Source organism: Cetorhinus maximus, chromosome 24 (assembly GCF_964194155.1).
Source record: "Cetorhinus maximus chromosome 24, sCetMax3.hap1.1, whole genome shotgun sequence".
NCBI lineage: Eukaryota > Metazoa > Chordata > Chondrichthyes > Lamniformes > Cetorhinidae > Cetorhinus > Cetorhinus maximus.
In genome coordinates, this window is record NC_135902.1 from 4,546,477 (window position 1) to 4,834,834 (window position 288,358).

Genomic DNA, 288,358 nt, shown 5'->3' on the forward strand with positions numbered 1-288,358 from the left:
TAGGAAGGGATATAAATGCATTACAAGCAGTTCAGAGAAGATTCACTCAACTGATATCTGGGACAGGAGGGTAAATCTTATGAGGAATATTTGGACAGGTTGGGCCTGTATCCATTGGAGTTTAGGGGCAAAATTTTTACGTTGGTGAGCAGGGGGCGGGGCCTGCAGGATGATGTCGGGCGGAACCCCTGATGTCACCCCGCCCCATTTAAATTTTCAGGAAGGCGGGGGCTCAGAAAAATCAGCTGCGGGCCCACCAACCTGTCAATGGCCAATTGAGGCCAGTGACAGGATCAATTAAGCAATTAAAGGACCTGCCCGTCCAACTTTAAGGTTGGCGGGTCGGCCAGGAGCCCTGGCGGCAAATAGAGAAAACATGAAACCTCATCCAGCGGCGGGATGAAGTTTCACGTCGGGTTTTAAAAAGTTTAATAAAGTTATTATGTAAATTATGAACATGTCCCCCTCATGTGACATTGTCACATGAGGGGGACATGATAGGGAAGTTTTTTTTCTATTTTTCATATTTTTAAAAGTGTCAGCGATCTCCCTGAGGCAGCACTTAGTCCCAGGGAGATGTGCGCTCTTTCATGTGCATGCGCGAAAGAGCGCACTCTCGCTTTTGGGGAATCCCCTCCCACCCGCACAGGGAGCGCATAGCGTTTCCCGCCGGACGTCACACTGGACTGGCCTTAATTGGCCCACCCACGTAAAATGGCGGCGGGGCCCACTTCTCCGGTGGGGATCGGCTCCCCGCCCACCGGAGATTGGGTCTGACCCGCCCACCCGACAGGCAGAAAATTCTGCCCTAGAAGTTTGAGAGGTGATCTTATTTAAACATTTAAGATCCTGAGGGGACTTGATAGGGCGAATACAGGAAAGGATCTTTCTCCCTGTGGGAGAGATTAGAACTAAGGGACACAGTTTAAAAATAAACAGTCTCCCATTTAAGACGGAGATGAGGAGAATTTTTTTCTCTCAGAGGACCTTGAATCTTTGGAACTCTCTTCTCCAGAGAGCGATGGAGGCAGGGTCATTGAATATTTTTAAGACAGAGGTAGATAGATTCTTGAATAAGAAGAGAGTCAAAGGTTATCGGGGATAGGCAGGAAAGCAGAGTGGAAATCACAATCAGATCAACCATGGTCTAACTGAATGGTGGAGCAGGATTGAGGGGGCAAGTGGTCTAATCCTGCTCCTAATTTTATGTTTGAATGTATGCTCATTTGTACGTATGCACTGGGACCTTATAAACCAGAAAATTCTCTAGCACCTCGTCCACTTCACCAGTAAAAATAATCAAAGTTCCCATTTTGGATCACAAGCCGGTGAGTTTCACTGGAAGATGAATGTCATGTTGGAAAGAGATTATGACTGGCTGTGAAATCTCTTACAATAAAACAAACCACCAGCCTCCCTTTTTGATTGTTGAGAAACGGATCAAACTGTTGTTCAAAATTACAATGGATCAAAAGGTCATCTTAGAATGGATGGAATATTCCATGGTTGGCTAATATCAAGTTTATTCCATTCTTGATGAGTGAATATACTGTGCTCAAGCATTTCACTCCCATGGTCCATGTCACATATACCTTGGTTGGATTATTAATGGATATGATGTTTATATTTCAATATTAAAATGAACTGAGTTGTATCAAGCTATCAATGTTAATTTTAGTGCACAAAACCTCTCTTTAATGGTTCAAACCATTTTGAATCAGGAAAAAACATCATATTTTTTTCCAATTGTCTATTTATTTTTTGTGTATCATTTTTCCTTCTCAACATGTAAGGTTCCAAAGATTTTGACAAATGCCCCAGAAGTTTTTGCAACAAATACTGGCATTTTTATTTTAACAAATAAACAATATGCACATATTTCTTGTAAAGCTAATTGAGTATTTTGTCATAGAGCACTCATGGGAAAATACAGTGACACATTTATATGATCAACATCTTCATGCACATATTGGAAACAACATGGGTTTCCAGAATTTTTGAAGATTATTATGTCAGGTGTATGGAGGTAAATCTGGGAGCAGGATAAGATAAGACACCCACTTTAAAAGCAGCTAGTTGACCGATATTCTAGCTCAATTCTACAAGGGTTTGTACCAGGAGTGTGGAGAGTCACAGACACACCTGTGACTTTGTTACACTAAGAAGTTAGACAGGATTTCAATATCTACAACAGAGAGGATTTCACAGATATTGACATTCATCAGAAATGGAGTTACTTTACCAACAAATTTTCCAGATTGGTATAGAATGACCCCATCTATGGCAAAGCTTTCCTACTGGGACTAATTGGAAAGCAACACAATGCTAACACTTGATAGGTTTGCTTCTGCATCAATACCTTAACATCTGTGGTGTAAACAATTAAAAAATGCATTTTATAAAGTATTTGCATGTACATGTATCTAGTGTCTGGAAATTGCAAGTTAGACTGTGACGTATGTACCACAAAAGAAAATTACCCTGATGGAGGTGTGGCACTGAAAGGAAAGCAACCGTTTAATTAAACATTATGGATTCAATGGCTGAGCCAAGATTAAGGTGCTGGGCCTCAGCATAAACAAAGTATTAGTTGATTGATTTGAGCTGACCATTCAGAACATTCAAAGGTTGTCTCGAGGAACCATGCATCTGTAGTAAATTAAAGGTGTTTACATATGCCACAGACTTTTCAGCAATATTTTTACTCTGCCTTTATCAAGTGCAGTAAAATGCTTGCAGGGAACATTCAGCATGGAGTGTTTACATATGGATAGACCATTATAGCAAAATAGCTTCAAATTGAAACGTCCTTTACTCAACCAGTACGATGAATTGTCTGAGGGGGAAATAAGATAATGGTGGAGTTACTCCATCTAAGATTACAGTAATTTTACTTCATCTAATTCTCTATGGAATAGACTGCCTGCAGAGGCTCAGAATAGGGAATTGGCAGCATTTTCTTACAGGTGGGGGGTAACAACGGGACGTCAGAGTGCAAATCAATCGGGCAATGCTCAGGTACATCCCCAACAGCAACTCAATAATAAAAAAAAACATTAGAAGAGGCTGTGGCATGAGGTAACCTGTTCAGTTTCACAATGAGGCATGAAGAAAAACAGCATTGAATATTACATTGCATTACATAGCATGTACAACACAGAAACAGGCCACTCGACTCAACATGTCCATCCAGTCTTTATGTTCCACATGAACCTCCTCCAACCCTACTTCGACTGACCCTCTCAACACACCCTTTATTCTTTTCTCCCTCATCTGTTTATCCAACCTCCACATACAAATGTTCCTTCTTTAGCAAAAGCGCAAGTCTTATTTGAGACAGCATTACCAAGAGATATGATGCCACCTCCAGGTTCAGCGAGATTTCACTTGTTAACATGACAAATCAACTAGCATGATAACTAGCCTTCACAGCTTGGCAGACCTCAGTTTTAGTAGTTTTGTATTATGAATGGCATAGCCGTCAATACGACAACAAAGGTGCCGATACAGCATCGATCAGGTCACTGCCACAGTTCTTCCTTTCAGTTCCAGGACCTAAGGTCAATTAAGAGACAAAGGCCAACCAATGCTCGTTGAAGGTCCTACACGAAATGAATTGGACTATCCTAGGCAGAGCTTATCAAGGTTAAGAGTCTAGCATCAAATTTGACATTACTGGGTATTAAGGGGAATTGAATTTCAATGAGCTGCCAGTCTTACTTTTTAGTAAATACAGGATTTTAAGAATCATCAGAAAGTAAAATTAAGCTCACAATAAAATTTAATAAGAGTTCCATTGAACAATGTGAATCCATTATTTATTTTCTTTTAATTTATGAGGGAAACCCTTATATTAAATAATTATTTCATAGATCAAAAGGATACAACATTGGACTGTAACTTCCAAGCTCTGGGGCAGTGTAACTAGTGGGTACCCAACAATGCACAGGGGAATCGCCCCCCCCTCAGAAGTTCACAGGTGAGGTTTGCATGGCAATTGCCCAGAAGTTCAAACTTCCCCTGGGCAGTTGCCTCTGAAAATGGTTCCAATTGGGTTACACCAATAGTTACCCAGAAAAAGTTAGAAGAATTAAAGCATTTTCTAACTTCTGGGTAACTATTGTCCAGACCCACACCAACCCCGCAAGGCACACCCCTTGCACACCCCTACACCCCTGACTACACAGCCCATTGGACTCCTTCTACCCCCACGGGACTACATCCCCCCCAACAGGAACTCCCCAACCCATGTGGTTACTCCGACCCCCAGGGTGACTCTACCTGCCCACGCCCCATCAGGCCCAACTCTCACCCCCAAACCCCCAAGGCCAGACCCAACACAACCCCCCACCCCAACCCCAGGCCTGACCCAATCAGATCTGACACCCCCATCCCGCTGTGCCTGAACCCTCCCAAGGCCCACCTGACATCCCCGCCCGAGGACTGACCCAACTGCACCTGCCCCCTCCCCCCCACAAGGCCTGATCTAACCCCCGCACTGAGGTCCGGCCGAACCCCTGCCCCAAGGCCCAACCTGACCCCTGATCCACCCCCAAAGGCCAATCCAGACCGTTTCCCCCCACTAACCTGACCCGACCTTTCCCAAGTCCTGACCTGACCCGACACTCCCTCCTCCAAGGCTGACCCAAACCCCCCCACCCCCCACCCCGAGGCCTGACCCGAGCACCCCTTCCCCAAAGCCTGACCTGACCTCCCGAGGCCTGACCCAACCTGAGGTCAACCCCCCCACCCAACCCACCACACACCGTCCCAAAATCTGTCCCCTACCCCCAAATCCTATCCACTTCTCCGTTCTGCATCCCGGGGGTGTAGTCCTGGGGGGGCGGGCGGTGCTGTCAAGGACCTTTAAACTCGGCTAGATCTTTAATTTACCTGGTTTACGGCAGCTGGTGCTGTAAAAAAGGGTGTGTGGCCTCCTTGCATCAGACTGAGCTGCACTTGACACTAAGCTTCGGGGAACGTGCTGCGCTGCCTGGGTAGCGACGGACCTGAGTCAGAACGTCAGTTGAGATAGGCTCAAGAGGACTTGGAGATAAAAACTAGAAGTGGAGTGGCAATCCCACTCTGATTAGTACTCCTGTGGTCAGGCCCAATATTAGGTTTGGCAAGGCTCTTTCGACTTGGTAACATCACACAAGAAGTCAGTCTTGTTAATTTAGTAACTTAGTTCTGAAGGGTTACAACCAGAAAAATGAATAAAATGGCTCCTCCTGTGTGTGAGAATCAGTGACCAGGTCCAGGGAGTGTCGACACTATAGATGCATTAAGCCATACTAAACATAGGCCTCTTTTGTGGCAGTTCAGTTTTTAAAGTCTATAACACGTTTTCCACAATTATTTACACACACTCATGGACAGGAATTGTTTTCAAGAGTATGTAACTTATAACACAGGGACCATTCTATCATGTAATGCATCGTGTTTCTGATAAGGTGAACGTATATAATGTAGCATGTCACGATGACAGGAAACTGTGACTGAGTGAGATCTACCTACAACTTCACTAGCCAACCACAGACATATTGACCTATTTAAAAAAAAAGACACTGATAAAAAGTTGGTTGCCACGAGTAACCTGATGCCTGATACTGTAAGTTGACCACTTCTCTGGAAAGTTTCTATGGCCTGAATTTTCCCGTCAGCAATTTGGGGGCGGGGCCCACTCACTGACGGGAAATTGATGCGGGATGACGTCGGGAGGAGCCCCCGATGTCATCCCGGCCCCTTTAAACTTTTAGGAAGGTGGGCGGACAGTGAAATCAGCTGTCTGCCCACTGACCTGTGTCAAAGGCCAATTAAGGCCATTGACAGGATAATTAAGATAATTAAAGGCCCTGCCCGTCCGACCTTAAGGCTGGCGGGCAGGCCAGGAGCCCCAGCGGGCTTCTGATAATACAGGAAACCTCATCCACCGGCGGGATGAGGTTTCGTGTACGTTTTTAAAAAGTCTAATAAAGTTTGTCATTTTTATTAACATGTCCCATCTCCTGTGACATTGTCACATGAGGGGGACATGTTAATAATTTTTTAGTTTTTCTATTTTTTGACTTTTCTTACCTGTCACTAATCTCCCTGAGACAGGACTTTGCCTCAGGGAGCAGTGCGCTCTTTCGTGTGCATGCGTGAAAGAGCGCACTTTGACAGATGGGGATTCCCTCCCCCCCCCCCGCATAGCGCTTCCTGTCGGACAGGCCGCTGGGCGGGCCTTATTTGGCCCGCCCACTCAAAATGGCGGCAGGCCCTGTTTCGGTGGCAGGGATCAGCTGTCCGCCCGCCGCCAAGCCAGTGCGGCCCACACGCCATCCGAGGGCAAAATTCTGCCCAGTATGAATTGCATTGCAGAGCTCTTGCATGGAATATCACACCTGGGGGTTGTCAAGGTCATTACTGGAAAAGAGCGGTCAGAGATCTGTCTCTCCGAAGCTAAAAGAGTGGCTCCTACAAAGTGCAGACCTGAATCAAGTCAATTCCAGGGTTCTACAGGAAACCAACTAACTTCAAACAGCTGCAACATTCAACAATCTAACCTCAAAGGCAAGCAAAGGAGTTAATTGTATATTCTTTTAACTTCGTTTGGACTCAAGCTTTCTACTTCAGATACCTGAGCACGTGTATCACCGTGTCTTTATTTTTTTTCAGGTTAAGTAACAAATAATCTTTCTTTGACTCAAGAAAACCTTGTTTGATTGGCTACTTGTTAAAATAAATACATTTGGATTGGAAATGGCACTTACAGGGAAAAGGAATTTTAAAACCTTTGTTTTGACCAACTGAAGGGGCTGAATGGAAACGGATCCCGCTCACTCCTCTCACCCGGTCATAACAAGTGTGACCACTTAAGGCCCCGGGATTTGCTCCTGAAATCAATTAGAGGTTCTTAGGCAGGTCTCAAGATTGGAAGAAGCCAGCAGAAATTGATTGGCTTGCTTTCTCTTTTATTGAAAAAATGTGACAGCAAAATTTTCACACATGACCAAGTGTAATATGTTAAGGCAGATATATGTCATGACACAAATTTAGCATTCAATGTCCAATCAGAGAATCCACTGTGTCACACTTTAAAACACATCCAAAGAGGCAAATATAGTGACTGATTGAAATGAAGGCTGATCTGTTACATTGAAAAATCAGTTGAAAGGGGTAAGCAGATGAAACCTGAGCAATGAAATTGGCCATTGCTTTCTTCAAGCCACCATTCATCAAAGAACAGGCACCACACAGTTACCAACATCAGTACCTGTGTAAGACTGATGGAACCAGAGGGATGTGCTGATGGGGCCCTTGAATTCTGACCTGGGATCCTCTCGTCAGAGTCAATTCATCGGTCGGGCCTCAGTCATGAAGAATTATCATCTGATCAGATGCTGGTTAGCTTGAGTGCGAGAAAATCTTCCCTTCTGGTTCCTACACAAGTGACACTTTCAGCAAGAAACTATAAAGTACTGAGGCTAGTAGAGGAAGAAGTTGTTCTTTAAGAATCACGTAAAGAACTCAGAAGAACCTTTGAGGAAAGAGGAAGAAAAAACATTGAACTGACTTTCATCTTAAGCAAAAATGACAAATATATTAGGCATTTTGAATTTAAAAATGTTTTGTGATATAGATAAGCGGAAATATGAGGGTGTGGGGAGCGATGGGAAACAAATTAGCTTTCGTTTTAAGCAAGTTTTATAGAGCGGAAGGCTAAGAGTTTGTAGAGATATATCTGTGAATCTGTATTTTCAGGATATAGGGGACTCACAGATATATCTCTGTGAGTGATAGAGTGTCATGCGTGTAGGTAAAATTTTTATCTCCAGTCAGGTGTGCGATATATACCATCAGTAAATTTCCTGTGTTTTGACATGAATGAATCACTGTTATCAGCTTGTTGTATATTTTATATATCTCAGAGCAATGAAGAGATGGCACTAGTTTCTAAGGGCAGAATTTTCTGGGTGACGAGCGGGTGGCGGGCCCCACGTGTCAGCGCTTAAAATGGCGCGCGCTGACGTCGGGCGAGCGTTATTTAGCTGGGCGGGCGATGAAGTGCGACACATGCCCACCGTTAATTAAAGGGCTTGTTAAGGCCCTTAACTCGGCAATCGATGCCGATTTTGAGGCGCCCGTGCGATCTTTGGCTCGGCGCACAGGTGCAACGGGCAGGCGGACAAGAGACTTTTTAACAAAACTCATCCACGGGCAGTATATATGAGCTCAGTGAAGTTGTCAATGTTTTATGTGAAGTATTTATTGCAGAAAGTGTTTTAAACTTGCCTGTTTGATCAGTACCAGTTCAGATCGATTTCCAGCAGCTTTCTCTGTACTTGGAAGCTTCAGCTCAGCAGTGTGCGGTCAGGAATCTTTATCGGGCCTGCAGCTTTCCGGAGGCCTCCATTTAGCCTGGGTGTGGGTTCTGACATCTCCACTGGAGGCAGCTCCTCTGAGGATGAAGGGTGGGATAGAATAAGGAGGAGGCCAGGATTGGACAATCAGCCTCCAGGGGAGCCACCTTTGGGAGGACAGGCACAGGCACAAGGGGTGCAGGGCCAAGGGGTAGTCCAAGGTGGAAGGGGCCGCAGAAGACGCCACTATCCTGCTGCCAGGGTATACAGTATGCTCTTCCCCCAGCTGCAGGCCCAGCAGTTAACACCCCTCCCAATGGCATTGCTGAGGCTGCTGAGCTGCTGACCATCTGACTGGCTGGCAGCTCTCGGGAGTGGGCAGCCATCCTTAATAGGGATTAACTGCCTGCTGCTGACAGAATGTGGCTCTGGGTGCTCCTCCCCCACCAAGATTTTGCCCCAACACCACCACTAAATTCCACCTAATCTTTCAGGTTGATTACCTTTTGTCAGTGGGGAACAAAAATTAGAGATGTTTCAAGCAAGTACATAGGAAGGAAAAGGGTTGAGTGAGAAGAACAAGACAGAAGGTCTTCCTTTTTACAGCCTTGGTCCAAATCTGGACAAAAGAACTGAATTCCAGAAGTGAAGTGAGAGTGACTGTTCTTGACATCAAGGTAGCATTTGATCAAGTGTTGCATCAATAGCCCTAGTAAAATTGAATGGGAATCAGGTGGAAAAGCAATGGAGTCATAAGAACAAAGGAAGATAATTATGGTAGTTGGAGGTCAAACATCTCAGCCTCAGGACATCACTGCAGGGATTCCTCAGGGTCCTGGGCCCAACCATCTTCAGCTGCTTCACCGATGTCCTTTTCTCAATCAAAAGGTCAGGAGTGGGGACATTCGGCATTGATCGCAGGTTCAGTGCCATTCACAGCTCTTCAGACACTGAAACAGTCCATGCCCATATTCAGCAAAACCTAGACAACATTCAGGTTTGGGCTGTTAAGCGGCAAGTAATATTTGCACCACACAAGTACCAGGCAATGGCCATCTCCAACAATAGAGAATCTAAGCATCTTGCCTTGGCCTTCAAGGGAATTATCATCACTGAATCCCCTTTTATCAACATCCGGGGGTTACCATTGACCAGGAACTGAACTGGACCAGCTATAGAAATACTGTGGCCACAAGAGCAGGTCAGAAGCTGGGAAGTCTTGCCACTTAATAGCCCAAACCTGAATTCTTCAGCGAGTAGCTCACTTCCTGACTCTCCAAAGCCTGTCCACCAGCTACAAGTCCAAGTCAGGGAATGTGAAGGCACACTTTCCTGAATGAGTGCATCTCCCTGAACACTGAAAAAGCTGAACTCCATCCAGGACAAAGCAGCCGCTGGACTGGTTAAGGTGGTGGATGGAGTGCCGTTCACTTCTTCCACCGCAGGTACACAGTGGCAACAATGTGTGCCGTCTCCAAGGTGCAGTGCTGCAACTCACCACATTCACATCCTATTCCTTCACCTGTAAGATTGGCTGATCTAGCACTATTTGCACTGAAACTGACATTTTTAGATATTGAAATTAAATTCCCGTAAATAAAGATGCTTCTTGAAACATATTTCTCCCGGTACAGCCTAGGAAAAATAAGACATTTAGAACATAAGTCAGAATGGTTCACAGCCAAACAACAGGGATGATGATAAAAATGTTAGAGAGATGGCAATTAAACTGATGAAATAACCACACACTTATGAAAGAAAGTTTCCACCAAAGCATCTCCCCTTTCAGTAATTTTAAGAATGGAGATATATTATTCAGCAAAAATACCCTGAATTTTTGGACCAACGGATAATAATCAGACATCAGAGTTAAATGGTGTTTGTAAACAGTTTTGCACACCCAGATATTAAGATTGTATTCCTTATCTACCAGGTGACAATATATCAAACTCAATAATCTGTTCAATCGACAGTTTGATAACCTCAACATGCATTCTGCCCTATTAACCCTTACACACACTCTGACCTGATAACCTTTGTCCAGGAAGCTTGACCTTTACAAGCCTAGTTAACTATCCTTGTACACAAACCAAATTTAAACAAGGTCAACTTCAGAACTCTATTTAATTTAGCTCCAATATATGTCTTCCTTTTAGGGAAAATCTTGGGTGGAATTTTAACCATGGTGTGCTGTTACTGATGGCAGAACAGGAAGTGGGTGCCATTTGCACTCTCTTGCTTTTTGCTGGTTCCCACATGATTACAATTAAAATTTAAATTGCCATGTGCATGGGAGACATGTCTGATCACATGGCGGGGGAAGCTTTTCAGTGGTGAAATCTGCCATCAGCTGACAATGCAGCAAGTACACACGAGATATAAAAGAACCTCCTGGACAAAGAGGAATGCTCTGCATCACTGCCACAACTTTCCTGCCAACTCCATTGCCATTAGCATAAGACTAACGATGATGTGTTTTTGCATTCGCTGTTTATTGAATGCTCATGTTAATGCCCAGTACTCGCCAGTCTGTGGGACATGGCTGAGTTTGAAGGGTCAGCTGGTCCTCCCTCCTCTGCATTGTGAAGGACATTGTCGAGGTCACTCTCAACAGGGATAATTGAAATGTTGTAGGTGAACTCAAAACCCTGTAAGGACCCTGCCAGCCAGCAACCTGAGATGGACCCACAGGTGGGCAGTAATGACATTGCCCTTTAGACCTTCATTTTCTTACCTTGACTGACTGCTCCTACAAACCCATGCACCCAGGATGCCAAGTCCTTCCCTCTTCCACTCCTCCATGACCCTGACCCACTTCACACGCCTCCTTGCCACCGACTCACCTTTGTCGGTCCTGAACCTCCGTGTAAGGTGCCATATTCTCCTACCCCACTCCCTTGTATTACAGAGTTCATCAAGGAAAACCGCAGGCCACAGACACATCTGCACAAAGTTGACTGTTGCACGCCACCTTTAAACCAATGTAAGCCGGGTGCCACTGACTTTATCTCCAAGGTAGGATGGAATTTTTTCAAGTTTTATGTTTATGAGTATTCATGGCTTGCAAATGTATTCCAAATGGGAACCTACCAGAGGATGGAGTGAGGCCTGACACGTGACAAACATGCTACTGACTTAACCTCTGTATCTCAATCTGCCATCAGAAAATCAAAATTTTGGCTCCTGCCTAATTCAATCACCCCACATGCCACATTTCCCACTATTCCAGGCCCCATAAAGTACTGCCCATTATGTTAATGTATTTGTAAGTTGAAAGTGTCATCTAGACAATTATTTTAGGCCACTTTGAGAAATAGGTAAATCCTCTTATTTTCATATCACTTAGAGCATATCCAATATATATAAAATATGTTGGAAGTTTACAAACCAAGAATCTATCAGTGCTAAAAGATCTGCAATATATAACATTTTAGATCGTGCATATTATGTTATTTTGTTTTATGTTATACAGCACAGAATAGAAAAAACTGTAGTGTATCAGTGAATTAGTGGCAAGTGATGCGGTAGGTTAGAGCATTGTGGCTCACCACTGAGACAATAACTGATAACAATAGCTTAAAAATCCCTTCTCTCTGACAAGTCTAAGGACACTATTCACAGGGGCTGTAAGGACAATTTATATGGAAAATTTAAACTGTAGCAGAGGGATTAAACAATCTTTGAAGTAAATGGGTTAATGCCTGTACTAAAATAGCAAACAGAGGAATGCCATATGAGCATGTTAGGCACGAACTTGCTAAAACTACCAATATTAATTTCTTGGCTAATGTCAAGAACATGGGGGAAGAATGATGTTCTTCCGCTAATACTTGGTAAACTCATGATGAGAACTTTACTTATTGATTTCCAGTGCAAAATATTGAAAAGTGTTTTATTCTCCAGAACCTTCAGAAGTACCAAGTTTACTTGTCCTCACTGAAAGTAAAAAGATTCCATTTATTTCATTGTTGCTGAAACCAGTTCTTGTGATTGGTGTTTCACAGAGTCATTACTCTCATCCCAGTGTTCATGTACCCTTTTACTCTGTACTAATCAAAAATCTGTCACATTCTTTTCTAAATGATTCACTAACTATGATTTGTTGGAACCACAGAAATGGGAGAAATATCTTACTGCATAATCTCAGAGGTGGTTTGGAGTTCATTTGTCTGGCAGTATTGACAGTGGTAGCTGGGTTAAGGTGATGCCAAAACTAGCAAGCAAGGTACAGCTGTAAGATCATGAAGACTGAGGTTGTCTTACACTTAATTGTTTGAATTCTCTTTTCTAAAAGAATATAATGACAGATCAATATGTCTTAAAATAAATTGCATTAACATGATAAAATAAAGGATCTTTGTACATGATAATGGTTACTTTTGCTAGATTGTCTAATTCAATCAAAGAACTTGATGACATCATAAAACCACAGGAACGCAGCCTGAGCAGTTTATGCACATCAGCAGATCACGAGGATTAAATTAAACCCTTTAACTCCCTCTGTAGCATCTGCTAGTGTCTGTTGCATAATAACTACATGTGTTATTCCTAAAAATGAGAATACAAGTAATTAATATCATTATAACTGTATTGCTGCTGAGTGTTCAATTAGGTAAATATTAATTGCAGTTGGAAGGATACCTCTGATTAAAATTATAAAAGAGAACATAATTTTTTGCAACTGCAGTAAATCCTCCTAATGTGTTAGAAATTGCTCACTGCCTTTTGTTAACAAGGCAGTAAATGTTCTTCAAAAAATATTATCCTGCATCAAGTACATGATGCATAAGTGACCTTCATTGACTCAAAGATAAAATTAAAAAGCCCAGAGGCAATTGGAACAGTTTATTATATACAAACTGATATCCTAGGGAGCAAGTTCAAGGCTATAATCTAATCTCTGAATTCAGATCCCTATTATTAGTTTAAGAATTCTCTACCAGTGATTAAATTAGTCCTCTAATGTTCTAACTCCATTATGTCACTTAGATCCAGCTGATTGCGGCAGCTACCAAGCGGAGGAAGAGAAGCAAGACGATCAGCAGAAAGAAATAACAGAACGTTGTTGTGTCTTGCTGTGCAACCCGTGCATGTTATAACAGCTCTGGAAGCACTTCAGCCTACAGAGTCAGGCTTCCAACAGATTAAATGATTCCAAGCATAGCCATGAAACATGAACCCAATTTGTAATTCTAAATGCCGTGTGAAGAACTGAAACCAGCTTTAAGGAATGGCCCAGGAATGGCCACAATTTAGTATTTTTTAGTTGCTGTTTGTGATGTGATACAATATGCATTAAAAGCAATGAACTAGTAAGAAAATGATAAAAGCCGGAGATCTGAGATAAAACCAAGTGGTGGAAAATATGTGACTGGTCCATGAGCATTTGCTAAAAGAGCAGTCATGATAATCTTTCAGGTGTAGAGCTTTCATCAGAATTGTGAATGACAAATCTTTGGTTTTCAGTTCTGATGAAAATTTAACCCAAAATATCTATTGTCTTACAGATTTTGATAGGCCTCGAGCATTTTCCATATTCATGCAACAAAAGTGTTACTAAGAAAAGTGAGTGATTTATTAGGAATTGAATTGCATTTAACACAAGTATGCATCATGTACTCGATGCAAGATATATATATATATATATTATATATATATAAAAAGCAAAAAGTCAAACTCATCCGAGGTTCTTGGGCCACCAAACCTCAACTAAACTTGGTGGGATGATGCCTTGTGCCAAGGAGCATGGTGCAGGGGAATTGACATCTAACCAATTCCACCAGGATGGACTTTGGCCTCTGAGCAGAGGATCCCAAGGCTCTGCCTACACTGTGTCCTCGCTAACACTGTAACTCAGATATGCTTTAACCAACCTTGACCATATATTCCAAAAAAAGAATGCAACAAATTTACATCATAAATCTCTGACTTTCTTTTATATTTCATTGATTTTTTGACTCATGTTTATTTGTTTCATGTAGGTTATGTTCTGAGACTCTACACATTATTACTCGGTAAGGGAAAATGACACACCATAAGACCATGGCAGTATGCAGAGTCAGGGAAGATGAAGAGTCTAGAGCAAGTAGGCAAGAAGTTGACAGGGAGCGATAGAATACAAGAAGAATGAATGCTGCAGTTAAGAGACCAATACTCTTTAATCTTTCATCTATGATCCTCATTATAATTATGAATCAGACCCGGAATGTGATACTGGCAGTAGATCAAAGGTATGTGAATATTGTAGTGCAACAAAGTGGAAAAACGATCCACCTTCCATGTGTTGTGCGAAAGGCAAAGTATGCTTGCCACCCTGAAATGAGTCATCTGACCCACTGAATGTTCTTTTTATGGCAACAGCAACAAAATCAAAACACTTCTTGAAAATTGTCAGAAAATATAACAGCTGAGTAGAATAATCAAAAAATCTCTTTATTTTGGCTCAAGAAGGAAGAATTTATAATGCGGTCCATCATGAAATATTTAACATTTCAACAAACACTGAAGATGCAGACAGTGAAACTGAAAATGCAGAGAGTGGTATTACAGATGTTTCCTTTGACACTGATGATGAAAAATTCAGAATATTAACAAACATTGAGGAATAGGTGTAGATGTGGATTTTGATCCTAAGTTTGTTGAGACTGACACTGAGGATGTAGAGAATTATTATTAAAAATCATTATAGTAAAAATTGCACACCTAATTAAACTAAAATCAACCCAAGTAAAGTGAAACAAATGAAAGTAAATTCATTGTGAAAATAAATATCCTCAAATAATGATTTTCAGTATAATAACTTCTTGCGAATTTGTGTTTTATATTTCAGGAATTAACATTATTAATCAAAAAAATGTTTGAAAGAAGATAGTTAAGTGAATTGTTGAATGGATATAAGGGATGCTTCAAATAAATTACTTCATAGAAACATTTTTATGGTCTGATTTTCAGCTTTGACACCTATCTCATACAATCCATTTGCCCTCAGGGTCAATAGCTTAGTTTATTACTTCCTAATCTGTTTTAGGCATGTTGAGGGCTCAACATTGATCAGGATGCTAGGTAAACTCTCCTGGTTATGAATACCTTCCCAATGTTAGGCGAAGTACTGATGACAAAGGCATATTTCTGCAAAGGCATATCTCTGCAAGTAAAGACAGTTCTCCAAAAGCAGGTGTCACTAATGAATGTTTCTTAACCTTATATTTAACTTTCATCCCTTTATTTCCCAGACATTGGATGGGTAACCCAGCCTGTCTATAATAATCTTAAATATGCCATTTACTTTTAGGAGCTTTCTTAGCAGGCCAATCTGTGCCATCAGAAGCAACAAAACCCTTCTTTGAATGCCTTCAAATGCACTGTACCATCAGCAAATCTAGAAACACTATTGGGTAACATCCACTAGTGACACATGCGTCTGGACCACTATCTTGGCTCTTGAACAACAAGTTCTCTCAAACAACCTGTGCAGTGCAGAAATATGCCTTTGTCATCAGTACTTCCTCTAAAATTGGGAAGGTATCCACAACCAGAAGAGTTTAGCTGGCATCCTTATCAATGTTACACCCTCAACATCCAGCTAAAGCAGAAGACCTGGTCATTTATTTTATTGCTTTGTTTATGGGAGCTTTCTGTGCACAAATTAGCTGCTGCATTTCCTATATTGCAACAGTGAGTGTACTTCATTGGCTGTAAAGTGCTTTGGGATGTCCTGAGGTTGTGTAAGGTGCTATATAAATTCATGTATTTTTTTAAAAAATTCTATATTTATTCATGTGTAACTGTTACATTGTCAGTGAGTCTACCCTCCAACCCCCTCCCCCGCCCCCACAACAGACACACAAATACACACACAAAAACACATAACAATTCAAGTACAGAATTGCTTCCATTAAAATGTAAAGGCTTTATAAAAAAATGTTCTGAATTGGGCACCATTCTTAAAGGCACCTGGGTACTAACAAAGTATTCTATGATGAAATGATCTGAGACTGTTGGGCATTTTATTTTTCGTTTGTTTCCAGGATAAAATGCACTTGCACAGATTACAATTGAAGCGACCGGAATCATGTGCACAGGGTGAATTTTGACCCACAGTTCCCGGCTTCCCCCAAACGATAAAAAGTGCGTCAAACATTTTTTTCTCATGAAAACACTATCACTTTAAAAATTGAAGTTTGCTTTACTCACATTTGCTCAGTTATGCACTTCCTTAGTTCAACATAATTTTGGCAGCTCGGATGATAAAGCAAGAACAAACATCGTAACAAAAAGAAGTTGAAATCTACCTAAATAATCCCAGTGCCTCACTCCACCCCAGTCAAGAGCCAAATGCTCTCTGACCCCAGGCTGCTGAAAACCACCTGCAGATCCAGACACTCAGGGACAAGAGGGATGTCCCCGGCCAGCACACATTGGCCCAGAAATCACTGGAGCTGTGAATATCCTGGCAAGCGCAGTGAATTGGAACCTTTTCCTTATCTTTCAGGTTGTATAATTTTGACACCGTAATTTGCTGGAAACGAGATTTGTTAATATCACGAAAAGGCAAATATGCATCTAAGACCTCCCTTCCTGTACAACGAGTCAGACCGATCCCCCATAGGTCAGCAATATTCACTAAGTGGCACTAAAGGCCATTTGCAGCCCGCTTGTCTTTCCTGCGGCCTGAGAGAGAGGAGGAAATAGTTTAATCCCAGGCGGCGGGTGTCTCGCCCGCCGCCTGCAGAGCCAGTGAGAATCCCGCTGCCTCCTTTGAGGAAGTCCTGCTGCATTGAGTGCCAGTCAGACACTCCAGTGGACCGTGGTTGGCCTTCCCCGGGATCAAGGACGCCTGGGGGGTGACAATCCCATCCTGCGGGAGCTGCCAGCTAATTCAGAGGCAGCCCCTCATTGTTGTCAGGGCTGCGGGGAAGCGGTGGGAACTCTGCCGACAGTGCGCTCGCCAGAGGCCCAGGATCGGCGAGGGTTGGAGGCTGGTGGTGGTTCTCAGTGCCCCCATCCCCTCCCCTTACCAATGCCTGGTGTCTCAATCAAGTACTGAGTGCTTGACAATGAAGAGCGACCCCCAGCCCCCGGAGCCCACGAGCCAACAGGACAGGACCTGCTTTCCGGACTCCCTGCATAACGACCGCCACACCCGCCTCTGGTTCAATACCAGCAGTGGTGGGATGAGGTTAAGTGGGCATTAATAGGTTCTGCCCATCAACATCAAAATAAGTGTAAGATTTGGCATGTATATGTTTTTATTTTAACTAACGTGTTATCTTTTCTAATCATTTTTTGTATTTTACTTAGCAAGATACTTTTTTTTGGAAGAAATAAATCACATTGAATCCAAAAGTATTTTTAAAATTCTACTCCGATCAAATTTTTCCTATACCCCAATAGGCCTTCACTATTTTTTCCAGTGAATACCACTACCATAGGCAATGAAATTTAAAGGTAAAGAGAAGAGGAAGAAAGGAGAAGGAAATAGAGTGAATTAGAGTCAGATTAGGCACAGAAAGAGAAATAGAGGGAAAGAAAGATTGGAGAGAGAGAGAGAAAAGGTAGAAAGGAAATGTAAAAGAAAATGTAAAAACGTTATAACGGCAAATAATCTTCCAGGAACAATATACCACCTGCAGGTGGGAGATCCCAGTTCATTTTCGCTTTAGCTGAATCCTAACCCAATAGTTTTTGATGCTTTGAATTTCCACGCTTGGCCAATCGTAATCTGTGACAATTTTTTAAAACTGTCAGATTGTATATTTAACAGGGACCAAATACCAAAGAGGTGGAGGGAAGGTAGCAAAAGATTTTAAAAGGTTTGTGACTAACCTCAAATTACTAAAACAAGCTCTTTCGGTTTTTTGTTTTGTTTACTTGTGTATTTTTTCTCTCCCTGGCAAACGTAAAGTCATTTGGAGATGTTAATTTTCGCGCACATCCTGCACGCCTAGGCTGCTGCAAGTGGTGGCCAAGACAGTAAAGATTTAATTAGTGCAGCAGGCGTAAAGCAACTCTGCAACTGGGGCTGGGTGCCCAGAAGAGTCATGCATCACCCCACCTCCAGTGACGTTAACGAATGATCTTCATTATTTATTTTCCAAGTGGCCAGGCGAGAGTCGTGATGCAGATATTTATAATTCCAGCAATTTTGTTTGAATCATTTAGCTTCGGGTGGAAGATGGAAAGCAGCGAGGAGCAGGGGCGCGAGGCGTGCCGAGATTCTCCCCTCTTGCATAAAACATTTGCCACTGATAAATTAGGCAGTTACAACGCCAAATTTCCACATCACACACCGCCAGTGCTCTTTTTTAAATAATTAAGGTGTTGCCAGCCGAGAAAGTCAGATTGGGGTGAATAAATCAAATCCTCTTTCGATCTCTCTGAATATATAAATTAAAGATTATTCCTGGGGACATTACATTACGCTCCATGGACGGGGAACCAGAGAGACATTTCAATAAATACAGCTTATATGGAATTAGCTCAATGGATATTGTTATAATAAAGCCTTAACTTGAAACACTTTCTACAGGGAAAGAAACAGCGTGTAGCTAAGACCCTGCCTCTTGAATGTGAGTTAGTTCGTGTCAAATGCTCCGCCTTTGTAAATTTGCCTTTCAAACATTAACACTGTTGAATAAGACGGTGATTTAAAGACATTAGAATCAACTCGATTAGCAGCAGTGTAATTTCTGTTTTATTAGCTTCCAGCCTCCGCTATTCTAATATCTTCCACGCATTCGGATTCACTTCAGCTTCGTAACTTTTAATACTGTTTATTCTGTGATCAATGATTTATTCCGCGCCGCATCGGATGAATTTCTTGTTTAAAAGTCACTTATCACTACATCCAGACACACTTTTAAAGTGTTACAATACACAGCAAATATGCCCTTTTTATGCGATGCCCTCCTTTCCACGATTCATTCTCGGAAAAGGTAGCGGGACATTAATGGTTTACACTACAATAATTGTTTTTAAAAAGTGTATTTTACAATTGATTACACACAACAATGGAGGTGCCTATTCTGTACCAATCTCCCCATGTGTAAGGTGTCGCGCTTTTAAAATGAGCCTTGTTGGAAATGGCAGTAAAAGCTGGTGAACTGTCACAACACTATGGCTAGAGAGTGGGACTGTCCTACTGGGTTTTACTTCACTTAATATTCCTCCAACGTCCAGAGAAACGAAGCACTCGTTTCAATCGGGTTACACCATTGTTGGAAAAAAAAAATAACAGGTCTCCGCTTATTTTACTGCCGATTGATTTATCACAAGAACAGGATATTTCTCTCTCTGAGCGTTACTGGTTCGCACGGGCGCTCAGATGTGAAGAAACTCGTCTTCTGAGCCAGGCAGTGCCTTTCGCACTGGTACTTACTGCCCCTCAGAGTCCGGAATGTGTCTCAGAGTTGGCTGCAAATTCCAAAGCTCCGTCATGTGTGGGGGCGGGGAAGAAGCTTTTCTGACTCCAAGTGAGAGACATCTTAATAAGAACATGCAACCATCTAAACATACATCTCAGTGGGAATTTACAGAGGGAACTTTCTGCTCAATCACCAGGGAACGAGAAATAGAAACTCTTGTTTTCGAACGCGGATTTTCTCTTTTTTAATAAGTGGCAATTCATGTTTAACAACTGGAATAACTTTCGTGATAACATCTATCATAGAGAAAATTGCAATCAGTAACTACAAAGTTAAAAACTAGCACGGGTAATTAAATTAGGTTTAGAGTGAATCAAACCACTATCTAATATACAAATACCACGCGAGATATTCAAGTTTAACGATTTGCCGAGAATATTCTCCGTGTTGGTAAAGTTGATGTTGATTGAGAGTACACACTCCGTTACCAGGAAACGGCTGAAAAAAAAACCTCACGTTTGCACGGAACATGGAGGATTCCGATATTTATCTTTTCCACAACACACACACACACACAGACACGCAATTTATGGTGGCGAAAATTGAAGCGTTTAAAATATATTTCAAAAGACACAATTCCCTCACTCTTGGGGCGATGCCATAAGAGCCTTATATAACTTGGCTAAATAACTTGGAAAGTTTAGACAAACAAATAAGCTAGAGTGCAACTAGAGAAATAAAAGGAAAATACTGCGGATGCTGTGCGGATTCGAAACGTTAACTCTGTTTTTCCTCCACAGAGGCTGCCAGACCTGCTGAGTTTTTTTTTCCCCCCAGCATTTCCTGTTTTTATTTACAACTGCAGAAATCTTATTTGTTCAGCAATGCGTAACCATTTCGGGGGTTCCCAAACTTTCCATTTAAAATAATACATTTAAAAATCCGGACTCTCAATTAAAACGAACAAAGTTTAATCCGCCCTTACATTTCCGTTGCAAAAACTTGGGCGAAAATTCAAATGTCTTCAGAAAAAATAAAACACCACTTGCCCAGTTAGTTTCCGAAGTTAAAAGTTTTTATGAGGAGAGAGTGGAACGATTATGTCCAGGAATTCAAACCTCAATTCAACACACAATTCCTGAAATATTTGGAAAGAACCATTTAGTTACCTTTTTTTTTTCCACAGAAAAGGCAATAATATTCATTGATACACTAAATATTGATGGAGTCGCTAAGATTTAGTCATGAATGCATAAATCTGCCGCTGTATAAAATTAAAAAAAACAAAGTTTAACTGTGTCAGTACTTAGTAAATTTAGTAATAAGCCTTTTTTTTATGAAGACAGTTTTAAAACACTGCGAGGCCATCAGTTCCCACAATTCACTCTCTCCGTCATTAAAAATATAAATCCCACAGAGGTGATCTGTTAACCACTGGCTCGTCCTTTTATTTGAGAGTCCAGGAACATATGGTAGATCCGAGGTCGCTGATTTTTGGGTCGTTCTCCTTTTCTCAGGCACTGATGTGCGGACAAATTGAGGCACTGACTCAAGTTATTTTCATGCAAATTCTAACCTCCAGAAAGCAGCGGAAGAAACAACAACAACACGCACAAAAAAAAATAAGGCAGCAGATGTGAAACATTTGGTTGTGGCTCTTGTTTCACTTGTGAAGAAATAATCAAACTCCGGACCGGGGGGTTGGTGGTGGTGGCGGTGGGGGTGAACAAGGCAAGTTCGAATAAAAGTGATCGCCCTTGGTGGGCTGCCTGATGAAGTTTGTACAAAATCTGGGCTAAATTAATGCAGTTTACTGGGAGATCGAGATGTTAACACGCAACAAGTGACAGAATTAAACAAAACTGGTCAGAAGCTAGCTGAACCGGAAACGATCGGGCTGAAGGAATTCTATTTGGTCCCAACTTCTTAGCTCGCGTTGATACAATCGAAGCTGGGAATTAATAATAATGAAAAGGTAATCTACAATGCCCGTATTTAACTGCTTCAGACTGACTCTCGGCTGGATTATATTCATTTCCACGCGACATAACTTCACTCCAGCCTTCAGCATTGTCCCACAAACTACTGTTGCCCCAACTTCAGTCGCTAGTACAATAATAACAAGGAAGGTTTCGGATTTTGGGGAAGTATACATACAACTGAAGCGATACTCCCTTAATAGCGTCTGCTTCAATTGCCTAGACAGCTGGCAAGATGAAAACACTTTAAATGTACCTCAGAATCGTCGCCTTTACTGGGTGAGGTAATATTTCAAATTATATCTTATATATTTTGTTTCTAAAAATATGGCCTAGTTTGCTCTTAATGCAAAGACACACACACACAACGATATATAATAGATTACCACTCACCACGCAATGTTCAGAGAGCGGGTGGCTCATTTTATTAGGCCTGCTTTGCTGATACATTTTGAGAAATTAATTGGATTATTTTATATAAGAAAGATAATATATGCCCATTCATTTCAGTCAAATAAAGACAGAAAGGTCTCCACATTACAGCGCGCCCGGGCCGCTACCATTGTGCGTTTGATTGAATATCATGTTCCCGGGAATTCCGGTTTAATGAGTGCAGCCCACTGTGTCCAAAATGTGACCCTTCAGGGGCTTTCAGAGAGAGACGAAAAATGGGGGAATTGTAATAACCAGACGGTGAGAGAAATTCACAGAAAAGCCGCAGATCTTGTGTGGACTTTCTAATCTAGAGTAACCCCCGACCCACAGTGTCGGACACCCCCGAGCTGGGCCACATTTGGTCACTTCAACACATCCCAACCAGGAATAGCACCACACACCACACACTGCAAAAACGAATCATTGTTTCACTACAGTCCTCCTATCTGCATTGGGTCTATAATGTGTAATTATAAAGAGGTAACCTATCATTATGCTTTTTTAAACCTTGTGTAATCGTCTTTGGAAATCCAATTCAACATTGGAATAAAATGTTTTTTTCAATATTTGACTTTTCCTCTTTCTCCATGGATACCTCCCTTCAAATGGTAAAGCGAATAATTGGTGGGGGCTGCTCCCCCGCCCCAATAAAACTTGGTTTGCATTTCTGCGTCTGAAACACTGAGAAACCTCCTTCCCTCCTGTGCTTTGCCTACTGTACTCTGTACAATGCGGCGTCCAACGCGCAACTGTTTCAATGATGCAGGTCCTGCGGAGGAAAACAATCGGCCTCGTCCGTTTTAAATCGTATTAAGGAATCTGCTTCTTAAAAAAAAGAATAATTATCTCCCGATCCGACAAGAAGTCGTCCAGTTGCCGGACTACCTGACAGGGTCCCCGCGGGGGGAGGGCAGCCCATCCACGGCAGGAATTGAGAAATTTGTTCTGAGCCTTCAGAACCTCCACCCACACCCCCTAACTAATTCTCAGCTTTCATGTTGGCGGTGCCGACTCTCACATCAGCCCCTTCAGCACTGGGGAGCTGGAACCAGGTGAGATTGAGAGACCGGGCCGGCGGGAAACAACTCCTCTACCACCCTGTGACTCCCAGTGATTGGGACCCTACCTGGTTGAACGCTCCTAACCAGCCACCTAACCACTCCACACACACACACACACACATCGGGCTTCAGCACTAAAGGGCTAACACAAACCGAGTTAACGCGATTTCAGCGGAACTGACCGGTGTGGGTTATATATATATAAATGAAGCCAGGCGTTCCGCTTATCAGAGCTATCGGGGCTCCCACACATCCAGTAAAACGCACAGCGCCTTCTAGTTAAATTCCCAACCGATTTCATCGGCTAGTTTTCCCCTTCCCCTCCCTCCCCAGTGTTAGAGCCGGAGCACTGTCTCACTTTGTACAACCTGTTTCCGCTTGGGAAACCTGCCCGTGGGCACTGCAAAGAGGCAAGTGGCTGACCGGGTGCATGGGACTTGGAGCTTGTCCCAGCAGCGAGAGGGAGAGGGAGAGGGAGAGAGGGAGAGGGAGAGAGAGAGAGGGAGAGAGGGAGAGGGAGAGAGAGAGAGGGAGAGGGAGATAGAAAGAGAGAGGGAGAGAGGGAGAGAGGGAGAGGGGGAGAGAGAGAGAGAGAGAGGGACCACCTCCATCCACTCAACTCGGGGCAATTTCAAGGCGAGGTCCCGCCCCCCCACCTCCTGCCTCTGCGCTGTGATAGGGCGGGAGGTTTAACTTGCCTTCCCATTGGAGGAGAGCCGGAGGTTGTGATTGGTCAGGGTGGTTTGTCACTCAGACGCACACACACACACACACACACACACACAGAGAGAGGGGGAACTTTGCCACATTTGTCTGGATGTAACTGGCTGGATGTGGGGGATGAATCAAAGCGGCGAGTAATGCGCCCTGACAGCCCAGGAGCAACTGAGCGAAAGAAAATGCATCAGAAAGTAAATGAGTGGCGGGCAGCTGAAGACTGGAGCCGTAAAACTAGGAGGATATAAGAGGACCAAACAAAACAAAACAAAAAAAAAAGAGCTGGGGGAGCGAGTGGCATCCAATTTAATTCCCAAATCAGAGTTTAACCAAACACATGAAAGGATTACACACAACACCAATAAAATATTTCTTTTAAGCTGATACATGGCTGCTGCCTAGTATGGCCTCCTCTTGTGCCGGGGACTGTTACACGTTATGGCACATAGCACAGTCTTTTCCGAAGCTCTGCCCACCAAGGTCTACCGGAAAATTGTGGTCATGCTGTGCGCGCTGCTGGTGTCTCTGTACCTGTTGTACTATCTGTCGGATCTCTGCCACCCCATACCCAGCCCCCTCCGCAATTCGGCGGAAGGCAGCCACCTGGCCGCAGACCTGGAGGGTTGGCAGGCGCTCCGCAGGAAGAGGCTCCTGCACAAGCTTCAGGTGCGGGGCTACTGGACGGGCGAGCTCTCCGACAAGTACTTCCGAGACCTGAGGCTGCAGTTCCAGACCTTCAAGCTCCAGCCGCGAGGGGCGACCGGCGGATCCTCGGCGGGGAATCCGCCCAGCCCCCTGAGCTTCAGCGGCGACGGGGTGAGGAAGCTCCCGCAAGCCATCATCATCGGGGTGAAGAAAGGGGGCACCCGGGCCCTGCTCGAATTTGTCCGGGTCCATCCCGACGTCCGGGCCGTGGGGGCAGAGCCGCATTTCTTCGACAGACACTACGACGAGGGGCTGCGTTGGTACAGGTAAAGGATCTTGAGCCTCTGACACCAGAGCAGACACAACTCGTAACACACTGACTAGTTTATCATAAACACTCACTTGTTGATTCGAAGTTCCTGCTAAACATTCGTGAACAATTATCTCCCAGAGTAAAGAATGTGTTTAGAAACTTAAACTACACCATACACACAGACACTGCTGCAATGTACATGGAGAGTCGGCATTTCCTATGCAATAATGTTTGTCGCTGCACAATATTTAATTACACTTGGGCGACACAATTTAGTTGTAATTGTTGCTCGTTACATTTTTTTCACCTTTTCACTGCCTTTGCACCAAAACCTTCGTGCATGAAAATAATTTCCGAATGTACAGGGTTATTCCTCTTCAGTAATGTCACCTCAGCGGCGTATTTAGTGCCAACTTTTAGTGAGTATGTGCTCATTTGTGATTCTTGGACCATTAAGACCTGGGTGTGGGCAAAGAGTCAGATTGCTATGACAGAATTTATTGAAAATATTCCCACTGATCCGTAAAAGCTAAAACTGCCAGTTAAATCACTGGGTAGACACGGGTTTGGGAAGGGAGGGAGGGGCGATAAATAAATACTCCCCCACCCTCACAGCACCCGCCATTCCAAATACTTGTACTGAATCCTCCACTATATTATTTCAGTAGCATTTAACAGACACGCTTCCTTTACCTCAGACTCAGTGGCTGGTTTGCAGAGTTTTAATAGTTAGAAGGGTATGTGTCATCATCCTGCTGAAACTCTTATGATGTTTTCACTGTAAGACTCGGGTTTAACACTGCACTTCAGTTCTACAAGGCCACCGGAGGCTGTATAAGCCTCTCCCTCTCTGGTTATCTTTCACATGATTTTTTAAAAAAAAATAAAAGTTTGCGAATGGCTTGAATGTGTTCATATGTATAACGTGAACGCAGCTAATTTAGAACGTGTGAATCTTCCTCTCATTTTATTTCCGACACGGTAGTTTTCTGTTAATTTACACAGGCTAGTGGGAGGAAGAAGAGGCGAATAGGTTAGTGTTCTGGAATTCCCCTTCCGAGTAACAGCAGTGATTGTTAATAGTGTTTTATACAGCTTCTGTCTCCAGTAGACAACTTCGAGCACCTTTAACTTTCAAAACATCACAAAAGAGAAGCTTAACAGTAAACTCCAGCCATTTGTTTCACTTGTTTTTTAAGTAGAACGACGGGATTTTACAGATTCAACCGTTAGGAGTGGTTAATATTCGATCAGGCGGTGGGGGGGAACTGTTTCTTATCAAAAGAACTGGACACGAGGGAGTTGCTGCTCAATCTGAATCCTTACATCACTTCTGAAGGTTTCCCAGTCGATGATTGCATTTTAAAGTCAATTCAGGTCCTGCCAATATTCAGCTCCCCAACTCCTCCAACACACAGGATTGATGATGTCATCAGCACTAATTATTTGAGCAAAAACCTTGACAAATAGTTAATTGAAAAAAATGAAATGCCTTTATGGAAACTCACCACCTAAATGCCTTCGGTCATAATATGGAAAGTGTATCCATATGACCGTGGTGAAAAATTACTTCATTTTAATAAATCAAGGTGAAGAGTTCAAGATTACTCGTGATTTGCATACATATACCAGCAAACAAATTTAAGTGGTGTCCTGCATGGATATAATTTGCCACATCTGGTTCTTAATCCCTATGAATATCTTTGTGAAATTAACATTTTATTAACCTATTAGTGCCCAAATATATTCTTTATGGATGTGGATAATTTATTATGCATGGTACCTTTTTAGATACTTATTAAAAGTCATTGCTAATTTTGATATTTAAAAGAAATAATATATCTTGATATTTTCCTTATTAACCTGTGTTGAAAATGCCCATTTTTCCCCAGAAAAATATGGATCAAATATTACTGACAGGTTGTGATGTTTGACATAACTGCTTTTTGAGAGGTTTTCCATGATGTGGAGCCATATATCCAGATTAAACCAAGGAGCCACCAATAGAAATATATGTACATGGACACAAATTCTGAGTAAATTTAAGCCTGAACATCTCTGAAAAATTGACTTTGTTCATGCATTTTATAAAGTGAGGCACCATGCTTGAAGCTACTCAAAGTTAAGTCAGGGCTGGTCTTATTCTAAGATTTGAGCCAGCATTTTCAATCGCTTGTGGGGTTGAGAATGGGAGCTGGTGTGCTTGGAAACACAGCATTCTCAGACCAGATGTCAATGCCACATCACCTCTGGGACACTCTGGAATTTTCAAAGTGAGGGTGGGGGGACAGAACATGTCAAGATTGTTGCGGGGGGGGGGGGGGGGGTGATGTCATGAACCTGCTCGCTCCAATGAATGGTGTGTTAAGGGGCTTGAGGAGCTTGTTAACGGGCTGGGAAGGGCCAGAGGGCGATTTTCAACTTGTAAATCACTGAACCCGAACAGTCTGCTGCACATTAGGGCACAGCCGTCGGGGCTCAATGCAGGAGGGATGCAAATCATTTTATCAATAATGAAAAATTTTAACCACTAGTAGTTTTTGTTCTGGATTGGGCCAAAATGGCCTTTCAGTTGTCCATTTGGTCATTTCTCTGTGCAGTGAAGCTGCTGGTCTGCCGATGTCCTGACCTCTTTCTGCAGGACAGTGGCAGGCTCCCTTATGGCTGCCATCTGCCTTTGTTGATTGTATCCTGCCCCCTGGTAGTGCTTGGCGCCTCTTATTGGGTACTGACCTCGTCCCCTACCCATTGAGGGCTTTTGTATTTGAAGATAGCATCATGTGAGTGATGCAGATGCAACACTGAGATTACCTGGGAGTCGGGTTCCCAAACATGAATTAAAAAACAAACCCCTGTACTTTGTAAAGTCTGCATTCAGCTTAATGAAGTGGTTGGACTAAGAGACAGAGCACTAGATAAAAGTCCGAAAGGCTTGAAATACAAATGGTCTTTTTATCTCTTTCATGCACTTTCCTTCCTTTTCTTTCCAGAGCTGAAACTTGGACTTCAGTATAGATTTTGGTAGGAGCTTGCTGAAGAATCTCATAAATTCCCTCTGCCACAAACGTAAAATATATTATCATTCTACCAGTAAGGATTATGTGTCAGGAGAGTGAAAGAAATAGCCCTTCTCCATTTCATTTTCAAACTAATAGGAGTTAATAAAATTGCTAGGTGGGATTTACAGTTGCAAGTGTGGGAACTCTGATTCAAGCCCAAGAGCTTACATTATTCTTGTCAAAAGAATTTTACAGAACAACCAGGAAATTAGCTTACAGAACCTTTCTCTCTCCATGCTTCAAATCAAACCATAGTTACCATTATTTTTCAGTTTTAATTCAATTAACTCATTAGTTTTGAATTACTAATGTTCTTTGGAAGAGTTCTCCAATGTTGAAATTAAATGAATTTGCTGCTGATAGAATAAAATCAGAAGTTAAAAAAAATTACATCATCATTAAATACATTCTCACATCCAGAGCTGTATGTTTTTTTTTTAATGCTGCAGCCCTTTTAGGAGCCAGGTAATACGTTTTACACAGACCTGAGTCAGTCACTGTGAGCTTTGATGTTTGCAACTTGTACATACAAAATGAACACCTCAACCAAAAGGTTTCTGTTCAAGGAGTAGGTTAGTATAGCTCTTAGTGAATTTGATTTAAACAAGAGATTGATGAAAGAAGAAGAAGAAAGAGTGACCCACTTGGGTATGTAACTAGTGAATATGGAATATAAATTAGGTCCCATGCTTGCTACATCATTGCCATTGCTTTCACTTATTTAATAAAATTCTGTGTATCTTTAGCCTTCTAAGACAGTTTTATTTGATGCAATACTCGAATTATGAGCATGAATCTAAGTTGGAGTTGGGTTGTCAAGAATAGACAACTTATTGTAAGAGACACTCACAGGAGGGTTGAGAACCAAAGGACCGATATTTAAAGTGAATGGCAAAATAACTAGAAGGGAAATGAGAAGATTTTAATGTAGCAAATGACTATGTTTTTCATTGCCTGAAAGAACGGTGGAAGCAGATTCAATAATAACTTACACAAGGTAATTGAATATATTCTTGAAAAGGATTAGAACTGTAGTGAAAGTGCAGGGGAGTGGGAATAATTGGACAACTTTTTCAAAGGCTTAATTGAATGGCCTCCTTTTGTGCTGTAAGTTTCTATAATTATCTGAAGAGGCAGTAATTCAATGTTTTTGAAAATATCTTTTCTGTAATATATTAAAGTATTATATCTCCACACACTTCCTGTCTATAAAATGACACTTTCTGGAGTCATACCCTGCGTCAACATTTTCCATTATAAATTCCTAGGAACATTTGCACTGATAACTGATGATATAAATTTGTCATAGAAGTGGTACTATACCCCCTCAGCTTTATGCCCCTTTGTTCCTTGGCCTGTACTGTATGTTCCAACAAATCTACTTTGCTACTTTGTAAATTGTTATAAGCTTTGTGATGTAACTATAATTAATAATAATTAATTATATAATTAAGAACAAATGTGTGACTTTATAATAGGGATTGAAAACCAGCTGCATATTCTGATTCAATTATCCGTTGCCTGTTAGCCCTGACTCACTGAAGACTACGCTTGGTGTTGACTTCCCATGTACAACACGATTGGAAAATCCATTGTTGTCTCCGTTAAAAAAATCGCACAGAGTGCAAACATCCTGACCACAGATTTTCCAGTTATCATGCTTTTCCATCAACATTTACTCCTTGCAAATTGTGGTGATTTAATCTATCACAATCTAGCCACAGCTCAGACATCTAGGTAGCTCTGTGAAATGAGTCTTTAAAGTCTTTCTCCTAACTGTCTTATAGCCAAAACAACCCAGCCAGTAGTATTAAGGGCTAATGTCTTCCTTAATTCTATCTGTAAAGTGATCTCCTGCCATTTTCGATGCAAATATAACACAATGGACAATATAAATTACACTTCAGTTTTATTTTTCCATTTTAAAGTGATAGGTAATTTGCTTCTGCTTGTTGGGTTTTCCCCGCACTTCAACCTGTTCCCCAAACAAGGAGAATGCCTACGAAACCCATGGTCAAATGCTTGCCAATGGTATTCTTAAGTCCGTCACTAAGAGTTGTACAAGAGCATCTTGGATTGATTGATCCACTTATCTTCCCTCCCTTGAACGGGAGCTTCCAGTATCTCCACCCTGTTGGCAAACTGACATAGGGCATTTACAGAGCTAAGTGATACCACAAACAACGGATCAGATCTAAGCTCTGCCGTCCTACCACATCCAGTCGTGAATGGCGGTGGACAATTAAACAAGTAACTGGAGGAGGAGGCTTCACAAATATTCCCTTTCTCAATGGTGCGGGAATCCAGAACATCAGTGCAAAAGAGAAGGCTGAAGCATTTGCACCATCTTCAGTCAGAAGTGCCAAGTGGATGATCCATCTTGGCTTCCTCCAAAGGTTTCCAGCATCATAGATGTCAGTCTTCAGTCAATTCAATTCAGTCCACACGATATCAAGAAATGGCTGAAGGTTCTGGATACTGCAAAGGCTATGGGTCCTGACAACATTCCAGCAATAGTACTGAAGGCTTGTTCTCCAGAACTAGCTGCACCCTTAGCCAAGCTATTCCAGTACAACTACAACACTGGCATCTACCCGGCAATGTGGAAAACTGCCCAAGTATGTCCTGTCCACAAAATGCAGGACAAATCCAACCCAGCCATTACCGCCCCATCAGCCTACTCTTAATCTTCAGCAAAGTGATGGAAGGGGTTGTCAACAGTGCTTTCAAGTGGCAGCAATAACCAGCTCACTGATGCTCAGCTCTTGACACCATTGCAGCCTTAGTCCAAACATGGATAAAAGAGCTGGACTCAAGAAGTGAGATCAAGGCAGTATTTGACTGAATGTGGTATCAAGGACCCCTCGCAAAACTGGAGTCAATGGGAATCAGGGGGAATACTCTCCACTAGATATGGAGTCACACCTAGCACAAAGGAAGATGGTTGTGGAGGTCAGTCATTTCAATTCCAGGCCATCACTTCAGGAGTTCCTCAGGATAGTGTCCATCTTCAGCTGCTTCATTAATTACCTTCCTTCTATCATAAAGACAGGAGTGGGGATGTTCGCTGATGATTGTGCAATGTTCACCACCATTTGCGACTCCTCAGATACTGAAGCAATCCATGCCCATATGCAGCAAGATTTGGACAAGATTCAGGCTTAGGCTTATAAGTGACAAGTAACATTTGTGCACACAAGTGCCGGGCAATGACCACCTCCAACAAGAGAGAATCCAACTATCTCCCCTTGACATTCAATGGCATTACCATGGCTGAATCGCTCACTATTAACATCCTGGATATTGCCATTGACCAGAAACTGAACTGGACCAGCCATATAAATACTGTGGCTACAAGAGCATGTCAGAGGGTGGTAATTCTGCAGAAAGTAACTGACCTCCTGGCTCCCCAAAGCCTGTCCACCATCTACAAGGCACAAGTCAGGAGTGTGATGGAATACTCTCCACTTGCTTGGATGAGTGCAGCTCCAACAACACTCAAGAAGCTCGACACCATCCAGGACAAAGCAGCCTGCTTGATTGGCACCCCATCCACCACCTTCAACATCCGCTGCCTCCACCACCATCTACAAGATGCACTGCAGCAATCCACAAAAGCTCCTTCTCATAGACAGGTCATAAACATGTTGAATAACTCTGAGCTACTTTGCTCAGAAGGCCACATTTTGGTTCATAGGGGTGAAGTCTTCTCTGTGGACCACTTTGTGGAGCTCAGGAGAGAAAGTAATGGAGAGGCTTCTGTGTTGTAAAACTCATAATGCTTCCTGCTTCATGGCACAATGTACTGGAATACTAATGCTGAGTGCCAACAATTTGTACTTTTAACATTTTAATAAATTCAGTGTTCTATTTTTAACGCTGCTTGCATTCTCAAAAGATTTCAGTAACAGGAAAACTCAGGTTTATTTATACTGGCAGTTTCTGTGTAATTTACAATAGTAATTTTAAATTGACAATATGGACAGTATGGGGGCAAAATTGTTCTTGAGCAATAGCGTAAAATGGACAAATGCAAATGGAAAAGAAAATTGGACAGGGTGTAAAATGGGCTATTGATTCACTATCACCCACTTGCTGATACATTCCAAGACCAATTTTATCCCTATGGAGAAAAAGATGTTTTTTTTGACCCATTTTCAGGCAGGTAACTAGCAATTATCAAGAGCTTGAATCTGGAAACAGAGCTCTAGTTGGTGCCTGTCATCCTCTGCAGGCAGCTCACCCATTTTAACTAAATGAACACTGGGCTGTTGGCTTTGCAAACAAGCACAACAAGGTCCAATTTCTAGCCCGGCACCACAGTAGCAAAGGCCACATGTTTTGTGCAAACATGGTGAGAATACCTCTGCAATACAGCATGATCATTTCATAGGGATGGACAACAAATGCTGGCCTTGCCAGTGACACCTGCTTCCCATGAAAAAAATACCCGGATTCTCAGCATTGGGAAGACTAAAGCCATGTCCCCACTACAAACTTTGTTCCCTAACTGCCAACTCTATCCCTTTCCCTGACAGGAGTTCAAAACTAAGTCAGTCTTGGTGTCACATTCAACCCCGAGATGATGTCCTGATCTCATATATATGCCATTACTAAGACCACCTATTTCCATCTCTGTAACATCACCCAACTTCGCCCCTGTCTCAGCTACTAAAATGTTCTACTAAAACCCTCATTCATGCTTTCATTACCTCCAGGCTTGACCATTCCAATTCACTTCTGGCTGGTCTTTCGACTCTCTGTAAACTTGACGTCATCCAAAACTCTTCTGCTTATGTTTTAACTCACCTCATGTTCTGTTCCCCTATCACCCTTGTGGTCTCTGACCTTATTGGCTCCCAGTCAAACAACATCTTGATTTAAAAATTCTCATCCTTGTTTTCAGATCCCTCCATGACCTTGGCCCTCCCCATCTCTTTAATCTCCTTCGGCACCATAACTTTCTGAGGTATCACTGCTCCTCTAACTCTGGCCTCTTGTGCATTCCTGATTTTAATCCCACCATCATTGCTGGTCGTGCCTTCAGTTGCCTAAGCCAAAAACTCTGAAATTCCCTCCCTAAACTTCTCCACCTCTTTACCTCGCTTTCCTCCTTTTAGACATTGATTAAAACCTACCTCTTTGACCAAGATTTTGGTTATCTGACCTAATATTTCCTTATGTGTCTCAGTGTTATATTCTGTTTTATCTTGCTTGTCATTTGAGGCGAAGTTGACCATGTTCATCATTTGGTAGGGGCCGGGATTTTCCAGCCCCATTGCGGGTGGGACCCTCCGCGGGTGAGGCAGTGCCCCAGCCAGAAGTCCATTGACTTGCAGCGGGGCCGGAAGATCACAGCAGCTCTGTTCTGTCCCCAATTATCCCACTGTTTTGCCAGCACAAAATATTATAATAAACCTTGAGAGTATAGTGAAGCTCCTACCAGCTGCACTATGCATACACATACTTAGAGACAGAAAGGCATATAAAGAGCAGTGTGGTTTGTGGTAACCTTGTTTCACTTTGTATGATTCATTTCAGAGAAACAATTATTTCTGCTCTGATTCAGCCAAACCAGATGTGCCTATTTGTAACTTAAATTGAAATCCAAATAAAGAGAAGAAGCTTGTTTGAACAGCCCCTCCAAACTGAGAGCAAGCCTTTTTCAAATTCACTGTGAATTAGGCTCTATGAAAAGAAAGCTATTCACTGTCTAGCCTTGTCCTTTCCATTTCATCAGTATTGTTTCTGCGACATGCATACATTTATATAATATATACATATCAATGAGCATTGAAATAAACAGAAATGCATCGCTACAGGGGTATAATTAATATATCGGCACACACAGGATAATTTTACTTGACAGTTTACAATAAATTAATGGACTGGAATTTGATGTACTAATAAAGGCAGGCTGTCTGCACTCATCCTTATTACAGGGTAAAACTGACGCGAATTTCAGAGCCTGCACCTGCACAGTTAAATGAGGAAATCTGAAAGTTGCTGTCACTAATATCCTGCTTCATCACATTCTGTGCTGCTGCAGTCTTCACCAGTGAAAACTGTGCAGAAATCAATGTGATGATGTGAAATTGGGCTGATCGTCCGCTGTTCGAACTCCAAAGGCAAATAGAAAAGTCATTGTTTGTAGAATCAGGATTAAATGAGTTTTTTTTACAATGTAGTAATTCATATATACTCTCTGATCCTGGAAATGAAATTTTACAAATGTGGAATATCATTCCAGCAGAATGAAATGAATATTTCAGGTTTTTACAAAATCAAAAATTGAGCTACCTTTTTTTAAGCTATTCTGTTTTTCAATCCAATATTTCTCTCTTAATCCTGTGTACGTCCCCAGTCTTTGTTTTGCTGCCTGTATGATTATTTAAATATAATTTATTTTTCCTGCTTTTCACTTTCCACTTTTCTGTCCACGTGCCTCAGTGAGGATTTGCTAATCTGATTTGTTGATCGGCTTTCCTGATCACAGGTGCAACAGATCCCCTTTAGAGGGCGCTGATTTCAAACAGACGCTGGTAGAATGGAAACCTCGACTGACAAGCTCGCTAATAGTCTCTGCACAACTGGAGGCGAGGTGAATGGCAAAAGTCGTTCCTTTGCTGCTCGCAGCAAAATCTGGGCCAATATTTTTTAAAGGAATATTCCATTTTGAATCTGTCCAAAAATTTTTATATTACTTTTTTACATTTAGTGTGCACCTGTTAACGTGATGGCCTGTGAAAGGAACTGTGTTTTGCTTTCAAATATTTTTCAAAAATACTATTAAATGCATCACACCTCTAATTCATTCATGTTCGCAAGGTTAAGTTCCAACCTCTCCCAAAGCAGTTGCACAACAGCTCTATGTAAGCTAGTTTTATTAGATTTTTAACCCAGAAATTAACTTCCATAAAATCAAATGCTCATTTCTCCTCCATATTACTGGAACCTGGAGAATGAATTCCCTTTCAGGAGTCAACATTTGATGTGGCTGACGCTGACTAAAATATACTGGGTTACAGTGTTAAACGTCAACCAGTTTTTAAAATGTTTGAAATGAAAGTTGCCATAGCCCTAGAGGACCATAGGCTGCCCTCTCACTAGAGAGAGATGATGAACTGATGCTGAGCTTAACCTGAGGATCACCACACCTCAGACAAGGGTTGAGGTTGAGAAGGGATGAGCTCAGCTGGTACAGGAATCGAGGCCACAATGTTGGCATCACTCTGCTCCACAAACCAGATGTCCAGCTAACTGATCCCCATTTAGCCCTCTGGTTGCCACTATAGGTGGAAATACCTGCTCTGCTTTTTACTTAATGAAAGCTGTTTTTTTTCACATTTGAATTCTGCAACTCAAGAACCAATATGTGTCTCTGTTTCTATTAGCTGCAGTTATACATATACTTAAAAAGCCTAGTTGACCTTCTTCCCACTCGTTTTTTGGAGCCTTACAAAGTCCCATGGGTTTTGCCAACTTCAGTACCATTCATTGATTGAGGGAGGATGATATGGGACAGACATATATATAAAAAAAAGGTGGGAAGAATATTGCTGAAAGGCCAGTCTGGCATGTCTTTCTTCAAACAAGTATTGCCATATAGAAATCTGTTACATGTGATTTTTTTTTTAAGCTGTGTGCCTTTGGAAGTACAATCCTGAGAACAGGGTCAGGCCACTTTTAACTTCAATATTCAGCCCGGAGGGCTGTAAAGTGCCTAGTCGGAAGATGAGGTGCTGTTCCTCCAGTTTGCGTTGGGCTTCACTGGAACAATGCAGCAAGCCAAGGACAGACATGTGGGCAAGAGAACAGGGTGGAGTGTTAAAATGGCAAGCGACAGGGAGGTTTGGGTCTTTCTTGCGGACAGACCGCAGGTGTTCCGCAAAACGGTCGCCCAGTTTGCGTTTGGTCTCTCCAATGTAGAGGAGACCGCATTGGGAGCAACGAATGCAGTAGACTAAGTTAGGGGAAATGCAAGTGAAATGCTGCTTCACTTGAAAGGAGTGTTTGGGCCCTTGGACGGTGAGGAGAGAGGAAGTGAAGGGGCAGGTGTTGCATCTTCTGCGTGGGCATGGGGAGGTGCCATAAGTGGGGGTTGAGGAGTAGGGGGTGATGGAGGAGTGGACCAGGGTGTCCCGGAGGGAACGATCCCTACGGAATGCTGTCAGGGGGGGTGAAGGGAAGATGTGTTTGGTGGTGGCATCATGCTGGAGTTGGCGGAAATGGCGGAGGATGATCCTTTGAATGCGGAGGCTGGTGGGGTGATAAGTGAGGACAAGGGGGACCCTATCATGTTTCTGGGAAGGAGGAGAAGGCGTGAGGGAGGATGTGCGGGATATGGGCCGGACACGGTTGAGGGCCCTGTCAACGACCGTGGATGGAAAACCTCGGTTAAGGAAGAAGGAGGACATGTCAGAGGAGCTGTTTTTGAAGGTAGCGTCATCAGAACAGATGCGACGGAGGCGAAGGAACTGAGAGAATGGGATGGAGTCTTTACAGGAAGCGGGGTGTGAGGAGCTGTAGTCGAGGTAGCTGTGGGAGTCGGTAGGCTTGTAATGGATATTGGTGGACAGTCTATCATCAGAAATTGAGACACTGGAGGAACAGCACCTCATCTTCCGACTAGGCACTTTACAGCCCTCCGGGCTGAATATTGAATTCAACAACTTCAGATCTTAAACTCCCCCTCCCCCCATCCCCACCCCGTTTCTTTCCCCACCCCCCTGCTTTTTTTTTCAATAATTTATATAGATTCTTCTTTCCCCACCTATTTCCACTATTTTTAAATCTAAAACTAAAACCTTTAGTCTTTCCACCCCACCCCCACTAGAGCTGTACTTTGAATATCCTGTCTTCCATTCTTAATTAGCACTTTTCTCAGACAAATACCACCACCTTCAACACCTCTTTGACCCTTTTGTCTGTGACATCTTTTGATTATCTGCTCATCTCCACAATCACCACACCACACCCTCAATGTCTCTCTCTCCACCCCCCCCCCCCACCCACCTTAAACCAATTTATATTTCTCCCTTCTTCTAACTATGCTCCAGTTCTGCCGAAGGGCCATGAAGGCTCGAAACATTAACTGATTTCTTCTCCGCCGATGCTGCCAGACCTGCTGAGTTTTTCCAGGTAATTCTGTTTTTGTTTTCCACTTTTAACTTGTTGCTTGTTCAGTTTGGATTTTGAAGGAAACCAATGTCTGTGAGTTGGCTGCCTCAGTTTACACTGCTAAATCTGGCTCTTTTATCCTGGCACCAGAACTGTAGAGCCATGAATAACTGGTTTTGCGGCCAGATTTAGTAATATAAACACGGGGAGCTGTCTCATAGACCTCGTTCTCCTGCAATCTGACCTAAATGAGCGCCAGAACAGAAACAACTTTAGATATTAAGGGCCGGATTCTTTGCTACCGAGGTGGTTAGCTTGAGTTGGAAAACTTCCCAACTTGGGAGACCCACCTCGATATGAAGGGCTCCTGTCACACGCAGTTTCTGCTCAATGAGGGAGAGCAGGAACGGGGAGTGGGGGCATGATCGATTTGGGTCTGCTGCCTCTGGAGAGAGTTCAGAGGTGGCCACGTGGGTGGGTGAGTGCCAAGGCAGGCTGGTCAGGAGGCCCACCTCAGTTCTCTGAAACTTTGGTTCAGTTTTATAAAAAGCTGTTAGGCCCTTTAGCCCTCACCCCTCACTCCATACCCACCCCCATGCCACCTTATACCCCCATACCTCCTGCATAGCCACTCACTCAGTATCTGCTATGGGCAGACCACAGGAGTCATGTGGGGATGAAAAAAAAATTCTAATAATCTAATAGAGCTCTCACTTATACACACTTGATACTGAAAAATAGACTCTTATTCAAAGGTTTAAATGCCCACAAGTGGACAGCCTGTTATAAAAACAAAGAAACTTCTGTTCAGTAGCCACATCAAAGACAACTAATCCTTTACTAGCCTCATAACACTGTCAATCTAAATCTGAACTCAGTCTCCTTGCTGAGATAAATGCTTTTGGATCTTTTGAAACTCAACCAAGCATTCAGAATGGGCTCAGCTGTAATAACAGCCCTTGGGAAATGTCAACAATGAAGTGTATTGAAATTGTAGGAAGAGATGGTAATGTTTTTTTCTAAGCTGCAGAAGATGTCCTGTCAATCAATACACTTGAGAGACAATCAAGTGGGCTGCTTTGTGTTGGATGGTGTCAAGCTTCTTGAGTGTTGTTGGAGCTGCACTCATTCAGGCAAGCGGGAAGTATTCCATCATGCTCCTGATCTGTGTTTTGTAGATGGTGGCCAGGCTTTGGGGAGTCAGGAGGTGAGTTACTTACCACAGGATTCCTAGCCTCTGACCTGCTCTTGTAGCCACAGTATTAAATGGCAAGTCCAGTTCAGTTTCTGGTCAATGGTATTCCCCCAGGATATTGATAGTGGGGGATTCAGCAACGGTAATGCCATTGAATGTCAAGGGATGATGGTTGGACTCTCTCTTGTTGGAGATGGTAATTGCCTGACACTTGTGTGTTCTGAATGTTACTTGCAACTTGTCAGCCCAAGCCTGGATATTATCCAGGTCTTGCTGCATTTGGAAATGGACTGCTTCAGTATCTGAGGAGTCATGAATGGTGCTGAATATTGTGCAATCATCAGCCAACATCTCCACTTCTGACCTTATGATGGAAGGAAGGTCATTGATGAAGCAGCTGAAGATGGTTGGGCCTAGGACAGTATCCTGAGGAACTCCTGTGGTGATGTCTGGTACTGAGATGATTGACCTCCAACAACCACAACCATCTTCCTTTATGCTAGGTTTGTGCTCCAAACCAGCAGAGAGTTACCCCCTGATTCCCATTGACTCCAGTTTTGCGAGGGCTACTTGATGCCACACTCTGTCAAATGCGGCCTTAATGTCAAGGGCAATCACTCTCACCTCACCAGGAGCGAGTCACCCTGCCGGCACCCAAACTGAGTGTCAGTGAGCAGATTATTGCTTAAGCAAAGTGCTGCTTGATAGCACTGTTGATGATTCCTTGCATCATTTTATTGATGATCAAGAGTAGACTGATGGGGCGGCAATTGGCCAGGTTAGATTTGTCCTGCTTTTATTTGTGTACAAGACATACCTGGGCAATTTTCCTCATTGCTGGGTAGATCCAGTGTTGTAGCTGTACAGCACTGTTAGCTAAGGACGTGGCAAGTTCTGGAGCATAAGGCTTCAGTACTATTGCCGGAATATTGTCAGGGCAGTATCCATTGCCTCCAGCCGTTTCTTGACATTACATGGAGTGAATCGAATTGGCGAAGACTGGCATCTGTGAAGCTGGGGACCTCCAGAGGAGGTCGAGGTGGATCATCCATTCAGCACTTCTGGTTGAAGATTGTTGCAAATGCTTCAGTCTTATCTTTTGCACTGATGTTTTGGGATTCCCCCGTCATTGTGGATGGGGATATTTGTGGAGCCTCCTCCTCCAGTGAGCTGTTTAATTGTCCATTACCATTCACGACTGGATGTGGCAGGACTGCAGAGCTTAGGTCAAATCTATTTGTTGTGGATGCGCTTAGCTCTGTCTATCGCTTGCTGCTTATGCTGTTTGGCATGCAAGTAGTCCTGTGTTGTAGCTTCATCAGGTTGACATCTCATTTTTATGTGTGCCTGGTGCTGCTCCTGGCATGCCCTCCTGCACTCTTCATTGGTCCAGGGTTGATCCCCTGGCTTGGTGGTAATGGCAGAGTGGGGGTTATGCCGGGTCATGAGGTTACAGATTGTGGTCCGAGTACAATTCTGCTGCTGCTGATGGCCCACAGCGTTTCATGGATGCCCAGTCTTGAGTTGCTAGCTCTGTTCTAAATCTATGCCATTTAGCACAGTGGTAGTGCCACACAGCACGATGGAGGGTATCCTCAATGTGAAGATGGTACTTCGTCTCCACAATGACTGTGCGGTGGTCACTCCTACCGATACTGTCATGGACAGATGCATCTGCGGCAGGCAGTTTGGTGAGGATGAGGTCAGGAATGTTTTTCCCTCTTGTTGGTTTCTTCATCATCTGCCGCAGACCCAATCGAGCAGCTATGTCCTTTAGGACTTGGCCAGCTCAGTCATTGAAGTCCCCCGCTCAGAATACATTCTGCACCCATGCCACCCTCAGTGCTTCCTCCGAGTGGTGTTCGACACGGAGGAGTACTGATTCATCAGATGAGGGGGGATGGTACGTGGTAATCAGCAGGAAGTTTCCTTACCCATGTATGACCTGCTTCCATGAGACTTCATGGGGTCAGCAGTCGAGTTGAGGACTCCCAAGGCAACTCCCTCCCAACTGTGTACCACTGTGCCACCACTTCTGCTGGGTCTGTCCTGCCAGTGTGACAGGACATACCCAGGGATGGTCTTGGTGGTGTCTGGGACATTATATATAAGATATGAATCCGTGAGTATGACTATGTCAGACTTTTGCTTGCCTAACCTGTGAGACAGCTCTCCCAATTTTGGCACAAGCCCCCAGATGTTAGTAGAGAGGTCTTTGCAGGGTCGACAGGGCTGAGTTTGCTGTTGTTGTTTCCAGTCCCTAAGTCGAGTAGTTCATTCAGTTTCATTCTTTAAAGACTTTATAGCAGTTGGATATAAGTGAGTGGTTTACTTGGCCATTGCAGAGGGCAGTAAAATGTCAACTACATTGATGTGTATCTGGAGTCACATGTAGGCCAGACCAGGTAAAGATGGCAGATTTCCTTCTCTGAAGGACAGTAGGGAACCTGAAGGGTTTTTACAACAATTGACCATGTCATCATCAGACTTTTAATTCCAGATGTTTATTTAATCCAAATTCCACCATTCTGCTGTGGTGGGATTTGAACCCAGGTCCCCAAGCATTATCCTGGGTCTCTGAAATACTAGCCTAGTGACACTACCACTCCCTTCACCCCCCTCCTCCCCACCCCCAACTGTATGCTACTTATAAATACACTGCAGTTGATACTAAAATTTATTATAAATTTTGATAGAGGGGTTCATGTGGCACATTGGTTAGTGTTCCTAACTCTGAGTCAAAAGCTGCAGGTTCAAGCCCCACTCCAAGAGTTGGCGGCCAAGGAAGATGTATTCATAACCATGGCCAAGCACGTTGAGTATCAGTCTGAAAATCCTTCTAATGGCAGGTGGTAAGAGCAGGAGAGATTCCTGGTCAGCCATGTGATGGAAAGAATGTTGGAGCCTCCACCATCACTATCCATAGCTCCAGACTACAACATGCATGTAAAAGTGCCTGTTGCCACAGCAACTCAGGCACCGTGAGTGATGCAGCACAATATTTGATCCCTTTTTGTCACTGCAGTGTGGCAAACTTATTATAGCTACTTTTACAAAGAATTCCATTCCTGTTCAAGATTGGATTTCAAATACTTGACTGTTCGTCTGAAACAAAAAATGCATTGGTGTGAATTTTTATCCATTCAAGGTGACATTGCTGGAGAAGGGAACAATTTCTTTGTAACCAGTGACTCAGTTATACTCTGTATTATATCATAGGACTAACAACAGTAGGGCTGGTTTCTGTGGTAGTGCTGTAAAGCTAACAAGATAATCTAAGACATGTTTGTGGATGCCTCTAAAGGCCTAATGTCACTCCCTACGGTAATATGAACATTGCCATAGAATCTAGAGACAACCACCAACTTTTGGCCAGCAGCTGAGCAACTCAGCTAACCAAACAGATCAGAAACATGCAAGCTTTTCTCTAGTGTAGAAATTCCACTTCAGTATAACCCACAGCAAAATCATCCTAGCTGTCCAACAACATTAAAATACATATGATTCAACATAGTCTTTCTGTAGACTTGTTCAACAATGCAACTTTAGGGAAACGGAAAAGCTTTGGCTCACTTTCACCACTATGATATTTTCAACTGCTACACTAACATTCCTTATGGCTCGGACTCTAGTTCCAACATAGGTTGGACGTGTTATGAAATGCTGCTATCGTCATGGCTACATTCACCTAACTGAAATCAGAAAATGGAAAACATATAATGAGTGTTGTTACCTATGCTAGATGGGAAACAGTGCAGTTACTATCACATTGAAGGAAAAAAAATGGGTTTGTCTAGGGAGAAACAGTGAGAGGCTGCCCCTGTGGAGTTTATCTGTTGTTAAAATTAAAAATGTTGGTTCCTCTGCTACTCGTCTGAGTCCACTGCACTGATAGTTTCTTAACTATTTGCAACAAGTTCATTTCATCCATTCTGCAATACAGACTAGATACCTACCATAGTTCGATCAGCAGGAAGAATCAAGAACAACCTCCAATGGCTTTATGGATTGTCCTAAATGAAATATATGAGAAATGTCCTGGTTTCAAAAGGTTTCAATCTCAGCCTGAGCAACAATTGCTAGTTCACTAATGATTTATTGATTTTACTCTCTTGTTGCTTTTGCACTATTTTGTACTATTGTCATGTCAGAATAGGAAATTCTCCCTTTCTCCCACCATTCCTGTAAATGGTGCATGTCAAAAAAGCCTTGTGAATTCACTGAATTATAAAAGAAATCATATGTTAGGTGGTTCTGCAACCCAATTACGCCAAAGTTTGTTTATTTTGCCGCATCAAGAAAAAATACTTTATGTCCGAAATGTATCCTTTTGTCCAATTTTTCTGAACATGATTCAGAAAATATATTGTGCATTTTAATCTTATTTCTGAAGAATGAGCTTTCAATGATGACCATGAATGCAGTTTTGTAAAGAAACAAACTATTCGCTTTGTAGAAATTCTCCAAATGGATTTCTTTGTTTTCTTGGTAAATCAATATATTGTGTTTTCATCCATATCAATATGGAGCTGACGGTCTTTAGGGAAATGCAAGTCTTTCTTTCCGGCTGTTTCCTGTGTAATGGAGCATCAGTGACACCCTGACACTGTTATTATGCAGGATTAAAGGAAATAATGAAAGGTTACCTGACAATCCAGTAGAAGCATTTAATCTTCGAGTAACCTGTTTCAGTCGTGGCATAATGAGTGGGAGGAGCTGCACCTTGGATCATTGCCCATTGATCAAGGATTGACAATACATTCTTGTAGTTACTAGTACTCACACAAGGATTTCCAGTAAATGTGTCAGCATCAATAATAGCCGAAGGGGTGGGTTGGGGGGGCTGGTGGTGGTTAGCTAACATTCTACAATTGCGGGTTATTTGCAACTGTAAACAATACTCGAGAAGTTGTTTTTCAAATCAGGCAATGCCATCCAGACAAACTGGAATCCACATCAAGGAAGTTGCTTGTCTTTAACTGTGTCATTGGAAGAGATGCCGAGGCAATTGGGGAGGGGGAGGGGGAGTGGAGAAATCATATGATGGGATACTCCTCTGCAGTGATGTGTTTTGGCTTGCAATTGAGTCGGGAGTGCTGACCAACTGCTTGGCACCTTGATTGGGTAATGGTACATGAATTGGAAAGAGCTAAAAGATCCTTTTATATTCTAGCATGGACCTTGGAGCGCAGCTAATGAGTGACGCTATCCCCATTTTTCAATAAATACCATGCCTGTGAACCAGCATCAAGGGGTAAGCGAATGTGAAGGCTGGTTATGACAATTTGGCACTGGGGCCAAATCCTAGCACTCCCTAGCCAACTGCATTGTTGGAGCACCTTCACCACATGGTCTTCAGCGGTTCAAGGAGGCCCATCACTGCTTTTTTAAGGGCAACAAGGGGTGGGCAATAAACACCCATCTTACCAGTGACACCAAATCCGAAGAGTGAACAGTGAAAAAATGCAATATTGGTGCAATAATCTTATGATATAACATCAATCTCAAGACTGGCAATTGGTTTTTTGTGTGCTGTTTGACACTGCCTCAACATCACCACTGAGTCACATTGCTATGGTTCTACTGAGATAATTAGCAGTCAGGAAGACAGGGTGATAAATCGGTCTTTCTTCTTGCCGGTTAAAATGAAATCAAGAGGGTTTTACACCAGCGTGACCACAGGCTGTGGAAAGCCCATCCTACAGCAGCAGATGACTTAAGGGCAATTGAGAAGGGCAGAAGGAACTTAAACTGGAAAGGGTGTTTCATATATAATGCAGAACTCTTTCTGAAATAGATCTGTTTCAAATTAAATGCTCCAATTTTGGTGTTTTTACTGTACATGAAATCACCCTTCCCATTATAAGTTGCATGTGATCAGTGCTGGGAAATAGCACTTATCACATGGGTGAGTAATTTAACATCCTTAATGAGATGAGAAACAAAACTCGCTCACTTGCAAGTAACACCTTTATGTTTACTCCTCCAGCTCCAATCCTCCACTGATTCCTCCATTGATTCCTCGTAATTTATGAGCTCCTTAACTTCACCTTTTTAGGATTCATGAGTCTAATGATGTTAGTGAATGTGAAGTTCAGTTAGACAAGTTAGAAAATGGTGAATAATTACTTTTGTTTTCTGGTACTCAGCAATGGTAGTAGCATTTGTGTTGGCAAGACCAAATGTAGACTTCCAGTGAATACTCAGGCCAAAAGGATGCAGAATCTTTGATCTGGTACTCTATGACTGCTCCCAGTCTGCTCCGTAACTAAGATCAGTTTCTTCCACATCAGTGAAATTGTCTGCTTCCAGCCCTGCTTTTCCCCATGTACCATTCAAGTTCTTGCCTTCATCATCTCAAGATTTGCCATCTCTAAGGCTGTCTCAGCCCGTCTCCCTGCCACAATTTTCCACAAGCTTCTAATCATCCAAAATGCTGCAACTCATGTTTTCATCTGTCCAAAGTCCCAATCGTTGTCAGCACTCCCATGTTCCCCAAGTTTCACTGGCTCTCTGAGCTCTAAACAAACTGAATTCTAAATTCCCATGGCCTTGGCCCAATCTACTTTAGTGATCTCCTCCATCCTATATCCTTACATGTAACATCTGCTCCTCTGACATTGGACTTCCTGTTTGCCAGTAGCTGCAGAAAAGGCAGTTGTTTAACCACTTTACTCCGGCCCTTTGCTTTCAACTACCTTCTCAAGACCCTTGTTCTTTGATCATACCTTTTAAAAAGGCTTTTATTTCATTTGTTCAACATTAGACACATTGGGATTGTGATAAAATCATTTCTTTACCAGGCTTAACCTACAGAAACTAAAATAATCCTTTAAGACATTAACAACATTCGTATTATTCCATTATACCATGCAGTCATTCTGTTACCATTTGTTAGATTCAGAAATTAAAGTTCAATCTATTTTCTAGAAATATATGAATCCAATGAACTTCAAAAACTGGTCAAACTGCCTTCCTTAAATTCCTTTCCAAATAATTAAGCCGGAAAGCTTGATAATGATCATTTGGTCTATTTCTGAAATATCCTTTCAGGTTTTTTTTCTACTCTTATAAAACGGTGCATTCCTTTGTTGAATAATCATGAATCTGGCCACACTGCACATTAAGTTAAGTCTTCTACCCTAACGTGCTTCATTCTTGTCTTTTCTCCCCCAAGTCTGACATCCAGTTTTGTGTCCACTTGTTTGTGATTCTTAATGGAAAGCACTTTGAGGCACCTTACTGCTTGTTAAGATTGAAAGTTGTTACAGCACCAATATTGGATAGTAGACAGTGCAGCTTGTGACATGTTCCATATTTTTTGTGGCATTAAGTGTGATATCTTGTATTATGGCATTCCTTTGTGCCATAAATGTAGTTGAAATTTATCACCCGTTATTTAAAATTGTTGACAGAAACAGTTTGGTGATGTTAATTCTGTTTCCAAGACACCACTCTTCAGGCCTTCTGCACAAACTGGGTAGCTCAGAGCTGTGTGTTGTGATACTTATGAATGGGGATTGAAAGTGAGGGATTTGCTGCCAGTCTACAGAGAACTAATCTGTTGTTGATTACAGAGAGACTGTGTCCTGCACACTATATCAGGAGTAGCTCAAGGGGAATTCAATATAATCATTCTTTCGGGTTGGCTGCAGCCATCAATTGAATATTATAACGTCCTATAACCTTTTGCACCCAAATCAGACAATTTTCCTCTTGAACTGAACTGGTTTGATTCCCACTAACGAACGAAAGTCAGAATGAAATATCTGCAGTAAGAATCAGCCAGAGAAATTTAAGGTGAAAAATAACTGCGTGCTAATTACTGGCAGAAAAACATTTCAGTGACTGTTTCCTGCAGACTTTTTCTTTTGACCGAGGCTCCGAGAATTGATTGCGAAAGGACTTTCCAAAACCATATTCCAATTGCTTTTCACTGCGCCTTTAACCACCTAATTAAAATTGCTTATGAAAATCATTAGGGACCAACTGTAGCGTTCCATTACTGTTTATTAACGTTGATCAAACCGCAAAACTGTAGGAGTGAACGTGTGATATTAGGGTAAAAATGCCAGGCTAGATTTTATAGGGTAATGCGGCAAAACATTAATCGTTGGCAGCAACTGGAATGAGTAATTGTGGTTAAAATTAATGGATTTCAGAGGAATTTCTGAATCTATAGACCCCCATTTACTTAGAGGCTAGTTCTATTGCACAGTCCACTGAACTTCTGTACTGAAGCAAACTACTCAATGGAACAAAAAATAAAAATAACAGTTGATAGTTGAGATGGCAGTTGCTCCTGTCTTCTAGTGCCCACTTCACATAGAATCGTCTTTGATTCTAACGTTCTTTTTATTCTAATGCCTCATTGAGAGACACCTTTCTCTTTCACGACAATGTGCCTCAGTTGCACCTCTGAAGTAGAAGGTTGTGGGTTCAGGTCCCCATCCCATCAACTTCAACACCTAATCCAGGTCGAAACCCCAGTGCATTACACAGCTGCGCTTTTGGATGGGGACACCAAACCAAAGAATTGTCTCGCCTCCCGTGGCAAGGTTTCAAAGAAAAGCAGAGACATTCTTCTTGGTGTCCTGGCCAATACTTCCTCCACAACCAAGACCCGTAAAACCAGATTTTACGGCCATCACCACCTTGCTGCTTATGGAGCCTTGCTGTCTGCAAATTGGCAGCCAGATTTTCTACCTTACAACTGTGATTATGGGCAAGATTTTCCAGCCCTACCCGCTGCTGGTCCCGCCGAAAGTCAATGGCTGGGCCGCTGCATCCCCCGCGACAGACCCCACCATGGTGGGGCTGGAAAACCCCAGCCTACATTTCAGAAGTACAATATTCGTTAGCTGCAAAGAGCTCTGAGATGCCCCGAGATGCCACAAAGGTGCTATATAAATTCAAGTCTTCCTTTCTTTCCATTTTCCTTCATATTTCTTTAACCACGCTATATTTCCCTGTACCACTCTGCAGTAAGTAGTTTTGGCTGGCGATCTATTGACTTCTGCCACATGTGGATTTTAAACCAGCCTTTATGAGGTGGACAAATATGCCTTAGAATTAGGGTTGCCAACTGTGATTAAGTGTATTCCTGAATGTTATCACAGGACTTGCCCTCACATTCCAGCCATTATTTGGTCAACACATCATCCTTGTGATGTACCACCTTCCTACGCCAATTGGAAAACAAGAACTCCCACATTACCCAATTGGACGATGCTTGCTGTCAGCCAAACAGCCTTTTTTGTCCCATTTTCAATATTTTTATACCTGGTAAAGAGAAATATTCAAAGAAAATAACAAAAATAAACCCTTTTTTAATGTCCCGATGATTTTTCTCCAGGGTTGCACACAGCAGTGTCCTGGAGATTGATCTTCAATTCCGGGAGACTCCAGGACAATCCTGGAGGGTTGGCAACCCTACCGAGGACAACTTGCAAGGCGGTCTTAGATTCTCGGTAAGGGCTGAAGGGAGTGTTGTTTAGACGGAGACCCGTAATCTCTTGCGTTGCCCTTCTCATTAATTTCATGTGTCTTTGATGGTCCAGGTCTGTAGGAGATGAGGGATCCTTGATTCCGATTGCTGTAAGAGAGTGAGCCAGCGGTGCTGTTTTACAGTTGAGTGGAGGCGGGATGGCAGCCCGTGAGACCCATGAAAATATGGCTCTGCAATGCTGTCAGGTCTCGGGATGTCAAATTGTTTACATTACTGTCATTGGCCTGAACTGCCACAGTTCATTGTGCAGTCAATAGCACTCCTTCAACGTGAAAGTGATTTCAATATTCTTTTCTGCTGGCAGGGAGCAGGGTAATTCAGCTCTTGCATTTGGTAGCACAGCTGGAATTGTGATCTTGCTGTTTAATGAGAAAATTGCAAGTGTGCAAAATTGTACTGTCACCCCACCCACCCAACCTCCCTTGGCAATACAGGTGGGAGCTCCAAAAAGCCTGAACATATTTCTAATGTTGACACCCAATAACAGGATTGAATAATAAGACCAATCAGAAAGCATTGTGAATCCAGAATTGTTCTGGATTTCAAATTACTCTCTGGCCGGTTAATTTGTTTAGAAAAATGGTTTAATGCTCCAGAAAGTGAGGCATATTTGGACTGAATTCAGGATTTAAACATTTTGAACGACTGACTTGAACTATGTTACTGTTCGGTGAACTAAACAAATGTTTGCAATGAATATGTTCCAAAAAATGAGCTGTGTGGCTCACCTCCCGAAAGCAAAGAAAAATAAAATGAACTTGAATGGGGAGATTTGTGATTGAATACTGGGGGCAGATTGTGTTTTCACAGGAAGGTTTGGCTGGAGGCTCTACACTTCCACCTTATTCACAGATGATTTTGTAATACACACAGCTTTGGTGTCTTTTTAAACTGTTGAGGGTGGATTTTTTTTAAATTCGAGGATGGTCAGACGTAATGACTTGTGTTAATGCAGCCGTACCTAAACATGCTGTCCTGTTCAGAGCTAGGTGAATTTTCCCTCCTACTTGGGACCGATGTTGTTAACCAACAGGATTGGAGTAGGTAGCTACAATGGGCGCACAATTACTGTACGTTGCAGGCTACATAGTTTACTTCCAGAGAATATAAAAATCGAACCAAAATGTTTCTGGCTTGCATATAATGAGGTTATTCTAGTGCAGCAATGTTACGTTAGCAGTAGTGGGGTGGAGGTCTTTGAGCATGAATAGACACATTAAAATCATTCAGGTAAGGGAGTGGGAGGTGAGAATTCCACAAGGCTGCAAGATAGGTGTTCTTCAGTTTTGGAGTCAGAAGTGTTCAGACAGGTGGGTTTTGCAGGCAATGTTAAGTCACGGGGTGCAAGCAAGATCAAAGCAGAAACTACTGTGATAATGTTAGCACTAAGGTTTGATTTCAGCCATGGACTGCAACTCCCTCTGTAATCACACTCTACTGGAATGTGCTGTGACTAACCAAATGCACTTGCTTTGCTATGTGGATTTCCAGGTGTTTTTCCAATCAGTGACTAGCTTTCCTTTTAAGATGGTTTGTCCCTGAACAATGTTGTCGGATTGTTATAAACGGTATTTTTTTTTGAATACAAGGAACAGGTGATCAGGGTTGGGTGCAAGTGTACCAGAGTGCGGAATGACAGGCCGCAAGGCAGTCAGGGCATTCACAGTCATGAATTCAGGGGACAAGACAAAATATTTTACTTTGTTTTCTTTGCTTCCCCCAGGAGATTGCATTGCTGCAGGGCAGGGGGAGGGAAGAAGTGTTTATTCATGGTGGACTGTCCATCATTGTGTGAGGCAGGCTTGAGTGATCAGCAGCTCTTCATTCACCTGTCAACTTTGGATGTTTGTCTGATGGGTTTGGTTCCTCATGTACAGAAAATTCAGGACGGTGGGTCAGAATGGAAAGAGTTTGGGGAGGATGAAAGAATTAGCAAAGATATATGAAGGGAAAGATTTGGCGCAATGTTTGAAAGGCCAGCTGCAGATAATTGAGGAAGAATTTATTTCTTAAAAATGTGGACAACATGCTGGCTTGGGCTGACAAGTGGCAAGTAACATTCGCGCCACACAAGTGCCAGGCAATGACGATCTCCAACAAGAGAGAATCTAACCATCGTCCCTTGACATTCAATGGCATTACTATCGCTGAATCCCCCACTATCAACATCTTGGGGTTACCATTGACCAGAAACTGAACTGGACTAGCTATATAAATACTGAGGCTACAAGAGCAGGTCAGAGGCTGGGAATCCCGTGGCGAGTAACTCACCTCCTGACTCCCCAAAGCCTGTCCACCATCTACAAGGCACAAGTCAGGAGTGCGATGGAATACTCTCCGCTAGCCTGGATGAGTGCAGCTCCCACAACACTCAAGAAGCTTGACACCATTCAGGACAAAGCAGCCCACTTCATTGGCACCCCTTCCACAAATATTCACTCCCTCCACCACCGACGAACAGTGGCAGCAGTGTGTACCATCTACAAGATGCACTGCAGAACCTCATTAAGGCTCCTCAGGCAGAACCTTCCAAACCCACGACCACTACCATCGAGAAGAACAAGGGCAGCAAATACATGGGAACACCACCACCTGGGAGTTCCCCTCCAAGCCACTCACCACCCTGACTTGGAAATATATCGCCGTTCCTTCACTGTCGCTGAGTCAAAATCCTGGAACACCCTTCCTAACAGCACTGTGGGTTTACCTATATTGCATGGACTGCAGCGGTTCAAGAAGGCAGCTCACCACCACCTCCTCAAAGGCAATTGGGAATGGGCAATAAAATGCTGACCTAGCCAGCGACGCCCACATCCCATAAATGAAGTTAAACAATGAATGAATAAATAAATAACTTAGTTAAAAATTGGATTAAAAAGGGGTAAAGGTAGAGGAGAGAGCTCATGGTCTGAAGTTGTTGAGCTCGATGGTAAGTCCAGAAGGCTGTAAAGTGCCTACTCAGAAGATGAGGTGATGTTCTTCCAGTTTGTGTTGGGCTTCACTGGAACATTGCAGCAGGCCAAGGAAGGACATGTGGGCATGAGAGCAGGGTGGTGTGTTGAAATGGCAAGCGACAGGGAGGTCTGGGTCATGCAGCTAACCGTACTGTCATCATTACAACTGTAGAAACCAGTGCTATGTGATGTTGCAAATATTGTGCAAGATTGAAACAGAAAAAAGTCATCGTTATTCTGGTTCCACTTTTTATACATCAGATGAAACATTACAATTAGTTTTAAAATGGTCATTATATTACTTCAGAAACACCCTACCTGTTTTAAAGAAATTCACAAATGGAACTTGACAATACCCATCAAAAATATCAAAAGTAAGTTCAGTGCATTCTCAAAGCTCTCCCTTATGTGAATAAAGATGAGAAGTGAGCCAGGGTTTTATGGGCACAGAGAAACTGGTTTGGCTTCAGAATGGCTAGTCAATATTAATTTCTCAATTTGATATGCATTTTTTTGGGGTGGCAGAGATGTATTTCTCTTCATGATTTGCTGACTGACATTTTAGCAGGTCTATAGTTTCATAGGCCTACCAGAGGCCAGCTGAGTTATACAACAGAGTATACCTGAAGGAGGAAGAGCATTGGGCCAGAGTGTGCTACAGCATGGTATCTATCAGCATCTGTCATTAGTTAAACTTGCTCCTGAATCCTTCAATTCAAATATGTTTTGCCCATTAAGGCAGAATTGAATGCCTTTCCCCCAATGCAGGTTTGAAGGTGGGGAAGCATTAAATCAGATGGGAGAGCGGTGATGGGTGGGGACACCACTGCTTTCCTACCTCTGACCTGATTAAGTCTGTGATAGGAAGGAATATTTGACATTTAAAAAAAATCCCCTTGATAAGTTCAATACCTGAAGAAATGCAAATTAATATCCATAATAGTAACTTTTCAGTGCCAGAGAGGTTGATTGACAGTCATTAATACTAATTATGTTGATAAAAGGGTACTTATGCTTGTAATGACAAGATTATTTGGTGTGTTCCATGTGAAAAACAGCAAGTTCCTTCAAATAAAAGGGAGGCTAAGGGTGAAATGACCTTTTCATGCTGGCTGAGTGGTGCAAGTCAGAGAGTGACTTTTGGATATTCACATTTAACCACACATTGGCTCTTTGCCTGAAGTTGCTGTACCATTTATCTTTAAGTAACCAAGGTTGCTATTAGCCTCACCATTATTTTGACTGCAAATTCTGGTCCATAAATCATATGACTGCTGTTAGCCACACTTCAGCAGTTCGAAAGCACCTTGGATTCCTTAAAATGGGAGCTGTGATCCACTTTCCATCATTAACAACACTCTCTTTGAGTATAAAATTCATGAACAAAATTAAGTATTTATGCACAAAGCTCAATTACTGACAGCACTAAACTATGGAAAGTTCTCCTGAACCTCGCTCACACAATTACTAAACCATCAGCATTCTGGGTTATCCATTAGCTTTATTGCAGGATGTTTGTAAAACAATTACTAATCCGAAGCTTTCGTTTCCCTGGTATATTGATAAAGGTGTCTGTTTGATTGATTTAAGTGTAATTTTAGGAAGTGGCAAACACATTATTTTTGAAAGAAACAACATTTGATAGGATGGCTGTTGAAGTTTTGAGTATTCCATTTGTTTGAATGCCAGATGAGTAATTATTCTGCTGTGTATAGAAGCTAAAAATCCCAAATCATTTTCTGTCTTCACCACTGTTGAAATTCCTGTTTCCTGCAGGAAATTCACATTAACCTCCAGTGCTTTCCCCAGATACTATGCGGACAACTCAGATTACACCAAGGCCCTTTCATATAATGTTTGCATAGTTTCTCTGAGTTTCGCTGTACATACGAACATACAGAGCAGAATATTACACTGGGCATGCAGGCGTGCATCCGACACATCCGAGCATAACATGCCGATAATTCCAAGGCCTTTTAAGGCCATTAACAAACTAATTAAATTCAAATTTATGCTACCCGTCCAACCTAACGGCCGGCGGGCAGGCGAGAAGGCCAAGCGGCCTTTACATTTTTTAGGAAACCTCATCCACAAGCGGGATGAGGTTTCCTAAAGTAAATAAACATTAAATAAAAATGTTATTTTTGAATTAAAAACATATCCCAGCTCATGTGACAGAGTCACATGAGGGGACATGTTTTATTAATTTTTTATTCTCGTCATTTTGTTTTTACACAGCGTTTTAATCTCTGTGCCTCAGGGAGATTGAAGCGCTCTTGCTCGCTCAGCGCTGCTGCCTGTTATCCACGCAGGGCAGGCCTTAATGAGCCCGCCCATGTGAAATCACGATGCGGAGCCGATCACGGGTGGCAAGCAACCCTGCCAAGGGCAAAATCCTGCCCACAAAATTGGAGCAGAAGTAAACCATTCGCCCCCTTGAGCCTGCTTCGCCATTCAATAAGATCATAGCAACCTGTTTGTGTTTCGAGTTCCACGCTCCCATCTACATCCAATAACCTTTCATTCCCTTGCCTAACAAGAATCTATCTGCTCTGTAGAAGGGTCATACGGACTCAAAACATTAACTTTGATTTTCGCTCCACAGACGCTGTCAGACTTGCTGAGCTTTTCCAGCATTTTCATTTTTCTTTCAGATTTCCAGCATCCGCAGTGTTTTGCTTTTAAGAACCTATCTACCTCTGCCTTAAAAATATTCAATGACCCTGCTTCCACTGACATCTGAGGCAAAGAGTTCTAAAGTCACACAACCCTCAGAGAGAAAAAATTCTCTTCATCTCTGTCCTAAAAGGGCGCCCCCTAATTTTAAAATAGTTACCCCTAGTTCTGGACTCAGCCACAAGAGGAAACATCCTTTCCGTGTCCTCCTTGTCAAGACCATTCAGGGTCTTTTGCACTTCAACCAAGTCACCCCTCACTCTCCTAAACTTCAGTGGAAACAAACCCAGCCTGTCCAGCCTTTCCTCATAAGACAACCCACTCAATCCAGGTATCAACCTAGTAAACCTGTCTGTAGCAAATCAAGAATAATATTTTGAAACATTTTAGAAAACCTACACTAATATTATTCATGGAATTGGAGGAATGCAAATTACTTGTAAATATTCCCTTGCCGATTCTTAGTAAAATAAGGGAAGATATTTAACCAGTCAGCAGGATTGGATGGTGTACCTGCTGGTAAACTTTGAAACAAGCCATGTGTTGGAACATAGTGTGATTTGATTGCACAGCAGTGTTAGGAATGAAAGGAGCCCACTGTGCAAACATCTCCAGTGGTCAAGAGAGTTGGATAGCCCAGGCTGCGGGCCATTCCTTATGACAACATTCCTCCTTCAGCAGGGTAGGGTGGCCTAAATCATGGGCATCTCCAGAAACAGTTCCTTGAAGGGCAATATGGTGGTTTTACCATATCCCAGTCTGCTTTGGGGCAGGCCATTTTATTTATTTTTTTGCTTTTCTGAATCATAGCTCACTGTAAATCCTATCAAGCCATACCACTTCGACTGCTTCTGTGATTGCAAAGCTGATAATTTGGAATGAAATTCACCGTCACCAATAAGGAAAGGAGCAGCTGATATAAATGTAAGAGAGAGCCCAAATAATTATGTAACACCATAGCTGGGAATCAGGAGAATACCTAAAGCTTATATTTTTAAAAAATGATTAAAAAAGTAAACAGGATAATAATACTGAGGCAAAGATGCTGCATTTAAATCTGTAGCATCCAAACCAAAAGCTGTTAGAGGTAGGAGCCAAGAAAGAAAGAGAGAGAACTAGAGGAACAAATGACTTAGAGAGAATGGAGGGAGTAGTGGGGGTGGAGCAGGGAGAGAAATAGGGAGAGAGGCAGCACCTTACAGTCTTGTGATCTCTACTACCGAGAAGAACAAGAATTGCAGGTGCATTGGAACAGCACTGCCTGCAAGTTACCCTCCAAGTTACACACCATTCTCACTTGGAACTACATCACGATCCTTCACCGTCGCTGGGTAAAAATCCTGGAATTCTCTCCCTAACAGCACTGTGGGTGTACCTACACCACATGGACTGCAGCGGTTCAAGAAGGTGACATGGGAAATTAGGGAAGGACAATAAATTCTGGCTTTGCCAGAGGCACCCACATCCCATAAAGGAATAAAAAAATTCATGTATATTTTCTATCACAGTTGTATACTGATGGCATAAAAAGTGGAAATACTTTAATTTAATTTTTTTTTAAAGCCGTGGACACCAATTTTGGACTTGACAAAGGATGATAACCCGACACAGTTATCCATTCTGTCATCACATCCAGAAACAGTGCTATTTCTTGTCAGGAATGCAGAGTGGTGCAGGCTATGATTATCCATAACAATACATTAAATTCATTCCTTGGTTGGGTGGGCAAGATTATCCAGTCTTTGGGCAAACCCACAAACACCAGCACTTCACTCCATCTTGGCTGACCTACCAGGATGTGCGTTTGAGGAGTGTTCCAGTTTTTAAACACAGCAATTAACAAGGGCCCTTTAAATGAAACCATCTGGTTCAGGGCTCGGAGTAATCTTTTCGCAGGGAATGTCTTTGAACCAGCATGAATAGTTTGGTAACTAACACTACTATTTTTAACTAAATTTATTCTATGTTTAGTTAAAATTGCCTCTAGTACATTCAGTTTCTATTAAATATTTATATCTGTGCTCGCAGCAATCCACAAAAATTTGCTTCCCAGTTTCTTAGCCACAATGATGTTCTATACAAAATTTTCAGTTCAAAAAATGTGCACAAATTGCTTGGAGGGTGAGTGGGTGAATGCACATATGATATAATATTGAGCCATATCAAGCAGTGAGGTACCAAGTTTGATCCCTTTTTGCTTATCTCCAGACCCCAAGATACAGAACAAAAGAGGAGGTAGGTTTTCCACTCCTTCCCATTACCCAATGATCCCCTCCTGATATGTAAGCACGTCTGGGTGTTCCTTCAGGACGAGGCAGTATTTGGCAGTAATGTCGGTCTACCTAAGAGCTTTACAAATTTACTATGCTGGCTTACACATTAAGAATGCACATTGACCTATTAAATGAAGATTTGCTTTTAGGATGTGAACGACATTTACAAGGGTGCGTTCCCAAAGGGTGGTTGTGTAAGTGTGAGGGAAAGACAGAAAATTGGAGTGGCATAAACAAGGAGTTTAAAAACTTAAAACAGAATTTAAATGAATATTTATGAAAAGCCAGGAGTTCTTCAGCAAAATAATACTCAATTTTTCTGCCAATTCATAACATATGAAAATTAACATCTTTGGAGTATTTTTCAAAGTAGCATTTGATTACAGTGAATGCCACTGTGTAGGTGAAGTTTGTAAGGAAGGATTAGAAGTAGATTTGCCTGCATCTGAGATTGTGTCTTGAGGTCAGGCATTAAGCTTTCACATTTGTGTCTATACTTGGGCATTTTTCTGACCAATTTAAATGCCTTACTAAAATCCATGTAGACAACATCCACTGCACTACTCTCATCAAACTTCCTTGTTACTTCCTTAAACATGGATGTGACGTGACACTTTTGTGGCATTGAATTTTACCATCAGCTTGCTAAGCGGAAATGTCGGATGGTCTGGCCGCATCACAGTCTTAACGTGTGTCCTTCCCTGCTTCTGTTGTTAGGTCCCATAAATATAGATCACGGAGCCTGGCCAGCATGTAAACTGGCTTGATCTACTGCTCTCCTGAGCAGACTTCAGGAGTCCCAAACACAGCAACCATTTTTTAAACTAACTCCTTTCAGCAGCTTCCCTACATTGCCAAACCTAGATTAGAACATGAGGTGCTGTACTGATCATTTTTTTTGCCCCCAGTCTCAGTTTCTTGCCTCCTTTCACTTTACTTTTCCCTGCGTTTGCCTCTCTCATGCCAGTGTCCAGTCTTGCCAAAGACTGCCGATGGTTGAAATTCATTCTGAGCCTTCCTAAAAGTTCTAGGTTCTTTTTTCCTTTCCCATCATTTTTAAAGATTCACTCTGGGGATATTGATACCAGGAGCAAGGTTAGCAGTTATTGCTTAATGCTAGCTGCCCTTGAGAAGATGCAACTCTTTCCATTTAAAGACAATGGCATCCGCCCAGCGCTGCTGTTGCGCCTTTTGCCTAATTCTACTGCCTTCTTTGCAGAATTCAGAATGGCCATTGAACTCAGTGACATCGATCTTGCAGCTCATGTGGTGAAGATATTCGGACTGTCCTGTTAGATAGGAAGTTCCAGTATCTTGACCCAGCGATGATGAAGAAATGGTTACATGTTCAAAGTCAGGATGGCGTGGTCATTTACCTGAGAATTTCCCTTTAAACTTCAAGCTACAATATTCCTAGTTCCTTATTAGGCACACGGACAAAAACAACAGAGAGTAATTATGCAAATTAGGTGACCCTGGGAAATTGTGAGCATTTGGCTCATTGTGCTTTTGGCTAGCTCTGAGTTTGTAGTTAACCATGCCTGACTCCACTTAGGACAAGAGCAGAAAACCTTATACTTTGAACAGTGAACTGGGGATCTTGAAGCCAGTCTGCTCAAGGCACAGAGTGTCAGTGGAGCGCCACCTCAATCACCACTACCCAAGCAAACTGTGCAAGCACGCGCGGTGGGCATGTTAGCGTACACTCTAGGAATATTTTTCGTTAGGGGCTTCCTGAATTCAGGACAGTGCTTTTGTCTTCATGCGTGCATGGCCCACTATCTATCACGATTGGTTAAAAGCCAAGACAATATGAAGCTGGCCCAGGACAATTAGGGAAGCGCTGGGATGAATCCTGGCAGTTCGGGGAGTTTGGACCCCTGCACCTGCTTCAGATTTCTTTTATCAGCTGCCACGAGGCATGTGGGGAATGCAGAGAGCAGGTGCCATGTCACTGATGTGGCCTGTTTCACTGAACACCACCTCTGTTTGTGGGAGCTGACGGACAAAAATAAAGACTGTTGTCCCCGTAATGACTGTAAAGACTCTTAATTAGCCTGTACAAATAAGCTTATCCTTCAAGCACAGACGCAAAATGCTTTGATCAAGTTGGATTTATAAGGAGAGAAAGGCTAATTGTTTATTATTAGCTGAATCGATTCAAGGGGAGAGAGAGAGAGCACCTGCTGAGACCAAGAAACCCTGGCCTTTTTTGTTCCTTTGACTGCCGAATAGAAATGGATAATAGCCAGCTAAATAGGTCAAAGGGTGATAATCCGAAGATGGGGTGGACTCATACTGATAACCAAATTATGATAAAGCTTTAAAACTTTAATTGTTTTATTTATCCCTGTCGGGTTTTCGTGTTTAACTTGGTCTTTGTAATGATTCAGGAGAGGTGTGCAAGAAGTACTGGTGATAAGACTGGATTTGCTTTGCATAATCAACAGTTAACATTATACATGGTAATGAGGGCAATTCTTTGTCCCTTTTACCAACAAAGCAAGAAAAATCTTTTTCCTCAATAAAATCTTGCTTCTGTTGACAATTAGTTGATGTCCAGCTTTTTTCTGAAGATACTTATTCATGTAGTCAGTCACTCTTTGATATACCATCCAAAGAGCCAAATGCTTTTCTGGCATCAAGCCGGAATTTTCCAGTCCGTCATCCCTGCTGGCAGATCGTGCAATTCCAGCCCAAGGCCTGAATTCTCTTGGCCTCCTGACAGCAGGCAGGAAGGCAGGTTTTTTTTTTATTCATCCATGGGATGTGGGCTGGCTAGGCCCAGCATTTATTGCCCTTGTTCAGAGGGCATTTAAGAGTCAACCACATTGCTGGAGTCACATCATAGGCCAGACCAGGTAAGGATGGCAGATTCCCTTCCCTATTAGTGAACCAGATGGGTTTTCACAACAATGGACAGTGGTTTCATGGTCATCGTTAGATTTTTAATTCCAGACTTTTATTGGATTCATATTCCACCAGCTGCCATAGCAGGATTCAAACCCAGGTCCCCAGAGCTACCCTGGGTCTCTGGGTTACTAGTCCAACAACACTACCGCTACACCATTGCCTCCATCGCCATTGTAAGGGGAGGACGTTGGGAAAATAGTGGGGAGCTGCAATGGGACGGCTCTGAGGTGCATTCCTGCTGCCAGGGAACTCTCCGGGGAAACAAATTGGCTGTCTGCTCCACAAAACCAGGGAGTTAATTTACATAGTTAAGACCCCAATTTGGAGCAATTTTGCAGCCTTGGTGGCAGGTCGCTTCATAACCCAATGGCAGGGGTGCAGATAGGCTTGCCCTTTGCTCTGAGGGGTGTATTGTCTTTGTTGCTTAGATTTTTGACTTACTTGAACATCTATGTGCCCTCACTGTCCCTGACCTGCCTCAGCAGCACCCACCGCTCCTGGTGAGATTGCTGAGGCTCTGGAGCTGCCAGCTCTCTGATTGGGAGCCTGCCTACCATCATTAATAGGACGGCGGATTCAGAGGGAGGCAATTAGGAGGCTGCCTCTGAGAAGATTGCTGAGCTGGTACCGCTGCTGCTAAGTGCGGACCTGGGATCCCCCATTTGGTCCCAACATTTGGCTCCTGAAGCCGGCAGGAAAATCCAGTCCCTAGGCTTGGTTGAGCCAGCATTCTTTTTGGGAGGTCAGCATTGGTTACATCAAAGCCACCCTCTTGGACTGCTGTCAGAAACACACCTCAGGTGAGGTTTCACCTTCATCCCTAGCTCTTAATCAATCTGAATCAAAAAGATACACAGCCCTGGTCTCCTCTTTGTCCTTACTTCAGAAATCCCACAAAGCCTACTTCTACAGTGGGCACTAGCATACTCCCATTATGGTTCAAACCTTATCCACACTTCTTGCCACCTCAAGGTTCAACTTCTCCAATACTCTACTTGCCAGCCTCCCTTAATCCCATCTTCACTCTATACAAACTCCCTGCTCATCCTGGACGCCAGAATAGCAAATTGTGACTGTGGCCTCAAGTCAGATCATTGCCCACACGGTGAACTCCTGCCCTGAGGGATCCATTCCTGGAGGCATCACAACCATTCGCACTGCCTCAGATGAAGCTGTTGAATGGGTTGTTAAGCTCAACTTCAAACTATAACTGCTTTCCCAGCCATACAAATTAAAAATCTGTCAACATTTGTTCTAATTTTCAGAACCATTTATGGTGTTTGTTGTATTACAGGGTTCTTTACACAAATTTACCGATCACTCACTGAAGAACAAATATTTTGGGTTTTTTAAATTAAAAACTCACAATACTATATAAAGCTACAGGAGAGCTCTACATGCATATCCCACTAGGGAATCAACACAACTCCTACTCTGTGTCGCATGCTGTATGACATCACTCCCTGCAGTGATGATGAATACTCATTACTTATACAATCCATTGAAGCAATATCACAACAATTGTTCAGACTTTTCAAGCATGCCTTTAGTTGCCTTCTGTAAAGTCTTTCCAATCTCCCGGTTGGTGTCCACCACTGGTCTTTTGAAGACCCTTGGTGATTTGATTATCTGACTGGTGCTGTAAAAATGACTGTTCTTAGTCTAGCCAAATGAGCATTAAAAAACTGCTCAACCATGGAAAGCATTACGGGTGAGTGGTCCCATCCTCACTGGACATTCGCGCACTCCCCAGATATACCGCTCGGATGTATTGGTTAGAGAATGAAACTTTAGAGATCAAACTTTTAATTAAACAACAACAGGTTAGGTTCAGTCCACCTGCAAACTAGCACTGAGTCATTGCCTGTAAAGTTGTTTAAAAATCATTTTAAATGTGATCATTAATTGCTTAGCATTTGGGGAGATGGCGGTGTAGTGGTAATGTCGCAAGACTAGCAATCCAGAGGCCCAGGCTAACACTCTGGGGACATGGGTTCAAATCCCACTGTGGCAGCTGGTGGAATTTAAATTCAATTAATAAAATCTGGAATTGAAAAAGCTAATCTCAGTATTGTTGGTTGTCATAAAAACCTGTCTTCCTTACCTGCTCTGGCCTACATGTGACTCCAGGCCCACATCAATGTGGTTGACTCTTAACTGCCCTTTGAAATGCTCTAGCAAGCAGCTCAGTTCAAGGCCAATTGGGATAAGGCACAAATACTGGCCTTGTCAGTGATGCCTACATCCCATGAAAGAATAAAAAAACTAATGATTGATGGTTAAAAGAGTATGGGAAAGTGAATGTTTGGAAACAAGATAAGGAAAGAAGCCTCATGCAACAAAATAAAATATATTAAGATAGCTAAGTGACACCTTCAACCCAGCTTGCAGCTGACTGGCAATCTTACAGATCACTAGAAAGTGTTGGAAGAGTATTCTGTGGTTAGTGGAGAAAAGAAAAACACAAGATAAAATCATCCATTTTCCCTGTTTATTCAGGAAGAAATGCCAGATATTTGTCATAACTTCAACTTTGTGAAAAGAGAGAATTTGATACTCTATATAATTATGAAATGTTTTCAGAGATGACACTATCCTAAATAAAAATGTGTTACAAAGAGAAAAATTACATAGACCACAATATCTGCAGCAAACTGGAGATCAGTATGGGAATTATATAGTTAGAAATGTGTCAGAAGATGGTTATTTTTGAGGTCAAGTTTTTAAAATGATTATTTCTAATTGATTTTCATTTAGGATCCTTGACGGTTCATTAGTGACAACACCAAGAAAAAAGCCATTTGCAGTTCTTTTGTTATTACCCTAACTCCAAGTTATTCCCTCTTCTATGGAAAGTGCTGATGTATTGTTCCATTGGCAGCATCAACTCTCCTGTACTTCCCTCAAATAGTTTTTTCCATATGCGAGTCTAAACGGGGAATAATAGAAGACTATTTGAACATGCCAGATATTGTGCTCATCAAAAAGCAAATCAGCAGAGGAACTTAGGGTTATGTTTCCCCTCCATAGCAGCAGAAGATTGAAGTTGATTGTAACACCTCATCGCTCTCCCAGCCAATCCTTTAGCTGCCACACAATGGCCAATTCAATGCTCCACCCCTATGCCATAAGACTTTGTGCTGCATTTTAGCTACGTCATAATCACCTCTGCAGTGGGAAGAGTTCGTCCAGCTGCTGCTAGAAGAAGCAGTCCATTTCATTTAGACTGGAAGGGCTTTGGCCAGGGTAATACAGCTCATGTTCCTAGTTATTTATCTTTTTGCTCAATATGAATGAGACACATTTACAAGATCAAACTTCTAATTCTTAATTTTTAAATAATTACATTCTACAATGTTGTTCTTGGAAGAACAGCAAATTTAGAGGTCAGGATACAGGCACTCTTCCTTCCTGTAACCCTACCTCAGGAAGTAATATCTTGTCCTGGGCCCCTTTTATGCTAAGACCCAAATCAAAATTCATCCATGCTGTTGTACCAAGGGAGAAATTTGGCCAATGTTTATAGCTTCCTGTAAGTTTACTATGCTGTCAAAATATATTCAGAGCACTGTAGAAGAACCCAGAACTTAATTTATTATTGCCTAGCAATTGTATTATTCAAAAGCTTTGCTACAAACATACATACGAACAGACGAATTAAGAGAGTAGGAGTAGGCCATTCGGCCTCTGAAGCCTGGTCCTCCATTCAATAAGGTCATGGCTGATCTGATTGTGCCTCAACTCCACTTTCCTTCTTCCCCCTATACCCTTTGACTCCCTTGTCAGTCAAGAATCTGTCTACCTCTGCCTTAAAAATAGTCAATGACCCTGCCTCCACCACTCTCTGGGGAAGGGAGCCCCGCACACTCATGACCCTCAGAGAAAAAAATTCTTCTCATTTCTATTTTAAATGGGAGGCTCCTTATTTTTAACTGTCTTTCCTAGTTCTAGTATTCTCCACAAGGGGAAACATCATTTCAGCATCCACCCTGTCAAGTCTCTTCAGCATCTTATGTTTCAATCCGATCACCTCTCATTCTTCTTAACTTAAATGGATACAGGCCAAACCTATTCAACCTTTCCTCAGAGGATAACCCACTAATGCCAGGAATCAGCGAGTGAACCTTCTCTGAATTGCTTCTAATGCAATTATGTCCTTTCCTAAATAAGGAGACCAAAACTGCACAGAGTACTCTAGATGTGGCCTCACCAATACCCTTTCCAACTGTAGTAAAACATCCCTACATTTGTATTCCATTCCCTTTGCAATAAATGACAACATTCCATTTGCCTTCCTAATCACTTGCTGTAACCTGCATAATAATTTTTTGTGATTCATGTACCAAGACACTGAGGTCCCTCTGCACCTCAGAGTGCTGCAATATTTCCTCATTTAAATAATATGCTGTTTTTTTATTCTTCCTGCCAAAGTGGACGAGTTCATTTTTTTTCCCCACATTATACTTCATCTGGCAAATTTTTGCCCGCCGTGAATATAATGGAAATATAATGGTTTTTGTTTATGGTGTCATGGGTTGAAATCACCAATGGTTATATTTTACACATTAAAAACTCTATATTAACATCACATGCTCAAATCATTTTTGTCCTTTGGCATATTTCTTAGGTGCCAACGAGTGCAAACTGACACCGGCGTTGTTTGTGTTGATGTCTGAGTATCATGTGTGCAGAAACAAGAGGGTTAATCTGGTCTTGTTTTAAATTTGCCCTCATTTTGTAACGTATAATCTTGTAATTGGACTCACCCTGAGGCCTATTCCTTGTGCCAGAACGTAAACAAAGGTTGCAACATTTGCTTGGAAGAGGCCAAACTACCATGAAAACAGTAAATCAGTTGGGTTTATATAAGTCTTAATTTTTCTCAACTAGAAAATAATGAATAGAAAAAAGCTGATTAGTTGAAGTTTATATAGTGAGGCACATTGCAGTTGAGTCTTATACTATTAAAGAACGATCTGTCAGCCTCTGAGGGTAGGCACCCACACTCCTAATTATCAACACAATTTACCTCTCACAAGAATACTAGAAATGCTGACAAAATTGATGATCAACACATCAACCTTTGAAGTAATAGAAGATCCAACATGGGACCAAGGTGTCACCAGAGGTTGACTTGCTGCTCATTGTGTTATTGGATTATTGGGGAAAATACCTCTTCTGTAGCTCAGTGTATTAGTTGTCTACTAAGTAATGTTTAATCAATGTTGATTTTAGTTTGTTTGTTACAGTAAAAGTCTAAAAATGTGAAATCTTGCGCAATATTTCTATTGGTCACTGGGAAATTCATATCTCTGTTTAAAAGTTATCAGTCTCTAAGGGAATTGTAACACTGTTTTAAAGTCATAGTCATTTAATGTAGGAAGCATCATAACCAAATTGCACACAGCAAAGTCCCACAAGCAGCAATGTGATAATGATCAGATAATCTGTTTAATTGAAGTTGGTTGAGAGATAAATAATGTCCAGGACTCCAGGAGACAACTCCCCTAACAGCTCTCTAAAACAGCATTGTGGGAGCTTTTACATCCACTCTTGAGGGCAGGTGGGGTCGCATCTCATTTGAAAGATGGCAGCTCCCAACAATGCAGTGCTCCCTTCAGTACTGTACTGAAGCGTTAGCCTAAACTTTTGTGCTGAAGTCTCTGGGCCTGAATCTTCTGGTCGGCTCCGCTTGCCGACGAGTAAAATGACGTCGGGCGTGTGTCATTCCGATCTTCAGTTCGGCGGGCGTGTACCGGAGTCGACTGTGCGCCCGCCAAACTGTCAAAGGACTGTTAAGGCCATTTATAAACCAACTGAAGTCATTAACAGGGCTTAAGGCTGGCAGGCAGTTGAAGAGCCCAGGAGGCCTTTGCATTTCTCATGGGCAGGATGAGGTTTCATGAAGGCTTTATAAATTAAATACATTTTTTTACTGAAATACATATACGTGTCCCAGCTCATGTCGCGTGAAGGGACATGTCTGAGTAATTTTTCTTCTTCTTCTTTTCCATAATGAAAGTAATCTCCCTGAGACAGCCCTCGTCTCAGGGAGATTTCAGCGTTCTCTGGCGCGCACGCGAGAGAGCGCAGGTCCCGACTCTCCCTCCTCCCCCTGCCTGCACAGGGGGCCTTGATTTGCCTGCAGATGGCGGCACACACAACTGACGGATCAGCGGTACACCCGCTCCCGCCCACACCCAACCAGGAGAAAATTCTCCCCCTGGAGTAGGGCTTGAACCTACGACCATATGCCTCAGAAGCCAGCGTGCTCACAACTGTTACCATTAAGTTTCTATTCAACGATTCATGCTTTTCACTTGCCCTGGATGTGTCCCATTTAAAATTTCCTTGGCTGCAAAAGCTTCAGACCTGGTGGGAGAGAGGGGTAGAATTTATTTTAAAATTTTTCTTGAAAATTAGCTGCATTCCCGTGGCTACAAATTTAACATTAATGACAGCTGCCTGCTGCACTACCAAATCCAAAATGATATCTGTTCCTCATTCAATCCCGTTCTCAGCTTGTTTATTTTTCACCTCATTTATTCAGTGGCTTGTCCTTGGGCGAATTTCAATTTAAAAAAATATACAAATCTCCAACCCGGAAATTTACCACAACTAGAATTTACCAGACCATTTCCTCATACTCTGGTTCTGTGGGGAATGTAACAAACATATACTCCCAGAGTTCATGACAACCTGTAATTAATACAGTTGCATTCCACAAGTATGAGGAAGGTTCTCTGCAGTTACACCCTGTATAGCTCAAGCCTATGGATTTCCCTAAAGTAACCTTACCATAAAATAAACACATATCTCGCCTTTTAGATTTTCTGGAGGCCTCATCTGTCAAAATAGTATGAATAATGGTCATTCTCATCAAGTAAAGAATATGTATTTGCATGGTGCCTTATGATATTTCCCAGAAACAGGCAAAAGCTTTTCACATACAACACATTTCACTGTTACCTTTTTTGGGGTAAATGTGGCCTTCATTTTGTGCACAACAAAGTTCAATTAACATCCCCGCCTTAAGAAACACCATAAAGCACGGAATAACTGACCATTGCTCAATGAGACGACAGCCAGTTAACTGGTTCTTGCAGGAGCTTGTTAAGGGGGGAATGTTGTCCAGGAGATCAGAGGATGCCATGCTTTTCTTCATAATAGTATAGCAGGATATAATATTTGCCCGAACTGTTGGAACTGCCAGTTGAGCACTGCATCCAAAGAATGGTACTTCCAACAACGCAGTAAGTGTCAGCCTGGATTATGTACTCAACCCTGAACTCTGAGTGCACAATGCTTCTAATACAAGAGGTGAGGCTGCTTGCAATTGTGCTAAGATATAATAATGCAAGGCCACCCTGTTGTGGAGTGTCTATTAACACCACTATATGAGTCAATGAGTCAGAGACAGGGTGAAAATTACAGTAGAACTTAGAGTCAAACTGTGTATTTTGCACAAAATAAACCAAAGTTTATCCACTCAGCAAACTGCAAAGCGAACAAAGCCTACTAGAGTCTATTTAAAGAGTATCTATAAACCACAGCAGCAAACAGAACTCATGACCGAAACTGTAGCAACTTTTCTCAATATGATGACCCAGGTAGATGGAATGAGTGGAGGATAGTTCCATATTACAAATTGACATTTCTCCAGCAATGTGCAGTGAGTGGAGGATGGTTACAATATGATGGACATAAAATCAATTCCAGTCATTGAAAGCAGTGCAGTCTCTAGGTGTGATTGACAGGGCAATTACTCCATCACCTTCACTCTGGCCAGGAATAGAGATATCAACAACAGGCAGCCATTAGGTGAGGTACTGAAGGGCTGGTGGTAATAGGACATCTGTACCTTAGAAACAGTGCCTGGGATTTTACAGGGCCCCAGGGAGCTGGGAGGCGAGGGTAGGGGGATGGAGGAACAAAACAAATTGGGTAGATGGCAGTGGGTGGCATGCCTGTTGCTTCCAACTACAGTTGGCATTTTCCCAACGACCAACAGCGGGGAAGGTGGCGGACTGCCTTCCTGCCCTTAGACCAATTGAGGCCCTTAAATAGCCATTTAAGGGTCACTCTTCCTGCAGGTGGTCACATAATTGCGCAGGGAGACTGCCAAGTATACCCTGACAGCCTCCTTGCGGACTCCGTGTTGTGGGACCCTCCTGATCGGGCACCCAGCGGCCCATGGAGAGGTTCCTGCCCGCAAAGGCCACCTTCTCGGTAGTACTTGCCCCTGCCTTTACTAACAGACCCCTACTCTCACCAGGCCTTGCCTGAATGGCCCTGGTGAGCCTGACCCCACTTCCCTGGGTTCCGGGACCCCCCCTCCATCAATGCTGCTGCTGCCTGGTTGCAGTACCAGCAGTGGCCACTTCTCCCGGTGGCGCTGATGCGAGCGAAGAAGGCCATAGCTCTTGTGGGATTGGAACCTTGCCCCTGTAAGGGACAGGAGACCCGACTGCAGCCAGTTAGTTGCCCGCTGCATGTAAAATTAGGTCGGGGTTCCCATAACTGACCAAGGAGGGGTTGGCCCTGACTTCCTGGCCAGTGAACGAGACCACGACTGCTCCGTGTAAAATCCGGCCAGTTAGTGCCTTCAGAAGGAGAGAGGAGCAAACTAATAAAAGGTAATGAAACCTGCAGCTCATCTCAGGAGGACTGTGGACAGCCTCTGTTTTTTGATAGTTGGAGACACCATCAGATAATGAAGACACTTCTGATAAAAATCAACACAAAACCAATTTCCCTGTGGGCCACTTCCCCTCAGCGATGGCTGCTCATTAGCCATAACCATGTAATAGTAACTTCATTACCATCATAATCTCTAGTGCCATTAAGACATCTAGTTCATTTAGTGAGATCTATATTGGCTATGTAATTATGTCTTCTGTGTTTGTCTCTGTTCTTTAATTATTTCGACATTATTCCAAACCTGTTGTCAAAGCCATTTGCATATGAAATGAAAAGGTAAACATGTCATGGCTTCTGTATATTCATTTCTTTCCACTTTTATTTAATTATTTAATTCAGACCAATATAAAATATAATCTGTTCAATTAACCTATTAATAATGCCAGCACATCAATAGTGCATTTTTAAAACGAAAACAGAAACAGAAATACCTGGAAAAACTCAGCAGGTCTGGCAGCATCGGCGGAGAGGAGCACAGTTGATGTTTCGAGTCCTCATGACCCTTCAACAGAACTAAGTAAATAGGAAAGGGGTGAAATTTAAGATAGTTATGGGGGGCGGTTTGTTGGGACAAGAAGCCAGTAATAGGTGGAGATAACCAAAAGATGTCACAGACAAAAGGACAAAGAGGTCAAAAAGGACAACACCCACCCCCCCAAACCAGCTTATATTTCACCCCTTTCCTAGTTTAACTTAGTTCTATTGAAGGGTCATGAGGACGCGAAACGTCAACTGTGCTCTTCTCCGCCGATGCTGCCAGACCTGCTGAGTTTTTCCAGGTATTTCTGTTTCTGCTTTTGTTTTGGATTTCCAGCATCCGCAGTTCTTTGCTTTTATAATAGTGCATTTTTATTTTTGTTGTTCATTTGCACGTTTCAGTTGCTGATAAAGACAAGTACAGAATGCACTGATTGAAATGGAGTGGGCAGGTGGGTCATGTGCTTGTGCTGTTATTTAAGCAAAACATGAGCCACTCTATATTAACAAGTAACAATGAGAGAAATGGTTGGTAATTATGTTTTGGTATGGTATTGATTCATTGGGAAAATGTTGGCAAGACTTCCATATTCTTCAGACTCTGCCACAAAATCTTCAAGTGGTCATTTGAACGGGCAGATGGATACTGGGTTTAACATCTAGTCGACCGGTTGGGCAGAGCACACTTGGGGGATGGAGAAATTAGTACTTTACATTGTGCCTTCCTTTTTGAATGATGTTCCCATATAAGTAATAAGTAGCACTGTCACTTTGAATAAGGGTGGGATGCGTACACAGCTACCAGCGCTTTCTGTCCAACCTTCAGGCAGGTTGATGGTAGACCAGACCAGCTAAACTAGAACAGCACAGATTATTATTTTAAATCTTCTTTGCACTTTAATTTCTATAAAATATGGCCTAATGCTCCTCTCACATCACAGGCCAATAATTTCAAACATTCTCCACTCTTGTCACTACACTGCTGTACGAAAGAGTTCACAGCAAGGTATTGGATCCAAAATTGGCTTAGTGGCAGGAGGCAGAGGCTGATGGTTGAAGGCTGTTTTTGCGAGTGGAAGCCTGTGATGAGTGGTGTACCACAAGGATCAGCGCTGGGGCCCTTGCTGTTTGTAGAGTACATTAATGATTTAGACGTAAATCAGTATGATCAGTAAGTTCGCAGATGACACAAAAATTGATGGTGTCGTAAACAGTGAGGAGGAAAGCCTTAGATTACAGGGCGATATAGATGGGCTGGTAAGATGGGCAGAGCAGTGGCAAATGGAATTTAATCCTGAGAAGTGTGAGGCGATGCATTTTGGGACGACTAACACAGCAAAGGAATACACAATGAACTGTAGGACCCGAGGAAGTACAGAGGATCAGAGGGACCTTGGTGTACATGTCCATAGATCCCTGAAGGCAGCATCTAACTTCTCAGATGAACATGGCATTATTTCAAAGAGAAGGGGAGTTCACCCCAGATTCCTGACCAACATTTATCCCACAAAAAACATTACTAGAACAGATCATCGGGACATTTATCACATTGCTGTTTGTGGGACCTTGCTATGTGCAAATTGGCTGCCCTGTTTCCTACATTATAATAGTGATTATACTTCAAAATTATGTAATTGGTTGTAAAGTGCTTAGGGATGCCCTGAGATTGTGGAAGGTGTTACATAAATACAAGTTCCTTCTTTCTTATCCTACGAGATATATCAAGAACAGCAAAAACCCTGCAATCATTGATCGACTGTTATGATACTGTGATGGGGGTTCTATGAACGGTTGAGCTAATATGCGCTATATGACTTTTCTCATCTGTATTCATCTTGTGATCTTATAACAGGATTATAGTCACATGCACTCAAGTTGGAATACAGAGCTGCATTGAGTTCAGAGCTGTCAACATCAAGGGTAATGTTCGTTCTCAGTGAATATGACATGGCTTGCAAACTCTATTAAACATACAGATCAATCTTCCAAAGCAAAATAAGCGACACTCACTCCTAATGTGTGCACCTGGGACAGTGATATAGGGTGACTGAGTGTGAGCAAGAAACTGAATTGGCATGATCTTTTCCCCCTCAGCACCACCAACCCCCAGAGAGAGGCTGCCTGACAGACTGGCAATAGTCCAGCTTTGAGAATGCTTAATTTTATTCTGTCCACTGAAATTGTTTCGGAATCAAATTAGATCTTAAAACCCCAATGTTGACAGGAAAATTTGTGCTTGCAGAGGAGAAATTCCAGCTATTTGGGATAATTGAGCAGCATAACAAAAAATGATGAACAGAGTTTCCAATGATTTTGCTGGAAGCAGCATTTAACCTAAATAATGACGTCCTTCTCAAAAGGCCTACAGATGAACACTTCAGTCTTTCTAGAATACAAAATCGCCATATGTTTGGTTTGCTGCCACCTCTGCTACGGTTATTACACAATTATTGACTTAGAATAATTTGCTGAGTGCAAAGAAAGTGGGTAAAACATTTCATTGCCAGCATTGAAATCAAATCAGATCCATGAACGCCAAAGAAGAGCAGGGCAGCAGCAGGCTGAATTTAGTGTGCTTTGTGCATTAAGAAAACGGAATCACGTTTATTCTGAATTAGTGTTGTTACCTAAAATGTGGATCCACGTGAAAATTGCTACTGTGGTTAATTTTATTTTTATTTGCTGGAATCAAGGAACTAAGCAACTTATGCAGCAAAAGGCCAGATTGTGCCATCAATGCTTTGTTGAGGTAACCCTCAAAAACACAGGGGATTAACCATGGCAATTGATGTCATTTTGACATGACTTGAGTCAGCAATTGAATGGTAAAGTGCTCGTACTAAAAGGCAGAGTAGGGGGTGGGGGTTGGAAAGATAATAGCATGAGAACTGCAAAACCATTCTGTTCAGCATTAACAGCAGCCTGTACTCCATTTATCCACAGTCTCTCCAGTGCAGCCTTTTAGTTAAACCTCTCTTCAACGCAAGGGACCTAGGCATGATCAAACCAAAGTGGTGAGGTTAATCAAGATCATCCTTCAGTACCAATTACAGATAAAGCAAATAGCACAGTGGCTTTAATTTAAATTGTGCACTTTGATTGAAAACAGAGAAAAAATTATTACCGCTCCTTGTAGACAGTCATAGCCTCCTAGAAGTTACCACAATTCAAGTTGAACAAATTTGTAAAAATGTTATATAAAACAGGGTAGCTTCATTGAAAAGCATGAACCTAGGCCGAGGGCACCTCTTTTTCTATCGATTACCCCATTATCTGGGCCCAGTTATCCTGTGGTTGGCAGGCTTTTGGCAAATGGGCCCATTTGACAAGCAGGGCCAATCTGAATTCCTACACCAACTGTATATTGGAATGGCTAAAAATCGTTCCCTTAAAAGGGAACTGTGTGCAGTAAAGGGCATTGATTATTCACATACAGGCCGGTCCCATAAGGTATTTACGGCTTATAATTTTTATGTTGTGTGAGCACTGATTTTATTCTACCCCACATAATGATTCTAGCCTAAAGAGCCTTTTTTATCCCCCCTCAACAAGCAATGGTTTTCCACCTGGAAGTGATTTGTGCGACTTCATGACCTTGGGTCACAAATGTCACAGCTTTGCATGCGTTAATTCTTCTTTGAAAATAACACCAGTGTGTGGTATAAGCTGCTCGGCAACTTTCAAATAAGGATTTACAAAACCCCCCTCCATTCCCCATGACGTAAGCTACTGAATCTCAAAGTCAGGCCGAGGCCTTTGGAACGTGGTGGACTGGTTCACGTGTAGTCAAATAATTATTGAGCAAATTCACTTTAGCTGATAAATATGAGAAAGAGATCAGTGGTAAGTCTGACTGCATGTAATTGGTGTTGTATTGAATAATCTCGATTCAGCAAAAGGTTTATGAACAAATTTTGAAATCCCAGCCAAAGTAGCATTTTTTTAACATCTGGAGGGCACAAAAAACTAAAAGCCAGAAATGAATTTACATCTTCCACCAAGTGTGTTAATTCATTTAAGTGGTTTCTTATATAAATTCTAGCAACCAATTTTTATCCGCAAGCTTTAGTGACTGGATTATGAAATGTTCCTCAGGAATTGTTAATCTTTCTAGTTGAATAGTAAATAAAGCACCATCTGCCATTATCATATGTAACACAGAGAACTGGGAAAAACAGTAGAATTAGGGTTTCTCCAATGGCTGAATTGGCGAAGTATGCCTGCATCATACCAAGAAGATCCCATTTTCAGCCTCAAGTCTCCAGACTTAAGCTTGTCCTGCTAACCTAGCTGTGATAGACATAGGTACTCTTACATTTCCAGATGCCCTAGAATCTTCATCAATGAATAGCAAAAGCAGTACAAGAGAGAACTTGCAATTGTAATTGTAATTGCTACAAGGGGAATACTCCCATCAAGAGGCTATCTACTATACAGTTAACTATATGCAAGTATCATATCCATCAAATCGGTCAGTGTTCTTGTTCCTGATCACTTCCAGTGACCAATGCTGCAAAATACATGCGCGGCCAAGATAGGACTCATGGTTGCATAGCATCATTGTCAGGTCTTTTGTATTTAGAACTGCTACTTGGGTGCAATACCAGAAGGCTGCTGCTGACGCTTGTGAAAATAAAGAGTCAAGAGAGGGGCAAAAAAAATCAGCAAGTGAGCCACCAGCAAATTTGTGGCTATACTCTGAATCATTTAATATCTTAGGAGTATTACAACGACTCAATAAATAAAGGTAGATGTTACTCAATATCATTTATCCTGCACCATTTTGATATTATCAATATTCTTTATCCATGAGCTTGCCTATTCTTGTATCTTCTAAAATGTATTGGGTGAAATGGCCGCACAAGAAACTCGAGAAATTGGGAAGGATTAAATTGCTGTGAGCGTACTCATATAACCCAAAGAGCACTGCTTAACAGAGAATATGTAGCAAGGAATCCAGCAAGACTGATGACAGCAGTCCCAGTGCCATTGGTATGTTGAGAAATAATACTAGAGCCAAGTGTTGAATTTTATTTGGCTACATGTGTGATTTGCATGACACGATTGAAAGAACTTTAGTTGCTGGCATTTACAACTGTCAGAAACTTGGAATTATTGCTGACAAAAAGTTAAGCTATAATTAACCTGTCATAAACTGCCTGAGTAATTATTACTACACTTTTGGCATCAAGTTCCTCTTGTGAATCAGTACATGCAGTAGTAGTTCCCCCTTGTCTGGTAAACTGCATTTAACTCGTGATACTGAAGTAGGCTAACTTTAGGAATGATATAGACATATTGGTGCTTTTCGACTGGCAAATCACCTTGCTACTTGGAAATTTAAAGGTAACCTTGTTCTCAGATGGGAGCACTCCCAACAAATGCAATAAAATTACAGCTTTGTCCGCATCAGATTGATTTTGAAAGTAGTGCAGGGGTATCCCCAATAGCTCAGTTTGAAATTCTGCCTTCACCCATTTCAACAATGCTGTCATTTTCAGTTTGCCTTTGTTTTCAGGAAGTTTTGTTAACGATAGCCGCTATGAGTTTTACTGAGGAAGTGATTGCAGAAGAGCAGCTAGAATCTCTGGTGGTCTTCACTGCAAGGATGTTTTAAAAAATCTATGCGTCCATTTAAGTTTTCTCCCTCCACTCTTCTGTGCCAAGTTAGTCAATAGAAGCCAGGTTCAGCTTAACTATAAAAGTCAATTGTTAATCTTCTTTCGTTAGATATAGTATATGTAGAGAAGTTATTGATTGGAACAGTTCTATTGATATTGAGGCATTATATTTCTTAAAGAGAGAGGAATGCTATATTGTAATATTACTTGTTAAAAAAAGGTAATAATTGTTATGCAAGTGTACATCCGGGGTGTCACATTTACAGCTACACCACAGTCAGGTGCTGAGCAACAATGTATCGGCCCACCAACCACAAGAAATAGATTTGATGAAGTTCCAGCATTTTGAGTGTAAAAGTGTAATTGTTTCAAACTTTTGGGAACCAGAAGGCAGAACAAACAGGCAGCACAGATATGATCTTCACTGCTTGGCAAATCCAAGAAAAATGCAAGGAGTAGCACTAACCACTGCTCATGGTTCTTTGACCTCACACAAATCTTTGAGTCTGCCAATCATGAAGGCTTATGGAGTACCTTCCTCAAATTTGGCTGCCCTCAGGAATTTGTCACCATCCTCCTCCTACTCCATGATGCCAAGCAAGCCGCGATCCTCACCAATGGAACCATCGCAGGCCCTATCTCAGTGAAGACTGGGGTCAAACAAGGCGGTGCCATTGCACCAACCCTCTTCTCCATTTTCCTCACTACAATACTCCACCTCACCTCCAACAAATGACCCGCAGACGTGAAGATAAATTACAGAACAGACGAGAAACTGTTCAGCCTACGCCGCCTTCAATCCAAAACCACAATCATTCCAACTTCAGTCACTGAGCTCTTGTAGTGTGTGTGCTCACTCAGAAACTGAGCTCCAGGTAATTTTCAACTCTTTCTCCAAAGCATATGGGAAAATGGGCCTTTCACCAAACCCCATAAATAAAGGATTTTTGACTCTACCAACTAAACATAAATGAGGAGGTGGATAAGGCAGATCGGAAGATCCAAGCTCCGGGTTTTGTGCTGAGTTAGCTGATTTTAGGAAAGGTGATTCTGGAATACTACAAAATGCTCCCCTACATTGGATGGGCTGGAAGTGGAGTTGGGGGGGAGGGACGGTGGGAAGTGTGAGGCAGGTCAGGAAAAACAAAACAGCCATGGTTGTTGTTCTTGATTATTGTCCAGTGAAGTGCATTTGCGAAGATGTTGGGCGAGATCAGGATAAGCCTCAGCAGCGATGCCTACCATGGCCAAATAGTTTTCCAACACTCACACATGAAGAGCAGCCACTTGCATAAGGTGCACTAGAATGTCTGTGTTCATTGAACCATGCCCGCACCAGGAAGCAATGGAGAGGTGTCACCACCAATGGAACAGCATCCAAGTATTAGAGACAATGGGTTGAACCTTTGGGCCCCACTGAGGTCATGAATGGAGGTGGACGGGGCCTGAATATACCAAAACCAGTCGGTGTGCCAGTTTCCCGACTCTGATCATTTTTGCTGAGGCGGGTTTGGGGCTGGCAGGACCACCTTCTTCCATGAGGCAGCTATGGTTCATTAAGAGCCTTGATAGCTTCTTTATATTCTTTCACAGAATGTGGGCACTGCTGGCTAAGTTAGCATATATTGTCCATCCCTAAATGCCCTTAAGTTAAAGGAGTTTGACTGCGATTTTCCAGTCAGCCTCCAGTTTCTCGACCTGAGTTTAATCGCCTGGAGGCAGCAGGCCAACCCTCCATGCAGGCCTAGAGGCCCTCACTGCCTGCTTGGTTACTGGTGCAGACCAAGGCCACCTTGTAAAGGGATTCCCCCCACATCACCCCAAATAGGGCTGTAGCTTGTGAAAAGTCACAACTTACAATCCACACACAAAAGGCAGCTTCACTTTAATCTCTCTAATGGACCTTCAATTCAAAATTGCTGAAAGTTCCTCATGCTCCCAGATTAGTGCCAAGTTTAATATTGCTCATTTAAAAGGATCAAGTCATCCCTCAAGTGGGGCTGCACAGGTACATAACAGCTGGAAGAGGCTAACCAGTAATCCCTTGAACAGTGGGAAATGTATTGTAAATCCAAAAAGAAACAGCACTGGCTTTGTCTGTAAATATGCTGTTTTCTCAGAATGTAGACTTCAGGATGATAAGCTTACCAAATAGGAAAAATAAAAATCAATGGCTTAATTTCTGTGGAATAATGTTTGCGTTTGTTGTGAGAATAATAAGTCCATGGTTCTTAAATATTTAATCAGAAAAATAAGGCCATTAAAAATGGTCAGGAAAACTCACTCTCCAATTAGTGTTGAGCATAGTGGAACTTTTACATACATGCAGCAAGTTATACTTTTATCTTGAAAGTTACTCGATAAATGGTTATCTGAACAAAATAGTGTTTAATACTTGAAAAGATCACTCAGCATGGCAACAATTAATTTATCAGCAATTATGCAGCTCGCCAATATTGCTCAGTGGAATATAAACAGGCTGAATGAGATCTCTAGAATGACTTGATATTTGTTGAGCTGAATTGCAGAGCGTTTTAGTTTATGTGGCAGGATAAGGCTTTGCATTGCTGATTAGCTTCTTTTGCATATGATATTCAGCAGGATGCTAAAGAATTAACATGGTCTTACATTCTGAATAGACATATTCATTGTATTTTGCTAAAACCAGGCTGGTTAGAGTCACATCACAACAGGTGGAATCTTCTTCCCATTGAGAAGAAATGATAAAACAAGTAGTTTTCCTCAGAATCCGTGAAACATTAATATGATTGGGTAAATAGCAATAAAGGGTGGAAGTAGGTAATCTCAATATGCAAAGTATAATGGGTTACCCAATGCACATTTTTTGGAAAGAGTCCATGAGGTATGTTAACTTTAGTGTATATTTATTCGGAAGCCAGTGCAGGTCAGTGAGGATAGGGGTGTTAGGTGAACAGGACTTGGTGTGAGTTAGGATACGGGTAGCAGATGGTTGGATGACCTCTGGTTTACAGAGGGTAGAAGGGCCAGGAGTGCATTGGAATAGTCAGGTTTAAAAGCAGGAGTTGTGCTGAGGCGGGGTGGGGGGGGCGGAGTCTGGTGATGCTATGGAGGTAGAAATAGGCGGTCTTAATGATGCTGCAAATATGTGGTCTGAAGCTCATTGATTGGTCAAATGCGACACCAAATTTACAAACAGGGTCTGGTTCAGCATCAGGAGACAGATGGAGTTGGTGGTTAGTGAATGTTAATTTGGTTAGTTTGTGACCGGGACTATAAATATTTAGTTGGAGGAACTTTCTGCTCATCTAGTACTGGATGTTGGACAAGCAGTCTCCTTTAGAATTGAATCTTTGATCACGGGGTAGACTACAGAAAAAAACAGATGTTGCTCCAGAGCTGGTCCATTCCATAGTTTGACTAGTGAAATTAGATAAGTTAATGCTTCGGTATGTTCTCTGGGGTATTGCGAAGCTGTTTTTAGACGACCAGCACATAACCGACATTTGTGATTTAGAGGCCTGAATTTTTCAAGGCGGGTTGTTCAGGAGTGGGCGCGGGTGGGCACGAAGCCGTTTGCCGCCAGCGATCGGCTGTGCGCCACCATTTTAGGCAGGCTGGCCAATTAAGGCCCGCCCAGTGTAATGTGTAGCTGCTTGCGCTCAGCGCTGCCTGTGCGGGTGGAGGGGAGGAGGGAGAGTCGGGGGCCTGCGCTCTTTCAGGTGTGCAGTAATCTCCCTGAGGCACGGAGCTGCCTCAGGAAGATCATAAAACCTTTTCAAAATTAAAGTTAAAAATTATTTAAACATGTGCCCTCATGTGACAGTGTCACATGAGCTAGGACATGTTTGTGATCTCAGCAGATTTTATTGAATTATTTTATAAAACCTTCAGGAAACCTCATCCCGCCCGTGGATGAGGTTTCCTGAAAAACGCGAAGGCCGCTTGGGCTCTTCGCCTGCCTGACAGCCTTAAGGTTGGATGGGTAGCGTTGTTAATGAGTTTAATTGCATTTTTAATGGCTTTAATAGGCCGCTGACAGTTTGGCGTGTGCACAGCCGACTCTGGTGCACGCCCGCCCAACGAAAGATCGAAATGACGCGTGATGATGTCCGGACGCACGCCCAATGTCATTTTACGCGTCTGAGTGTCAGGCCCGCCCCTGCACACCGATGGCAATATTCTGGCCAGAGTTTTGCCCAACAAGACTGTTTGAACCTCATTGAGAACTTCCTATTTGAAAAATAGACTTTTTGAAGTAGTTTGGTCTAGCAAGCTCATATCCAAACATTTCCCCTCAGAATCGTGCCTATCCCAATGATATTGAAGTGTTTGCTGATTATGAGCACTGTACGTTAATTAATGCAGTGTGGTACTCCAGCTTATTATATTGGAACTAGTGGTAAGCTGGGAAACTTGCACACATTTAAAATCTTAGTGAAATGTTAGCTCAAATATACATTATCTTCTAAAGTGAAATTGGTTTCTATTTGCCCTGGGTGAAATTTTCTGTGCCCGCTGGCGTTAGACATGCTCGGCGGCGTGAGCGGACAATATGGCGAGAAGGCCAAAAACCGGTCTCACGGCGTCATGAAACCAGCTTGCGATTGTCCGCTCCGCCTGCTGATGGCGGGGCCGCGTTTCCTACCATCGGACATTGGGAACCTTATTGTAACACATCTTCATATCATTATAAGCCCAGCCCGCCTACATCGTCCCTCTCCGCTGGATCATCCGGCCACATCAGCGTGATTGCACGCCAATGTGTTTACAACAGCATATAAAAGCCGTGCAATTGGTGGGCTGCACTTTGAGGGGAGCTTGGAGGTGAGTGCACAGTAACGCTGCGGAGTGCTTGCCAGGGTTGCCTGTTGGATTTCAAGGTTGAGGCACATTGGGAGGGGCAAGGGCAGCCCTGCGGTTGAAGGCAGCACACAAGCACCTGCAGGGTGGGTGGGGGAGGTGGGCGAGGGAAGCAGCCACACATTAGGGACACCTTGTATAAAGTGACCATTCCTCTGCAGCTGAGATAGTTCAGGCACAGCCACATTGATCTGATTGGAGTTGGACCTCTAGCTTCTCTGCCCACTCAAGCAACGTAGAGGCATCAAAGTGCCACCAAATGCTCTAGAGCTTTTCACACCTCGGGCACAGGCTGCAAACTAATGAGTGTTTTAGTGGACTACAGAACAGTTGGACGACTGGGCACATTGTACAATCTCCGAGCTAAAGCTGGCCTCCATGGAGCAGTCACTGGTGGAGGCACTCACAGCCCTTTGCAATGTCAGCATCCTAGTTTGGACCAGTCTCCCCCATGGTTCAAGCTAACAGCGCAGCCTTGCAGTGCAGTTAGGAGAATGTCTGTTCCTGAGCTGAGAGCACAGCGTGCAGCCCAGTGGGCAAAGCTGCTGCTAATCGGTTGGGTAGAGTGAAGTGGAGATGGGTGGGGCTTCAGGCAGCCAACAAGTGCACTAATCTCTGGCCATCCAAGTGGTGTCCAGCACTCTCTGGGATGGGTTAAGAGGCCTTCAGACTGAACCAAGAGAGGTTCTTAGTACACCCAAGCTAGCCCACATGTCTCTCTCTTTCAGCCTGCAGGAGGAGCACATCAGGAGCATGGAGCCTGGTGAACTAGCTGCATGCCTTGTGGCTTACAGAGAGTGGAGACTATGGAGAAGAGAGCAACTGAGGCGTCTGGCTGCACAGAGGGAGGAGCAGCAGCGTCAGGAAGAAGGGGCGACTGGGGCTCCGGCACATGCCGCTGAAGAGCCACAGTGATCTGTCGTGATCTGCACCTAGCTACATCCAGGGCTGATAGACTGCGCATGTCTAGGGAACTGGTCGGTCACATCTGCCACCTGCTGCAAGATTTGGCACCACAGGGACATGGAGGGCATCCACTGCCCGTTGCCATGAAAGTGACCACGGCGCTCAATTTCTACATCAGTGGCTTCTTTCAGGGCTCCACAGGTGACCTCTGTGGGATATCACAAGCCTCCACCCACAAGTGCATCCATGAGGTCACGGACACCACCTTCGCGAGGGCAGCACAACTTTTTGTGCATTTCATCCGGGACCAGGACAGCCAGGATGTAAGAGCAATTGGATTTGCCCAGACCTCTGGCTTTGAACAGGTGCAGGGTCCAATCGACTGCACTCATGTGGCGCTCAGATCTCCATCGCAACACGCGATCCACTACATCAACCACAAGGGATTCCATTCGTGAGTGTTCAGCTGGTGTGCGAATGCCACAAATGCATCCTGCAGGTCTGCACACGGTTTCCTGGGAGTGCCCACGACTCTTTAATTCTTAGTTGGTTACAGATCCCTGACATCTTGCAGGGTCCACAGAAGCTGCAGGGATGGCTCCTCAGGGACAAGGGCTACCTGCAGAGGGTGTGGCTGATGACACCCATACGGCGGCCTCAGTCTTCAATAGAGCGATGGTATAATGAGGCTCATGCTGCAGCTCGAAACTTGATGAAGCAGACCATTGGGATGCTGAAAATGAGGTTCCGGTGCCTGGACCAGTCTGGTGGAGCCCTGCAATATAGTTCACAGAGGGTGTCACGCATTGTTGCCATCTGCTGCACCCTTTATAACATGACACTGCAATGGGGAGATGAGCTGGCTGAGGAGGAGATGGAGGAGCTGGAGGTCTCCTCCGATGAGGAGGACGCCAATGGGGGTGAGGGTGACGAGGTCCTCGAAGGCAACGATGACGGGGATGAGGCCCTCGCACTGGCCAGATGAGGTAGGCGTGCTCGGGAGGCCTTCATAGCTGCTAGATTTGTGGGGGATGATGACGACATGCAGTGAGGCAACACCATTTATCCTCACATTGCATCTATGAATGTTTAACTCCCGTCTGGCTTATGACAACGCACATACCTTCTCTGAGAATGCTTCTGTCATGGAGACGCAGTGGAGGCCCTAATAGTCGCTTGATTGCAGCAGGATGATAATGACATACAGAGAGGACATTCCATGGATCTTCACACAACCTCTGAGAATGTCTGACTCCTGTCTGGCCGAGGGCAGCTCACTTGCGCTTTGTGATCAGGGTCATATCATAGGAACGCAGCTGTGAACATTTAGAAGCATCTGATCTTTTGCTTACCTTCAGCATGTGACCCCTTCAGGAGCACAGCATCATGGGTCACAGATGACGAAGAGATGGGGACCAGCCCCAACTTAAAGGTACTGAGAGAATGATGGAACTCTGTGATGCCTGCCCACAAAATTCTGGCAGCAATGACAAGCACTATTGAGGTGCAGCCATCAGTAATGTGTCCAGGGGGTGTGAGGCTGGGCCATTGCTTTGGACTGAAGGCTGCACAAAGCACAGGGAAGAGGCCCTGGACTGAGACACCTGCCTTTATCTTGTGCAGAAAAGTTTCACATCTGAGTGATACAAACACTGCTCATCAGAACAAGGAGCCATAGGCAGGGAGACATTCTTGGGAGTTTATTGACAATAGTGAACAGTATGTACAAGTGATTAACACCCATGCCCAGGCTGTGCAACTACATCTTCCTTATTTTCCTAACCCTGCCGCTACATCTTGGTGCTCCCCAGACATCCACAGCGGAGGTGGAGGCAGCCTGATGACTGTGACGCCCTGTCTGTAAAGACCTTGGCAGGCGTCCTCTGGAGGGCTGAGACTTGGAGGGCCCCGGCCTGCTTTCGGGGTCCTGCTGTGTGGCATTGGTGCCGTCCTCGGCCTGTGGAGCTGGAGCTACTGAGATCACAGGGAGAGAGGATTCAGATGGGCTGGACACTCCCGGTGGTTGGTCCTGGAGTTTGCACCTGCTGATCCTCCTCCCTATGGATGCCCGGGGGCCCCAGGCTGACTCCTTGAGGAGTAGGGGTAGCTGGAGAGAGATCAAACTGCCTGGCACCCTTCTTTTGTACACATTGCCGGAGGTCAACTATTCCATCAGAGTTGAGCCCGCGCAGCAGTGCAGGAGCGACGTCCTGGACCAAGATCTCAATGGCGGCTGCCATTCTACCAGTGTTGACCTTGGTGCGCTGGCATGCTGGCACTATCACCTCAGCCTGAAGGTGGACAGATTCCTCCATCGTGCCTTGCAATCTGAGGAGTGCAGCGGACATCTTTTCCTGATGTTCCTGATCTTGTCTTTGCAGCCCCAGTAACTGTGACATGGCTGAGTCCAGAGGCTCGTCATCTGACTCGGACTCAGCAACGTTCTGGCCTCCAGCAGTCCTCCCAGTGCCGGTCACCTGGGAAGTTCCTGCCCCCCACCTGCTATGTATCAAACAGTGCCATGTGCTTACCAGGTTATGATCCCGAGGCTACTGTAAAGCTAGGTCCCACTGAGGTATGTGCTGGTGGAGGGTGTGGGTGAGCGCTGTGATGGGACTTCAGGGAGGGTGCCTCCAGATTCCTCTCCAGAGGTTTCTTCGGGGCTTGATTGGAGACCCTGGGTCATGGACTCCGTCGGCTGTTTCCCAGATGTGCCTGTGAAAGCGAGGAGAGATAATTAGTGCATGGCAGTGGCCTGTGAAACAGGACACATCACTCACAGCATGGTTGTCTGATGGATGTTGCACTGTTAGAGCAGCGCCGACCTCACCGTCAGCACAGGAATGGTCCAGATTATTGCTGGCCAGCCGGATGGCTCTGTTTTCAAAGTCTGTGAGGACCTTGATTTCAGACATTTCTCCACTGGTCAGCAACCTCTCCCTCTTGTTGTGTGCCAGCTTGTCCTGCATGAATTGAGATGGAGAGAGTGTAAGCAGGATGCCTGCCAGGCTAGATGATAAGTACGTCTGGCCTCTGTGGGTGATGAGTGGTCCCATGGATGGGATGAGGACAATGAAGGTGTGTGTGAGAGAGTGAATGGTGATGACCCTTGAACCGACAGTGAGTGAGGACCCTGTGGATGTGCTCTGGGTTTGTGAGTGTGTGAGTTGAGAGTGATGAGAAGAGTGGTTAACCCTGATGGAATGGAGGAGATAATTCATCCTCCTGTGGCACTGGGTGGCTGTCCTCTTTTGAAGGGCGTTGGCGCTGACCATGCCTCCCAAGCCGGATTAGTGCAGTTGCTGTCCACCCTGCGGCCACAGTGGGAGTAAAGGACATCATGGCGCGCCTCCACTGCGCCCAAAAGGTGCTCGAAGGACGTGTCATTGAACCTGGGGGCTGCAGTCCTTTTACCTTTCAGGGCCTTATCTAGCGTGCAGCAGTCGTGGCCTGGAAGCACCGAGAGTTGTGCGCGTGGCTGCACTTCAAACATGGCGCCCGGCGTGATGAAGCGGCGAGGTGATGGCGTGGTGGACAAATGAGAGCCAGCCCACCATGGAAATGCCGTGTTTCCCAGGAATGCATAATTAATGCAGCGGATTGGGACGGTATGGTGTGAAAAATCGCCATTGCGGCCGGCCGGTAGAATGTCGTTTTACCCGCACACTACCGCACTGAGTGCAAACCTGGGATGATTCCCCCCACTGTGTTTTCCTCGTGTAACCAGCACTGGTTAAAAGCATCGATGTCTTCTTTCTTTATTCTTATTGCTTAATTGAAGCAAGCACCAATGCTTTTAAACCCCACTATGTTAGTTTAAAAGGAACAATGTTGGTAAAAACACATCTTTGCGGTCGTAAGAGGTTGTTTGCCTTACCACAAAGATTGAAACCGACCCAAGAACCCATTTTGGCACTGCAGCGTTAAATAACAAAAGGCAGCTTTCTTGGTCATATCCACGTACATCTTTGTCACCTAGGTAACAGTGACTGTGCCACGGGAAAAAAGGAGTTAACTAATTTTATGAGCAGAATTCCAGTGTCTCGTCAGATCTAATCCTAGAATTGCCTGAGGCTCAAAAATCTTTTTTTTAATTCTATTTACAGCTTTAATATTTTATCAGCCCTGTTAAAAATGGAGGCTGAAGCCTAAGCTCTTGAGCCTCAGCAAGGCAAAGGGCAGCTGCTTCCTCCTCTCTCCTTGATTTCCTTGAATAGATTCAGGTCAGTCCCAGGTTCTCAGATAACCGAAGCGATGATGTTCTATCTGCAGGATGATTTTACTTGAGATTAAGCGAGGAATCTCAACCGGCAGGGAATAAAACACAGCCAGGTTAATTTGTCTAGTCAACTTAAGAAAAAAATCCCCACTTCTGGTCTGAATTGTCTTCCCTCCTCCGACATAACAAAGGCTTCATCATTTCACATTAATATCATTCCCAGGTCCAAATATAAGCCAGTTTTGCTGCTTCCAGCTCTCCGCCTATGTCTCACTGGCTGCCGAACGGTGCAGGATTCTGACCCTCCCAGGACTCTCCCTCTCACTTTCTCTCCCTTTTCGCAAGTGCAATGTGTGACTGCTATATCCCCTTGATGGCATAGCTGCGACCCTGCACTCTTTGTGCAGGTCATTTCAGGTGCAGTCTGGAATCCAACCAAACCTCATGCAATTGTGATGAGATCAATCGAAAAGCGAGAATTGATCTCACTTTTATTCTTGCTATTTTGGGTTATCGGCTTTCAAATCTAATCTATCGGATTAGAATCGGTGGTTCATGGAAACTGCGCTCTCATACTGATGGACGAAAGCAAACTAATCCAAAATGAATCATTTTTATTATTCGATCATTCTGCGCATTTGCAACGCAGTTAATAGAATCCACAGACTATCAGAAGAATTTATATAGTTTTGTTATGAATCAAAGAAAGTGTCTCTTGAAGCCATTTAAAAAAGTTAATGAATTAGGATCAGCTCCCCTTTTTTTACAAACTCATTTGTCTCTCTCCCTGAACCCTGCTGAAGTACAACTACATGGACATTTCACCCCCTCCAGCACCTCCACAAAATGGCCATTATTCATGTCAGTGATTGTCAGTTACTTGCCCACAGCTGAGCCTGACCCTGACCCCGAATGACATCCTCACATTTAGGGAGTGGGTTTTCTCCTCCTTAAACCAGGGACAAGGATGCTAACTGTAGCTCCCTTACCACCACCTTGGCTCAAGCCTAGGACCTAAAATAAAAACAGATGCTACCAGTATTTGCAGTTATTTTCTGTTTCTAGTTCAGATTTCTAGCATCCGCGGTATTTTGCAGTGGCAAGCCTGTAGGATGTGGCTCAGCAATTTTTAATTTTTTTCTATTTTCATTCATGGGATGTGGGCATTGCTGACACTGTCAACATTAATTATCCAATACTAGTTACTCTTAAGAAGGCAGTGGTGAGTTGCCATCTAGAGCTGTTGCAGTCTGTACAGTGCAGATATACTCTCAAAGTGCTGTCAGGTGGGCAGTTCCAGAATTTTAAACAAGTGGCAATATAGGAATGGCAACATATATCCAGTCAGGATTGTGTGTGACCTGGAGAGCAACTTGGAGGTGGTAGTCTTTCCATGGCCAGGAATTTACAGCCCCAACGTGTCTCCAACCACCCCCCACCCCCCCACAACCCCCGGTGGGTGCGGCCAGCCATTTAAATCTCCATTCAGTTTGGCGGGACCGTACTATCTCATCGGGCAGGAGGGGCTGCAAAATCCTGGCCCGTGTGTCAGTCGGCCGGGGTCGCCGGCAGGTCAGAAAATTTGATGGACCCAGCTCAAGGTCCATTGACTTTGGGCGGGAGTTTCCATGGGTCTGAAAAATCCCAGTCGCTGTCTTGTTCCTCTAGGCCAGGTGTCTGCAATCTTAATAACCAGATTAAACTTAAATTTAGTCAAAAATGCGATATCTTAAGAGCCACAACGCTGTTCCTCAAATGCCAATAATAGTGAAAAACAGGACACTTTTCAACAGCATTTTAAAAGTTTTTACAAAATAGTTGTTAATTGACTGATACTTTCTCACGATCTTAATAAAAGTTTAAAAACATGAAACAAACCATTTAATTACTATCAAAATAGGTTTGATCATTTAAGGTCCTTATTAGCTCGGGTGTATCTCCCAAGGTGCTGATTACAGAATTCTGATCTAGATGGTAGAAGTTATTTAGAAGGTTCAGGTATTCACTGGACAAAATCGCTGTATTATTTAGGAGTTAAATATATATAGTTAACGTTTCGAGTCCGTATGACTCTTCACCAGAAAGTGAAGAGTCAAACGGACTCGAAACGTTAACTGTATTCTTCTCACAGCAGATGCTGTCAGACCTGCTGAGTTTTTCCAAGTATTTTTGTTTTTGTTTTGGATTTCCAGCATCTGCAGTTTTTTGCTTTTATTTAAATATATATAGTTTTGTCTGTCCATTCTTATGATTTTAAATGTTTTTATTTAAACCGCGAGAGGTAATGTCCGTGAGCGATCATATTAATCTTACTTTTATGAGGGGGGCGTCATCTTTGCAAAATGTTTTTAACGTTGGATTGAAAAACAGCATAAATGACTCAAGTATGCACCATTTTATGTTGAATGATATGTGTTCATGACAAAAATGGGACATTCTTCATTTGTTGCATATCTAAGTTTCAGCATTAACTCAGGTTCTTACTTTGTTGAAAGACAATGCAAAATAAGAACAGATTCAAAACAACTTTCCAAACTTAGGAAAGGAGCCATACGCCTCAAAAGATTTTAAATTAAAAGCAAAAAAATTGTAAATACGAGAAACCAGAAGTTTCTTTAAAACATCAGCATCTTTGTAGAGGACAGTCCTTCATCAGAAGTGAACAAGTGAAATCTAAATAGTCAGTTAAATAGAATCAGCATCAAAGGTGAGGTTGGCAAAAAATATTGGTGGATTGAGCCACAACGTGCTTAGAAGAATAACAGAAGGTTATTAGATGTCCAAGATGATCTTCACATCAGGTAGTGGAAAGAAACATTGAAGAAATGAAAGACAGACGAGTGTCAGTGTCTGAAACAGTGATAGTCACAGGATGAGGTTCAGGTCTAAAAAGGGGGAGCTAATTAAATGAGACAGAGACTGACAGGTCCAGGCTTCTCTGAGAGTGCCGTGTTCTGACCAAGAGTTCTCACCTCAAGCGTCAACCTATTTCCCATCATCCTCAACACCTAGCCAATCCCATTTGGGAATATGTTATTTTTAAATTAATTTTCTGCCTTAACAGTTGATTTGGGTTAAAGTGAAGGCAAAATGTGAGCACAGGTCAGTGTTACACTTTAGAATATAATGGCTCTTAAATCTACATTTTGATGACTATCAATGAATGATGTGAAAGATTTTTAATTTGGTGCCCAAGGTCATAGTTCATAGCTGAAGACAATGCTCAAGTGATTTTGCAACTAACCAACCACTTTGCAGTTCATAAGAAAAGCAACTCTGGAGGGGCGGAATGCAGTATGTAAGTGCTTTAACATGTGGAACGGAATGGTGGGAGCTGGGTATGGATATGTTGTATCTTAGTCACACTGTTCAATGGGAAGGCCAGGAGAGGGAAAATGGTATGAATTCTGGGTCACTACGTGGAACTATAAACCCACAAGAAACTGGATTTACATTTTGACATCAGCCTAAGGGAGCTGGTACTTGAATGCCAGTCGGCTACAATCTGAGCAAGCACCTGCACTTATTCAATGAATGGGGGAGATTGAAGGAGATCTGGGAACAATAACGGAATCAACAATTGGCAAGCTGAGTCTTGTGAAGCAGCTGCTAATGTAACGAACAGAATGCTGAGCTTTATTGCCAAATCTGTGGAGATCATGCTGAAACTGTACTAATGCTGTGGTTGGGCCACAGCTTGAGTACTGCGCTTAGTTCTGATCAACAAACATAAAGGTCACAAAGTTGATCCTTAACATGAAATCACTATGTTGTGTGTAAAGGCTGGTAACAGCTTGCACTCTTCTGGTTTTAAAGGAGGTTGATGAGTAACTTAGAAACATAGAAACTAGGAGCAGGAGTAGGCTGTTCAGCCCTTCGAGCCTGCTCCGCCATTCAATGTGATCATGGCTGATCCTCTATCTCAACGTCATATTCCTGCTTTCTTTCTATACTCTTGATGCCTCGAATATTCAAAAAATTATCAATTTCTTTCTTGAATATACTCAGTGACTTGGCCTCCACGGCCTTCTGTGATAGAGAATTCCACAGGTTGACCACCCTCTGAGTGAATAAATTTTTCCTCATCTCAGTCCTATATCCTATGGCCTGCCCTGTATCCTGAGACTGTGGCCCCCTGGCTCTAGACTCCCCAACTAGGGGAAACATCCTCTCTGCTTCCAGTCTGTCTAGCCTTGTTAGAATTTTATACGTTTTAATCTGATCCCCTCTCATTCTTCTAAACTCTAGTGAACACAGGCCCAGTCAAACCAATCTCTCTTCATACGACAGTCCTGCCATCCCCAGTATCAGCCTAGTGAACGTTTGCTGCATTTGTCTATGGCATGTATATCCTTTCTTAGGGACTTTGTAGCAGAATAGAACTTACCAAGTGTCATAGAAAAGGTAAATGTTGAGCATATTTTTCAGGAAACTAGAACTGCAGAATAAAAGGACACCAGTATAAACTGCTAAAATGCAGTGGAGTCTTAAATCAGGAAGCAAAAACTCAAATAATTCAAGGAGCAGTAAAATTCTGTGATGGGTGTGGCAGTTTTTAAATGAAGTGAGGAGTACTTCTCATTATTAATCATCATTATATATGAACTCAAGATGATGTTGGCAAAGGTCAGAAAAAAATTCCCTTACCACTCTCCCAGTATAGAATATGGATTAACTTCATAAGGTAGAGGCAGGTTAGGATATCTATGCACAGTTGTTTGGTGATACAAAGAGTATCAGGTTCCCAACTGTGTTTGATGCAACAAATGACTTGCACTTAATTCCTTTTCATAAAAAATATTAAAAATTAATTGAAAAGATTCATTTTTCAGTTTAAAAAAAATCTGTAGCATTTAAATGGCTGTTTTCCAATTAAATTGTCGGAGCCACCATTCCCAGAATTGAATCAACGAAGAGTTCCAAGGAATTTTAGGCCCCAGATGTCAACACAATAAAAATGTCAGCTCTTGAATTGAGATATCAGAGGGGACCCAGGAGCTATATTCCAAAAAATAATTATTATTTCCAGAGCCATGCGAATAAGGCACCAGTAAATTTCAGATAAGGAAGGACATTTGCAATAAAAGAAAAAATAACTTTTCCTTCTTTTTAAATTCTACACATAATATCCAATTCCTGAGTTACAAGGATCAGCTGGTGACCTGAACCTAGTCTATTGTCAATGGTACAAGGGATCATACTTTGTTGCTGCAGTAGACAAAGGGCGGAATTTTACGGCCCCATTGCAGTGGGGGTGGGGCCATAAAATGCGGCGAGCTGTCCAAAAGTCCGTTGACTTCGGCGGGAGCGTAAAATTCCGCCCAAATTGTTCATTTCCACACACGATATGTTCACATTGGGAAGTATGTTATTTTTCCCGCTTTTCTTACTCAGTGTTAGCATCCAAATTTCCAGGGTAGCTCCACCATAGAGCTGGATGCTGGGGAAGGTCATCACCACTTAACTCTGAGCCTTAGCTACAACCAAAGAAAAGCATTTTCTCAACAATTTTACTCACTTCATTGAAACAATCACCAGCAATAAATACCAACAGCTCCCACAACATCAATTTCTACTAGAATGTGTCTATTAGCATTGTTGTGAAGCAATGTTTTATATCAAAAAATGATTTTTGAACCCCTAATTTTTAAAGACTAAAGCCACATTTCAGTGATTTGTGATCACAGTCAAAGGTGGCTGCACATTTGCATCACTATATCCCCTACATTCCAAAACTATCCAAATGGAGATAACCTATCTGCAAAGCTGTTCCAGGGACAATGGCCCTGTAAGAGGATGAATGGGGGTCATCTCCTATCCCATTAGCAAAGCGTCTAGACAATCACACAGATACTCAACCAGGTAGAGACAAACCATTAAACATAATCAGTTGTACAATGTGATCCTGGCTAAGAGAGAAATTCCCAGCCATGAGCTAATCAAGTTACAATTAGATTACACTAGCCATGACCTTACTTGCATCACTGGGCAGTCGGAGAGGGAAGTTAATGTGACAAGCCAACCCTTTGCGTGTTTCAAGCTTTCTCTGCACAACAGACAAGCATCTGAGTCATTGAAGGAACAAGACCCTGAGTTGGTTCCCTTTCTCTCTCTCTCTCTCTCTCTGTCCAACTTGTAAGTCTTGAACACTGGCTGCTGATTTTAACTATCCAAGTGCCGCAGACAGAGATTTTAAAAGAACTCAACCCGGTGCTGTTGTCTCCGGGAGAACAGATAAGTCAACCGCCTACATCTTTAAACCATCTTGACCACTGAGTGAAATTAGCAGGACCACTGAGTTCAGCCTGAAGCCAGCCAAGTAAGCAACCATCAAGAGCTATATACCCACTTCATTTTATTGGACTCTAAATTACTTGATCTATCAATATACTCAAGAAAGCCTGTCTGATCATGTCTTTTATGGTCATAGCAGGTAAACAGTTAAACACTTACGGAACTGGCAAGTATATCCGTTTTAAAAAAAAATCCTGTTGTGGTCAAATGAGGAGAGGGAAAAGAGGGGAACCATTTGGCCCTCATCTGATCGTAACAGCATAATGTGATATTCCTGAATTAACGCACAAACATTAACTTAAGTCAATCAAGGTCCAATAACTCCCCAGATTGCTAATTCACTCTCAGAGTCCCAAGCCTTTTGTTATTTAACAACATGATCACAGGGCCTTTCATAACAGAGGATTAAAAATTCAGAGTTTACCAGAATGGGAAATTTACTTAAATTTACCAACTCTTCATCTAATAATTCTTGATTTAGCTGCAGTTATGGTTTCTTTGTGATTAATTATCTTGAATGAACAATTTAAAATGTAAAATTCAAGTACTGTATAAAACTGAAATAATGTACATCACAGTCACAACGGATAAGGGTTGGGGGAGGGGCAGGGGAAATATTCCACGTAATTTTTTTTTGACATGGCTAAATGCTATTCTCCACCCATCAGGATTGCCCCAAGTAGAACCCCATCCCTCACCATTCTTTATAAATGTTTGGACCTCCGGAGTCGCATGTAGCGTACTAAAATTGCAGATACCACTCAGTGCACGCTCATCTGTTGGTTAGAGACCAACCAGCGTTTGCTCTTCACACCTCCTCAATTGGTCTACTGCCTTATAATTATTTCTAGACACCCATTCTTTTCATTGAACTACACTTGTAGATTACATTTTAAAAAACTAGAAGTAGAAAAATGTTTTTGATTCACCTGAGAAAACCCTTACGTGGAAGGGCATTGGATGCATCTTTTATGTCAGCTACTGTTTCCAATTCAGAAGATTAAATTTAAAAAGCATAAATCTTCACACCAAGCTGGAGAAGCAGGACACATAAAAGTGCAGGCGGTTCAGCTGCAGATAACCACTGTGTACTGCAGAGCTACCAGTGACTTCTAACGAAAGCAGATTGATAGCTAGGCCAGATAGTGAGAGGGAGGGAGTTGCGGTTGGAAGAATATTTATAGCATTTTGGCAGAGGATTTATGGCGCATTCACACAACAAATTTCATATTTGTATTAAGCACAGAACTGAAGAGAAGTGGAGTGAAACGACTGTTTCCAGGTCTCATGTCCCCTCAGTGCAATGTCAGGTCAGGCTCTGATTCAGCATTCTGACTGCACATGCACTGTTAATGCAGTCTGGCTGTCAAGTGAGAATGCCGTGTTTCAATTTTTGTTGAATTGTTCACGGGATGTGGACAGTGCTGGCAAAGCCAGCATTTATTGCCCATCCCTAATTGCCCTTGAGAAGATAGTGGTGAGCTGCCTTCTTGAACTGCTATGGATGATGTAGTGCAGGTACATCCACAGCGTTGTTAGAGCGGGGGTTCCAGGGTTTTGACCCAGGGAGAGTGAAGGAATGGTGATATAGTTCCAAGTCAGTATGTTTGAAAAGCTACACTTATATTGTGAGCGCGCTCAACATTCTTTCTTATCAGGAGGACTTAATTTATTTCCTATGGTTGGCGATGTGTTTGTAAAGATTAACGCAGCCTGTGAGTGCCCTGAGAATTCTCCCTGTGGAGATAGAAAGAAAATGGCAAATGGTGGAAATCTGATAAAAAAATTAGAAAATGCTGGTAATGCAGAAAAGGGTGTAGGGATTCTTCTGAAAGATAAAAAAAAAGGTTTTGAATCTAGCCTTTCGTTTGTATAATGATAAGTTCTGCTCCAAAAGCTTTCTTATATTTCACTTTTAGATGCTGATCAACCTTCTAAGTACTTCTTTTGCTTATTTGATATTATCAATCTGTTGTGTTTATGTTAAAATGAAAAGAGTTGAGTTTTCAAATTTAATCAAATGTACTTTATCCTGTTCTCTTTAAATATTCTGATCTGTCCCTTAATTATTCTGGCACCTTCTACCCCAAAACCCCCTACCCATTCTATCCAAAACAGTATGACCCCTCCAGAAAGGTTAATTCATCTCCACTGATGCTACCTGACCTGCTGAATGTTCCCAACATTGGCTGTTATGGAGAGACCTAAATCTGAGTTAAAGTCAGGCAGTGCCAGATCTTTGGTCTTAATTCATTTTATTTTTTAATTGTCAAAATCTCAATAAGTACCAGAATTCACTGAACTATTATTCCATTGTCACTTTCATTTTGTTTGTCCTTTTAGCGAGAAGTTCTTGCCAATGCAAGAAACAAATTGGGCATCTGAAAAATGGTCACTGCATTATCTCAGTTCCCTTTAAGCTTCGCTGTAACCTAAAACCTCCAAAAAAACCTCAACAAATGGACTTATAAAACAACTGTAACGTTCTCCATTTTGGAAACTTAGTTGTACATGCTCAAATTCAAGCAAAGGCCCATTTACTTATCCATACCCAGAGGGCTAAATCTTTAATCAATAAGTTTCTTCAACAAAAAGTTATGCAATGGACTGAAGAACGATCATACTCCATGTTTAGTTCAAAGTAGTTTGCACCTCTCATAGCACTTACCGTCCATGACAGTACTTAACTGAAAATGATTAAAGGATTCTTTAGGGGGCCTCTGCAGAACTTAGGGGCATCTGAGAAAGCTATCATTTATGTAAGGTTCTCTCTGCTGACATGGGTGTGCCAGTGACCTCATGGTTACACAGTACCTGTTTTCCCAGATGGGTACATGTGTGAGTCCCAGAGCTGAGAACCACTTGAATCAGTCTGCAGTAATTGGAATGAGTTCCATTAGCTTTGCCCTGTCATTAGGGGAATGACGTATTTGGATGTAGGGAAAAACTTATGTTTCCTGTCTCACCTCCTGGTGTTTGGTCACTGATAGCCTAAGGTGTGTTTTCATGCACTCTGGCCTGACTCCTCCTGTCAGGCCCAAAGAATAATTTCTGAACTACCTAAGTAATTACAGATGAAGTTTAGATGGTATAAGAAAATGGGATAGAGAAGCTCACCCAATTATTAAGGAGCTGAAAGTATTCAACCTCTGCATTTAGATTGTCAAAGGCTAACCAGAATCAGCTGACAGTTGTTCACTGAAGTTTTGTGTATGGATATTGTAGACCCTGTGAGTATTTTTTAATACAGATTCATAATTTTCTAAAGGAGACATTAGCATATTAATAAGGAGCTTTTCAAATTGATTGTGTTTAATGGATTTATGGCAACCATAATTAATTATCAAGGGAGCTTTATCATGAAATAATGAAGCTAAAACTAATTCATCAAAAATAAGGCATTAGAAAACTTTTAGGTCTTAAATTATTGCTGAAAACATCCCTTAAAAGATACTGATGTGTCTAAGGAGGATAATGACTCTTAAAACGTCCAACAAAACAAGATGGAAAGCTGTTATGCATAAACAGGAAAATAAAATATAGGAAAAGTGGGCATGAATATTTTAAAAATAAATCTGCTCAAATATCAAAATACAGATTTGTAATGGACTCGTAGACCTTTGCCCTCTGCAGTTTTTTAGGAGTGACAGGAAGTTGTGGGCTTAACAAAAAGCACAACAGCCACTTGTGATGCTCTAAAGTCCACTGTAAAAAGACTTTTAGCATTTATCCTGCAGAACAGTGGATTTTATATATCATTCCTTCTTGAGTTTCAGAGTGATGAGACACAGATCGTTACCTGAGGAGCTCTTGATTTCAAGCATGTTACTGAGTTGCTACCAAGCGGAGGTCACGGGCAGAATCTTCCAGTCCCACCAGCAGCAGAAAACTTGGCAGGCGGGGGAGCTTAATTTGGTGTGAGGCCAAAAAGCAGTTTCCTCACAGCAAGATGAACTTTAGCAATTAGGTTCTCGGGACTTTAAAGGCGGGTTAAAGGCAGGTCGAGCTTCCCGATGAACAACATCAGGAACCCCTTTTGCATGCAAGCTCATTAAAAGGCCAGCTCGCGGACTTAAGTTCCGCCTCCAAATTAAGTTTCCCGCCGGTGAGAAATTAGAACGTTCGCTTTTTACAACTGTACATAAATAGCGTGCATCTGGTGAGTTTGACTTCTTATGTGATTAACAGTAAGTTGCTGCTCCATTACCCTCTTTGGGAGTGTCGATACATGCCAGCCCATGCTTGAGACCAGACGGTGGTGGTGCAAATTGTGTGGAGGACGACAAAGGAAGGGAGGAAGAGTTAGCAGGGAAGGGCGGAGCCTTGGCCGGGCAAAGGTGGAAGGGATAGTGCAGGCTGCCCAGGTGCCCTTTAAATATGGCCCCCGGACCTTTGACCCTATAAGGCAACGGTGGACACGAAAATCAATGTGCTGCACAAAGCTGCATTAGTAATGAGCTGACCAGCACAAGATCACAAGTAGTCAGCATCCTGCCTGCCCAGTGGAAATCACTTGGACTTCCACTCCCACCACCGAAATTAGACTTCAGAACAGAAGATTTCGACCCAAGTTTCTTTTCCCTTGGCATGGAAGCAATCAATCAGACCATTGCCGAATTTAATGAGACCTTTTGCTTGGAAAATGGGCTTTCCCTGTCTCCATACTCTTCTGTGGAGAAAAAAAATGTCAAGGGAAATGCATTGACATATGCTCCATTTTGAACATAGTTTTTGAAATATTAATAATTCCATCTATATAAGGTATAATTTTTAAACGTTTAAAAGATCTCTCAGAGAAAACACTGACTTCCTAAAGTTTCATTGCTGAATCTTATTACATGAAAAGCAATTTTATTAGGGAGGCTGATGGTTTCCAATTGCAACAAGTAGCATATACGGGGGAAAGAATCAGCTGATATCATCTGCTGCTTAACTATACAAGTCTCCTTTAACTTCCGAAAGGTGTAATCACGTGTATCAATCCCTTGGTCAGTGAAAGCGCTTCCTACACTTCAAGAGTTAATGCAGAAACTTAGGACGAGCTCATTACATCAATAATAGTTGGAGGTTGACAATTGCTTTCAGAATTTAAGCTCTCCATACAATCCTGTAATTCCGTCCGCTCAGAAGCTTACTCTGAATAATCGAAGTAGGCTGCTAAGGTCTCCAGGAGAAAATGCTAACTCCTTAATCGTTAGATCAAGCATGGATCAGGTTGTGGTAAGCTTGGGGAGGGGGCAGGGCTTGGAGTAGCATGCTGAGTCCCTGAAAACAAATGATTTGTTCATCAATATTTAATCAGGCTCATTAGAGGAGCTGCTTCCCTCACTATAAACTCTGATCATTGCTCCTCCCCTCATGTGACCTCTAACAAAGGGGAAGGGGGCAGCATGTCGAGTGAGTTGACTGCAGAGCTAGAAGTCAATGAATAATTCTAATCCATGGCAGCGAAAGGGAATGGATAAAACTTTCAACTTTGGCAGGAGTGTAAAATGGACAATGTTGGATCGTCCCCCACCTCCCCCCCACCCTCCTCTCCCCATCTTGCCCCATCCCTCCCCCATTCCATCACACCCACCCACACCCTGCACTTTCCACTGAAGTCAACATACAGGGACAGCAGGTGAGGCATCTAATAGCCAACCAATCTACCACTGCCTGCTTGACTCATCTGCCAAAGTTGAAAGTTCCACATTTTGGAAAGTTGTAAATAAATCTAGGAATTGTGGATTATTCCTGCAAAGGGCAAAGCTGAGCCCCAACTTCTCTTGTCCTGCATCAACTGTCTCTATAAACACTACTCCCCCTACCCCCTGTGCCCCCTGACCTCCAATAAGTTCAAGGAGTTCATTCACCTCTTTGTCACTGTGATGGAGTTTGTCTGTTCAGCTGTATCTGCCACATGCTCTCTTCCCCTTGCCCTCCAAGGAAAAACTGTCCCAAGGTTCACTTCAGCCTTGGCCCAGAGCTTGCTTTTTTGTCTATTTTTTTTCCTCCAAACTGATCTAGACCATCAGTTCTGTGGCCCCTGCATCTTTGCAGTCCCACTAAACTGCTGACCATCCAACTGCTCTTCCTCAAACCCCATGCTAGCTGATAAAGTAAATTGCTCTCGGACACCATACCCCCTCTCTTTCAAACCCACTGACACTCTCCCCCTCTAAAAACTCACCTTCAGTCCTTATGGCCTTGATCACTACTGGCTCAAGCTTTTAATTATATTTTCACTCCAAAGCCCTTGAATATGTTTTTACCTCACACATTTGTACACATCTTTCCTGGTACTCGCCGCTGAGTCGCTCCAATCGGATTTCTACCCTTACCATGGCAACGGATTCTTCACTCCCGTAATTTTTTTGGGAGGTTGGAAGCTCTTGGTGAGAGTGAAGAATCACATTTTATCACTTATATAACTTATTGAACTTATACTTGATGTAAAACTGGTATGGACTCTACTGTAGATCAGTGATTAGGATGTGAATCTGCTCAATCCCAAAATGGAGTTTTTTAGGGAGTCTACCTCCTTTTTTACATAACGACAATAAAAAGGAAAACTTTCAGTAAATCCCAGTTTGTCACTTCATTGAAGAGGAAAGCACAGGCGGTGTCAGAGCTCCACTTGTAGAGCTATCTTAAAACCCCAGCATTACCAGCAACAGCATCCAAAACACACATTTATAGGATGCATTTTCATGTAAACTAAGTTCTTAGGGTCTTTCGCAAATAGGCAGAAGGAAATTGGACGCTGAACCAAGTAGGGAAAGATCAGGCGACATAACCATGATCAGAGAGATTGGTCCTGGGGGGGGGGGTTGTTTTTAAAAGTAGGGAGAAAATTGCCGAGCCAGACAAATTTAGACAAGATGTTCCCCAGGGTCGGACTGAGGCAACTGAAAACTCTGCCATCAAATGTGGAATGTGGGGGCAGATGGGGAGGGGGAAATGGAGGAATTCACTAAAAGCTGGAGTAACTGAACATTTGGGAGGGAATGTTAGGGTGGAGGAGAATGAGGTGGGGCAAGGCTAAGGTAGGATTTAAAGATGAGGACAAGGATTTCGAATTTAATCCCCTGGTGGGGACAGCTAGGTTGAGGGTGGGTTTTCTCTCCAAATATTTACCTACATGCACTTCTTGCAGGGGTTCCTGCATAAGGATCAGCTCCCTGGTCAACTCGGAGGTGCAGACACCAATTCATAGCACTTCACCACCAACCTGGTCTCCGGTCAGTAAATTCGGCAAAAAGTGAGAATTGAACCTGGTCTGGTATAGTCAGCTAGTCATTGGACACATCTGGGGATTGAGTTTCATTTCTGAGCTAAATTTAAAATGTGAAGTCAACCATTTTTGGGGGTGTTGTAGACCAAGCACTGAAGGCCAGGCCTGGGCTGATTATCATTGAGCACATTTTCCAGTAGATTGCAGGGGTGAGACGTGGGCAACACTTGCTAGGCCAGCACTTATTGCTCATGAACTGAATGGCTTCCTAGGACAGTTAAGAGCCAAGAAGCTGGAGTGACATGTAGGCCAAACCAGGTAAGGTTAACAGAGTTCCTTCCCTTAGTGAACCAAGTGGGTTTTTACAATAATCAATTATAATTTTATGGTCACCATTTCAATTCCAGGTTTAAAAAAATAATTAATTGAATTTAAATCCCACCAACTGCTATGGTGAGATTTGAACCTCTGTACCCAGAGCATTAGCCTGGGCCTTTGAATGACTAGTTTGACAATACCATCACCATTGCCCCCTAAGTGTATAATATGTTATTGCGTGCCTTACATATACAAGCATTTTATTTTAGGTTCCTGTAAATATTAACCTCCCCTTACTTTGGATTCACTGATATTTTTAGTGCATTCTTAACCCAATAGGTTTTACAGCTAGTCCAAAACCCTTTCTATGCAAACTAGGGAATTTAAGAAAAATAATTAACCTGTTACACTGTTCCTGACATTACGGAATACAAATGTTTCTCCTTAATCTGTATTGATCTAAGCATTATGTAAACAGTCCACATTTTTGTGTAAATGAGGGAGGAAATGAACAAAGAAGCATGTCGATATAGATCAAATTGATTCAAATTAGAGTGGATTTCCCTTGTAAATAGAGTTTAGGAAGGAAGCATTTGTTGAATTATGGATTGGACCAGAACAGTCACTGTAAGACCAGCCTCTACCAGTGACCCAGCTCGAACTGCAATGGTTTCTACTGGAATAGACTTAGCAGTGTTTTAACTTGTATTTTATTCTTTCCAATTTCCTCCTTCCCTGATTGCCCTGATTTTTGTTGAAGGATTGTTCCATAATCACCTACCGCCCTTTGGTACCTCATGGGCAAGTCTGACTGCCCTGACCTAATGTCATACAGTTGTTATTCCCACCAGCGGCCACTAGAGAGTGATCAGGAGTCAGAACTCGATTTTTTTTTTTAAACCTTGCTCACCAAGGGTGATTGTAATTCCCCCCATCATTACTGTGCCTGAGCTTGGTTAGCTCAACAATGCCTGAAGATCAAACCTGGGGCCTCCTGCAATTTTTGCACAGGCCAAGCACTCAGGCAGTTAAACCACTGAGGAAGCTCATGACCTCAACTGTACCCTATAAAGATACTGATTTGATCTCACTTGTACAAGTAAAGACAGATCACAATCTCTATAAAAGCAGAATTGAATAGCACATGAAGTTAGAACATCTCAATAGATGAGCATTCGGATCTCTTGACAGTATTCAGAGCATCACAGGTTTCTTAGCTTTATCCTTATTATTGTTATTATTACTGCAACTGAGTGACATGAAAATTGTTATGTTTTGCTGGTTAGAGCTGAGACCTATGGACATAGGTCATATTTTCTCATTTGATCATTTTAGTGTTATACTCAGTGTGGAGCTCATGGTCAAACTGACTGATTCACATTCATTTACACAGTCGCTTCACCCTCTGCACTCTAACCAGATGGGACTTTCTTTCAGTTAACAGGATTTCTTTTCCCCATCATAATTCAGGGACTTACATCCTCTCCAGAATGGAGTCTCCAGCTTCCACTTGAGACAACATGGTCCTGGATCAAATCAGGAATGGAACACAGATCTCTTGTGACCGCTAAATTATATGTCTCAGTGTTGGCCAATTGACAGGAAACCAGCTTCATGCCCGAGCATATTCTTCCTAAATAGACAAACCCAGCATCCCAAGTAGTTCAAAGACATATTGCATGTGTGTGGCAGTATAGAAAGAAAGTGAACATTAAACAAATACATCAATAATGCTTTTCTTAATGATAAAAGGAAATAGTCGAAAATAAATAAATATGCACTTCAAACATAACTTTCACAGTGGTATTTTTAAGCTACTGTTGACTTTGTAATGTTTTCTCCCCAATATTTCAAAGGAAAACAAAAATAACAATGGATAATCTGACAGGGAGGCAGAAACAAAGAGGTTTTTAATGTACCTTGTCACCTGAGGCTGAATGGAGAAATTCAATGAAGAGCTGCAAAATTAATGCTCTGTGAAAAGCTTGAAGTTTACCAAGAATTCTTGTGCTTGCCAAATTCAAAAATGTAACATTATTAGAATTATTCAGTTGGGAGAAACAAGCTGCTACTTGAAAAATGATGGGTTGAAAAAGCATTGAATTCCATAGGACTACACTCAGCTATATCAAAATCTGCAACCATACTGTAACCTCCTTCAAAATCTTCTCAAAATCTCGCCTCTTGAGCATCCCAAACTTTATTCGCCCCTATTAGTGGCCACGGCTTAGCTTGTCTGGGCCCTAACCTCTGGAATTCTCTCCTTAAAGCTCTCTGACTAGCTAATGCTTTCTCCTCCTTTAAAATGCTCCATTAAACTTACCTCGTTGGCCAAACCTTTGGTAATCTGTCCTAACCTCTCCTTCTTTGGCTTGAGGTCACTTGTTCTGTCTGATTACACTGCTGTGAAGCACCTTAAGACAATGAAAAAAAAACAAAAACAGAATTACCTGGAAAAACTCAGCAGGTCTGGCAGCATCGGTGGAGAAGAAAACAGTTAACGTTTCGAGTCTTCATGACCCTTCGGCAGAACTGAGTATAGTTAGGAGAAAGGTGAAATATAAGCTGGTTTAAGGTGGGGGGTGGGGGGGGGAGAGAGAAGTTGAGGGTGGGATGATTGTGGAGATAAGCAAGCAGTGATAGGAGCAGATAATCAAAAGATGTCACAGACAAAAGGATCAAAGAGGTGTTGAAGGTGGTGATATTATCTAAGAAAAGTGCTAATTAAGAATGGAAGGCAGGATACTCAAGGTACAGCTCTAGGGGGGTGGGGTGGAAAGACTAACAAAGTTTTAGTTTTAGATTTAAAAATAATGGAAATAGGTGGGAAAAGAAGAATCTATATAAATTATTGAAAAAATAGGGAGGGGGGAGAAACGGGGTGGGGATGGGGGGAGTTTAAGATCTAAAGTTGTTGAATTCAATATTCAGCCCAGAAGGCTGTAAAGTGCCTAGTCGGAAGATGAGGTGCTGTTCCTCCAGTTTGCGTTGGGCTTCACTGGAACAATGCAGCAAGCCAAGGACAGACATGTGGGCAAGAGAACAGGGTGGAGTGTTAAAATGGCAAGCGACAGGGAGGTTTGGGTCTTTCTTGCGGACAGACCGCAGGTGTTCTGCAAAGCGGTCACCCAGTCTGCGTTTGGTCTCTCCAATGTAGAGGAAACCGCATTGGGAGCAACGAATGCAGTAGACTAAGTTAGGGGAAATGCAAGTGAAATGCTGCTTCACTTGAAAGGAGTGTTTGGGCCTTTGGACGGTGAGGAGAGAGGAAGTGAAGGGGCAGGTGTTGCATCTTCTGCGTGGGCATGGGGAGGTGCCATAGGTGGGGGTTGAGGAGTAGGGGGTGATGGAGGAGTGGACCAGGGTGTCCCGGAGGAAACGATCCCTACGGAATGCCGCCAGGGGGGATGAAGGGAAGATGAAAGTTGGAAGAAGGTGAAAGTTGTTCTTATTGTTTAAACAGAAGATTATACAATGTAAACGTTAAACTGGTGTGCTTCAAAATACCACAAAGTCTGCATCTGTCTCCACTTTAAAAAGAAAACCCTTTCTTTAAGAGGCAGAATCTCTCTTACTTTTTTTACAAAAATTGAAAAATAAAACTGTAGTTAATTCCCTGTATTTCTTAACATGAAAGAAAACATTGCATTTCTTTGCGATTAAAACTGAAAACATTTGAATATCTTGGCCTGGAGTTTCTACTTGATGGTGCTCCCTTCTTATTGCAGTTCACCTGATATAAGTATAACCGATGCAAAGAATTGTGGAATTTTGAGCGCAAATTGCTTTTAACTGTAACCCAAATTTCCGCGATTATTTTTCTGCTGGTTTTAGAACCTTGATGCTAGAAGCAGGCAGAGTAGGCTCGAAGGGCCGAATGGCCTACCACTGCTCCTATGTTCCTACGCAGGCCCCACCAGTTAAACCGGCCACGTCCCCAAGGTGAACTAATTGGCATTGGGCGTTTTTGCTAATTACTCTCATTTAAATACCTTCATGGAGGCACCAAACATTAAGCTGGAATGTTTGGATGGAATGGACAGTATTCAATCAAGGTGACAGGAGAGCTGACAGGAGCCCCGCCTCCCCTAGGGAAGGCGCGCCTTTCCCGGCATCAAAGACCCCGGGAATGGAAATTCCATCTCCCCTCACCCCCCCCCCCCCCCCCCCCCAAGAGCTTCTGGCCGATCAGTGGCCATCAGCTGTCATTTATTGTCATTCACTGTCGTTGAAGGCTGTGCCACTGAGGGAGCAGCGGCAGCTGTTAATGCACCAAGAGAGAGGTCTAGGCTCACTGAGGGACTCAGGCCATAAGTGAATGAGGGTGGGATGGGGGTTGCGGGGTAGGGGTTGTGGGATCAGCAGCAAGGGCAGGGGGTGGCTGTAAGCAGGCTCCCCCTACCCAATGCAGGTCACTCAATCAGGCACTGAGTGGCTTTGAATGAGGGACCCACCCAAAGGAGCCCACAAGCAACCCCGACAGGGGGGATTTTTAAACTTCCTGCATGGTGACTGCCCCACCTGTCACTGGGTGAATACTAACAGCGGCAGGATAAGGAATCAAGTGGGCATTAATTGCCCATTTAAGGGCTTCAATTGACAGTGGGGCAGGAAGGCTGTCCATGAGTCTTCCTGCACTAGGACTTAACCAGGGCAGAGACATGAAGGCAGCAGGGTCTCCACCCAGCACCCTTCTGCCAGATTTAATGCCCCCCCCACCCACCATCTCCAATCCTACCTTGGGATTTAATTCTGCCCCAGGACTCTAGTAGGTAGATTTTGAATGATTTTCTTTTAAGTTTACTGAGGAACTGACCACTGTAACCCAATCTGGCTAGAACATTTCTACCAAGTTACCACTCTTAAATCTTTCAAGGAATATTTTTGTGAGGCAATTTTCTTTCAAATGATGTTTTGAAACAATTGCGCTGGTTCATGGCAGATCTTGTGTTCGCGATGTGCAAATAAGTGAGTGGAAATCTGGATGAAATCAAAATGGGTGCAATTTGGGTCAAATGTACCCAAAATGGAAATTCATCCCCCTCTATTTAAGTTGGAAGACTTTCAATGAAAATATTATTTTACTTTCCCACCAAGAATTGACAGATGCTATTTTTTTTGCCCCAGGTTGTGGAGATACTTCCTTTTGAAATGTCGCTGTTATTTTCAAAACTGCTTCCTCTTAACTTTAAAGTTGCCCTGCCCCATAGATGGATTGTTCTTTAGGCCAACTACATCAGACTAGAGTAGATGAAAGTTTCATCTGAGTCAGAAAAGCTTTCTGTCATTCCACATTATTCCAACTTTACTTATGGGCATTAAACAAAGACCAGAATAAACTTTTCCTTTTGGAAAGTTGCAAATTGATTTTTAAAAAAAATTATTACATATATTCTATTCTCCCCTCCAATCTGTTCGCATTTCTCACTCGTTCTTGCAGACGGCTTTACAGCAGAGACAGGGCATCACCGTCGGATTGCCACTCTGCTCCTATCTTTTTTACCTTTCACTGGAGCTCCGCGTTTTTGGCCCGGACTTCCGACCTGGAAATGCGGAGTGTTCCTGTTCCCGGATCCCTCCTTCGTAGGGCAGGATCATTGGGGGATACCAAGCCACACCCTCTTTTTATGGCACTAGCTGCCGTATTTTGGTAAGTCTTCATTCACCAACACAATGAAAAGATTTGGGACATTTAAATAGCTTTTCAGTGCGTTAGTGAATGAGTGTGAGTGAGGTGGATGGGTAGAGTGGCGAGGTGGCTGGGTGGGCAGGTGCCAGCTGGGTAGGGTGGCAGGGTGGTGAGGTCGGGTCTGGTTGCAGGGGGTAGTTGAGGGCCAGGGGCGGATTGGAGGCTCAGGATTGAGTCGGAGGGTGGGGGGGTGTTGGAGGGTCGGGGGTAGTCAGAGGATCAGAGGGTGGTCAGAGGGCCGGGGGTGAATTGGAGGGTTGTGGGTGAGTCAGAGGGTGGTGGATGGTCATAGGGCATAGACAGGTTGGATCGGGGGTTCCGGTGGGTCAGGGGCCAGAGGGGTTGGGGGAGTAGTCAGGGGGTCAGGGAGGCAGGTGGGAGTTTGGAGGATTGGGCGGGGGGGTCGTTGCATTTTCTGTCTAACATTTCTTGGATAATGCAGATAAGTTGGAACCTTCTGAAGTCTCTGGGCAGAATTTTACCATAGGCGAGCAGGGGGCGGGGCCCACTCGCTGACGCGTAGAATGATGCGAGATGACGTTGGGCGGAACTCCCGACATCATCCCGCCCCACTTAAATTTTCAGGTAGGCGGGGACGCATCAAAATCAGCTGTGGGCCCGCCGGCCTGTCAATGGCCAATTGAGGCCATCGACAGGGTCACTTAAACAATTAAAGGACCTGCCTGTCCAACCTTAAGGTTGGCGGGTCGGCCAGGAGCCCCGGCGGCAAATAGAGAAAACATGAAACCTCATCCAGCGGCGGGATGAGGTTTCATGCAGGGTTTTAAAAATTTTAATAAAGTTATTATGTGAATTATGAACATGTCCCATCTCATGTGACATTGTCACATGAGGGGGACATGTTAGGGAATTTTTTTTTTCTCTATTTTTAATATTGTTCAAAGTGGAAGTGATCTCCCTGAGGCAGCACTTAGCCTCAGAGAGATGTGCGCTCTTTCGTGCGCATGCGCAAAAGAGCGAACTCTCGCTTTTGGGGAATCCCCCCCGCCCATACAGGGAGCGCACAGCGCTTCCCACCGGATGTCACGCTGGGTGGGCCTTAATTGGCCCGCCCACGTAAAATGGCGGCGCGTCCCGCTTTGCTGGCGGGGATTGGCTCCCCACCCACCGGAGATTGGGTTGGGCCCGCCCGCCCGACAGGCAGAACATTCTGCCCTCTGACTTCAACTCAGAGTTCGAGAGATGGAGGGGAATTGCCCATTGGAAGTCCAAACTTCCCGGGAAATCCCTGCATAGTCAGTGTGTTGGGATTTCCAAGGGTTCCTGTAGCGCATCTTGAGGATACGTCTGGGGTATGACCATCTGGACATCGGAACTTCTGGGCCACAGTCTGTCACCAGTGCTCCACAGTTATCCGATAACCATATGCTTCTCTCTTTGTGCTTCTACTTACTTTAAGCACAGTGAGATGGATATAGGAACATAGGAAGAGGAGGAGGCCATTCAGTCCCTCAAGCCTGTTCTATCATTCAGTGAGATCATGGCCGAAATGTGACCCAATTCCATACACTCGTCTTTGCCCCATATCCTGTAATTACTTTGGCAAAAATCTATCAATCTCAAATTTAAAATTAATAATTGATCGAGCATCAATTTCAATTTGCAGAAGAGAATTCCATGTTATTTACCCTCTTTGCATATGGAAGAGCTTTCTCACTTCACTTCATAAATGTTTGGCTTTAATTATTAGACCAGCCTCCTATTCCAAGATTCCACAAACATTGGAAATAGTTTTCCCCTCCTACCCCGTCTGTTCTCCTAATAGCTTGCACATGTTGACCAAATCACCTGTTAACCTTTTAAATTCCAGGGAATACAACCCAAATTTGGGCAAATTCTCCTCCTAATTTAACATTTGAATTCAAGATTCAAGAGAGAGCACTCCCCCACAAGGACACTATATTCCTTCTAACATTTGGTGTCCAGAACTGCTCACAGTGCTCCAGTTGGGATCTAACCAGGGTTTTATATATCTGCAGCATGACTTCTTTTCCCTTGTATTCTAGTTCTCTCAATATAGGGGTTAGAATTCCATTAGGCTTCTTGATTATTTTCTGTACCTGTTCTTAACATTTTAATGATCTATGTACATGGACCCCCTAAAATGTTTTTTGTCTCTCATATAGTCAGAGGCAGGGAGACAGGGAGTTGGATTTGCTCATGTCATTGTTTTGGGTTTCAAATGCAAGAATTTCTTTGGTTGGGAGCCAAACACCCCAACTATATAAAATACCAGAAAGAAAAGAGGAAGTTTTTAGAGCATTTGAGAAACCATTCATTAATTAGAGAGTTGACACAGTTGAAAGTATTGGGTTAATGTAGTGTAAGCGCCAACAGGTGGAATTTGCTAATGTGTAACGTAGATGATGCTGTATCACTGATACCAGTCAGTTATGCATGAGACGAGAGAGAGAGAGAGTTTGGAATCATGCCAAGGTATAACGTGTCTGTTCTGTAATCTGTTTGGATGCAGTGCTAATAAACAAGTGTTAAGCAGATACCAGAGTGTGTCTATAGTCTGTCTAAGAACCAAGAATCCTAGACAGAACAACACATCTCACAACAGTTACCTGATGGCACAGAATCTTTTGGAAGCAGTGTTTTGTGCCTAGGAGAAGTAACAAATTACATTTTTGCCCATAGTCTGCATTTTCAGTCTAGTCTGTGCCATCAAGAAGGAACCACATGGACAACATTCCCTCTAATCTGTGCAAGTTCTTGGTTGTGCAGCAGTCGGAATGTGTCGTGTAGGAAACAAATAGGTCTTGCATAAGCCACGGTCCCTCTAATATGCTTGCAAACACAAATGTGCAGCAAGTATAAAGGGATAGTGCAGTGCAGCGCAGACTGAAGGGGAATTAAGGGAACATTGTGCACTGATCGCAGATATTACCCAGCAGAGAGACAAAATGATAAATAAAATGAGCGGGTCAACCCATACTGCTCTTGTACACACCAAGAATAACTTGGTAAAGGGTTAGGAGATGTCACCCATTGCTTTGTGTCCCAGATACAAACTAATCAAGAGCAAAATACTGCAGATGTTGCAAGTCTGAAATAAAAACAGAAAATGTGGAAATACTCAGCAGGGTGTGGCAGCACCTGTGGAGAGAGAAACAGTTAACATTTAAGGTCAATGACTGTTCATTGGTTCTGATGAATGTTCAATGACCTGATGGGTTAACAATATAATCAAGGTGTATTATGAAGATCTCTCTGAACTGTGCAATCTCTTCTAATTACAGACAATGTGAGGTAAGATTTCACTCCACTGATTCAGAAGGTAGCCTTTCACTATCAGTCCCTAAGATTGTACAGTTGGGATTTAACATTGTACCTGCTGCGAACTTAACACTGTATTGTTGGGATTTAATGTATGGTTGGGATTTCACAGAATTTTAAACATGTATGATTGGGATCCAGCGTTGTAGGGTTGGGATTTAACACTGTGCAGTTTAATGTTGTACAGCTGGGATTTAACACTGTGGGAATAATTATTTTTCTTTTAAGCAAATGTTGGGAGTCTGTCTTTTTTTTCCCGTTACCATATGACTGAGTCACCACATTCTTTCAAAGTTGCAAACTTTGTGATTTTAATAGCCTGTTTTTAATATCAGAGAAGAGGAAGTGTATTCACAAATTGCCAAAAACAAAACTGGGTCACACGATGAATTTCATAATTAGGATTCAGACACTTAAAACCAGAAGTAAAAATTAAAGCCAAAACTGTCTCACATCTGGTACCAAAACCAGAAAATGCTACAAACGTACAGTCGGCCTGGAAGGGAAAAAAGAAGTTAACAGCTCAGGTGCAGATATTTTATCAGTTACAGTTGTGTATTGAAGGGTTTGCATCTGGAGTATTAAATAAGACTTGAATAAGTGTTAAATAGCTCCTTTCACATGTCTCCCAAATGTGTGAAGGTGCTTCACATAAAATTAATTCCTTAATTTCCCCTTTTCTAAATGACGGCCTTTACTCTGCGGTTTCTGTCAATCTTGTGTCAAAGCTACTTGGAGAGATTGGCCTAACTCCCCTCCCCACATCTCGCTGTGAAATTTCCTGGGGTAGAACCTGTGGGATGTGCAAGTCAGTTCTATGTTTCAATTTTTGATTAATTTTGCTTTGTGAGTCAAATTGTGTTGTCTTAAAATACCTCTGCTTTGCACTGAAGATTCTCACTGTTTGCAGCTGAGAATGATCATTTGGTTGCCAACCATCCTTAGTGTATTGACTGACAGCAATCATTAACCGGTCCAGCAGAAGGTTAGCCGTGTGGCAGAGGTTTACTGGTCTATGACAGTAAAACAATGAAAAGATACAACGTAGCATCAGAGAGTTGGAGGAACAGGTAGATATGTTTACAGTTTCCCTGACTGTCAGTGTATCTGTAATAGTTGGAAAACACCAGCATTGAAGAAGGACATCTCCACTAGGCATTGTAAAATTATTTGTCTTGTTAGCTGCTGTTCAGATATAAGTAAAATGTGAAAAAAACGAGCTTTCATTATTTGTAAGATGTATGAACTGTGCTGCGAGGTGGTGAGACTTGTGCTTGTGCCCACGCGATCATCCCACACATCATGGAGGACTGAGTGAAGATTAGATTTGCGACAGCTCGCAGCGCGTCTGTATTGCAGTAAATATTCTCTTTGATGGCCTGTCAGGACTAGAATTACCGCAAATGATTTCTCTTTAAACCTGCGATAAATTAAGGAAAAGGAACCAGTGAAACTATTAAACGAATGAATATAAGAAAAGATCAGGAACTCAAGTGCTGAAACCATTGAATAGAAAATGGCATTTGCATGTTGCCAAAACACAAACAGAGTGGTATTTGTGCCAATATGTTCACTGAAAGGACACTTGCACTTTCACAATATTCCTATAAAAACGCGAAGGGTTCAAAGAAGGATAACAAGGATGTTGCAGGGCCTTCAATCAATCAACTGTGAAGCCAGATGAAGAGGGCAAACCTGTTTTCATTGGAAAATGGAGCAATACTTTTTTAAATCATGAAAGGAGCCACTGGTGTGGAGAAGTGATGAATCAGTGGAAAAGAGCCAGGGAGGTCTAAGTTACATTGAAGTAATATAAGAAAATCTCAAGCGGATCACAGCTGAACAGTAACTAGTTCACAATGAAATGGTTTAACGGGCAAATCTATCATGTATAATTGGCCACAGCCACGGAGTAGGATTTTAAAAAAGTAGGGAAGAAGGATATATCAAGAAGTAGCCTCAAGCGATGCCAAGTTTGGGTTTTACAAGTCTTAGATTGTAGGAGGAATGAAAGCAAGGACTGATGATGCCAGTCAGGCAACATTCAAACTCTGTGTAGGGCCTCAGTAACTTTCACACTGGCCAGCCACACTGACGCCATTGTTGTGCTGAAGCTGTCAGGGTTCCAACCCAAATATATAGGGTTTTGGAGGGGTGGGACATGCAGTAGTACCAGTCCAATAGTGTAATGGACATGAAACATCCCCAGGCCAAAATGGAGAGACTTGTGTGTCAGCAGGGAGCAGAAGGCTGTGGACATATCCTTAGGGAAGAGACAAAAACAACTTGATTTCAATATCATATTATTGAGTCTTTTGAGGCTCCTAATGTCTTTCACAGCCAATGAACTACTTTAAAATGGAGTCACAGTGGTTATGCAGGCAAATACCAGCAACCGTTTTTGCATAGAAGAGGCCCACGGACAGCAATGATGAGATAAGTTATTTTTTGGTGATGCTGGTTGAGCCAAAAATGTTGGTGAGGGCACTGGGAGAACCAATAGCATTGCTAGGTCTCGAATATCCAGCATTCTGTTTGTGGGGCCTTGCTGCATTTGTATTCATAACAACAATGACTACGTTTCAAAAGCCACCATAAGATCCAGATACCACAAGGAGATGAAAAGTTCTATATAACTACAAGATCTTTCTTTCAATATCAGAACCACTAACCATTAATGCCCACAGCATAAAATTGAGCATTACATAATTCACAATTAGTCCAAAAATATAGACTTTTTTAAAGGGTGCAATTTAAAACTAAAGTTCACTGAAATGCGATAATGTAGACACAAACTCAATTTTGCATTAGGGGCTTAATACTTGGTTCTCGACATAACTAAAGCAATTGGTATGCAAATTATGCAATAAGATAAGATGCACTGTACAGGCACAACAGCAATTGTACCTTTTGGTCTAAAGCAGCAGGCCCTTTAATGTTGTTACAATCCGATGAACAAAGTTAACCTTGTGATAATTGGTTTCTAAATATTTCTGTAGTTCTTGGAGAGCTAATGGAAGGTGACCTTGCTTCACAATGTGCTGGAAGGTAAATTGCTTTGGATGTATGAGTTGTCCTTTCCGATGTAATCTTTTTTCTCTCTCTCTCTTGTTCGTGGTGGGTCTGTTTTATTTCTCCCGATACCCACTGAGTTCTAAAGCTGCGTGTGGGAAAATGCAGTTTATTAAGTGCATTGGGCTGTGATTGATACACACAACCTGTGGGGAACAAAGCCAGCATTCACTTCCAGCAGCACTTCCTTGGACTGTTTTTAGGAATAGATTGGCTACGCTGAAGCATCAAAATGCCATCAGTTTAGGTTTTAAGGAGCGCTGGATTAATGGTTCAGTTTCTGACTATGAAGGATTCTTAAATCTTCAGAGGTGTGTTTACAACATCATGGGCAATTACACCCCTGTGGTTAATGAGATGATGAGTGTCCACACTTGGCACTGCATGGGGAGTGATGAGATACTGAAGAAGTCACTTTGTGCTTTCATTTCTACTTTTTATCATATTTTATTTCAGTAACTTTCATTAAAAGAGATGTTTGCATTGGGAAACTGAATTAAATTTAAGAGTCTGTTCAAGCCACCTGTTTTCAAATGGAATCTTTCCAGTATTCACTTCTTTATAAATTGACTTCCTACCCTTTTATTGAACAAATGGGAAATCAAGTCAGTGATGATAACTTCCACACTCCACATGAAGCTATGCATCAGGTGTGGAAATTTTGGAAAATTTCCCCCTTATTGCACAAAGTAAAATATGAAAAGAAAACAAAATGAACATACAAATACCCTTTATTGGTTGGCTCCTCCTATTAGGTGTACTGTACTGAACACCTAAGCTACAGACAGTGAGCATGGTGTGAATAGTGGCTTTGAGTTCAAACTGGGATCACTGGAAATCTATTTCCGTAGAAAACACTGACTGTTGCGACTCTGATTTGTGTGGAGGCAAAGTTGAAGGGGGCCATTCCCGAAAGTCCTGATATAATCCTGAGCCAGCTGGGCCAGAGGACCTGGGTTTGCAGGAGACGGTGCTGGCCTTAACCTGACAACAAATGGAGCTGAAATATTGAGGGCCATAGTTCGCCTCAGTGCCATTGGTCAGGAAAGAAGAAGCATATTGCTATCCAGTGGCCCCTTGCTAGGAAATGCCTCTCTGAGTGTAGAGAGCAGAAGAGATGGGGCTCAGCAGTAATGCCCATCAATGTCAAATAGCAAACAGACACACTCCCTGAACTCACACATAAAATGATCACTTTGGTGAGGCAATGGGAGGCTCCTGGGGCCTGTGTAATTGGACCAGAGCAATGATTGAACACCATTAGGAGAGAAGGGGACAATCTTTTTTTAAAAATAGAATTGCTCTGAAAGGCCTATATAATATTGATTTGGGCAGTTTTAATCCATTTCCTAAAAAGGCACTGAACCTTCAGACAATCTTGCTCCAAATTAACAATACGGGGTCATTTTACAAATTTGTGCTCTCGGCTTGGATCCTTATTAAGAATGTACATCCCGTAATTATCTGTCCATTAAAACTAGTGGATGGAAACTAGTGGGAATTGCATCCAAAGTCCCTATATTTCTGTGGCTGCGACTCCAAACTGGAGATTTGAATTTGTAAAATGATTCCCTACATTAAAATCTTACTCAGTGAATCCACAAGAATGCTGGTGTGAAAGTGGACATATCGCGTTGGTCAGTTGGGGGCAATGTTCTTCCTCAGATTAAGGCATCTGACTTGGGATCATTAATCTGTGTCTGACAGATGCTGTGTCTGTCCTGGGAGCACCTCATGCTCCATAGCTCACACTGTAAACCAAATAGGGAAGTGAGGGAGGCTGAAGCTTCACCTCAGGGCTGACTTGACCAGTTATAAACTTGCATCAGCTTGTATTTGTTTTAATGTTCAAACGTTGATGTCAGTCCTACCTCATGATCTGTCACGCAGTCCAGCACGGCATCACCAAGGTGTTTGAAAATCAGATTCGGGCGTGTACAGACGGCACATTTATTTTAGAGCATCTTTTCCTCAGTGTTCACAAGGGGTGCGACTCCCTGGACTGGTCAATGCCATCAGTGGCATCTTGCTCCATTCTGCATATCAGCTGGTGCCACCATGCCAGGAAAAGACGCTTTAATGGTTATGCTTTTCTTTGGAAACTGGTATTTGTCTATTTCTGCTGTGATAAGATGGTTCAATCTCAGGCAATTGTCATTCTCGATATATTACCAAAATAAACAGATTAATCAAGTGACTGGTGAGACGCTGTCTATTTCAAGGGCGAGAATTTGATTGCAGAATGATTTAATGTCTTTCTTCAGAGGAGTTATATGACCCTCCTGCTTCTCCCTGTCCAGACAATTATCTACAAGCTCGATGGTTACACAGGAGCTAAACCAGCTCAGAAAAAAAAAACCTTCCCAGACAAATTGGACGTCGACCGTTGGTATTACCTCAGACACAGAGCAATTTCTTATCTAAGCCTTCAGCATCACTAGGCTTTTAAAGCAGACACGAACAGGCTGCTCCTGGGACTGAGTAAACTTGCATAAATCTTCAGGGCACTATTTGAAGCTTTTTTTGTGATAGTGTTGCTGCAGGATACCTGGGGCAAGATAACTCTGATGTTGTCAAACTAAGTTAATATATCGTTCATCCCTTCTTTTGCCCATAGCAGCCCTGGGATTTAATGCCCTCTGAGAAAGGAGCAGGGCAGTCTGACGAATTGTGTTGTAGGGAATCAAGTGCGGCAAACACCAGGTTTATTTTTTTAAAATGTATTCTTTGATGGAATGTGGGTGTCTCTGGAAAGGCCAGCATTTTGTTACCCATTTCAGGAGGTCATTATGAATCAACAATATTGCTGTGGGTCTGGAGTCACACATAGGCCAGACCAGGTAAGGACAGCAGATTTCCTTCCCTAAAGGAAAGGACATTAGTGAACCAGATGTGTTTTTATGACAATAGTTCCATGGTCACTATGGAGACTAGCATCATTAGTTCCAGATTTATTAACTAAATTTAAATTCCACTAACTGCTTTGGTTGGATTTGAACCCTTGGCCCTAGAGTGTTAGCTTGTGCTTCTGGATCACTAATCTAGTGACATTATCACTACGCCACCATCTACCCTGAAGTTGGAGTACTATGGGCTTTGGCCCAGGGGAGAAGGGGTCACTTATGAGACCACCTTGGAATGTGGCAACACATTTATCACCCATCCCTAGGCACCCTGAGAAGATGCTGATGGGTTTTCTCCCTGAACCCTTATTGGGGTTTAACCTCTTACTCTGCACAGAGGGTGAGATGAAGCAGCAGTCATTTATTAAACATTAAGTTCAGAGCTACAGAGCACTAGTACATGGTGATGTGGGCTAGGGGAGGGGTTTGGGGGGAGGGGTGTGAGAAATATCAGAACAGAATCGGTCTCCATGTTCACAAAGGTAGATGGTGGTGGAAGAATATAGATCAACATAAATGACCATTTAAATATCCAAATAGCATTTCAGTGCATCATGGTAAAAATGATGCACATCATTATCTTCCACTGGAGGAGCAGAATATATTAGTGTTGTGCTAGGGTAACAGCAACCGTATAATAAGATTCAGACCATATTCTTTCACTCAGCAGACATTGCGTCTATCAGCATGTTTCCACTCAGTAGGTTCACTGGAATATTTCGTACGCTGGTGGATTGCTGCTGTGTTAAGGTACTGGAGACCTACACGTGCTTTTTCCTGGAAAGCTCTCTGCTGTGCCTAGTTTGCATGGAGTAGGAATACCATCAATAGTTTGGGAAGGCTCTTTTGCCATGCAGGCACGGTATCTGTGGGAGGTGCATGTGTAATGCGATTTAGCTCAGGGTGCACTACCATCAATAATTCTTCACAGGGTCAAACTGTGCCTTTGTAAACTGATCTTAACGTGCACTGAAAACCTATAGGTTTTACGATACCCAGTGCATGTGTACGGGATACTTTGTTGTAAGCAACAACCATTTTGTCAATCAAATAAATGGAATTCAGTATAAATGTTAATCAAGGTATACAAGATTTTACGGTCTCCAGAGACAGCACTTGGAAATATAATAGGATAGAGTTAAATCTTACTTTTGAAAAATCCCTGTTTAAGTCTCACTCCCCGCCATGCACAGTTGCCTGACCAGAAGAACGGGGATTTCTTCTCAGCTTTCTGTGGCTGCTGTTGTTGATTTATCCACCAGAACCTGCTTGAGAGTGAGATGATGTGATTCACTCTTCATTTATTTTCCTATACTCACAAAGCGAAAACACCCAATTTTTATTTCCTTTGATTTTTATTTGATTCTTTTCCTTGCTGATTACATTGAATTGCACAGACTATTACTGAACATGAATCGGCCATTCGGCCCAGCCAGTCAATGCTATTGGTTATGCTGCACACAAAGCTGCTCCCACCTGAATGAAATAGCTCCAGATTGTGAACTTATACAGAGGCTCAGGAACATGTACATAGTTATATATACCTTTGTTTTAGTGTCTCAGTGGCAGCGTGATTTGGTTACTCTGATCCAGAGTTTGTTGGGGCAGCATTTACAGCACTGTCTGTGTATCCCACTCATGTCACAGGGTCGCCAGTTCTGAGGCATGGTAGATGGTGGCCTCGTGGTGGTCCAGAGGCCCAGGCTCTGGGGACAGGGGGTTCAAATCCCACCATAGCAGCTGGTGAAATTTAAATTCAATTAATAAAATCAAAGCCAGTCTCTCAGTCATGGTGACTATGAACCTATCATCTAGGGAAAGAAATCTGCAATCTTTACCTGGTCTGGCCTATACGTGACTCCAGATCCACAGCAACGAGGTTACTAGAACTGCCCTTTGAACTGCCCGAGCGAGCCACTCAGTTCAAGGGCAATTAGGGATGGGCAACAAATGCTGACCTTGCCAGCAAAGCCCACATCCTATGAAATCTTTTTTAAAAATCCTGAGCTGATATCTCAAAGAACTATTGGCATTGGTCCAGAATCTTACCATTCTGTAGCGCAGCCCCATGGACTATCAAACTACCGCTTCAACTCCAGGCAAGAACTTTTTTAAAAAAAGAGAAAATTAGTTGGCAAGAAGTTTTATAAAACTTCATTTTGGAATGCGAAAGGTTTATCCATGGTTTGAAAAACTCTTTGTATATGTATTAATTTCTGACAACACACCATTTACTTCCATTCAGTGCTACACAAATACAACTTCAAGTTGAGAGGCCAGCAAAGCAAACAGTGTTTGTCCCCTCCATACAAGTTAGCTTGTTGAAACCTCTTTGTAGGTTTGTGCCAACGACAAGGTTAGGTAATATAATGTCTGGCAGCTTGAAACCTGTCTCTCTGTTTCTGTTTGAACAGTTACTCATATGATATTGATTCTATCCCACTTTGGAACCACAATTTTCTTCCATCCTCTATGTTTTATTTTATTCCTTTCGGAGTTTCAGCATTGTTAGATATCACTTCAAGCTTTGGATTTTGTTCAATGAACAGATTCATTGAATGTTTTCAGGGGTATCTCAAACATGGGAGATGGCAAGTATAAGTAGCAGCCATTTCCAGTTCATCGCCTTTTGTTAATGCACTCGCAGGACGTGAGCATCACTGGCATTTATGCCCATTCTGAATTGCCCGTGAGAGAGCCTAATGAAGGGGCACAGCGACCAATAGAATCTTCAGCCCTAAAACTATTTTGTCTGGAGCATTTAATCAGCCAGGATCTTGCTGCTTATCCTAATCAGAAATTAGAAGCATCATATCAATAATTGCCACTGACTGCTCAGTACCGTTAACCAAATAAATCTGCAGCAGCAAAAGGCACATTAAGGCAACTAGGCAGAAACAATGAAAGACACCAGGACATGGTGAAAATGAAATGGACATACTTATTTCAAAACATCAAAACCAAAAATTGAAATTCAATTTCAAAACCCTTTAAAGGAATAATAAAACATATTTACATTTAGTAATTACAAATCAGAAACATATTGATCTGATTGCCTATTCAGAGATGCTAAGTGCACAATAATTACACATTAAAGAGTCAAGTTTGACAATTAAAATCAAGCATCAATTGATGACTGTAGTTGCGCTTAGCCTGTGCAGAGGAGTTCTCAGTTAGATCGATAGGAGAGTGGAGGAAGCAGACAGCCTACACTTCCAGGACATAAGTCGTAGGACAAGGTGATTTTGTGAATTACTAAATGATAATTTAATAATTGTAGGGTTTGGTCCATTTTCTGTTTCATTAATTTGTTTATAAATAATTATTTGATTTCCTCCATCCTATCCTCTTCTGAAAACAATTGATTTCTTTCCTGTTCTACAGGCACCTGTTGCCTTCTGCAGTCCAAGCAGGTAATATTCAATTGTGAGCTTCACAGTGAAAGCCATCCAACCACTTAATCTTGGGGAAGGGGGACAGGAGTGCAGGTCACAGCTGAGCCTGCCCTGGACCCTCGCTTGACGTCCACACATCCAGTATGGACAGTGATCAGGAGGTTCCTTTCTCTCAGGAGATTCAATCCAACTGTAGCACTTTGAGTAACGTCCTAGCTGGGCACATGCTCCTCTTTTCTGTTTTCCACAGCTCAGCCTGGGTCAAGTGAGACATTTGAAGAACATTGAATGATTCAAAAGCTATTTCTCCTTCTACTATTCTCTTCTGAAGCTGTTGATACAGAGCTATGATTCCGTGAGTGACAGTAACCCTTCAGTGCGGCCTTCACATGTACACGTTGTCTCGCAGAAATCAGTGAATATTAATCAGAAACAGGATCGTTAGCCACCTTTTCCCTTTCTTAGCTCAAGGACATCGAGATCAGCTGTAGCACCACTCCCTTCATCCCCCTCACTCCACCCCCTCCCACGTGCCAGCACATAACTGAAAACTAAGTATCGATCAAAAGTTGAACCTGGGCTGTTCCTATTCTATATGGCTCAGTACTACACTGCGCTTTGTCATACCAACATATGAATTAGTAGGCCACTGGACCCCTCAAGCCTGCTCTGCCATTCAATAAGATCATGGCTGATCTAACTGTATCCTCAACTCCACATTCCCGCTTACCCCCGATAACATTTCACCCCCTTCCTTATCAAGAATCTATCTAGCTCTGCCTTGAAAATATTCAAAAACTCTGCTTCCACCGCTTTTTGAGGAAGAGGGTTCCAAAGACTCATCACCCTGTGGGAGGAAAGAATTCTCCTCATCTGTGTCTTAAATTGGCGACCCCTTATTTTTGAACAGTAACTCCCTAGTTCTAGATTCTCCCACAAGTGGAAACATCCTTTCCACATCCACCCTGTCAAGGTCTCTAAGGCTCTTATATGTTTCAATCAAGTCACCTCTTCCTCTTCTAAACTGCAGCAGGTACAAGCCTAGCCTGTCCATCCAGGGGACACAATTTCAAAATAAGGGGGAAACCACTTAGGACCGAGATGAGGAGAAATTTTTCCTGTTCAGAGGTTTGTGAATCCTAGGAATTCTCTACCCCAGAGGGCTGTGGAATATAGGTCACTGTGTGTGTTTAACCACAGATTGACAGATTTCTAAATCCCAATGACATAAATGGATATGGGGATAGTGTGGGAAAAAGGCATTGAAGTGGATGATCGGCCACGATCGTATTGAGTGGGGGTGCAGGCTCGATGGGCTGAATGGCCTACTCCTGTTATGTTCCTAACCTTTCCTCAAAAGACAACCGGCCTTATATCTTACCCGTCATATCTTACTGGATCCTGTTTTGTCTTTGGTGGTGCTGGAAGTTGCATTTGGATTCAAAACTGCCTCATGGCTTGCTTCCAAATGAATTATGGAAACAGACAGCACAAAAGAGGCCATTCAGCCCTTCATCCATGTGGTGGTTCTTTGAAAGAGCGATCCAATTAGTTCACCCACTTACCCTTTCCTCATAATCCTGCAAATGTCTCCGTTCCAAATAAATATCCAAATCCCTTTCGAAAGTTACCACAGAACCTGCTCAGTATGTTTCAAGGGCCAATGTTCTGAACTAGTCTTGATGTAAATGGGCATTGGCAGCTTGCTGGGTGGTTTCTAGACTTGGTGAGATTGTGAAGCAATCAGCAACAGCCAGATCCGATATTACAATCAAACTCTATCGTGTTAATCGTCAGCATAAGTTAACGTGACAGCAGATTCTGTTGCTGCTGCAAGGGAAACACTTTCCAAGTTGTTTACAGCCTTTTATCCTTCCTTTTTTGTTCAATATAGAATATTTAATTGCAGTTGCAATCATTAACAGGACCTGTCACAGTCACGGTCACCACTTGCTCCATTGCATACAAACATGGGCAGGAACTTTCACCATGACAACAAAAACCTTGAATCGTTTTGTCTTTTTATTATTTAATCATGGTGTATGGATGATATTTGGCCTTTCTTTAACCATCAGTAGATTCTCTTTTGCTGCAGAGTTTACATATTACTTAAAACACATTGAAAACCACTTTGAGCACTGAATGCTGTAAAGTGAATGGCCTGACACATCACATCATTCTTTGCCGACCAAGATATCTGAGACATCTAAGTATTACCAGTACAATCTGCTATTTTTAAAGTTGAATCCTTAGAGACAATAGGAGGGAAATGGCTTTATTCAGGTAGAATTATTTGCCAGTGTATTTAAACACAATGCTGATGGCTTAATTGATGGGGATGATGTAGTGAATAGTACTCTCATTACCCCACAGCATCCAACTGCTTCTTTGTTTTAATGGTCCCCTGTGCCCCTTAAACATGTCTATATGGTTCTAAAGTACTTTACTGAAAAGGTACATTGGTCAAAATCCACATTACTTATGTTTCTTGCTTTCAAGGTTATTTTTTCTCTTTAGGTCAATCCTTCTCAAAAATAAACTTGTTTCAAAGGTTTCTGACTTCAGTTCTGTGATGTTCGACATTCAGAGCTGCAAAAGGACAAAGCCAATCTAAACGGGAAAGTACATGAAAATCATCAGTGCTAAAGGGAAAATTTTAAACGTTTTCTAACCACACATATGCGACTGTGTCCTGCGTGATCTGACAGATTGCAGGACGGGTACAGAAGTGCTAGCAAGGGAGCGGACAAACAAGAAATAATCAATATTTGAACCTCATCTGTGCAAATATGCCTCTGGATACAATGCAAGTTGCATTAGCAACAAGTATCAACTTCCCTGGGGAGTGTGGAGCCTTCATTCAAAGAAGCTCACAAGGGCCAAAACTAGGTGCCTTGTTCAACATTACTGAAATGGAGACTATAGGCTGAGAAATTGGACACATCAGTACATGCCCAGCAATGAACGTAGATTGTTTCAGAATCGGGGAAGATCAGACTTTAATCACCACTAAGTTTTGCTCCAGAAAATATTTCTGCACAAAATCTTTTAGCAAGTTGAAAAGCAGTCCTTTGTGATAACAAATAAAACAAATGTTAATATTACTGCATTAGGGAGTATAAAGTAAGATGTCTTTGTTCATTCCTAATTCAGATAGCAAGTAGAAATGCACGGCCACTTCCAGGTACTATGAAACCCCCAAAATGGTTCCCTTGGCTACAAACAGAGATCTGTGGTTCATGCTTTATAATGGAGAAAATTAACCAGTCAGGAAGATCTATGTACACATAGTTTATGTCTCTAGCTAGTAATCGATACAGGGACCAGGGAAGTTAAGAAAGCCTTCAAAAGTATTCCCAAAGGTCCTGAATTTTTGAAAATGTTTGATGTGTTGTGGAGGTTGTCAAAGATCATAGCTACTTCCAGCCCCAGTGGCTTTCGACTATACTTTGATATTTTCACTCAGTCTTGAAAGGGTCAAGAGCTTGCAGAGTATGATACTTCCCTGCTTGCCTGCTTTTTGACTTTCCCCAATGCCCTGAATGCAAATGGGATGATTTTGCTTTAGTTTAAGCTTTGTAATTCCTGATATCATCTGAATATTTGGTGAAGATTCAGATTATCATTCGCTGAGGGACGCAATGACTGGCTTGAACAAGATATGGTATCAGCAAACATGGTGTCTATTTTTCATTGGCAATATAGATTAGTTAGTGAAATGTTAATATATTCGTGGGTTTGTTACAGAAAGTTGAGACCTAAAATATCAAAAGTTGTGATTACAGGTTGTTACGGTCCCCATAGAGACCAATAACCCCTGAAAAGAGACGCGTTTTGTTACAATCCCCGTAGAGACTGGTAACTTTTAAAAAGATATTTGAATTCCCAGTGACTGACTTAAAGGAATTGCATGACATGATTTCAGGTTTTAAGACTTTTACTGTAACAAACTAAAACCAACGTTGACTAAGCATTACCTAGTAGGCAGCTAATACTCAAAATTACAGAAAAGATAACCTTATTAAAATTTTAATGTGACCGATAACCCCATGCCACATATATTCAAAACACACTCGACATGATTACAGTCTTTATCGGAAACAGTTACAGACACTCCCAGCTTCCAACATGTCCATCTTTCCCCATTTTGCTGAGTTATAATATCGACTGACCATTGAAAGGTGCTTCCCTCAGTTTTTGGAGAATTCCTGAACTGAATATCAGGAGTAAGGTCCACTCTGGCGATTTCTCTGGGGAAAATCTTCTAGCGTCTTCAGAGTGCCACGGGATGTGTCTCTTCAAGTGGAGACCGTCCTCCCTCCCGCATTCCACCTGGTAGCTCACAGAAGACCTGCAGTATACCCGCAGCCTTCTCCTCTCTGCCGATAATCCAGCTGCAGTCTTTTTTTCTCAGTGGGACCTCTCTCTCTCTCTCTCTCTCTCTCTCTTTCTTTCTGTCCAAAAGCTTTCAGGGATCAAAAGTCTGCTCACAGTTAGCCCAGCTGCTCTTGCCTTTGTTGCATGTGTGAACATTTTGCATTTACTTCCAGCGAGTCTCAACCTGGGCCCCCCTGTCCCTTAGAAAACCAAGTCAGGTGGGCTTGTTGTCAGGCAGAAATCATAGCAGGTCACATGAATCTCTTTGCTAATCCATTTTACCTTGAATGAGTGAGACAGTCCAAAACATAATCAAGGTATAAAAGCTCACATTCATAACAATTTCCCAAATGACCAATGGAAATAACTGAAGGATAAGATTTTACATTTTAAGACTTTTACTATAATAAACAAACAAAAATCAAGAAAAATCAAACATTACTTGCAGGTACATCAAACTAAAGAAAAGGTACTTTCCCAGTAACTAACTAACACAATCGAGACACATCTTACAACCCTTCTCGCTGTGTGTTGCACTCTGGCAGCATTACAAGAATAAGCAAAAGTTACCCTGAGCTCTCCAGCAGGCTCACTTCTCCCTGCAATAATAGGCTGTAACTTCCATTATCCTTCAAAAGTTGTTCCACTCAGCCTGAGTCATCCAGATCCAACTTCCACCAACAAGGCCCACCTAGGCGACTCCTTGTTCCTTAAATCTCCAAGAGTCCCAGAAGTTCTGTCCCCTTCCTTTTGAACAGAAAACAAACTCTTACAAGCATCCTGCTTCTCTACAGCGGTAGCTGCTTTGTTCTTCCACACAGCAATAGTGCTTTCTCTTTCTCTCCCTGTATCTTACAAAAGCGTCTGTCCCTTTACAGTGAGCCTTACTGTGTACAGGTGTGAAAACTTGATTTCAATAGGTTTCTGTCTGAGTTGCACCCCCATAGCAACCAGACCACATAGGCCCATCTCCGAGCTGAGGTGCTTCCGAATTCCCAATCTTACCTTACATCAAAGGAGACATTTTAAAATCTAAGCACTTTGTAAAGCCTAGCATTCACAACAAGGTTTCTTCTTAAGCATTTTAGCTATTGTATCTTACATCCTTGGCCTACTTAAGCAAATGAATGTGGTGCTTATTTTACCACAGATGTCCAAGTAAGTACCTTTGTATTATTCTCCAGTTCTCCAGCACCTCTCCACTTCTCTAATCCTGGCATTCCTGACATTCACTGCTCTGCTGTTGCCTTCATTTGCCAAGGCCCTAAACACAGGGATCCCCTCCCTAAATCTTTCCTTTTCTCTATTGCTCTTTCCACCTTTAATTCACTCCTTAAAACCTATTTCTTTGACCGAGCTTTTGGATAGCCTATACTAATATCTGTTTTGTCTGAAGACCCTTGTGTGAAATGCCTTGTGAATGTTAAACGTGTTATATAAATGCAAGTTATTGTTGTTGATGTGTAGAACAAGACTTCTTCAGTTAGCCAAGGTAAGAGTGCACTGCAGCGATTCACGAAGGATCCTTTGACAACAGGAAGCTGTTTTAATTCTTCAATTGATGAAGCATATTTAATCTATGTAGTCCTGTTGCTTTGTGATGATCCTATTGGTATCCTGGAAAGCAGACAGAGGATTATAATTTTCTGAGGAAAGGATGGATTTGAGTTCTCTCCTTGTTGGGATCCATGTTCTCCCCATAACTGGTGGAATATTAGATAGTGCCTACTGAAAATTGGTAGTTTTACTTTTTTTTTCCTTTATTCATTCATGGGATGTGGGTGGCGTTGGCTAGGGCAGCGTTTATTGCCCATCCCTAATTGCCCTAGAGAAGGTGGTGGTGAACTGCCTCCTTGCCGTTGTGTTGTAGGTACACCCACTGTGCTCTTAGGAAGGGAGTTCCAGAATTTTGACCCAGCGACAGCAAGGGAATGGCGATATAGTTTCCAGTCAGGATGGAGTATGACTTGGAGGGCTACTTGGGTAGTATTCCCATGCATCTACTGCCCTTGTCCTTCTATGTGGTAGAGGTCATGATTTGGAAGATGCTGTCAAAGGATCCTTCGTGAATTGCTGCAGTGCATCTCATAGATGGTGCATACGGCTGCCACTGTGCGTGCACAGCATGCAGTCCAGTGGGCAAAGCTGCCACCAATCGGATGGGTGGAGTGGGGCAGAGGTGGGTGGGATTTCGGGCAGCCATGCAGCGCACTAATCTCTGACCATCCAAGTGGTGGTCAACACTCTCCAGGAAGCATTAAGTAATTCACGAAGGAGCGACGGTATAATGAAGCTCATGTTGCAGCTCACTGCTTGGTGGAGCAGACCATCGGGATGCTGAAAATTAGGTTCCGGTGCCTGAACTGGTCTGGTGGAGCCCTGCAATACAGTCCACAGAGGGTGTCATACATTGTTATTGCCTGCTGTGTCCTTTACAACCTGGCACTGTAATGGGGAGAGGAGCTAACTGAAGAGGAGATACAGGAGCTGGAGGTGTCCTCCGATGAGGAGGACGTCAACGGTGATGAGGGTGAGGAGGTCCTCCAAGGCGATGATGATGTCGATGAGGCCCTTGCACTGGCTAGACGAGGCAGGCATGCTCGGGAGGCTCTCATAGCTGCTAGATTTGTGGAGGATGATGAAGACATGCAGTGAAGTGACCCCATAGGTCCTCACATTGCATTTATGAATGTTTGACTCGAGTCTGGCATATGGTGGCATACATACCCTCTGTGATAATGCTCCTGTCATTGAGATGCATTGGAGGCCCTAATAGTCACTCCATTGCAGGAGGATGATGAGGACTTCAGTGAGGACACTCCATAGATCTTCACATAGCCTCTGAGAATGTCTGACTGCTGTCTGGCCAAGGGCAACTCACTAGCACTCTGTGATCTGGACCATGTCATGGAGACAGAGCCATAAAACTTCAAAAGCATCTGATCCATTGTCCGCCTTCAGCACCTGAGCCCTTCAGGAGCACAGCGTCACTGGTCATAGATGCTGAAGAGATGGTGACCAGCCCCACCTTAAAGGTGCTGAGAGCACACAGAGAGAATGAGGGAACTCTGTGATGCCTGCCCACAACATTCTGGCAGCAATGACCAGCACCATCGAGGTGCAGGCATCAGTAATGTCTCTAGGGAGTGTGAGGCCAGACCATCACTTTGGTCTGAAGGCTGCACAGAGAACAGGAAGAGGCCCTGGACTGAGACACCTGCCTTTATCTTGTGCAGAAAGGTTTCACATCTGAGTGACATGAACGTTGCTCATCAGAACAAGGAGCCATAGACAGGGAGACATTCTTGGGAATTTATTGACAATAGTGAACGTTATATACAAGAGGTTAACGCCCATACCCAGGCTGTGCAACGACATCTTCTTAACTTTCCTAACCCTGCCGCTACATCTTGATGCTCCCCGGACATCCACAGTGGAGGTGGAAGCAGCCTGCTGACTGCTACATCCTGTTGCTTGTCATAACTTTGGCAGGCATCCTCTGGAGGGCCGAGACCTGGAGGGCCCCGGCCTGCTTTCGGGGTCCTGCTGTGTGGCAGTGGCACCCTCCTCGGCCTGTGGAGCTGGAGCTGCTGAGATCACAGGAAGTGGGGAATTGGATGGGCTGGACACTTCTGGAGTCACCTGAATGGATGGCGCTGGGGGACGGCGGGTGTGTGCACCAGCTGCTCCTCCTCCCAAGGGGGCCTGGGGGCCCCTGGCTGACTCCTTGAGGAGCAAGTTTAGCTGGAGTGAGATCGAGCTGCCCCACACCCCTCTCGCATACACGCCGTTAGAGGCCAACTATGGCATCAGCGATGGAGTTCAGCCCGCACAGCAGTGCAGGAGCGACATCCTGGACCAAGGTCTCCTTGGTGGCCACCATCCTACCAGTGTTGGCCTCGGTGCGTTGGCATGGCGGCACTATCACCTCAGAATGAAGGCGGACGGACTCCCCCATCGTGCCTTGCAATCTGAGGATTGCAGTGGACATCCCTTCCTGATGTTCCCGAGCTTGCCTTTGCAGCTCCAGCAGCTGTGACATGACCGAGTCCAGAGGCTCATCACCTGACTTGGGCTCAGCAAACATTTGGCCTACAACAGTCCTCTGAGTGTCGGACACCTGGGAAGTCCCTGTTGCCGCCTGCTGTAGATCAGACAGTGCGATGTGCTCACCAGATTGTGATCCCGAGGCTACTGTAAAGCTAAGTCCCACTGAGGTGTGTGTCTCTGTGCTGGTGGAGAGTGTGGGTGAGCGCTGTGACGGGTTTTCAGGGAGGGTTTCAATGGATTCTTCTTCTGAGCTTCCCTCGGGGCTTGATTGGAGGTCCTGGGTCATGGACGCTCTTGGCAGTTTCCCAGATGTGCCTGTGAAAGCAAGGAAAATGATTAGTGCATAGCAATGGCCTGTGAAACAGGACACATCATTCACAGCATGGTTGTCTGATGGATTTGGAATTGCTGGATCCTCACTTGATAGAGCAGCGCCGACCTCACCGTCAGCACAGGACCGGTCCAGATCCTCGCCGGCTAGCTGGATGGCTCTGTTTTCAAAGTCTATGAGGACCTTGATTTCAGGCATTCCTCCACCGGTCTGTGACCTCTCCCCCTTGTGTGCCAGCTTGTCCTTCATGAATAGAGATGGAGAAAGTGTAAGCAGGATGCCTGCCAAGTGTGGTAAGTATGCCTGGCATGTGTGGGTGGTGAGTGGTTCCATGGATGGGATGAGGACAATGACGGTCAGCGTGAGAGAGTGAATGGTGAATGGTCCCTTGAACTGGCAGTGAGTGAGGGCCCTGTGGATGTGTGATGGGTTTGTGAGTGTGTGAGTTGAGAGTGATGAGAAGAGTGACTTACCCTGGCGGAACAGAGGAGATCATTCATCCTCTTGTGGCACTGGGTGGCTGTCCTCTTTTGCAGGGCATTGGCGCTGACCACCGCTGTCACCGCCCCCCCATGGTGGATTAATGATGTTGCTGCTCATCCTGCAGCCAGAGCGAGGGTGGAGGACATCATGGTGAGCCTCCACTCCGTCCAAAAGGCGCTTGAAGGACACGTCATTGAACCTGGGGGCTGCAGTCTTCTTGCCTTTCAGGGCCAGATCTACCTTGCTACAGTCCTGGACTGGAAACACTAAGATGTGTGCGTGTGGCTGCACTTGAAATATGGTGCCTGGCGTGATGAAGCGGTGAGATGATGGCATGGCGGGCAAATGAGAGCCAGCCCGCCATGGAAATGCTGCGTTTCCCAGGAATGCATGATTAATGCGGCGGGTTTAGGATGATACTGAGTGAGAAGCCGCCATTGTGACCAGCGGGTCAAAGGTCATTTTACCTGCCTGCTACTGGACTTAGTGCAAATCTGGGATGATTCTGCGTAGCACTTACTGCCGCTTAGTATTTAATGGGGCTCCTGAGGCCTTCTTCAGGTAATCAAGAGCCCACCTGAACCGTATGGCCTCAATAGTGTATGCAAATCACAAAGAAGTTAGCCATTAACAGGTTAGAAATAATTGTTTTTCTGATAACCTGGAGGAGGACCAGGAGGTTATGCAGGTTTCTCCAGCTCCAAGCTCACTTCCCTCAGTGTCTGGCCCCTTCCCCAGCCCTGTCTGCTGGATAGCTCAGAGATTGGCCTTTAGGTCACCCAATATTGGACTCGGCCAGAGTCAGTAAACTGCAAGAGGATAGTTCCTTTCTCTATCTGTCACTTTTTTTCAAAACAGCGTGACACACAAATTTGCACTAGTGATAAAATGAGAGACTTAAAAGCAACAGTTGCTCCTTAAAACTTTTATTTTTATCTGCAGTAGATTAACCCCTCTCTTCCTCTCAAAATCTCCAGGTCACCCAGATAGCAGCGAATCCATTTCTCTGTCACAATCACCATTACTTATTATAACAGTATATAACGGAGAAAGCTAGCCACAACTACCTTCATAGGCATTCCTCCTGTCTTGTAACATAAAAATGATCGTCCACTCCACCCCTGAGTTTAGAAGCCAAGAGCAATAAAGACATTGTTTTGAGCCAATGCCTGTGGTTATTGTTGCATTTTAAAGCTGTAATGGGACATTGCAGCTGTGAAGTTAAAATAATGTACAAGGAACCAAATGACTTCTTGCTTTGGTAGGTGCACAGACATGTAAGCTCTGTATTTAATAAGAATGTGTTCCATTACCAGACTGTAAAGTGAATGGAAGGCCTCAGCGTATTGAGGACAAAACAATGGACAAACTTCAAAAGCAGAAAATTATTGTCTCAACTTTAACCTAAACCCTGTGCAAGTAAATGTGCCAGGTTTGGACCAGGCAACTGCTTTACACCACACTTGATTTTATATTCCATTTGATTAAGTTAATAATGGGGCTATTGTAACTTTATTCAAAGTACTCAAGTATTGGATAGGCCTTGGGAGTAATTTCCCTCACCCATAGGGTGGAAAAGCCACAGGGAAGCTGATTTTTACACCACACCCAGTATTACTCTGCATTGATCTCATATAATCTGACCAACTCATAATAATTGAACACCAATGAGGCTGCAAGTCTTTCCCATCCTTTTGTGAGGTGAGACTCAATTTTGTTGCTATTTTAATGAATGTCCCCATGGTGATGGTGGCATAGAAGCTCTGCAGGTTGAAGTGACTCAGGCAACATGAAGATTTAAAACCACATATGAAACTTCTAAGGGAACATTATTCAAGCTTTGCTCAGGCGAAAGGTTGCCAAAGAGTTGACAATTATTTGATAGCAAGAATTAAACTGAGCTTTGTTGGAAGAAACTTTAATGAAGGAGAATATATGAGGATTCCACTCAATGTCAGAGAGGAGAGTGAAGTCAAATGCTCCATCAGATGGAGAATAATAAGGGTGAAACTTGGTCGATGTTGGTTAAAATTGTAAGAGACTTGAAGAAATTTTCCTTAAAGAATTGAAAAGGGTAACAAGAATCATCAGTATCATAACCATGAAAACTGAACAGGTTGGGGCTTTGCTGAGGGGTGATCGAATTGACATCTTTAAAATTGTTTAGCTGTTCGATCAGGTAGGGAAGATGTTTACAACTTGTGAGGAGTTCGAAACTAGAAGACCCATATGGAAGATAGTCACTCATAGATTCAGTAAGGAATTCAGGAGAAATTTCTTTGCCCAATGAGCAGTTAGAGTGTGGACCTTGCCACCGCAAGGTGTCACTGAGGTAAACGCAATAGATGCACTTAATGGGCAGTTAGATAAGTGCATGAGGGAGAAAGGAATAGAAAAGGTTATGTTGATAGGGTTAGATGAGATAGGGTAGGAGCAGGCTCGTGTGGAGCATAAATACCAGCAAAGACCACTTGGCCTAAATGTCCTATTTCTGTTTTTTAGATACTACATAATGATGCAGTGATATAGCCATTGCACTGTGAAAATGACTAGGAGAGCAGGCACACATCTTGACCAGTAGAGGAATTGGCTGGGACACATAGGCCACACAATAATTAACATGAGCAAATTGTCAGTTTTCACCAAGTATGTCTTTTCCCCTCTCAGTATAGTTTACCAGAGAGTTGAGTGCAGATGATGACTATTAATATCTAGGCGCTGCCTGCCAATCTGATATATCGAGTATATTGATGACACTCAGAAATGAGTGAAATATATATTTATGTCTGACAATAGCACATATGTGAAAATCCGATAGAGGGAAACAAATGTCATGATTTCATTTTTTTTCAAACTACTGTCAATTCTAGGATGAGAATAATTTTAGGAATTGATTGCTCAATCTCTGTCTCATAAATAATACACAGACTGATTAAATCAGAATACAATTTCACTTTGATGTGAAGCTGCAGGATATTAAAGGAAATAGTTCTATCCGCTCTGACACAACAGTTTGTTCTGTTGTTCCTGTAAAACCACATTGACAGCATAAGGAATCTGACCAGCCGCAAGCATTGTTGTCCAGTAATCCTATGGGGCCTTATTTTCAAAGGGGCATTGGGAACCTGACACTTTGATGAATTCCAGGTGCTGACTCTGCGCCGCCGCTGTGTTACTCTCGCGACGTGATCTTTAAATGCAAATGCCCTAGCTGGCCAGGGGGCAAGTTTGACTCCCAGTTAGAGGCACTGAGCACCTCCAGGATGTTAATGGTAGATTAATTATGTTGTTAAAGATACATAGTTGAAGGGTATTGTTGAATTAAGGACTGAGAGCACATTTAAAGAGAGCCTGCTGGGACACAGTGTTGGTATGTGGGAGGCAGAGTTATGTAGTGCTGCATTCTATGAATAAACCTACTATCAATTAAATGATAGGTGTCCAGCTTCATATTCCACCATCTGGCTTGAATCCATATAACACAGGAGACAGAAGCTGCCTCCCTGGCAGCAGTGACAAAGGCAAACAGCAGCCATGTTAGAGGCTGCCGCTGCCTTGCCGATTAGAGCAGGCAGCTCATCAGATGGCTATGAGGTTGTACTCAGCGGAAAGAGACCATGGGCAAGAAGGTTTAACGAGGCACTTATTGGCAACAACAAAGAAATAGTCTCCGCGGTGAACTCAACAATAGCTGTGCAAAAACGTGCACATGACTGACTGGAAAAAAATGTTAAAATTGCAATCCTGATCGGACAGGCCCCTGAGCAAGCTCTTTAAGGGACACATGGGACCATTAATTGGTGATAACTGCATTTCCCACTCCTTCCCCTCCAACAACCCTTTGAAAATTCAAAATTTTCCCAGAGGCATCGGGATCCCAAGACAACCTCCAAGAGAATGATTTTGAATTTTTGCCAGCAACAAGTCCTGATTATGCACCCCTTTGAAAATCCACCCTATGAACTGTAAACGTCTCCATTCACTCCTAGTTGTGGTGAGCAGCTTTGTTTGGGTAACTCCAATATTCTGTTGATAGCAGTTGTAGTAATTTACAATTATTACAAACTTGGGGTAGAATTGAGCACACAGTGTGCAATTCAATCCAGTAGGGTTTTTGAGTAACATTTACTCGATTAACAAGTTTCTAGAATCCAGATTGTTGGTGACAACAGGCAGTTAGAAATTAAAAATTTGAGCATGTGTGTGTTTGTGTGTGCATGTGTGTTTGTGTGTGCATGTGCACGTGTATGCGTGTGTATGTTTGTGTGCACGTATGCGTGTGTGTGTGCCTGTGTGTGATTGCGTGTGTGTGCGCATGCGTGTGTGTGTGTGTGTGTGTGTGTGCGTGTGTGTTGCGAGAAGGGTGGAAGATATCTGAAGAGGAGGAAAGGTGGGGTGAGAGAAATGGAGCTCACCTCTTGAACTGCATATGATATCTGCCATGAATTTAACACAATAAATGGATGGCGTACAATAGTGGCAAGTATCAAACCAAATCTAAACAAACACACCAATTTTTACTTTAAAAATTTTCCAGGAACAGCAAAAATAAGCTAAATATGGGTATATTAGAAGTTTGCAATTAGCACAAGCGTCACTTTAATCATGGGGCAGGTTCATTTGAACCTCACCATTGAAGATGAACGGTCTTGATAGGGTCGAAGTGAAGAGGATGTTCCCTCTTGTGGGAGAATCTAGAACTAGGGGCCATTGTTTAAAAATAAGAGGTTGTCCATTTAGGACAGAGATGAGGAGAATTTTTTTCTCTCAGAGGGTTGTGAGTCTTTGGAACTCTCTTCCTCAAAAGGCGGTGGAAGCAGAGTCTTTGAACGTTTTTAAGGCAGAGCTAGACAGATTCTTGAAAAGCAAGGGGGTGAATGGTTATTGGGGGGGTAGGTGGGAATGTGGGGTTGAGTTTACAATCAGACCAGCCATGATCTTATTAAATGGTGGAGCAGACTCAAAGGGCTGAGTGGCCTACTCCTGCTTCTAATTCCTATATTTGTGTGTTTGAGTGTTGTAATCCTCTCTGGATGAGCAATGGGACGAGACTTCTTCACTGCAAAAGAATGCCATTATCTAAGGAGGTGAGGCTCAAGTCAGCAGGGTAACTTTTCCTGTATCCTGGAACAGCAGCTCCTGTCAGTGTACAGCAGTGTAGGCATTGGGAAAACCTCTCACTCTCACGCTGAGCAGAAAATAACAGGATAGTGGAAATGTAACAGTAGGAGACAAAGAGATCCTAACAAGTAAAACAGAAGCATCTTCACTATCAGTCGATTGGTTTACGGAAATTGAATATTGCTGAAAAGAGAGACAAGTTGCTGAAGTTTTTCATCTTGTACTCATCAAGCCAAACTCAAGAATGCCAAATTTCAAACAATCACAATTTATATTGCGGGAGAATTTATGTTCCTGTAGTATAAATTGTTGTGATTGTTTGAAATTTGTTAGTACATTCCCAAATTTAAAATGACTGCTCAGACATAGATTCATGCTGGGAAAGAGGCCTTTTTCTCAACAGCTTGAAAGAAATATTGCACCAAATTGACCAAATATGTTCACTTCATCAAGTCAGTTAAGGCAAACTTTGGACTCCTGCGAAACGAATGTATATTTCCATAGACATGAACATTTTGCCCACCTCTCCAATCTTTCGTGTTTAGTAGGTCTGGGGTGAAAGGTTAACATCAGGAGGACTGAAACTGATGGAACTATGATTCAATATCACATGACTAGCAGACTGAGATCTGGTGGGAAGCAGAAGTACATCATATAGTGTACTGAGGTGTGTATCTAGATCTGTAAATAAATAAGTATGTTTTTTTTTTACAAATAACAGCTTATGTTAGCGTAGGGTAACAGGTAACAGGACAAACCCTAAAGAAACCCATCTGGACCCCGAACCCAAGGCAAAACAGTAGGTGTATAATAAAGTGTGCCTCTATTCTTATCAGTGGCAGGTAAGAGTGCTGCATTGAAAGAAACATTATTCTTCACTGCTGCAAAGTGCAGAGATATTCAACGTGATTTACCTCTCCTCATGTTCAAATGGACCATTACACGGAAAGTGTGCAATCAAGACAACTTCACTTTATATGTGCAGACGCACAGAGTCAAGTTTTATCCTGGGGAATCTATATGAACCCATGGAGTTTAGCTTGGTGTTACACCACAGTGAGAGCATATAAGCTTCTTCACATTGCAATGGGTTTCAAACAGCTGTTACACACCAGCAGGATAGGGAGCTTCAAAGCCACTTTGTTCTCCTTTGCGATAGTCAATCGTGTATGACGAATGGAATATCCGTATTCCAGGGGGAGATGTATTTAGTAGTACCTTGTTTAGATTTCAGGAGGAAAACACAGGCATTCAGAAAACCTTCATTCCCAAAAAGCACCTCCAATGACTTTTGCTTTTAAAAGCGGCGTTCAGCTTTTGACCCTTTGAGGTGACGACAGCAGAAAGGCAACTTATTCCCTTTCCTCTGGGTCTAATGGGTGTGTGATGTTTCTGAGTGATAACTTGGTTGAACAGTATAAACAAGCTGTTGAGGACAGCACGGAGTAAAACTAGAAGGCTTTAAAACCAGAGTCACTTAACGTTAAAGAAATTGGGCAAGAAAGTTCAAAAATAATATAGGCCTAAATCGCACCAATCACAATCTTTAACTTTCCAAATTTCTTCTTACCTGAACCCTCCCTCCCTCCCCCACTATTTAACCCTCTCTACAGCCTGAGTTATTCAATTCGCTGAGGCAATGGTCCCAGCCCGTCCCAATGGAACAGCTTCCTCTTTCCCAAATATTGGTATCAGTGCCCCATGATCAAAACCCATTTTTCCCACACCAATTTTTAAGGCACACGTTCAGCCCTCTGATCTTATGCACCCTACTGCAGTTTTCCTGTAGCTTTTAAATTTAGCTCCTAGATGCTCATACTCCTTTAGCAGAACGATCTTAGTCCTACATTTGTTATTGCTACTATGTGGACCATGACAACTGGATCCTTCCCCTCCCACTCCAGGTTTCCCTCCAGCCTCGAGGAGATGTCCTGAACCCTGGTACTGGACAGGCCACACAGCCTTCGGCACTCACAGTCTCTGCTACAGAGGACAGGATACATCCCTTAATATATACTCTCCACTACTACTAGTCCATTCCTTTACACTCCCCTCCCAACTTGAATGGCCTTCTGTACCATGGTACTGTGGTCAGCTTGCTCATCTTTCCTGCAGTCTGCAAGAACCTTGTACCTGTTGGATATGTGAAAGGACAGTGTTACCTTCTGGATCCCCACACCTACCTCACTTGTAGTCACACCCTCCTGTCCCTGAACACAGATTAAATCTGAAGTACTTAACCTATGGGGTGTGGCTGCCTCTTTTGTGATAATTCCAAGTCTAAAAGTTCGTTCCTGGATCTTCTGACACTAGAGGCCATGGATTCACTGTGATTCTCACACACGGGATGACCATTTAGGTGCTCATGGAATTATTCCAGCAAGTCTCAGCATCTTTTGGGGGAGGGGTTGTGAAAGCCAAAAAAATGTGATTGCGGTGAATATTTTACATTTCTCAAATAATTCAAACTCCTGCACTTCGGACAAATGTGCCTCTTCTAAGACAGATGTTCAATGATCCCGCACAGTCCAAACTGTGGGTGAGGTGATGTATTGTATTAGTTCTTAGCTACGTTTGAACACCTTCATGTCATCTCATTGAGCAGCAGGTCAAATCATTCATCTGTCTTACCCAGGATTCCAGCTGGTTTCTTACTGCCAGGCAATAGCCTCAATGGGGCCACTCTAGTGTTAATGCTATTGGGCTAAAAATGCTAAATGGCTAATGCTCTGGGGACATGGATTCAAATCGCATCATGGCAACTGGTGGAATTTCAATTCAATTAATAAATCTGAAATATAAAGCTAGTCTCAGTAATGGTGACCATGAAACTATCATTGATCATTGTTAAAAAAAAAAACACCTGGTTCACTATGACCTTTAGGGAAGGAAATCTGCCATCCTTACCTGGTCTGGCCTATTTGTGACTGCAGACCCATAGCAATGTGGTTGACTTTTAACTGCCCTCTGAAATGGCCTAGTAAGCCACAGGGCAATTAGGGATGGGCAATGAATACTGGCCTTGTCAGTGGCGCTCACATCCCACGAAAGAATAAAGAGATATTGCAGAAAATAGAGGCATGCTATCAACGCTTTTTGTCTTGCACTCACAGTTCAAAAGATAAACCAACAGCAAAGGGAATAATAATTTATATTGCATGAGAAGAGAGTGCTGATTGGTTGGCAAGTGGACTCTGATTTTTAGAGGTGTTGCCATAGAGAATGCAGCAGAGAACAGTTAACTGCCAAGCTTTTGTTCAAATTCAAATCAGGCAGGTTGACTGTGTTGGTTTATGACTAAAAAAGAAAGGTCTTAATGACTGGAGGATTGAATACCACTGCATAAACCTGGTGTGTCTGTGACGAGCTTCCTTTCAAATATCAAATAGTGAATAAATATGAAACATAGAGGTTGGCATGACAGTTCTGGATTTGTTCCTAAAAAAGTTGGGTACTGCCAAGTCCAGTTCATGTTTTGTTTTGTTTTGGCTTTAAATAACTGCTATGTCTAAGTACACACAAAATGTACACTGTTAGCATGTAGGTAGTAATCGGATGTCTCTCCCCCTATAAATAGAATAGTGGAATCCTACAGCACAACAACAGACCATTCTCCGACTACCTTTTTTCTCCGCATGAGCTAACTATCCTGATGTTCCTCTCTTGTTTATATTACCCTTTGATCTTCCTCTTTTTCAAGCAAATATGTCAATCCCTTTTCAAAGAATTCACAGACTCTGTTTAATAGCAGTTTGTGGTGAAGTCCCACACTCTAATCGCCCTCGATCTAAGAACTTTGTTTTCTAATCTCTCCTTTAATTCTCTTTGTGATTATCTTAAATTTGTGCTCAGAGACTAATGGAAACAATCTATCACTATTTCCTAATTGTGGCTCTGCAGAATACCATGCTAATGAAGCTACCTGCACTTCTAAACTGCTGTTACATCCTTCCTTCGATGGGGTATGTAAAACCGAACACAATACTCCAGCTGTGGGGTAATTATTGTATTATAATATGAGATGGTGGTGTAGTGGTAATGTCACTAGACTAATAATCCAGAGGCCCAGGCTAATGCTCTGAGAACATGGGTTCAAATCCCACTAAGGCAGTTGGTGGAATTTAAGCTCAATTTGTAAATATGGAATATAAAGCTTGCCTCAGTAATGGTGACCATGATGCTGTCATCAATTGTTGTAAAAACCCATCTGGTTTACTAATGTATTTTATAGAAGGAAATCTGCTGTCCTTACCTGGCCTGGCCTAAATGTGACTCTAGATACAGAGCAATGTGGTTGACTCCCAAATGCCCTCTGAAATGGCCTAGTAAGCCATTCAATTCAAGGGCAATTTAGGAATGAGCAACAAATGCTAGTTTTGCCAGCGATACTCACATCCCTTGAAAGAATAAAGAAGAAAAAAAGACAAAAATCAACCTGAGCTCCTTCCTTTTCTGTTCATGAATTATTCCTAGGTGTAGGTTTCAATATGCCTTCCCTACTTGCAATGCTTTTTTTAAAGACCTCTGATCTCCTAGCTCATTTCAATTTTTGGGGCCTATTTAGGGTGTACATCTTTTAGGGAAAATTTCCTTTCTCTATTCCTACTTCTAAAATTTATTCCTTGTACTGACATCCGCTGCCTCTCTGTTTATCAAGCGGCTGCTAATTTTTTCCAAATCTCCTGAAGGTGTCGATAATAAAGCTTCTCAAACAAGTTCCAGCCAGCGACCCAGTCAGGAACCCAACCCTACAGACCAGGAAACATCATCAAGGTTTGATTCAGCGATTACACTGAATTGACTGGTTGAGTTGTATGAGGCAATGGTAAAAGCCCTGATATTGGTCACAATGTCGCTGACCTAGGAAGAGATTAATCAGTAAAGGTTAAATATGAGCATACACATTAGGAGCAGGAGTTTTTTTTATTCATTCATGGGATGCGGGCTTCACCGGCTGGGCCAGCATTTATTACCCATCCCTAATTGCCCTTGAGAAGGTGCTGGTGAGCTGCCTTCTTGAACCACTGCAGTCTATGTGGGGTAGGTGCACCCATAGTGCTGTTAGGGAGGGAGTTCACCCAGGGACAGTGAAGGAACGGCGATATATTTCCAAGTCAGGATGGTGAGGGACTTGGAGGGGAGGTTCCAGATGGTGGTGTTCCCATCTACCTGCTGCCCTTGTCCTTCTAGATGGTAGTGGTCGTGGGTTTGGAAGGTGCTGTCTTAGGAGCCTGGAGTAGGCTACTCGGCCCCTCGAGCCTGCTCTGCCACTCGATAAGATCATGGCTGATCTGATTTTAACTTCACATTCCTGCCTACCTCCAATATCCTTTCACCCCCTTGCTTATCAAGAATCTATCCATCTCTGCCTTAAAGATATTCAAGGACTCTGCCTCAACCACCTCTTGAGGAAGAGAATTCAAAAGACTCACAACCCTCTGAGAGAGAAAAAATTTTCCTCACTCTGTCCTAAATGGGCGATCCCTTATTTTGAAACAATGACCATGAGTTCTAGATTCTCCTACAAGAGGAAACATCCTTTCCACATTCACCCTGTCAAGTCCCCACGGGATCTTATATGCTCCAATCAAGTCACCTCTTACTCTTCTAAACTCCAGCCAATACAAGCCTAGCCTGTCCAACCTTTCCTCATAAGACAGCCAGCCCATTCCAGGTGTTAATTTAGTAAACCTTCTCTGAACTGCTTCTAATGCATTTACATCTTTCCTTAAATAAGGATACCAACACATCACTCCAGATGTAGTCTCACCAATGTCCCATATAACTGAAGCATAACCTCCCTACTCTGATATTCAATTCCCCTTGCCCCCTTGCAATAAACGATAACATTCTATTAGCTTTGCTAATTTCTTGCTGCACCTGCATACTAACCTTTTGCAATACATGCACAAGGACACCCAGATCACTTTGCATCTCAGAGCTCTACAATCTCTTACTGTTTAGATAATATGCCTCTTTTTCATTCGTCCTGCCAAAATGGACAACCTCGCATTATCATTATACTCCATTTGCTGTATCTTTACCCACTCATCTAACTTATCTATATCCTTTTGTGGCCTCCTTATGTCCTCGTCACAACTTACTTTCCTACCTATCTTTGCATCATCAGCAAATTTAGCAACCATACCATAATTTATGCAAATTGTAAAGAGTTGAGGCCCCAATACTGACCCCTGTGGCACACCACTGGTCACATCCTGCCAAGAGAAAATGAGCCATTCACGCCTACTCTCTGTTTCCTGTTAGCTGGCCAATCCTCTATCCATGCCAACATGTTACCTGCTACACCATGAGCTTTTATTTTTTGCAATCAACTTTACTGAGGTGATGAGGCACCTTGTCAATGGAAAATCCAAGTACAGTACATTCACCAGTTCCCCTTTATCCCAGCACCTGTTACTTCTTCAAAGAACTCCAATAAATTGGTTAAACATGATTTCCTTTTCACAAAGCCATGTTAACTCCAATCTAATGGAACCTTTCCCAAATCTAGTGAATTTTGGAAAATTAAAACCAAACGCATCAACTATCTCACTAGCCACTTTACATTCCTGAAGGCTTTCAGTCACCACTGTTGAGAAGTACACATGGATCGGCGCCCCAACAGAACACAGTTGGGGCACCTAAAATGCTCCCAATGGCCAATACTTGCCCTCTAGATCTACACATGAAACATAGCCACATGGGAACAAGGTAGTGGAAACTGGCACCCATGGAATCATACCCTAGTGAGAGTTGGAGCCTAGAGGAGAAAATCATTGGAAGAAAAACCATTTGTCAGGGATGGAGTGAGGGAGGATGAGCTCAAAAATCATTACCCAAATCTGAATTGGCCAAATTCCAATCACTTTGAGCAGTTCAGCAAACAGCACCTTTCACATAGCATTGGAACTAATAAGAGTGAAGGAGCACAAACCTGATCTTGTGATTTGGAAATCTGAGAAGAATTGGAATTTAAGTTTGACTTTATCCAACTCTGTGTATCTCTTGCTGTGAGCTATTTCCATATATTTATCTTGCAATTAAAGCTAGATTGCTATTCCATAAGTTACTAGAATGGCTCATTACAGGAAAAGGATGTCATCATCTATTTGTGTCAGCATAGGACAAAACACAGATGTACTCTCGCAATCCACTCTTTTAAGCCATCCTTCATCCATTTAATGTGAATCTAAATTCCTTTGTCTTATATTAACATGGTTTCCTTTTAAATAAACCAATTACTTCTACAGCTGTTCCATAAAACTTTTACAAAGTGAAGTCAGAGATCTGTAGGCCTTTGCTAATGACTGCGAATGACAGAAAATGAAAACACTTTAGTGTGTCGCAGTTAACAGCTGGGGAAACTTCATCTGCATTGCTTTCATTGGGGTTAAATTGTAAAAGATTAAGCAGAGTTTATGGAGTGCAGAAATGTTAAATGAAATTAATGGGGTGATCCATGCAGCTGTGTTTTGATCCAAAGCAAAAATAAAAAAATGAAGTTAAAACGCTTCTGATTAATGGCCACGGCATCAATAATTACCCATGGCCATGGCATCGATAATTACCCATGGCCATGGCTTCAATAATTACCCATGGCCATGGCATCAATAATTACCCATGGCCATGGCATCAATAATTACCCATGGCCATGGCATCAATAATTACCCATGGCCATGGCATCAATAATTACCCATGGCTATGGCATCAATAATTACCCATGGCCACGGCATCAATAATTACCCATGTAACAGAAAATGAGTTTGGCCAAACTCCTTCTGTAGTGGTTTTAATGGAATCTCTGTTGGATGGTAATGTCCGGATAGCTATTTTGGCATTAACAAGAAGACTGCTATATTCATATTAAGCTTTAAATTAAATTTTTGATATCTTTATAGGATGTGGGGTAAAATAAATAAACAAACACCTTTTCCTGCGTTTTCTGTTTCTGACATTAAGCTGAACACCAGGCTCCTGAAGCCACTGCTCTACATGGAACTCAGTCATGGCAGAAGACTCCCAGGAGGACAGTGGCAATGCTTCAGGGATGTCCTCAAAATGTCCCCTGAAGAGGTCAAACATCCCCAGTGTTACCTGGGAGACCCTGGCTTGTGACCGCCCAAATTGGAGAAGGATCATTCGGGAAGGCACCAAACAAATTGAAAGACTTCACTGGGAACACACAGGAGGCAAAGGTGAGGTGTCGGAGGGAACACACAAATCTTACTACAACCCATCTACTCAACCCTTCATCACCACCTGCCCCACATGTGGCAGAATCTGCAGATCGCGCATTGGACTTAACAGCCATTTCAGAACCCATTGACCTGGAGTCATCCTAAATCCTGTGGAACTGCTGTAGAAGACTGGGTATATTTTGGTCTGGGCCTATTTTAGATTTGGCACTGTTTGCCGGAGCCAGAATGATGGGTAATAATCGGTCCTCGGGCCTTATTGGCACACTCGGCCTGAGTCATTGGCGCTGATCTTTCTTTGACAGGCAACTTACCTGTGCTAAGCCATCAATGTCAGTCTGCCTGCTTCACTGGTAATGGCTCTCAGGTAACTCCCATCGGGACTGGTGGGGGTGGGGGGAGGGGAGAAGTTTGGAGGAAGCTACCTGGTTGGCAGGGCAGGGCAGTGGAGTCGACCACAACTACCGTGGAATAACAGGGAGCTCTTCTGGCCTCCACGTTAAGTTAAGTTGGGTGATTTCAGTAGAGCGGACTTTGGCAGATTCGCAGGCTGTTGGAGACACTTGTTGGCTTTCCCAGGGGGAGAAACCCTGCTTCTTTTTACAGGATAACTGAAGAGGCTGCCTTGTCTCTTTTTACTCGTAGGGCCGAAATTTCCCAGCCCGCTGGTGTTGGGCGTTGTGGCAGGCATGAGCGGACAATATGGAGGGAAGGCCAAAAACCAATTTCATGCCATCAGTGGCAAGCTGCGTTTCCTACCGCCGCATATCGGGAACTTCATTGTAATACATTTGCATATCATTATAAACCCAGCTCGGTGGAATCATCCCCCCTACACTAAATCATCCAATCACGTCAGTGTTATTGCACGCCGACGTGTTTCACAACTGAACATAAGCGACGTGTACTTGGCGAGTTGCACTTCACTCAGGACTTCGAAGTTTGTTTGCCCACCTTGCTCCGGGCAGCGCTCGCAGTCATCGGCGCCAGGCTTCGCAGGCAGCACCACATCACCTTTAGGTGGGCTCACGGACAGGTCTCCAATTATGAGACCAGGCGTAAGGCGGAGGTGGCTTTTCAGTGGTTGCAGGACAAGGGCTTGTTTGGAGATGGGGGAGAAGTGGCCTCAGGCAAGGGAAGAGGCTGCAGGGTGAGGGCTGTACTGGGGAAGGGGGGTATCCCAGGGTGTGTGTAGGGGCACATGTAGACCTGTGCAAGTGGCCTCAAGGGGGTGAGGACTGAGGAGGCAGTCTCCAGAGGAGATGAGGCCAGATGGAGATGTGAGGGTGTGTGAGAGAGTGAGTGGTGCTGGCAGTGAGTGAGATGTCAGTGAATGTGTGATGGGCTAGTGAGTGTGTGAGTTTAGAGTGATGAGATGGTTGCCTTACCCTGGCTGCACGGATGAGATCATTCATCCTCTATCTGCACTGGATGGCCAACCTCTTCTATGCGGCGTTGGCACTGCTGGAGTGGTGACACTGATGAGCCTCCTGTGGCCAGAACGGTGGTAGAGGACATTGTGGTGGGCTTCAATGGTGTCCAGTAGGCAATTCCAGGGATGCATGACTGAATCGGGGGGGCTGCAGTCTTCTTGCCTTTTGGGGCCATGTCTCCTGTGCAGAAGTCCAGGGCTGGAAGCACTGAGAGGTGTGCCCGTGGCTGCACTTTACATGTGGCACCCAGTGTGAGAAAGCGGTGAGGTGACTGTATGGCGGGTGAATCGGAGCCCGCCCGCCATTGAAATGGCGTGTTTCATGGGAATGCATGATTAATGAGGCCGGATTGGGGTGATGCGGCGTGAAAAGCTGCCATAGTGGCCAGCGGGTAAAACATTCTTTTTCCCGCCCGCTACCACACTTAGTGCAAATCTGGGATGATTCCGCCCATAGTGTCTACTAGAACACACTTTGCCCCCAACAAAGGAGAGAGAGAGAGAAAATCGCCTGCTTGTCTTTGCAGGGGTGACTGATTGGTGTCTCCACTGTCTCCGCAAACACAGGAGATTAAAAGCTCAGTCTTTTGCATTTTCAATTGCCTCTGGAGTAGTCCTTGACACCTCTTCAGGTGTGACATTCCGTGTTCTTTCCGGACAGGTCTGTCAGTGTAATTCACATAGGAATTTTCCAGAAAGTGGTCACTTTACATTATCAGCCATCTTTTGCTCTTCTTTACTTGTATTTCTTTTAAAAACACAGGTCTGCCTTAAAAAAGTTAAATATGCCTGAAGTAAGTTGGTAGCTGTAGTCTGCTGTCGTGCCAATATGGACTGTGATTCATAACACTGTGTGATAGTGCTGAAAGCCACCACTGAATGTGATTGCACATGTACTAAGGAGTTTAAGGCATGTATTCAAAGAGAATAAGAGTTGATAGAAACACATGATTAATTGTATGTTCGCTGCAAATACTTGCTTGTGAGTTGGCCAGAGGGACCGCCCATCTCCGCGTGGGAGACAGGTTGGCAACTTGTAAATTGGCTATTCTTGGGTTCTTTCAATGGATCAACTGATTCATCACGACCTGCAGCTTTACCTGAAGCCATTCTTCAGTTATACAGAGATGGCGATACCAGCACAAAGTAAATCCATGTTCAGATCACTTTCAATCCTCAATTGTACCTGATTAGCAGAGCACATCATCTATTTTAGGACAAAGGGAATTTTCTTTAAATACAATTGACTGCAGTTATCTGACTGTGAGTCTTTTGTGTCATACATATGTTATTTAACAGAAAACCCTGCTGCAGTACAAGACATGGTCAGTGGATAGTTTGAGGCCTGGGGATTATTGTATGATTTTGTCATGATCCTATATGCCTGAATACTAAATTGTTTCATTGTATAAAAATATGTTTGCATGTCGACAGTGGTACTCAGCATTCATTGATTGGAGTCTGTATCACAGCAGAGAGTAATATATTTACTACTGAAAATAAACTCATGATGTCAAGACTTCAGCGCAGTTTTAGATGGGGCTTCCTGGTGGCTTGTTTCAAATTTCCCCAGACTGGCACACTAAATGTCCCAGCAAAGATCTTATTATATTGACTGCATTCCAATTTGGAGGGGTTAGAATTATGCAAGGGTTTGTCTGATCAGCTGCCATGTAATAACATTTTTCTGGAGCTTCCACAGATCCTTCACTGAGATTGCAGTGGACAATCAGGAGAAGCCACGTGGAAATTCAGTGCTGGCATTGCTACCTGTTATTCCCTGTGTGATGCAATACTCTCATTTGTTTAGATGGGTGCTGTAGAGTAAAGAGTTAACATCAGAAGCATACATGATGCTGATGTAATAATGATGTCAGATCACATGACTGAGAAGTAAGAGCGATCTGGGAGAGGAGAAGCTCATGTGGAGGTCCAAATGTGTAAATACTTGCTGTAAATAAACAATGACGGTTAAAGAGAGTACAGACTCAAGCAGCACTTTTGGAAGACTAGACAATCCCCAAAATTCTGTCTATATCCCTACCACACAACAAAACAGGTGCAGCTGCCGCAACAGTTGAGAAACTCAATGCTACATGTGTAAAAGCAGCTTGTTTGATTGGGACACTAGCTTATACATCCACTCGCTTCACCACCTATGCACAATGACTGCTGTGCAAACTATCTACAAGATGTACTGCAGTGAGTTGCCAAGGCTTCTTCAGAAACATCTCTCAAACTCATCGCCTCCATCATCTAGAAGGACAAGGGCAGCATATGTATGGGAACAGTCTCACCTCCGAGTCAAACATCACCCCGACTTGAACAGATATTGTCATACCTTCATTATCATTGGGTGAAAATCCTGGGATACCTTCCTTAACAGCATTGTGGATGTGCCTTCATTACATGGGCCGCCAAGTTTCAAGATAAGGGTTCATTACTACTTTCTCAAGGGCAACTAGTGATGAGTTGCAAATGCTGACCTTAAAATTAGCACCCAGTCCCATTGTTATGTTTTATATACATTCCTTTGTATCATTCGGGAAAGCAATGGGTTTTTGTATGAGTGTTAGGATTGTGGACTTGATCATGCACAGCAGTGGGTATTTAAAATTTTCTATCTAGGTGGGCTACACTTCAGGGCTGGATTGGGCAAGCATCCTTTCCTGTTTTCCTGACACTGTTCTTTATTTTGGATAGCAATATAGCTGAATACCAGCAGTGACATTTTAAATATTTAAGCTATGAGCTTACTGCTGGCTGTGGGAAATGATGAACTTAATGCTTTTCTGACAGCAGTAAGCCAATACCCCACTCCCAGAGGAGCCTCTAGACCATAGTGCACACAAGAAAATGTGCTGGAAAACACAAGCAATATCTAGTTATGAAAGAGCTTTGCTTTCTACTGAAATGATATGGGAAGTAGAATTGATTGAGCAGTCTATCCCTGCCAGAAGCCTACTGAATTGCCTGGATTGTTGACTCTTAATTATTTGTAAAGATGTCTGCGCTTAAGTAACTTTTCGGTTTCTGTCCCATATGTCAATCCCAGTTATACGCAAACGTGGCACGGGTGGGCGAAATGTACTTGGGACTCAGGATTGATGCTTGTGTGTACACCCTTGGTGTAGGTGAATACTTAGGTTTATGGCTCAAGATTATCTGGCTGAAGCCATCTATTCCATGATTCATAACAGTCGAAGGTTCGGACAACCAAGTTACAGTGCTGGTTAACTGCTAATGACTCTCTCCCCAAACCCAAAGTACGATTTATCATCCACTGTTGGAGCGACTAATTTTTATTGCGACAAAATCAAAAAACGAATAGAAAGGGAAAGAAATATACTTCCTTCAAACTTCTGCAAAGAATATCTTTCGAGTGTGGAGCTAAGCAGGATCCAATTAACTTCCTCCACTGCTAAAACCCCACTGGGATTGTTAAACTGTTTGGACAAAACCAAATCCAATTCAAACAAATTGTTTTAATGTTAATGGGGCAATAATTGCCAGTTCTTTGATCTTTTACAGACTGACATTAACTTTTGAATTGTGACCTGTAATTGCTTCTATCAATAGACAAGCAGCCTTATCCAGCCGTTGTCATGAGCAATTTGTAACTTGGAAGCTAGAAATCACTGTCGCTAAACACACCACCAGCTGACACTGTCCAAAATGACATTAGACTATCGATGTGCTGTTATCTCTTTAGTAACTTTTTTTTAAAGCTTTTAAATAATATTCTGCATACTGGCCTTCATATCACTAAGATTTAATATCACAGATTATTATCACTGACAGCTTTGACTCCCTGCTCCTGATAAAGGCCCTTTGAACATTGGGTCTGAAGAAATAAACCTCAGGGCTCCACAATAAAATCGGACAGAAGTTTAGATCAATAATAACCAAAAACGATAAGGTGGTTCCAACATAGCATTCTAAAATGTAGAAAAATGTAAACCAAAAGGAACCCCTTAAGCCACTCAGATCTTCCAATAGGTTGTGTTTGGTGCCTGAATCTCCTGAGAAGCAACAAATCCATTTACAATTTGCATAATGTGGCGTTCTGATTAACTCAAATGAGAAAAGTGGGCCACCTTAAACTCTGGACACGATTCAAACCAATCTAACAGAAGGAGAAGAGTTTTGCGGAAAAGAGAGACATGTTGCTGAAGCTTTTCGTCTCGCACTCATCAGGGCAAACACAAGAATGTCAAATTTCAAACGATCGCAGCAATTTATTTTACAGAAGGAAAGGGTGCAGAAAAGAAGAGATTATGCTGCACAGCTCTTGTCCTACAAAATGTAAAAGAGTAAGAACTTGTGTTTATGTAGCACATTTTACAACCTCAGGGCATCCCAAAGTGTTTCAAAGCACTTTTGAAATGTAGTCGCTGTTATAATGCAGGAAACTGGGCAGCCAATTTGCACACAGCGAGGTTCCACAAACAGCAATGCCATAATCACTGGACAATCCGCTTTAATGATATTGGTTGAGGGATAACCAGCTGGGCTCTCCTTTATCATTTATACAGCCATTCTATATTAAACTGGCTGCCTTATTAATCATTGTGCCATCATTGTGGCCCCACCACAACGGGGCCATGAAATGCTGCCTGAGATATTTTTTTTCGCGCAGCAAGTCGTTATGAACTGGGAAGTACTGAACGGTGACTCAGCAGTGACTTTCAAAAGTAGCTCGGATAAATAATATGGGGCTGCATTCTCCTTTAAGGGAAATGGTAGGATCTTGTTTAAGAAGATAAACATGTACTTGGTATTTAACGTTTCTTGATTCAGAGAAACTATGGGCTTGATTTCATGGGGTGGGGTGAGCCTGGGGGGGTGGGGGGCGAGCCTGGGGGGGGTGGGTGATGGGGAGCGGACTGCCCACAGCCCGGAAGGAAAGTCAGCCAGCAGCCAATGCACTTGGAGGAAGCCTTCCCCCGCAGTCGGTGGGCCAAACCATGTGATAGTGGGACTTGCGCTCCTTGATGGACAGGAAGCCTTTTACCCTCTAGAGCTACCGGCCAATCTGATTGGCTGGCAGCTCTAGGAGACACGGCAATGGCAGAGCTCAGTCGTGGGCACTGCTGAGACTGTAAGGAGGAGCAGGAGGAAAAGCCGGGGCCTCTGGAGTCAGCTAAGTTTAGGGAAGAGAGAGATCCGAGAACCCAGGGAGGGGGTTCGGGTTTTGGAAGGCAGGTAGCGAGGAATGAAGTGAGGGAATGATATCTTGGGGAGGGTGCCCCCGATGCGCACAGGACACCACAGAATGATGTGCCCCGCTTCCTTCCCACATTTTGTTTTAACTTGGCCTCGAAAACGCCCTGCCCACTTCCACTTGCCTGCTACGCCAACTGTATTGTGTGGATTGGGCAGCGTAAGACCCCAGTCAATTGGCTTGGTAACAAGCTTGATTGACCTTTAACCATTTATTTAAATATGGCAAGCGGGCTGTTGATTTTGGCGTCTTCCCACCTACCGTATTATGGGGGACAGCTCAGTGTGGGCTGGGCACCCCTTGCACTTTACATGCCGCCCCCACTAAAAACACGCCGAGTCGGGGGGCTGTAAAGTCCAGCCCGATGAGATGAAACACTCCCTGGTTCCATATGCTGATCTAATTCTAATGCTCAGACACCCGAGAGTTCCAAGCTCAGCTTTGCTGATGTTACAGTCAAAAAACTAAATGCAGATTTTTAAAGTTAACAAGGAAATTCAGTACTTGAGGGAGTTGGAAGAAGTTCCTATAGTGGGGTTAGGTGGAAAGATAAATGGGTCACATGGGAGTCTTTGTTTCTCGCTAATGAATGACTTTCACATGTGTTGTGCAAACCTAGCCACTTCCTGACTGCAAACACATGACCTCCATGTCAGGTCATGTGACAGGAGGAAGGTCACAGAGACCTGATATGACACATGTAAAACCAGCCAATGAGCAGCTGCAGTAACAATCATAGAGAGCGTGCTGGGATGAGCAGGTGTTAGCAGTGAGAAAGGTCAAAGTGACAAGCATTTGATCATAGCTGCTGTCAAAATGAAGTTGTATTTGCCCACAGCCCCTGTCACTCATTATATCAGTTTCAAAATCCAACTCTACTGACACATTTTAGTAAAAGAAAAATAGCAAAGAGTGACAAATTAGGATTTGCATCTTGTCGTTACACAGCTCTAATATCAGCAAGAGGCCTTCGTTGGGATGCCTTTAAACTCATTATTAACATTGGAAAACTTTCTTCAGTCTGCCATATTTAATGTTCCCCAAATGGTGAGCATTTTGCCCATTTACAAGCTAAAGAAAATCTGTATGTTCTCCCTGGGAATGTACAAAATGCAAAAAAAAAAGCTTTCCTGATGCATCAATATGATATTCCAGGACAAATACTGTGGGGATAATTTTCGAATGAGGAGTCCCTTCCACTGCTGACTAGGCTGCCTTTTGTTCAGTTCCACTGGGCAGAGAATCCATGCTCCTTCTAAGTGGAAGATCAAAAGTACATCAGTGTACCAAATACGTTATGGGACTCCAATTTAAATATATTAACGAGGGACCCGTCTATTTTGGGTGCGTATACTGGCTGCTTAAATCACGACCTGTTCAAAACTCACATTGGTGGAACGTCAGGCAATAAAATTCACCTCATTTGTGCTGTTCAGGCTGAAAAACAGGGTCAAATGTGAGACAGAAATTGCCCCCATTTCTCTGTTTATGAAATCTAACCCGGCAGCAGAACTTGCGGTTATGACCCACCGGTAAAATAACTTGGGCTTGGAAATCTTAGTACTTTGGGAATTGTCTCCATATTGAGTTATTGGTTCTTCTTATTTTCTCACCGTTCCCGTGTGTGGCAGAGGGTAACCTTTGTTTGTATAATGGTACTTGTCCATAGTAGATTCCTAAATGAAGTAAACAGAAGATATGGAATGTGACAGGAATATGAAAATACTTAATGAATGAATGAATGACTTCATGTTTTATTTGTTGTTCAGGCACGAAATTTTAACATTCCTCACTCCGAAATGTATTCAATTCATGCCATATCTTGTTCAATCGCTGAGTAATTTTTCAAGCCTTTTAAAGAATGAATAGTAAAAGTATTTGAAGGGCTAATTACTTGTATAAGAGTCTGTATAGTGCAGAGCGGTGCCATGTTGCCTCTCATTTACAGTAGAGAACTATTCTAGCAATGGACTTTCTCCAGAGGTAGGCCTGGGCCTGCCATTTATTTCTTCTGCAGTAAACTGAGGTTTTATTGTGCAGTTCGGAGGCAAAAACACCATCTTTGCAGGATTCGCCTTTAGCTCGAATCTATTTTTGGAAATTGTTTCCTGTGTCTGAGATAATGGTAATATCATTGTGCACTGGAGTTGAGTTGGCTATTGGTGGGCTGTTGGTTGCTATGGCTACTGCTCGGGAAAATGTATAGCGAGGAGTAGGAGTAGCATTAATGTATGTTGTGGGGCATTAATTAGCGTAGCGTGGACCAGCTGCGTTGACCATATCCTTGTGGCTTAATTCCTTCGCAGTTGAATGGTAAATGCCAATTTAGATTATTAACCACTCGTCTTATTCCATTCATGGTGGGACTAGAGAAAGCATAAAATCAGGAGGGTTGTCTATCTACACATTGTGTGATTACATAAATCATAAGATGTGTTTGCAATACTAACCAATTCAAAAGCAAGATCTTTCAATTATACCATTAAATCTCCCATGGCTCATCTCTGCTTTGTAGTTTAATTATGATGCTACTGTTCTAAGCAAATCCGCATAATTTTAGCAACTCATAAATTACTAAGGTCAATCAGATTTTTTGTAATTTTACCCTCTTGGAAAATCATTTCTTTTTAATGGCTGTTTTACATTTTTAATGAGAATTGACAACTGGAAGTGGATTTTCCCACCAGCTTTGGGATCCCAAGGCTGGGACCAAATGGGAGTTCCAAACCCGCAGCTGCTGGCACCAAGACAGGTGGCAAAATCTCCTGGGATGTGGACTCCTAATTGGCGCTGTGCCTTCCTATTAAGGATGGCAGACAGGCTCCCAATGCTCAGGCCCTATCAGAGTCGTGGCAGCTCTGGAGCCTCGGCAGCCCCACCAAGAGAGGTGGAGGCAGGTTGGAGACTGCGAGGCCACCTCAACGTGGAGGTGCCCTTGGATGTATAGATAGAAATAAAACACTACTGGGGCTGAAACTGGTCAGCCCCTGCAAGAAGGGGTGAAACCCCTCTGGTGGAATCATACGGGCTTTTCCTCCCCTGTGACCCCATCAAAGGGGCATGGAGCCTTCCACTCCAATGGCTCCCCAGCCTGCCATCGTTGAGCTGGCATCCCCCCTTGAGCGGTGGGCTATAATCATGTCAATGGGGTGGTGGGGTTGGGGTTGGGGGTGTGGGGGGTGGGTGGGGTGGTGGGAGTGGGGGGGGTGGTAGGGGGGTGCGAGGGGGTGCGGGGGTGGGGTGGGGGGTGTTGTGGGGTGGGCAGGGTGCCCCTGATGCGCACAGCTGGGAAAAACCTGTAAAACCTGGAAACAACTGGTACTGGTCTGAGCTGGAGTTCCATTTTAAAATATACAAGACTAGTTCGGACCAGTACCAGTCAAATCCCAAGTTTACTGGTTTTTTCCTCAATCCCCAAAGGATGTATCCCCTTTCCTTCCCACCTTTTAAGCAGTTTGTTTTAAAAACAGTCCTGCCCGCCGGCCAATGCCAACCGTATTATGGTGTGGACAACATATTATTTGAGTCAATTGGCTTGGTAACAAGCTCCATTGACCATTAGTTATTTATTTAAAAATGGCAGGCAGGCTGCCGGTTTTGATGCCCGCCCACCTACCCTATTATGGGGAGCAGCTTGAGGGTGGGTGGGAAGGCGGTGGGCTTACCACCCCTTGTAATTTACATGCCCCACCCCTGCCAAAAACACAACCAGTGGGGGCTGTAATACCCAGCCTGTATTTTCAGCTGAAGATCAGCTATGGAAGATGGTGGAAGATGGTGGACGTAAGGGGTGCAGATGGAGGATTGGGTTCACTATCCTTGTACAATGAGGTGGAGTTAGGAGCTCACAGCTCCCTGGCCAAAGAAAATAATAGGTTTGCATTTGCAGATTTGGGATGCAAATTACATTTTAGTGATAAACAGATTATGTAAATGCTGATTACCTATTGAGGTTAAATACATTAAACAAAACCTGAAACGTTCCGAACCAGGCCTTGCAAGAATGAATAGACGAGACAGTCTCAAGTTGCTGTTGTGTCCGCTATCTAAATTTGATTTAGGTGGCTTCATGCCAACTTACATTAGACGTAATGTAAAAAGCCCACACTATTTCACCTTTCAAACTGTCTTTACAAAACAGCAGTCACAGTCAATTGCAAGTGAGGTCTGAAAGTGAGTGATAGTGATGTAGTGTTGTAGAAAATAGCTTCTTTAAGTGAAATAACAGCCCTTGGAAATATGTTGACCATTTCTATTACGGCAACCATTAGGCACTTGGAATTTAATTTCGACTGGAAATTATATTCATATTGTAAAAGTCCCTATTTAATTTATTTAAAATGAAAATCACTCAAGAGACACTGCAGAATCAGGGCCACCATCAAATGAAATAATAATGTAAGAAGTTAAGTAATGAATAAAAATGAATTCAGTGGTTGAGCCTTTATACACTCTGCTATCAAGGTCATTGTGCTCTGTATGTTAAATTCTCCTGTGCAGATTACGGTTCTCCAGTTATCTTGGAGTCTTTGATATCTTGAATTTTTCAAATTCACATCATTCAAAACAAATGATATTTTTGAAATAGATGGGCTCACTAAAATAACAGAGAGGAATTTCAGATAATGTTTTAAGCTCCCATGCAAGGATCCCACAAGATAACTTTGGGGCTTTAGTTTACTATCTTTGGGGGTGAGTGCAGGAGAGATTTTCAGCTCACTCATTGGCATTACCCAGAGTGAGGCAATAGGACCCTTCAAAATATTAATCAAGGTCCTATGGCACCCATAGGATCTCTATTGCCATATTAGGACTCAACTGTGTGGTGCGTGCACCATGTCAGTAATTGCTTCGCTGTCTTACCTCCCATTTTGGACCTAAGTCAAATTCCTCCGCCAAATGGCTCATCAAGAGTATCTTTATGGTGAATACTGACTTCTTCACAAGTCTGTTCAACTATGAGTAATTTGAGCTCGTGGTTGTGTGAATAAAATATCATCTTTCAAACTTGTATAGAACACCAGTTCAGCCTTAACTAGAGTATCATGTCCAGTTCTGGGTACCACATTTTAGGAAGGATGTGGAGGCGTTAGAGAGGGTGCAGAAAAAGATCATGAGAATGGTTCCAGGGATGGGTAGCTTCAGCTACATTGATAAATTGGAGAAGCCGGGACTGTTTTCCTTGGAGAAAAGAAGGTTGAGAGGAAAGTTGATAAAGGCGTTCAAAATCATCAGGGGGCTGGACAGGGTAAATAGGGGAAAAAGTGTTCCTGTTGGTGAAAGCATTGAGAACAAGAGGACACAGATTTAAGTTAATTGGCAAAAGAAGAAATGGAAATATGAGGAGAAACCTTTTTGTGCTGCTAGTGATTAAGATCTAGAATGCGCTGCCCAAGAGCATCATGGACGCAGGTTGAATTGAGGCATTCAAAAGGGAATTGGACTATTATCTGAAAAGGAAGAATATGAAGGGCTATGGGGAGAAGGCAGGGATGTAGCACTAGGTAAGTTGCTCATTCGGAGATCAGCGCAGACCCAAAAGGCCGAATGGCCTCCTTCTGTGCTGTAATAATCCTGTGATTCTGTGCATGTGATTCTGTGAAGTTTCAAGCAGACTCTTCCAGTAGTGTCGCATTCTAACAACCTGTTCCTCTTTAGGCCAATCCACATTATTATGCTATCCATCAATGTGTTAATGCCATAAATATATCTTTCTAGCACATGGATTATTTTGTGATCTATGTCTGGAGTTAAAACAATACCAAAGAGAAGATATAAAACATATTGAACCACCCATAAAGGATATTGCAAATACGCAACTTGGACCATGTTTCATGCGGCTTCAAATGTCAGAAACCTGGGGACACATGTAACTTGCTAAAATATTTAGCAATGTTAAACTGTGCACTAATTTCCTCATGAATCAAAAATCTGAAAAATTCTGTTTTCATAGCTCAGTTTAGCAACATAAGGATTTACAGGTCTAGCAAAGACTCTTCAGTCTTTTTCGCTCGCCCAAAAACAAATATGTCTCAGTTACCCTCGACCACAAATATCTATCCAGTTCTCTCTTAGATTTTTCCACACTTGTGGATTTTACTGTTTCCTGGGAAATTCTACTCCATCATCATACATATAAAGCATTTAAATGGAGCTCACTGTATCCACTCTAAACTGGAGCCTACAACCACTGGTTTTAGAGTCTGTGGCAATTTTGGGCAGATTATAATGGTTCAATTTAGCCTTCTCTTGTTCAAAGAAATCAACCCAGGCCAATCCCAACTTCTGCAGTTCATACACTTTATTCTAAGTATAAATTTGGTTGCTGTTTCTGGACTGTCCCCAAATCCTGGATATCCCTGTTTTAGGAGAGTGACCAGAGCTGTTCGCAATGTTCTTGGTGTGGCCATCCCAATACTTGGTACTGCTACGGGCTGTGCTGTTGTGTTTTGTCATCTAAAATTTGTATTCTTACTGTTGATTTCTCTTCCCTAGACTAATTGCCATGCCTTTGTCCATTGCTAATTCTGTATTATCTGCAACGTTTCACAGCTTTGTTTCTGACCTCAGCTCCCACACTGCAAACACCAGTGACTTTGGTATCAATACTCTGTAGTAGCTCACAGTGACCACATGCCTTGTTAATATGGTTCCATTCACAGCCACAGCTGATATTATATCCAGTGTTTCAACTGTCAATGAGGCTTCCCACTTTCTCAAAGAAGCGCAGAACATTTACTTGGCAAGAACTTCCTCATATAAATGCATGCTGTTTCTCTGGTACCATACCAAACCTATCTAAGTCTTTCATTATCCCCTCTTTCAAGATATCTTCTAATATTTTACCCGCAACAGATGTTGGGTTTACCGCTTGCAGTTCTTTCTGTCCCTTTGTAAAGATTGGTATTTAGTAAGTTGCTTTCCAGTCCTCAGGCACTATTCCAATTTCTAATGATTTCCTGATGTAGTTTCCAAGCAGATTTGCAGTTTACCAGCTCTCTTCTCAACAATTCCTATCAGGTTTGTCCATTCTCTTGGTTTATGTGTTTCAGTGTCCTTTATTCAATCACATTCCACTTTTATTTTCTCTTAAGGTGCAAATGGTACTTTTCCTCAAGAGTGCATTAACAGACCAGCTTGTTCATTAATTATGACATCAATCTGGTATTCCATAGCAAGCAGAAATGTCCTTAAAATAGCTTCTTGCATTCCAGTGTTAGCGATCCATACTCCGTTGATGTTTTCAACCTTTACTTATAGAATTTAGACTAAAAAATTGGACAGACATCTTATGGCTCTAACCACAAAGAATAGCTTCTGTTTGCTGTCCTTATGCGAAGCCAGCAACATATTTTTCTTTCAATGGTATTACTGTTGCCAAGCTCTTATGTTATAATTGCTTGCCTTCTCTGACGTGACACCCACATGGTTTCCTGTACCATTAATTTAAATGGTACAATTCGCAACTAATGGCAGCATCCAGTCTTTGCATTTATATCTTCTGTATTTCTTAAATGACTTGTCTTCCAACGTGTACTTGAATGTGTTTGCACTTATTATCTTTGGCATATTTATTCTTACTTTCCCCTAAGTTTGCTCCTTTGTTGCAACCTACACTCTGTCTCTTCAGGTACCATGCCCTAAGAGGGCACTGGTGACCATGGACTTCCATGTGTTGGGCCATAGTTCTGCTTGGCAAAATACTGCAGTGGTTTGCTATTGCCTTCTGCAAGCTCTGGCTGACCAGGAAACTCTCCCACTCTTACCATAGGAGTATTGGAAGGATTTGCAGGTTAGTAATCAACTTGTTTTGTCAAGTTATGGATGAATCTTCCATGGCCATCATGTCCTGGAGTGGAACTCAAACCTGGAGTTTCTGGCTCAGAGGTAGAGGAAATAATCTATTTCTATGTTATTACAGAAGGATCACTGGATATGAATTTCAATGTTAAAGAGAAAGAAAATCTTGTACTCGATGTAATAATGGATGAGATTGAGAGGTTCTACCATTGTAAACAAAATCTGACATATGAAAGGCAGAGATTTTTCATGTTTGCAGAAGACACGGGAAACCATTGCCACTGTGCCACAAGATGCCTCCTCAACCAACACTACAAGCACAATTTTCTATTTCCTTCCTTCACCCTCTCTTTCAGTTTTGATGGACTGCATTTCAGATTTCACTTTTGATGGTTTGTTAAACTTTTTTGTATATCTCAAGGATGGTTCAATTTTCCTCACCACACAGCACCTTGTCCTGCTTTTCCATTGTTTCTCCTGATCCACATATCTATGTGTATTCCACGGTCTAACATCAGATGTTGTTCCTACCTTTGTCACAGAGAGTTATTAGGAGTTTCACAAATTACTCAGTCCCTATTACTGATTGTGCACTTTGCCCAGGTTCACAGGTTCTACTGCAAGTTCTTAATTCAATTTCAAATAAATAATGGTTTCTCATGTCTTCTGCAAAGATGAAAAATCTCTGCTTTTCACATATCAGATATTGTTTACAATGGTAGAACCTCTCAATCTCATCCATTATTACATTGAATGCAAGATGTTCTTTCTCTTTAACATTGAAATTCATATCCAGTGATCCTTCGGCAATAACATAGAAATAGATTATTTCCTCTACTCAGTCTTTTCATTTGCTCCAATAGCTACTAAAAACTTTCAATTGCTATTTAAATTTTACAATTTTCTTCAAACTTCCCAGTCACCAGCAGACTGGGTTGTTCTTTATCTACAGTGTTATGGCCAGGCGAGGAGGGGTCGAATGGCTCCCCACTTTTCCCTCTCCTTGTTTGAACGCAACAGGTTTTTTTTTGTTTGAAAAGGATACACTTGCCAACTCTGTGATTACTTAACTGTTTATGTGCTGTGATCAAAAAGGAAGCAATCGGACAGGTTTTCTTGAGTTTAACAAAGAGGTCGCACACACACAGACACATACACACTTCAGTAGTCTCAGTGCTTCTGATTTAAAGATGTAGATGCCTGATTTAGTTGTTCTTCTGGAGACGGTAGTGGTGGGCTGATTAATTTTTTAAGAAGTCTCTGTCTGTAACAGGGACATCCCTGGACGATCATGGTCAGCAAACAGGGTTCGACGTTTGCCAGGTGGATTGGAGAGAGAGGGTGACAGGAGAGACCCCACTTGGATCCTCTCTCTCAGCTTCTCAGCTGCTTGTCCTCAGTTCTGTTGAGAAAACTTGTGCTTAAAACACATAGAGAGTTGGCTTGTCATGTGACTTTCCTTTTCCAACTGCCAGGAGGATCCAAATAAGGTAATTGTCCATGTATTCCAAAGGTACCTTGATTAGCGCACGTCTGGAAAGCTATCTTAGCCAGGGTCACATTGCCCAAGTGATTATTCTTAATGGTCCATCTCCAACAGTTGAATAGCTCAGCTGATTGCATTAATGCCTTGTGAATGGGAGAGGAGATGCACGCCCTTCACACTTCCCAGGAAGTCATTGTATTTGGCGGGTTTTGCGGATTATCTGTCTCCACTTCAATTGGGTTGGAATATGGAATTACGGTAATGCAAATTGGGGTAGCCATCTTGGGCTGAGATTTCAACTACAGATTGTGATTCTTCACTCACAAACATAACATTCATGGAATTTTATGAAGAGAATTAAATGTTGTGTTCTTAATTGAACAATGACAGACAGGGAAAGACTTTTTTTCCAGTTCATCCCGCACACCTCACCATTCTACTCAAAAGCAATGTAATCTCCTTGGAGAGGCAGAAAACCACATAAAAACCCAGGACAATTTAGAGAGAAAAAAATCTGAAAACTCTTTTTCCGACCCCCTTAGGCAATTGAAACCATACCAAGAGACCAGTCCGTCCCGGGTTGTCATGCAGTACCTACCTCTTTTATGAAGTGACCTCCAGCAAAAGACAGAAATAGCTCTTACATGGGTCTGGATTTTGAGTGCCTGCATTCACCGTTGAATTAAATGAATCTCCTCATGAACCTGCTGCAATCCTGATGGCAATAATTTCAACTACTTTAAGACAGGCCTAGTAGCACAGGCTAGTTTTGGGATAAATGGCAGGCGGCTATTGCACCTAAAAACTGAATAAAAAACGACTGCTACAGTAAAAAGCTGTTGGAAAATCTCATTAAAAAGGTGTTAGAAAATCAGATTTCTAGTAGTCACAATTCACTTTACAAAATTTAAAAATTAAGCATACTTTTTAAAAAGTACAATAATTTTGATCAGATACATCATATTAAAAAGTGGTAATTAAAAAGTCTGATAAATCGTGCTGCAATGTCATAGATTTTACTTCTTAAGATTTATCAGATTTTTAAAAGGTTTCACGATAAGTGCTGTCAAAAAAAACAATCCATTTTAACTTTTAAAATAACGTGAGCCTCCTCATTAAGTATTTGAATTGAATTGAGAGGAAGCCCCTAATCCCTGAAAATACAGGTGTAAAATTTAAAAGTGTAATTAATTCGTAATTGGTGGACAATTAGCGCAAATTCACGCTGGTTCCTTACTTGCCGTTTGAAGCGGTGAATCCTTGGGAGTAGCGTTGGCTGGGCCACTGCAACTTTTGGATTAGCCCACTATGGTGTGCAGTCTGGAAGTTGAGGAGCTTCTCCAATATCCAATAGCGGTGAATGCTGACTATGTCACTGCTACTGGCAGAGTAAAATCCGACCCAATGTTTCAGAGTCCAGCATTGCATAATAAAAGAATAATTAGATTTGATGTGATTTTAAACGTTTTCACATTCAGCAGCTCAATGGCAGCTAACAAACTTTATCTTACAGATTTACTTGTCCATTAAGGATCTAACTAGCCATTCAATCACAATCTTAGGTCTAAATTCTCATGCTCAAAATGATATATTGTTCCACTTTGCATGGAAGGGAAGGGGCTGGGGTGAATCCTCCCATGTTGGCTACTTCACAGTAACAAAAAAATTCACCGACAACATTCTCCCTGGTTGTGACCATGGTGCATTATTGCTCCACATCCTATATACAGAGTTCAATATGGTTAACTACACCATCCATCTTCAACACTTATCCATCATTGTGCAGCTTATTGGGACTGCTTTTACTTGCTTCCATTTTTATCATTCCAATCATAGCAAAAACATCTCTAGCAATGGCTTTTCCTCCCAACCAATCACTGGCATTTCTGGAGCTCTCTGGGAGCCACCTTGATACTCTCCTGTTCTTCATCTACCTATAACCTTATGGCAACATCATCTGAAAACATAGGGACAAGCTTCCACATTTATGCTATTGACACCTAGCTCTACACCTCCAATAATCTTTCTCGACTCCTCCACTGCAAGCTGTCAGACTGCTTATCCGACATCTGGTCTCGGATGAGTCTTAACTTCATCCAGCTAAACTTTGGAAAGATCAAGGCTTCCTCCCCACCATGAACTCCAACCTGAAGATAGCCCTGGCAAAAGTTCCAATGCTAGTTGTTTGAGTCGCCCTTACCTGGGCTCCATATGGCAGCAAGCACTGGACATTTAAGATAGAAGGGCCAAGATCCATGGCTGCTGCAAGGGAGTGGGATGACATAGTGGGGCACCCACGGTGGGGCACCCACTGCAGCACTAGAAAAGGAAGAAACAGTTTGAAAGGTGCAGAATTGCCCCCCAAAACCCGAAGCTTCAACTTAGTTTAGGATTAGGACTGAGCCAAATCTAAATAGCTTCTGTGTGTCGGGGCTTGATCAGAGTGAGATGTCCCTACTACTTGGCTTCCCCTTAACGTAAGGGTTTCAGCAGGGCTTCTATCGCCACCTCAGAATCTACTACCAACCTTCTCCTCGCTAGTAATAGGTTTGACGGTACTAGCAGCTCGAGACTGATAAATCCAGTGGCTCCCAGGGCTCCGGCTTTCCGCCATCATTTAACTGTGGTGGTTTGTTGAAGGTGAGAGTGACCAAACTCCCTGGGATGGAGGTGGGAGGGAAATTTAGAGCGATGCTGGTACCCGCTCGGATGCTGGGATGCAATGTTGGCTTCTCCACCTAAATTCCCTGGAGTTTTCTCCGCTTCATTGTCCAATATCAGGAATATCCAGAAATTGTATCCATTATCGTGAAGCATAGTTCCAAGCACTAGTCTGCCGCACGCACAAAGTCAGCATACCAACATACCAGCAGTTTGAGTATTGCTACGGGATGTAATGGGTTAAATCCTGAAGAAAAGTTTCATAAACTTGCGGCCCCTATAGGTTAGAAGATTGAAGGGTGAACTAATCTAGCTGATTAAAATCATGAAAGGTGTCAATAGGGGTACCCCATCCACCACCACCTTAAACATCCACTCCCCCCACCACCTTAAACATCCACTCCCTCCACCACCTTAAACATCCACTCCCTCCACCACCGATGCACAGTGGCAGCAGTGTGTGTACCATCTGCAAGATGCACTGCAACAACTCACCAATGGTCCTTTGACAGCACCTCCCAAACCCCTCTACCTCTACCACCTAGAAGGACAAGGGCAGCAGATACATGGGAACACCACCACCTGCAAGTTCCCCTCCAAGCCACACACCATCCTGACTTGGAAATATATCACTGTTCCTTCACTGTCGCTGGGTCAAAATCCTGGAACTCCCTTCCTAACAGCACTGTGGGTGTACCTACACCACATGAACCACAGCGGTTCAAGAAGGCAGCTCACCACCACCTTCTCAAGGACAATCAGGGATAAACAATAAATGCCAGCGGATGAATAAATGCCTGCGAATGAATAAATAATGAAATAAATATATACAGGGAAGCTGCTACCTTTAGTGGAGGATTCAAGAAGAAGAAGGCATGATTCTACAGTTAAAGCCAGGCCATTCAGGAGTGAAACCAAAGCACCTTCCTCACTCAAAGGTAGTGGAAATCTAGACTCTCGTTAAAAAAGGCTGTGGAGGCTGGGGGTCAATTGAAATTTCCAATACTGAGATTGACAAATTTTATTAGGCAAGGACATCAACAGATATGTTTCAAAGGTTGGTGAATGGAGTTAAGATGTAGATCAGTTATGATCTAATAGTCTACTCCTGTTCCTATATCTCTAACCCATCTATAGTACAGTATTCGACAAACTTTCCTGAACTAAACAAACTGCTTAATAAACTCTCATCATACTAGGTATAACTTTGAATAAAATATGAGCGATTATATTGACTTTTTTTTTAAAAAGCCGCAATCTTGATCATATCCTGCTAGGTACCACCATTGATGCCAACAAATTCTTAAAGGAGGGGAGAGAGGTTGGGAGCCGAAGAGGTTTGTAAAGGAACTTCAGAGCTCCCCAGATGGTCGAAGTTATGGCTGCCAATGGTGGAGTGAAGGAAATAGGGGATGCACAAGGGGCCAGAGCTGGAGGAACACAGATTTCCCAGAAAGTTATAGAGCTTGATAAGGTTACAGAGATAGGGAAGAGTGACACCATGGACAGATTGGAAGACCAATATTTTAACACAGATTCACTTCATGATACTGTATTGCTCTGGTAACCGGATACACCACTGACACCTATGATTGCTGGAATTTTCTGGGATATTCATTTGGAACTGTATTAAGACCACGGCCAGAAATTTTCGCTCGGTGGGTGGGCACACGCCCGATCGCTCGAGTATGAAATGACGTGCGTTGACGTCGGTCGAGGGTGCTGACACCAATGCGCAGTTGCGCGATAGTTCAGTTGGCGGGTGCGCGCCAGAGCCAGCAGTGCACCCACTGACAATCAAAAGGTTGGTTAAGGCCACTAAGTAATCAATTAACTTAAAATTTTCACTGCCCGTCTAACCTAACGGTTGGCGGGCAGACAAAAGGCCAAGCGGCCTTTGCATTTTTTTTGGAAACCTCATCCATGGGCTGGATGAGGTTTCCAAAAGCAAATAAAAACAAAATACTACTTTAATTTTTCATTAATAACATGTCCCTGCTCATGTGACAGAGTCACATGAGGGGACATGTTTTATTACATTTTTATTTTCCTTATTTTTTTTTTAAATCCCTTCATCTCCCTGAGGCAGCTCTGTGCCTCAGGGAGATTATCGGCAGAATTTTGCCGTTGGTGAGCGGGGGCGGGGCCTGTGGGATGATGTCGGGCGGAACCCCTGATGTCACCACGCCCCATTTAAATTTTCAGGAAGGTGGGGGTGCAGCAAAATCAGCTGCGGGCCCGCCGACCTGTCAATAGCCAATTGAGGCCAGTGACTGGATCAATGATACAATTAAAGGACCTGCCGGTCCAACCTTAAGGTCGCAGGCCAGGAACCCCGGCGGCAAATAGAGAAAACATGAAACCTCATCCAGCGGCGGGATGAAGTGTCATGTAGGGTTTTAAAAAGTTTAATAAACTTATTATGTAAATTATGAACATGTCCCATCTCATGTGACAATGTCACATGAGGGGAACATGTTAGGGATTTTTATTTTTTATTTTTCATATTTTTAAAAGTGTCAGCGATCTACCTGAGGCAGCACTAAGCCGCAGGGAGATGTGTGCTCTTTCGTGCGCATGCGTGAAAGAGCGCACTCTCGCTTTTGGGGAATCCCCCCCGCCCGCACAGGGAGCGCATAGCGCTTCCCGCCGGACGTCACGCTGGGCGGGCCTTAATTGGCCCACCCACGTAAAATGGCGGCGGGGCCCACTTCTCCGGCGGGAAGCGGCTCCCCGCCCGCCGGAGATTGGGTTGGGCCCACCCGCCCGACAGGCATAAAATTCTGCCCTGTGAAGCGCTGGCTCGCGAGCATGTGTGAAGTTCACGCTTGGCCCACTCACCCTCCTCCCCCACCGGACAGGCAGCGCTAAGCGCTGAGCGCTGCCGCTCGTGTTTCACGCCGCTCGGGCTTTAGTTAGCCCGCCAGCGTGAAATTGCGGTCCAGTGCCGATCACAGTCGGCAGTCAGCTTCCCGACTGCCCCCCCTCAGCCCGCCCCCCCCCGAGCCTGTCCGCCAAGGGCAGAATTTTGTCCCACATCTGCATTGACAATATCCTGGTTTATGAGCAATTCAATACCATTAAAACCTAAAGTAAGGTTTTAAGCCAGTTTTGCATTAGAATAAAATTTCTGTCAGGTTTTATCTTTTATCCTTAAAGTGGTGTTTAGCCTGAAATGAAACATCTGGTTTAAACCTGACAAACATTCCACAGCCACATAAATTGTTCACTTATCTCGGGTTCCAGCAGATTCCCAGCTAATTAAAATCATCCTTTACGAATATCCACAATCTGTATTTTCTTATGCATCAAACTAAGTGGTTCAGGCAAGTCCCTTTTCATTTGAGAATAGCTATCAGAATGTAACCTGCTTTGCTGTGCGGTGCTATTATGGGCTGACGTATTGTACACAAAGCTCTCCTTCGAGCAATGCCAGCAGTTTTAATAAATAATTAAACTGTTCTGTCGACTTTTGAATTTCAAATTCCCTGAGCTTGAGAATAGATTGAAGTGGCTGAGAACAGCTGTAAATCATTAATAATCGAACCATGCCCGGTTGGCCCAAACCACAATCTTATAAACATGAACACATTAACTGTAAAATACAAAAAACCCCTTTGTGTTTCACCAAAAGCAGTCAGGTTAACTCTTAGAGCTTCAGTACTGCATTTTTACAGATTTCAAACATTACACATGTTCAGTGACAATTCACAGCATCACAGTTTCTTTACAGTGTAGAGGGAGGCCATTCAGCCCATCGAGTTTGCGCTGGCTGTCTGAAAGAGCATTCCATCTAGCCCCGCTCCCCTGACTCATCCCCGTAAACCTGCACATTCTCTCTTTTCAGGTAGCAATCCAATTTCCTTTGGAATACCTCGATCAAAACTGCCTCCAACCACCCTCTGGGTGAAATAAAAGTTCCTCACATCACATTTACTCCTTTTGCCAATTATTTTGAATCTGTGCCCCCTAGTTCTTGATGTTCTCTTGAGTGGGAACAATCTCTCACCACTTACCCTGGCCATACCCCTCAGGATCTTGAATATCTCTATCAAGTCTCCCCTCAGCCTTCTTTTCTCCAAGGAAAATAGTCCCAACCTCTCTAATCTATCATCATAGCTAAAGTTCTTCATCCCGGGAATCCCGGGATATATGTGCATACTTCTTCAAACATGGCACCCAGAACTGGACGCAGTACTCCAGATGAGGCCTAACTAGTGTCTTATACAAGTTCAACATGACTTCCTTACTCTTGTACTCAATGCCCCTATTAATAAAGCCTAAGATACTACATGCTTTCTTACTTGCTCTCTCAACATGCTTGGCCATCTTTCAATGAAAGATGTACATATGTACATATACACCGAGGTCCCTCTGTTCCTGCACCTCCTTTATAGGCTCTCCCTTTATTTTATACTGTCTCACCATATCTTTCTTGCTAAAATGAATCACTTTACACTTCTCTGCATTGAGCTTCATCTGCCACTTCATCTGAAAAGCAGGGTAGTGCTGTAAAGGAAACTTTCAAAGAGGTGGCATAGCCACAGTGGGCCAAATGGCCTCATCATCTGCCTTAAGATCTTATGATTCTTTGCTTGTTTTGTTGGCAGAGTGCAGCTTGTTTTCAGGAACTTGGAATAGAGCAATTTTCAAAGCAAAGAGTGGTGTTGAATAATCTACCATCATTGTAAATAATAAGTATTCATTACCTAACAAAAAATTTAAACTTTCAAGCCAAGAGACACTGAAAATTCACTTTTAAAGTCCAATTTATCAAGTTTCAATGATTGCACACTCGCCACATGTACACATGTCAACATCAGGCCATTTCTAAGTAAACTACATTGTCTACAAAGGCTACACTTGGCACTATTAGATTCTCGCATTTATTTCCTTTGTTCATATTAGGCCTGAGGTTAGAGGGAGAAAATTGAGAGGAATTGTATTATTTTTACTGCAATAAAGTGTTAGGTGCCAGTGATGAGACGATGCAACACAATTTTCCCAAAGCAGTTTTCATCAGGGTTTCCACACAGATGGAATATGTTTGCTGAGCATTTATTCAAGACTGTTTTCCTTTGATGTGAAAATGATTCCAAACAAAACTCACGGCACCTACAGTGAAAACAAATGGAAGTGTCTGTCGCAGATGCTGACATTAACATTTGAGCATTGCCAGAAAATCCAATATCTCTCAGGTATTTTTTTTCAGCAAAAAACATACTTTATTCATAAAATTGATATAAGTGCATTCCATGACAATTCAAAGTTAGCTTTACATAAAGTGCAAATGGGGTCAGTTGTTTTCAGTACAGTATATGGCACTCTGAGGTACCTCACTATACTTGCACTTACAGCTCATATTTACAATATTCATTCCATGCCAAACATACAGCCCGAGGGGTTTTACACGGTTTCATACCCCTCAGTGTACCTCAGCAGGATGGCCTTCGACAGTGGCCTTTCCCCATTGCACCTCTGCAGCAGCTGCCCCAAGCTTTATTGCACCCCTCAGCGCATAGTCCTAGACCTTGGAATGTGCCATTCCAATGGCTGTCAGGTATTTTCTCACCTTCCTTACACTGAGTCGGGATTTTGCTTTTTATAATAGTGAAAATCGGGGTGATAGACAGCTTCAACCACTCCTAACTTTAAGACCAACTGCTGCAATTAAGAAAGCAAAGCTGCTGTTTGTCATTTTTTAAAAATTCATTCATGTATTATATTATGTGGGTGTCACTGGCTAAGCCAGCATTTATTGCCCATCCCTAAATGCCCTTGAGAAGGTGGTGGTGAGCTGACTTCTTGAACCACTACAGCACATGTGGTGTAGATACACCCACAGTGCTGTTAGGAAGAGAGCTCCAGGATTTTGACTCAGCAAAAGTGAAGGAACGGCGATATATTTCCAAGTCAGCATGTTGAGTGGTTTAGAGGGGAACTTCCAGGTGGTGGTGTTCCCGTGTGTCTGCTGCCCTTGTCCTTCTAGATGGTAGTGGTCGTGGGTTTGGAAGGTGCTGTCTAAGGAGCCTTGGTGAATTCCTGCAGTGCATCTTGTAGATGGTACACACTGCTGCCATTGTGCGTTGGTGGTGGAGGAATGAATGTTTGTGGATGTGGTGCCAATCAAGTGGGCTGCTTTGTCCTGGATGGTGTCAAGCTTTTTGAGTGTTGTTGGAGCTGCACTCATCCAGGCAAGTGGAGAGTATTCCATCACATTCCTGACTGTGCCTTGTAGATGGTGGACAGGCTTTGGGCAGTTAGGAGTTGAGTTACTCGCCACAGGATTCCCAACCTCTGACCTGCTCTTGTAGCCACTGGAGTTTTATAGCTAGTCCAGTTCAGTTTCTGGTCAATGGTAAACAACAGGTTGCTGATAGAGGAAGATTCAGCGATGGTAGTTCCATCAAATGTCAACGGGGGATGGTTAGATTCTCTCTTGAGGCGGGAATGTTACTTGCCACTTGTCAGCCCAAGCCTGGATATTGTCCAGGTCTTGCTGCGTTTGGACATGGACTGCTTCAGTTTCTGAGGAGTCGCAAATGGTGCTGAACATTGTGCAATCATCAGCGAACATCCCCAGTTCTGACCTTATGATGGAAGGAAGGTCATTGATGAAGCAGTTGAAGATGGTTGGGCCGAGGACACTGATCTACATCAGTGGATTTCAGTAAGGAAGAAAATAGAACCAAACTGGCTTGGTTCTAACCAGGCTGGACAGAGACATAGGGCTGGATTTTACGGGCCACAATGTTCCTGCACCCCATCTCTCCCCAACTAAAAAGTCGGATGAGAGCCTGCCCAGAAAAAGCTGGCTGCCCTGCAGCCATTTTCACTGGGCAGGGTTTCAATAGGCTAAGGGCGAGACTACCACCCCAACCCGGAGAGCAAGCCCTGTCTCAGAGAGCTGTAGTCCCAGCAATGCCAGGTTCAAGTGCTGGCCACTGCTGGGACTACAAGCAGTCCCTGAAGAAGAGGAAGTTATGGATGCCGGACTTTAAGTAAGTCCATGGTATTGGCGGAGCTGACTGGCAGGCCCTAGCTAGAAGGGTGAGAGGGGTAGCGAGCTGGGTTTGAGAGGCCAGGGAGGGAGGGTTACAGGGACTATGACCCCGGGGGGAATGCCTCAGATGGGCGCAAGGACCCTCCAAAGGAGGTGCCTCCTCCAGCCCTCCTTATTCGCTGACACCAATTCATTCAGTAAAAACTGCCTGGCTACCTACTTGCCCTGGGCCTCCCCTCCCGCGGGTTATTTGGTGGCGGGGCCGTGATGAGGCACTGAAGTGGCCATAAAATCCAGCCCATTATTTTGAGGATAACAGATTTAGTATTTTTGCCTGCAAAGTTGGTATTTTAAATGGCCAAAAGGAGGTGATTGTATTAACGGGCACATTGCTTGACCGGCTTTATCTCAAAGTGGCATGTTAAACCAGCACATTTACAAAAAAATCATCTACTTCACATGAAATAAAAATAAAATGACAAAGAATCTTATTTGAATGACATTAGTTCTTAAAAAAATAATGGGTTCTGAGTTGTCCAATAATTCCAAGGGAGCGACCTCTGCCTGGACACTTCCCAATCAGATCTGTTTGCTGTGTTCAATTTGGAAGCAATTGGATCAATTTGGCAATTGTTAGGGATCCAGTGCGCTGGATCTCCACCCACTTTATCCATTGCCTTTCGTCCCAGCGAAATAGAGGCAGAGAATGTGGGCCTCAAATTTGTGAGAGCTTCATATAAGTATGACTATGGGATGAGAAAGGAATGCCCTGCGTGCAGTTTGCTGATATTCGTGCATGTGGGACAGTCGGACATATCCACACCCGAGAATGTTTGGTGAAAGTTTGCTGTAAGCATAAGCTCATTTAAAGATCATAGCCAGAAGACTAATTAACCAACTTTAAAGCTCTTTCAACATTACGTTTCTTTCTTTTACATTTCTTTCTCTGCGACTGCTCTGTTTTCGAGGGACCATTATTATTACACTTGCTCTGCTGTTTGCCCTATTGCTGTACAGTTGCATTACTGCCAATAATGATTTTCCCAAAGGAAATTCCCCATCTCCGCTTTACATGGAAGAAATTGAAGTGACAGAGAGGAATGTGCAAGTGCTTTCATCTTCCCATGCACCGCTGGCCTTTTCCTGGGTGGTGTGTTTGCAGGAAACTGCCGAAGAAGCCTTGGTGACTTGCTGTGGTGCATTCTGTAAACAGTACACATACCAGTCGGAGTTTGCTAGTGGTGGAAGCAGTATACTTCGAAACTAGTGAAGCATTAAAAAAACAGCACACTGCTCTTCCAGTGAACTTTACACCCGGACCTTACAATCTGTGAGTAATCTGTACCCACGCAGGAACACTGACCCTATCTCAGCCATAAAGATCCACGAGGATCCAGGTTCAATCCTGAGTATGTGCTGTGTTTCCAGATCTCATCTGGAGTAGCAGTATGGGGCACCGCCGTTGGTAGCAACACCCTTGGTTACAGAGGGGATGGTCAGTCATAACTCCTGATCTTGATCACCACATCATAAGCCGCCCTGTGGTGCTGCTGTGATTGTTATGGTACCTGCACAGTCAGGGTCTGTGCCCGCCTGCCACAACTGTCAAAACTCACACACGATTAATAGCCACTTCCATGAAGAATCAGAAAGCAACAGTGCTCCAGGGAGCAAGGTAACACCTTCGGGGGGGATTGGAGAAAGAGGAGAAGTTGCAGGGAGAGTAAGTTTTGACAGGCACTGCTGGCTTTGCATTAACATGATATGAATCGAAAATCCTTGCAATTCAGAATGGTTTCCCCTCATGCAGAAGAACTTTATAAATCCCTCACAGGATGAAATCTGGATTTGACACAGAAGGCTGTGTTGGAGTGGGCATGATGGTGGGTTTGCCAGGAGAATCAGGCGGCAGTACCCACCTCCAATTCCTGGGCCAGGATTTTCCCATTGGCGAGCAGGGGGGCGGGGGGGGGCGGGCGGGACCCGTTCGCCGACGTGTAAAATGACGCGCGGTGAAGTCGGGCAGAACTCCCGACGTCACCGCGCCCCATTTAAATTTTCAGGTAGGCGGGGGCTCAGCAGAATCAGCTGTCCCGCCGACATGTCAACGGCCAATTGAGGCCATTGACAGAGTCATTTAAGTAATTATTGGACCTGCCTGTCCGATCATAAGGTTGGCGGGCAGGCCAGGAGCCCTGGTGGGCATTAGAAAAAGCATGAAACCTCGTCCATGGGCGGAATGAGATTTCATGTAGGTTTTAAAACATTTAATTAAACTGTTTTTAAAAGTTATGGACATGTCCCAACTCATGTGACAGCGTCACATGAGGAGACGTCATTTTTTTCTTCTATTTTTAATATTTTCTAATGTACAGTCGATCTCCCTGAGGCAACACTTTGTCTCAGGGAGATGAGGGTGCTCTTTTGTGTGCGTGTGTGCAAGAGCGCACTCACGGCTCAGGGACGTCACGTTGGGCAGGCCTTACTTGGCCCGTCCATATAAAATGGCGGCATGATGCCAATCGGCGGTGCGCCTTTGCGTGCCCACACTTCAGCCTCCCCCCTGACAGGGGAAAGTTCTGCCCCTGGTTTCAGGAAAATTGATATCAAGAATGAGTGGGTTGTCTTAGAGGATAGCTTGGACAGACTGGGCTTGTTTCCACTGGAGTTTAGAAGAGTGAGGGGTGACCTGATTGAAGTGTACAAGATCCTGAACGGTCTTGACAAGGTGGATATTGAAAGGATGTTTCCTCTTGTGGGTGAGTCCAGAACAAGGGGGCACTGTTTGAAAATCAGGGGGCGCCCTTTTTTAGGACAGCGATGAGGAGAATTTGTTTTCTCTCAGAGGGTTGTGCGACTTTGGAATTCTCTGCCTCAGAAGGTGGTGGAGGCGGGGTCAGTGAATATCTTTAAGGTGGAGGTAGATAGATTCTTGTTAGGCGGGGGAATGAAAGGCTATTGGGATAGATGGGAATGTGGATGGTGGAGCAGGCTCGATGGGCTGAATGGCCTGCTTCTGCTGCTATTTCATATGTTTGTATGCTCGTAATTTAGTGGGGGGTCAGCAAGGGCCCGACAAGGATATCCTGCCCGCTGGTGGAGGGAAGTCAATTAGGTTCATCAAAGAGCCACATAAAACCAATTATCCCTGAGCCCACTGAGATTTAATGGTGGCTCAGATATTTAATGGGATGCACACGGGTCTCCCATGCTTCCCAAAGGCTGCCGAGCAAACCCTATGGGGTTTGCCTGTGACCTCATGGGGTGGGGGACACTCAGCATCCAGTAGAGGACCAGGCACCGGGGTCAGGTGGTTGATGAATGCCACCCCGCTGTCGCCCTCACTGGTGACTCTCCCCGCAACCCCCATCCCACTCCACTCACTTGTCTCCGGGGATGCAGCGATGACCCCCCCCTGGTGAAGGCCTCAGAGCATTGCCGGCAGCAGCCACAGCTCCCAGTGGCATTGCTGCCAATGGAGAGCTACTGGCCTCCGAATGGCCGGCAGCTCACGGGGGTGGGATTTCTGCCCGATTGGGGCCTTGGTGGTGCGGAAGACCCGACGCTGCCCAGGCAAGGGCCTGATGACACTTAAATAGCGTTGGGCCGCCCAGACAGAAATTATACAGGGTTCCCACTCAGGGTTCTCCAATCAGTGCTTGGGGGTTGGGGGGGGCGGGGGGGCGGGGGGAGGGGAAGGGACCCCAGTCGCTGAAACTAACTTCCTCTAGAAATTGCTGTCAAGCACTTCCACAATCATCAAATTAAAAAGTATTTCGGAAAAGACAAACTTAACTTGCTCCAAATGCATTCATCTATCACTTGTCAGCAATTATTAACAATTATATTATCACACAGGAAATAAAGCATTGATTTTTTTTTCCCACAATTCCTTTTATTTATTTTCTTTGTTACAGTGTTCTGAAAAAGTATTACATTTAAACCACCAGCTATCAGAGATAACAAACATGGCATCACTTTGTTGGAATGATTTCCTTGGGCATTCATTATACCTTCTTCCAATGCTAGGGTACATAATGGACATCATCACGGATGATGACAGTCTAAGTGTTGATTTGCAGAGCTGTCAGCTGCTAAGTATTAGTCCTGGTTATGACACAATCATTGTCGGGCTACAGTTCAATGAGTATTATGCAGATTGACTCAATATAAGTTCCTTCAGATGTCCTCAACTGTCATTTTGTATTTCCTTTTATTTCTTGAGTTGCAAAGTCTCTGACTGAATCCTTAGATTTTTCAGATGTGCTTTCCGCTCTCAATTAATATATGCCATCAAACATGGTAAGGAATAGAAATAAGTAAAAAAGAAACTTTATTTTGACTTATTTTTTATGGTGCAAAAGACTTTGTGCTGTGATTACTAAGTGTGTGAATTATTAATAGAGATCACAGAATCACAGAATTGTTACTGTTCAGAAAGAGACCATTTGACCATCATGTCTGCCTCGGCCCTCCGAATGAGTAACTCACCCTAGTCTCATTTCCTCGCCTTCTCCCCGCAACCCTGCACATTCTTCCTTTTCAGATAACAGTCTAATTATGTATTCAAGCCTCATGATCTATTCTTGGCTGCGAGCCCAAATATCCATTAGAGTACGAAAACACCTGAGCCCCAGAGAAAAAGGACTTCTTTTTTAACATAGTGGAAAACTATGAATGAATGACTTCTAAAAAGCTTTTTCTAAAACATTCAATCATCACTATAGGGTTGGTTTGATTGGTTCTATACTGTACGTAGTGGGTCAATGGACAAGAAAGTGCCACAGCTTTGCATAGGGTGCATGAGGGGCCATGGGATTGTTTGGAGGGCATGCCTTGGCATGGGAGGATGAGGGGGCCATGGGATTTGGTGGAGGGGCAGTCCTTGGCATGGAGGATCTTTTAAACTTACCTTTTAAAGGGTCCCCTCTGAGGTGCTGTGAACCACAACTCAATCAAAACCTAGCCTGACTCTAACTGAGCCTGCCACGTTGAGAGTGCAGGGTGCAGGCTTTTGATCCCAACCCTTAAAATGCACTCCTGAAGATCGGAAACCCTGGGATTGGTGCTGGGAAGCCAGGGTTCAGGTCCCGGCCACCATTTCTAAAGGGCTGCCAAGTCATCCTGACTTAGTGAAAATCCAGCTCTTCATGTAATGCAGTAGACAGCACTGGGGTAGGAATTGGTATGTGTTATGTCTGGTTTTGATGTAAAATGTATACAAAGCATAATAATTTATTGGGCTAGCTTGTGCCCAATCTGCGCAGATGTTGATCTCATTGCCCAATTCATGGAGGTCATTTATGGCCTCTTAAAGTATGTAAATTAGGCAGTGTTGAAAGACCACACTGGGAAATCATTTGGCCGTAAGCAGTGTAGCGTTGGGCCTGATTTGCTCAGAAGTCCTCAGCAGTCCCTGTGGATGTCAACTGCAGAAAGGTTGGAAAAACAATTTTTTGTGGAACCAGAACTGCTCCCCAGATGGCACACAAGTTGCGATCAGGCCCCTGCCACCTGGTATCCCACTCCAATCACCCCTCGCAGCCTGTACCTGAGGCCAGGTGTCTGTGAGTGAGGTGCCCCACCATTGATTTCTCGGGTGAGCTCTCTGTGGAGGCGTGGCCAGCTCCGGGGCTCATAGGAGCATGTTTAATGAGGAGTGAGAAGCGATTTCCATAACGGCCTCTCGTTTATTCTGTCCACGGGTTGTGCACGGTGTCAGCTGTGGCTCAGTTCATAGCACCCTCGCCTTTGAATCAGAGGGTTGTGGGTTCATGTCCCACTCCCGGAAACCAAGAACTGTGATTGTACTCGAAAGAGTTGCAATCTGTGACTGTTGATAACTCGAAAGAGTTGACTGAGTGTGGGCCTGGAGAGCACACCCGGACTAATTTCTCACCCTTAGAAGAAAGGTTTTTTTAAAAGAAGCAGCCAATAAATCCGGAGAACCTGTACTGAAGGAAACTCTGTGCTGCAGCGTCAACCGGGTAATGCAAACATTAAACCAGGCCTATTTTGTTTGAAACTTACAACTACCGTGAAGCAAATCATGTCATTAACTCACAGTGTAAAATATTATAATGGCAAAATCCTAGACCATTCATAAAGTACTCCCCAGTCATTTTTTTTTAATGCTCATACGACATAGAACATGGTCAGTCTGCCAAGTCTGTCTGAGAAGGCAGCCACATTTAATCACTATTGTGGGCAATCAGTGCTTTTGGAAAGCATTTTGTTACTTTTCTTTGAATTTAAATTACTGTGTGGCAAATTAAAGAGCTGTAATACAAAGGTTTGCAAATTGGATTTTTTTTTAAATTTGGAGTTTATGGAAATCCTGTACTAACCATAAAAGTAGGTTTGAGTGAGTCAGAATAAAACTGGAATGAGTGCATCGTGAGACCTTGTGTTTTAACTGGCCCACATCTCAGGAGCAGCTCAAAGATTGGCTCAATCTGAGGAAACAAAGGACTATTGTTCTTGGAACTCAACAAAGTAATCATTGGGTTCCTTGGGGCCAACAACGTTTACACTGGGTCAAAAACAAAGCTATTTTAATTAATTGAAGGAGAGAAGTGCTGCAAATAGGGAACAGGTGATTCAAATACAAAAGGAGGTGGAAAGGTTGGAGGATTGGGTTTAAAAGTGGCAAATGCCATTTAATGTCTACAGGTCCAGGGGATGGGGAACAAAAATGGGCATGTAAGAGGGACTGTAACTGATTAGAGTATGCAACAGTGTACAGCGGAAATTAAAATGCTTTGTGTATAATTGAGTATGACATTGTGGAGAGACTGCATAAATGTGATTTTAAAATTCTCAGCCTTGTATTCAAATACCTCAATGTTACCGTGTTTTTATAATGATATAAAGGCACCAATCACTCATAAGGGATTGTGTAAATACATTGTGGGTTCATATATTAATAATAGGTGCATGGAAACATTTAGACATAAGTAGAAAGCTTGAAGACATCAGCAGCAGAGCTGTGTGTGCTGTGTTTGGATCACAGGCCAAAATGAGACTGAGACTGGATCACATGACACATTTCCCTTCGAGTGATGTTATGCCGCTATCCCTTAAAGGCATATTACAACACATATCTCACCCTTCCTTATCTCTCTAACCTCCTCCAGCCCTTCAGCCCTCTGACAACTCTATGTTTTTCCACATCGGGTCACTTGTGCATCCCCTATTCCTTAGTTACACCATTGTTGGCTATGCCTTCAGCAGTCTAGGCTCCAAGCTCTGGAACTCCATCCCTCAACCTCTCTGCCTCTCCATGGCCTGGACTTTGCGGCTCCACCACTGGCGGGCATTGTCACGGGCAGGACAGGAAAATTTGGAGAGCTCTCCAACAGCTCTCCTATTTTTCCTGTCCCACCCATGACGATGCTCGTTGGTGTCGGGGCCTGAAAATCCTGCCCTATGTCTCTTATTTCCTCCTGTAAAATCCTTCTTACAACCTCCCTCTTTGATAAAGCTTTTGGTTACTAGTTGTAATCACTCCTTCTTCAGCTCAGTGCCAATTTTTATTTCTCTGGTTATGTTCCTGTAGAGTACCTTGGAATGGTCTACAATGTTAAAGCCAGATAATAAATGCAAGCTGATGTTAACAGTTCATTCAAACTATCAAGATTCAGCACAGTCTATAAGGAAGCCAAACAAGGCAGAGGGAATGTTGAAGCGAGGCAAACAAATGAGATCAAATTTTCATTCTTCCTAGAGAAGTGAACCTTTAGTTACAGAGTTATCACTTTTGTTTGAACTGTTGAGTGCTGCTTTCATAACCGTCTCAAAAACAAAATCACAGAATCACACAGTGCAGAAGAGGCCCTTCTGCACCGACACGTGAGAAACACCTGACCTACCTACCTAATCCCATTTACCAGCACTTGGCCCATAGCCTGAATGTTATGATGTGCCAAGTGCTCATCCAGGTACTTTTTAAAGGATGTGAGGCAACCCGCCTCCACCACCCTCCCAGGCAGCGCATTCCAGACCGTCACCACCCTCTGGGCAAAAAAGTTTTTCCTCACATCCCCCCTAAACCTCCTGCCCCTCATCTTGAACTTATGCCCCTTTGTGACTGACCCTTCAACTAAGGGGAACAGCTGCTCCCTTTCCACCCTGTCCATGCCCCTCATCATCTAGATTGATTGAGGAAAAAGGTTAACTTCAGTGAAGGTACAAAATGAGCAGTAGTGGATTGGCTGCCGTTTTACTGTCTATTGATTTGAAAGGGAAGGGAAATTGGGTGATGGTATTGGGCAGCTATTTTATTCCTTGCCAAATTTGAATTGTAGTCCCATTGTATCTAAACTGGAATTAAGGATTTTTAAAATAAATTCTGAAGTGATTTTTTTTTCTCAAACTATAAATTTATGTTTCTGCAGGGGCCTGATGCCTAAAACACTGGATGGACAAATCACCATGGAGAAAACTCCCAGTTACTTCGTTACCAAGGAGGCAGCTGCCCGAATCTATGCAATGTCCAAGGATGCCAAGCTAATAGTGGTGGTTCGGGACCCTGTCACTCGGGCTATTTCTGACTACACACAAACTCTCTCCAAAAAACCCGATATCCCCAGTTTTGAGAGCTTGGCCTTCAAAAACAGGACTACAGGCCTGATTGACACCTCATGGAGTGCTATTCAGATTGGCATCTATGCCAAGCACCTGGAGAATTGGCTTCTTTATTTCCCCATGGGCCAGATTCTGTTCGTGAGTGGAGAGAGGCTGATCAGTGACCCAGCGGGAGAACTAGGCAAAGTCCAAGACTTTCTGGGTCTGAAGAGGATCATCACTGACAAACATTTCTATTTCAACAAGACCAAGGGCTTCCCCTGCTTGAAGAAGCCAGAGGGCAGCAGCAAGCCTCATTGCCTGGGCAAAACAAAAGGCAGAACCCATCCCAACATTGAGCCAGAGGTGGTTCAGAGGCTGAGAGACTTCTACCGGCCTTTCAACATGAAATTTTACCAAATGACGGGACAGAACTTTGGCTGGGATAACTGAAATACTAAATATGTAAAATATTCCTAATAAGACTATATGGAGTAAAATAATAAGACAAAAAGATATTCTGAGCAAATTTGAGCAGGAATCTGTTGGAAGCAAGACGACTTTATTCTTATGTTCAAATATGCATTTTTCCTGAGTTATTTATTTAAACTATTAGCCACATATTACACAAGGGTATAGAATGAGCAACCTAGCACATTTGCTGTATAGTTCAGTTTTACTTCGAATTATTTAGGAGTTTTCAACAGCTGTTATCTCAAAACATGCAAAAAAACTTGTTATTTTTACAGAGTTGCTAATTCTTTGTACTACCTTCATATTTTATTCACAGATTTCTTTAACTAAGGGTGCTATTTCTGTATTGGTAATTTCTCTTACCTCACTTATGAGTTTCTAAAAGCACACATTTAATAAAGGTTACGGGTATTTATAACACTATCATTTGTAATCAGGACTCACTACTTGCCTGTAAAGACATGGTATAATCATGTTTTTTTAAATAACTTTTTACGTTATCTTTGCCTTTTTTTGTGCGAAGAAAGATAAACTTTTGTCACTGAAGGAGAACAGTTCAGAATTAATTAGGTGCAAAGTGGATTAGGATCAAAAAGGAGCGTGGCGATTGTGATGCGCCATTAACCTGTGTCCGTTGGTTGTGATGCAGGTAGCATTATCATTGCAGTGTGCAGCCAACTCTAAATGCACTGTTGAGTGGCTGCATGCCTGATCAAGGGGCGCAACATCTTAAGAGGTGAGCACAAGTTCTAGCTGGCCTTGTGCTACTTAAAATAAGGCTGTGCCTCTTAAGGGGGAGGCGCATTTTGGCTTGAGAAGGTGCTGCAATTCATTGCAGAAGTGACTTTAATCCGGGAAAGAAAGTGGAATAACATAACATGGTAGACAGCTGGCTCCGAGGTTCTCTGGTACTGCACTAGAGGCCTTGGTGCAGGAGGTAGAGAGGGGGCGAGGCCCTCTAGACAAACTACAAAGGAAATGGGAACAGATAATGGTGTAGATCAATGGCAGGAGCGTAGACCCAAGGAGCTGGATGCAGTGCTGAAATAAGTTCAATGAGCTCACGTGAGTGGTCAAGGTCAGTGAATGTATCTTCCATCAACTGCACCACTGGCTTTTCACCCTGCCTAATGCAACACAATCCCATTATTTAGCTGCCAAAAATCTCCCATCAATCACAGCTCATACCTAAAATTCATAGCTTCACCTCACCCTTGTGCACTTAGCACTGCTGCTAGCCTCACAACCACATCTCACAGCTTGCACACAATGCCATCTATTCAACCATGACAGTCACATCACCCAGACAAATCTCACCGCACCCTCTAACATGCGTGGATGTCTTGCAGGACAAAGTGGCACATGTCGAAAGGAGGAACACCTAACTGCCAAGGCACAGCTTCATGTTCTCAATACTACGGAGGACACAGTGCTTGCCACTATTGGAGCAGACATTACTGAGGCTGTGGCCAGTGGCAGGGCTGGAAGGATTGGTATGTTTCTACCCAATCCTCCTTCTCACATCCCACTTGCCCCTAACTTCTCAATTTCTTCTGATTCCCAGGCTGCAGGTGCTGTAAGGATGCAGCTCTTGCTTTCACCCATGGCAATTCTACTCCTGTGCCTTTCTCCTTTCAGATATCTGAGAACTGTCACCCGACCAGGCAGTAGCCCAGGGCTGTGAAGGGCAGGAACAAGAAGACACTGATAATAATGAAACACGCTTGATTTCATACGTCCACCAGCTGAGCTACTGCACGCACTTTCGAGGGCAGGATGTTCACATGGTGAGATGCGAAGCCTGGGTGGGGGAAAGATTCTCGCAGATGCCAGTGCCCCACGTTCTGCTGCAGATCACTCAGATGGGGACATCGCTGGGATAGTTTACAGAAAAAGGCTGACGGTCATGCACAATCAATGCTCGAAAGAAAGAATTGCACAGAACTTTAAACTCCATGGAATGGTGCAATTATTTCAGTACACTTCTGGGTTCAATTTGTGAGAAAGGACAAATAGCCCTGTCAGTGAAAAGTTATGAGCCTTCATATTTCGCAAAGTAATGCACTGCAACTGCTGTGGTACCTTAAAAAAAAAGTGGCCAGTTTTGACTGATAGTCCAATTGTGAATTGGCTGCATGATTCGCAATTGTTGGAAGTTAGAAATATGAAATAAAACATTAGAAGTACACAGAAGAGGCAGCTCAGTCCTGAGGATCAGTCTGACCAGGAAGACTCACCAATCATTTCCATTTTCAGGTACCTGCTGTACATTTCTAACACTTTCTGATTTCATTGCTTTGTTGCACTTTCTTTGGCACGTTTTGAAGAGGGTAGATATTGCCCAAGAGCTGTTATTTTAAATTGGAATGAAGAGAGCTTCATTCATTCATTCATGTGTGCTTTGCCTGACAGCAGGTCCTTGGCTCAATGTCTGCTTCATCCTGAAGAGAGATATCCATCAGCAAATTATGCCATAGGTTAAATAAAGTGGGAATAGAAATGCTGTTAACTCTTCTGTCCCAACATAGGAATACAAATATCCAGATTATATTGTGAACTGTGGAACAGGCTCATAAAAAAATTGTTTCACACAAAACCCTGGGGTTTGCTGGGAAAATACCTGTGGGTTTGATCCACGTGTCATTATTCATGTCCAAACCATCCCACAATCTGTGACAGGGAAGAGATACACTGTGGGTTGCAAATTGCCACAGATAATTTGTCATGCAAACTGCTGGATAACTAGTGCTACTCCGTGGGTAACCACCCAAAAATGTGAGCTCACCTACACCGTCTCACGCATTTCAATTAATTGTTGCACATGCACATTAATTGTCCATTAAAAGAAAGTTAAGGATGGCATTCAGCAACATAAGGGTCCATTTAATGATGAGATTTATGTTACTGCAATGGCACTGAATCTCTCCAGCTCAGAAAGGGTCAGGTAATTTAAGGTAATTGGCAAAAGAAGCAACGGTGACATGAGGAAGAACCTTTTCACACAGCGAGTGGGTAGGATCTGGAATGCACTGCTTGAGGGTGTGGTGCAGGCAGGTTCAATCAAGACTTTCAAAAGGAAATTGGTTCATTATCTGAAAAGGAAAAATTTGCGGGGACACAGGAAAAGTCAGGGGAGTGACACTCGGTGAACTTCTCATTCAGAGGGCCAGCAGAGACATAATGTACTTGAACACAATCTGTAACCTCATGGCCCGGCATACCCCCACCCTAGCATTACCATCAAGCCAATGGATCAATCCTGGTCCAATGAAGAGTGCAGGATGGCATGCCAAGAGCAGCACCAGACATACCTAAAAATGAGGTGTCAACCTGGTGAAGCTACAATACAGGACTACTTGCATGCCAAACAACATAACCAGCAAGTGATAGACAGAGCTAAGCAATCCCACAACCTACGGATCAGACCTAAGCTCTGCAGTCCTGCCACAGCCAATTGTGAATGGTGGTGGACAATTAAACAACTCACTGGAGGAGGAGACTCCACAAATATCCCCATTCTCAATGATGGAGGAGCCCAGCAAATCAGTGCAAAAGATAAGGCTGAAGCATTTGCTGCAGACTTCAGCCAGAAGTGCCGAGTGGATTAGCCATCTTGGCCTCCTCCAGTGGTTCCCAACATCACAGATGCCAGTCTTTAGCCAATTCGATTCACTCCATGATTTCAAGAAACGGCTGAAGGCACTGGATACTGCAAAGGCTATGGGCCCTGGCAATATTCCAGCAATAGTGCTGAAGACTTGTGCTCCAGAACCTGCTGCGCCCCTAGCCAAGCTGTTCCAGTACAGCTACAACACTGGCATCTACCCAGCTATGTGGAAAATTGCCCAGGTATGTCCTGTACACAAAAAGCAGGAGAAATCCAACCCAGCCAATTACCATCCTAACAGTCTACTGCCCATCATCAGTAAAGTAATGGAAGGGGTCATCAACAGTGCTATCCAGTGGCACTTCCTTAGCAATAACCTGCTCTCTGATGCTCAGTTTTGGTTCCTCCAGGGCCACTCAGCTCCTGACCTCATTACAGCCTTGGTTCATGCATGGACAAAAGAGCTGAACTCCCGAGGTGAGGTGAGAGTGACTGCCCTTGACATCAAGGCCCATTTGATCGGGTGTGGCATCAAGGAGCCCTAGCAAAATTGGAGCCAATAGGAATCAGGGGCAAACATCTACACTGGTTGGAGTCATACCTAGCACAAAGGAAGATGGCTGTGGTTGTTGGAGGTCAGTCATCTCAGCTCCAGGACATCACTGCAGGAGTTCCTCAGGGTAGTGTCCTCGGCCCAACCATCTTCAGCTGCTTCATCAATGACTTTCTTTCCATCATAAGGTCAGAAGCGGGGATGTTCGCTGATGATTGCACAATGTTCAGCACCATTTGAAACTCCTCAGATACTGATGCAGTGCATTTCCAAATGCAGCAAGACCTGGACAATATCCAGGCTTGAGCTAACAAGTGGCAAGTAACATTTGCGCCACACAAGTGTCAGGCAATGGCCATCTTCAACAAGAGAGAATCTAATCATCACCATTGGCATTCAATGGCATTACCATCACTGAATCCCCCACTATCAACAGCCTGGGGGTGACCATTGACCAGAAACTGAACTGGACTACCATATAAATACTATGGCTACAAGAGCGGGTCAAAGGCTAGGAATCCTATGACACGAAACTCACTTTCTGACTCTCCAAAGTTGCCCACCGTCTACAAGGCACAAGTCAGGAGTGTGATGGAATACTCTCCATTTGCCTGGATGAGTGCAGCTCTCACAATACTCAAGAAGCTTGACACCGTCCAGGACAAAGCAGCCCACTTGATTGGCACCACATCCACAAACATTCACTCCCTCCACCACCGACGCACAGTAGCAGCAGTGTACCATCTGCAAGATGCACTGCAGGAACTCCTTAGACAGCACCTTCCAAACTCACGACCACTACCATCTAGAAGGACAAGGGCAGCAGATAGATGGGAACACCACCATCTGGAAGTTCCCCTCCAGGTCACTCACCATCCTGACTTGGAAATATATCGCTGTTCCTTCACTGTCGCTGTGTCAAAACCCTGGAACTCCCTTCCTAACAACACTGTGGGTGTACCTACACCACAAGAACTGCAGCAGTTCAAGGAGGTAGCTCACCACCACCTTCTTAAGGACAACTAGGGATGGGCAATAAGTGCTGGCCCAGCCAGCGACACCTGCATCTCATGAAAGAATAAAAAAATTGATGGGCCAAGTGGCCTCTTTCTGTGCTGAAACCATTCTATGATTCTATGAAAGGAAATAATAAAAATGCTAGATACTAAATTCATCTTGGAAGGTTCTAAAACTTAAAATGCATTTTTTCTTACATTTCCTTTCTGCCTTTTCCATCTATTTATTTCTCCTTCTGCACCCAATTTAATGCCAATTCATCCAATTTCCTTCTTCATTGTTCTGCTATTTCTTTCTATTCTTAAATCGCATTGGTTAAGGAAATAGACTATTGGTCCAGTCAATATGCCAGTTAGCCCTAAGTGTCTGAGTGCAAAGCCCAAAACATCCTGAACTTCAAAATACACATTGTCACAAAATTAACTAAATTACTTACAGAAGCAATTGTGGCAACGTTGCATTGAAGACCATGGCCCCTAAATTTGTCTCCGTGATGCTGATAATTTCTGGTTTAGTAACAAATTGCCACCCGTGTTGCTTCCATTCAATTATGGTGCATCACATACCAAATGCTATCGTGGTGAGGGCATTAGAATGGGCACCACATCCATGAGTTGCAACTATGCGGAGTAGACAGATTGTGACTCAGCGTCTAAGACTGATTTCATGCCAGCTCTGCCATTTTGGCCCTGGCCGCACTAGGTAATGCCCTCTTTTAAACACACACAGCTGAACATGGTGTTCAAAAACAGGAAAGAGCCCCCTCCAGCGCTATTTAAAGGGATCATCACATCGTAGGTTAGTTGCTGATTAATCTCGATTGGTTCTGTTTGAATTTGTGGAAACACTAATGTGCGGAGGATGTAATAACTTAAAGTTATTTTAGTGTTATGGGGATTGTGTGACTGTATAGGCGAATCAGCCCTAAGCACGGGGAATCTTAGGGGCAGAGTTTTCTAGCCTTGGGCCTGAATTTTTTCCCTCGTTCGGCCCTCGCTATTGGCGAGCCCGAGAGCGGTTGGGAAACAGGCCCCTGACCATGATGTCATGCTGGCTGGCAAATTAAGGCTTACCTAGCGTGAAACGTGTCTTCTAAATGGTTGGGAAGGGCCGGGCAGGGGCCTGTCAGGCGCCGGGTCCAATGGCAACCTGGCAGGTGCTTCAAAATCAGCAAAGGCAGCCCCCAGAAGGCTGCCAGGGGAGAATCTTTATTTGGGCTGGAGCCTGGAGCAATGGCCTCACCAGGGGCAGGAAACATCAGGCGGGAGGGCAGGTCAAGTGGGCATTCGGCCCCCTGTTTCCCGGAAGAGTGCCTCGCGAACCTCGGGGAGGAGGTGGGTGTCAGGCGAGACACCCTCGTTCCCAGGGATGGCAGGAGGAGGCCACCACACCAGACCAAAAAAACTTAGGAGGAGGTGGCAGCCGAGGTTAGCAGCCACGACGTTGTGGGACACCCATGGGTGCAGGGCCGCAAAAGGTTCAATGACCTGCTGCGCTCGGGAAGGGTGAGTACCGCGTTGGTATGGATCAGTGTGGAGAAGGGTTGGCCATCCCCCTGTGGAGTTCAGGGGTGTTAGAGTCTAAGTGTCTTGCGGCTCGAGGGCCATGACTCAGATGTGCCCTGGGAGGTGTTCCTCAGGTGGGGTTGGCCAGGCAGCAATGGCGCTGCAGGTAGAGAGTGGACTAATCAATGCTCCTCTGTCCTTTCAGGAGAAGAGGAGTCATAACAACATTGAGAGGTCAAGGACAGGTGGAGGCCTCCCAACACCTCCTAATCATGACGAGGTTTGAATTGGACGCTTTGGAGCTGGAGAGCCACCACCCACCTCGGTCAGCCGGTTGTGGAGAGGCAGGGGTCTCTGATGAAGGTAAGAGTGCAATGCGCAGAGATGAGAGTGTTGGATTGTGCAAACATTCTTGTGTAGTCTCATCATTAATGGGAGCCTCAAACCTGGAGTCTCCATTGATCATTGAAAGATGATGGCACCATGATGCAGATCTCCATTGTCTCACCAGGGTGCCTGGCATGCACAGTGACAGTGTGATAACTTAAACTAATGACATGTCGTTGTTCTCCCTTAGATTCCCAGCACACACTCATTCACAGAACCCTGAAGATCCACTCCTGATACCAGAGGACCGCCTGGCTTCAGCTGCACCTGCATCAGACCCGCTCTCTGAACCAGGCACCAGCACCTCAGTGGGTGTTAGATCGGCGGCTAGAATGTCAGTGCACAGCGGTGAGGGCACTTCACACTCACTTTAGGTGCAGGCGGAGGCAGAGAGTGCCCAGGGCACCGGCAGTCGGAGGACTGCTGGAGACCAGGATGATGCTGAGTCTAAAGCAGATGATGAGCCTCTGGAGTCGTTCATTAGGTGGCAAGTTCTGGATGTCCTGCGGGACGTGCGGGAGGATCTGGTGGAGATTCATGAGGGTATGTGTGCCTTGGTCTCTGTTATGGAGGAGTCCCTGTGGAGAATGAACACTGCGGTGACTCTTATGGCCGAGCACACTGCCTCCTCCATTGAGAGAGTGGCGACTCTCATGGAGAGGCAGCTCCAGGAACAGGATCAGGGGTTCCTGGGGTTGTGCTCAGACCTGCAAACCCTCACACAGGCACTGAGCTCAGGTGGTCAGTGTCAGTGTGGGAGATGGATGAGGCACCCAGTATCCTAGCTAGGTGCCCGTCCATCAATGGCGAGCAGGGAGGTCCAGAGCGATCTCACGTTAGCACATGACCTGCTTGTCATCTCTGTGGGCTCCTCTCAGGGCGCTCTGGATGACAGCAGCAGCTCCTCTGCCCCTCTGCCAGTGACCATGGCATCTGATGAGGCTGCAATGTTTTGGGAGATACCAGCCATGGCACTGGCCGCTGCTTCCCAGCTCAGGCTCCACGGGCTAGAGGACGCCCTCCAAGTTCATCAAGGCTAACAGGACAGCAGAGTCAGCAGGCTGACTCCAAAGCTGCTGTCAGCGAGTGGTGGGGTCACCAAGGCGCAATACTCATAAAGATAAGTTTAGGGCACCCTGAGCACAAGAGGGGCTGTTCATGGGAGATCTTCTGTTCTGTAATGTTTTGTTTATATGTTTACTGGTGTGGAAATTAACACCTTGGTGGTAATATTAATTTATTGTAAGTGTCAAATTTTGCTTTTGTCATAATGGCCTGAGTTTGCTTCACCATTTTTTCTGGTGTAGGGTACGCCAGTGTGTAATGCTGGGCGTGAGTGGCTCTGAACTTTATTGCGCAGGCACTGAGTGGACTTTGGGTTCAAATAAATGGGTCATTTCAGAATCCGGGTTGGGGGCAGCCCTGGCATGAGGTGGAAGCAGATCTTTGGCAGCCTCGCTGAAGGAGCGTTGGATCAAGGCGTCCCTGGTGTCCCTGCCTCCCTGAAGGATACAGACGTCTCCATCCACACCCTCAGTGTTCTCCTCACTGTGCTCCTCTTCTGACTCACTACTGGATTCATTGTGGAGCTGCCTCAAGATCCTCTTCCTCCAGTGTGTCCCCCCTTGCCAGTGCCAGATTGTGGAGAGCGCAGCATGTGACCACTATCAGTGATACCCGCCCAGTGGGGTATTGTAGTTTCCCCCTGAATGGTGCAGAGATCGGAAGCGTATCTTCAGAAGAACTATGGTCCTCTCTATCATTGCCCTTGTGGAGGCATGACTCCTATTATAACGCTGCTCTGCCTCTGTTCTTGGATGGCGGAGAGACGTCATAAGCCACCCTTTCAACGGATAGCCCTTTTCACCCAGCAGCCATCCATCCAGCCGGGCTGGAGCACTGAAGAGCCCTGGCACCTGGCAGTGTCTGAGGATGTAAGTGTCATGGGAGCTGCCTGGGTACCTTGCACAGACTTGTAGAATCAGCATCCTGTGATCACACACTATCTGCACGTTCATGGAGTGGAAGCCCTTCCTGTTGATGAAGGCACCGGGCTCACCTGCTGGTCCTTGATGGCCACATGTGTACAGTCTATAGCACCCTGGACACGGGGGAAGCCAGCAATCACTGCAAACCCTCTGGCCTCATCCGCACGGAAATGAAGAAAAGTCAATACCCGCCTGAACAGAGCTTCTGTCACCAGCTTGACGCGATTGTGGACAGCTGATTGGGAGACTCCACACAGATTCCCCACTGACCCCTGGAAAGAGCCGGAGCCATAGAAGTTGAGGGCCGCTGTGACCTTCAGAGCCTCTGGCATGGGGTGTCCACCCACACAGCCGGAGCTGATTTCAGGCCCAGTCATTATGACAGATGGAGGTCACAGTCTCCCTGGGGAAGTGGCGCCTCCTTCGACATTGCACCTTGGACATATTGAGGTAGCTGCATCGCTGCCTGTAAACCGTGGCAGCAGGAGACTGGTGTCTTCTGCGGCCCTTTCTGCCTTGGACTACCTGTTGACCCTGCACCCCTTGTGCCTGCGCCTCTCCTCCCACAGGACCCTCCCCTGGAAGCTGCATTGGGACACATTCCCTCCTCTCCCTTCTGCCTACCCCCACCGTCCTCTTCAGAGAAGGTGCCACCTGCGGAGACCCCAATCCTCATTACCAGGGTTACAGAAGACTGTCTGATACCTGGAAGGGTCCACACGGCCCGAATCCTCCAGGGGCCTTGGAGACGCCAATGAGTCCTCACTTGCAGCCTGGAAATGCTGAGAATGAAGCTCAGAACTGAGATGAAGCTGTCAGTTCAAATAAGTAACCAGCAGCAAACTATCTCCTAAACTCCTCACTACTCACACTGGCAATGCTGCTGACCCTTTTCATCCCGCTCTTGGATGAAGTTTTGTAAAACGTGGGCTGCCCACCTGCCCATTTTGCCCCTGCAACAAGCACAAAATTGCACGGGCAGCGTAAAATGCAAACAGTTGCCTTTTTAATGACCTTAGGTGGACTTTTAATTGATGGCGGGCGCGGCTCCGACACCCCGTGTGCGCCGACCGACTGAAGATTGCACGTGTACAGGATGATGTCAGGACGCTCGCCTGACGCCATCTCGCGCAGTTTTATGCCCGATCAGGTCGGACGCCCCCCTGCAGAATGTAAAATTCTGCTCTTGGTCTTGGAACAAACATGTAGCCTCATCAGGAGTCTGTAAATAAAGTTTACTGTTTCTTACAAGAAACTAGCCCTGCATTCTAAGTTTATTACAATTAGCGACGAGGATAAATAGCGTCAGGACCTCACCTTGTGACTGTGAGTATTCTGATATTTTAAGGGAAGAAAAGAAGTTTACTCACCAGCAATGCCCCTCTTTGGCAGAACTGACCCATTGAGGACTGGAGTCAATACATTGAGTGATTAGGTAATTGTAGCTAACGAAATAGCGGCGGAGGAGAAACAGAAGACAATTCTCCAAAGTGTCTTCAAGAGCAAAACCTATAACCTAATCCGTAGCTTAACAGCTCCAAACGTGCCAAATTCTAGACCCTTCACCGAGCTAGTCAACCTCATGAAAGGACATTTTCAGCCTAAACCCTCAGTGATCATATAAAGATTCAAGTTTAATTCTTGAGTAAGGGACCCCGGTAAGTCAATACAACGTACATCACCAAGTTAAAACAGTTAACGGAGCATTGTGACTTCGGTGATACTTTAAACGACATTGCGAGATTGTTTAATTTGCGGCATAAATGATGACATAATTCAGTGTCGTCTGCTTGCAGGAGTTGAGGTAGACCTGAAGTGCGTCATGGAGATAGCGCTAGCAATGGAGAGATTGAGAGGGACTTGCAGGCTCTGCAGAATGTGCAACATGGCTCCATTCTGCAGCTAGGGTGGGATCCTGTCGCCAGGAGTGGGGCAAAGACCAGGGAGGCTACCGTGAAGCGGGACACGCTCCCTACCACTAGAAAAACAAATAGAAATACTGGAAGCAACTCACCAGTAACCCAGAAGTTAAAGTGTTACCGATGTGGGGGAAATCATACACCTGAAGTCTGTAGATTTAAAGATGCAGAATGCCACCACTGCCATAAAAAAAGGGCATGTTTTTAAACAGTGCAGGAATCGATCAAGGCAGCCATTCAGATGTCAAGTTAAATGAAGTGCACAATATAGATGAGCCAGAAGTTACTGAGGCTGACGTTTATTCCCTACATAATCTGAAGGCCAGGAAAACTGAACCAATCGCTGTTACCCTTTAAGTAAATGGAAAGCCTCTGGTCATGGATGTGGAAACAGGAGCATTGACCACAGTGGTGGGAGAAAACATCTTTAAATATCTCAGAGAAGGTACCCAGCCATCGAGTTTGGAGAAAACCGCTGCTCAGTTAAAAACATATACAGGAGAAGCAAGACAGGCGAAAGGCATCACCACTGTACCTGTATCATGCAGACAACAGACAGCTCAGCTGCCAATAATTGTTGTAGCTGGAGAAGGACCTAGCCTTCTGGGCTGTGATTGGTTGAAGGAAATTAAACTAAAGTGGTCAGAAATTTTTCAGGTCAGGACAGGAATTCCAGGGTTGCTGAAAAAATATGACAGAGTATTCCGAGATGAGTTGGGAGAGATCAAATGCCTACAAGCTAAAAGATACATGGACCCTGAAGCAACACCCCTTAAGGCAAGTCCTGTGCCTTACGCTCTGAGAGAAAAGGTTGATGTGGAATTATGCTGTTTGAAGAAGTTAGGAATGATACAGCCAGTCCAATTTTCAGAATGGGCAGCACCCATAGTCCCTGTGCTAAAGCCAGACCAAACCATTCGCATCTGTGAGGATTATAAATTAACAGTGAACAAGGCTGCGAAATTAGACAAATACCCAATCCCAAGGATTGAAGCTCGGTATGCTAAACTCGCAGGAGGAAGATCCTATACTAAACTGGACATGAGTCATGTGTATCAGCAGCTTGAGCTGGACAACACATCAAGCAGTTATGTCACCATAAACACGCACAAGGGCCGGTACCGATATACACGCCTACCCTTCAGTGTGACATCTACCTGTGCAATTTTCCAAAGAACCATGGAAAGCTTACAACAGGGACTTCCCTGAGTTATAGTGGACCTGGACGATATCCTGATCACAGGATCAACGGAAGCAGAACATGTGGCAAACCTGGAAGAGGTTCTGAAGAGATTTCTAGAAGCTGGTGTTGTTTAAAAAAAGGAAATTGCACCTTCCAAGCAGAGGAAGTTACGTATCTGGGTCGTTGAGTGGATGCCCAAGGGTTGCATTCATAGGAGGAGAAAGTCAGGGCAATGAAGGAAGTGCCCTCTCCTAACAACGTCACGGAGCTCAAGTCTTTTTTTGGGCATTTTAAACTGTTACGGTCAATTCTTGCCTAATCTATCTACTGTGTTAGCCCCATTACACTTATTATTGAAGAAGAACCACAGATGGTCCTGGGAGGTACTGCAAGAGGAAGCCTTCATAAGAGTTAAGAAGCTTTTACACTCATTGTGTCTGCTAGTGCACTATGACCCATCTAAGGAATTGATACTCATTTGTGATGCATTTCCCTATGGAGTGGGAGCAGTATTGTCACACAAGCTGGAAGTTGGATCTGAAAGACTGATAGGGTGTGTATCCAGAACCCTTTCTACAGCCAAGAAAGGATACTCACAAATTGAAAAAAACAGGACTTATCTATCGTTTCGGGGTAAAAAAGTTCCAGCAATATTTGCACGGTTGACACTTCACCACAGTGTCAGGTCACAAACCACTGTTAGGATTGTTTAGTGAAGATAAAGCAATCCCACCGATAGCCTCTGCTAGAATACAAAGATGGGCTTTAATTTTGTCGGCATACAAGTACACGTTTATGCACTGTCCGGGTGTACATATATAGCAAATGCAGACACCCTCAGTCGTCTCCCTTTGCCAGATAATATCACACATGTTCCAGTACCTCAAGAGATAGCACTTGAATTTCAAGTACTGTTGTTAGGGAGGGAATTCGAGAATTTTGACCCAGTGACAGTAAGGGAATGGCCAATATATTTCCAAGTCAGGATGGTGAGCGGCTTGGAGGAGAACTTCCAGATGGTGGTGTTCCTAACATGACTGTGGGTGTACCTACACCACATGGACTGCAGCGGTTCAAGAAGGCAGCTCACCACCACCTTCTCAAGGGCAGTTAGGGATGGACAGTAAATGCTGGCCCAGCCAGCAAAGTCCACATCCCGTAAATGAATAAAAGCAAATGAAGATATTGAATTAAAAATCACACATTCCACTCTTAGCATTCATGGGTGCATGAAAATATTGTCATAGTAAAGTTTCCCAAGTACAAATTGCATAAAAAGAAAGTGAAGGATTTAGTTTTCCAACATAATAGAATCTGTGTTGAGTTGAAAATCAATCAGGATCTCTTCATCAGAGGAATTTATGCAATAGGCCAATTCTAAAAACATGACTTGAGACAGATTAGAAACAATCACAAACTACCCCACTGAGGATGGAAGATTCTCAAGGCCTGGCTTAGAAAAACAACACAATATTCTTGTTTTGTCATCTACTGGTAAATAATTTAAGCTTACCTTGGTGTGGTTAGAACACCTGGAGTCAGGAGGTGTGGTGGGGGTGGGGGGGTGGGGTGGGGGTGGGCATTCAGGGAATTGAAATGTGACTTTGTGAAATACAAAGAAATAATCTGAGTGGTACTCAGTTCCTGGAGCATTGTCTATTCCAATAAAGCTATAAACATTGAAGATGACTGCGATGGTTAATACTGAAATTGTGATTGAATGATTTCAGGAGGCAGATGTTTATATTGTGGTTTATATTTCAGGACAAAGGTGTCAATCTATTCCTTGATTTTGTTCTGGAAAATACTGCTCTTGATCCTGAAATAATTTAATACTTTAATACTAATCGGGATAATTGGATTTAAATGTTAAGCTGAATAATAGATAAATAACATTAATATTTCATAAACAATAGGTGTAACTGCTGCCCTTGTCCTTCTAGATGGTAGTGGTCGTGGCTTTGGAAGGTGCTGCCGAAGGAGCCTTGGTGAATTCCTGCAGTGCATCTTGTAGATGGTACACACACTGCTGCTACTGTTCATCGCTGGTGAAGGGAGTGAATGTTTGTGGCTTTGTCCTGGACGGTGTCAAGCTTCTTGAGTGTTGTTGGAGCTGTACTCATCCAGGCAAGTGGAGAGTATTCCATCACATTCCTGACTTGTGCCTTGTAGATGGTGGACAGGCTTTGAGGAGTCAGGAGGTGAGTTACTCATTACACGATTCCTAGCCTCTGACCTGCTCTTGTAGCCACAGTATTTATGTGGCTAGTCCAGTTCAGTTTCTGGTCAATGTTAACCCCCTGGGTGTTGATAGTGGGGGATTCAGCGATGGTTATACCATTGAATGTCAGGGGGCAATGGTTAGGCTCTCTCTTGTTGGAGATGGTCATTGCCTGACACTTGTGTTGTACAAATGTTACTTGCCACTTGTCAGCCCAAGCCTGGATATTGTCCAGATCTTGCTGTAATTGGAAATGGACTGCTTCAGTATCTAAGGAGTTGTGAATGGTGCTGAACATTGTGTAATCATCAGCGAACAACCCACTTCTGTCCTTATGATGGAAGGAAGGTCATTGATGAAGCAGCTGAAGATGGTTGGGCCTAGGACACTACCCTGAGGAACTCCTGCAGTGATGTCCTGGAACTGAGATGATTGACCCTCAACAACTACAACCATCTTCCTTTGTGCTAGGTATGACTCCAACCAGTGGAGAGTATTCCCCCTCATTCTCATTGACTCCAGTTTTGCTAGGGCTCCTTGATGCCACATTTGGTCAAATGCAGCCTTGATGTTAAGTGCAGGCATTCTCACCTCACCTCAGGAGTTCAGCTCTTTTGTCCATGTTTGAACCAAGGCTATAATGAGGACAGAAGCTGAGTGATCCTGGCAGAACCCAAATTGAGCATCAGTAAGCAGGTTATTGCTAAGCAGATGCTGCTTGATGGCACTGTTGATGACCCCTTTTATCACTTGACTGATGATCGAGAGTAGACTGCTGAGGCGGCAATTGACCGGGTTGGATTTCTCCTACTTTTTGTGTACAAGACATACCTGGGCAATTTTTCACATTGTCAGGTGGATGCCAGTGTTGTAGCTGTACTGGAACAGCTTGGCTAGGGGAATGTCAAGCTCTGGAGCACAAGTCTTCAGTACTATTGCTGGAATATTGTCAGGGCCCATAGCCTTTGCAGTATCCAGTGCCTTCAGCTGTTTCTAGATATCACACGGAGTGAATCGAGTTGGCTAAAGACTGGCATCTGTGATATTGGAGACCTTCAGAGGAGGCCGAGATGGATCATTCACTTAGCACCTCTGGCTGAAGATTGTTGTGAATGCTTCAGCCTTATCTTTTGCGCTGATGTGTCATAAAGTCATAGAGGTCTACAGCACAGAAAAAGGCCCTTCAGCCCATCAAGTCTGTGCCAGTCAATCAAGTACCTAACTATTCTAATCCCATTTTCCAGCACTAGGCCCATAGCCTTGTGTGCCATGGCATCGCAAGTGCACATCCAAATAGTTGTTAAATGTTATGAGGATTTCTACCTTTACCACGCTTTCAGGCAGTGAGTTCCAGATTCCCAACACCCTGTGGGTGAAAAAATTCTTTCTCACATCCCCTCTAAACCTCCTTCCCCTTACCTGAAATCTATGCCCCCTGGTTATTGATCCCTCCACCAAGGGGAAAAGTTCCTTCCTGTCTACCCTATCTATGCCCCTCATAATTTTATACACCTCAACCATGTCCCCCCTCAATCTCCTCTGCTCCAGGGAAAATAACCCCAGTCTATCCAATCTCTCCTCGTAACTAAAACTCTCCAGCCCAGGCAACATCCTGGTAAATCTCTTTTGCACTCGCTCTAGTGCAATCACATCCTTCCTATAATGCGGATTCCAGAACTGCACACAATACTCTAGCTGTGGCCTAACCAGCATTTTATACAGTTCCAGCATAACTCCCTGCTCTTATAATCTATGGCTTGACTAATAAAGGCAAGTACCCCACATGCCTTCTTAACCACTTCATCTACCTGTCTCGCTACCATAAGGGACCAGTGGGCATGCACACCAAGGTCCCTCTGATCCTCGGTACTTCCCAGGGTCCTACCATTCATCTTGTATTTCCGTGCCTTGTTTATCCTGCCCAAGTGCATTACCTCACACTTATCCGGATTAAACTCCATTTGCCACTGATCAGCCCATCTGACCAGCCTGTCTATATCCTCCTGTAACTTAAGGCTATCCTCCTCTCTATTTACCACCCCACCAATTTTTGTGTCACCCGCGAACTTACTGATCAACCTTCCTACATTCAAGACTAAATTGTTTATATATACCACAAACAGCAAGGGACCCAACACCGATCCCTGTGGAACCCCACTGAACACAGGCATCCAGTCACAAAAACACCCCTAGACCATCACCCTCTGCTTCCTGCCACTCAGCCAATTCTAGATCCATGTGCTGAGCTCCTCCATCATTGAGGATGGGGATAGTTGTGGAGCCTCCTCCTCCAGTGAGTTTTTTGTCTACCATCATTAACGACTGGATGTGGCAGGACTGCAGAGCTTAGACCTGATCTGTTGGTTGTGGGATCGCTTAGCTCTGTCTATCACTTGCTGCTTATGCTGCTTTGCATGCAAGTAGTCCTATGTTGCAGCTTCCCCAGGTTGACACCTCATTTTTAGGTATGCCTGGTGTTGCTCCTGGCATGCCCTCCTGCACTCTTCATTGAACTAGGGTTGATCCACTGGCTTGATGGTAATGGTAGAGTGGGGGATATGCTGGGCCATGAGGTTACAGATTGTGTTTGAGTACAATTCTGCTGCTGCTAATGGCCCACAGCACCTCATGGTTTCCCAGTCTTGAGTTGCTAGATCTGTTCAAAATCTATCCCATTTAGCACGGTGGTAGTGCCACACAACACGATGGAGGGTATCCTTAATGTGAAGATGGGACTTTGTCTCCACAAAGACTGTGTGGTGGTCACTCCTACCATTACTGTCATGGACAGTTGCATCTGTGGCAGATAGGTTGGTGAGGATGAGGTCAAGTATGTTTTTCCCTCTTGTTGGTTCCCTCACCACCTGCTGCAGACTCAGTCTAGCAGCCATGTCCTTTATTACTCAGCCAGCTCAGTCTGTAGTGGTGCTACTGAGCCACTCTTGGAGAAGGACATTGAAGTCCCCCACCCAGAGTACATTCTGTGCCCTTGCCACCGAAGTGCTTCTTCTAAGTGGTCTTCAACATGGAGGAGCATTGATTCATCAGCTGAGGGAGGGCGGTACGTTATAATCTGCAGGTGGTTTCCTTGCCCATGTTGACCTGATGCCATAAGACTTCATGGGGTCTGGGGTCGATGTTGAGGACTCCCAGGGCAACTCCCTCCCGACTGTCTATCACTGTGCCGCCACCTCTGCTGGGCCTGTCCTACCGGTGGGACAGGACATACTCTAGATTTTGCATACCAGTGAGCCACTCTTCTGTCCTTACCCAGTCTGATTTCAGTTAGTTTCCTGACACTTTTAGGTAAGTACTTTGGCCATTTCAGAGGAATATGTATATATGAGACACAAAAGAACTTGGTATCAGTTTGATTTCTAAAATGTTCAGCAAGTGACTATTCTAAAAGGATTAATGGATTGGACTTTGCAGTCAATGATTAGCAATGGTGCTTGTCACTGACCTCAATGAAAGCTACCCACAAAGATTTAGCAATCTTTGTGATGTAGATTTCTCTTTTCCTGGCATCAGTTTGAATCTGGTGCTAAGTCATGGGGACCTTCAGATATACAACAACAGTGATTTCATGAAGCCGGGTAAGCAGCCAATCACATTTAAATATTCTCACAGACAGCAAACCAAGAATTAAAACCCACTGAATCCCTTCACTTTTAATTATACAATTTACAGCAAGCAAAATAAGTTTTGGGGGCATACAAGTGACTTTAATGTAGAAGCTAAAATATGAACTTTAAATAAAATATTATTATTATTTTAAAAATATGTGGAATTTCTTACCATAATAGAGAAACTTGATATTCAACAAATATAAAGTTATTCTTTCAGGGCCAGTGAGGCAGTTTAGCAGTAATTATGAACTTAGTATGTGATTAAAAACCTAGTTATTGCTCATTGAACAAGGTATAGCTTTTTCAAGGGTTTTTACAGTGAGGCCAAGGGCATAAGAGTGGAATTTCTAATCATTTCAATGAATTCTAATTGAGTGCAGCAACCCCTGGGGAAGCATAGAATCACTGACATCAACTTTTGGATTTCCATGTTTTATTGCACATGTGCGGACTTCAGAAACTGTTGTAAGTTTCAGAGGTGTAAAGGTGGTGAACACGAACAGTTTCAACATCATTACTATTCCACAAACTGGGTTCTTGTCTTTCTAAAAGTCTTTTTCAAGGAAGTAGTACAAATGTCACATGGATTTTCTTTTTTAGTTCAGGTAAAAGATCAGTTTTCAATGTACATCTCTAGCTCCACAGCAGGAAAGGTTCAGCTTGACATGTTTGACCTTCATTCATCAGGTGGTGCAATTGGTAAGAGAAGGTTGCTAACATAATTGAACAATTGTACTTTACATATGCAAGGGACACAACAATTGAACAATCTTTGGACACTATAGCACACACTGGATGATATGTTAGCCTTAATTTTAATGGTGGTGTGAGGGAGCTGGATGAGTGTCCGCTTCATGTGGCTGCGCCAGTGAGGGGAAACAGACACAAAAGGAAAGTTGTTTGATTGAGGGGGAAGCCAAGTCCAGTCTATTGGGCTGGGCGGGGGCAGGTTACAGAAACAGGGGGGCCCAAGGTTTTTTGTGAGGCCTAGAAGAGTTCTCCTCTTTGGCACAGAAATAAACCATTAGATAATTTAATAAATCCAATTTTGCCGGGCCTTTTCTACCATCTGACTCGTTTTGCTGACAGCTTTGACCAGCTCAGGGTTAAAATCTCATGAGGACTTAATGACCAAATTGGACCCTGACTTCTGAACATATATGAAGTCCTTGCCTGTCTGTGATGAATGCATCACATACCTAGCTTAACACAGGAATTAAGATAGCAACCTGCAGAAGTGCAGTGCAAGCAAAGAGGTAAGTGCTTTACCCCATTTTCTCATCAGGCATGGAAGGTTAAAATCAGGTCAATTATATACAAGAATTGTCACTGCGCTTTTGTCTCAATATTAATGGCTGTCTGATGGTCTAAGGTTCAGTGTTTGTGTAAAATGATGTTGTGATGTTTGAGTGACTGCATCTTAGTTTAATGCAGAGTGTGGTTTTTGTTCCTGCATTAAGGGAAACATGCATTGCTGTAAAGGCACAGTTTACGAGCCCAACGCAAAAACTTTCAAGCCCACGCTCTAAGAATTGAAAGAACGAGCATGTCCGGTTGATAGTTTTCACATGACAGTTCATGCGACTCTTGAATGAGCTCCTCTAAAGCAGCTAAATGTGTGTTTGTAGTCAATGGAACTTCAGGCATGAATATTTGAACAAAGATGGTTTTGTGGAACTCAGGCCTTAGACCAGAACTAACTCAAACTAAGTCACATGATTTTGAAAAAATCAAAGCTTGAATTATTTTGATTAAAACGTAGGATTTTAACAAACTTTTCTTTAAATGCATTAAATATAGTTTTGTTTCAGCCCTCCTGCTGGTAGCTGCAATTCTAAACATCTCTGCTATGATCATATATTACACGGGCCAGGGTTCTATGGCCCTGCTGCCGCTTATCACCCCCCATTGGATGTGGGGAGAAATTTATATGTCCATTGGCAGGACTGTAATATCCCATCAGATACAATCAGGTACAATCCTGGCCATGATTCACTTTAACATTCAATAAATATATATGAACGCAATGTTGCAACATTTTCTCTTTTCTGCTTTATGAGTGATATATGAGACCATTGTGTGCATGGGCTGAATAATAAATGTATATGGGTGGTGTTAAAGTAATTCCTCACTGGTCACATTTCCAGGGATGCTGGTTCAAGTTGAGAGAGATGTGTCTGAGCACTTCATTAACTATGGGGAAGGTAGGATTTACCCTCTTTTATTCGAAAACTAGCAGAGACCCATAAAGCTTTTGCAGTGCAATTAGTGTCTTTATGGTAATAGTACTTTCTTAAATTCCCATCATGTGCCATTCCATCCTTTCCATGCCATACCCACCCCATCCCTTTCATCCTTAAGCTCAAAATCAAGGCTGACACTCCAGTGCAGTACTGAAGGTGTGCTGCACTGTTGGAGGTGTCGTCTTTCAAATGAGATGTTAAATCGAGGCCGCATCTACCTACTCAGGTGGATGGACACTATGGCAGGGCACTATTTCAAATAAGATCTGGGCCGTTTTCCTGACCAATATTTATTCCCCAATCAACATCACACACACAAAAATAAATGATCTGGTCATTATCTGTCTGTAGGAGTTTGCTCATGGTAAATTGGTTGATGTGCTTCCTACATAACAACAGTAACTTTACTTCAAAAAGTACTTTATTGGCTGTAAAGCACTTTGATGATGTAATAGCTTTGAAAAGCGCTATATAAATGCAAGTATTATTTTCTTTCATCCTCTCCTATCATCCCCATGCCATCTATCATCCAACCCCTCTTTCCTATTCCATTCCTATTCTATTACTCCCATTCCATACTGCCCATGCAATCTGCTTGTATACCAATTTCCCCCACCCCAATACCGTTCCACTCTGTGTCATACCCTCTTCCTTGCTGTGTCCCCTATCATCTCCCCTCCCCATTCCATCACCCCTCTCCTGCTATCCCCCCTTTCTCCCATGCCGTTTCCCCTCCCCATATCAATGAGTTGAGTATTTCAGCCTCAACCACTGATTTAGGCAGTGAATTCCACAAGCCACCACCCTCTGGGTGAAAAGGGTTTTCCTTATGTCCCCTCTAATCCTTCTACCAATCATCTTAAATCTATGCCACTTGGTAATTGACCCCTCAGCTAGAGGAAACAAGTCTTTACTGTCTACCCTATCTAGGCCCCTCATAATTTTGTACACCTCAATTAGGTCACCCCTCAGCCTCCTCTGTTCTGAGGAAAACAACCCTAGCCTATCCAGTCTTTCCTCATAGCTGCAATTTTCAAGCCCTGGCAACATTCTTGTAAATCTCCTCTGTACTCTCTCCAGAGCAATTATGACCTTCCTGTAATGTGGTGAGCAGAATTGTACACAAAATTCCAGCTGTGGCCTAACCAGTGTTTTATACAGTTCCATCATCACATTCCTGCTTTTGTATTCAATACCTCATCCAATATAGGAAAGCATTCCATATGCTTTCTTTACCACCTTATCCACCTGTCCTGCCATCTTCAGGGACCTGTGGGACATGCACTCCAAGGTCTCTCACTTCCTCAATCTCTCTCAATAGCCTCCCGTTTATTGAGTATTCCCTTGCTTTGTTTGCCCTCCCCAAATGCATTACCTCTCACTTTTCTGGATTAAATTCCATTTACCACTTTTCTACCCACTCAACCAAACCATTGATATCATTCTGGAGACAACAGCTATCCTCTTCACTATCAACTACATGGCCAATTTTTGTGTCATCTGCAAATTTCCCAATCATGCCTCCCACATTTATGTCCAAATCATTAATATATACAACAAGCAGCAAGGGCACCAACACTGAGCTCTGTGAAACACCACTGGAAACCGTTTTCCATTTGCAAAAATATCCATCAACCATTACACTTTTTTTCCTGTCGCTGAGCCAATTTTGGATCCAACTTGCCACCTTCTGCTGTGTCCCATGGGATCTCACTTTTCTGACCAGTCTGCCATGTGGGACCTTGTCAAATGCCTTATTAATTTCCATGTAGACAACATCCACTACACTACCCTCATCAACCCTCCCTGTTACTTCCTCAAAAAATTCTATTAAGTTAGTAAGACACGATTTTCTCCTAACAAAACCATGCTGACTGTCCCTGATCAACTTGTGCCTTTCTAAGTGACAGTTTATCCTGTCTCTCAGAATTGTTTCCAATAATTTGCCCACCACTGAAGTCAGACTGACCGGTCTATAATTTTCTGGCCTATCTCTTGCACCCTTTTAAATAATGGTACAACATTTGCAGACCTCCAATCTTCTGGTACCTCACCTGTTGCTAGTGAGGATTGGAAAATGATCCTTAGAGAATCCACTATTTCTTCCCTGAATTCCTTTAACAGCCTGGGATATGATCTATCTGGCCTTGGTGACCTATCCACCGGCAAGGATGTCAGTCACTCCAGTACTTCCTCTCTCACTGTGCTTCACACTCCTCTTCATTTACTAGAATGTCTGCATCATCCCTCTCCTTAGTGAAGACAGAGACAAAGTGCTCATTGACAGCTCTGCCCACATCTTCAGCATCAACGCACAAGTTACCATGTACATCTCTAACAGACCCTACCCTTTCCTTAGTTATTCTCTTGCTCTTAATGTCCTGGTAAAACATCTTTGGGTTTTCTTTGATTTTACCTGCCAATATTTTCCTGTACCCTCTCTTTGCTTTCCTAATTTCCCTTTTTACTTCACCCCTGTGCTTTCCGTAGTCCTCTAGGCTTTCTATAATATTAAGTCTTTTGTGACTGTCATAACTTTTTTTTTCTGATTTACCTTACCCTGTATGCTTCTGGATAACCAGGGGGCTCTAGATTTGGCAGTACCACCCTTTTTTATGTGGGGACATGTCTACACTGTGCCCGTAGAATCTCGCTTTTGAATGCCTCCCACTGGTTTGACACTGTTTTCCCTTCCAATAGCTGTATTCAGTCCACTCTCGCCAGCTCACCTCTGAGCTTCATAAAATTTGCCTTCCCTCAGTTTAGAACTTTCACTCCTGTTCTATCTTTGTCCTTTTCCATAATGATGCTAAGTCCAGCTGTATTATGGTCACTATCTCCAAAATAGCCCCCACTGCTACTTCACCCAGCTTGCCCAGCTTCATTTCCTAAGACTAAATCTAGAATTGCGCCCCCTCTCATTGGGCTTGTTATGTGCTGGCTAAAAAAGTTCTCTTGAATGCACTTCAAGAATTTGCGCCCACTGTGCCCTTCACATCATTCGTATCCCAATTGATATTAGGGTAGTTGAAGTCTCCAACTATTACTGTCCTATTGTTTTTGCACTCAGAAACCTGTCTACATATTTGCTCTTCTAACTCTCTTCCATTATTTGGGGGTCTATAGTACACTCTGAGCAGTGTGGCCGCCCCTTTTTTATTTCTGAGCTCAACCCATATGGCCTCATTTAGTATCTCACCCCTGCTCACAGCTGTAATTGATTCTTTAACCAATAATGCTACACCCCCACATTTTTTATATAACTCTATATCCAGGGATGTTGAGCTGCCATTTTTGCCTCTCCTTAAGCCTAGTTTCCAATATAACAACGATATCATGTTGCCATGTGCCTCTATGTGCCCTCAGCTCGTCTGCTTTACTTGCTATACCCCTTGTGGCATATATAGGACTGGCTATGGATTTCTTTGATATGGCCATCCAGAAAGTATTCAATAAGCTTCCACACAAGGGACTGTTAATAAAAATGAATGGCACATGGAATTGGAAGCAAACATTTATCTTTCTTACATGGTGAGAAGTTAGGAAGTGTGGAGGACCAGAGTGGTTTCGAGGTTCATGTGTAGAAATCACTAAAAACTAGTGAATATTTACAAGAAGTAATTTAAAAGGCTGACGAAGGTCAGCTGTCATCTCATGGGGGTGCAATACAAAGCAGTCGAGGTTACGCTACAAGTGTAGAAACCTCAGGCTAGACCACATCAGGAGCACTGTGTTCAGTTCCAAGGTCCATATCTCACAAGGGGTTTATCAGCATTGCAAGGGGTGCAGTGCAGATTCACTGGAATGATACATTGGCTAAAAGGATTAATTATGAGAACAAGTTTGCATTCCCTTGATTACCGAAAACCAAAGGGTGATTTAACTGAGGTGTTTAAAATGATGGATTTGATGGGCTAGATAAAGAGAAACTATTTCCTCTGTTGGTGGAAGACCAGAATAATGGGAGCTAACCTTAAAATTAGTGCCAGGGCCACTCAGAGTGGTTTAAGGAGGCACCTGTTCACACAGAGGATGGTGGAAATCTGGAACTTTCTTCACGAAACAGCTGTTGAGGCTAGGTTAATTGTAACTTTCAAAACTACACTTAAATTTTTGTACGATAACAGTATTAAGAGGTATCGAACCAAGGCAGATAAATGGAGTGGCGATACAGATCATCAATCATCTAATTGGAAGGTGGAATAGGCTTGAGGGGCTGAATGGCCTATGTTCCTAGTGTTAGCAATTAACTTATAAACCTTGAGATTTCAGAGTCAACACATATCATGAGCTGAATTTTAGGCCCCAATGGGGTGGATGTGGAAGCAGTCGAACACGGGGCTTTCAATGCTACCACCCAGCGTGCCAGTTCCCCGGTGCATTCTGCAGCCAGGCCATTTCCCAGGAACAGCAATGGGAGGGTTGGCAGCTGGGCTACCTAATTACAGGCCTCTAAAGGCCTATTGTGGGATGACTGGATAAAGGCCTCAGGTCTCCAGTGGCATCAGGGGACAGGTCAGCTGCCTGGAGGTGGTGTCCTGGTGGCAGACTGGGGGTGGGGGTGCACTGCACCCCACACACAATAGTGGCCCAGTTGCTGAGGGCTTTATTTTATTTTAAATTTGAAAAAGTTGGAGGGAGGGATGTCCTCTGCCTCACTAACCTTGAAAGGCCAGCATCTGCTCCTTCAGTGCCTCCTATTGGCACTCCAGTTTCGAGCGCTATCCAGATGGTGAGTCCATCTCCTGACTACGAATTGGCCGATACGGGGAAAATCACAGTCTGTTCGTGCAGGTTTCTGACCCCCATTTGAGACTGACAGTGGGGTCCTGAAGCCTGCAGGGTAAATCATGCACTAGCTAATGAAAAGAGATACTGAGGGCTCTAATCAAATCAATGTATAACATAATGTGTGCGGCAATGGTTACCTAGTTTGTGGTGCAGAACTGAATGGAGTTGAACAGCATTCGACAAGTCCGTCGTTTAGCTATAATAAAAAGAGAAAGTGCTGGAAAAACTCAGCAGGCCTGGCAGCATCTGTGGATAGAGAAACAGAGTTAACGTTTCAAGTCCAATATGACTCTTCTTTGGAACCCATTTATTTCAGATCACCGACATCCACAGTATTTTGCTTTTATTTCGTCATATTAGATCCTTTCTATTGGAATTTATGACCCAAATTAATACATTTTTGTAAAAACAAATTAAATCATTTATACGGGAATTTTCCAAATGCTAACTTTCCACTGCATTCTCTATGTAAATAGAATAATGCATGGCCAGTAATGTGCTTAGGTGATTTTATGGTAATCATGCTGAGCAACCGGTCTCATTCATATAAATATCACATTCAATTGGTATCTTCTATTGTGACGCTATATTTCATTTTTCATTACCTAAAGACGAGAGATGCTGACACAGATTTTTAACCTGCTGTGAAAATGTCTGCACTTTACATTTTAAATTACAATGCCAATGAGGATCCAACCATTTGGCACAGTTTGTGAACTACATGCCTGTCAGCCCTTGCCCCTTGTCCCTTGCCCCTATAATTTAGCTTTTTGATAAGTACACGCCTACAGCAAAACAGAGAATAATGCAAGGCACAATAAATTGTTCATAACTTGGCTGAAGAATAACATAAACAACTAAAAAAAGTGCTAATCTGTAAAACATCTTCTGAAATAGCAGGGATGAAAATAATGGTAACAGATGAGAAATGGGTGCAGATTGAACAAAGCCATAATAGAGATCATCAAATGGAAGCCTATAATCGAGCAAGGAGGCCATACCTCTTGAATAGGAATCCGCAAAACTGAATTAACAACTTCCAGTCAATTTGTGAGTCTGAAGTTCCCAGTTAGGCTTGGAAAAAGGCCATGAGGGAAAGAAGGTCAAATAATAGAAAACTAGATCAACCCCGTGAGAAGAAAAATCCCTTAAAAGTCAGGTGAAAGGTTCGAAAGACCTATTATATCTGCATTGGTTGACAACATTCCCTCATGCATTTCTTACACACTTTCTACAACACACAATACTTCACCAACATTCACCAGCCGGCTGCTCCATCAAGACATCCCAGGTTGTGTTACATTTGCCACAGATAATATTCCAGACACGCAAAGCACAAGCAAATTCAAGAACAGAAGGAAATAATAGTTTCTGCATAAACCATTTTCCGGAGGCTAACTATACTGACCACACAGTCTGGAATCACTTACCAGTGCTGTACTGAATGTACAAATAAAGAAGAACAGCAATGAGACAGGCAAAAGGGATCTTTGATATTATGGCCAACAGGGTTACTTCTGAAGACAAGCTCAGAATATGTGAAAATGGTTTCCGGCAGTAGTTTAAAATGAATACACGAAGTGCAAGGATATAATGAAATAAATATTTACTGAGTTTTTTAGCCATGAGGTACGCCATTAATCTATGGGATACATGAATGAGCTGCAGTATGCAAAAATACCAGCCTTATAGTTTTTTGCATTGCTAAAAACTTTCACAGAATTACAGAATCCTTACAGCACAGAACGAGGCCATTCAGCCCATTATGTCTGTGACAGCTCTCTGTAGGATCAGTTTACCTTGTACCACTCCCCCGCCCTTCCTCATAGCCCTGCACATTTTTTCCTTTTTAGATAACAATCCAATTCCCTTTTGAAAGCCTCCATTGAACCTGCCTCCACCACACTCTCAGGCAGTGCATTTGCTCCATTGTAAAATCTTTGACTCCATATAGCTCACCACACTTGCCCTGAACTACAGCCCATACTTGTTTGGAGGCAGATAGAATACATGATTTCTAGATATGCACTTTTTATGCAAAAAGAATAATCAAATCTTAAGATAATTTATTGACATGATTTGACTGCAGTATTTTGTGCTAATAGAATGCAATTAAATGTCTGGAGGAATATACAATGTTTTCCTAGCACTAAAAAGTCAATTGGCTCAAATATCGTTTAAATGAATTCCATTTCACAGTAACTGCTTTAGAAGCTGCTAGCTAACATCACCATGTTACATTTGATTTTGTGCAACCTCATTATCTATTTTATGGTTGCGTTATGGCAATCAGTTACTAGTTTATTAAAGTCATTGTCTGTGAAATGCACTACATATATATAACTTCCTCTACACTCTCATTAAAAAAAACTCCATCTATCCTGAACAGGTTGTGGTGATATTTTATTGAGAGAAATCTGTCTTATGTGCGCATGAGGAAACCGAGATTGGATACAACCAGAGCTGTCCAACCCTGCATTTTCAATTTTGTTATTTATTTTCAAAAAATCTTTTGATTAAAGCTCTTTAGAGGTTACTAAACAAACACATTGAATGTCGTAAAATGGTCTAATGAAGTTGAATTCTGATGGGCTAGCTGTCTTTTCCCTACTCATCATTTTTGTGTGTTTAGAAGTCATCCTATTTGCAGCAAGAGTACGCATAGTGATGGAAATGATAAAAAAAATCTAATTTGTTTTAAATACAATTATTATTAAAGAAGGGCCTTAGTCAGCATTTAAGTTGAAAATGTTTAAGGTGTGGTACCCGGCTTACATGAAGAAAACACTGGTGGAAATTTCATTAGACAGACCTTCTACAGAACGGAGGATGAAACTGTGCGAACTTCCACTTGTTTCTATGTATATCACCACAAATATAAGCATTTTGTTTTCTTTTATAATTGAGGGGGAAGTGGTGGGGAAATTATGATATGGTCTTTTCCAAAGGAAAGTGTGTGAAAAAACACATTTTATTTTCTATGTGGAGTTCATGACCCCCATGAAATTTATATTAATATCCACGAGCTCTTGGGCCAGATCTTGCTGGACTGTGGCATCTCACAGCACGCCCTGTTAGTTAGACAATTTGTGCACACTTCAGTTCAAAAAGGTTTTGCCCCATAACTTGCTGGATTTCTGAGCTGATTATGTGTCAGTGAGGGACCATTTGCATATTGCTTTAACCAGCGCAGTTTAAGGACTGGGAGATAAACGTAGAGAGGACTGTGAAGAAGGGTGACTTAGAGTCAAATCAGGTACAGAAAGATAGGTAAATGGAGGGAAAAAAGATTGGGTTGGGAGAGAAAACAGAGACAGAAAGGAAAAGTAGGAAAAAAAAAATAACTTGGGTGTTTTTTTTTAAATCTTGAAGGACAATTTACCACCTGAAAGAATGAGACTCCGAAATTTAAATTGTTCAGTTACTGGGTCAGAGAGATTATGCGGGATTTTCTGGCCCAATTGACTTTTGGCCGCTCTCCGAATTTTCCCGTCCCGCCCGCCACCATGCCCGCTGCTGACGGGGCTGGAGAATCCCGGCCGTCGATTGGGATTGCATTAACAATTACTACATTATTAAAAGGATATTTACGCCATTATTTACAAGGGCAATTAATGCGCAAGTTCAGAAAGTTCATAAAAGTAATGAGGAGGCCAAGGGTGAGATGCCATTTATGGGAAACAAATGGCCAAACAGCGTAAATCAACCTGTAAATTCTGGATCTTCTCTACTCCCGGCATATCATTTAATCCTCTGAATTTGCTGGCTGATATGCACATATATAATGACATACGTCATTAGCATGCCATTACTATTTCTGGCCTATAATAACTCTGATTTAAGACTATAATATAGAAAGCCATCTGTCTAATTTATTTTTCAATCACCGTTTCAAAGATTCCTTAATGAATTACTGAACAGAATTAATTTCATCCTTGTCATAATGGATGTGGGTCTTTCCTAAAGTTGCTTTACCTCCTGGATTTTAGGAAAGTGATGCCCTTGCGAAGTGTACAAAGTAATTTTTCTATTATTTTGAACATCTAATATTAGGATTAGTGGACAATGCACACAAAGGTATTGAAGGTATTTAACTTATAAAATGGAATTATGTAGTGAACAAAAATGAAACATGCTCATTTCATCTATTAAACAACATTTTTTGCTATTAATAGATAAGTTCAGCAAATTCCAGCTAACCTTTAAAAGCATCAACCAATTAATTCTTTGGCAAACAAGTTGACATGGTGGTTGTGATTTATTCATATTGCTGTAACGCGCAAACAGAACTAAACAAATGCCAGTTGTTATTGTCTTCTGGTCTGTCACCCAGTTAAACAACAATTTATGGTTGATAAATGGTGGCTCGTGTAATTGGTTATTGAATAAGCTTCCCTGTGCAATCACATATCACAAACATTGTGCTTTTAAATTTTACGGCAGTAACATTAAATTGATCATGAGGATGATACCTTCATGTAAATAGGGAGGTGATCATTTTTTTCATTTGGTACGCTCTCTTTTCATCACCAGTAACTTTCTTGGCGGTGTAATCGTTACTGTGAATTTGATCCCAGCTATATTTCACATGCCTGTGGCACCAGCCTTTCCTTATTTACCAACAACCTTTTCGCCATCATTTCTGTCAATCCATCCATTTTTAATAAAGATAAACAAAAATGAATAAACTGCCTTCATTATATTATACAAAGTAACAGCTGGCCAGGGGATGATTTACAGATGTGCTTGGGTCCCTCAGTAGTTTGAGGTTTGCATGTGTATTCATGGTTTTGTCATTCTCGCATATACTAGCTGCCAAATTAACGTATATCTGAAACTATAATTCACCCATGACCATTGCTACCTTATATTTCTACATGTGTCAGGGTTACAGCTGTGGTTTATGCTTGGTGCTTTATGCCTATTACATGACCCTTTACAAATCACTAAAATGTTTGCTCATGCACTTTCTCTGCCCTTACAATTTGGTTTACCAGACAGCCATCTTTGTTTCTGTCCCTTTCTGCTGACCACCTTGTTGTTTATTACATTTTACACTCTCACAATGTTACTGTTCTCTCCCTTTCCTCCAGAGCCTAAACAGCTCCTTGAAACAGAAATTGACGTTTCAAGGAAGTTCAAAAAGTCTGTGGATAGAATGTTCTGCCTGGCAGGGGGAGCGGAGTGGGAGTGGGCACAGGCGGGTGTGGACCCCATCGCCACCCACAATTGGGTCCGCGCCGCCATTTTACACGGGTGGGCCAATTAAGGCCCGCCCAGCGTGAATCGCGGCTCCCGAGGACAGCGGGAGTAGGCGGGCGGCAGCGGGACTGCAATGACCACCGGGTCCAATGGCGACCCGGCCGGCCTGTTTTAAAAAGGCTGTCAAACATGGCTACTGGAAGGGGTCCCCAGAGCGTTGCTGGTGAGCAGGCCAGGCAGGAGGGTAGGGCAGGGGGGCCAATGTGCCTCTCGTTTTTCAGACGATTGCCTTGCTGCCCTCTTTGAGTAGGTGGCAGCACGGTGGGAGGTCCTTGTACCCCAGGACGGGAGGAGGAGGCCCCCCCACATGACGAAACGTGCCTGGGAGGAGGTGGCGGAGGTGGTGAGCTCCCGCGACATGGTGCAATGCACCTGGATCCAGTGTCGCAAGTGCTTCAACGACCTGTTGCACTCAGGGAGGGTAAGGACAATGTTGGCATTGGTCAATTAACCCAGCAGGTCGGCTTTCCCCCCCTGGCGCTCCACCCCCCACCAAGTCTGAGTGTAGTGAGTGCATTGAATCATTGATGGCCTGTGTCCTTCGCTGGGTGGGCCAGCAGATATTGCCCATGTCAAGGTCACCCTGAGAGGGTGGTGAAGAGATGGGCTCTGCACCCGCAGCATGTGGTACACTGAGACCCACATGACTGTTTTGGGGGCAACCTGGAGGAGCTGCACCTGGGCACAGAGCTGGAACTCCAGGACATGTCAAAGTCAGGGTGATGAGATGCTGGGAGGGCAGCTTCAAGGTGGCATTGGCACCGATCGATCTGCTGCTCTCTGCACTCCACGTGCTTGTGCCTCCTTGCTATGGAAGGTTAGAGCGTGTGGTGCTCAATGTGATGTAGGCAGCATGTGGCCAAGGGGGTGGGGTGGGAGACAGGCCCAGTATCTTTGTGTGAGTGTTCGGCAGCAGCAGGGTGAGGAGGCTCTGGAGCCTTGCAATGTCCCACTCTGGTTGGGGTGGGCCGTCCGTGAAGAGAGTCAAGGTACAAGTTGCACTAATCAATGCTCTTCTCTCCTTTCCAGGAGAAGAATGCACATAATACCACCGAGCGGGTGAGGACTGGCGGAGGGCCGGCCCTGGTGGCGATGCTTACCCAGTTCGAGCAGGAGGCCCTAGATCTGGAGAGGTGCCGTGCACACAGGTCCACCGGTGTCAGTGAGGCTGGGGTGCCACGGGCAGGTATGTTTGCCCAGCAGCGAGGTCACCATTGTTCTCCCAACAGCCATGGCAGTGCTGAATGTTCAGTGATTGAAGTTTGCAACATGGCTTGACCATTGTTTATGGAAGGATGAGCGTGTAATGATCCGGGGGACAGGGATGCACATTGACATTGTCTCCACGTTAACTGATCCAATGTCCTTGTTCTTCCTTTCAGCATCAGCGGAGCAGGGCCGGGAGGAGGAGCAGCAGAGGCCCCCTCTCACACCTGAGGGGCCTGAAGTCACGGACTCACCAGCGTCACACCATCTCTGCCAGGCAGGCACCAGCGCAGATACTAGCACCTCGGTGGGAACTAGAACATTGGCTAGTGTCCCGGGGCACAGCGGTGAGGGAACTTCACAGTTGCTGGAGGAGCTGGCAGAGACAGAGAGTGCCCATGGCGCCAGCAGTCGGAGGACTGCAGGGGACCAGGCACATGCTCAGTCGGTGCCTGATGATGTGCCTCTGGAGTCATCTGCGGCGCAGCAAATGCAGGAAATGCGGCCGGGAGCATTTGGTGGAGATACATGAGGCTATGCTTGGCTTGGTCTCCGTGGTGGAGGAGTCTACGTGAACTATCGCTGATGCAATGAGCCTCATGTCCAAGTGCCATGCGTCCTCCATGGAGAGAGTGGCGACTCGCGTGGAGAGGCTCCTCCAGGAGACCAATCAGGGCTTCCTGGGGATGTGCTCGGACCAGCAAGCCTTCACATTGGCATTGATCTCAGCTGGTCAGTGCCAGTGTGGGAGATGGTGTGGGCACCAGGTTTCCCAGCTCGGTGCCCATCCCTCCACAGTGAGCAGGGAGGTCCGAAGCGACCTCATGTCGGCGCAGCAGCTGCGTGTTGTCTCTGTGGGATCCTCTCAGGGCGCTCCGGATGAGGGCGGCAGCTCCTCCGCCCCTCTGCCAGTGACTGTTGCATCCGGTGAGGCTGCGGTGACTGGGGAGATGCCAGCTGTGGAACTGGCGACTCCCTCCCAGGCGGGGCCAGCACAGGCTCCATGGGCCAGAGGACGATCGCCAAGGTCATTGAGGCCAACAGGACAGCAGAGTCAGCAGGCTGGCTCAGATACCACTCCCAGTGTAAGATGTACCAAGATGTAGCACCCGGAAACGGAAACATAAGGCACCTTAGGCACATCATGGGTTTCTCACTGGTGCTTTTGTGTTGGCCCAAGATGAGGTCTTTATGAGTTGGTGTGATTTTCAACACCTTTGTCATTTTGTTTTCTTAAGTTCCTATTGTTATAAGATTAAATTCAGACATGTCACCATGACTGCGGGTGCCTCTTTTCTTCGGCAGGTGGATAGTTACCAATAATGTTATGAGTGATTTGTGGGATATTCAGCTTTATTAACAAGGTCCTTAGTTAGTGTTTCTAACCTGGCAGATTTTGCACCCAGGAATCGAGCATGGAGCCTGCAGCTCAGGCTTGTCCCGGAGGTCCATCTATGGTGTGCTCGCTAGAGGTTCATTGGATTAAAGCCTGTCGGGTGTCCCTGCCTGCCTGGAGTATGCCCGGGTCAGCGTCTACCCCCTCAGCATTTCCCTGTGTGTGCTCATCCTCAGACTCACTGCTGGACTCATCGTGTGCAGCCGCAGACACTGCGTCTACATCTTCATCGTCCACTGCGTCCCCCCTTTCCAGCGCAAGATTGTGGAGAGTGCAGCATGCAACCACTATCACCGACACACGATCTGGGGGGTACTGGAATGCGCCCCCTGAACGGTCCAGGCATTGGAAGCACATCTTGAGAAGACTGATGGTTCTCTCCACCACAGGCCTTGTGGAGCCGTGGCTCCTATTGTACTGCTGCTCAGCTTCTGTTCTTGGATGGCGGAGAGGCGTCATGAGCCACCTTCTGAGGGGATAGCCCTTGTCACCCAGCAGCCATCCATCCAGCCGGGCTGGAGCACTGAAGAGCCCCGGCATCTGGGAGTGTCTCAGGATGTAGGCATCGTGGGAGCTGCCTGGGTACCTTGCACAGACTTGTAGAATCAGCATCCTGTGATCACACACTATCTGCACGTTCATGGAGTGGAAGCCCTTCCTGTTGATGAAGGCACCGGGCTCACCAGCTGGTGCCTTGATGGCCACATGTGTACAGTCTATAGCACCCTGGACACGGGGGAAGCCAGCAATGGCCGTGAAGCCTCTGGCTCACTGTGTCTGGCTAGCCTGGTCCCAACGGAAGTGGATGAAGGTCAATGCACACCTGAACAGAGCGTCTGTGACCTGCTTGACACAAGTGTGGACAGCTGATTGGGAGACAACGCAAAGATCACCCACTGAGCCCTGGAAGGAGCCAGAGGCATAGAACTTGAGAGCAGCTGTGACCTTTAGAGCCACTGGCATGGGGTGTCCACCCACACAGTTAGCGGATCTCAGGCCCAATAATCTGACAGATATAGTTGACTGTCTCCCTTGAGAGGCGGAGCCTCCTTCGGCACTGCACCTCAGACATATTGAGGTAGCAGCTTCGCCACCTGTATACCCTGGCAGCAGGATAGTGGCATCTTCTGCAGCCCCTTCCGCCTTGGACTACCTCTTGGCCCTGCACCCCTTGTGCCTGCGCCTGACCTCCCAAAGGTGGCTCCCTTGGAGGCTGCTGAACTCTCCACTGGAGACACCTCCTCCTCTGAGGAAGGGAGGGCTAGAAGGGAGAGGAGGCCAGGAATGCACATTCAGCCTCCAGGTCTAACAGCGTCTGTGGAGAGAAAAAAAACTGTTAACGTTTCAGGTGCATACGACTCTTCTTCAGAACTAATCTTTTAGCTCTGGAGAAGCGTCATACGGACTCTAGTTGAGTTTTTCTAGCATTTTCTGATTTTGTTGTATATGACAATAGTTCTTTTTGCTCCATATTACAAGAGTGAAAAGCACAGCAATGTTTTTAAGAGCTGTTGGAATTGGTGTGATGTTTAACACTTTGTCATCATCTCCTTAAGGCATGTTATAAAACTATAGTATAGCATTTTCAGCACTGGTTGAAGCCAAAATAAGTTCCTTGCAGGGATATTAAGGGGAGAGGTATTTCAATTATTTGTAATAGAAAACCATTCTATAACTTCCTAGTTGAGTTTTGGAAACTGGCTGAAAATTATTACTTCAATGGTTTTTATAAGCATTGTAATATCTAATTTTCAACTAAGAAATGAGCTTTTGGATAAAGGATATTTAAGATTCAAGAGCGTGAAGTAGGCCAGCAACAACCAAAAGCCATAAAGGACAAGTTTAGATCGAGGGGTTTGAGTTGCAACTCAAGTTTTTATATCAATTAAGTATCGGTTCCAAGAAATAAAATATTGATTGTTCAAAATGTGGAAAGTGAGAACATATTTAGCAATCAGCTTTCAATGTTAATATCATTGAGGAGGGTCATAACCCAAACCTCGAAGCATCAAAGTTAAACTGTTCAGTTTGATATGAGTTGTAGCAAAAACAAGAAGCTGTTGACATTTTGCCTTTGTAATTAATTCCAAAGATGGACATATAATTAGTGATTCTGGCTGCTTATAATTACAGTTCCTAGGAAATGGCTTACTGACTTTGTTCCTTTGTAATTCATTACATGCTGATCCAGTTTTAGCATTTGCTGCAATTTAACTCAGTAATTTGCTGCCTGGAAAATCGATGAAATTCCTGCTTTACTTTTCATCCCTTTTCCCTTCACCTTTGTTTTCAGCTAATTGTGTAGACAGCTGGATATTCAACCTATTTTTGATACCTTGAATCTTTATAGACCCCTGGTTGGGACTTTAGCTTGAGTATTGTGTTCGATTCTGGGTACCACATTTTAAGGAGGTAAGCTAAGACCTTGGAGAGACTGCAGAGTAGATTCACTTGAAAGATACCAGGGACGGACGGCTGATTTCATTTACATGTGTACACGCAAGAAATTGGGATTGTTCCCCTTACAGTAGAGAAGGTTAGGGAGATTTAATAATAGAGGTGCTCAAAATTATGAGGGGTTTTGATGGACTAGATAGGAATGAGCCATTTCCACTCCCAGGGTCACCGGTAATCAAAAGACAAAGCTTTAAGATAATTTACAAAAGAAAATAAGGGGAATTTTTTTATTCAGCGAATTGTTAGGATCTGAAAGGCTGGCAGAAACAGATTCAATAGTAACTTTCAAAAGAGAGTTGGAAAAGTATTCAAAAGCAACAGAAGTGTGGGACTAATTGGATAATACTTTCAAAGGACCAGCACAGACATGGTGAGCCAAATGGCTTCCTCCTCTTGTTGTATGGTTCTATTAAAATCCTCACGGGTGAATCTTTTTAAAAATAATGCTGTTTAACTGCAGACGATGGCCAGCTCTGTTTCAAATTGTAAAGATTTGATCAAGATGGAACTAACAAGACTTGACTCATTCCAGAGGATATTTGGAAATATAAACCATAGGAGATTTCCTTGGGGAATAAGCACTGATTCAACTCGGGGAGATGCTTCAGCTGATAAGCTAAATGGTTGTTGAAGTTCAGAGCACACAATCAAGTAACTTTCCACAAAGGTAAGTGTCCATTTGTGATTATCGAGCCAAACTATTTTTCAAAAATCTATCTTACTTTGGCAAAGCTCAGCAGAGAATTATGCTTAATTGAAAAGGCAATATTTATATTTGTTTCCGAAACATTTTGTGACCATTGATTTACTGTAATCATGGATCACAAGGTATTAGGCTGGATTTAATGCACAAATACTAAGATTCAAGATTAGCAGATTACAACAGCAAAATTGAGCATAAATTCTTTCCTGTTTAACAATATTCAATTCAGCTCAACTATGAAACATGGAAAAAAGGCAGCCCTCTCATATTTGTCTTTTTTGACAATTATGTCAGAAGCTTCAATATCTGTCAAGTTGAAGCATTGCCATTTAATGCATGCATTCATCTTCAAACACAGAGAGACTGGTTTCTCTAAACATCTTTTGCAGTTTGCACATGATGGATTATCTCCAGCTGATGGTGTCTACAAAGATGAAAACATATTATGAATTATCAATTCACAGTGGTTGTCTCTTCCCAGGGAATTCAATTTAGAGTTAATTCAAATTTTAGAAGCATCTTTTGAATGAACTATCCATTTAGAAGGTGTTTTTTCAGAAAGATGATTGCTCCAGTTGGGCTTTCTCTTAGACTTTGCATTCACAGCAAAAACACAGCTTCCGTAAGTAAACTGAGTCTCCTATGAGCTGAAAGCTTCACTCAATGTAAGTGGGGTAGAATGTCATGGGATTACTCCTTAACTATACAAGGCACTAGTAAGACCACGCCTAGAATCTTGTGAAGAATTTTGGCATTGGAGGCAGTCCAAGGGAGGTTCACTAGGTTGATCCCCGGTATGGAGGGATTTTCTAATGAGGAGAGGTTGAGTAGGCTGGGCCTGTACTCATGGAGTTTAGAAGAATGAAAGGCATCCTTATTGAAACATATAAGATTCTTTTGGGGGCTTGACAGGGTAGGTGCTGAGAGGTTGTTTCCCCTTGTGGGAAAGTCTAGGACCAGGGGGCATAATCTGAGAGTAAGGGGGCGTCCATTTAAAACAGAGATGATGAGGAAATTCTTCTCTCAGAGGGTAGTCAACCTGTGGAAATCTTTACCACAGAGGGCTGTAGGGTTTGGGTCATTAAGTATATTCAAGGCTGAGATAGACAGATTTTTAATCAGTAAGTGAATCAAGGGTTATGGGGAAAAGGCTGGAAAGTGGAGTTGAGGATTATTAGTTCAGCCATGATCCCATTGAATGGCGGAGCAGGCTTGATGGGCCGAATGGCCTACTTCTGCTCCTACGTCTTATGGTCTAACTATTGTACTTCGCACAATCGCATTGTACATGGGATGCATTCACTTCCTTCTATCTGCACCAAATGGTGTCAAATACCATACAACAATAATACTGTGGAGGAGGATTTTCTGGAGTGTGTATGTGATGGTTTTTTAGGCCAATACGTTGAGGAACCAACTAGAGAGCAGGGTATTGTGCAATGAGAAAGGATTAGTTAACAATCTTTTTTGGGGAAGAGCAACCATTAAATGATGGAATTGTTCACTAAGATGGAGAGTGAAGAAGTTGAATCTGAAACTAGGTTCCTGAATCTAAATAAAGGCAACTTTGAGGATATGAGGCGTGAGTTTGCAATGATGGATTGGGGAGCCTTACTAAAAGGATTGACAGTGGATAGGCAATGGCCAATATTTAAGGAATCTATGCATGAATTACAACAATTATTCATTCTTGTCTGGCACAAAAATAAAACAGGAAAGTTGGCTCAACCTTGGCTTACAAAAGAAATTAGGGATAGTATTAGATCCAAAGAGGAGACATATAAAATTGCCAGAAAAAGCAGCAAGCCTGAGGATTTGCAGCAGTTTAGAATTCAGCAAAAGTGGACAAAACGATTGATCAAGAAGCGGAAAATGGAGTATGAGAGTAAACTTGCAAGGAACATAAAAACTGACTGTAAAAGCTTCTTTAATATGTGAAGAGAAAAAGATTAGCAAAGACAGGAATGGGGGAAATTATAATGGGGAACAAAGAAATGGCAGAAGAATTGACCGCATATTTTCTGTCTTCACAAAAGAGGACAGAAATAATTTCCCAGAAATTTTAGGGAACCAAGGGTCTAGTGAGACGGAGGAATTGAAGAAAATCAGTATTAGTAAAAAAAGGGTGCTCGAGAAATTAATGGGGTTAAAGGCTGAAAAATCCCCAGGGCCTGATAATCTACATCGCATAGTACTAAAGGAAGTGGCCCTGGAAATATTGGATGCATTTGTTGTCATCTTCCAAAATTCTATAGACTCTGGAGCATTTCCTATAGATTGGAGGGTGGCAAATGTAACCCCACTATTTAAAATAGGAGAGAGAGGAAAAACAGAGAATTACTGACCAGTTAGCCTAACTTCAGTAGTGGGCAAAATGCGAGAGTCTATTATAAAAGACATGGTAACAGAACACTTGGAAAGCATTAACGGGATTAGACAAAGTCAGCATGGGTTTATGAAAGGGAAGTCACACTTAACTAATCTACTGGAGTTTTTTGAGGCTGTAACTAGTAGAATAGATAAGGGAGAACCAGTGGATGTGGTGTATTTGGATTTCAAGAAGGCTCTTGATAAGGTCCCACATGAGAGGCTAGTGGGCAAAATTAAAGCACATGGGATTGGGGGTAATATACCGGCATAGATTGAGAATTGGTTGACAGACCGGAAATAGACCAGAATCTTCAGGTCAGTGTGTGGGGGTGGGCCCGCTCACTGTCGCATAAAATGATGCGCGGTGACGTCAGGTGTGCGTCCCGACATCACCGCACGTCATTCCGATTTTCAGTTCGGCGGGCGCTCACAAGAGTCAGCTGTGCGCCCACTGAACTGTCAAAGGCCTATTAAGGTAATTTAAAAACTAATTAAAACAATCATCGGAGCTGCCCGTCCAACCTTAAGGTTGTCGGGCAGGCGGAGAGGCCAGGTGGCCTTTGCATTTTTCATGAACCCTCATCCATGGGCGGGATTAGGTTTCGTGAAGGATTAATAAATCCAATACATTTTTAAATTAAAATTCATTGACATGTCCCAGCTCGTTTGACACTGTCACATGAGGGGACATATCTGAAAATTTTTCTTTCTCTTTATTTGAGTTTTGAAAAATGAAATTAAAGTCTCTGAGGCAGCTCCGTGCCTCAGGGAGTTTTCTGCGCTCGAAAGAGTGCAGGCCCCCATTCAGCCTACTCCCCCTGCCCGCTCAGGGAGTGCTCAGTGCTTCCGCGTATGCGTCGTGCTAGGTGGGCCTTAATTGGCCCACCCACGTAAAATGGCAGCACGCAGCCGATCGCGGGAAAAATTCTCCCCAGAGAGTGGGAGTAAATGGGTCTTTTTCCAGGTGGCAGGTGGTGATGAGTGGTGTATGGCAGGGATCAGTGTTTTGTCCCCCAGCTATTCACAATATATATATGAATGACTTGGATGAGGGAACCAAATGCAATATTTCCAAGTTTGCTGATGACACAAAACTGGGCGGGGTTATGAGTTGTGAGGAAGATGCAAGGAGGCTTCAGGGCGATTTAGACAAGTTGTTTGTGTGGGCAAACACATGGCAGATGCAGCATGACGTGGATAAATATGAAGTTATATGTTTCGGTGTGAAAAACAGAAAAGCAGAGTATTATTTAAATGGTGATAGATTGGGAAATGTGGATGTACAAAGGGATCTGGGTCTGCTTGTACACAAGTAAATGAAGATAAATAGGTAGGTGCAGTGCAGCAAACAATTAGGAAGGCAAATGGTATGTTGGCCTTCATTGCAAGAGTTCAGATGTAGGGATGTCTTACTGCAGTTATACAGGGCCTTGGTGAGACTATACCTGTATGCAGTTTTGGTCTCCCTACCTAATAAAGGATATACTTGCCATAGAGGGAGTGCAGCAAAGGTTCACTAGGCTGTTACTGGGGATGGCAGGGCAGTCGTATGAAGAGAGATTGGTTCGACTGGGCCTGTGTTCACTAGAGTTTAGAAGAATGAGAGGGGATCTGATTGAAACATATAAAATTCTAACAGGGCTAGACAGACTGGATGCAGGGAGGATGTTTCTCCTGGTTGGGGAGTCTAGAACCAGGGGCCACAGTCTCAGGGTATGGGGCAGGCCATTTAGGACTGAGATGAGGAAAAGTTTCTTCTCTCAGAGGGTGCTCAACTTGTGGAATTCTCTACCACAGAGGCTGTGGAGGCCGGGTCACTGAGTATATTTAAGAAAAAATTGATAAATTTTTGGATATTAGGGGCATCAAGGGATATGGAGAGAAAGCGGGAATATGGCATTGAGATAGAGGATCAGCCATGACCATTTTGAATGGCGGAGCAGGCTCGAAGGGCTGAATGGCCTACTCCTGCTCCTAGTTTCTATGTTTCTATGTTTCATACCATCAGACCATTGATTTAAGCTAAAATTAATGGTCAGAATAATTACTAAATACATTTTTTACATTGAAGCATTAAGATACAGGAAAATACTGGTGGCATTTTCACTCTTGGTGGAAGGGGCGGGGGGAGAAATGCTGGTGGATTGGCCACTTGTTGTACATTCCTCCCAATCGACCTTGTCATTGAAGTCAAAGTCAAAATTATCCCAACTAATTGTAAAAGTCTAGAAACCAATAAAGATGGAATCAAACACAATGTTCAAAGAATTTTCTTTGGAATATTGTTTTTTTTTTACCCGGCTGTTATACAGTGAAGCTTTAGGATGAAGCTATCTCTTACGCACTTTCAAAATGAAATGCCATATGTAGGAAATGCAACTCCTGTGTTGGCCACAAAGCCCAACTGTCAGTTCCAGGAATTAAATTGAAGATATTGCGAAAGGTCAGGAGGATAGATTCTGATTTAAAAACCGCTGCTCGAGGAGCAGCTGTCAAATAATCAGTCAAGTCAAAAAAACACACTGGCAGGAGAAACGATGAAATAGCTCAAATCATTCAAATGTTCAAGAACACAATCTGAAAAGGAGGGGAAGAAGAAGACTGGAAACTGCAGGTGATGCCTTTCCGAAGACTTTAAAAAAAAAAATATATATATATATATCGCCAAGCTGAATAACCAGAACCCTCATCTATCCATTTGTCACCTACATACTCACTATTCCAATGTTCTTCTGGAAGGGCTCCTATTCTCCACCTTGTATGAGATTCAACTCATCCGATACTCTACTGCCAATAAGTCCTATTCATTCATCACATCTGTTATTGTGATCTGTATTGGCTCCTGGTCCCTCAATGCCTCAAATATAAAATGCTGATCCTAACATTAAGTCCTTTTGTGATTTTGTCTCTCCAAATCTCTCAGAAGTTCGACTAAATTCAACCCTGTAAGATGTAGGATGGAAAGGTACCGATGTAACCCTATTCCTTACGTGGTTCAAGTCCTCAATGAAGCAGTTAAATGATGAAATCTGTATGTACTTCAGGCCTGTAATGTAGGAATGGTGTATTGGTTCATAATTTTAATTCAACAATTTGTTTATCTATTTTTGCTTGATTGTTACATGTTTGAATGCTTCTAACTTGATTGCTTAGCCTATTAGCCTATACACAACATTTTACAAACTGCAATTCAGCCTTTGGGCTGCGAATGTGTTCCTTGAATAAAATAGCATTATAATAAAATACCTTTATTATATCTTTGTAATCTTTTCCAGCCCTACAACTTCCCAGAATCCTGCATTCCTCCAGCTCTGGCCTGTTGTGGACCCCCACCCCACCCCACCCCACCCCCACTCCCCCCCCTTTATGGTTTGCAAACGGGTTGTCTCACTCATGACGTATACATAATCAAATGACCAATTGGTCTGCATGTAAAATAATGCCACTTAGATGAATGTACCAACACTCAGTAAAACCACATACCAGCCTGAGTTATTGCCTTTAGAAAACGGGAGAGCAAATTAGGGGAAGAAAATGATTGAAAAAAATATTATAAATTTGTCAACAACAGCTAATCTTTAACTATTCTTACTGTAGAATATCTTGTAATATGCCTTTAAACAATCCTATTCACCCAGTGTATCTGATTATCAGTTTAATGAGGTGTAAATATGATGCTACTGCATCATTGTTGGGGAGAGGAGGGTGATTATGTACAGATTCCTCTTTTATTGTAATATCCTGCTGACTTTTAGCACTTAAATTACAGGATGAAAATGTTGCAATACTTCTGAGTCGGTTAAAGGCAGCAGCTAATTAAATTTCCTATTACAGTTCCACACTCGTGTGAATCCAAACTAATTTCAAATTTAAGCACTGACATGAAAGGGCTTGAGGATCAGGGAAAACATTTCATTAAGTTCCTGCAAGATATTTAGTGATTTTAAGCATAATTGGAAGCTTATTGCACAGTAAGAGATTTACACTTTACATAAACAGGATCCTAAGTGGTCCAATATGTGAGGACATTATCCCTGAACATTAGTAAACTCCCTTGTGCCTGGACACTGAATGAACTATTGACTCATAATAATATCACTATAACCAGGTTGAATGATATGTCAAGCCAAGACTAGCTTTTTATTTGTAGGGCCCATATTCAAACCCAGTCCACGATGATGGATGAAAGTCCCCCATGCTTGTTGGCTGCAAGGGGCCTCAGTGAAATCAGCCTAGGCATCCTTAACCCAGAATCCAGCGCACAGAAATTCACGACCGAAAATAACTAACAACTCTGTGCCAATTGAAGCTGAACTGGCAGTTTCCAAACGGTCAGGCATTTGTTTGGGATAATGGGATATTTGGGAAATGGAACAGCCACACTGGGACAAGAGGGGCTGCTTCTCCGGTTATGATGTTTCTCTGGTAATGTAGAATTAATTCAACCCGACAGTGTATGTGAGATGTGTAAAACTCTCTGTATAGTATCGAGTTGATTCTCAGAGCTTGCTGCAGCCTGGTCCACTGGCCACACATATCTGAAGAATGGGGGGATCACTATCTTTGATTTCCCAATGGATGGTGAATGGTAGGCAGCTGCATCCATGAAACTCTGCCAAGGACAGCTGCTGAATGAGTTTCACTTCTGGCAGCACATACTGGGAAAGAGGTCTTCATCTTCCCAAGAAACAGGAAAAGCTGTTTATAGAGTGAACAGTGGGGACATAAACAGCAGCTCATTGTATCAGAGGTAAATATTTGTGCATAATAGCAATATTGTAACTTTTCAAGGAGTGAAATGCTAGAAGTAGCTAAATGGCATTGGAAGATATCTTTGAGATTGTGTTTGCTGCAGCCCATCAATTTCCATTCAATTTCAATTAAATGATTGTATACATACAATCCCTCTAAAGGGACTGATCAGTAGATTATCATGATAATGGATTTGGAAGTGAACATATTGTGCAGGAGAACAATCTAATTTTGGAAACAGTAACCTTGACATTTGATGAACTGCAGAGAAATTCACTCCTGTAACTACAAACACTGCAGGTGCCACAAGGCAAGTGCTCTGCAAGGTTCTACGTCTTTAGACTAGATTGGCAGGGGCACAGGAACCTGAGGGGAAATTCAGAGTGGAGAGGAGAAAAATTGGCATGGGAAGTAGAGAAGTATTAACTGATAAGGAGGATATATCAGAGAGTAGTATCAGGGTAGCTAGAATACTTGGAGAGTTTGAGAGGATTAGAGTAGGCAACAGTAAGTCATTAGATGGGGTCAGAATGAAGGGGAAAGTAAAAAAGCCTAAATCAGGGCTAACGTGCATGTGAATGCACAGGGCGTGGTTAATAAGCTTGGTGAATTACAGTCACAGGTTGACAAATGGAATTATGATATTATTGCGATAACAGAGGCCTGGCTCAAAAATGGGCAGGACTGGGCATTAAATATTCCTGGGTATAGGGTGTTTAGGAGAGACAGGAAAGGAAGAAAAGGGGGTGGGTTGGGAGTGGCCATATTGATTAAAGACGGCATTACAGTACTGGAGAGAGAGGATGTTCCAGAGGGGTCAAGGATGGAATCTCTCTGGCTAGAGGTAAGGAATGAAAAAGGTGCAATAACATTGATCAGTGTAGTATATAGACCACCAACTAGTGGAAGGGATGTAGAGAAACAAGAAATTGCAGAAAGGTGCAAGAATTATAGAGTAACTATAATGGGTGGCTTCAATTATCCAAAAATTCAACTGGGATTGGAATACTGCAAAGGGACAAGATGGGGTGGGAGTTCCCGGAATGTGTTCAAGATCATTTTCTGCAGCAGTATGTTTCTGGCCTAATGAGAGAGAAGGCACTGTTAGACCTGATTCTGGGGAAAGAGTTGGCCGAAGTGGATCAAATATCAGTGGGAGAGCCTCTAGGGGACAGTGACTATTGCATCATAAGATTTAGGTTGCTCATGAAAAAGGTCAAGAAAAAATCCAGTGCAGGAGGATTAATGGGATGGGAGAATCGATGGGATGAGAATGCCTCTGAATTGAGTGAGTTAGAATGTTGGCAGAAAGACACTGGCTGAACAATGGGCCACCTTCAAAGAAAAAGTATTGCAGGCAATGTCAAGGTATATACCCTTGAAGGGGAAAGGTAGGACAAATAAATCCAGGGTGCCCTGGATGATGAGAGAGAGAGATGAAGATGAAAAAGAAGAAATATGTGTATGACAGGTGTCAGGTAGAAAATACAACGGAGAATCAGACTGAATATAGAAGGGCTAGAGGGGAAGTGAAAAAGCTAACAAGAGAAGCAAGGAGAGAGTATGAAAAGAGACTGGCAGCTAACATAAATGGGAATCCCAAGGTCTTCTATAAGCATATAATTAATAAAGGGTGGTAAAAGAGAGAGTAGGGCCGATTAGGGATAAAAAAAAGGGGACTTGCAAGTCAAGGCAGGAGAAATAGCGGAGGTATTAAATGAGTACTTTGCATCTGTCTTTACAAAGGAAGAATATGCTCCCCAGGCCGAGGTGAGAGAGGAGGTAACTGGTACACTAGAAGAATTCACAATTGAGAAGGAGGTGTTAGAAATGCGATCTTTAATTAATATTGATAAGATACCAGACCAAATGAGATGCATCCAAGGGTACTGAGGGAAATGAGAGTGAAAATTGCAGAGGCACGAGTGACAATTTTCCAGTCTTCCTTAGACACAGAAACGTAGAAACATAGAAAAATAGAAGCAGGAGTAGGTCATTCGGCCTTTTGAGCCTGCTCAGCTATTCAATATGTTCATGGCTGATCCTCTATCTCAACGCCATATTCCCGCTCTCTCCCCATACCCTTTGATGCCTTTGGAGTCTACACAGGCTTGGTGCCAGAGGACTGGAGAACTGTGAATGTTACACCCTTGTTCAAAAAGGGGTGCAAGGATAAAGCCGGCAACTACAGACCAGTCAGTTTGACTTCAGTGGTAGGGAAACTTCTGGAAACTATAGTTCAGGACAAAATCAATGGTCACTTAGACAAGTGCAGGATTGTTAAGTAAAGCCAATTCATTAAGGGAAAATTTTTAACTAACTTGTTGGAGTTTTTTGAGGAGGTAACAGAGAAGGTTGATAAGGGTAACGCTGTTGATGTGTATATAGAATTTCAAAAGGCATTTGATGCAGTGCCACACAACAGACTTGTGAGCAAAATTCCAGCTCATGGAGTAAAAGAGAAAATAGACACTTGGATAAGAAATTGGCTGAGTTAATGGTGGTTAATGGATGTTTTTCAGATTGGAGGAAGGTTTGTAGTGGAGTTCCCCAGGGGTCAGTGTTGGGACCTTTTCTCCTCCTGCTACATATTAATGACCTAGACTATGATGTTCATGGCATGATTTCAAAATTTGCAGATGGTACGAAGATTGGAAATGTTGTCAACTGTGATGGGGATAGTCGTGAACTTCAAAAGGATATAGACATGCTGGTGGATTGGGCAGACAAGTGGCAGAGAAGTGTGAGCTGGTTCATTTTGGCAGGAGGAATTTGGAGTGACAGTACAAAATAAAGGGAGAAACTCTAAAGGAGGTGCAGGAACAGAGGGACCTCAGTGTATATGTACATAAGTTGTTGAAGATGGCAGGGCATGTTGAGGGAGCAGTTAATAAAACATATAGTATCTTAGGCTTTATTAATAGGACCATTGAGTACAAGAGTAAGGAGGTCATGTTGAACTTGTACAAGGCACTGGTTAGGCCTCATCTAGAGTACTGTGTCCAGTTCTGGGCGCCATACTTGAGGAAGGATGTGAAGGCATTGGAGAGAGTACAGAGGAGATTCACAAGAATGATTCCCGGGATGAAGAACTGTAGCTATGAGGATAGATTTGAGAGGTTAGGACTATTTTCCTTGGAGAAAAGAAGGCTGAGAGGAGATTTAATCGAGATATTCAAGATCCTGAGGGGGATGAACAGGTTAAATAGCGAGAAACTGTTTCCACTCAAGGGAGCATCAAGAACTAGAAGGCACAGATTCAAAATAACTGGCAAAAGGAGTAAAAGTGATGTGAGGAAAATTTTTTTCACCCAGAGGGTGGTTGAGGTCTGGAACATACTTCCTAAAAGGGTGGAGGAGGCAGGTTCAATCGAGGTATTCAAAAGGGAATTGGATTGCTACCTGAAAAGAGAGATCATGCAATTTTACAGTAATAAGGCAGGGGATTGGGCCTATGTAGAATGTTCTTTCAGGGAGCCAGTGCAGACTCGATGGGCTGAATGGTCTCCTTCCACACTTTAAAGATTCTGTGATTCGGTGACGCGTTTCATTACATAGAATTAAAATAGAAATCACTAACAGGACAGGCCACACAGCCCAAGTGGCCCATGCTGATGTTTGTTTTCCACATAAACCGTGTATTAATCTCATATGCCTATCCTGCTTTCACATCTCCTTATCCTCTTTCCTAGAATCTCACCATCTACAATAACGCACTCTCATCATATATGAAACAAGAGTGAAAAATTGCTGATTGGTTCAAGGCTAACATCACTGGTATAGACCTCCTGTTATTGAAGCCAAATAGTCTGCTCTCATTGTAAGATTTGAGTGACTAGACTCTGAATCACTAAGAGCCGCTCAAAGTCCAACAAACTGCTAGGCAGTGCATCTTGGCTACAACTTTGCCAGAATATCTAGATGCCCTATGACACAGGGAATGCTAGGAATATGTATGAAGGGATCAAAAAGGTAACAGGTCCATCAGCAAAGAGAATGGTTCCATGGAATACAAGGGCAGGGGGTGGGGGGGTCATTCCTGACTATAATAAACAATTGGAAAGATGGGTGGAACACTACCTTGAGTTGTACTCTAGGGAAAACACTGTCACCGCGGAATCTCTAGACACCATAGGCAGCCTGCCTGTCTTGGCGGAGCTGGATAACAAACCCAAAATGGAGGAGGAGCTTAACAGCCATGGGCAAAACTCCAGGTGCTCCCTCTATACCGCCGGAACTCATCAAGCTTGGGAAACCGGCACTCCTGCAGCATCTGCACAAACTTCCCTGTCTCTGCTGCAGAGAGGGGCAGTGCCCCAGGATTTGTGTGATGCAAAGATTGTGACCCTGTACAAGAATAAGAAAGAGAGACACAAACTCTCTCTCACACACACTCACTCTCTCACATACTCTCTCTCACACACACTCACTCTCTCTCTCTCACACACTCACTCTCTCACATACTCTCTCTCTCACACACTCACTCTCTCACACACTCACTCTCTCTCACACACTCACTCTCACTCTCTCACACACTCACTCTCTCACACACACTCTCTCTCACACACACACACTCTCTCACACACACACACTCTCTCACACACTCACTCTCTCTCACACACTCACTCTCTCTCTCTCACACACTCACTCACTCTCTCTCACACACTCACTCTCTCTCACACACACACTCTCACACACTCACTCTCTCACACACTCACTCTCTCTCACACACTCTCTCTCTCACACACTCTCTCTCTCTCACACACTCACTCTCTCACACACACTCACTCTCTCTCACACACTCACTCTCTCTCACACACTCACTCTCTCACACATACTCACTCTCTCTCACACACTCACTCTCTCTCTCTCTCACACACTCACTCTCTCACACACACACTCTCTCTCACACACTCACTCTCTCTCACACACTCACTCTCTCACATACTCTCTCTCTCACACACTCACTCTCTCTCACACACTCACTCTCACTCTCTCACACACTCACTCTCTCACACACACTCTCTCTCACACACACACACTCTCTCACACACACACACTCTCTCACACACTCACTCTCTCTCACACACTCACTCTCTCTCTCTCACACACTCACTCTCTCTCTCTCACACACTCACTCTCTCTCACACACACACTCTCACACACTCACTCTCTCACACACTCACTCTCTCTCACACACTCTCTCTCTCACACACTCTCTCTCTCTCACACACTCACTCTCTCACACACACTCACTCTCACACACTCACTCTCTCTCACACACTCACTCTCTCACACACACTCACTCTCTCTCACACACTCACTCTCTCTCTCTCTCACACACTCACTCTCTCACACACACTCACTCTCTCTCACACACTCACTCTCTCTCACACACTCACTCTCTCACACACACTCACTCTCTCACACACACTCACTCTCTCTCACACACTCACTCTCTCTCACACACTCACTCTCTCTCACACACTCACTCTCTCTCACACACTCACTCTCTCACACACACTCACTCTCTCACACACACACTCTCTCTCACACACTCACTCTCTCTCACACATTCACTCTCACTCTCTCTCACACACTCACTCTCTCTCACACACTCTCTCTCACACACTCACTCTCACTCTCTCACACACACTCACTCTCTCTCACACACTCACTCTCTCTCACACACTCACTCTCTCTCACACACTCACTCTCACTCTCTCACACACACTCACTCTCTCTCACACACTCACTCTCTCTCACACACTCACTCTCACTCTCTCACACACTCACTCTCTCACACACACACTCTCTCTCACACACTCACTCTCTCTCACACAATCACTCTCACTCTCTCACACACACTCACTCTCTCACACACACTCACTCTCTCTCACACACACTCTCTCTCACACACTCACTCTCTCACATACTCACTCTCTCACACACATTCACTCTCTCTCTCTCAAACTCACTCTCACTCACAAACTCACTCTCTCACACACACTCACTCGCTCACACACACTCACTCTCTCTCTCACACTCACTCTCACTCTCTCTCACACACTCACTCTCTCTCACACACTCTCTCACATACTCTCTCACACACACTCACTCTCTCTCACACACTCACTCTCTCTCACTCTCTCACATACTCACTCTCTCACACACACTCACTCTCTCTCACACACTCACTCTCACGCTCTCTCACACACTCTCTCACATACTCTCTCTCACACAATCACTCTCACTCTCTCACACACTCTCACTCTCTTTCTCGCACTCACTCTCTCTCTCCCACACACTCACTCTCTCTCTCACACACTCACTCACTCTCTGTCTCTCACAAACTCACTCTGTTACAACACTCTCCCTCTCACACACATTCACTCTCTCTCACACAATCACTCTCACTCTCTCACACACTCTCACTCCGTTTCTCGCACTCAGTCTCTCTCTCTTTCTCCCACACACTCACTCTCTCTCACACAAACTCACTCTGTTAAAGCACTCTCCCTCTCACACACACTCACTCTCTCTCTCACACACAATCACTCTGGAAGAAAGGATGGCGAGACGGTTTGGTGGGGACTCAAGAGTCAGACACAAACCCTGGGGGTGGGAAGGAGGAGGACAGGGAGTTCAATGTGGATGGGGTGGGATTCTTGAGAAGATAGGGAACACGTACATTCACCTGGACATCCTGGAAAGAAAAGGGTTCAGGTTGGTAGATGATGTGGAGAGGTGGAAGGTGATGCCCGGGGCCGGGGGTGGGGTCAATATTGATGAGGGAAAGGACATGAGTGACTGGGGAAGGGGAAAGGACGGGGGAGCTGAAAAGAAATATTACAACAGCCATTCTCCCGAAATTGAAAACGAGAGGAGCCTCGTGTTGGTCCTGCCTGGGAGTGTGGTCAGGGGGTGGGTGGAGATGCAGGTCAGCTCAGATGGACAACTGAAAGAGAACCCCCAGGCACCATTGAAAATGCTTGGGACATTGGGATAAATGTGATGGAGAATACCCGCACGAGGCTCTGAAAGGCCTTACCACAAACAATCTTCTTCCTCCAGAATCACTCGTGGTCTGGCTGCGAGCAGCTGAACTGCTCAGTGAAAGCGAATGTATTTTCAGATTATAAAGAGACAAAATGTGTTCACCCATGCAACCACTTGTGATCAGAAATCCTTAACTTTTATAGGCCCATCACTTCTTCTAGCTCCTTCCCTGTCACCTGCAGCAGGAGTGGAGTCAGCCTGTGCAATGTTTGCCCCTGTTGGCTCTCGTGACTTGGCATGGGTCCTCTGGAGAGCCGAGGCCTTGAGGGCCCTGGCTTGCTTTTGCTGTCCTCCTGTGATCCAGCTGCTCCCTCTGCAGTGGCAGAGGACGAGGTTGAGGGGGTCACCACCAGAGGGAGCAGACAACCTCTGACATTCCTGAGTTAATGACCCAGGGTGTCCAGTTGCCGCTCCCCCTCCCTTTGGGTGCTGGAGGGCCCCGGCCTGTCTCCTTGAGCAGAAGGACCATCTGGAGGGATGTGAAGGTTCTCCTTTCCCTCTCGCGTTGCCACTGCAGGAACTCACCCATGGGTACCGCAATGGAGTGCAGGTCTGCACACACCTCCATGTTCTACTGGACCAACATCTCCATGACATCCACTATCCTCCCCATGGAGACCTCCATATGCGCACATGTGGGCACCGCTTCATCAGAAAGTGATGGCAGACACACTCCTCTGACTCAGTTGAGGATTTCCAACAGCTCTGCGTGATGCTCCCCCACCTTCTGTTGACTCTCCAGGATGAGCTGGAAGGCGGAATCCAGAGGTTCATCATCTGACTCGGACCTCACAGATGCCTCTTCCCCATCAGTCCTCTGAGTGCCGGGGAGCTCGGCTGAACCTGCCTCCTCCTGCTGCGGACACGTGTCTGTGCAGTGACCACAAGGCTGTGAACCCGAGCCTGTTCTAGATCTAGGTCCCACCGAGGTGTGTGTCTCTGCGCTGGTGCAGGGTGTGGGTAAGCGCTGTGATGGGTCTTCCAGGCTGCTTATTTCCAGCTCTTCAATGGAGGAGGTGTCCTCTTGGCTGGAGGTGGGGATCTGGATGGAACTGAGGGACTGGCTGGCTGAGGGTGTTGGTCGCTTGGCAGAGCTCCCTGTGAACCAAAGTAGAGATAATTAGTGCATGGCAGCCATGTCAAAAGCAGGAAAGAGAGAGCACTCACAGTTGTGTTGAGAGAGGGATGATCCAGTATAGGATTCTCATGTGGGTGTTCGCCACCGATTTCACCGTCACCACAGGCACAGTCCACATCCTCACCAGTCAGCACGATGGCAACTCCTCAAAGTCAGTGAGGGGGCCTAACATGGGCCACTCCCCCCCGCCCCCCACCGATCTGGGACCTCTCCCGGCTTCTATGAGCCAGCTTCTCCTGCATGAAAACAGACGGAGAGAGTATGAATAGGATGCATGGCGCTGCTTGGAATGTTTGTGTGGTGAACAGAGCCATAGACTGGATGAGGACATGAGCTCCAGAGGGTATGAAGCTAATGAAGATGTGAGGGTGTGTGTGAGAGTTAGTGGTGTTGTCCCTTGAGGGGTGAGATCCCTGTGGATGTGTGATGGGTTTGTGAGTGTGTGAGTTGAGAGTGATGAGAAGACTGAGTTACCCTGGCGGAACGGATGAGACCATTCATCCTCTTCCTGCACTGGGTGGGTGGCTGTCCTGTGTTGCAGGGCGTTGGCACTGACCACCACTGCTAGCATGTCCCATGCTGGATTGGAGACCTTACTTGCTGGTCTTTTCCCAGAGTGGGGGTAGATGACATAACAGCGGGCCTCCACTGTGTCCAAAAGGCGCTGGAGGGAGGTGTCGGTAAATCTGGTGGCAGCATGTTTCCTCCCTTTGGCAACCATCAGTTCCCCGCAGCTTCCTATCCCTTGAAGAGTGCTAGCCCTGTGTTTAAACATGGCGCCCAGCTTACTGATGGCAGGGTGGGCGAATCAGAGGCCACCCCACTAGCGATCTGGCATGTTTCCCGGAGATGACCTATTAATGAGGCGGGACACACTGGGAATGGGATGATGCGGCATGAAAAGCCGCCATTGCAGCAGGAGGCAGGTAAAACATCCTTTCCCCCTCCCACTACTGCACTTTGTGCAAATCTGGCATGATTCTGCCCATTATCTGTAAGGCATGACACTGTGGGTACACCTATGTCAGGCTGTTGCTTGACTAGCCTGTGAGATAGCTCTCCCAATTTTGGCACAAGCCCCAGATGTTAGTAAGGAGGACTTTGCAGGGTCAACAGGGCCAAGTTTTCTGTTGTTTCCATGGCCTAAGTCAATGCCAGGTGATCTGTCCGGTTTCATTCCTTTACGTAGAGGTTTTGAAACAGCTGAGTGAAGCTAGGCTATTTCAGAGGGCAGTTAAGAGTCAACCACATTGCTGTGGGTCTAGAGCCAGACTAGGTAAAGACAGCAGATCTCCTTCCCTCAAAGGCATTAGAGAACCAGATGGCATTTTACAACAATGGTTTCATGGTCACTATTACCCAGACTAGCTTTATTAATTCCAGATTTATTAATTGAATTTAAATTCCAACAGCTGCCATGGTGGGACTTGAACCCATGTCCCCAGAGCATTGGCCTGGGCTTCTAAATTACTAGTCCAGCAACATTACCATTACCACAACACCACCTCCACCTCCACGTCCCCTACAATGAGCAGCGAATGTGTTGTTAGTTGAACAAATATTCCTTTTAAATGAATGGTTCTGTTGATAGAGTTTCCATCACTTGGCCAGGACCTGCAGTAAGTAACACAACGTCCTGTGAAGTGCAGCAAGAGAGCAAAGGTTTTAATTTGAAAGCATTTTCTACATTAACTTCAGGTAAATGGTATGGGAGTGCAGGCAATAGACCATTAAAAAGTAGGCTTCAAATGCAGTTGCTTGTAAATAACTAATCAATACGTATATCAGTTAATCCCTTCATCTAAGAGATTATTAATTTATTTACCAATACAATTGACAGTCTCCTGCTTATTAAAGATTTATAACGTACATGAGAAACTCTTTTTACTTTTCTGCCCAGGATTTTTTATTTCATAGGGCTATAATATTTTTGTCAAAGATGTCATTCCGCTTGTCACAGAGTCGACATGCCCTTTAATGTTGAAAAGATTAGTGGAAGGCATTTTCACTGGCTTGGCAATATTTGCTTGAAATCACCCAAAGCAGCACCGAAGAGAATTTTAAGCGTAAATTACGTTCAGCACAATTTGAGTTTCCACGAACTTCTGAACTGGTTTAAAAAAACACAAAGCTGGCCAGGCCCCCAGGCCAAATTAATCACCATTGGGAGTTCCCAATAATTGCACCCGTTTGCAGGTATCCATGGAGGTTTCAAGAATTAAGCTGTGTTTTGTTAAGGGCAACAGCATTGGTGGAATGTAAAATTAGGTCAATCTGCAGAGGATCCAATTTTCCTTGGTCAAGGAGTAGATCTTACTTTTCATCTCCTGCATCAACAGAGTACATGCTGTTACCTGTCATAGAAACGTAGAAAAATAGAAGCAGGAGTAGATCATTTGGCCCTTCGAGCCTGTTCCGCCATTCAATAAGATCATGGCTGATCCTTTATCTTAACACCGTGCTCCTGCTCTCTCCCCATATCCCTTGAAGCCTTTAGAATCCAGAATTATATCCATTTCCTTCTTAACTATAATAGTGGCTTGGCCTCCACAGCCCTCTGTGGTAAATAATTCCATAGGTTCACCACTCTCTGAGAGAAGAAGTTTCTCCTCATCTCGGTCCTAAATGGCCTACCCCGTATCCTGAGACTGTGACCCCCTTGTTCTAGACACTCCCAGCCAGAGGAAACATCATCCCTGCATCCAGTCTGTCCAGCCCTGTCAGAATTTGATATGTTACAATGAGATCCCCTCTCATTCTTCTAAGCTCCAGTGAATATAGGTCTAGTTGGCCCAATCTCTTCATACGACAGCCCTGTCACAAGTTACATTAGGAACATTTTAAAAGCTTTTGAATGTAATTTTTAAAAAACTTATTAAGAAACTAACTACTATACACCAATGAAACTTTGAGGCAGCTGTCCCAACTTTGGCACATGCCCCCCCCACCAGAGTGGGGAGGACTTTGCAGGGTCGACAGGGCTGAGTTTGCCATTGTTGTTTCCGGTGCCAAGGTCGATGCCGGGTGATCCATTCAGTTTCATTCCCTTTTGTAGAGATCTGATACAACTGAGTGGCTGTCTGATTAGTCGTGGAGAGCTGTCTGACAGGCTAGTCAAGCAACAGCCTGACATAGTCATACTCACGGAATCATACCTTACAGTAAATGGTTCTGTATAATTTTTTAGTCATTTTAAGTTATTTGAAATTGGGCCACTCACCGGTGGTAGACTAGATACTCTGATTGAAACACTTATTTTGTGATGAACCCATCTTCAGCTGTATTATTCAAGCTAAGCCAAGTCACCACTCTTAAATATATCAAGGAGTACATTCTAATTTGCTGTCAGGTTACTGATAGCAGATTTTACATTTGATGATCCATATGTGAGTTGATGATCCACGAGTGACTTGCCTAAAACTTGCCTAAAATGGGGGCAACGTATAAAGTTGTACTGAACTCCGCCTGGTGACAGGCCGATGTCATCTGGTTGCCATGCGGACAGGATGCCCATGTCAAGCCCTATTGAAAGTCAGCTGTAAGCTTTAATACTTGAACACAAAAGAGAAGGCAACTGTTCTTGTTGCTTACAGGCTTATTCAGAGGCACTCAAACCAAAAATATTTTGGGAAGAAGACCCACAACAGGTGGTGAAATGTAAAGAAGAAGGAAAGGACTACTTTTGGGTAACCATTAAGCGAAGGGTTGGTGAGGACTGAACTGGTGTTTGAGATAACAAGGACTATGAAAAATTAGAGAACATGGAATCATCAGAGGGTACCTTAAAACAGGAAGTCCATTTGATTATGCCGAAAAGGTTGAATGAAGGGAAATTTGTTTAAATGGACATCAGAAGATTCACCTTAGTGAAACGGAAGAAGGGATCTTGTTAGAGCCAGGAGAAACTTTGGACTTTAAACTCAAGAATACATGTTTACCGAGAGTGCGGTGTAATATATAAATGCTTTGTTTGGTTTTCAGTTGTGTTTATAAGTTAAGGTGGATACCTTTTCTGTAATTTAGTATTTCCGTTGCCTACTAAGTAATGTTTAGTCGCTGTTGATTTTAGTTTGTTCATTACAGTAAAAGTCTTAAAGTGTGAAATCTTGTACAATACTTTGCATAGTTCATTGGAAAACTCAGATCTCTTTAAAAATTAGCAGTCTCTACGAGGATCCTACAATAGGTTTCGGTGATTTAATTAACTAACTGTCATAAAGCCATCAAAATTATTCTATATATTTACTGGCTGAAAACCATAGATCAAGTCCTAAAAGACTGAAACAGCATTTCAGTGAATTGAAACAGCAGTTTCTAAGATGGCTGTATATTTGCATAACTGAACTTCACAAAATTCCAAAGCCACTAAAATAAAGTCAACCTGTCTCAAATCCTCATCAGAAACAATCTTCTTAAAGGAGTTTGAATGGACCATCCCCTAGCCCATTCACAAAGCATCCAGATAATCACCTGGGCATTCAGGTGGGTGGGGACAAAGCATTAGCCATAATCACCTCAGACAATAAACTCTGGCTGAGAGAGGAATTCACCCAGCCATAATCTAATCATATAAACCATGAACCCGGAATCCACTAGCCATGACTATGTGTGGGTAGCTGATCAACTGGAGAGAGAGGATCATGTGATGAGCCAACTAATTTTCTTTTGTGTTTAAGAACCTGCTTTTCTCCAGGCCACGTAAGAGAAGCAGAAGAGAGTCTGAAGGGGCAGGACCCCTCCTGAGTAGGACAGTTTCTCTCTCTCTCCCCACCCAGCCTCCAAGTTTCAGCCCCGACTGCTGTTTGACCACCCATACACTGGAGACAGAGTTTTAAGAATCAACTCAGCAGCTGCTGACTCCATAAGAATAGATATAAATCATCCATCAACCAAGTTAAATCGTCACAATGCCGAATTCAGGGGGACTATCGAGCTCAGCCTGAAACCATCCAAGTCATCAGTCTACAAGACCAGTATACCTTTAACTTTTATTGGACTCTAAAATGACCGCTTAATCTGTCCTCCTACTCTATAACTTACGTGTGTGCGTTTGTGCGTGTGCATGTGCACGTGTGTGTGCGTGCGTGCATGTGTGTGTGCTGTGTGTGTGTGTGTGTGTGTGCATGTGTCTGCTGTGTGCATGCGTGTGTGTATGTGTGTGTGAACCTTGAGTGCATGCGTGTGTAAAAGTTGGAGCATTTTAAAATTATTTTTATTAGGTTGGGTTAAGAACAATAAATAATATCCACCTTTCTTTCTGAAAACGTACAAGGAAACCTGTCCTTTTGTGTCTTTTATGGTCACAGCATGTAAGTAGTTAAACACTCACTGAATTGGCAAATGTATCCTTTTTAAAAAAAAAACCTGTTGTGGTCAGATGAGAAGTGGGAAAAGAAGGGAGCCACTCCATGCCTCCTCACCTGGCCAGGACATAACAAAAAAACTACCTTTGAATTGCAGAGAGTTCTAACCATAAAATGAAATCTGGGACACTCAGTCTGTTCCTGCATCACAGATGGAACAGCAAAAACAGATTATAGACGGAAGCTTTTGCAATTTTTACTAGGCCAGTGGGCCTGTTTTTTGCCTGACATAGGACTGATGCTGGTTCAGCTTTATATCACATTAAAGGAACTCTCCCTGAGAGACTATAAAACATTGTTCCAGCTTGCACATTTAGCAAATCACTGAGTATATATGACATGGAACAGTCAAAGTTACTGTCACAGGAAACTGTGACCAAGTGGGATCTACCTACAACTTCACTAGCTAACCAAAGACATATTGAACTGTTTAAAGGAGACCTGTTTTTAAAAAAAACAAGAAAAGACATTAATAAAAGTGGCCACCACAAGTTACCCGATGCCTGATGCTTGTAAGTTGACCACTTCTCTGGAAAGTTTCTGTATGAATTGCACTGCAGACCTGTTGCATGGAATGTTACACCTGTGGGGTATCAATGTCCAGTTAAAACAGGGATTCCTTTGAAGGGAATTAGAATGCAAAGTGCTGGACTTTAATCAGCTGTAGTTCTATCAAGATAATGGGGACTGATAACCAGCCAGATACTCATCAGGCATTCAAAACCTCCTGTGGAGGATGAAATAACCCCTATCTCCTGTTCATTTCTGCCTTGAAATGAGTTAAATGTTTCGGAGACGACAAGATCAAAAAATGACTTTACTTCATCTGAAACAATGGGCAGGATTTTTCGTTGAGCAGGCAGGCGCGAGTGTAAAATAGAACGTCTCGGCGTCATTGTGCACTCGCGCGATATTTGAGTTGTCGGGCACGTGTTAAACTCAGAAGCACGCCCACTGACAATTAAAAGGGCAATTCATCCCATTAACGGCGCGATCTACAGAGATTTTTCATTGTTCATCCAACCTTACAGTTGGCGAGCGGGTGAATCAGCCAGGCGGCCTTTGTATTTTTCAGGAAACCTCATCCACGGGCGGGATGAGGATTCCGCGATAAACTAAAATTAAAATAAATTTCTGTGCACTGCATTTTCATTACCTACAGTTTCAGGTGACAGATTATGAAGCTTGGACACTTTTTTCCCGGCTTCTGTGACCTTTATTTGAGGTTGTTCAGGTATTCAGCTCCTTGAGACAGCTCTCTGCCTTCAGGGAGCTTTCTGTGAGCACTCGCCCATGCACGCGCTGACTTCAGCACTCACCCTCCTCCCACCCCCACCCCAGCAGTGCTGAGCCTTTCAGCGTGTGCTTCATGATGGTTGGCTGTTAATTGGCCAGTCAGTGTGAAATTGCAGTCAGGGGCGATTGTGGGTGGCAATCTGTTCCCTGGCCGTTCCCAAGCCTGCCACAAAATCCTGCCCAATGACTGCAAGACATGCTAATTAAATTCCTTTCTGGGAATATACAGACAGGACTTTTAAAAATTGGTTCTGCCAAGCAGAATCAGGAGAAAGAAAAAGAAACACCATAGTCATCTAAAAAAACACTGCTGGAAGTAAGCAATAAAGATCTCTCTCTCTCACTCCCTCCCTCTCTGAAGCTAAAGAGTGTCTTCAACTAAGTGCCGACCCAAACCAAGTCAACTCCAGGATTCTACAGGAAACCAACTAATTTCAAACGGCCACAATGTTCAACAATCTACACCTCAAAGACAAATGAAGGTCTTAATCATATAACTTCTATTGGACTTTAACTTTCTTAATTCTGACATGTGTGTGTGTTTGTTCGTGCATGCGTGCATGTGCGTGTGCGTGTACGTGTTTGTATATGTGGTCGCATCTTTATTTTTCCTCAGGTGTAGTAACAAATAAACTTACTCTTTCTTTGACTCAATAAAATCTGGTTTGATTGGCTCCTTATTAACAAATAAATAGATTTGGATTGGGAAAGGGATTTACGGGGAAAATATATTTTTAAACCTTTATCGCAACCAACTGAGGGGGCTGAATAGAAACAGAGCCAGCTCACTCCTCCTCACCCGGTTGTAACAACAGCTATGATGAAATGAATGCCACACAGCTGGGCCAGAATTCAGTCAATACCAATGCATATATCATGGTGATTTCTTTAAGTGCTTTTACTCTTTAATAACATATATATGGATATATATCTGTCTATGTAATCTATAAAATGTAAGATGGTAACAGCATGATCATTATGGCCAGTGGAACACTGTGTTGATATATTGGATATATCTGTCATTTATCATATATGACTGAATGGCATCACCAGTGCTGGGACCGTAATACTTTTTAAAACAAACTTTGATCACCTTATAAGAAGTTTGGTTTCAATAGAATAAAATGGAAAATGCCTATATTCACCTGTCGAGTTGCAACTTTCTCCTGTGAAGACTTTGATGTAACTTTCTTTGCCTTTGTGGCACCCAGCCCATGATACCCAAACTCAACTGAGTTTGGCTGTCAGCCACCATTGTACCCTGTGGTCGACCTTGTGAGTAATTTTCCACATGTATTCATTAATATAATCATAAAGACAGGTGCAACTTGCTAATATTGCCTGGAGATAGGAACATCTCTAAGTTTCATTATGAAGTATATTTGCTTTGATGATAAATATTTCATGCCTGGTGGGTTTAATTATGTAGCAAACCAAAGGCAAGCACAATGTAGTTGGAAAACAAGCATGCCACAGAATGCAAAGTGCCTACACTACCTGCCGATTTGTAAAGCACGTACGAATGGGGAGCAATGAAATCAGCTTCTGTAAATATTGAGATGAACCATTGCAGCAAACTCAATTGCAATTTAATGGAGCAAAGAAATAATGAAACTATTGACTTTATCCAAAAACCTTGCTTCAATTGATAAAGCGAATGTTTCATTGTTGCTGTGAATGTTGCTTTGATACCTTCATGAACGACCGCAAATTTATACCACTGCAAAGGTTGAAAATCTCAGAGCTGATATTCTCCTTCAGGAGGGGAGATAACTACATGACAGGCAATAAAGGGTATGTATTCTAGTTAGTCAGATCGGTCCAGCTGTGCAGGACCCAACACGCAATGCGGAATTAGAGAAGTTAGGCTGGAGATCCATTTCACCAGCTCCTTGTTATTGCAGGGTATTATCTTCATCTTAAAGCAATGCCAATGTCATGATCATGAGCAAATCCCCAATTATCACAATTAGCTCAGTCTGTGGTTGAAAAGTTGGGATGTGACCCTGCTATGTCACACTAGGGAATCAGAAAGTTTGGCCTCACCACATTCACCACACCCTGTTCCATGTAAGAGATGTGTGAGATGAGCTCAGTACAGACATAATTTAATTCCACTTAAAATTCCTTGCACTTTTTTGCAGCATGTCTCTTGCACTGCTGAGCGCCTGTATAAGACAGATGCTTAAGATCATGCAGGGTCTTCTTTGAAGACATCCAGCATTTAAACCACAATTGCCATGTTAGGAAGAGTTGCATTCTATCTAGTGTTTTTGAGCTGAGGTACTGAACTTTTGCACATGAGAGTTAGGGGGTTTCTATTTCCCTACAGTATTCCTCCTGTTCAATATTCCTTTGGTGTATACTTCCCAATACAGTATTCCTGCTGCCAGGATTTCACCTCTGTCATTGCCATCAGTACTCACCATGAGCCCTTAATCAGTCCTTGAAATGTGTTGTAGGAAGAAGGAGAGGCAGCCGGGCTGGCATTAGGGTATCTGGCCTTCAGCTGCAAGCAAATCAGAAATTACTTCCTATAACTTAGTCAGTCCACAAATACCTTAGCTTCCCAAGCTTCAACAGGAAGAGGTCATTCAGATGTGATGTCTCTTAGTCAAATGTTGCCTTTATGTCAGAGGCAGCTACTAGCACCTCTCCTCTGGTATTCTTTTATCTATGTTTTGATCAAGGTTGTGATGAGGTCTGGTGTCAAAAGGCTTCATCAGTACTTGAACTAAGAATCGGTGAGTAGATCATTGATGAGTAGGCGTTGTGTGATGACTTCTTCATTCAGCTTGCTGATGATAAGGTGATGATTTACCAAGTTAGAATGATTCTACATTTCATATGACATATTTTGGCAATCTTCCACATTCTTGGGTAGATGCCAGCATCATAGCTGCTTGAAGAACCTTGACCTGAGAGGCATCTGGCTCTGGTACGTGTTGTCAGCATTACAGAAGGGATGTTGTCTGTGTCCAACGTACCCAATCACTTCTTAAAGTTACATGGAGTGAACCAGATTGGTTGAGCAGTGTCAGTTATGCTGTGGTGATCTTGGTAAGAGGCCAGGCAGAACATCCCACACAGCACTTTTGGCTGAAATACTTTAGCCATGTCCCTTACCCTCGGGTGCTGGGCTTTACACTTATTGAGGATGAGGATGTTCTTGGAGCCTCCTCCTCCTTCTAGTTGCCTGGTTGTCCACTATAATTCTTGACTGAATGTGACAGGGCTACAGGGCTTTGCTCTGATCTCTTGTTTGTGGGACTATATATGGCTATCTATAGCCTGCTGATTTTAACTTAGAAAAACATCCCAGTCAACATAAGATTCAGACTGGGATTGAGAAAGGAAGGGAATTTGGAAAAGAAATAGCAGCATGGTGAAAAAAAAAAATGAGAAAAATAAATCACAATATAAACCATAATAATTCCCTATGTCCTTAGATTGGGGACTTCACAACAAATCAAAATTCCTGTCACTGCATTGATTGAGGTCACTGCTCGGCACTGACCAGGGAATTAACCTGGATCATGGTATCCAGGAGTTAGAACCATACCCCTTAATGTGCATTTAATCACTGAGCCAATGGGACAGCAAAAAAAAAAAATCTGCCATTTCAGGTATTAAGATCCTTTCTTGCTCCGGCAGGATTCTCTTCTTCGCACTGTAATGACTGGAATTTGCTGGGATAGGAGTGTGGGCAGCGTCTGGATCAGTTAGTCCCTCTGAGAGAAGCAGTTTTTTAAGCTATGAAAACCAAAGTGAAAGATCATCGTTTGGGAGGTTCAAATAAAGAGGAAAAAAAACTGCGCGATTTTGTTACAGAACAAGCGGTCATTGTAACTGTAACTTTCAACCAATGTCTTTGAAAGAAAAATGTGTGGTTTTACTGCAAATCATATTCCACATATTACCTCATAGCTGATCAGGAAGATCAGAGTATGGTTTTTAGCGTATTAAATTAAGGCTCTGTGCTTTTGGCTATGTTACTGCATACATATTTCAGAGGAAGTATGCAACAATATTTGTGCAACATTACTATGGAGCTTTAAAAGCGGATCATTTGCTAAGCTCTAATTTGTTATCCTGACAAATTATAAATGAAAGCATGACACAGGAGTCATAATTTTCTTTCTGCAGGTAATAAGTTATAAATGCTGTATTCTTCCACAGTAACTTGTCCAATCACTGAGGTAACTTCCTTCAAAACTTATTTTGATGAGAATGAATGAAAAACGATCTAATAAGTTGCAGGTTTCCAGCTAGCCCTTGCAGCTACTGACACACGGACTATAGACAGACAAGACCTCAGGGCACTTTCTGCTCACTCATTTATGTGAAACTCATGTGATAATCATAACTCGTCAAAATTGAAATAATGTGTTTTTATCAGCAAAAGTATTCAAGGGAAAAAAAAAAACCCCCACACAATATTAATTTTATCCTGATGGTTTCTTCCCTACCTCATCGTTTGTGGAAGTTCTCATCAGAACAATTGACTTTGCAAATAAATTATGTGTGTATAAACGTCACCCTAATCGAGTGGCAAATAATTGCTGCCATAAAGAGGAATTTCACATTGCAGGGACGTGGCGGGTGTCATCTCAAGTGTGCACCAAACCCAAATTTCCTGGTTCCTTAGAGATCAAAGGTGAAATTACAAAACGTCAGTGCTTTGACCTTGACACTGAAAGACTGAGGAAGGATAGTCAGCAATGGCCACTAAAATTAACAGTCTGACACCTTCATCAGCAACTGAAAGGAAATAGTTCCCATTTGCATCGTTCCTATTTTTAGTGTTTGCAGAGTCAGCTGGATTTCATTTTAATGAAAAATTGCAAACATTCTGGAATTTATCCTCTGTAATTACACATTCTAAACTACGTGTTTTGGCCATTTAACAGCATTCTCTGAAGGCCTTAGTCCTAAAACAAGTATGATTTGTAATATCTACTACTTGCACTCTCTTTGAGAATGTGTTGCAGGCCAGGTTGTGCTCTCCCAGTATTGCAGTGCTGTTGGCAGCAATTGGAACACACGGGAGATATGCCCCAAGGACCAGCAGCTCAGCACATAATGCTCTCGGATTTAATGGGTGCACTTGGGGTGCACTTCTGGCTGTGACTGCGAAGGTGAAGATAGGTGGAAGTCTGGGTGCCTGTTTGGCCTTAAAAGCAACAGCATCATTAAAGAGGCAGGTTCAGTTGACAGAGGCAGCAGCATTTTGTTTTCTTTTTCGCATGCAATGGGACAGGGTTTATGTCTGAAATATATCTGATGAAAAATGACAAGTTCTTAAATTAGTGTACGTGTGCAGAAACATTGCCCGGAATTTTCCAGTGCTCCCCCTCCCCCCCTGCTCTGCCACTGCGGGTTCCCCTGTGAAAGGGCCGGTGAGCCATTGAAACCTCCATTTACATCGGCGGGATTGGAGGATCCCACTGGCGTGAGGGGCTGGAAAATTCCGACCATTGAATTAGCAACATTTGGTTTTCACGTTTATTTAAAGCTTCCCTGGGATTGAATTTCTGCTGTTGTGCCTTGGCTGGGCTGGTTGCAAAACCTAAAGCAGCAACCTGGGCACCCTTGTAGTTTGCCTTCGAGGGAATTGATAATAGGGCAGCCCCATGGTGCCGTGCATTGATTGGGGGAAGCAGAGAAAACAAGTATGATAAGAAGCGGAATTACACTGGGAACAGGAGAAGGATATTGGTTTGACTGGAAGGCTTATTTTATTTTTTCCAGGTGCTATGGAGCAGAAACACAGTCAAAGAGATTGTGAAAGGGAAACAGTCACCAGCGGCTCAAGAGAATCACAAGTGAATTATTTCAGTAGATGTCCAGAGAGTTTGTGTTGTTTCCTCTTGTTTGCCTGCAAATATGTAGCTCAGTACTGAACATGGCCTTTGGGACAAGCTTCTTCTTTGGCAATGCCAGACTATTTCGTGAGGCAGTTTCAAAATAGAATCCATGGAATCCGTAGCATCATATTTTCTTGGGAGCAGTTTTCCCTGGACTACACCTTGGGCTAGCCAAGCAAATCAAGGCCTCTGACATGTGTTTTTTATTCACTCATTCGTGGGATTTGATGTTGCTGACAAAGTCAGCATTTATTACCCATTGCTAATTGCCCCTTGAGAGGGTGGCGGGAACTGCTTTCTTTTATACAACTTAGTGGTTTAAAGTCATTGCAGAAGGCACGTCAAGAATCAACTGCATTGCTCCACGTCGAGAGTCACATATAGGCCAGACCAAGTAAAGAACACAGGTTTCCTCTCAAAGAACATCTGGTAATTTCACAGTCACCATTAGTTTTTTAACATTAAAATAATTAATTGGATTTACATTCCCTAGCTGCTGTGGTATGATTTGAATTCCTGTGGATTTGTGCTATTTTCTTGGGTTCTCTTGACACATTGGGGAGCAGAAAATCAAGCGTTTCAGAGCATATGGACGAAGCCAATTTTCTTTATGTCTAGGAACATAGGAATTGCTGAACAAGAAAAAGACCAAGGCCCACCCGGGTAGTCACGTGATACAATGATAATGGAGTTGTTGACTAATCATAGCATTCAATCTCTCTCAATTAGTCTACAATTGACCCAGAGGTGACCAAATGAAAACTTCACTGCTGGAGAGCTTTGGGAGCCATAGGCTAAAGGTCATCTATTCCTCCCAATGATGATACACTGACCACATATCAAGTTATTCATATGGTTCAGGCCAAATTGTCATTTTCTAAAAGTCTTTTTCATTTTTGCACTCATTTTCTCTTTCCGCTCTGCCCATCATTTTAAGCCTTGTATCTGCATATCGTCAATTACACAGGCACTTTCTTACTCTCCCTTTGTTTCCCTGTCCTCCCTCTTGTTCTCTCATTCGTGTTTTGCTCTGTCTCTTGACTGAATGTATGTATTTTTCAACTCTCAACCAATGACACCAAAAACAGATCAACTGGTCATTTATCTGTTTGCGCAGGCCTTACATGTAATTGATGACCACATCGATCTACACAACAGTGACTTCACTTTCAAATCCCTCTTTCTTGCAGGATAAGAGGGTGTTAAACTGGATGGGGATACGCATTCCTGCCTGTCCTAAGCCCTAAGGAGAAGAGAGTGATGACCATTTATGGGGGAGGTGACGGTATAGTGGTAATGTCACTGGGCTAGTAATCCAGAGGACTGGGCAAATGCTCTGGGTACATGGGTTCAAATCCCACCATGGCAGCTGCTGGAATTTAAATTAAACCTGGTCCCAATATTGGCGACCATGAAACCATTGTCAATTGTTGTCACTAATGTCCATCCTTACCTGGTCTGGCCTACATGTGACTCCAGGCCCAGACTCACAGCAATGTGGTTGACTCTTAATTGCCCTTTGAAATAGCCTAGCAAGACACTCAGTTCTATGAAACCACTACAGAAAAATCAATAAGGAATGAAACCGAATGGACCACCCGGCATCGACCTAGACACCAGGAATGACAACAGCACACCCAGCCCTGTGTGACCCTGAAAAGTCCTCCTTACTAACATCGGGGGCTTGTGCCAAAATTGGGAGAGCTGACCCACGGACTAGAAAAGCAGCAGCCTGACATAATCACACTCACGGACCCATAAAACACCGTAACTCCCGCCAACGCAAGATGGCCAGTCTGCACATGTGCAGTAGTGCGCATGCACAGAACGCCAATGATATCATTCTGCTGCACCCAGCCTGCCAGTACACCTCTGTGCATGTGTTAAAAGCTTTTATATCTGTATGGACTCATTGCCTGCAATGAATATGGTTGGAAGTTTAGGTTTATAAAGGATGTAACAGCAGAGCATTTAGAAATACATAATCTAATCAAGCAGAGTCAGCATGGCTTCATGAAGGGGAAATCATGCCTAACAAATTCATTAGAATTCTTTGAGGAGGTAACAAGCAGGATAAAGGGGAACCAGTAGATGTAATATATTTGGATTTCCAAAAGGTGTTTGATAAGGTACCGCACATAAGGCCACTTAATAAGCTAAGAGCCCATGGTATTGGGGGTAGTATATTGGCATAATTGGATTGGATAACTAATAAAAGACAGAGAGTTGGGATAAGGGGGGCATTTTCGGGATGGTAGCCTGTAACTAGTAGAGTGCCACATGGATTAGTGCTGGGGCCTCAATTATTTACAATATATATTAATGACTTAGATGAGGGAAGTGAATGTATTATCGCCAAGTTTGCGGATGACACAAAAATAGGTGGGAAGGCAAGTGGTGAGGATGACACAAGGAGTCTACAGAAGGATATAGACAGGTTAAGTGAGTGGACAAAAACTTGGCAGATGGAATATAATGTGGGAAAATGTGAGGTTATGCACTTTGGCAGGAAGAATAGAGGAGCTGAATATTATTTAAATGGAGAAAGACTGCAGAAGGCTACAGCAATGAGGGATTTGGGAGTCCTTGTGCATGAATCCCAAAAAGCTAATATAATAGTTCAACAGGTAATAGGGAAGGCAAATGGAATGTTGGCCTTTATTTTAAAGGGAATGGAGTATAAAAATAGGGAAGTCTTGCTAAAACTATACAAGGCATTAGTTATGCCACGCCTAGAATACTGTGAACAATTTTGGTCCCCTTATCTAAGGAAAGATATACTGGCATTGGAGGCAGTCCAGAGAAGGTTCACTAGGTTGATCCTGGGTATGGAGGGATTTTCTTATGAGGGGTTTGAACTCCTTATGAGGGTAGATGCTAACAGGTTGTTTCCCCTTGTGGGAGGGTCTAGGACCAGAGGACATAATCTCAGAGTAAGGGGGCACCCGTTTAAAACAGAGATGAGGACGAATTTCTTCTCTCAGAGGGTGGTGAATCTGTGGAATTCTTAACTGCAAGGGCTGTAGAGGCTGGGTCGTTAAATATATCCAAGGCTGAGATAGATTTTTAATCAGTAAGGGAATCAAGGGTTATGGGGAAAAGGCAGAAAAGCGGAGTTGAGGATTATCAGATCAGCCATGATCTCATTGAATGGCGGGGCAGACTCGGTGGACCGAATGGCCTATTTCTGCTCCTACATCCATGGTTTTATGGTCTTATCATTTAGCCTGAAGAGAAATAAAGCTATCTATTAATTAATGAGGGACAAGAACAGGTATCTTTCCAAATTTCAATGTTGAGCCAGCCTAACTCAGTAACAAAAGAGTGCCCTGGCATACTGTGCACATCTCTGGCTCATGATTCAAATTGTTGAGTCTGTCAGAGAGGCTAGGCTGAACCCCAATCTCCCATGGTTAAAACTCATCTGTGAGGAGACCTGCTTACCCAGAAGTTGCATGGAATCACAAGGACTCAAATCAAGCAATACACACCGAGGACTTTGAAGATTGTTTAGCTGATCAAGAACCATTAAAATACTTTGTGTGAAACACCCCTTATTTCATAAATATAAAGGCAAAATACTGCGGATGCTGGAAATCTGAAACAAAAACAAAAAGTGCTGGAAAAACTCATCTGGTCTGACAGCATCTGTGGAGAGAGAGACAGAGTTAACGTTTCGAGTCCTCACGGCTCTTCTTCAGACCCCTTATTTCGTGACTGCTATTAAATTTTGTGCTTACATTACACTTCCATGAAATTATATGCCCAGTTTAAAAAACAAGTTGATGGTGTTGACTGTTGCCTAAACAGGGGAGAAAACAGCTGTGATTATTTGAGCGGTGCCATTTTTGGTCCTGGTCATAACAGTGCCTCACGACGTAAGGGAGCAACAGAATCAAGTGCACAAGCCCAGCGTTGGCTGTCACATTGGCAGCAAATGTAGCCTACTTTACAAACAATACCGCAGACGCCAAAGTTATCATCCCAGGTTATGTCCTGTCCCACCAGCAGGGCAGACCCACCACAGGCAATAGCACAGGGCTATACAATCAAGAGGGAGTTGCCCTGGGAGCCTGCAACATTGACTCTAGATCCCATGAAGTCTCATGGCGTCAGGTCAAACATTGGCAAGGAAACCTCCTGCTGATTACCACTTACCACAAACCCCACCCTCCTCCTCGAATGCTCATTTTTAATTCTTTTTCACCAGGCAGGAGTGTCAATTCAACTATTTTATGCTGGACTGAACTGAGAATTTTCATGTATGATTTAAATGAGTGAAAATCTATTGGAGTGGACAAAGATCTGTTTCTATTTAACTCTTGTTTCTGTGTGACACTTGCTACTTTTTAAAAAAATGCCTCTTGTAATTTTCTGATGAATTATTCAGAGGGGAGAATTTGACAAATGTCATTAGTAGAAATCAAGAAAAACCAAGATTGTTAAGGTGAATGATAGGAGGCTTTGATTTCAGCATTTAACATCCACTCATCTTGGTGCCCTCACACAGTAATTATTCTGTAGAATCATTTGCCTGTGGCACATCATCTGACATCATGGTGTAAACTAATTAAGATGACTTATTGATGTTAAGTCAAAATGTTGACAAGTTAGGGGTCATTTTACACTGAGCTGGCAAACTAGACAACTGATGTGCAAAGGAGAAAGCCTGGGGACAAATTTTATATAAACAGTTAGTTTCAGGTGATTCTGTATTTTCGTTACTATGTTAGGCACTGAGAGAAGTCTTGCAGTAAATTCCTCGGGATTATATACAAAATGTCTAACTAATTAGAAAATTCAAATGATGCATTTTCTTAGGATTAAAATACATCTGCAGTCGTTAGAGGAAAACAAAGATAAACATCAGGATAAGTGTCTATCTGTGGAGTTAATTAGGACAATCATGGTAAAGAAATGTGCTGTTGAAGCCTACACACATTCCTCAATAGGAAGACACTGGACATTATTTGTTTAAAATACACAAAGATTTCTGGGATATATAAGTTGCACCTACATCATACAATGGAGCATCATGGGTGGGCTTTTATGCTGGAACAGCAGGGATCTGGGATAGTTTGTCAATTGTAAAAGAGTTTGAGAACACAAGTCTGGAGGTATGTCTATTGTGGTAAAGATGGCAGAGAGAGTCCTTTGCTTTTAAAACAAGTCGTCCTAAATATTACAGTTTTCATTTGTGGTGTAGCTATCTGCCATTTGATTTAGATCAACCTTAAAATATTCCAGAGGGACGCTTGTGTGACAAATTTACTGACCTATGAATGTATAGGTTTGTGAAGTTGATAATACTCTTTACTTTCAAAGGCTCTTGTCTGCACATGGCAGACTGTGGAAAATACATGTTTCTCCACAATTTTGAAACACATTCTCAACTATTGTTCAGCAGTAGGAGGCGCACTTTCCTCAGCGAGGGCCAGGTTTATTCTCCTGTGGCTAGATGGACTTTAAAGAAAGGAAGCCTTTAAAAATAAAGGGAAATAAATACAACAAAACAATAGACACTTTATCCCATAAGAAAGACTAACATCAAGAAAATAAAGTCAGCCAAAGCTACCCTGACTCGTGGCAGAAATAAAGGTTAAACAGCTCAATACACATTTCTTTTCTTTTTAAATTATGTTTATATTATGAGTACAGACTTTATTTCATGATTGGGGAAGCATTTCTTTAGTCAGTACCAGTTCTTTTAAAATACTTGCAGATTGGCCAAGGTGCTACTCATAGAGCATCAGAGGATTCAACAAAGCATTACACCAAATAATTCTGCTGTAAAGTGCAAGCATTGTAGCCTTCAAGGCTACACAATGTACCTTATGCCTAGCCAACAAACTTAAAGTCTTTAGAGCAATAGTCCTGCCCACTCTGCTCTACGCATGCAAGGCTTGGACTGTGTACCAGCATCATGCCAAGAAACTTAACCAGTTTCACTTGAGATGCTTTTGGAAGCTTCTGAAGATCGGACAGCAGACAAAACACTAGCACACCCGACAAAACACTAGCACACCCAAGCTGGCAAGCCAAGCATCTGCACCATAACTTTAAACAATTGTCAGAACCTATCTTTTCATTTGGTATGTTTGAGATGCAACTCTGTATTCAGGCATAAAACCACCAGTTCTCGAGAGGCTTTTTACATCAAATTACATGAGACATTTATCAATTTACACAAGTTAAACATATACACATGGCTACAAATTACTACTATCATAACTTATAACAAATTTCCAAACAAATCTCTATTAAGGCAACAACAACCTTTAAGCAGACACCAGGCAAAGAACTTTCACCTTCCAAATTCAAAATGAGTTTCCTTTCACTTTAGTTCCTGTGGAGACAGTTGGAGGTTTACAGCTGCTTTGATCTTACATTGCCTCTGCCCTGCACACACAAAACTGCTGTCTGCTATACCTATCACATCTCATTGCATGTAAATTCTCATTGTATCACCAACCTCTTTGAACTTCACCTCTTCTAACAATAAAACACCTTTCATAGTACCAATTTTATTAGTAATATGAACATTACTTGGTCTCTGCTAGCTAGGTGCCAGATTTCACTCCCCTTCTTGAATGTTCTGTTCAACAAAATGCAAATGCAGTCTACCTCTCTTACATCTCAAAACTAGTACACATCAAAGCACCCACACTAGCTGGTTTTATTCCAATTAAGACATATCCACAGACTAAACCTCTATTTTTAAAAAATAATTTCCAACAATATTATATACATTAATAGCTTCATGATAGCCAGAATGCCCAACACACACCTACCAAGTCTAGTTTTCTCTGGAGAGCTCGAGTCTGGGGTGCACTCTCATAGCAGTCAATGGGACCACTACAAAGGTGCTCTCAAGGCTTCACTTGGGAGTTTTGATATCGACATCAAGTCCTGGGAGAAGCTCGCCCAGGATCACTGCGCCTGGAACAACCAAATAAAAAATGGTGCAGCCCCTTCTTCGAATGCAAACATATGCCAGAGGCAGACAAAAAAATGCAAGGAGAGGAAATCCTGAGCCAGCAACTCATCCAAAACTCAGTCACCTGCAGAATCCTGACCTATTTGCAGCAGAACCTACCAGTCGCAGATTTTCCTGAAATCAATGCCAGGGTAGTTTATAGGTTAAACTAGCATTCTTCCTTAAGGCCACAAAGTCCAACTGTTAAGTAAACAAAGTTTAACTGCAATTTGGTGAGGGAACTTTGTGGATCAGAGAGCGCCCATCAATTTCAGGCATGGTTCAGGGGCACCAAACAGTTATTGGATGGCACCAAGGGCTTTTAAAAAAGCCTTGTCCCTGGCTTTAAAGTGTCTAAAGGCCTTCCATGCAGATCTTACCGAGGCCTTGTCCCTGTCACTTTTCACTTGCCAAGCTGGTAGCGTGGGCCCTGAAGTTTACTCCGGGCTGTGCAGAGTGCAGGATGGGAGATTGGACACAAACTCTGGAAGTAAGGTTCTCCCACACACCCTACAGAAATTAGCTTCAGGATGTATTTTTAATCTATTTTCAAAGATTTCTTGTCCGACACAAGGGAAGGGAAGTACCTGACAGTGTGGAGGTGTGAGGTGGGGTGTGTCTGTCATCAGGAGGGGGTGGCCAGTTGATCGCATGCAGGCAAACTTGGTGGGCAGGGGGGTATCCTGCTCCTCCTTGCCCACAAGGAGTGCAATAAAGGCACAAACTTCATGGACCTTTTTCCCCTCCTTTTAACTGCTGAGATCCCCAAAGCGTGGGAATTCTGGCTTCTAATTGTTAATAATGGAAATTCAATTAAAATGAAGGAATGCAGGCTCTTTATAAAGCAGAAACTCCCAGTTTTAAAATAGCTTAGAATGTCCTGTTCACATTGGCTAGATTCACAATAAACAACCAATGCATTAACACTTTCAGTAACAGGCCTCAGGGTTTCTATCACAAGACTAAAACATTTACATAGACTTATTTTCATACACTTCACACAAACAAGTTCTCATAGAAAAGAGAAAACAAATGTTCCTTTAAAAATCTGTACAAGCTTTCTGATCTACTTATGACTGTATGTCCCTCATCCCTAATTCACTCAATACTCAGTGCACTGGAAAAGCTCTTAGAGAAAGTAGCTACACTTTGAAGATGTAAGCGGAGTTACTCTGTTGGTAATATGTTTAGCATCAGTGACTTTAGATGTTTGGCCAAGCATTGCGAGTCTTTCAGGCAGTAGCTGGCCTCAAAAGCCTCCAAATATAATGGGAACAAACATATTCTCATTACAGTTCAGAAATGTGCCACGTTATAAAGACCAGAACATCAGCAAGTAATGCTGATGGGTTTGAAGGCGGTGTTAGGCACTGTATTTGCATATGCAAAAGGAATAACATCTGTTTGAGGCACTTTGTGCAAGATTGGCCTGCCATATTTGTACTGGTAGCATTCAGGAAAACCAACCTGTGGCCTAACAGGCAGCCATTAAACCACAACCAACAAGATAAGATTTTAAAATATGGTTGTATGAATGTGCAAGCGGTAGGAGCAAACGTGCTTTTTTTGGCTCCAAATTCAAAGGCATTGGGCCTATACTGGTTATCTCCTCTGACCCTGCCCCCTTTCTAACACGACTGTCCCCTTCCCATTGCAGCGATCTGATCTTCCGTTCCACTTGGCCACCAGTTAATGTCCACAGCTCACCAGCTAGATGATAATGAGTTATGAGGCCCAAAGGTGGGAGTTCCTCAAGCTTCACCATTCTGGTAGAAGAGTTGACCCCTGTACCTGTGTCCCCTCATCCCTACTCAATAGATGGATGTTCCTGAATTTCTAGGCCAATGCTTGTATTAAGCAGTGAGGTATGTGGGGGTGATTGACTGCAATCTGGCATCGTTGATGCTATGGGGCACAGTTTGTTGTGTAAAACGGCAGCAAATCAGTTGCATCATGAGCATGATCTCATCATCATGGGATGGTGGGTGAGCTCAAGTCAGTACATGAGCAGCATGCAATGTGTACAAGGAGCAGTTGACTGTCACATTTATTTTACTGTATGATTTTCCTTTGAATGTTAAATGCCCCAAAGTATAAGGAGGAGGCAAATAGGGAAGGAAAAAGCACTTTGCATTTCTACTTGGAAAACCAAACCCAAACTGAAGATAACCCATCAAGACAAATCACCCGAGGCAAAACAGAAAAATGTGGTGTCGTTAAACACACACTCAGATCTGATGTTGAGGAAGAGAAAAAAGTGTTAACTCTATAAAGTGCAGCACAGCATTGCTGCAAACAGTGTGTAGTTGTTGATTGTTTTTCTAGATTTCCTTTGAAGTCAATGCAAATGAAAAGATACATAACGGACAGCTGAATCGACATCGCCTGTTTTACACTATCCTGCAAAGTCAAAATTTCCCCCATTACAAGAGACAATAGTCGGATACTTCCATAAAGGTACTCCTAGTCTGTCATCATAAGTTCATCAGAAGTGCAATGGAAACATTTTCAATGTTCCTCAGCAGAGTTCCTGCCACATTTATTCCCCCACGTAAGTGCTAGGATGGGAGCAGCTTCAAAGAAATTTCCAGCCAGTATTCCTGTTGCAGGATATTTACCGACACTATTTTTACTTCCTCAAAATGAAACTAATGCACCTTCCCCACCCCACCCTCCACAACACCTATTCCTCCCACCACCCTCTCCCACCCCCACCCAGTCCCTTGATTTTCCTTCTCTCAGGCACGAATGGGTCATGCGTATTTCTTCAGTTAAGGTGTTCAGAATCAGCCTCTGGCAATGTGCCACTCTCAAATTTGCAACTGTGAGGAGCGCAGGAGTGACAGCTTCCTTCACAATTATATTGGCTGGGACTCAGAAACTACCTTGTGGACCTGATTCACTGCATCGCCACTCTGTGGTAAAGCACTTTACAGCAACAGTATATTCTCCACTGGGTTAATGTCAATTATCTCCAATCTTTATTCAATTCACTGACTTCATGATTATGACACAACAAAAAATAAAGCACAGAAATAACCAAGAGTGCACCACACATAGACAGTGCTATCAAGCGGCACTTGCTTAGCAATAACCTGCTCACTGATGCCCAGTTTGGGTTCCGCCAGAGCCACTCAGCTTTTGACCTCATTACAGCCTTGGTTAAAACGTGGACAAAAAGAGCTGAATTCTCAAGGTGAGGTAAGGGTGTCTGCCCTTGGCATCAAGGAGCCCTAGCAAAATTGGAGTCAATGGGAATCAGGGGGAAAACTCTCCACTGGCTGGAGTCATACCTAGCACAAAGGAAGATGGTTGTGGTTGTTGGAGGTCAGTAATATCAGCTCCAGGACATCACTGCAGGAGTTCCTCAGGGTAGTGTCCTGGACCCAACCATCTTCAGCTGCTTCATCAATGACTTTCCTTCCATCATAAGGTTAGAAGTGGGGATGTTCGCTGATGATTGCACAATGTTCAGCACCATTTGTGACTCCTCAGATACTGAAGCAGTCCATGTCCAAATGCAGCAAGACCTGGACAATATCCAGGCTTGGGCTGACAAGTGGCAAGTAACATTTGTGCCACACAAGTGTCAGGCAATGATCATCTCCAACAAGAGAGAATCCAACCATCGCCCTTTGATGTTCAATGGCATTACCATCACTGAATCACCTACTATCAACATCCTGGCACTACCATTGACCAGAAATTGAACTGGACTAGCCAGATAAATACTGTGGCTACAAGAGCAGGTCAGAGGCTAGGAATCCTGTGGTGAGTAACTCACTTCCTGACTCCCCAAAGCCTGTCCGCCATCTACAAGGCACAAGTCAGGAGTGTGATGGAATACTCTCCACTTGCCTGGATGAGTGCAGCTCCCACAGCACTGAAGAAGCTGGACACCGTCCAGGACAAAGCAGTCCACTTGATTGGCACCACATTCACAAACATTCACTCCCTCCACCACTTACACACAATAGCAGCAGTGTGTACCATCTACAAGATGCACTGCAATTCTCCAAGGCTCCTTAGACAGAACCTTCCAAACCCATGACCACAACCACCTAGAAGGACAAGGGCAGCAGATAGATGGGAACACCACCACCTTCAAGTTCCCCTCCAAGTCACTCACCATCCTGACTTGGAAATATATCTCCGTTCCTTCCCTGTCGCTGGGTCAAAATCCTGAAACTCCCTTCCTAACAGCACTGTGGGTGTACCTACACCACATGGACTGCAGTGATTCAAGAAGGCAGCTCACCACCACCTTCTCAAGGGCATCTAGGGATGGGCAATAAATGCTGGCCCAGCCAGTGAAGCCCACATCCCATGAATGAATAAAAAAAAATAGAAACCTGACAAAGCAATATATTTAACCAGTTTAAGACATGGCAGCAGCAATACACAGATGGAGAGTGGACTAGTGTCAAACAAATATCTCTTGCATATATATACTCTAAAGATATGTCCATATCATTAAGTGAGTTCATTGCTATTAAAAATTGCTGCAGTTCTAACTCATATGCCAAATAAAATAGCCTTTGGCAAGGTGAGTAGATTATGGATGCTGAAAATGAGGATTACTACTTAAGGGGATAGGGGTCTATGTTATGTCCTTTGTTTTGAAATTCACGAAGGCAAAGGGGCTGTACTGGACCAATCATATAAATACTGTGGCTACAAACCAGATCAGACACTGGGGCCAGGATTTTCCGTGCCCGCTTGCGTCGGGCGTGTTCACTGGCATGAGTGGACAATATGGCGCGTTCAGCTTCATGATGGCATGAAACCAGTTTATGATCGTCCGCTCAGCCTGCAAACAGCTGGGAACATCATTGTAATACACTTGCATATCGTTAACAGGCCGAGCGGAATCATCCCCCCACCCCGCTCCCTCCGGCCCCAGTGGAACGCCCAGTTACATCGGGTGCTATCCCCCTGACATGGTACACAACAGTATATAAAAGGCGTGCACTTGGTGGGCTGCACTTTGAGGGGAAATCGGAGGTGAAATATATACTGATTAAGGGGAGGTGGAACTGGTGAAGCTGGATAGAAGGCCAGCAATGGGTGGAGGCAAAGGAGAGATTGCGAAAGATGTCATGAACAAAAGGTCAAAGAGTTGTTATTGGTGGTTGTACCGGCTAAAGGAGGTACTAATGGTGACATTAAGAAAGCAAAATGTGATAATGGCCAGACCAGGGTAAGCACCCTGGAAAGTGACAGATGTCCCTAGTGGGGGTGGGGTGGGGGAAAGAAAGATTGAAAGTAGGCTAAAAGCTGGGGATAAAACAATGAATGGAAATGGAAATAAATAATAACAATGAAAATAAGTGGGGGAAGAAATTAATGAAATTTTTTTTTAAATAAAATGAATATGGAAGAAAGGGGGATGAAAAAGGGGGTGGGGATGGAGGAGAGAGTTCATGATCTGAAGTTGTTGAACTCAATATTCAGTCTGGAAGGCTGTAAAGTGCCTAGTCGGAAAATGAGATGCTGTTCCTCCAGTTTGCATTGAGCTTCACTGGAACAATGCAGCAGGCCAAGGACGGACATGTGGGCAAGAGAGCAGGGTGGAGTGTTGAAATGGCAAGCGACAGGGAGGTCTGGGTCATGCTTGCGGACAGACCAAAGGTGTTCTGCAAAGCAGTCACCCCGTCTGCGTTTGATCTCTCCAATGTAGAGGAAACTGCATTGGGAGCAGCGAATGCAGTAGACTAAATTGAGGGAATTGCAAGTGAAATGCTGCTTCACTTGAAAGGAGTGTTTGGACCCTTGGACGGTGAGGAGGTGGGAAGCAAAGGGGCAGGTGTTGCATCTTCTGTGATTGCATGGGAAGGTACCGTGGGAAGGGGATGAGGTGTTGGGGGTGATGGAGAAGTGGACCAGGGTGTCCCGGAGGGAACGATCCCTGCGGAATTCCAACACGGGGGGTGAAGGGAAGATGTGTTTGTTGGTGGCATCATGCTGGAGTTGGCGGAAATGGCGGAGGATGATCCTTGAATGCAGAGGCTAGAGGGATGAAAAGTGAGGACAAGGGGGACCTTATCACGGTTCTGGGAAGGAGAGGAAGGTGTGAGGGCAGAGACGCAGGAGATGGGCCGGACACGGTTGAGGGCCCTGTTAACCACCGTGGGTGGAAAATCTCGGTTAAGGGAGAAGGAAGACATGTGAGAAGCACTGTTTTGGAAAGTGGCATCATCAGAACAGATGCGACGGAGGAACTGAGAGAATGGGATGGAGTCCTTACAGAAAGCGGGGTGTGAGGAGCTGTAGTCGAGGTAGCTGTGGGAGTTGGTGGGCTTGTAATGAATATTGGTGAACAATCTATCACCAGAAATTGAGACAGAGAGGTCAAGGAAGAGAAAGGAAGTGTTGGAGATGGACCAAGTGATGGAGGGGTGGAAATTGGAAGCAAAAATGATAAAGTTTTCCAGGTCCAGGCGAGAGAATGAAGCAGAAGTAATACAGTCATGTGGTCAATCTGCTCACGTTCTTCTAAAGGTGTAGTCCACCTCAGATTACCACACTACATGTCTCTCTCTTTCATCCTGCAGGAGGAGTAGATCAGGATCATGGAGCCTGGTGAACTAGCTGTGTGCCTGATGGTTTACAGAGAGCGAAGATGACAGAGGAGAGCCTGACTGAGACTCCTGGCTATGCTAAGGCAGGAGCAACAGCCTCAGGAAGAAGGGGCATCTGGTGTTCCCGCACACGCCACCAACAAGCCATAGATAACTGTCGCTGGTCAGCGCCTAGTGACACCCAGGGTCCATAGATTTGTTCAGGTCTCGGGTTTTCCACAGGCGCAGGGTACGATTGACCTCACTCACTTGGCACTCAGATCTCTGTCGCAACATACGGTGAACTATATCAACCACAAGGGTTTCCACTTGTTGAATGTGCAGCTGGTGTGCAACCACCACAAACACATCCTACAGGTGTGCGCACAGTTTCCAGGAGTGTGCATGACTCCTACATTCTCAGTCGGTCACAGATCCCTGGAGTCTTCCAGGGTCCACAGAAGCTGCAGGGTAGGCTCCTCAGGGACAAGGGCTACCCGCAGAGGGCATGGCTGATGACACCCGTGCGGCGGCCTCAGACTGCAGCAGAGCGACGCTATAATGAGGCTCATGCTGCAGCTCGCAACTTGGTGGAGCAAACCATCGGGACACTGAAGATGAGGTTCCAGTGCCTGGACCGGTCTGGTGGAGCCCTGCAATACAGTCCACAGAGGGTGTCACACATCGTTGTCGTCTGCTGCATCCTTTACAACCTGGCACTGCAATGGGGAGACAAGCTGGCTGAGGAGGAGATGGAGGAGCTGGAGGTCTCCTCCGATGAGAAGGATGCTGATGGGGATGAGGGTGAGGAGGCCCTTGGAGACAACGATGACGGGGATGAGGCCCTCGCACTGGCCAGATGAAGCAGGCACTCTTGGGAGGCCCTTATAGCTGGCAGATTTGTGAAGGACGATGACGACATGCAGTGAGGTGACCCCATAGATCCTCACATCACATCTGTGAACTTTTGACTCCAGTCTGGCTTATGGCAGCGTGAATACCCTCTGTGAGAATGTTCCTGTCATGGAGACGCAGTGGAGCCCCTAATAGTTGCTCAATTACAGGAGGATGATGAAAACCTGCAGTGAGGACACTCCATAGATCTTCATATAGCCTCTGTGAATGCCTGACTCCTGTCTGGCCAAGGGCAGCTCACTTGTTCTCTGTGATCAGGGTCATATCACAGAGACGCAGCCATGAAACTTTAGAGGCATCTGATCTTTTGTCCGCCTTCAGCACCTGAGCCCTTCAGGAGCACAGCGTCACTGGTCACAGATGTTGAAGAGACAGAGGCCGCCCCACCTTAAAGGTGCTGAGAGCACACAGAGAGAATGAGGGAACTCTGTGACCCTGCCCACTACATTCTGGCAGCAATGACCAGCACCATCGAGGTGCAGGCATCAGTAATGTTTCCAGGGAGTGTGAGGCTGGACCATTGCTTTGGATTGATGGCTGCACAGAGAACAGGGAAGAGGCTCTGGACTGAGACACCTGCCTTTATCTTGTGCAGAAAAGTTTCACATCTGAGTGACACGAACACTGCTCATCAGAACAAGGAGCCATAGGCAGGGAGACATTCTTGGGAGCTTATTGACAATAGTGAACATTATGTACAAGTGATTAACACCCATGCCCAGGCTGTGCAACAAATTCTTCTTAACCTTCCTAATCCTGCCGCTATGGCTTGGTGCTCCCCAGACATCCACAGTCTGACTGCTGACTGCTACGCCCTGTCTGTGATGACCTTGGCGGGCGTCTTCTGGAGGGCCGAGACTTGGTCGGCCCCGGTCTGCTTTCGGGGTCCTGCTGTGTGGCAGTGGAACCCTCCTTGGCCTGTGGAGTTGGAGCTGCTGAGGTCACAGGAAGAGCGGATTCTGATGGGCCAGAGACTCTCGGAGTCACCTGGATAGATGGTGCTGGGGTGCGCACCTGCTGACCCTCCTCCCTATGGGTGCCTGAGGGCCACAAGCTAAATCTCCTTAAGGAGGAGGGGTGGCTGGAGTGAGATCGAGCTGCCCCACACCCCTCTCATGTACACACTGTTTGGTGTCAACTATGCGGTCAGCAGTGGTGTTGAGCCCGCGCAGCAGGGCAGGACCGATATCCTGGGCCAAGGTCTCCATGGCGCTGCCATCCTACCAGTGTTGGCCTCGGTGCATTGGCATGGCGGCACTATCACCGCGGAGTGCAGGCGACGGACTCCCCCATCATGCCTTGCAATCTGAGGAGTGCAGCGGACATCCCTTCCTGATGTTCCCGAGCTTGCCTTTGCATCTCCAGCAACTGTGACATGACCGAGTCCAGAGGCTCATCATCTGACTCGGACTCAGCAACGTTCTGGCTTCCAGCAGCCCTCTGAGTGTCAGACACCTGGGAAGTTCCTGCCTCTGCCTGCTGTGGATCAGACAGTGTGATGTGCTCACCAGATTGTGATCCCGGGGCTACTGTAAAGCTAGGCTCCACCGAGGTGTGTGACTCTGCGTTGGTGGAGGGTGTGGGTGATGCTGTGATGGGTCTTCGGGGATGGTGCCTCCAGATTCCTCTTCAGAGGTTTCTTCAGGGTTTGATTGGAGACCCTGGGTCGTGGACTCCGTCGGCTGTTTCCCAGATGTGCCTGTGAAAGCAAGGAGAGATAATTAGTGCATGGCAGTGGCCTGTGAAACAGGACACATCACTCACAGCATGGTTGTCTGATGGATGTTGCACTGCTGGACCCTCACTTGGTAGAGCAGCGCCGACCTCACCATCAGCACAGGACCGGTCCCGGTCATCGCCGGCCAGCTGGATGGTCCTGTTTTCAAAGTCCGTGAGGACCTTGATTTCAGACATTCCTCCACCGGTCTGCGACCTCTCCCTCTTGTTGTGTGCCAGCTTGTCCTGCATGAATAGAGATGGAGAAAGTGTAAGCAGGATGCCTGCCAGGCCAGATGATAAGTATGTCTGGCCTGTGTCGATGGTGAGTGGTCCCATGGATGAGATGAGGACAATGACTGAGTGTGAGAGAGTGAATGGTAATGTCCCTTGAACTGGCAGTGAGTGAGGGCCCTGTGGATGTGTGATGGGTTTGTAAGTGTGTGAGTTGAGAGTGATGAGAAGAGTGGTTTACCCTGACGGAACAGAGGAGATCATTCATCCTCTTGCGGCACTGGGTGGCTGTACTCTTTTGAAGGGCGTTGGCGCTGACCACCGCTGCCACCGCCTCCCAAGCCTGGTTGGTCACACCATTGCCCATCCTACGGCCAGAGCGAGGGTAGAGGACATCCCAGCGGGACTCCATGGCATCCAAAACGTTTTCCAGTGACGTGTCGCTATACCTGGGGGCTGCAGTCTTTTTGCCTTTTGCGGACATCTTCCCTGCAGCAGTTGTTGGCTGGAAGCGCTGAGGTGTGTACACGCAGCTGAGCTTTAAATATGGCGCCTGGCGTGATGAAGCAGCAAAGTGTTGGCGGGTGGTCGAATGAGAGCCCGCCCGCTATGGAAATAGCGTGGTTTCCAGGAATGCATAAATATTGTAGTGGGTTTGGGATGCTACCGCTTGAAAACCCGCCATCAAGGCTAATGTGTAAAATGTTGCTTTACCCGCCTGCTACCGCACTTAATGAAAATCTGGGACGATTCCGCCCTGGGAATTCTGCAGTGAGTAACTCACCTCCTGATTCCCCGAGGCCTGTCCACCATCTACAAGCCACAAGTCAAGATCGTGATGGAATACTCTCCACTTACCTGGATGCATATGGCTCCAACAACAGTCAAGAAGCTCAACACCATCCAGGACAAAGCAGCCCGCTTGTTTGGCACCCCAAACCAACTTAAACATTCACTCCATCACTGACGCACAGTGGCAGCAATGTGTACCATCTACAAGATACACTGCAAGGGTCCTTTGGCAGCACCTTGCAAACTCCTGACCTCTATCACCTAGAAGGACAAGGGCAGCAGACACATGGGAACATCACCATCTGCAAGTTCCCCTCCAAGGCACACAGCATCCTGACTTGAAAATATATCACCGTTCCTTCACTGTCACTGGGTCAAAATCCTGGAACTCCCTCCCTAACAGCACTGTGGGTGTACCTACATCACATGGACTGCAGCGGTTCAAGAAGGCAGCTCACCACCACCTTCTCAAGGGCAATTAGGGATGGGCAATAAATGCCAGCAACGTCCACAGCCCATGAATGAATAAAAAAGTTACTTAAAGCGCAAACAAGAAAACAGTAAATAAGCCTAAATGAATCATGAACTGGACACAATTCCTGAAAGAGTTGCAGAGGCAGCAAAGAAAATCTAAACAGGATTTGTCAGCTAAATAAATGGTCTGAATTTTCCCAGATGAGGATGCCCTCCGACTTCACAGAATCACAGAGTGCAGAACAGGCCCTTCGGCCCATTGAGTCTGCACCGACACGTGAGAAACACCTGACCTACCTACCTAATCCCATTTACCAGCACTTGGCCCATAGCCTTGAATGTTATGACGTGCCAAGTGTTCATCCAGGTACTTTTTAAAGGATGTGAGGCAACCTGCCTCCACCACCCTCCCAGGCAGCGCATTCCAGACTGTCACCACCCTCTGGGTAAAAAAGTTTTTCCTCACATTCCCCCTAAACCTCCTGCCCCTCACTTTGAACTTATGTCCCCTCGTGACTGACCCTTCAACTAAGGGAAACAGCTGCTCCCTATCCAACCTGTCCATGCCCCTCATAATCTTGTACACCTTGATCAGGTCGCCCCTCAGCCTTCTCTGCTCCAACGAAAACAACCCAAGTCTATCCAACTTCTTAAATGTTTCATCCCAGGCAACATCCTCTACACCCCCCCTCCAGTGCAATCACATCCTTCCTATAATGTGGCAACCAGAACTGCACACACTACTCCAGCTGTGGCCTCACCAAGGTTCTATACAACTCCAACATGACCTCTCTACTTTTGTAATCTATGCCTCGATTGATAAAGGCAAGTGTCCCATATGCCTTTCTCACCATGCCACTAACATGCCCCTCCACCTTCCAAGATCTATGGACACACACGCCAAGGTCCCTTTGTTCCTCAGAACTTGCTAGTGTTATGCCGTTCACTGAATACTTCCTAGTCAAATTACTCCTTCCAAAGTGTATCACCTCACACTGAAAAGGGTTAAATTCCATTTGCCACTTATCTGCCCATTTGACCATCCTGTCTATATCTTCCTGTAGCCCAAGTCACTCAACCTCACTGTTAACCACCCGGCCAATCTTTGTGTCATCCGTAAACTTACTAATCCTACCCCCAACGTTCTCATCTATGCCATTTATATAAATGACAAATAATAGGGGACCCAGAACAGATCCTTGTGGTACACCACTGGACACTGGCTTCCAGTTATTAAAGCAGCCTTCTGTCATCACCCTCTGTCTCCTACAACTAAGCCAATTTTGAATCCACCTTATCAAATTACCCTGTATCCCATGTGCATTTGCCTTCTTTATAAGTCTCCCATGTGGGATCTTGTCAAAGGCTTTGCTGAAACTCATATAAACTACATCAACTGCATTACCCTCATCTACACACCTGGTCACCTTCTCAAAAAATTCAATCAAATTTGTTAGGCATGACCTCCCTCTGACAAAGCCATGTTGACTATCCCTGATCAAACCTTACCTCTCCAAGTGAAGATCGATTCACTCTTTCAGAATTTTCTCCAATAGTTTCCCTACCACTGACGTGAGACTCACTGGCCCGTAGTTCCCTGGCTTATTTCTAGAACCCTTCTTAAATAGCGGAACCCCATTAGCTGTTCTCCAGTCCTCTGGCACCTTCCAAGTGGCTAGGGAGGAATTAAAAATTTGGGTCAGAGCCCCTGCAATCTCCTCCCTTGCCTCCTCAGCAGTCTGGGACACAAATCATCTGAACCTGGAGATTTGTCCACTTTTAAGCCTGCCAACATCTCCAATACCTTGTCACTCCCTATATCAATTTGCTTAAGAACCTTGCAGTCTCTCTCCCCGAGTTCGATACCTTCATCCTCATTCTCTTGGGTGAAGATGGACTTGATTTACGTCACTGTGTGCCCCAGGATTCTGAGGAATTCCCGGCATGTGCACATCCGCGTTACTTACACGGGAAGTTTAAACTTCCGATTGTCGGTTTTACGCCGCTCAGGCTGCTCCCTGATTCCAACAACAGTGGAATCAGATGGTCGGGACCACAGAGACTTGGGCTGTTTGTGCTATACTTACCCTGCTTTTCCATGAATTTACTTAGAGCCTTTCATAGCAAAGTGGCAAATGCAATTCAATCCGGAGAAGTGTGAGGTTATGCACTTTGTCAGGGCAAAAAAAGCGAGGGGATACTCAATAAACGGGAGGATATTGAGAGGGGTTGAGGTAGGTAAGGTGCTAGAGAAGGCGTATGGAATGCTTTCCTTCATTGCACGAGGCATAGAATATAACAGCTGGAACGGTATAAAACGCTGGTTAGGCCACAGCTGGAATTTTGCATAGCATTCTGGTCACCGCATTATTGGAAGGCATAATTGCTCTGGAGAGAGAGCGAGTACAGAAGAGGTTTACAATAATGTTGCCAGGGCTGAAAAATTGCAGCTGTGAAGAAAGATTCGATGGGTAGGGTTGTTTTCCTTAGGAAGCTGAGGGGTGAATTGATTGAGGTGGACAAAATTATGAAGGGTCAAGATAAAGTAGAGAGGGAAGACTTGTTTGCCCTAGCAGGGAGGTCAATTACCAGGACGGTGGGCAGCTTTAAGGTGGTTAGTAGAAGGATTGGAGGCGATATTATGAAAAAATATTTTCACCCAGAGGATGCTCGGTGTCTGGATTTCACTGCCCAGGTCAGTGGCTAAGGCAGGAACCCTCAACTCATCTAAAAGGTACCTGGATCTACACCTGAAATGCTGTAAAGCTACGGACCAGGTGCTGGAAGGTGGGATTAGAATGGACAGCTAGTTTTTTTTAACCCAGTGCACACACAATGGACTGAATGGCCTCTTTCTGTGCTGTAACTTTTCCATGGTTCTATAGTTCTATGGTATAAAGCCAGCGAAACCCTAAGTGAAACAGCTGGAGTGTCAAAGCAGCCCAGAACCCACAGCAATGTTCACGCCCGTCCCAGCGATGTTAATCCCCTCCTCCCCACCCCTGGACAATACTCACCCCCTCCCACATACCCCCTCCCGACTCACCTTCCGGAACCCCTGGCTCCTGTCTGGCTAATGTCGGAAGAGTCAGCATTGTTGGGCAGTGAGGGAGGGAGTTTGTGGGGGGGGGGAGGGGGTGGGGGGGGGGGGGGCGGTGAGTATTTTCATGGGGTCAGGAGGGTGAGGAAAGGGGCTGAACACTGTTAGGGGCTGAGGAAGGGAGGTGAACACTGTCGGGGTAATGCAGAGGGTTGTGCATTGTCAGGGTGTGAGGGGAGGGGTTAGCACTGTCAGTGAGGGGAGGTTGTGGATTGGGATTCACAGCTCCATTTAAAGCAATGGCCGGAATTTTCCATGCCAGCTGGTGTCGGGCATGTTTGGCGGAGTGAGTGGACAATATGGTGAGAAGGCCAAAATCGACGTTGTGAAACCAGTTTGAAATCGTCCGCTCTACATGTCAATGGCGGGCCGGATTTCCTGCTGTCGGACATCGGGAACCTCATTGCAATACATCTGCATCTCATTATAAACCCAGCTCACTGGAATTGCCCGCCTCCTGCTGGATCATCTGAGTACGACGGTGTGATTACACACCAACATGTTTCACAACTGTACAAAGCGACGTGCACCTGGTGAGCTGCACTTCACTCGGGACTTCGAGGTTTGTTTGTCTACCTTGCTTCGGGCAGCACTCACAGCCATCAGCGCCAGGCTTCACAAACAGCACCACATCACTATTAGGGGGGCTCTGGGGCCAGTCTCTACCAGACCAGCCGTAAGGCAGGAGGGGGGCAGGGGGTGCGGGGTGGCTTCTCAACGGCTGCAGGGCTAGGCCTTGCTTGGGGAAGGGGGAGAAGTGGCCTCAGGCAAGGGAAGAGGCTGCAGGGCGAGGGCTGTACTGGGGAAGGGGGTATCCCAGGGTGTGTGTGGGGGCACGAGTAGATCTGTGCAAGTGGTCACAAGATTGTGAGGGCTGAGGAGGCAGTCTCTGGAGGAGATGAGGCTCGATGGAGATGTGAGGGTGTGTGAGAGAGTGAGTAACGATGTCCCTTGAGCTGGCAGTGAGTGAGGTGCCAGTGAATGTGTGATGGGCTTGAGTGTGTGAGTTTAGAGTGATGAGATGGTTGCCTTACCCTGGCTGCACGGATGAGATCATTCATCCTCTAGCTGCACTGAATGGCCAACCTCCTCTGTGCAGCATTGGCACTGACCACCTCTGCCATGGCCTACAAAGTCAGGGTGGCAATATTGCAACCCCTCCTGCAGCCAGAGCAGATAGAGGACATCACAGTGGCCTTCACAGTGACCAAAAGGCACTCAAGGGACACATCACTATACCAGGGGGCTGCAGCCATCTTGCTGTTTGGGGCCATGTCTCCTTTGCAGAAGCCTTGGGCTGGAAGCACTAAGAGGTGTGCGCATGGCTGCACTTTAAACATGGCGCCCGGCGTGATGAAGCAGCGAGGTGATGGTGTGACAGGCAAATCGGAGCCTGCTAGCCATTGAAACGGCATGTTTCCTGGGAATGCATGATTAATGAGGCAGGATTGGGATGATAAAAAGCCGCCATTGCGGCCAGTGGGTAAAATGTCCTTTTTCCCGCCCACTACCACACTTGCTGTAAACCTGGGATGATTCTGCCCAATGGAAGACAGATCTTAGGGGGCATGTCTTAAGTTCATGAGTAGAAAAGGGGGAGTGGCTGCACTGGAATTATGTCCGACAATTGGCCGCCCGACTCTGTCCTGGCCTGTACCCCTGCTGGAGCTGGTATCGGAAGGTGCAGAGGCTCCAGTGTAAAATGGGAAGTGGGCAGATTAAATTGGAGTCAGCGCCAGACTTTCCTTCTCTGCTGTTGACCAAAAGATCTGGGCCAATGTGAGAAAACAAATTGTTAAGTTCCTTCATTAGTCTGAGTAGCAGTGGTATTTGAATTGGGTATCAGACTACAATATGGAATAGTATTGCTCATGAAGAATATAAGTGTGTTGTCTCTGATTTTCTTTAAATTGTTAATTATTTTGTTGGCAGCCTAACGTAATAGCTTTTGACGATTAAATAATTTAGAATTAATTTTCTAAACAAATTTTATAAGGCAAAGGATACAAAGATCTGCCTGATCATCTGTTTACAGAGTTGGATAGCGCGACCAGATCAGCAGAGATGTTGTTTACCTCTTTCCCCATCTCACTGTTGAGAACTGCTTTAAATAGCAAATGATGAAAGAAACTGCAAACAAACATTGCTGCTTTTTGTGGACAGCTGTCATTAAATTGAAGCTGAACACAGCAAATCTTTACAGCGCTTTCAATATACACAGGATGACAAGGGCTGCTCCCTCTCTGAGCTCCTCCATAATTAAAGAAGTGGAACCCCTGTAACACAACTGTGTTCAGTCTGACAATCTCAAATTAATCACTGGTACTCGGGCTTTTCCAACTATGAGAAGAACATCAATTTGTAAAAGAAAATTGTTAGGCGTTTTGGTCTCTTTAGTGTGGGAAGGGCAGAGAAAGTGGACATGAGGTGATTCGGGTTAGAACAGATAATGCCGCTAAATTAATCTCTTCCGCTTTCAGTTGAAGCAAAGAGTAGGAAGCTCTATTTTGGTGAGTTCACGTGAGGAAATGTTGACCTGCAGTATGACAGAGGCACTGTACTGCTTCTGCCAGAACATCTGGGTTTCCATCTAATTAATTATCGATGCCTCGAGTAGCTCGCATGCATAGAGCAGGAAGTTTTAAATTGCTGCTCCAAGGGAAGAATGGGGTTGCATTTATATAGTGCTTCAGGATGTCCCAAAACGCTTCACAGCCAATCAATTACTTTGGAAGTGTCGTCACTAAAGTTATGTAGGAAAACACGCTTCAAAAGGCCGCAGCAAAGGGAATACTTTTTGCTGTTTTTATCATTTAAAATATTTCATGCTCTGGAGCTAATTCTTGTGTCCTGTCCCTGCTTCTGTCAGCAGTGCTCCCCTCCCCCCACATAACCCTGCACCATCTTACAAGAGGCAGTCAATGAACAGGCTGCCTCCATGTTTGTCCTCCAGTTAGGGATGGCGGAGGGGGTGAGGGGCATTGCGCGTGGAAGGACCAATCAGATCAGCCAAAGGGAAGGGGGTCTAGACGCCTCACTGAGAAGGGTGGGTGCTGCTCAGGTATTGTGGAGTTGGAGATGACAGGGTAAGATGGATGGGGCAACACTGATGCTAGAACCCTGACACCCAGCACAGATCTGTCTTTCGGGAAAAGCTTCCAATTGAAAACATTTCCCAGCAGTTGTGCTGCAAAGTATAATTTGGCTCCTTTAACCTCAGCATATGACCGTGATGGCCCTTTGACATCCCGTGCTGCTCTCACCTTCTGCGAGGAGACAAGCTGTAGCAGAGTGGAATTCCCATTCCTCTTGTGGGAGAATCTAGAACTAGGGGTCACTGTTTAAAAACAAAGGGTTGCCCATTTAAGAGAGAGAGTGATGAGAGTTTTTTCTCTCAGAGGGTTGTGAGTCTTTGGGACTCCTTCTTCAAAAGGCGGTGGAAGCAGAGTCATTGAATATTTTTAAAGCAGAGCTCGATAGATTCTTGATAACAAAGGGGGTGAAAGGCTTTTGGGGGTAAGCAAGGGTGTGGATTGAGGTAATCAGATCAGCCATGGTCTTATTGAAAGGCGGAGCAGGTTCGAGGGGCCAAGTGGCCCACTCCTGCTCCTAATCTGTATGTAGCAACAAATGCCTGATCTGCTGAGGTAGCCTGTTGTAAATTTATCCAGATCAACAAAGGGGTAACTATAGAATCTCAAATGGACAGAAAACCACAAAGAGTATGCAACTGAATACCTGATAGGTGAGCCCCTCCACACGCATGTTATTTGGATAATTGGACTTGGATGGCCTACAGCAGGCACCTCAAAGCAGTGGAGAAGTACCACCAGCTTGGCTTCTGCAAGATCCTCCAAATCCAGTGGCAAGAAAGGCAGTCCAACAGCAGCATCCTCACCCGAGCCCAGCATCGAGTCACTAATAACTCAAAACCAGCTCCGCTAGACAGACATGTTGTTCGTCTGCCTGACACTAGACTCCTGAAACAACAGCTCTACTTCGAACTCAGTCACGGCAGTACGCTGCCAGGGTAATGGAAACTCTTTAGGGATGTCCTGAAAGCCTCGCTGAAGAGATCACTGACTCACGGGAGACCTTGACTTGCAACCGACTAAATTGCAGAAGGCTTACTCGGGAAGGCACTAAACACCTCGAGGGACGTTATCAGGAGTGTGCAGAGGCAAAGTCGAGGCGTCGGAGGGAGCGCACAAACCTCCAAATAACCCATCTACCCAACCCTTCAAGCACCACCTGCCCCGCGTGTGGCAGAGTCTGCAGATCGCACATATTGGGTTTATCAGACGTCTCAGAACCCTTCGAACATGTGGAAGCAAGTCATCCTCGATCCCAGAGGACTGCCCGAGAAGAAGAAGGAAGTGTATTGGTATTCAACGGTGCACGGTTCCCAATCTTCTGCCCATTTGGACGGAAATAACAGGGAGCAAAATGCCATCAAGTTTTGCCTTAAATGGCTGACAGCAGTTGTTTGCGACTGACTGCTTGGGTTTGTGTTAGTTCCAATGGACAGGAGATTGAACACAAAAAGTGCCGAATCAGATATTCTTAGCAACATGTTACATCAATCCAAATGAAAATAAAAAACATGCTCTATGCAAGTTATTATGTTCAGCAGGATTTCAGGGCCTCGTTTCTATTTTGAGCTACAACCTAATGGCATTCATCCAGCTTGTCTCAGGAACGTATTGTCTAATAAAAACCTCCTGTGCCTTGATTAATTGACCTAGTAGTTATTCAGCAATGAGAACACTTTATAACCTTATCCTCTCCTACAGAATTGAAGTTATCATTTCAACTTGAACCTGCTCATTCTTCAGATATCGTATTGTAAATCTGAAAATTAAAATATGTAGAATACCCTGTTCTACATTTGCAGCATTTTTCAAGGTGACTTGGAGCAAATTTGAGAAAAATGTCAGTCATAAAATAAAAATCAGCTAGAAACTGCTTTGTTCTTTGAAAATCATTTTTGGGAAACCTATCCAATTGTTCTCTAAGTGGTTTATAGTAACTCAAGGTATAGCCTCTCCTGCTGTCTATCAGGTGTCACATGATGTTCTTGGAGGCTCTGACCAAAGACCACTAAGCCCGGCAATCTGGCGGTGGGGGGGGAGCTTTCTGACGAGAGTCCTGATCGAGCATGTAGCGCCTGATAAAGCTGTCTGTAATAAAGTTTATCTGTTTCTTGTTGAAACCTGTCCAGTCCGTCAAATCATTACATTTGGCAACTAGGGTAAAATAGCTCCGATGCTGCACCTTGCCTTATTACTGTGAGTACATTGAATCTTAAGAAAAAGAAAAGACCACTCACCAGGCATGCCACTCTTCAGCAGGATCAATCCTTACGATGCGACTATAGAAGGCTGGAGTCAGTATGTCAGGCGTCTTGTCTTTTATTTCATAGTGAACCAAATTACCCTGGAGGAAAAGCAGGAAGCCATCCTTTTGAGTGTATGTGGTAGTAAGACATACCATTTCACTCACAACCTGACAGTCTCGAGCGTCCAATTCTAAGTCCTATAATAAATTAGTGGACCTCGTGAAAACGCACTTCCAGCTGAAGTGATTGTAATAATGCAGCATTTTAAATTTAATTCCAGAGTTAGGGCCCCAGGAGAGTCCATCACACCCTATGTAGCGAACCTTAAGCAGTTGACAGAACTCTGCGACTTTGGGGACACATTAAATGATTCGCTGCAGGACCGATTAGTTTGTAGAGTTCAGGACGACGCCATTCGGCGCTGTTTACTCGCCGAGGTCGACATCGACTTTAAGATCGCCCTAGAAATCTCCCTCGCCATGGGAAGTGTTGTGGGACACCCGCAGGCTTTGCAACACATTCAACATGGCACCGCTCTTCATGTGGAGCAGGAACCTTCCGCCGAGCGTGGCAGGAAAACCAGACCCACAGCATCGAAGCGAGAGGCAACGTCCAGTTATCCAGTGTTAGAAACATGAAAAGGCCCAGTAGAAACACTTCAGCAGCGACTCCAAGATCAAGTTGTTATCGATGTGGAGGTGACCACAGACCGGACACCTGTAAATTCAAGGAGGCAGAATGCCATTGCTGCCATAAGTAAGGTCACGTAGTAAGGCAGTGCAGGGAAAAGTCAAAACAACCTATAAAGCTGCAAACCAACATGATTGAATTAAAGAATACAACAGAACCTGAAGCTGCCGACACTGGCATTTATTCCCTATTTTAACCATTGTAAAAACCCAGCCTATCATTGTCACAATCCAAGGTAATGAGAAGCCATTAATAATGGAGGTGGATAGGGGTGCCTCAACTACAGTGGTGGAGAGCACACCTTCAAATACCTTAACGAAGGTAGAAAGCCAGTAAAGCTGGAGCGGACAACCGCTAAATTAAAGACATACACTGGAGAATCCATTCAGGTAAAGGGCATCGCCACAGTATCAGTGTCTTACTGGCAACAGACAGCCCAGCTACCTGTGATAATAGTGAAAGGAGAAAGACCCAGTCTGTTAGGCCAAGACTGGTTACAGAAGGTCAAGCTCGGCTGGTCTGAGATATTTCACCGCAAAAACAGGATGAGTTCCTGAACTGCTAAAGAAATACGACATGGTAATTCAGGATGAATTGGGGAAGTTAAAAGGCATGCAGGCCAAGATATATGTGTATCTTCAGGCAACACCACATTTCTTTAAGGCCAGACCAGTGCCTTATGCATTGAAGTAGAAGGTGGATGCAGAACTGTGCTGGTAAAAAAAACTGGGCATCATCCAAGTTGTCCAATTCTCGGAATGGGCAGCATCCAGTGGTTAAGCCTGACCAAACCACACGGATTTGTGGATTATAAATTGACCATAAATAAGGCAGTGAAACTAGATAAGTACCCCAATCCAAGAATAGGCAACTTATATGCAAAGCTGGCTGGAGGAAAGTCCTACACAAAATCGCATATGAGCCATGCCTACCAACAGTTAGAACTGGATAGCAAATCGAGAGAATATGTGACTATTAACACACACAAGAGTCTTTATGAGTACACTGGCCTACACTTTGGAGTGTCGTCTACATGCGCTATCTTCCAGAGAACAATGGAGAGTGTTTAGCAAGGACTTCCCTGAGTGGTAGTTTACCTAGGTGATGTTCTGATCACAGGGTCAACCGAGACCAAACACTTGGCCAACCTGGAGGAGGAGCTAAGAAGGTTCATGGAAACCGGCGTACGGTTACAGAAAGAAAAATACACGTTTCAAGCACCAGAAGTTACTTAGAACAAAAACAAAAATACCTGGAAACACTCAGCAGGTCTGACAGCATCTGCGGAGAGGGATACAGTTAAAATTTCGAGTCCGAATGACTCTTCATCAGAACTAAGTAAAAATAGAAAAGAGGTAAAACATAAGCTGGTTTAAGGCGGGGGGGGGGGGGGGGGGGTTGGGGGGGTAGGGGGGGGACAGGTAGAGCTGAATAGAGGGCCAGTGATAGGTGGAGATTGCCAAAAGATGTCATAGACAAAAGGACAAAGAGGTGTTGAAGGTGGTGATATTATCTAAGGAATATGCTAATTAAGGGTAGAAAGCAGGACGAGCAAGGTACAGATAGCCCTAGTGGGGATGGGGTTGGGCGGATCGAAATAGGCTAAAAGGTGGAGATAAAACAATGGATGGAAATACATTTAAAAGTAATGGAAATAGGTGGGAAAAGAAAAATATATACAAATTATTGGGAAAAGGGGGATCGGAAAGGGGGTGGGGATGGAGGAGAGAGTTCAAGATCTGAAGTTGTTGAACTCAATGTTAAGTCTGGAAGGCTGTAAAGTACCTAGTTGGAAGATGAGGTGCTGTTCCTCCAGTTTGCGTTGAGCTTCACTGGAACATTGCAGCAGGCCAAGGACAGACATGTAGGCATGAGAGCAGGGTGGAGTGTTGAAATGGCAAGTGACAGGGAGGTCTGGGTCATGCTTGCAGACAGACCGAAGGTGTTCTGCAAGGCGGTCACCCAGTCTGCGTTTGGTCTCTCCAATGTAGAGGAAACCGCATTGGGAGCAGCGAATGCAGTAGACTAAATTGAGGGAAGTGCAAGTGAAATGCTGCTTCACTTGAAAGGAGTGTTTGGGCCCTTGGACGGTGAGGAGGGGGGAAGTAAAGGGGCAGGTGTTGCATGTTCTGTGGTTGCATGGGGAGGTGCCGTGGGAGGGGGTTGAGGTGTAGGGGTTGATGGGGGAGTGGACCAGGGTGTCCCGGAGGGAACGATCCCTGTGAAATGCCGCCAGGGGGGTGAAGGGAAGATGTGTTTGGTGGTGGCATCATGCTGGATTTGGCGGAGGATGATCCTTTGAATGCGGAGGCTGGTGGGTTGACAAGTGAGGACCCTATCATGGTTCTGGGAGGGAGAGGAAGGTGTGAGGGCAGATGCACGGGAGATGGGCCGGACACGGTTGAGGGCCCTGTCAACCACCGTGGGTGGAAAACCTCGGTTAAGGAAGAAGGAAGACATGTCAGAGGACTATATCCCTCTCCGCAGATGTTGTCAGACCTGCTGAGTTTTTCCAGGTATTTTTGTTTTTGTTCTAGATTTCCAGCATCCGCAGTATTTTGCTTTTACCAGAAGTTACCCGGGTCACAGGGTGGGCACCATGGGTTTGCACCTGGTAGAAGAGAAAGTTCAGGAAATAAAGGATTCACCCACATCATCCAATGTAACTGAACTCAAGTGATTCCTGGGTATGATCAACTACTATAGCCACTTATAAAAACAGAAAATACTGGAAAAACTCAGCAGGTCTGACAGCATCTGTGGAGAGAGAAATAGGGTTAACGTTTCAAGTCCATATGACTCTTCTTCAGAGATACAGAGAAGTAAAAATGTGATGAAATTTATACTGTAGAGGGGGAGTGGAGCAGGTGAAGTTGGATAGAAGGTCAGCGATAGTTAGGGGCTAAGAGAAGATTGACAAAGATGCCATGGACACAAGACAAAGGGAGTGTTAATGGTAGTGATAAGGGCTAAAGAAGGTGCTGATCGTAGTATAAAGGTAAAAAAGCAGGACGTGTGAATAGCAGAACAAGGGTTAGCGCTCTGTGAAAGAGTGTGGAACAAGTAACAGATAGCCGTTTTGGGGGTGGAGTGGGGGGAGGGGGCAGTCGCTGGGGAAAAAGGTTAGAAAAAGGGATAAAAAGGGGATAAAAGAGATTAAAACAATCAATAAGTGAATAAGAAATAACAATAAATTTTAAAAATGGAATTAAAAACGGGGTGAAGATGGAGGAGAGAGCACATGGTCTGAAGTTGTTCAACTCAATGTTAAGTCCGGAAGGCTGTAAAGCGCCTAGTCGGAAGATGAGGTTCTGTTCCTTGAGTTTATGTTGAGCTTCACTGGATCAATGCAGCAGGCCAAGGACAGACATGTGGACATGAGAGCAGGGTGGAGTGTTGGAATGGCAAGCGACAGGGAGGTCTGCGGCCATACTTGCAGAAAAACTGAATGTGTCCTGCAAAGCAATCACCCAGTCTGCGTTTGGTCTCCCCAATGTAGAGGCCGCACTGGGAGTAGCGAATGCAGTAGACTAAATTGAAGGAGGTGCAAGTGAAAGTGCTGCTTCACCTGAAAGGAGTGTTTGGGTCCTTGGAAGGTAGGGAGAGAGGAGGTAAAGGGGCAGGTGTTGCACCTTCTGCGATTGCATGGGAAGGTGCCGTGGGAATGGGTGAGGTGTTGGGGGTGATGGAGGAGTGGACCAGGGTCTCCTGGAGGGAATGGTCCCTATGTAATTCTGTTGGGGGGCTGAGGGGGAGATTTGTTTGTTGGTGGCATCATGCCGGAGTTGGTGGAAATGGCAGAGGCCTGCTGAGTTTTTCCAGCATTTTCTGTTTTATTTCAGATTTCCAGCACCCGCAGTATTTTACTTTTTACTATAGCTGCCTCCTGCCTAACCTATCAACTGTGTTAGCACCATTACACTTGTTGTTAAAAAGGAATCACCACTGGCCGTGGAATTCACAACAGGCAGAAGCCTTTGTGAAAGTAAAGAAACTGTTGCATTTGTCGTGTTAACTGGTACACTGCAACCCATCGAAAGATTTGGTATTGACATGTGATACCTCTCCTTATGGTGTCGGAGCTGTGTATTCACATAGAATGGAAGGTGGGTCAGAAAGGCCCATTGGTTACGTCTCAAGAACCCTCTCCACAGCCGAGAAGGGTTATTCCCAGCTACAAAAAGAAGATTTGTCGATGATATTCAGAGTAAAGAAATTCCACCAGTACCTACATGGGCAACATTTCACCATTGTGTCGAACCATGAACCATTAATGGGTTCATTCAGTGAGAATAGGGCCATTCCTCCAATAGCTTCTGCAAAAATACAACATTGGACTCTGGTATTATCTGAGCATATGTATACTTTTATAGACCGTCCTGGCTTACACATTGCAAATGTGGACTCACTCAGTCATCTCCCGTTACCAGACAGCACTGCACACGCTCCTGTTCTACAAGAAGTTGTATTATCGCTGAATTTCTTGGGTTCTTCGCCCAAGTGTGTGAAGCAAATTAGAAATTCGGCGAACAGGGATACAATGTTGTCGAAAGTCAGAGACTTTGTTTTGCAAGGATGGTCAAATTCACCTGTATCTGAATATTTGAGACCATTCCATGCCAGAAAAACAGTGTTAAGCTGTCAAGATGGAATTTTGTTGTGGGGATCAAGAGTTGTCATCCCTTCACAAGGCAGAGAAACACTCTTGACAGAGCTTCACAGTGTGCATCCAGACATACCAAAGATAAAAATGCTTGCGTGAAGCTATGTCTGGTGGCCAGGCATTGACAGTGACATTGAAAACATGGTCAAGCACTGTCTCCATTGTCAGCAACAACAGGAGTCGCCTGTTTCAGCTGCACTGCATCCGTGGGAGTGACCTGGTCAACCCTGGGTTAGACTACACATCGATTATGTTGGACCATTCTTAGGTACTACGTTTTTGGTGATTGTAGATGCACATTCTAAATGGATGAATGTGTACAAAGTCAAATCGCCAACATCAAACGCAACTATCGAGAAGTTTTGTCACTGTTTTAGCGTACATGGCCAACATTAAATCATTGTTTCTGATAACGGTACAGCCTTTACCAGCACAGAGTTTCAGAAATTCCTGAATCTGAATGGAATCAGGCATATTAAAACAGCCCCTTACTATCCCTCATCGAATGATTTAGCCAAGAGAGCTGTACAAGCTTTCAAATCTGGTATGAAAAGTTTATCAGAAGTTACTCCAGAATCTTGGCTTTCCCACTTTCTCCTCAGTTACCGTAGAACACCACATTCAACTACGGGTTCAACACCATCTGAATTATTGATGAACCACCACCTACATACACGGTTAAGCCTGGTGTTTCCAAATTTAGAGGGGAAGGCAGAGCGGAATCAGAGTAATCAAATATTTGAACCACGATATACACAGCAAAGCTCACATATTCAGCGTAGGTGACACATACTCAGGCAAAATTTCGGAAGTGGACTTTGTTGGGTCCCTGGAACCATCGTCTCAGAGACTGGTCCATTATCTTTCCAAGTACTAATGGAAGATAGAATCATTCGTAAGACAGTGCTTGACCATGCTTTCAATGTCACTGTCAATGCCTGGCCACTGGACATAGCTTCATGCAAGCATTTTTATCTTTGGTATGCCTGGATGCACACTGTGAAGCTGGGTCAAGAGTGTTTCTCTGCCTTGTGATGGGATGACAACTCTTGATCCCCACAATAAAATTCCATTTTGACAGCTTAACACTGTTTTTCTGGTATGGAATGGTCTCAAATATTCAGATTCGGGTGAATTTGACCATCCTTACAAAACAAAGTCTCTGACTTTCGACAACATTGTATCCCTGTTCGTCGAATTTCTAATTTGCTTCACACACTCGGGTGAAGAATCCAAGAAATTCAGTGATAACACAACTTCTTGTAGAACAGGAGCATGTGCAATGCTGTCTGGTAATGGGAGATGATGTGCTAAAGAGACATTCCAACAACCAGCTACTCCGCCTGTGATTAACGTCGAACCATCAATTCCTGAGGTGCACATTGATCGAGAATAGACATGCCCAATCTCTCTGTAGAGTTGCCAAACCCTGAACTGCCACTTTCTAATGAAGTATATTATGCTGCAGTTCCAGATCCTGTCAATCCTGTTGAGGAACCTCAAGTGGTAGAGCGATGCTACTTTAGCCTTATAAGGAGAGCACCTCAGAGACTTGATCTTTCACCACCTGAAGTTGTATATATGTGTATGTTGTTGGATATTCAATGTTTCCCTGTAAATAGAACTTTTTTTTAAAAAGCTGAAAGGGGAGGAAATGTAGTAACTGAAGATATGGCCTCTCCTGCTGGCTATCAGGGGTCACGTGATATTCTGGGAGGCTCTGACCAATAAACCCTAAACTCTGGCAATCCAGTGGGGTGGGGCTTCCTGACAAGAGCTCTGATCAAGCATGTCATACCTGAAAAGCTCTCTATAATAAAGTTTATCTGTTTCTTGTTGAAACCTGTCTGGTCCATCAAGTCATTACATGGTTTAAAAGCCTAAGGTAATGGTCGATGTACTTTACTCTAATCATTATACTGATGTATTTGGCTAAATGTTCCAAACTATAACTTGGCAGAAATCTTTAGAATAGATAAAACATCCTTGCTTCCTCTCTGGATTATTAATGTTGGAATCAAACATAACCCTCTGACTGCTGTAGTGATATTTAGTTCATGGAAATAGCAGGAGAAATGTTTTCTGGGAGTTATAGTGCTTAAACTATGCAATTACAGCAAAATTCAGTTCCTACCGGCCTCTATTCCCCTTGTTGTTGCACTACAACTTTCACAAGTTTTGTCAGAGAACCCACATTGGGTTAAATTGACATACTTTGAGATTCAACTGCTTTTCTAGAGCTCCTCAAATTATTCATTCATGGGGTGGGCATCGCCGGCTAGGCCAGCATTTGTTGCCCATCCCTAATTGCCCTTGAGAAGTTGGTGGTGAGCTGCCTTCTTGAACCGCTGCAGTCCATCTGGTGCAGGTACACCCACAGTGCTGTTAGGGCGGAGTTCCAGGATTTTGACCCAGTGACAGTGAAGGGACGGTGATAGAGTTCCAAGTCAGGATGGTGAGTGGCTTGGAGGGGAACTTGCAGGTGGTGGTATTCGCATGCATCTGCTACCCTTGTCTTTCAAGTTGGTAGAGGTCGTGGGTTTGGAAGGTGCTACAATGCATCGTGTATTTGGTACACACTGTGTGTCGGTGGTGGAGGGATTGACTGTTGAAGGTGGTGGAATCAAATGGGCTGTTTTATCCTGCATCATGTCAAGCTTCCTGAGTGTTGTGGGTGCTGCATTCATCCAAGCAAGCGGAGAGTGTTCCATCACACTCCTGACTTGTGCCTAGTAGATGGTGGACAGGCTTTGCGGAGTCAGGGGTCAAGTTACTTGCCGCAGCATTCTCAGTCTTTGACTTCCTTTGTAGCACAGTATTTATATGGCTGCTCCAGTTCAGTTTCTGGTCACCCAGAATGTTGATAGAGGGGGATTCAGTGATGGTAATGCCATTGAAAGGCAAGAGGAAATGGTTAGATTCTCTCTTGCTGGAAATGGGTCATTGTCTGGCACTTCTGTGGTACGAATGTTACTTGCAGATACTTCAAGGCTTAAGAACCAGCTCTAATGGCCAAAAAAAAAACAGTCTCTCTTAAAAGCTTCCTTCATGGTTGATGTAGGAAATAAAGGGTTAAAACGATAACTATGAGACATAAAGTGACTTATGCTTATGAAAGCTATTTCTATCATTGTAATTTTCCATAACCCTTAGCTCACACACCTGGCCTGTTTTCTCTAGATGTTTTTTGTTGGAGATTAGGTTACTGTAGCCAATAAGCCTGAGCTGTATTGGCTTTTTATTAACATGTTTTTCTCTCCCACTAGCTTGCTTGACTGTGAGAATGTGATAGGATGTGTTTAGCAGGGACACATTGAAGGCCATGAGCAGTTAAAATAAGCTGTGGCATGTAGCCGACTTGAAAGCTGTATTGTGTATAAATGTATGTTATTGTAACTACTTTTGGAGAGATTCTGCAGTATGAATCTTTCCCCAGCATGCTTGCAATAAACCTTCTGACTTTAACCATCTCCAGGCTCCAAGTGGCATTTGTCCCACAACAATGATTCTTTGGATAAATTTGCCTTTCAGTGGAACTGAACCTACCTCCAGGAAAACTTCTTGATTGCTGCTTCATGACAACTAAGTGATCTCAGCTGGCGTGGTCGCTCTGTGGTTAGCCTGTGTCCCTGAACTAGAAGGAGAAAAAATTAGCCTAGGCAGCCAATTCTTCCAGTGACCAAAGTGTGAGTAGATGGATGTTGGATGAGGACAGGATCGGGTAGACCTTTGATGCCCCACATTGCTAAGTAGCCCACCAACATACAGAACCTCAGCTCAAGCATGAAGAATGGCGAGAGAGTGCAGAACAATCCACATCCACCCCAGCATGAGTCGATGCCTTCAAGATAGGGAAGAGAGTATGAATGCACCTGAACTGGGATTTTCTGATATTATGGAATTGCAGCACCTCTTCAGAAATATTAGCATCTGACGTTAGTTTCAATGGAAAACATCGGAAGGCAGGGATTAGCAGGAAGGTGGCAAATCAACTCTGAACGATATTTCAACTGGAATCATGTGTAAGAATCTTCGCCATGTTCTCAGTATATTTATTATGCGAAAAGTTCCATTGCAGAATTTTCTAACTATGCTAAGCCAAATGTCTGTACAATTGAACCTTTCCAATATTTTCAATTCTACTGTATAAATGTTTTCAATTCTAATGTATAAATGCATAAATACCCTGAAAGAAGCTTCAAAGTTGACTGACTATTTCATTCTCTAAAAGCTGTCAGAAGAATTGTGTCTAAACAAATGACAATGTGAAATGTAATCATTATAGCTAAGTGATATACTCACTTCACTGCATTCCCCTAAAGTAATTTTGCAGACATTATCGGAAATTATGTTTTATGCCAGAAATCCAAAGTCATTTAACAGATTAATAGCCACTTGTTCATCATTTACATTTATATGGTCATGTAAATTGTTTAGAATAGCAATTCCGAATAATGTATAACTCATTCCAATGTATGCTTCATTCCACCGGAAATTCTACTTACACTGTTCACGCTGACGTTTGTTTTGAAAGGCTTGCTGAAAGGCCCCGTTAGAATGTTTTTTTCTGGGGGGGAGTGTGAAGTTGAAGCTGTCCTGCCATTTGTTTGACAATCTTGACTGGCGCAGAACTAACATCAATGATAAAATGGCGAAGGGTTGCTTTGATTTTGTTGCACCATAGGTTTTTGCTGTTTCGTGGATCACCTTAAGCACACTGCAGTCATTCTTAGCACAGTATGCCATGTGAAATCATTAACCTTACCTGAGCCGACATAGTGAAAAAGTACAAGAGAACTGAAACACAATGATGGCGCTCTGTTATTTCCCGCATACTCATTGACCCCATTCCACAGATAATCTTACCATTTTACATCTAATTATATTTTATTTTAAAATGGCATTGGCCTTAGGGATAAAAGAAATCTTTTAATATGATTCAGCCAATCAGAAAAGAAGATCTCTGATTTGCCCCCTCGATCTATGCTGAGTTAGCTGACTACAGCCAAGGTGGTAGATAGGGGACCCTCCAATTGGCATCAGGAACTGTGGGCTATGAAGCTAAAAAGAAGCCAGGATTGTCACTGTTAATTTCTATCTAATGATAATTGCTGGAAAGTGAAGAAGTGGAAATCATTAAGGACAGGATGAAACTGAACTGGTATGCCCTCCACTACAAAATAGTTTGCCAAAACTTGCCCTCAGTGGGTACATATGAAGAATGAAGACTGACTAGATAGCTATCAGAGGCTGGAATTCTGGGCCAACAAGGTCAATTGGAGAACCCCACTTGACCAGAAAGTGAACAAAATGCCTTCCTGATGCATGCGTACTGAAAATATACTGACATTTATACAGGACTGTATCAGGTATACAAAGTCACATCTTGGCATCCAATTTCCACATTATACTTCCCTGGATGATTAACAATTGGTATTAACGTTTATGGTAATGGAAAAAAAAGCCTAACCTATTATCTCATTAATTACCAGGTGTAGAATAAGAAGATTAAAAGTCAGGCTGTTAAAGTAGGATATTAGACTTCACAGTAACTTAGTCCAAATAAATATAATGACTCAGTAACTAATGACCGAGACCCATTGTATATTTATTTAAGATAAAACTTTCTAAATAGTTCAATAATTGATTACAATTTCAAATAGCTTTATAAGTGACTTAAATGTTAGCATTGTCCATTTAAAAACAATTCTTCGATTTGAGCAATCCCTCATTAAAACTTTCTTCCATGATGATAAGACGCCCATCATTTTATGTATTGAATTAAGTAAGCTGAATTTACTAACATTGAAACATTATGGAAATTCAAAGTGGAAGTTGAAGAGTTTACTGAGATGATTTCCCTCACTCGATATACAATTGGATTAGGAATATCAACGGTCAAATACTATTTCCTTCCAGCACTGGTGGGACAATTTACTTAAAGGAACAAAATCTAATGCACTAAGTTTTAAACACATGATCTGCTGGATCTACGCAAGGAAACAGAAATGAACAGAAATTATATACTACCGGTATCACATGGTATTGTGGGGACCAAGGCTAGTTCCAACCAAAATTAACTTTTAAAAATTTGCATAATGTCTCATGTGTCCTTTCCCATCTACAACAATACTCAAATCAGTATTGCAGACAAAATCCATATTGCAAATATTTTATTTAATTGTTTTCTCTGCGATTTTCTGCCCTCTTGATCTGAAGGGTATTGATTGCTTGCTGCTAGTGTCTGTTCTTCCAGAAGAATTAAAGGTTGCAAGGGATCCAACAAACTACAAGGTAGCTTCCTGGATTACTATAAATAAGTAAATGAATATTGGTGTGAAATTAGTGTGTTTAATATTGGGTTCTTCAGCAATTTTGTCACATTACTTTTGTTGATTGGATAAATTCAGTTAAATGAGTTGGGCTCAGTAACTCTCTCAAGAGTTATTTTCTCTCTCTCTCTCTCAATGCAACATCTTTCACTGAGAAAACGCATTGAAAATGGAACTAAAACATTTAAATCTAACCTAATTAGGAACTAATTAACTCTTGAATGGGTTATAGATAGCAAGGTTCCATCTTTAATAACACCAGAAGCCTCTTGATACAAAAAGTTGTTTGGCGGAATGGGTGAAGCGTGTTCCACTGTATTAAAAACAAAATTAGATGCTACAAAGGCAAGTGCCATTCTGAGGATGTACAGTTACGGTTCTGTGCATCAAGATAGCAAAGCAGTTGCAAGCATGACATTTTACCAATGGAGACCGGAGCTGCTGACAATTTATCTACAAAATGAGAAGAACATTACTTTTTAATGGCATTTCTTATTGCTTCATTTAAAGAAATGCCAGGGGACACTTCAAGGACAATCAGGCATCCAGTTAGACACAAACTGACTTGCAAAACACTAACCTTTGCATAAATGCTTATATTTTGCCAGGTAGAACCTATGAACCTGGTCCTCTTCAAACTATATTTCCAGGAGGAGTGAAAAACATGAGTTATCCAGTGTATACAACTTGAATATCTATTAATTGAAATACTGGAAGAAAATATAAAATGCAAAAAGCCATGAAGATTTCGGTATGTGCAACACATTGATGCCTGCAAGGGACATTTTGCCCTTTCTATTTATGAAGAACACATTTGCCATGATTACGTTGCTAAGACTGCATTACAGCTGCTTGAATGGTTAGATGATAATGATGCCATTGCCCTTTATTGCAGTAAATAAAAAGAACTTGGTTAAAAGGTACAGAATACAAACTACCTTGACATACAAGACAATGCAAAACTACCTTGACATACAAGACAATGCTCATTGCTGTTCAGGACACTTTTTTGAGTATATATATTTCAGTCTTTGAATCCATGCGCCATGGGGTCCACTGTTTCAAACCCATCTATTGAAATGAATGGAATGGGAGGCTGTGGATGTGATGTGAGGTGAGGTGAATCAGTGGTACATAGTCCAGCGCTCACTTTGCCAAGGCTAATATCCTCACTCAGAAATATTGTACATTAGTAATATTAAAATAAAGATTTCCAATTCCCCTCCTGCCTCTGAAAAAGCCTTCACCCTTCCTCGCCAGCTCCCGTTCTTTAAATTTCAGTTCTTCCTTTATTTGCAGAATGTATGTGTATTTTAAATACCGTGTGGGGAAAGATGTCACATGTGTTGATTTGCGAGGTATCATATATAATTGATAAAGTTTATGTGAATAATATGGTCATAATGTTATAACAAAATCCGACATTAAAATGTTTTCCAAAAAACAGAAAATAATGGTAATACTCAGCAGACCAGGCAGCATCAGTGGACGAGGTAATAGAATTGACATTTGAGATTGGTCATCTTTCATCAGAATGGGGTATCATCTATGCCAGCTGTATATTATCTTGTGCCTCCTGGTGGCTTCATTAAAATGCTAGAATAAATATTTTCTCTCACTTCTTTCCCGAAGGCATTGATTCACACGGTTAAATCAGCACTGGCTGCTCTGCAGTATCTTGCTCAATTGTCATTCTTCCTAGTCAGCTAGTCCTGGCAAAATAGTGGAGCCTGTGAAGGTGTACAAGTGTGATAGTGGGGGAAAGTACCACTGTGAAGTTCAATCATGACCTCAATCAATGACTAACCATGGGCACTTTCTAGCATGGCTCAATAAAGAACAATTCCAGCAACCCCACCTGATCTTTCTCATTTCCCCTCCCGTTCCCTTTCCTACGGCACCTGCCCTTTTAACTCCTGCCTTGTCACTGATCAAGGCCCCAAAACACTCCTCCTAAATGAAGCAATTTACTTGTACTTTCTCAATTCAGTAAACTGCATTCGCTGGTCACAATACGGTCTCCTCTACATTGGGAAGACCGATCGCAGATTTCATGATTGTTTTGTGAAACACTCCCATTTAGTCCAAAGCCTGACCTTGTGCTTCCTGTCACTTCATTTCAATTCTTCACCCTGCTCCCTTTCTGTCCTTGGTGTGCCACAGTGTTCCAATGAAGCTCAATGCAGGCTGAAACAAAATTCAGTTCCAGGGTTTGAGAAATAACTTGTATTGCCTGCAAATTGATTAGAAATTCCTTACTTGTTTTATTTAGATTCAGAAAGGAAATCTGATACATAACCTGCAATATTGAAAGAACTGAGTCTTCTTTTTCCGTGTGTCTTTTAATAACTTTCATTCCCTTTCTCTGCACCTGATGGAAATCGGAATCAGCTTGGGTTGCTTTATGTTTTTTATTTCAACATATTTACATCCAACTTTCTGATACTAGTCTCTGGTTACCAACCACAAAACAACAATAAATGGGTTAAACTATTTGTTTTAAGGGGCGCTTGGAATTGCCAGAAAAATTAAAAGATAAATCCTCCTGTACCCAACTCCCAGATCCCCTTCCCATTTCAAGGCGACGTGTCCAATTATCAGTTCTGTGCTCCATTGTTATTTAAGCAAAAGATCAATGCTTTCCATTGCTCCAATAATTTCCCAACTTCCTGACCCGCCAATGCTTTACAGCTGAATGTCTCTGGGACACCCAATTCCACATCACAGACACAATCCTTTGTCCCGCTTCTCTAAATATTAGCTTGATTAATATTAGCATGATTGTTTATTTATTAAGTTGCTTCAAAGTTACATATACATTTCTGGTGACATTAATGGCGACAGTAAGGTGTGTATAGTCTACAATCAGTTCACTTTATCATAGATGTTAGAGACACAAGATGAAAACTGCATTGGGTCAAACAAAGGCCACCCAACTTGCCAGATGTGAATGTGTCTGCTGTAGTTTTTCTGATAATTATATTCTTGAACAGCTTCAAAGGCATAGCCTATTCCAGTTTTAAAACTCTATATGTTGCAAAATTATATTAGACTCAATAACAACATTTAGAAGGACTCAAGTCAATGTGGATTAAGAGGGCAGCCCACTATTCAGAGTGAAAAGGTAGATGAAGTAGATGGTGCTTTCTTTTTCTTTCTAGTGCCTCCAAGATCATCTGCAGAAACAGAAATGATAAACATCACCTCGGCTAAGCGGGGGGGTGGGATGTCGTCACTCTCTCATGAGAAGAAAAATACACTGACTTCTATGGCTTAGGTGTCAATCAATGAATGGGCACTCAGTTGGTAAATAGTCAAGATGTTTCACTGGCTGCTGAAGGGCATGAGGGTAACAAAGAGTCTTCGCTTGAGATGAAGTGACTTATCCTCAGAAACCTTGGTTCCTTTCAAGAATAAAGGAAGTCAATGTTCCTCTGAATAGGTGCTTTGCTGTGTAATAGGATCCTGCTGTTAACTCCACATGCTTACCAATTTCCTCAATAATCTTTATACAGGTTAGGAACACCTTTCAGTTCCGCAAGCCATGACCCTGAGCTTCCTGTCGCTTGTCATTTCAATTCTTCACCTTGCTCTCATTCTGACCTTTTTGCTACAGCGTTCCAATGAAACTTAATGTGACAGCACCTCATCTTTCGACCTGGTACTCTACAGCCTTCTGAATTCAGCCTTGAGTTCAGCAATTTTAGAGTATACTTTACTTCAGCATTCGAATATTGCTAGAGGTAAAATGTAAGCTATGATCTCTCATTAGATATCAGATTGTCAAAGGAGCTAAGGCCAGTTTTATTGAATTGGAAATTAGCTAGGGCACAGGAACTCTGACTAAAAGTTGAATTATAATGGCTAAGGTCTTGGTGTATATGAAATTCAGAAAACGAATGACAAACTGAGAATCAGCATTCCATGTAAATGGATTGTGCCTTTTGATCATGAGGACTGGCTTCATGAGAGATTGAACAGAATTCCCCTGTAGTCTTCATCTTGGAGATCTGAAATCCATTGTCCAGTACAATCTTACATCTGCAAGGTCTGTCCTGAAACAAATCTATCTTGGTGCTTGTCAAACTGATAATTCTAAAATTCTAAAATTCTGTAAATGGTATAATTTGGTGTCATACCGCTTCCATATATTATTCAACATATAAATAAATCTAATTTGTTTAACCTGAACACATTGGTCTTTTCCACTTATCCAGAGAGATGGAAAAACATTGTGGGCATCACGGGATTCTCCACTTATTGATTTGCTGTGACTAAGGACTAATTGTTAAAGCCAGGTATGCTAGTTGGTTCATAGAAAACTTGCGTCTAATTATGAAAACCACGTTTTTACTAATAGCACAAAAAAAAGTGTTGGAAAACAGTTCAACCATAACAGCAGACATTAAAGTGCCTCTAAGTGTAGGTATTAGTGTAAGGAGGAATGACATTCAGAGATTCTTTCTGGAACAATTCAGGGGCTGAAATGAAGGCACCTTGGGCAGAATTTTATGAGTCGGCGAGCGGGGGTGGGGCCCCCTCACCGACGCGTAAAATGACGCGTGGTGACGTCGGGGGAAACTACTGACTTAAATTTTAAGGAAGGCGGGAGTGCAGCAAAATCAGCTGCGCACCTGCCGACCTGTCAATGGCCAATTGAGGCCATTGATGGGGTCAATTATGTAATTTAAGGACCTGCCGGTCCAACCTTAAGGTTGGCGGGTAGGCCAGGAGCCCCGGCGCGAATTAGAAAAAACATGAAACCTCATCCACCAGCGGGATGAAGTTTCATGTAGGCTTTAAAAAATTTTAATAAATATTTTGGAAAAATTATGGACATGTCCCAACCCATGTGATATTGTCACATGAGGGGACGTGTAAGGGAAATTTTATTTTTCTATTTTTATCTTTTTTACTTGTACAGCCGATCTCCCTGAGGCTGCACTTAGCCTCAGAGAGATGAGTGCACTCTTTCCTGCGCATGCGCAAAAGTGCGCATTCTCAGTTTAGGCATTCTCCCCCCCCCGCCCGCACAGGGAGCGCATAGCGCTTCTGTGCAGATGTCACGCTGGGTGGGCCTTAATTGGCCCACCCACGTAAAATGGCGCCGCACCCCCGATTGTGGGTGCCAATCGGAAGTGCGTCCGCCCATCGACTTCCCCCCCCGCAAAAAGGGAGAAAATTCAGCCCATTGTTGCCTCCAATGTGTATCTGCCTCAACTCACAAATGCTCCAACCATGGGTCTGTTTTGCAGCCAGAGTAAGTTTTCTCAGATGTATTTGCAATGACTGAAGCTACTCTTCTATATTTCAGGAGGTTGCTTTTCTTACTGGTTTTTCACCTACATTGTTCATTTCCAATTAGCTGGTGAATAAGACACGCAGATCAGAGGATGTTCTAGGTGGTCTGCACCTGTAGTTAGTAAAGTCAGTCACCTATCTGTCTAGGATGTGCAGGAACACCAGGAAAGTTGTCTCCAAACTGCTTGATGATGTTTGAAGGTTTCAAAATGGGCTGGTGTTCGATCCTCTAGTTCACTAGCAGGGAGCAGTACAAAATATTTTACATTTAATTTAACCTATTCTAATCTGAAGATTTTTACTATGTTTAATTGTGTGACCATTTGTCACTTAATACTTGGTGATGCCCCAGTCTATAGGGGTCTATAGTTTTAGATGCCCCTGGTTCTCCACCATTAACTGGTCTTAGCTGTATGATGAAAAAAAAATCAAACCTAAAGACAAACCTTTCGTTCACCCAAGCTGAGTTTTGAGCTCTCAGCCTTGATTTGCTAGACGCCAATTATTTGGATATGACTCAGCATCAAAATAAACCACATGACCTAAGAAGCTCAAGGAAATAGACACATTAAATATTTTATAGGTAAGGTATATTTGAGAGAAAAATAGAAAGATTATATTAGGCAAGAGTATTTCAGATAGTTAAAAGAAAAGAGAATAGCTAGAAAGGAAAGACAAATGAGGAATCAATTCATTAATAGCTGATAATAAATCAGTTGCAATTGTAAAATAATTTCAAACATGAATAGGTGATGGATTCGGTTATTAGGAAGAAGTGTTGATGTTCATTCGGATCTTGAATCTGAGATATGATCGGAGAATATTTATTACTGTAATGCCCAGCATGAAGCACTCAATCTAAAATCATACAGCAATGTTTTGCTCTGGATGGTAATGCGGTTGATAGAATTTTTTTCACACATTTCAGCAGGTGTGGTTTTAAATTGCATAGTTGATCCATGTCCTATTTCATTTCATCTATAGATGCCTCTCACAGGTTGTGAAGCTAGCAGGATGTTAATACTGTACCAAGTGCAAAAGTAGTGAGTGGACTATTACATAGAAATGTATTTAAACTAAGTATTAGTTCCTGGTGTGCTTAATAGCTTTTAAGTAAAATAATATTCTTACAATAGAAAACTCAAAATGAATATTTTCCCTTCCTTCTCGTTTAATATATTTTCTGGGGAATAGAACAAAGAACAAAGAAAAATACAGCACAGGAACAGGCCCTTCGGCCCTCCAAGCCTGCGCCGATCATATTGCCCGTCATACTAAAACATTTTGCACTTCTGAGGTCCGTATCCCTCTATTCCCTATTCATGTATTTGTCAAGCTGCTTCTTAAACACCACTATCGTACCTGCTTCCACCACCTCCTCTGGCAGCGAATTCCAGACACTCACTACCCTCTGCGTAAAAAACTTGCCCCGCACATCTCCTCTAAAGTTTTCTCCTCTCACCATAAATCTATGACCCCTAGTAATTGACTTTGCCACCCTGGGAAAAAGCTTCTGACTATCTACTCTGTCCATGCCACTCATAATTTTGTAAACTTCTATCAAGTCGCCCCTCAATCTCCGTTGCTCTAGTGAGAACAATCCGAGTTTTTCCAACCTCTCCCTATAGCTAATAATCTCCAGACCAGGCAGCATCCTGGTAAACCTCCTCTGCACCCTCTCCAATGCCTCCATATCCTTCTGATAATAACAGAAATTATAGAAGTATTAGCGGTAAATAAAAATCGAGTGTGAAGCCAATTGCCAATGGATGTCACATTATGTTTGAGGTAGAAGACCACAAAATTAAACGTAAGGGGAAAAATATTTCCAATATTAGGGTCAAGCGTTGTTACATTCCTGAAATAGTCTCACCAGTCAGCAGCGGATGAAAAACCAGTGCATTGTAGTACAGGACAGCAGTGGAGCTTCTAAGCCCATTCCACAGTCAGTGTCATATTTGGTTACATTATTCTGGTTGCTTGCCTGAATTACACTACGGACAATCAAGAGCTCCCAGTCATCAAAGCTTTACACAAGAACTGATCTGGTACTTCTAACGTGGTCTCAACTAAAGGTTGGGGCAAAAGCTGTCTGCACGCCCCTCTGTGAAGTACCCGAAAATGGACCATAATCTTTTCTGTAGTTTGATTCTTTTTTAGTGGCTCTGCCTCTCCTCTATTTATAATGCATGAGCTTGGTATGAGAACTATCACAAGAATAAACCTATTGTGGTACATTGACTGAGATGATTACATACAGGATATGTACATGGCAGCATTTGAAAGACTCATAACTCAAAGGCCACAGGCAGTGAAAGAAAGGCCGGAACCCAGTCGCCAGTAAGATATTCTGTTTATTCTGCAGCAGTAAATGATTTTTCAAATTCTAGTATGACCTTAAATTAATTCTCGTATGGTATGTGGAGCTGTCATCAGTTAAGTGACAATATAGATGTATTTATTATCATTTTGATGAAGCAATCCAGTGCTAGCTACTCCATCTAAACAAAAACTGAGTGGGACAAGAAAGAGTTTTGTGTTGGAAGGGTATTTCTCAGAGAATATTGATTATCCTTTGTGGTTAGTGTCTTGAATATATGATTCAGCAGGGAACGAAGGTAAAAACTCTGCGTAAATTCTCATCTGAAAGATGGTATCGCTGCAACACTGCATGGGTATTGTTATGATCTCAGTAGAGGCCAGTCAATGTTTTTATTTTTATTTTTTGGAAATCCAAGAACCTAAGTATTTACTAAAGGAGTGAAGGCAGCAGGTTCAATGCTTAAAACAAAAGAATTTTACTACACAAAAATCAAAGAATATGAATACGAATAACGGCAATCTATCTTATTTAGTCAATTATGTTAAAGATAATAAAAGTACAATTAACACATTTACTTATATACTAAACTGAATTTTTTAACCCAAGCTTCCTTCTACACCCATTTGATTTATGCTGCCCAAAAGCTCAAAGCCAGATACTAATCGGAAATTGGAAGATTAACCACTTGGTCTGAGCACTGTTTCAAAAATTTGTTTAAGGGTTGAGATTTTTGGGCATTCCACTTACTTCCAGTAAGGTTGTCCCTTCAAATCTCCTCCAACTGTCCCAAGGTTGTCGACTCCCAGTTTAACATAAGTGACCCTAGAATCTTAAGCATAACCACCTCCGGTCAGAACTCTCCTGGTTAATGTTCTTTAACTCTGGGGTCTTGCATCTAGAAACTCTTTCTGTTCTCTCTCTCTTTCTCTTCTCAGCTTGACTATCCCAGAAGTCCAACTCACTGTTAGTAGAGTCCTTCAGTTATCAAGGGATCTAAACCCTTTTGGCCAGAACACAGAATTTCAACTGAATCTTGCTTGAAAGAGATGCTTCTTTACCCAATTTGTTCTAAACTAAACTGTTTGAAAGAGAACCACATCCCAGGAATCTAATCCCCCCTGTAATAAACTTCTTGTTGACCATTTCCCTATTGTTTATCTCCTAGGTAGCTTGGTCACATGATGAGTTCCTGGATGCCAGTTGCACTTTACAAGAAATCATCCTCCAGAGAAACCTGGTTCTTTAAGGGACTATTACACCAACGTAAAACTCAAAAGCGCATGGGTTGCCACAATATCATCACAGTGCCCTCATGATAGACTTGAATCTAGTGCAAAAGCATCGTCCAATTAGTTAACTTATGCCATATTAAGCTTGAAGTTAGATGTATGCAACATTAATAAAAATAACATAAATTGGTACATCTGGTCACACATGTCATGTCATAAGAACTGACCCGAACTGAGGATCCCGAGGCAAGTAAAGGTGGAAATTGCGGAGGAACTGGCCATAATCTTTCAATCCTCCTTAAATACAGGGGTGGTATCAGAGGACTAGAGAATTGAAAAGTTACACCCTTGTTCAAAAAAATTATATGACTGTAAAGCATTCTGGGGTGTTTTGAGGTCACGAATGGTGCACGTTATTTCATTCCTCACTCAGTTTTCATGACCTTATTTGTAGGGTCCTTTGCCTTACCATGAGCAGCACCATTTTTGTATATTATTTGAGTTGCGTTGCATTGGCAAGTACCAATCACATTGCGGAAATCACTTTACTCCAGATGCAAAATAATCTTTCAGAAACACGGTCATTGAGCTTCAGCCTGGAACTCACAAGCACTTTCCAATCTGCAAAATTACATGGCCAAATAGCTAACTGCTGACAGGGCGCCTAAACATTTGTATGATTGTGGGGTTAAGAACTTCAGCAGCAGAATAAGACATTATGCATCACATGGTATAAAATTCCTGTCCATATAAACAGTGGAAACCTCTTACCTTAAACAATGTTACAGATCATCTGCTCATAAAAGTATTCTTGTTTAAAGCATACATCTATCACACACTGTTATAGATGTAACACAATCATAACAAAAAAGGGATGACATTGATCTGAAGTCTAAAATTTTTTACACCATTCATTGTCTTCAGTAATTTAAAAGAAGCCACCATGATCCTAGATGCGCCTGTTTGGAGAATAACCTGAGGGGGGAAAGGCCACATTAGCAGCTAATTAAAACCGTTCGTGGCCCGAGGCGATCTCTGAAGTAAAACTATAGGGACTGCGTTAACATTTAAAAATCCCTCAAGGTTATTGAAATGTCGATTCAATGGAATCTATGCAATGCTTATTTCATCCAAATCCATTTGAATTAATTCCTTGAATGTTCCTGGCCCTTTGCTGCAGCTCAATATTTAGGGAGCTACACACATACAGTGGGTGTGAGGGTCTATTTTACTCCTAACTTCAACTTATTCCAAGCATGCGCAGGATTTAATGAGCGCAGCAAATTCTACAAGATTGTGGGATCAATTTTGCATGATTGCTCTTTTACGAATTACAGGTAGAAGTCTTTTACCAAGGAAGGGATTGATTTTTTTCCCACTCTGCAGATCCCTTGGCAACTTTCACGCCTCAACTCGCAAAGCAGCAGAAGCCTTACAAAATCATGGGAAACTGGAAAATTTGACTGACCACTGGGCGATGAATGATGCACTTGATCAGGGGAAAAATAAAGAGCAAGGAGCACCTTAGTGTCTACTTTGATTTGAATCCAAATCTGGATAGATGTGATAACAAGTTACTCCCGTTTACTCTTTAAGTTAAAAGTTTGAAAAATCAAATAACTAAAGATTTTTAAAACATTTTTGTTAATTTTTTAATAGAATGGTTTAGTTAAATCTACGACATGTATTTTTGAAAATTTATTAGTTAGGAGATGGGAATTGCAATATATTCATTGTGGCAAGGAATTCTAAGAAACATTAGCTAATTAACAGAGGACAGAGAGTTGAGATGAGGGGGGCATTTTCAGGATGGCAACCTGTAACTAGTGGAGTGCCACAGGGATCAGTGCTGGGGCCACAATTATTTACAATATATACTAATGGCTTGGATGAGGGAAGTGAATGTACTATCACCAAGTTTGCGGATGACACAAAAACAGGTGGGAAGGCAAGTGGTGAGGATGATACTAAGAGTCTACAGAGGGATAGAGACAGGTTAAGTGAGTGGGCAAAAACTTGGCAGATGGAATATAATGTGGGAAAATGTGAGGTTATGCACTTTGGCAGGAAGAATAGAGGAACTGAATATTATTTAAATGGAGAAAGACTGAAGAAAGCTGCAGCACAGAGGGATTTGGGCGTCCTTGTGCATGAATCACAAAAAGCTAACATACAAGTTCAAGGTAATAGGTAAGGCAAATGGAATGTTGACCTTTATTTCAAAGGGAATGGAGTATAAAAATAGGGAAGTCTTGCTAAAACTATACAAGGGACTAGTTAGACCACACCTAGAATACTGTGAACAGTTTTGGTCCCCTTATCTAAGGAAAGATGTACTGGCATTGGAGGCAGTCCAGAGAAGGTTCACGAGGTTGATCCCGGGTATGGAGGGATTTTCTTATGAGGAGAGGTTAAGTAGGTTGGGCCTGTACTCATTGAAGTTTAGAATAATGAGAGGCAACCTTATTGAAACATATAAGATTCTTAGGGGGCTTGACAGGGTAGATGCTGAGAGGTTGTTTCCCCTTGTGGGAGAGTCTAGGACTAGAGGACATAATCTCAGAGTAAGGGGTCACCCATTTAAGACAGAGATGAGGAGGAATTTCTTCCCTCAGAGGGTAGTGAACCTGAGGAATTCTTTACCGCAGAGGGCTGTAGAGGCTGGGTCATTAAGTATATTCAAGGCTGAGATAGACAGATTTTCAATCAGTAAGGGAATCAGGGGTTATGGAGAAAAGGCAGGAAAGTGGAGCTGAGGGTTATCGGATCAGCCATGATCTCATTGAATGGCACAGCAGACTCAATGGGCTGAATGGCCTACTTCTGCTCCTACATCTTATGGATCCAGAAGAACAAAACAGAACTTCAGCAGCAAAGCAGAGCTGGGGATTTGAGTTAGAGATCTGAATCTGGTTTCTTGATATTCTTCATCAAGCCAAGAGGACCAGTTAAAATACTAGTGCTAAACTAATCAAAATCTAACCTATCCTAACCCAAACTGTTCCCTAAGACGGTCAGCTCCCTTTTATGCAGAAATGTAAATATAGATTTAATTGCCCAATCTATCCTTCAGTAATTCACAATGAAACACAGAATCACAGGGCAGAATTTTACATTCGGCATGCGGGGGCAGGTCGGACGTGCTGGAATGTAAAATGACCTGTGATGACGGGCGTGCGCCCCGACATCATCGCGCTGTCTCGCCATATTTCGTTTGGCGGGTGCGCGCCGGAGTTGGCTGCACGCCCGCCGATTATTAAAAGGCCTATTAAGGCCTTACCGTACTAATTAACTCCAAATTTATGCTGCCCGTCCAAACTTACGGTTGGCGGGCAGGCGAAAAGGCCAAGCGGCCTTTACGAATTTTTAGGAAACCTCATCCACGAGCGGGAATGAGGTTTCCTAAAGCTTTCACAAATTGAAGAAAAACTTTTTTTGAAAAATAAGAACATGTCGTGTCACATGAGGGGACATGTTTCATTAAATTTTTAATGTTTAATTTCTTTAAAAAGCAGCTCTGTGCCTCAAGGAGGTTGAAGCGCTCTTTCGCATGCATATGCTAAAGGGCGCCAGATCCAACTCTCCCTCCTCCCCCCCACCCGCACAGATAGCGCTCAGCGCTACCGCTTGCAATCCACGCTGGGCGGGCCTTAATTGGCCCACCCGCATGAAATCGCGGTGCAGAGACGATCTCAGGCGGCAGTTGCCTCTGTGACTGGCTGCGCCCGCTCCCACCGAGCCTACCCGACGCATGGAAAATCCTGGCCACAGAACCTTTACTGTGCAGCCCACACTGGCTCTCCGATAGAGCACTCTACCTAGTCCCGCTCCTCTGCCTTATCCCCGTAATCTTGCACGTTTTCTCTTTTCAGATAGAAATCCAATTTCCATTTGAATATCATGATCGAACCTGCCTCCACCACCCTCTCAGGAAGTTCCTTCCAGGCTCCAACCATCCTCTGGGTGAAAAAATTTTCCGCACATCACGTTTACTCCTTTTGCCAATTATTTTGAATCTGTGCCCTCTGGTTCTTGATGTTCTCTTGATTGGGAACAGTTTCTCATTATTTGCCCTGCCCGTACCCCTCAGTATCTTAAATCAGATGTGATGAGCCACTTAAATCTCCATTCAGTTCGGCGAGACAGTAATACCCCACCTGGTGGGAGGGTCCGTAAATCCTGGCTTTATATTCATGCCCCTATTAATAAAGCCTAAGATACTTTAGGTTTTACTAACTGCGCTCTCAACATGCCCTGCTATCATCAATGACTTACGTACATATACACTGAGGTCCCTCTGTTCCTGCAGCTCCTTTAGAGTTTCTCCCTTTAATTTACACTGACTCTCCATATTCTTCCTGCCAAAATGAATCACCTCACACTTCCTCTGCATTAAATTTCATCTGCTATTTGTCTGCCAATCCACCAACATGTCCATGTCCTTTTGAAATTCAAGACTGTCCTCATCGCAGTTGATGACGTTCTAATCTTCATATCATCTACAAATTTTGAAATCATGCCCTGTCTAGGTCATTAATACATAGCAAGAAGAGCAAGGGTCCCAACACTGACCACTGGGGAGCTCCGCTACAAACCTTCCTCCAATCTGAAAAACAACCATTTATCACTACTCTCTGTTTCCTGTCACTCAGCCAATTTCTTATCCAAGTGCCCTTTTATTGCCTGCTGCAATGTTCCAGTGAAGCTCAACGCAAACTCAAGGAAAAGCACCTCATCTTCCGATTAGGCACTTTACAGCCTTCCGGACTGAATATTAAGTTCAACAACTTCAGATCATGAACTCTCTCCTCCATCCTCACCCCTTTTTGATCTCCTTTTTTCTAATAATTATTATATATTTTTTTTAAAATATATTTTTTCCCACCTATTTTTAATTTATTTCCATTTTTATTCATTGTTTTATCCCCACATTTTAGCTATTTCGATATTTTTTCCCCGCACCATCCCCTCCCCCCACCCCCACCCCCACTAGGGCCATCTGTAACTTGCTCATCCTGCTTTCTGCTCTTAATGTCACCATTAGCACCTCCTTTAGCCAGAATCACCACCATCAACACACCTTCGAC

The 288,358-nt window shown here is 43.6% G+C and overlaps 1 protein-coding gene across 1 annotated transcript; it reads left to right on the forward strand.

The window, feature by feature from the left end:
* The first annotated feature begins 23,981 nt into the window (after nucleotides 1-23,981).
* LOC144699615 (heparan sulfate glucosamine 3-O-sulfotransferase 3A1-like) lies at nucleotides 23,982-173,139 on the forward strand. The gene is made up of 2 exons (XM_078570681.1): nucleotides 23,982-24,871; nucleotides 172,074-173,139. Exons 1-2 carry the CDS (start codon nucleotides 24,339-24,341, stop codon nucleotides 172,693-172,695), a joined length of 1,155 nt encoding a protein of 384 aa, XP_078426807.1. The 5' UTR covers nucleotides 23,982-24,338; the 3' UTR covers nucleotides 172,696-173,139.
* Nucleotides 173,140-288,358: the final 115,219 nt, after the last annotated feature.

Coding starts and splice junctions, on each gene's coding strand:
- LOC144699615 (XM_078570681.1), top strand. CDS start 24,339: ATGGCACATAGCACAGTCTTTTCCGAAGCTCTGCCCACCAAGGTCTAC. Junction 24,872..172,073: donor GAGGGGCTGCGTTGGTACAG/GTAAAGGATCTT, acceptor ATGTTTCTGCAG/GGGCCTGATGCCTAAAACAC.